Source organism: Stomoxys calcitrans, chromosome 5 (assembly GCF_963082655.1).
Source record: "Stomoxys calcitrans chromosome 5, idStoCalc2.1, whole genome shotgun sequence".
Taxonomy (NCBI): Eukaryota; Metazoa; Arthropoda; class Insecta; order Diptera; family Muscidae; genus Stomoxys; species Stomoxys calcitrans.
Window position 1 is genome coordinate 147096580 of NC_081556.1, and position 248201 is coordinate 147344780.

Genomic DNA, 248201 nt, shown 5'->3' on the forward strand with positions numbered 1-248201 from the left:
TTTCAGTTGGAAAACTTAAAATGGCCATATCTCCTAAACTAAGCGTCCTACAGCAAAACTAAGGTTAATTCGTGATCACTTCCAAAAATTCGAAATTTTCAGTTGGAGAACTTAAAATGGCCATATCTCCTAAACTAAGCGTCCTACAGCAAAACTAAGATTAATTTGTGATCACTTCCAAAAATTCGAAATTTCAGTTGGAAAACTTAAAATGGCCATATCTCCTAAACTAAGCGTCCTACAGCAAAACTAAGGTTAATTCGTGATCACTTCCAAAAATTCGAAATTTCAGTTGGAAAACTCAAAATGGCCATATCCATCCATGGCCATAAAATGGCCATATCTCCTAAACTAAGCGTCCTACAGCAAAACTAAGATTAATTTGTGATCACTTCCAAAAGTTCGAAATTTCAGTTGGAAAACTTAAAATGGCCATATCTCCTAAACTAAGCGTCCTACAGCAAAACTAAGGTAAATTCGTGATCACTTCCAAAAATTTGAAATTTTCAGTTGGAAAACTTAAAATGGCCATATCTCCTAAACTAAGCGTCCTACAGCAAAACTAAGGTTAATTCGTGATCACTTCCAAAAATTCGAAATTTTCAGTTGGAGAACTTAAAATGGCCATATCTCCTAAACTAAGCGTCCTACAGCAAAACTAAGGTTAATTTGTGATCACTTCCAAAAATTCGAAATTTCAGTTGGAAAACTTAAAATGGCCATATCTCCTAAACTAAGCGTCCTACAGCAAAACTAAGGTTAATTAGTGATCACTTCCAAAAATTCGAAATTTTCAGTTGGAAAACTTAAAATGGCCATATCTCCTAAACTAAGCGTCCTACAGCAAAACTAAGGTAAATTCGTGATCACTTCCAAAAATTTGAAATTTTCAGTTGGAAAACTTAAAATGGCCATATCTCCTAAACTAAGCGTCCTACAGCAAAACTAAGGTTAATTCGTGATCATAAAATGGCCATATCTCCTAAACTAAGCGTCCTACAGCAAAACTAAGGTTAATTAGTGATCACTTCCAAAAATTCGAAATTTTCAGTTGGAAAACTTAAAATGGCCATATCTCCTAAACTAAGCGTCCTACAGCAAAACTAAGGTTAATTCGTGATCACTTCCAAAAATTTGAAATTTTCAGTTGGAAAACTTAAAATGGCCATTCCTCCTAAACTAAGCGTCCTACAGCAAAACTAAGGTTAATTTGTGATCACTTCCAAAAATTCGAAATTTCAGTTGGAAAACTTAAAATGGCCATATCTCCTAAACCAAGCGTCCTACAGCAAAACTAAGGTTAATTCGTGATCACTTCCAAAAATTTGAAATTTTCAGTTGGAAAACTTAAAATGGCCATATCTCCTAAACTAAGCGTCCTACAGCAAAACTAAGGTTAATTTGTGATCACTTCCAAAAATTCGAAATTTCAGTTGGAAAACTTAAAATGGCCATATCTCCTAAACTAAGCGTCCTACAGCAAAACTAAGGTTAATTCGTGATCACTTCCAAAAATTTGAAATTTTCAGTTGGAAAACTTAAAATGGCCATATCTCCTAAACTAAGCGTCCTACAGCAAAACTAAGGTTAATTCGTGATCACTTCCAAAAATTTGAAATTTTCAGTTGGAAAACTTAAAATGGCCATATCTCCTAAACTAAGCGTCCTACAGCAAAACTAAGGTTAATTCGTGATCACTTCCAAAAATTTGAAATTTTCAGTTGGAAAACTTAAAATGGCCATATCTCCTAAACTAAGCGTTCTACAGCAAAACTAAGGTTAATTCGTGATCACTTCCAAAAATTTGAAATTTTCAGTTGGAAAACTTAAAATGGCCATATCTCCTAAACTAAGCGTCCTACAGCAAAACTAAGGATAATTCGTGATCACTTCCAAAAATTCGAAATTTCAGTTGGAAAACTTAAAATGGCCATATTTCCTAAACTAAGCGTCCTACAGCAAAACTAAGGTTAATTCGTGATCACTTCCAAAAATTTGAAATTTTCAGTTGGAAAACTTAAAATGGCCATATCTCCTAAACTAAGCGTCCTACAGCAAAACTAAGGTTAATTCGTGATCACTTCCAAAAATTTGAAATTTTCAGTTGGAAAACTTAAAATGGCCATATCTCCTAAACTAAGCGTCCTACATCAAAACTAAGGTTAATTATTGATCACTTCCAAAAATTGGAAATTTCAGTTGGAAAACTTAAAATGGTCATATCTCCTAAACTAAGCGTCCTACAGCAAAACTAAGATTAATTCGTGATCACTTCCCAAAATTCGAAATTTTATTTGGAAAACTTAAAATGGCCATATCTCCTAAACTAAGCGTCCTACATCAAAACTAAGGTTAATTATTGATCACTTCCAAAAATTCGAAATTTCAGTTGGAAAACTTAAAATGGCCATATCTCCTAAACTAAGCGTCCTACAGCAAAACTAAGGTTAATTCGTGATCACTTCCAAAAATTCGAAATTTTCAGTTGGAAAACTTAAAATGGCCATATCTCTTAAACTAAGCGACCTTCAGCAAAACCAAGGTAAATTCGTGATCACTTCCGAAAATTCGAAATTTTATTTGGAAAACTTAAAATGGCCATATCTCCTAAGCTAAGCGTCCTACAGCAAAACTAAGGTTAATTTGTGATCACTTCCAAAAATTCGAAATTTCAGTTGGAAAACTTAAAATGGCCATATCTCCTAAACTAAGCGTCCTACAGCAAAACTAAGGTTAATTAGTAATCACTTCCAAAAATTCGAAATTTTCAGTTGGAAAACTTAAAATGGCCATATCTCCTAAACTAAGCGTCCTACAGCAAAACTAAGGTAAATTCGTGATCACTTCCAAAAATTCGAAATTTCAGTTGGAAAACTTAAAATGGCCATATCTCCTAAACTAAGCGTCCTACAGCAAAACTAAGGTTAATTCGTGATCACTTCCAAAAATTCGAAATTTCAGTTGGAAAATTTAAAATGGCCATATCTCCTAAGCTAAGCGTCCTACAGCAAAACTAAGGTTAATTTGTGATCACTTCCAAAAATTTGAAATTTTCAGTTGGAAAACTTAAAATGGCCATATCTCCTAAACTAAGCGTCCTACAGCAAAACTAAGGTTAATTAGTAATCACTTCCAAAAATTCGAAATTTTCAGTTGGAAAACTTAAAATGGCCATATCTCCTAAACTAAGCGTCCTACAGCAAAACTAAGGTAAATTCGTGATCACTTCCAAAAATTCGAAATTTCAGTTGGAAAACTTAAAATGGCCATATCTCCTAAACTAAGCGTCCTACAGCAAAACTAAGGTTAATTCGTGATCACTTCCAAAAATTCGAAATTTCAGTTGGAAAATTTAAAATGGCCATATCTCCTAAACTAAGCGTCCTACAGCAAAACTAAGGTTAATTTGTGATCACTTCCAAAAATTCGAAATTTTCATTTGGAAAACTTAAAATGGCCATATCTCCTAAACTAAGCGTCCTACAGCAAAACTAAGGTTAATTCGTGATCACTTCCAAAAATTTGAAATTTCAGTTGGAAAACTTAAAATGGCCATATCTCCTAAACTAAGCGTCCTACAGCAAAACTAAGGTAAATTCGTGATCACTTCCAAAAATTCGAAATTTCAGTTGGAAAACTTAAAATGGCCATATCTCCTAAACTAAGCGTCCTACAGCAAAACTAAGGTTAATTCGTGATCATAAAATGGCCATATCTCCTAAACTAAGCGTCCTACAGCAAAACTAAGGTTAATTTGTGATCACTTCCAAAAGTTCGAAATTTCAGTTGGAAAACTTAAAATGGCCATATCTCCTAAACTAAGCGTCCTACAGCAAAACTAAGGTTAATTCGAAATTTCAGTTGGAAAACTTAAAATGGCCATATCTCCTAAACTAAGCGTCCTACAGCAAAACTAAGGTTAATTCGTGATCACTTCCAAAAATTCGAAATTTCAGTTGGAAAATTTAAAATGGCCATATCTCCTAAACTAAGCGTCCTACAGCAAAACTAAGGTTAATTTGTGATCACTTCCAAAATTCGAAATTTTCATTTGGAAAACTTAAAATGGCCATATCTCCTAAACTAAGCGTCCTACAGCAAAACTAAGGTTAATTCGTGATCACTTCCAAAAATTTGAAATTTCAGTTGGAAAACTTAAAATGGCCATATCTCCTAAACTAAGCGTCCTACAGCAAAACTAAGGTTAATTAGTAATCACTTCCAAAAATTCGAAATTTTCAGTTGGAAAACTTAAAATGGCCATATCTCCTAAACTAAGCGTCCTACAGCAAAACTAAGGTTAATTAGTAATCACTTCCAAAAATTCGAAATTTTCAGTTGGAAAACTTAAAATGGCCATATCTCCTAAACTAAGCGTCCTACAGCAAAACTAAGGTAAATTCGTGATCACTTCCAAAAATTCGAAATTTTCATTTGGAAAACTTAAAATGGCCATATCTCCTAAACTAAGCGTCCTACAGCAAAACTAAGGTTAATTTGTGATCACTTCCAAAAATTCGAAATTTTCAGTTGGAAAACTTAAAATGGCCATATCTCCTAAACTAAGCGTCCTACAGCAAAACTAAGGTAAATTCGTGATCACTTCCAAAAATTCGAAATTTCAGTTGGAAAACTTAAAATGGCCATATCTCCTAAACTAAGCGTCCTACAGCAAAACTAAGGTTAATTCGTGATCACTTCCAAAAATTTGAAATTTTCAGTTGGAAAACTTAAAATGGCCATATCTCCTAAACTAAGCGTCCTACAGCAAAACTAAGGTTAATTCGTGATCACTTCCAAAAATTCGAAATTTTCAGTTGGAAAACTTAAAATGGCCATATCTCCTAAACTAAGCGTCCTACAGCAAAACTAAGGTTAATTCGTGATCACTTCCAAAAATATGAAATTTTCAGTTGGAAAACTTAAAATGGCCATATCTCTTAAACTAAGCGTCCTACAGCAAAACTAAGGTTAATTCGTGATCACTTCCAAAAATTCGAAATTTCAGTTGGAAAACTTAAAATGGCCATATCTCCTAAACTAAGCGTCTAGAGTAAAACTAAGGTTAATTCGTGATCACTTCTGAAAATTCGAAATTTCAGTTGGAAAACTTAAAATGGCCATATCTCCTAAACTAAGCGTCCTACAGCAAAACTAAGGTTAATTCGTGATCACTTCCAAAAATTCGAAATTTCATTTGGAAAACTTAAAATGGCTATATCTCCTAAACTAAGCGTCCTACAGCAAAACTAAGGTAAATTCGTGATCACTTCCAAAAATTTGAAATTTTCAGTTGGAAAACTTAAAATGGCCATATCTCCTAAACTAAGCGTCCTACATCAAAACTAAGGTTAATTCGTGATCACTTCCAAAAATTCGAAATTTCAGTTGGAAAACTTAAAATGGCCATATCTCCTAAACTAAGCGTCCTACAGCAAAACTAAGGTTAATTCGTGATCACTTCTGAAAATTCGAAATTTCAGTTGGAAAACTTAAAATGACCATATCTCCTAAACTAAGCGTCCTACAGCAAAACTAAGGTTAATTCGTGATCACTTCCAAAAATTCGAAATTTTCAGTTGGAAAACTTAAAATGGCCATATCTCCTAAACTAAGCGTCCTACAGCAAAACTGAGGTTAATTCGTGATCACTTCCGAAAATTCGAAATTTTATTTGGAAAACTTAAAATGGCCATATCTCCTAAACTAAGCGTCCTACAGCAAAACTAAGGTTAATTCGTGATCACTTCCAAAAATTCGAAATTTTCATTTGGAAAACTTAAAATGGCCATATCTCTTAAACTAAGCGTCCTACAGCAAAACTAAGGTTAATTCAAAACTAAGGTTAATCACTTCCGAAAATTCGAAATTTTATTTGGAAAACTTAAAATGGCCATATCTCCTAAACTAAGCGTCCTACAGCAAAACTAAGGTTAATTCGTGATCACTTCCAAAAATTCGAAATTTTCAGTTGGAAAACTTAAAATGGCCATATCTCCTAAACTAAGCGTCCTACAGCAAAACTGAGGTTAATTCGTGATCACCAAAAATTCGAAATTTTCAGTTGGAAAACTTAAAATGGCCATATCTCCTAAACTAAGCGTCCTAGAGTAAAACCAAGGTAAATTCGTGATCACTTCCAAAAATTTTAAATTTCAGTTGGACAATTTAAAGTGGTCATATCTCCTAAACTAAGCGTCCTACAGCAAAACTAAGGTTAATTCGTGATCACTTCCAAAAATTCGAAATTTCAGTTGGAAAACTTAAAATGACCATATCTCCTAAACTAAGCGTCCTACAGCAAAACTAAGGTTAATTCGTGATCACTTCCAAAAATTCGAAATTTTCATTTGGAAAACTTAAAATGGCCATATCTCTTAAACTAAGCGTCCTACAGCAAAACTAAGGTTAATTCGTGATCACTTCCAAAAATTCGAAATTTCAGTTGGAAAACTTAAAATGGCCATATCTCCTAAACTAAGCGTCCTACAGCAAAACTAAGGTTAATTCGTGATCACTTCCAAAAATTCGAAATTTCATTTGGAAAACTTAAAATGGCCATATCTCCTAAACTAAGCGACCTTCAGCAAAACCAAGGTAAATTCGTGATCACTTCCGAAAATTCGAAATTTCAGTTGGAAAATTTAAAATGGTCATATCTCCTAAACTAAGCGTCCTACAGCAAAACTAAGGTTAATTCGTGATCACTTCCAAAAATTCGAAATTTCAGTTGGAAAATTTAAAATGGTCATATCTCCTAAACTAAGCGTCCTAGAGTAAAACTAAGTTTAATTGGTGATCACTTCCAAAAATTCGAAATTTCAGTTGGAAAACTTAAAATGGCCATATCTCCTACACTAAGCGTCCTACAGCAAAACTAAGGTTAATTCGTGATCACTTTCAAAAATTCAAAATGTCATTTGGAAAACTTAAAATGGCCATATCTCCTAAACTAAGCGTCCTACAGCAAAACTAAGGTTAATTCGTGATCACTTCCAAAAATTCGAAATTTTCAGTTGGAAAACTTAAAATGGCCATATCTCCTAAACTAAGCGTCCTACAGCAAAACTAAGGTTAATTCGTGATCACTTCCAAAAATTCGAAATTTCAGTTGGAAAACTTAAAATGGCCATATCTCCTAAACTAAGCGTCCTACAGCAAAACTAAGGTTAATTCGTGATCACTTCCAAAAATTCGAAATTTTCAGTTGGAAAACTTAAAATGGCCATATCTCCTAAACTAAGCGTCCTACAGCAAAACTAAGGTTAATTCGTGATTAACTTCCAAAAATTCGAAATTTCAGTTGGAAAACTTAAAATGGCCATATCTCCTAAACTAAGCGTCCTACAGCAAAACTAAGGTTAATTCGTGATCACTTCCAAAAATTCGAAATTTCAGTTGGAAAACTTAAAATGGCCATATCTCCTAAACTAAGCGTCCTACAGCAAAACTAAGGTTAATTCGTGATCACTTCCAAAAATTCGAAATTTCAGTTGGAAAACTTAAAATGGCCATATCTCCTAAACTAAGCGTCCTACAGCAAAACTAAGGTTAATTCGTGATCACTTCCAAAAATTCGAAATTTTCAGTTGGAAAACTTAAAATGGCCATATCTCCTAAACTAAGCGTCCTACATCAAAACTAAGGTTAATTCGTGATTAACTTCCAAAAATTCGAAATTTCAGTTGGAAAACTTAAAATGGCCATATCTCCTAAACTAAGCGTCCTACAGCAAAACTAAGGTTAATTCGTGATCACTTCCAAAAATTCGAAATTTTCAGTTGGAAAACTTAAAATGGCCATATCTCCTAAACTAAGCGTCCTACAGCAAAACTAAGGTTAATTCGTGATCACTTCCGAAAATTCGAAATTTCATTTGGAAAACTTAAAATGGCCATATCTCCTAAACTAAGCGACCTTCAGCAAAACCAAGGTAAATTCGTGATCACTTCCAAAAATTCGAAATTTCAGTTGGAAAATTTAAAATGGCCATATCTCCTAAACTAAGCGTCCTACAGCAAAACTAAGGTTAATTCGTGATCACTTCCAAAAATTCGAAATTTCAGTTGGAAAATTTAAAATGGTCATATCTTCTAAACTAAGCGTCCTACAGCAAAACTAAGGTTAATTCGTGATCACTTCCAAAAATTCGAAATTTTCAGTTGGAAAACTTAAAATGGCCATATCTCCTAAACTAAGCGTCCTACAGCAAAACTAAGGTTAATTCGTGATCACTTCCGAAAATTCGAAATTTCATTTGGAAAACTTAAAATGGCCATATCTCCTAAACTAAGCGACCTTCAGCAAAACCAAGGTAAATTCGTGATCACTTCCAAAAATTCGAAATTTTCAGTTGGAAAACTTAAAATGGCCATATCTCCTAAACTAAGCGTCCTACAGCAAAACTAAGGTTAATTCGTGATCACTTCCAAAAATTCGAAATTTCAGTTGGAAAACTTAAAATGGCCATATCTCCTAAACTAAGCGTCCTACAGCAAAACTAAGGTTAATTCGTGATCACTTCCAAAAATTCGAAATTTTCAGTTGGAAAACTTAAAATGGCCATATCTCCTAAACTAAGCGTCCTACATCAAAACTAAGGTTAATTCGTGATTAACTTCCAAAAATTCGAAATTTCAGTTGGAAAACTTAAAATGGCCATATCTCCTAAACTAAGCGTCCTACAGCAAAACTAAGGTTAATTCGTGATCACTTCCAAAAATTCGAAATTTTCAGTTGGAAAACTTAAAATGGCCATATCTCCTAAACTAAGCGTCCTACAGCAAAACTAAGGTTAATTCGTGATCACTTCCGAAAATTCGAAATTTCATTTGGAAAACTTAAAATGGCCATATCTCCTAAACTAAGCGACCTTCAGCAAAACTAAGGTAAATTCGTGATCACTTCCAAAAATTCGAAATTTCAGTTGGAAAATTTAAAATGGTCATATCTCCTAAACTAAGCGTCCTACAGCAAAACTAAGGTTAATTCGTGATCACTTCCAAAAATTCGAAATTTCAGTTGGAAAATTTAAAATGGTCATATCTTCTAAACTAAGCGTCCTACAGCAAAACTAAGGTTAATTCGTGATCACTTCCAAAAATTCGAAATTTTCAGTTGGAAAACTTAAAATGGCCATATCTCCTAAACTAAGCGTCCTACATCAAAACTAAGGTTGTATTGGATTTACTTTAACAATAACACTTTGTTACTTTCATTTATTATTTTTTATGTTTTACCAAGGTAGTCTTTGAAGTAATTTCTCACATAGTATACATATTTTTCATTTGTGAAAAATCTTCTTGTTACTTCTAATAAAACCTTTGAATTGAAAACAATTCGAAACATTCTTCGTCTTCTTGCATTAGCTGACCTCTTAATAGGTTATGGGCCTACGCTAAAATCTTTCGGGAACAGAACAATAATCATCAAAGGAAAAATATAAAACGAAGCTGAAAATGGATTTAAAGCTAACATTTCCCAAGTAAAGTACCAATAATTACCATTCCTGGAAATTTAATGTTGAAATGGTTCTCTTGGAAAGGGAATTGTGGAATCATATTACGGACGCCATACCTGAATCCCCGAATGCAGCATGGACTCTAAAAGATGATAAAGCTCGTGCTGTGATTGGATTGTCCATAGAAGATTTACAAAAAATTCATATAAGAAAGCTAACAACGGCAAAAGCATATTGGAATGCCCTCAAGACACAACATGAAAAGTCAAATTTGAGCAACCGTGTCAGTCTCCTCCGACAGCTATCATCGAAGCGTATGAACGAAAGCCAGTCGATGGAGAGTCACATCTCAGAATTCTTGGAAATTGTGGGTAAATTGGAGGATCTCGGAGAAGAATTTCCTGAGCATAAGGTCGTGTCTTTCCTTCTTGGAAGCTTGCCGGAAGATTATAATATCTTGGTGTCAGCCTTGGAAGTTCGCCCGGAAGAGGATTTAACATTGGAGATGGTAAAAGAAAAATTAACGCAAGAGGCAAAACGGAGAAATGGTGCATTTATCGGACAAGAAGCTGTGCTGAAAACCAGAAGCAAGAAACCAAGTTATAACCCGAAATGCTATCAGTGTGGTAAGAACGGACACATTAAAAGAAATTGCAATCAACGTCAAAATAAGCAGAGAGAAAATGCTAAATATACGTCAAAAGTGGACTCAAATGCGTGTTTTGTTGCCGCTTCATCTAGAAATGAGAACATGTGGTTCATAGATTCGGCTGCAACTTGCCATATGACGTGTAACGAGAGTTTTTTCACGGAGCTTGATAAAAATTGTGCCAATGATGTTTATCTAGCTGATGGTACAATTTTGAAGTCCAATGGTGTTGGCGAAGGAATATTTTATGGTTTACATAAGGAAATTAAAATGAAAAACGTTCTTTTTATGCCGAAATTAGAGGGAAGCTTGTTATCAGTCCCAAAGTTGACAATGCAAGGCTTCAAAATAAAATTCGAAGGACAGAAGTGTTTGATAACTCTGAAAGGTGAGTTGTATGCTAGTGCTACATTAAGCGGAAATCTATTTGTAATGGATGAAAAACATACGGCTATGATGACGTCGTGTATTCACACTTGGCACCGTCGATTTGGTCACCGTGATATGAATGCAATAAAATCTGGTGTGAATAAGTCACTAATGGCTGGGATACAATTGGAGAGATGCAATTGTGAAAGTAAGTGTGAAGTGTGTTTACAAGGGAAGATGACCCGGAAACCCTTTCCGAAGATTGCAGAAAATCGCGCAAAAAGCACACTCGACTTAATACACAGTGACTTGTGTGGTCCCATGCGAAATTGCACACCAACTGGTAATCGCTATGTTCTGACCCTAATTGATGACAAGAGCAGATATTGTACTGTTTATTTTTTGAAAAATAAAGGAGAAGCAATTCATAAAATCAAAGATTTTGTGGCATACACTGAAACAAAATTTGGTAAGCGTATGAAAACCTTGCGGACAGACAGAGGCGGAGAATTTTGCAGCAAGGAGATGAAATCATTTCTAAATAGCAAAGGGATTCATCACGAGTTAACTGCTCCATATACACCCGAACAGAATGGTGTAGCTGAAAGGAAAAACAGAAGCCTAATGGAAATGGCAAGATGCATGCTCTTTGATGCGGATATGGATGTGAAATATTGGGCAGAGGCAGTTAACACTGCAAATTATCTACAAAATCGTCTACCAACGTTTGCAACCGAAGTAACACCCTATGAGGAATGGCATTCGAAAAAGCCAAGCATGAAACATATTAAGATTTTTGGTTCTGTTGCATATGCTCACGTCACAAAGAAGAAGCGCCAAAAGCTGGATGCTGTTGCAAGAAAATACATCTTCGTGGGATATTCTGATGAAACAAAAGGTTATCGTCTGCTGGATCCCAATGATAACACCATTATCATAAGTAGAGACGTTAGTTTTTTGGAAGAAGACAAGTCGAAAGTTGAATTTGCTGAAACTACATTCGAAGAAAATTGCGAAATCGGGCAAACATCAAATGACAACAAAGAAGTTATAAATGAGATACCAGGTGCCATCGAAATTGCATCAGGAGATGAACCATTTGAAACCGCAAGTGATTCATTTACTTCCGAAGAAGATGAAGAAGAAGATGCAGTTATCCCAAAAAGGGTTTCACAAAGGTCAACAAAAGGTAAGAAGCCCAAGCGATATGAAGCGAATATGACAGCAATGAAATCAGAACCTCAAACGTACGAGGAAGTTATGAACCATCCAGAGAAAGAAAAGTGGATTCTTGCGATGAAAGATGAAATCCAGTCCATGTACAACAATAACACCTGGGATTTGGTAGAATTGCCCAAAGGCAGAAAAGCTATAAGTTGCAAATGGATTTTTAAAATAAAAACTTTGGTTGACGGAGGAAGTCGATATAAGGCACGACTTGTTGCAAGAGGTTTTTCACAGAAATATGGTGAAGACTACGACCATATTTTTGCTCCAGTTGTGAAACACACAACCTTTCGAACATTACTTGCTGTTGCTTCACATAACAATTTGAAAGTTCATCACATTGATATAAAAACGGCGTTTTTGAACGGGAATATTGACAGAGAAATTTTTATAAAACAGCCAAAAGGTTTCATCGAGGAAGGAAAAGAGAATCTGGTTTGTAAATTAAACCAAAGTATTTACGGGCTCAAACAATCCGCTAGATGTTGGAATCAAAGAATTAATGATGTGCTCACAAATTTCGGATTCAGAAGGGGAAAAGCGGATAATTGTTTGTACGTGAAGGAAGTGTCTGGTAATTACGTATACGTCCTAGTGTACGTAGATGATATACTTGTAGCAGCCAACTGCGATGATATTGTTCAAGAAGTAATATCTTATATATCGTCAAAATTCAAAGTAACAGACATGGGAGAACTTAAATTGTATCTAGGGATGGAGGTATCAAGAGATGATAATGGATTATTTTATATATCACAAACTAGATATATAGACAAAATTATTAACCAGTATGCCCTTGATAAAGCAAAACCATCACTTATCCCGCTAGATACAGGCTACTTCAAAGAAATAAAAGATGAAGATTTATTGGAAACCGACAACAAATATCGCATGGCTATTGGTTCACTACTTTACTTGGCTGGTAATTCCAGGCCAGATATTTCTGCTGCCGTTTCTATTTTATCGCGCAAAGTAAGCAAGCCGTCCAAAAGGGATTGAAATGAAGTGAAACGTGTGTTCAAATATCTGAAAGGGACTCGATGTGAAAAGCTTTGTGTAGGCACAAAAGACGTAAAGTTGACGGGTTATGCAGATGCCGATTGGGCAGGTGACAACAAAGATCGCAAGTCAACTAGTGGATATTTATTCAAACTTGGTCAAGCCACTATCAGCTATGCAAGCCGAAAACAAAACATCGTATCACTTTCATCAACTGAAGCAGAGTTGGTGTCACTTGCGGAAGCAACACAAGAGTGTATATGGTTGCAGCAATTGCTGAAGGATTTCAAAATTGATCTTATCGAAAAGCCACTTTTATTTGAAGATAATCAAAGCTGTCTAAAAATACTAGACTCGGAAAGAATTAACCCACGCTGCAAACATATTGATATTAAATACTTTTATATTAAAGATGTTAAGAATTCCAATGAAATAGAATATAAGTACTGTCCTACGGCTACTATGATTGCCGATATGTTAACTAAGCCATTAGGCAACATAAAATTGAGAACACTCAAAGAACTTGGCGGATTAATTAAATAATATTTATATAGTGTTATTGAGAAGGGGTATTGGATTTACTTTAACAATAACACTTTGTTACTTTCATTTATTATTTTTTATGTTTTACCAAGGCAGTCTTTGAAGTAATTTCTCACATAGTATACATATTTTTCATTTGTGAAAAATCTTCTTGTTACTTCTAATAAAACCTTTGAATTGAAAACAATTCGAAACATTCTTCGTCTTCTTGCATTAGCTGACCTCTTAATAGGTTGATTCGTGATCACTTCAAAAAATTCGAAATTTTCAGTTGGAAAACTTAAAATGGCCATATCTCCTAAACTAAGCGTCCTACAGCAAAACCAAATTTTCAGTTGGAAAACTTAAAATGGCCATATCTCCTAAACTAAGCGTCCTACATCAAAACTAAGGTTAATTCGTGATCACTTCCAAAAATTCGAAATTTTCACTTGGAAAACTTAAAATGGCCATATCTCCTAAACTAAGCGTCCTACAGCAAAACTAAGGTTAATTCGTGATCACTTCCAAATATTCGAAATTTTCAGTTGGAAAACTTAAAATGGCCATATCTCCTAAACTAAGCGTCCTACATCAAAACTAAGGTTAATTCGTGATCACTTCCAAAAATTCGAAATTTCAGTTGGAAAACTTAAAATGGCCATATCTCCTAAACTAAGCGTCCTACAGCAAAACTAAGGTTAATTCGTGATCACTTCCAAAAATTCGAAATTTCATTTGGAAAACTTAAATGGCCATATCTCCTAAACTAAGCGTCCTACAGCAAAACTAAGGTTAATTCGTGATCACTTCCAAAAATTCGAAATTTCAGTTGGAAAACTTAAAATGGCCATGTCTCCTAAACTAAGCGTCCTACATCAAAACTAAGATTAATTCGTGATCACTTCCAAAAATTCGAAATTTCAGTTGGAAAATTTAAAATGGTCATATCTCCTAAACTAAGCGTCCTACAGCAAAACTAAGGTTAATTCGTGATCACTTCCAAAAATTCGAAATTTCAGTTGGAAAATTTAAAATGGTCATATCTCCTAAACTAAGCGTCCTACAGCAAAACTAAGGTTAATTCGTGATAACTTCCAAAAATTCGAAATTTTCAGTTGGAAAACTTAAAATGGCCATATCTCCTAAACTAAGCGTCCTTCATCAAAACTAAGGTTGATTCGTGATCACTTCAAAAAATTCGAAATTTTCAGTTGGAAAACTTAAAATGGCCATATCTCCTAAACTAAGCGTCCTACAGCAAAACCAAATTTTCAGTTGGAAAACTTAAAATGGCCATATCTCCTAAACTAAGCGTCCTAGAGTAAAACTAAGGTTACTTCGTGATTAACTTCCAAAAATTCGATATTTCAGTTGAAAAACTTAAAATGGCCATATCTCCCAAACTAAGCGTCCTACAGCAAAACTAAGGTTAATTCGTGATCACTTCCAAAAACTCGAAATTTTCAGTTGGAAAATTTTAAATGGCCATATCTCCTAAACTAAGCGTCCTACATCAAAACTAAGATTAATTCGTGATCACTTCCAAAAATTCGAAATTTTCAGTTGGAAAACTTAAAATGGCCATATCTCCTAAACTAAGCGTCCTACAGCAAAACTAAGGTTAATTCGTGATCACTTCCAAAAATTCGAAATTTCATTTGGAAAACTTAAATGGCCATATCTCCTAAACTAAGCGTCCTACAGCAAAACTAAGGTTAATTCGTGATCACTTCCAAAAATTCGAAATTTCAGTTGGAAAACTTAAAATGGCCATGTCTCCTAAACTAAGCGTCCTACATCAAAACTAAGATTAATTCGTGATCACTTCCAAAAATTCGAAATTTCAGTTGGAAAATTTAAAATGGTCATATCTCCTAAACTAAGCGTCCTACAGCAAAACTAAGGTTAATTCGTGATCACTTCCAAAAATTCGAAATTTCAGTTGGAAAATTTAAAATGGTCATATCTCCTAAACTAAGCGTCCTACAGCAAAACTAAGGTTAATTCGTGATAATTTCCAAAAATTCGAAATTTTCAGTTGGAAAACTTAAAATGGCCATATCTCCTAAACTAAGCGTCCTTCATCAAAACTAAGGTTGATTCGTGATCACTTCAAAAAATTCGAAATTTTCAGTTGGAAAACTTAAAATGGCCATATCTCCTAAACTAAGCGTCCTACAGCAAAACCAAATTTTCAGTTGGAAAACTTAAAATGGCCATATCTCCTAAACTAAGCGTCCTAGAGTAAAACTAAGGTTACTTCGTGATTAACTTCCAAAAATTCGATATTTCAGTTGGAAAACTTAAAATGGCCATATCTCCCAAACTAAGCTTCCTACAGCAAAACTAAGGTTAATTCGTGATCACTTCCAAAAACTCGAAATTTTCAGTTGGAAAATTTTAAATGGCCATATCTCCTAAACTAAGCGTCCTACAGCAAAACTAAGGTTAATTCGTGATCACTTCCAAAAATTCGAAATTTCAGTTGGAAAACTTAAAATGGCCATATCTCCTAAACTAAGCGTCCTACAGCAAAACTAAGGTTAATTCGTGATCACTTCCAAAAATTCGAAATTTCAGTTGGAAAACTTAAAATGGCCATGTCTCCTAAACTAAGCGTCCTACAGCAAAACTAAGGTTAATTCGTGATCACTTCCAAAAATTCGAAATTTCATTTGGAAAACTTAAAATGGTCATATCTCCTTAACTAAGCGTCCTACAGCAAACTAAGGTTAATTCGTGATCACTTCCAAAAATTCGAAATTTCAGTTGGAAAACTTAAAATGGCCATATCTCCTAAACTAAGCGTCCTAAACTAAGCGTCCTACAGCAAAACTAAGGTTAATTCGTGATCACTTCCAAAAACTCGAAATTTTCAGTTGGAAAATTTTAAATGGCCATATCTCCTAAACTAAGCGTCCTACAGCAAAACTAAGGTTAATTCGTGATCACTTCCAAAAATTCGAAATTTCAGTTGGAAAACTTAAAATGGTCATATCTCCTAAACTAAGCGTCCTACAGCAAAACTAAGGTTAATTCGTGATCACTTCCAAAAATTCGAAATTTCATTTGGAAAACTTAAAATGGTCATATCTCCTAAACTAAGCGTCCTACAGCAAAACTAAGGTTTATTCGTGATCATTTCCAAAAATTCAAAATTTTCATTTGGAAAACTTAAAATGGCCATATCTCCTTAACTAAGCGTCCTACAGCAAAACTAAGGTTAATTCGTGATCACTTCCAAAAACTCGAAATTTCAGTTGGAAAACTTAAAATGGCCATATCTCCTAAACTAAGCGTCCTACAGCAAAACTAGGTTTAATTCGTGATCACTTCCAAAAATTCGACATTTTCATTTGGAAAACTTAAAATGGCCATATCTCCTAAACTAAGCGTCCTACAGCAAAACTAAGGTTAATTCGTGATCACTTCCAAAAATTCGAAATTTCATTTGGAAAACTTAAAATGGCCATATCTCCTAAACTAAGCGTCCTACAGCAAAACTACAGCAAAACTAAGGTTAATTCGTGATCACTTCCAAAAACTCGAAATTTTCAGTTGGAAAATTTTAAATGGCCATATCTCCTAAACTAAGCGTCCTACAGCAAAACTAAGGTTAATTCGTGATCACTTCCAAAAATTCGAAATTTCAGTTGGAAAACTTAAAATGGCCATATCTCCTTAACTAAGCGTCCTACAGCAAAACTAAGGTTAATTCGTGATCACTTCCAAAAATTCGAAATTTCAGTTGGAAAACTTAAAATGGTCATATCTCCTAAACTAAGCGTCCTATAGCAAAACTAAGGTTAATTCGTGATCACTTCCAAAAATTCGAAATTTCAGTTGGAAAACTTAAAATGGCCATATCTCCTAAACTAAGCGTCCTACAGAAAAACTAAGGTTAATTCGTGATCACTTCCAAAAATTCGAAATTTCATTTGGAAAACTTAAAATGGTCATATCTCCTTAACTAAGCGTCCTACAGCAAACTAAGGTTAATTCGTGATCACTTCCAAAAATTCGAAATTTCAGTTGGAAAACTTAAAATGGCCATATCTCCTAAACTAAGCGTCCTACAGCAAAACTAAGGCTAATTCGTGATCACTTGCAAAAATCCGAAATTTCAGTTGGAAAACTTAAAATGGCCATATCTCCTAAACTAAGCGTCCTACAGCAAAACTAAGGTTAATTCGTGATCACTTCCAAAAATTCGAAATTTTCATTTGGAAAACTTAAAATGGCCATATCTCTTAAACTAAGCGTCCTAGAGTAAAACTAAGGTTAATTCGTGATCACTTCCAAAAATTCGAAATTTCATTTGGAAAACTTAAAATGGCCATATCTCCTAAACTAAGCGTCATACAGCAAAACTAAGGTTAATTCGTGATCACTTCCAAAAATTTGAAATTTTCAGTTGGAAAACTTAAAATGGTCATATCTCCTAAACTAAGCGTCCTATAGCAAAACTAAGGTTAATTCGTGATCACTTCCAAAAATCCGAAATTTCATTTGGAAAACTTAAAATGGCCATATCTCCTAAACTAAGCGTCCTACAGCAAAACTAAGGTTAATTCGTGATCACTTCCAAAAATCCGAAATTTCAGTTGGAAAACTTAAAATGGCCATATCTCCTAAACTAAGCGTCCTACAGCAAAACTAAGGTTAATTCGTGATCACTTCCAAAAATTCGAAATTTTCATTTGGAAAACTTAAAATGGCCATATCTCTTAAACTAAGCGTCCTAGAGTAAAACTAAGGTTAATTCGTGATCACTTCCAAAAATTCGAAATTTCATTTGGAAAACTTAAAATGGCCATATCTCCTAAACTAAGCGTCATACAGCAAAACTAAGGTTAATTCGTGATCACTTCCAAAAATTCGAAATTTCATTTGGAAAACTTAAAATGGCCATATCTCCTAAACTAAGCGTCCTACAGCAAAACTAAGGTTAATTCGTGATCACTTCCAAAAATTCGAAATTTTCAGTTGGAAAACTTAAAATGGCCATATCTCCTAAACTAAGCGTCCTACAGCAAAACTAGGTTTAATTCGTGATCACTTCCAAAAATTCGAAATTTTCAGTTGGAAAACTTAAAATGGCCATATCTCCTAAACTAAGCGTCCTACATCAAACTAAGGATAATTCGTGATCACTTCCAAAAATTCGAAATTTCAGTTGGAAAACTTAAAATGGCCATATCTCCTAAACTAAGCGACCTACAGCAAAACTAAGGTTAATTCGTGATCACTTCCAAAAATTCGAAATTTCATTTGGAAAACTTAAAATGGCCATATCTCTTAAACTAAGCGTCCTACAGCAAAACTAAGGTTAATTCGTGATCACTTCCAAAAATCCGAAATTTCATTTGGAAAACTTAAAATGGCCATATCTCCTAAACTAAGCGTCCTAGAGTAAAACTAAGGTTAATCCGTGATCACTTCCAAAAATTCGAAATTTCATTTGGAAAACTTAAAATGGCCATATCTCCTAAACTAAGCGTCCTACAGCAAAACTAAGGTTAATTCGTGATCACTTCCAAAAATTCGAAATTTTCATTTGGAAAACTTAAAATGGCCATATCTCTTAAACTAAGCGTCCTAGAGTAAAACTAAGGTTAATTCGTGATCACTTCCAAAAATTCGAAATTTCATTTGGAAAACTTAAAATGGCCATATCTCCTAAACTAAGCGTCATACAGCAAAACTAAGGTTAATTCGTGATCACTTCCAAAAATCCGAAATTTCAGTTGGAAAACTTAAAATGGCCATATCTCCTAAACTAAGCGTCCTACAGCAAAACTAGGTTTAATTCGTGATCACTTCCAAAAATTCGAAATTTTCAGTTGGAAAACTTAAAATGGCCATATCTCCTAAACTAAGCGTCCTAAAGCAAAACTAAGGTTAATTCGTGATCACTTCCAAAAATTCGAAATTTCATTTGGAAAACTTAAAATGGCCATATCTCCTAAACTAAGCGTCCTACAGCAAAACTAAGGTTAATTCGTGATCACTTCCAAAAATTCAAAATTTCATTTGGAAAACTTAAAATGGCCATATCTCCTAAACTAAGCGTCCTACAGTGAAACTAAGGTTAATTCGTGATCACTTCCAAAAATTCGAAATTTCATTTGGAAAATTTAAAATGGCCATATCTCCTAAACTAAGCGTCCTACAGCAAAACTAAGGTTAATTCGTGACCACTTCCAAAAATTCAAAATTTCATTTGGAAAACTTAAAATGGCCATATCTCCTAAACTAAGCGTCCTACAGCAAAACTAAGGTTAATTCGTGATCACTTCCAAAAATTCGAAATTTCAGTTGGAAAACTTAAAATGGCCATATCTCTTAAACTAAGCGTCCTACAGCAAAACTAAGGTTAATTCGTGATCACTTCCAAAAATTCGAAATTTTCATTTGGAAAACTTAAAATGGCCATATGTCCTAAACTAAGCGTCCTACAGCAAAACTAAGGTTAATTCGTGATCACTTCCAAAAATTCAAAATTTCATTTGGAAAACTTAAAATGGCAATATCTCCTAAACTAAGCGTCCTACAGCGAAACTAAGGTTAATTCGTGATCACTTCCAAAAATTCGAAATTTCATTTGGAAAATTTAAAATGGCCATATCTCCTAAACTAAGCGTCCTACAGCAAAACTAAGGTTAATTCGTGATCACTTCCAAAAATTCGAAATTTCATTTGGAAAACTTAAAATGGCCATATCTCCTAAACTAAGCGTCCTACAGCAAAACTAAGGTTAATTCGTGATCACTCCTAAACTAAGCGTCCTACAGCAAAACTAAGGTTAATTCGTGATCACTTCCAAAAATTCGAAATTTCATTTGGAAAACTTAAAATGGCCATATCTCTTAAACTAAGCGTCCTACAGCAAAACTAAGGTTAATTCGTGATCACTTCCAAAAATTCGAAATTTTCATTTGGAAAACTTAAAATGGCCATATCTCCTAAACTAAGCGTCCTACAGCAAAACTAAGGTTAATTCGTGATCACTTCCAAAAATTCAAAATTTCATTTGGAAAACTTAAAATGGCCATATCTCCTAAACTAAGCGTCCTACAGCAAAACTAAGGTTAATTCGTGATCACTTCCAAAAATTCGAAATTTCATTTGGAAAACTTAAAATGGCCATATCTCCTAAACTAAGCGTCCTACAGCAAAACTAGGTTTAATTCGTGATCACTTCCAAAAATTCGAAATTTTCATTTGGAAAACTTAAAATGGCCATATCTCCTAAACTAAGCGTCCTACAGCAAAACTAAGGTTAATTCGTGATCACTTCCAAAAATTCGAAATTTCATTTGGAAAACTTAAAATGGCCATATCTCCTCAACTAAGCGTCCTACAGCAAAACTAAGGTTAATTCGTGATCACTTCCAAAAATTCGAAATTTCAGTTGGAAAACTTAAAATGGCCATATCTCTTAAACTAAGCGTCCTACAGCAAAACTAAGGTTAATTCGTGATCACTTCCAAAAATTCGAAATTTCATTTGGAAAACTTATAATGGCCATATCTCCTAAACTAAGCGTCCTACCGCAAAACTAAGGTTAATTCGAGATCACTTCCAAAAATTCGAAATTTCAGTTGGAAAACTTAAAATGGCCATATCTCCTAAACTAAGCGTCCTACAGCAAAACTAAGGTTAATTCGTGATCACTTCCAAAAATTCGAAATTTCATTTGGAAAACTTAAAATGGCCATATCTCTTAAACTAAGCGTCCTACAGCAAAACTAGGTTTAATTCGTGATCACTTCCAAAAATTCGAAATTTCATTTGGAAAACTTAAAATGGCCATATCTCCTAAACTAAGCGTCCTACAGCAAAACTAGGTTTAATTCGTGATCACTTCCAAAAATTCGAAATTTTCATTTGGAAAACTTAAAATGGCCATATCTCCTAAACTAAGCGTCCTACAGCAAAACTAAGGTTAATTCGTGATCACTTCCAAAAATTCGAAATTTCATTTGGAAAACTTAAAATGGCCATATCTCCTAAACTAAGCGTCCTACAGCAAAACTAAGGTTAATTCGTGATCACCTCCAAAAATTCGAAATTTCATTGGGAAAACTTAAAATGGCCATATCTCCTAAACTAAGCGTCCTACAGCAAAACTAGGTTTAATTCGTGATCACTTCCAAAAATTCGAAATTTTCATTTGGAAAACTTTCATTTGGAAAACTTAATTCGTGATCACTTCCAAAAATTCGAAATTTTCATTTGGAAAACTTAAAATGGCCATATCTCCTAAACTAAGCGTCCTACAGCAAAACTAAGGTTAATTCGTGATCACTTCCAAAAATTCGAAATTTCATTTGGAAAACTTAAAATGGCCACATCTCCTAAACTAAGCGTCCTACAGCAAAACTAAGGTTAATTCGTGATCACTTCCAAAAATTCGAAATTTCAGTTGGAAAACTTAAAATGGCCATATCTCTTAAACTAAGCGTCTTACAGCAAAACTAAGGTTAATTCGTGATCACTTCCAAAAATTCGAAATTTCATTTGGAAAACAAAAATTCAAAATTTCATTTGGAAAACTTAAAATGGCCATATCTCTTAAACTAAGCGTCCTACAGCAAAACTAAGGTTATTTCGTGATCACTTCTAAAAATTCGAAATTTCATTTGGAAAACTTAAAATGGCCATATCTCCTAAACTAAGCGTCCTACAGCAAAACTAAGGTTAATTCGTGATCACTTCCAAAAATTCGAAATTTCAGTTGGAAAACTTAAAATGGCCATATCTCTTAAACTAAGCGTCCTACAGCAAAACTAAGGTTAATTCGTGATCACTTCCAAAAATTCGAAATTTCATTTGGAAAACTTAAAATGGCCATATCTCCTAAACTAAGCGTCCTACAGCAAAACTAGTTAATTCGTGATCACTTCCAAAAATTCGAAATTTCAGTTGAAAAACTTAAAATGGTCATATCTCCTAAACTAAGCGTCCTATAGCAAAACTAAGGTTAATTCGTGATCACTTCCAAAAATTCGAAATTTCATTTGGAAAACTTAAAATGGCCATATCTCCTTAACTAAGCGTCCTACAGCAAAACTAAGGTTAATTCGTGATCACTTCCAAAAATTCGAAATTTCATTTGGAAAACTTAAAATGGACATATCTCCTAAACTAAGCGTCCTACAGCAAAACTAAGGTTAATTCGTGATCACTTCCAAAAATTCGAAATTTCAGTTGGAAAACTTAAAATGGTAAACTAAGCGTCCTATAGCAAAACTAAGGTTAATTCGTGATCACTTCCAAAAATTTGAAATTTCAGTTGGAAAACTTAAAATGGCCATATCTCTTAAACTAAGCGTCCTACAGCAAAACTAAGGTTAATTCGTGATCACTTCCAAAAATTCGAAATTTCAGTTGGAAAACTTAAAATGGTAAACTAAGCGTCCTATAGCAAAACTAAGGTTAATTCGTGATCACTTCCAAAAATTTGAAATTTCAGTTGGAAAACTTAAAATGGCCATATCTCCTAAACTAAGCGTCCTACAGCAAAACTAAGGTTAATTCGTGATCACTTCCAAAAATTCGAAATTTCATTTGGAAAACTTAAAATGGCCATATCTCCTAAACTAAGCGTCCTACAGCAAAACTAGTTAATTCGTGATCACTTCCAAAAATTCGAAATTTCAGTTGAAAAACTTAAAATGGTCATATCTCCTAAACTAAGCGTCCTATAGCAAAACTAAGGTTAGTTCGTGATCACTTTCAAAAATTCAAAACTAAGGTTAATTCGTGATCACTTCCAAAAATCCGAAATTTCATTTGGAAAATTTAAAATGGCCATATCTCTTAAACTAAGCGTCCTACAGCAAAACTAAGGTTAATTCGTGATCACTTCCAAAAATTCGAAATTTTCAGTTGGAAAACTTAAAATGGCCATATCTCCTAAACTAAGCGTCCTACAGCGAAACTAAGGTTAATTCGTGATCACTTCCAAAAATTCAAAATTTTCAGTTGGAAAACTTAAAATGGCCATATTTCCTAAACTAAGCGTCCTACAGCAAAACTAAGGTTAATTCGTGATCACTTCCAAAAATTCAAAATTTTCTATTGGAAAACTTAAAATGGCCATATCTCCTAAACTAAGCGTCCTACAGCAAAACTAAGGTTAATTCGTAATCACTTCCAAAAATTCGAAATTTCAGTTGGAAAACTTAAAATGGCCATATCTCCTAAACTAAGCGTCCTACAGCAAAACTAAGGTTAATTCGTAATCACTTCCAAAAATTCGAAATTTCAGTTGGAAAACTTAAAATGGCCATATCTCCTAAACTAAGCGTCCTACAGCAAAACTAAGGTTAATTCGTGATCACTTCCAAAAATTCGAAATTTCAGTTGGAAAACTTAAAATGGCCATATCTCCTAAACTAAGCGTCCTACAGCAAAACTAAGGTTAATTCGTGATCACTTCCAAAAATTCGATATTTTCAGTTGGAAAACTTAAAATGGCCATATATCCTAAACTAAGCGTCCTACAGCAAAACTAAGGTTAATTCGTGATCACTTCCAAAAATTCAAAATTTTATTTGGCAAACTTAAAATGGCCATATCTCCTAAACTAAGCGTCCTACAGCAGAACTAAGGTTAATTCGTGATCACTTCCGAAAATTCGAAATTTCATTTGGAAAACTTAAAATGGCCATATCTCCTACAGCAAAACTAAGGTTAATTCGTGATCACTTCCAAAAATTCGAAATTTCAGTTGGAAAATTTAAAATGGCCATATCTCCTAAACTAAGCGTCCTACAGCAAAACTAAGGTTAATTCGTGATCACTTCCGAAAATTCGAAATTTCAGTTGGAAAACTTAAAATGGCCATATCTCCTAAACTAAGCGTCCTACAGCAAAACTAAGGTTAATTTGTGATCACTTCCAAAAAATTGAAATTTTCAGTTGGAAAACTTAAAATGGCCATATCTCCTAAACTAAGCGTCCTACAGCAAAACTAAGGTTAATTCGTGATCACTTCCAAAAATTCGAAATTTTCAGTTGGAAAACTTAAAATGGCCATATCTCCTAAACTAAGCGTCCTACAGCAAAACTAAGGTTAATTCGTGATCACTTCCAAAAATTCGAAATTTTCATTTGGAAAACTTAAAATGGCCATATCTCCTAAACTAAGCGTCCTACAGCAAAACTAAGGTCGATTCGTGATAACTTCCCAAAATTCGAAATTTTCAGATGGAAAACTTAAAATAGCCATATCTCCTAAACTAAGAGTCCTACAGCAAAACTAAGGTTAATTCGTGATCACTTCCAAAAATTCGAAATTTTCAGTTGGAAAACTTAAAATGGCCATATCTCCTAAACTAAGCGTCCTACAGCAAAACTAAGGTTAATTTGTGATCACTTCCAAAAAATTGAAATTTTCAGTTGGAAAACTTAAAATGGCCATATCTCCTAAACTAAGCGTCCTACAGCAAAACTAAGGTTAATTCGTGATCACTTCCAAAAATTCGAAATTTTCAGTTGGAAAACTTAAAATGGCCATATCTCCTAAACTAAGGGTCCTACAGCAAAACTAAGGTTAATTCGTGATCACTTCCAAAAATTCGAAATTTCAGTTGGAAAACTTAAAATGGCCATATCTCCTAAACTAAGCGCCCTACAGCAAAACTAAGGTTAATTCGTGATCACTTCCAAAAATTCGAAATTTCAGTTGGAAAACTTAAAATGGCCATATCTCCTAAACTAAGCGCCCTACAGCAAAACTAAGATTAATTCGTGATCACTTCCAAAAATTCGAAATTTCAGTTGGAAAACTTAAAATGGCCATATCTCCTAAACTAAGCGTCCTACAGCAAAACTAAGGTCGATTCGTGATAACTTCCCAAAATTCGAAATTTTCAGATGGAAAACTTAAAATAGCCATATCTCCTAAACTAAGAGTCCTACAGCAAAACTAAGGTTAATTCGTGATCACTTCCAAAAATTCGAAATTTTCAGTTGGAAAACTTAAAATGGCCATATCTCCTAAACTAAGGGTCCTACAGCAAAACTAAGGTTAATTCGTGATCACTTCCAAAAATTCGAAATTTCAGTTGGAAAACTTAAAATGGCCATATCTCCTAAACTAAGCGTCCTACAGCAAAACTAAGGTTAATTCGTGATCACTTCCGAAAATTCGAAATTTCATTTGGAAAACTTAAAATGGCCATATCTCCTAAACTAAGCGTCCTACAGCAAAACTAAGGTTAATTCGTGATCACTTCCGAAAATTCGAAATTTTCAGTTGGAAAACTTAAAATGGCCATATCTCCTAAACTAAAAACAGCAAAACTAAGGTTAATTCGTGATCACTTCCAAAAATTCGAAATTTTCATTTGGAAAACTTAAAATGGCCATATCTCCTAAACTAAGCGTCACTTCCGAAATTTCGAATTTCATTTGGAAAACTTAAAATGGCCATATCTCCTAAACTAAGCGTCCTACATCAAAACTAAGGTTAATTCGTGATCACTTCCAAAAATTCGAAATTTTATTTGGAAAACATAAAATGGCCATATCTCCTAAACTAAGCGTCCTACATCAAAACTAAGGTTAATTCGTGATCACTTCCAAAAATTCGAAATTTTCACTTGGAAAACTTAAAATGGCCATATCTCCTAAACTAAGCGTCCTACAGCAAAACTAAGGTTAATTCGTGATCACTTCCAAAAATTCGAAATTTCAGTTGGAAAACTTAAAATGGCCATATCTCCTAAACTAAGCGTCCTACATCAAAACTAAGGTTAATTCGTGATCACTTCCAAAAATTCGAAATTTTCAGTTGGAAAACTTGAAATGGCCATATCTCCTAAACTAAGCGTCCTACAGCAAAACTAAGGTTAATTCGTGATCACTTCCCAAAATTCGAAATTTTCAGTTGGAAAACTTGAAATGGCCATATCTCCTAAACTAAGCGTCCTACAGCAAAACTAAGGTTAATTCGTGATCACTTCCCAAAATTCGAAATTTTCAGTTGGAAAACTAAAATGGCCATATCTCCTAAACTAAGCGTCCTACAGCAAAACTAAGGTTAATTCGTGATCACTTCCGAAAATTCGAAATTTTCAGTTGGAAAACTTAAAATGGCCATATCTCCTAAACTAAGCGTCCTACAGCAAAACTAAGGTTAGTTCGTGATCACTTCCAAAAATTCGGAATTTTCAGTTGGAAAATTTAAAATGGCCATATCTCCTAAACTAAGCATTCTACAGCAAAACAAAGGTTAGTTCGTGATCACTTCCAAAAATTCGGAATTTTCAGTTGGAAAATGTAAAATAGCCATATCTCCTAAACTAAGCGTCCTACAGCAAAACTAAGGTTAATTCGTCATCACTTCCGAAAATTCGAAATTTTCAGTTGGAAAACTAAGCGTCCTACAGCAAAACTAAGGTTAATTCGTGATCACTTCCGGAAATTCGAAATTTTCAGAAATTTCAGTTGGAAAACTTAAATTGGCCATATCTCCTAAACTAAGCGTCCTACAGCAAAACTAAGGTTAATTCGTGATCACTTCCGAAAATTCGAAATTTCAGTTGGAAAACCTAAATTGGCCATATCTCCTAAACTAAGCGTCCTACAGCAAAACTAAGGTTAATTCGTGATCACTTCCGAAAATTCGAAATTTTCAGAAATTTCAGTTGGAAAACTTAAAATGGCCATATCTCCTAAACTAAGCGTCCTACAGCAAAACTAAGGTTAATTCGTGATCACTTCCGAAAATTCGAAATTTCAGTTGGAAAACTTAAAATGGCCATATCTCCTAAACTAAGCGTCGTGACCGAAAATTCGAAATTTTCAGAAATTTCAGTTGGAAAACTTAGAATGGCCATATCTCCTAAACTAAGCGTCCTACAGCAAAATTAAGGTTAATTCGAGATCACTTTCAAAAATTCGAAATTTTCAGTTGGAAAACTTAAAATGGCCATATCTCCTAAACTAAGCGTCCTACAGCAAAACTAAGGTTTATTCGTGATCATTTCCAAAAATGGCCATATCTCCTAAACTAAGCGTCCTACAGCAAAACTAAGGTTAATTCGTGATCACTTCCGAAAATTCGAAATTTTCAGAAATTTCAGTTGGAAAACTTAAAATGGCCATATCTCCTAAACTAAGCGTCCTACAGCAAAACTAAGGTTTATTCGTGCTCATTTCCAAAAATTCGAAATTTTCAGTTGGAAAACTTAAAATGACCATATCTCCTAAACTAAGCGTCCTACAGCAAAACTTAAAATGGCCATATCTCCTAAACTAAACGTCCTACAGCAAAACTAAGGTTAATTCGTGATCACTTCCGAAAATTCGAAATTTGCAGAAATTTCAGTTGGAAAACTTAAAATGGCCATATCTCCTAAACTAAGCGTCCTACAGCAAAACTATGGTTTATTCGTGATAATTTCCAAAAATTCGAAATTTTCAGTTGGAAAACTTAAAATGGCCATATCTCCTAAACTATGCGTCCTACAGCAAAATTAAGGTTAATTCAAGATCACTTTCAAAAATTCGAAATTTTCAGTTGGAAAACTTAAAATGGCCATATCTCCTAAACTAAGCGTCCTACCGCAAAACTAAGGTTAATTCGTGATCACTTCCAAAAATTCGAAGTTTTCAGTTGGAAAACTTAAAATGGCCATATCTCCTAAACTAAGCGTCCTACAGCAAAACTAAGGTTAATTCGTGATCACTTCCGAAAATTCGAAATTTTCAGAAATTTCAGTTGGAAAACTTAGAATGGCCATTTCTCCTAACCTAAGCGTCCTACAGCAAAACTAAAGTTTATTCGCGATCACTTCCCAAAATTCGAAATTTTCAGTTGGAAAACTTAAAATGGCCATATCTCCTAAACTAAGCGTCCTACCGCAAAACTAAGGTAAATTCGTGATCACTTCCAAAAATTCGAAGTTTTCAGTTGGAAAACTTAAAATGGCCATATCTCCTAAACTAAGCGTCCTACAGCAAAACTAAGGTTAATTCGTGATCACTTCCGAAAATTCGAAATTTTCAGAAATTTCAGTTGGAAAACTTAGAATGGCCATTTCTCCTAACCTAAGCGTCCTACAGCAAAACTAAGGTTTATTCGTGATCACTTCCCAAAATTCGAAATTTTCAGTTGGAAAACTTAAAATGGCCATATCTCCTAAACTAAGCGTCCTACAGCAAAACTGAGGTTAATTCGTGATCACTTCCAAAAATTCGAAATTTCAGTTGGAAAACTTAAAATGACCATATCTCCTAAGCGTCCTAGAGTAAAACTAAGGTTAATTCGTGATCACTTCCGAAAATTTGAAATTTTCAGTTGGAAAACTTAAAATGGCCTTATCTCCTAAACTAAGCGTCCTACAGCAAAACTAAGGTTAATTCGTGATCACTTCCAAAAATTCGAAATTTCAGTTGGAAAAGTTAAAATGGTCATATCTCCTAAACTAAGCGTCCTACAGCAAAACTAAGGTTAGTTCGTGATCACTTCCAAAAATTTTAAATTTTCAGTTGCAAAACTTCAAATGGTCATATCTCCTAAACTAAGCGTCTTACACCAAATTTATGGTAAATTCATGATCACTTCCAAAAATTCGAAATTTTCAGATGGAAAACTTAAAATGGCCATATTTCCTAAACTAAGCGTCCTACAGCAAAACTAAGGTTAATTCGTGATCACTTCCAAAAATTCGAAATTTCGGTTGGGAAACTTAAATTGGCCATATCTCCTAAACTAAGCGTCCTACAGCAAAACTAAGGTTAATTCGTGATCACTTCCAAAAATTTGAAATTTTCAGTTGGAAAACTTAAAATGGCCATATCTCCTAAACTAAGCGTCCTACAGCAAAACTAAGGTTAATTTGTGATCACTTCCAAAAGTTCGAAATTTCAGTTGGAAAACTTAAAATGGCCATATCTCCTAAACTAAGCGTCCTACATCAAAACTAAGGTTAATTCGTGATCACTTCCAAAAATTCGAAATTTCAGTTGGAAAGCTTAAAATAGCCATATCTCCTAAACTAAGCGTCCTAAGGTTAACTAAGCAAAACTAAGGTTAATTCGTAATCACTTCCAAAAATTTGAAATTTTCAGTGCGAAAATTTAAAATGGCCATATCTCCTAAACTAAGCGTCCTACAGCAAAACTAAGGTTAATTCGTGATCACTTCCGAAAATTCGGAATTTTCAGTTGGAAAACTTAAAATGACCATATCTCCTAAACTAATCGTCCTACAACAAAACTAAGGTTAATTCGTGATCACTTCCAAAAATTCGAAATTTTCAGTTGGAAAACTTAAAATGGCCATATCTCCTAAACTAAGCGTCCTACAGAAAAACTAAGGTTAATTCGTGATCACTTCCGAAAATTCGGAGTTTTCAGTTGGAAAACTTAAAATGGATATATCTCCTAAACTAAACGTCCTATAGCAAAACTAAGTTTAATTCGTGATCACTTCCAAAAATTCGAAATTTTCAGTTGGAAAACTTAAAATGGCCATATCTCCTAAACTAAGCGTCCTATAGCAAAACTAAGTTTAATTCGTGATCACTTCCAAAAATTCGAAATTTTCAGTTGGAAAACTTAAAATGGTCATATCTCCTAAACTAAGCGTCCTATAGCAAAACTAAGTTTAATTCGTGATCACTTCCAAAAATTCGAAATTTTCAGTTGGAAAACTTAAAATGGCCATATCTCCTAAACTAAGCGTCCTACAGCAAAACTAAGGTTAATTCGTGATCACTTCCGAAAATTCGGAGTTTTCAGTTGGAAAACTTAAAATGGATATATCTCCTAAACTAAACGTCCTACAGAAAAACTAAGGTTAATTCGTGATAACTTCCAAAAATTCGAAATTTCAGTTGGAAAACTTAAAATGGTCATATCTCCTAAACTAAGCGTCCTATAGCAAAACTAAGGTTAATTCGTTATCACTTCCAAAAATTCGAAATTTTCAGTTGGAAAACTTAAAATGGCCATATCTCCTAAACTAAGCGTCCTACTGCAAAACTAAGGTTAATTCGTGATCACTTCCAAAAATTCGAAATTTTCAGTTGGAAAACTTAAAATGGTCATATCCGCTAAACTAAACGTCCTACAGCAAAACTAAGGTTAATTCGTGATCACTTCCAAAATTTCGAAAATTTCAGTTGGAAAACTTAAAATGGCCATATCTCCTAAACTAAGCGTCCTACAGCAAAACTAAGGTTAATTGGTGATCACTTCCAAAAATTCGAAATGTCAGTTGGAAAACTTAAAATGGCCATATCTCCTAAACTAAGCGTCCTACAGCAAATTTATGGTAAATTCATGATCACTTCCAAAAATTCGAAATTTCATTTGGAAAACTTAAAATGGCCATATCTCCTAAACTAAGCGTCCTACAGCAAAACTAAGGTTAATTCGTGATCACTTCCGAAAATTCGAAATTTTCAGTTGGAAAACTTAAAATGGCCATATCTCCTAAACTAAGCGTCCTACAGCAAAACTAAGGTTAATTGGTGATCACTTCCAAAAATTCGAAATGTCATTTGGAAAACTTCAAATGGTCATATCTCCTAAACTAAGCGTCCTACACCAAATTTATGGTAAATTCATGATCACTTCCAAAAATTCGAAATTTCAGTGGAAAACTTAAAATGGCCATATCTCCTAAACTAAGCGTCCTACAGCAAAACTAAGGTTAATTCGTGATCACTTCCGAAAATTCGAAATTTCAGTGGAAAACTTAAAATGGCCATATCTCCTAAACTAAGCGTCCTACAGCAAAACTAAGGTTAATTCGTGATCACTTCCGAAAATTCGAAATTTTCAGTTGGAAAACTTAAAATGGCCATATCTCCTAAACTAAGCGTCCTACAGCAAAACTAAGGTTAATTGGTGATCACTTCCAAAAATTCGAAATGTCAGTTGGAAAACTTCAAATGGTCATATCTCCTAAACTAAGCGTCCTACACCAAATTTATGGTAAATTCATGATCACTTCCAAAAATTCGAAATGTCAGTTGGAAAACTTCAAAAGGTCATATCTCCTAAACTAAGCGTCCTACACCAAATTTATGGTAAATTCATGATCACTTCCAAAAATTCGAAATGTCAGTTGGAAAACTTCAAATGGTCATATCTCCTAAACTAAGCGTCCTACACCAAATTTATGGTAAATTCATGATCACTTCCAAAAATTCGAAATTTCAGTGGAAAACTTAAAATGGCCATATCTCCTAAACTAAGCGTCCTACAGCAAAACTAAGGTTAATTCGTGATCACTTCCGAAAATTCGAAATTTTTAGTTGAAAAACTTAAAATGGTCATATCTCCTAAACTAAGCGTCCTACAGCAAAACTAAGGTTAGTTCGTGATCACTTCCAAAAATTTTAAATTTTCAGTTGGAAAACTTAAAATGGCCATATCTCCTAAACTAAGCGTCCTACAGCAAAACTAAGGTTAATTCGTGATCACTTCCAAAATTCGAAATTTTCAGTTGAAAAATTTAAAATGGTCATATCTCCTAAACTAAGCGTCCTACAGCAAAACTAAAGTTAATTCGTGATCACTTCCAAAATTTCGAAAACTTCAGTTGGAAACTTAAAATGGCCATATCTCCTAAACTAAGCGTCCTACAGCAAAACTAAGGTTAATTGGTGATCACTTCCAAAAATTCGAAATGTCATTGGAAAACTTAAAATGGCCATATCTCCTAAACTAAGCGTCCTACAGCAAAACTAAGGTTAATTCGTGATAACTTCCGAAAATTCGAAATTTTCAGTTGGGAAACTTAAAATGGCCATATCTCCTAAACTAAGCGTCCTACAGCAAAACTAAGGTTAATTCGTGATCACTTCCAAAAATTCCAAATTTTCAGTTGGAAAACTTCAAATGGTCATATCTCCTAAACTAAGCGTCTTACACCAAATTTATGGTAAATTCATGATCACTTCCAAAAATTCGAAATTTCAGTGGAAAACTTAAAATGGCCATATCTCCTGAACTAAGCGTACAACAGCAAAACTAAGGTTAATTCGTGATCACTTCCAAAAATTCGAAATTTCAGTTGGAAAGCTTAAAATGGCCATATCTCCTAAACTAAGCGTCCTAAGGTTAACTAAGCAAAACTAAGGTTAATTCGTGATCACTTCGAAATTTTCAGTTGGAAAATTTAAAATGGCCATATCTCCTAAACTAAGCGTCCTACAGCAAAACTAAGGTTAATTCGTGACCACTTCCGAAAATTCGAAATTTTCAGTTGGAAAATTTAAAATGGCCATATCTCCTAAACTAAGCGTGCTACAGCAAAACTAAGGTTAATTCGTGATCACTTTCAAAAATTTGAAATTTTCAGTTGGAAAACTTAAAATGGCCATATCTCCTAAACTAAGCGTCCTACAGAAAAACTAAGGTTAATTCGTGATCACTTCCGAAAATTCGAAATTTCAGTTGGAAAACTTAAAATGGCCATATCTCCTAAACTAAGCGTCCTACAGCAAAACTAAGGTTAATTCGTGATAACTTCCGAAAATTCGAAATTTTCAGTTGGGAAACTTAAAATGGCCATATCTCCTAAACTAAGCGTCCTACAGCAAAACTAAGGTTAATTCGTGATCACTTCCAAAAATTCCAAATTTTCAGTTGGAAAACTTAAAATGGCCATATCTCCTAAACTAAGCGTCTTACACCAAATTTATGGTAAATTCATGATCACTTCCAAAAATTCGAAATTTCAGTTGGAAAACTTAAAATGGCCATATCTCCTGAACTAAGCGTCCAACAGCAAAACTAAGGTTAATTCGTGATCACTTCCAAAAATTCGAAATTTCAGTTGGAAAGCTTAAAATGGCCATATCTCCTAAACTAAGCGTCCTAAGGTTAACTAAGCAAAACTAAGGTTAATTCGTGATCACTTCGAAATTTTCAGTTGGAAAATTTAAAATGGCCATATCTCCTAAACTAAGCGTCCTACAGCAAAACTAAGGTTAATTCGTGATCACTTCCGAAAATTCGAAATTTTCAGTTGGAAAACTTAAAATGACCATATCTCCTAAACTAAAAACAACAAAACTAAGGTTAATTCGTGATCACTTCCAAAAATTCGAAATTTTCAGTTGGAAAACTTAAAACGGCCATATCTCCTAAACTAAGCGTCCTACAGAAAAACTAAGGTTAATTCGTGATCACTTCCGAAAATTCGGAGTTTTCAGTTGGAAAACTTAAAATGGATATATCTCCTAAACTAAGCGTCCTAGAGCAAAACTAAAGTTAATTCGTGATCACTTCCGAAAATCCGAAACTTTCAGTTGGAAAACTTAAAATGGCCATATCTCCTAAACTAATCGTCCTACAACAAAACTAAGGTTAATTCGTGATCACTTCCAAAAATTCGAAATTTTCAGTTGGAAAACTTAAAATGGCCATATCTCCTAAACTAAGCGTCCTACAGCAAAACTAAGGTTAATTCGTGATCATTTCCAAAAATTCGAAATTTTCAGTTGGAAAACTTAAAATGGCCATATTTCCTAAACTAAGCGTCCTACAGCAAAACTAAGGTTAATTCGTGATCACTTCCTCAAATAAGAAATTTCAGTTGGAAAAATTAAAATGGCCATATCTCCTAAACTAAGCGTCCTACATCAGTAACAAATTTAATTCGTGATCACTTCCAAAAATTCGAAATTTTCAGTTGGAAAACTTAAAATGGCCATATCTCCTAAAATAAGCGTCCTACAGCAAAACTAATTTTACTTCGTGATCACTTCCGAAAATTCGAAATTTTCAGTTGGAAAACTTAAAATGGCCATATCTCCTAAACTAAGCGTCCTACAGCAAAACTAAGGTTTATTCGTGATCACTTCCCAAAATTCGAAATTTTCAGTTGGAAAACTTAAAATGGCCATATCTCCTAAACTAAGCGTATTACAGCAAAATTAAGGTTAATTCGTGATCACTTCCGAAAATTCGAAATTTTTAGTTGGAAAACTTAAAATGGCCATATCTCCTAAACTAAGCGTCCTACAGCAAAACTAAGGTTAATTCGTGATCACTTCCAAAAATTCGAAATTTGCAGTTGGAAAACTTAAAATGGCCATATCTCCTAAACTAAGCGTCCTACAGCAAAACTAAGGTTAATTCGTGATCACTTCCGAAAATTCGAAATTTTAAGAAATGGCCATATCTCCTAAAATAAGCGTCCTACAGCAGAACTAAGGTTAATTCGTGATCACTTCCGAAAATTCGAAATTTTCAGAAATTTCAGTTGGAAAAATTAAAATGGCCATATCTCCTAAACTAAGCGTCCTACAGCAAAACTAAGGTTAATTCGTGATCACTTCCAAAAATTCGAAATTTTCAGTTGGAAAACTTAAAATAGCCATATCTCCTAAACTAAGCGTCCTACAGCAAAACTAAGGTTACTTCGTGATCACTTCCAAAAATACGAAATTTTCAGTTGGAAAACGTAAAATGGTCATATCTCCTAAACTAAGCGTCCTACAGCAAAACTAAGGTTACTTCGTGATCACTTCCAAAAATTCGAAATTTTCTGTTGGAAAGCTTAAAATGGCCATATCTCCTAAACTAAGCGTCCTACAGCAAATCTGAGGTCAATTCGTGATCACTTCCAAAAATTCGAATTTTCAGTTGGAAAACTTAAAATGGCCATATCTCCTAAACTAAGCGTCCTACAGCAAATTAAATTAATTGGAAAACTTAAAATGGCCATATCTCCTAAAAATTCGAAATTTTCAGTTGGAAAACTTAAAATGGCCATATCTCCTAAACTAAGCGTCCTACAGCAAAACTAAGGTTAATTCGAGATCACTTCCGAAAATTCGAAATTTTCAGAAATTTCAGTTGGAAAACTTAAAATGGTTTCTAATGCGGTTTCGATATCTCGAATTTTTTGATGGAGTCACGAATTAAGACAAATTTCCCTTTAGAACGCATAGTGAAATTTCTATTTCTAATGGCGTTTTGATAAATCTCCAAATTTGTTGGTATAGTCATGAATTGAGACCCATTTTCCTCTACGACGCATAGTTTAGGAGATACAGCCTCTTTAAGTTTTGCATGTGAAATTTCAATTTGTAAAGGATTTTGTTCTTTCAATCCACCCCAATGATCATTGATTGAAGAGAGTACAAAACTTAAGAAGTCATAAACAGCGATGAGTGGCCACCATTAAATAGAAAAAATAACAACACAAATCTCCCACAGCTAGTAAAAATAACCCCACCTTTGTAATACGTGAGCATACAGCAAAATACTGATACACACAGGCATATAGAAGGTATATATATGTGTGTGTGTGTATCTGAAGTCTGTTGCTATTTATGGCAGAATCTAAACCGTTTTATTGTAACCATTATGGTGAACACATGCAAAGATATAATAAACATAATTTCTGTAAGCCATAATGCTGACTGCTTTCTTCCTCAACGGGCACCCAACCAGCCTGCCCCTCTGCTCTCTCTCGCATTCCCTGCCCTCCAGAGATCTGTTGTGGACCACCTTCTATGGCGAAACATTAACACAAAATACAAATGTCGGAACAATGTCGACACGTTAGATAAAAAGCCAGCAAGAAAAACATAACAAAAACAATAATAAAACAATAGGAGGACCACAGGAACAAGGGTAATAAAACGATGGTTAAAATAAAAGCGGGCAACGCCCCCTCCTCTAACATTTTTATCTAAAAGAAAATTAAGCGCCGCCATAACACACAATTCCGATGCCAAGGTACAGTGAACTTTTCGAAGTGATAGTAAAAACGTCTGATGCTGAGCCGTTATAGTTGGAGTATGGGAAGGAGAGAGCAGCACGACTGTCGATGGGCTGAGAAATGTGTAAAAACAGACTATGAAAATGGTAATAATGATCATAAAAATTGTTATAATAACAATAAAAACGATTAAATATTTTACTTTTAGCATACAACAACATTGGGGGATGAATCTTTATGACACACACACAGATAGCCTATAAAATGTGAGAGAGCATTTGCTGTGTTTTCCATTCAACACTTTAGTCTGGCAATGAGCTTGGCCATTTTACCGGAAGTATTAAAGTACGCACACTGTCATCAAACCAAATAAGTCGTAAAACAGTGGATTGTGTTTGAAAACAAATTTAAAATAGACCAATTTGGGTGGGTAAGTATCTGGTACTACATAAGAATCTGGTAATGTATAAGTGACTAATAGTATATAAGTACCTGGTACTAAATAAGAACCTGGTACTATATAAGTACCTGGTACTATATAAGTACCTGGTACTGTACAAGTACCCGGTACTACATAAGTACCTGCTACTACATAAGTACCTGGTACTATATTAGTACCTGATACTATATAAGTATCTGGTACTATATAAGTACCTGGTACCATATAAGTACCTGGTACCATATAAGTACCTGGTACCATATACGTACCTGGTACCATATACGTACCTGGTACCATATAAGTACCTGGTACCATATAAGTACCTGGTATTATATTAGTACCAGGTACTAAAAGTACCTGGTATTGTATAAGTACCTGGTATTGTATAAGTACTTGGTACCATATAAGTACCTGGTTTCATGTAAGTACCTGGTACTATAAGTACCTGGTACTATAAGTACCTGGTACTATAAGTACCTGGCACTTTATAAGTAACTGGTACAATTTAAATATCTTATATTATATACGTACCTGGTACTGTATAGGTATCTGGTACTATAAAAGTACCTGGTACTAAATAAGTACCTGGTACTATATAAGTACCTGGTACTATATAAGAACCTGTTACTATGTAAGAACCTCGTACTATATAAGTATCTGGTATTATATAAGTACCTGGTACTATAAAAGTACCTGGTACTATAAAAGTACCTGGTACTATATAGTTACCTGTTACTATGTAAGTACCAGGTACTATATAAGTACCTGGTACTATATAAGTACCTTGTATTATATAAGTATCCGGTACTATATAAGTACCTGGTAATATATAGGTACCTGGTACTATATAAATACCTGATATTATATAAGTACTTGGTACTATATAAGAACCTGGTACCATATAAGTACCTGATACTATATAAGTACCTGGTTCTATATAAGTACCTGGTACTATAAAAGTATCTGGTACTTTATATAAATAACTTTTACAGTACCTAAACACTGTGTCTAAATCAAACAAAAAATCCTTACAAGTTTCAGCTTTGATTGTCACTCTTCGCATGGCCTTAACAAATGAGTTGCAAAACCCCCTGCGTTAGTATGTGTGTGTGTTTGTGTATGAGTTTCGTAGAGGTTTTGCGGGTATTTGTAATAACGCCATACACTAATACCACCGTCAAAGCCGACATTAATAACAGGCGCACCATTAACACAATCCCCACTAATAATGATGTGGTAAACGGCTGGATAGAATGCTGAGGAATTTCAATCGCAACTACAAAACCGATTATACATGAATTCCTGGTGATAGTATGGGTGTATGGGTTCATATGCTGGCTGTGTAAAAGACTGGTAGAGCGAACTAGAAAAAATTATGATTATTATCAGGCATCTGGCAAATGATTTAAGCTTCCCGATGTGATGATGGTGATGTTAGTGGCTGCAGCATAGTGGTGTACACGCAGTAGGAAACAGTCACACAATCCACTGAGTAATGATGCATTCGAAACGGTTAAGGCGTGGGTTGCCATGGAAAATTTTGCAAATTCAAATTTGCCATGAATACTTTATCAAGTAACAGGGGCAAACTTTTCACATATCAATGAGTGATATTTCACGATAATGGGTGTCAATGATAATGGGCGTCCTTTTTATAGCCAAGTTCGAACGGCATGCCACAGTGCGACGCCTCTTTGGGGAGAAGTTTTTACATTTTTTTTCACAAATATTGCCAGCATTAGGAGGAGATAACCACAGCTGACAAAGTTTGCCGATGTTCTCTTCACGAATTCCTATACTATTGGAGCTATATCAGGTTATGATCCGATTCGAACCATAATTGAATCGAATGTTTGAATATTGGAGAATGCAGTAGAAGTCATTGCTTAAAATTTCAGCCAATTCGAATAAGAATTGCGCCCTTCAGAGGCTCAAGAAGTATAATAGGCAGATCGGTTTATATGGGAGCTGTCACAGGCTAAAGACTGATTCTGACCATATTTGACATGAATGCTAAAGGTCATGGGAGGAGCCGTTGTACAAAATTTCAGCCAAATCGGATAATAATTGCGCCCTCTAGAGTCTCAAGAAGTCAAGATCCCAAATCGGTTTATATGGGATCTATATCAGGTTATGGACCGATTTGGATAGGATAGGAATTGTGCTTTCTACATGGTCAAGAAAATCCAAAATAGGTTTGATAAAGCAAAAAATTTTCCCAAATTTTCTTCACTTACATGGCAACTCTTTGCTCTTTGACGGTGGCATTGCTTTAAGAGCTATTATTCCCTCTGATGTTCGCACTGAAACCATCATTATCCCCAAAGTAAAGTGTGTAAAGTACCCCTGACATGGTACAGTCATCATAAATGTTGAATATTATCCGCTTCCCCAGAGCGATCTCACAATCGACCATTATCTGTGTGACGATAGGTTTGAATTAATATCGCGGCAGCCTTGAACTATGATGGAACAATGCGGTTGACCACCATCTCCAACATGGTTATGCCGGCGCATAGCCATAGTGCATTAACAATGCCATTCTGGGGATACTGGGCATGGGTATGACTGCGTGTGGTTGTGTATAACCCATGCGATTGTATCGAAAATCTATTTAATTTGTAACCGAAATATCCGCCTTGGGGGCCATTGTGTTGGCAAACATCAAAATGGCAGTCAAATTATATGAGCAACAAGGGGGAGGAAGGGAAACGAGTAGCATTGATACTGAAATTATAGAAAGCTGAATAATTAAAGGGGGGAAGTTATTACGAATTCTTTAATCTAAGGGCAGTGTAAAATCTGAAAGAAATTTAAATGAAATGCAAATGGAGCCTAAAAAAGCTCTAAGTCAGGATGACTCACAAACTTTCCAATAGTAAAGGGTGATTAAGAGCTATAGGAAAGTTAAAAAAAAACACATAAATCAGAAAAATTCCTAAAATCTTTATTTGAATCGAAAGTACGGTCCATATAATTTAATGCTTCAAGATTATTTCATGCAAATGTTGACCGTGACTGTGCCCCAAATGGTCCATCTGCTTACTCCAATTTTGGCATACACTTTCCAATATTTCAGCCGGTATCTCACTTTAATCTTGTCTTCCAATGCCTCAATTGAACCAGGTTTGTCTGTATGGACATGAGCTTTAACATAGCCCAACAAAAAATAGCCAAAGGTGTTAGGCTATTGACCGGTACCGAACGTGAAATAAAATGTTCAACGAACTCGTCTCTCAATAAGTCCATTGTTACGTGTGCTGTGTGGCATGTGGCACTGTCTTGTTGAAACCGCATATCATGCAAGACAAGCTCTTGCATTTTGGGCAAAAAAAGCTGGATACGATCTCACGGTAGAGCTCACCATTCACATTTACATTACGATTCGCATCATCGTTGAAGAAGTACGGTCCAATGATGCCACCAGCCCATAAACCGCATTAAACTGTGACTTTTTCTGGATGCATTGGTAGCTCTTGCAATGGCTCTGGCTGATCTGCACTTCAAAATCGACAATCAAAAATGGGTACGTATTTACGTACCCATTGAGCCAAGGCTGAGCTTCGTCCATAAAATGGAAGAAGCGCGCGATGAACTTCCTTCGTTTGTAAGACGATTCATGGTTAATTTATAGACCAAACTGAAGATGTTTGACAGTGAAACAAAACCCGAAACGTGCGTAAGCTGTTTAAACCATAGTGCCCAAAAAGATAAAAGCTAAAAAATCACCCTTTATATCATTCAATCAATGTGGCTTATTACGGCTGTAGAAATTTTGATCTGATCTTGACAAAATTTTGCATGAGGTGTTGACTTTGACGTCCCAATATGTGTGCATAATTTCATCAAAATCGGATCAGGTTTAGATATTGCTCCCATACGTATCTTTCATCCGATATGGACTTTTAAGGCTGTAGAAGCCAGTGTTTATGTCCGATCTCTACAAACCTTGGCATGACGTTCAGATTTGGATATAGCTCCCATATATATATACCTTCAAAAAAACGGACTTTGTCAATATAAACCGGAAGCTCGATTTTGATGCCTTGAGTCTACATGGTTTCATTGCCATGGCCTACATGGTTTTCTGGACGATTTTGATAATCGCTTTGTCGTTTACAAAATTGGCCCACCTTAGTATTCATACTAAGTTATCACTTGCTTATTCCTCTTATTATCGAAGTTTAAATATTTAAATAGAATGTGTACTTTTGGTTTTTCTTGGGAAAATTTCGCGGAAATTCAATTCTCATTTTAGCTCAATATTTATAGACAGCCGTCAGCAAATGGTCCTCCATTACATGCTACGGCCTATTTAACAACACTTTAAACGCAATTCAATTCGACGTTTGTGATTCATTTGCTATAGAAATATCCACCATATGCCCCCTCTGCTTACTTCCTTTTGTTCTCTTTACAGAAAGATACTCAAAGCGAACAGACTTTTAATTCTGTTTATGGTTAAATAAATTGCAATACTCAACTGATGAAGGAACACTTAAACAAATATTTAACCATCGGAAACATTCAACCATTGATGTTTAATGATGAAATATGACCGGCAAGTCATTGCCCCTTTGCCCGACGCTTTCGCCCTTACTCTCTATCTTTAAATGTTTTACGATGCCAACAGAAGTTTCCCGGTGAGAGCTTCTAACTCAAAAGCTGTTTGTGTAGTAATGCTATCACCATCAACTTGGTCATCACCATCATCATCATCTTCAGGAATTGTTCACAATTCAGCATGGACAAATTTACGCACTTCAAAGAATTACGACTATTTGATTATGGCTGCCATTGCCATGTTTGGCTAGTAATGCCACATTTCATAATGCTCCCCTCTCGCTCTCTGCCCTAGTAATGCGTTTCACAACTACACTCCTTGAACTGATGCTACTTCCTGCGCTTGTTTTTGATATCCTTTCTAAGTTATGGGCGATTTATGAAGGGCATGGCTTGTATTGCTCCCAAACAACAGCCACTCAAGCGTAGTGTAGTAAGCAAAAAAAACTGCATCAAATCATCAACCACACCAACCAGCAGGTTGGTATTCCAACTTTTGGTAAGGCAAGGAGGTCAACTGCGACTAAATGTCTTTTAGAGGGAAGTAAAACATTTTTACGATCGCCACCATGATAAGCAGCACCATTCAGCCAAGAAAAATCATTTTTTCATGACTAACTGTGAACTCAGGATAAATAAGGTCCCTGTGCAGGGTTGCCATGAATTTGAAAAATGTTGTTTGTTCATATTTCCTCCAAGTTCAGCTTAATGATGGCAGACATTGGATAAGCAGTAAGGCAAAAGTCGGGAGGAGCCGACTATATTATACCTTGAACTAACCTACAATTTTAAATTCTAAATTTGAACCTATTTTGATGATATCTTGCAGATATGTTAGGATCAGTAACAAATCAATTCATGCCAAATTTTGTGCAGATTGATTGAAAACTATAGCTACTACGGCCATTTAAGTGCAAATCGGACGATACATATATATGGGAGCTATATCCAAAACTGAACCGATTTTGATGAAATCTTGTAGATACATTAAGATCAGCAACAAAACGATCCGTACCAAATTTTGTGCAGATCGTTTGAAAATTGTAGCTACTACGGTCTTTTAAGTGCAAATCGGGTGATACATATATATGGGAGCTATACATAAATCTGAACCGATTTTGATAAAATTTTGCAGATATGTTAAAATCAACAAGAAAACAATCCGTGCCAAATTTTGTGCACATCGGTTGAAAATTGTAGATACTACGGTAATTTAAGTGCAAATCAGGCGATACATATATATGGGAGCTATACATAAATCTGAACCGATTTTGATAAAATTTTGCAGATATATTAAGATCGGTAACAAAACAATCCGTGCCATATTTTGTGCTGATCGGTTGAAAACTGTAGCTACTACGGCCAATTAAGTGCAAATCGGGCGATACATATATATGGGAGCTATATCTCAATCTGAACCGATTTTGATGAAATCCTGCAGATACGTTTATATTAGCAAGAAAACAATCCGAGCCAAATTGTGTGCAGATTGATTGAAAATTGTAGCTACTATGGCCATTTAAGTGCAAATCGGGCGATGCATATATATGGGAGCTATATCAAAATCTGAACCGATTTTGAGGAAATTTTGCAGATATGTTAGGATTGCCAAATTTTGTCCAGATTGATTGAAAACTGTAGTAACTACGGCCATTTAAATGCAAATCGGGCGATACATATATATGGGAGCTATATCTCAATCTGAACCGATTTTGATGAAATCTTGCAGATATGTTAAGATCAGTAGTAAAACAATCCGCGCCAAATTTTGAGCAGATCGTTTGAAAATTGTAGTTACTACTGTCATTTAAGTGCAAATCGGACAATACATGTATATGGAAGCTATATCTAAATCTGAACCGATTTTTACCAAAATCAAAAGCGTTTGTCCTTGGGCCAAAAAAGAGATATGTGCAAAATTTCGTGATGATTGGATAACAAGTACGACATGCACTTTGATTACAGAATACATGGACTCACAGACGGACGGACAGACGGACATGGCTAAATCGAATCAGAAAGTGATTCTGAGTCAATCGGTATACTTATCAATGGGTCTATCTCTCTTCCTTTTGGGTATTACAAACTAATTTACTAAGTTATAGTATCCTGTACTACAGTAGTGGTGTAGGGTATGAATATGTAGACCTTTATTATTCAATTTTGTTATTATTTAGTTAAGACCTCGAACTTGATCTAAATAACAACTAAATTTGATAAATAAATATTTTGACCTATCTGGCAACCCTATTTCTCACTTGCAATAACCTATTCTTGCCCCTTTCCTTCATCACATTGCGGTAGCATACATCACCAGGACACTCACTCAAACCATCAAAACGAACTCACCGTAAGTGCCTGTCACCATTGGTAAAGAGAGGGCATACCTCGTGAAAGTGGCCATAAGCCGATTACAAAGGAATAAAAATATCGCCATTGTTAAAGATAATGTCAGAGAGCCGCAACAGCACAGCGGAAACCGGAAGAAGGCAGTTTGCACAGTGGGATCTCGGTGTTATAGTCATATACATGCGAATGGCTGGCTATTCTCAACCATACAGGATTTTGTCATTGTTTTCCCTTTGTGTGGGAGCCAAGTGACAACTCAATGTCTGGCAATTCCAAGAAGACTGAACTTAAGTTGTCACTTCCGTTTATCTTTGTTGTAGCGTTGATGCGTTGTTGCCCCGAAACAAGTGTGGGGTGGTGGGGAGATTATTGCATTGCAGTGATTGTCGTATACAGCACATCATCAAATGTAACAACAGTGGGAACTGGGAAATAAGGACAATGGGGCCATGACAACTTTGAATTTAATTTTACACTTATCATGGAACTGTAACTGTAAATTTAATCAGTAAACTCAAGATTTTCGTCATGGTGAAGTAAAGACTAGCCGAACCGTGCCCGCTCCGCTGCGACTTCTTTAAATCTCTAATTTCTTTTTAGAGTGGAGACACTTCACCTTAAATGCAGATATCGAATTCGTATAATTGCAGCCTATGACGCTGATCGCGTTCGAATCCTGGCGGGAACATCGGACAAAGCGATGTTTATCCCCTCTTAATCATTGAGTTTCAACTTGAATCGGAAAGCACTCATTGATGTGTGAGAATTTGCCCCTTCTCGGTTCCTGGAGGTAATGATCTTCCTTAGGGTAATGTTCTCATTAGGGGAGGGATGACACCTCAAACGTTTCGACTCAAATATGGATATCAAATTCGTGCTGCACTTCAAAATCCCTTTAATTTGAGCCCCATATTGCCATGGCCGGTAAATATGAACCATTTGGAGGGTGTTTTGGGGCTGGGGGTGCACCGGCACTTTGCACTGAAAATAGATATCAAATTCGTTTTTTATTCCCAACGGAAATGCTGAACATCATTAATTAAGGGGGTGCTAAAGTCAAACACAAAATTCGTTGTCTACCCTCAAATACCTCTCATTTGAGTCCCATATTGTTAAAATGGGTCAAATAACTCATTTGACGTATCTTTAGGAGGAACAGTGCCACCAAGACTTGAACGCAAATTTTAATGTCATATTCGTAATCTACTTTTTAATATCTTTCATTTGAGCCCTATATTGAAATGAACGTCCAATATGTATGTTTGTGGGTGTTTTGGTGTTGGGACGGCCCGATGGGTACTTGGACTCAAATGCTAATACCATATTCGTATTCAACTCTCCAATACCTTTCATTTGATTCCTATATTGTCCGATCGGTCCACTTTTGATTAAGGGGGAACATCCTTTCCGATACGGAAAAAGGATATTCTCCCTTTTTCCTTCCGATACGGAAAAATTATATAGCCAATGTTTCCTTCCAGACCAACCGACCCAATATGCGATATTTTCCCTCCGATACGGAAAATTATATTGCCATTGTTTCCTTCAAGACCAACCATATGCGAAAATTTCGAGAAAATCGGTTTTGCCGTTCTTCATTCTATACCCAACAAACAAACCGAGTCCCATATATCCGTGATTGGCTTATGTGCCCATTTTGGGCGTTTTTGTGGGGGTGGGGTGACCCCCTATACTTTGATATGAATTTGTAGGCCAGATTCGTTATCTACTCTTGCATACTTTTCATTTGATACCCATATTGTCCTTATCGGTCCACTTTTGTTTTTGGGTGGTGTTTTTGAGGTAACGGTGGAAGGTCCGCCTCCTTCCGTTATCAACAAATTATAACCCTATTTGTACTTGCTGACTATTTTCGTAATCTACTCCCGAATACCTTTCATTTAAGTCCCATATTGTCATGATCGTCAAATAAACCTATTTTAAGGGATTTTGGGACTGGGTCGGCCCCCAGCTACTTGGACCCACCTTTTATTATGAAATTCGTACTCTACTCTTAAATACCTTTCATTTGAATCCCATATTGTGCAGCAGAACGGACCCAGTTCGGATAGTGAGTCTATGCAAAGTAAATTTCCTTTTTCAGTGTGGCTACTGTATCATCCCTCCTTTTTCTGGTGACACACTGACTTTAACACAAATCGATGACTGCAGGCCAGTAGATGCTACAAATGGACATGATATCCCATCCAAAAGGATTTAACATTCACTCACAAGTCCCGCAGCATGTGTCACTCACTCACTCGCTACCGCTACTCACTAACAACAAACACAATTGACCGACCCCCCATCAACAACGAACAGTTAGCAGGGCAAGTGAAAAATTGCATTTTTTCATGTTCAAGCAATAACTAAGGCGGTTTTATGTTGTTTTCCTGTTTCCGCTTTCCGTGTTTGTTTTTTGCCAACATTGCATTTTAGATTGACTTGCATAAGCACGCAAGCATGCACACACAAACCCAAGGAATAAAAGATATGCAATGGACATTCGTTGTGTAACTACATCCATATATACAACAACAGGCACTCACACACACACACACACACACACACATGCTAAAGAAATGCATTTATTGGGCAAAGAGTAAAAAGCATACCTACAGCATATACCAAATGCTATGCCATTGGTTTAAGTTGCAGATGTGATGGCGGGGGTAATAAGAGGTTTAAAATAATGTTCCTTAGACATAAAGGGATAAGATTTGACTGATATATGAAAGTGGATTTTAAGATATTGAAAAGGTTTATAAGCTTTATTGTAATGGATATATTGAAGGGTTATCTAAACAAAGTATCTTTATATCCGTTAAAGACCTATAAAAGAATTAGAAAGCAATAAAAAAATTAACCATACTACCACGTATCTTCTTATACATAAAAATTAATTTGTTTGTTTCTTCCGTATAGACTCAAAAACGGCTGAATTTTTCGATGTCGGAGGTGGAGCGGACCCTCCCCTTACCTCAAAAGTACTACCCAAAAATAAAAGTGTACCGGTCAGAACAATATGGGACTCAAATGAAAGGTATTCAGGAGTGGAGTACGAAGTTCATATTAAAATTGGGTCAAACTAACTGGAGGGCCGCCCCAACCCCAAAACCCTCTAAAATAGACTTATTGAACGAGCATGCCAATATGGGGCTCAAATGAAAGGTATTCGAGAGTAGATTACGAATATAGTCAGGAAGGAGGTATAGGCTATATAATTAGTTGATATACGAAGGGGGCGAACCCTTCCCCGTTACCCAAAAAACACCACCCAAAATCAAAATTGGACCGATAAGGACAATATGGGTATCAAATGAAAGGTATTGAAGAGTAGAATACAAATATGGTGTTAAAAATTGGGTCCAAGTATTAAGGAAGTCATTTAATTTCCAAAGCTTCTAAATTGAACGTCCATATCAATATGAGACTCAAATGAAGGATCTTCGGGAGTAAATTACGAATCTGGCATACAAAATCAGACCAAAGTGTAGGGTCACCCTACTCTCAAAAAACGCCATATTTGGTCATATGACCCATCATGAGTATATGAGACTCTGTTTGTTTGTTCCATAAAATCAAAAACGGCTGAACCGATTTTCTTAAAATTTTCACAGATTGTGTAGGTTTTTGTGAAAGGAAACATAGGTTATATCATTTTTAGATATCGTATGGTGGCGGGCCCTCCCCCTTTTGCCAAAAATGCAGCCAAAACCAAAAGTGGACTGCTAGGAACAATATGGGTATCAAATGAAAGGTATTGGAGACTAGAAAACGAATATCGAATTAAATTTTGGGTCCAAGTACCCTGGAATAATATGGGCAATCAAATGAAAGGTATTGGAGACTTGAAAACGAATATCGTATTAAATTTTGGGTCCAAGTACCCACCTCAAAACTCCTCTAAATAGATATATTTGACGTTACTATCAATATAGAACCCAAAATAAAAGTATTCGGCAGTAGATTACAAATATGGCATAAAAATTAGATCCTGAGGTCCCCCCAGCCCCAAATACTCCCAAATGGGTATATAATGGCTATATGGGACTCAAATGAAACATATTTGGGAGTAGATTACGAATATGACATTAAAATTTGCATTCAAGTCTAGGTGACGCTTTTCCTCCAATTTCGGAGCCAAGTGTTTGGGGCTTCGCCCTAAATCACCCCCTAAACTGAGCTTCATTTCCGACTATAGCACTATGGAGCTCAAATCAACGTATTTGGGAGTAAAGAACGAATTTGATATCCATTTTCAGAGCAAAGTGCCGGTGGCCGTCTAGCCTCTAAACACCCTTCAAACAGTTCATACTTACCGACCATGGCAATATGGGGCTCAAATTAAAGGCATTTCGAAGTGAAGCAGGAATTTTGTATCGATATTTGAATCGAAATGTCTCCCCTAAAAAGCTCTTCTCATTACCCTAATTTGCAAAAATACCAGATCTGGGAGATGGGTAACGTGATTCGTTCAAAATTTTATGCACTCGCACAGTCACTAGAAACAAAATATGGTTTCTATTGTCGTAGTCGGGTGCCGCGAGGACTGCCCAAAACTCCAAATGGATATAATCCAATGGGTAAAGCCATGTGTTTGGGAAGCCGCCCCACCCCAACATACCTCCCTACTATATAAAAGCTATTTGGGGTGGAAATTGATTGATTTTCGGGAAATTGATATTCATTTTAGGGACAAAGACCCTGGGGTCCACCCCAACCCTCAAGCACAACTTTTTTACCGACCATGCCATTATTGGGCTCATATGAAATGTTTTTGAAAGTAGATCACGAATCTTATATTTACTTTAATGGCCAAGTAACCACCTCCCGAAATACCCCCTTAACCGAAAATATTTACCAATACGGTAATATAGCACTCACAAGAAATGCATTTGGGAGTAGAGTTAAAATTTGCCCAGGAACCGAGCAGAAGCAAACGTCTCACACATCAATGATAGGGGACCTTTTTAGAGCCGTGTCCGAACGGCGTGCCGCAGTGCAACATGAGATTATGGCATGGCATGGTACATCGCAAACGTCGCCAGCACCGCATTAAATTTTGTCCGATGTTCTCGCTAGGATTCGAAAGCAGAAGTTCAGCGTCATAGGCGGACAAAGACTACAGTAGCGCGAATTCGATATCCAGGTTCAGGGCGAAGTGTTCCCACCCTTAAAAGATATTTGAGAGTTTAAGAAAGCGCAGCGGAGCGGGCCCGGTTCGGCTAGTCTTATATATAAAAATAAATTTGTGTTTGTTTGTTTGTTGGGTTTTTGTTTGATTGTTTGTTTGTTTGTTTGTTTATTTGTATGTTTGTGTGTTCCTTATAGACTCAGAAACGGCTGAACCAATTTTCTTGAAATTTTCACAGATGGTGCATAATGACCCCGTGGTGAAAATAGGGTACTACATTTTTTGATATCTGAATGGGGGGGGGCGGACTCTCCCCCTTACCCTACTTTTCAGAAACGCCAGATCTCGGAGATGGGTGGTGCGATTTAAGCGAAATTTTGTGTGCTCTCATATAGTACCCTGAAAATAAAAATTTGGTATCCGAATTTCGAATGGGGTACCTAGGGGAACCGCCCCACCCTAAAACCTAACAAACATATATTTAGACCAATCCGGACAATATGGGACTCAAATGAAAGGTATTTAGGATAAGAAAACGTATCTGATTTCCAATTGTCGGACCAAGTGCTAGGGGGACCACCCCAAGCTCCAAAGCACTCCTAAATCTGACATATTTACCGACGATGGCAATATGGGACTCAAATGAAAGGTATTTGCGAGTAGAATACGAATCTGATATCCAAATGTGGGACCACGTTTCTGGGGGTCCACCCTTTTCCCAAAACACCCCCCAAACAGGACATATTTACTGACCATGGGAATATGGGGATTAAATAAAAGGTATTTGAGTGTAGAATACGAATCTGATATTCAAGACCAAGTGTTTGGGGGCCGCCTCTCCCCAAAAACCTCCCCCAAAGTGCACACATTTACGATCATAGCCATATGAGGCTCAAATGAAAGGTTTTTGGGAGTACAGCACAAATCTGATATCAATATTCGGGAAAAGTGCCTTTCCAAGGCCAACTCACTGAGTGGCCGCCCATCCCCCAAAACACCCCCCCAAAACCGGTCACGTTTGCCGACTATGGAAATATGGGGCTCAAATTAAAGGTATTTGGGAGTAGACCACGTATCTGATATGAACATTAGGGACCAACTGTCTAGGGGACATCACACCACCATAACAACCCCTAAATAGGATGTATTTGCTCACCAAGACAATTTGGGTCTTAAGGAGAGTGGAACTAAATATTTATAGTTTTTAGCGCCAATACCCCATACCGGGCATATTTGCTGACTATTGCAAAAAGGAGTTTAAATGAGATTAGAAAACGAATTCGATATCCAATTTTGAAACCAATGGCAAAATGGAGGCCAAATAAATGATATATAGATATATGAGAAAAGAACACGTTGCTGATATGTTTTCAGGGCCAAATGTCTGGGGGACAACCTCACCCCCGAAAACACCCCTCAAACGGATATCATGAGAATATCGGGCTGAAATGAAGTATTTTCAGAATGGAGTACACCCTATATCCAAACTTAAATTCATAGACCAATAAAGATCATATGGGATTCAGATAAAGGTACTTACATTGTTAAACTGTTAATCAAGCGATATACTACTTTCGTAGCATGGTATTTCACTAAAAGCTCTTTAATTGTCCAAAATAAATTTTCCAAGGAAAATTTTGTTCCATATAAAGTAAAAGAAGGCGCTGCGGAGCGGGCCCGGGTCAGCTAGTATTAAATAAAAAGCACTCAATAAACTATAACGGACAACCTTGAATTGACCCGACAGTTAAGTTTATTTTGGGTTTAAGTGGCAATCTGTCATCAGACTCTCTTAGACGTTTTCGTCCATTGTGATACCACAGGAACAAGAGAAGGAAGATGCCTTCTAGTTTTTACCGTTAAACCATACAGATTGCTTTAAAAAACCCAACAATTTGCGGATGTTCACAGGCACTAAATCACACAAGTTCTCAAAGAAATGGGAACACTTCAGTGGAACTCCCACCAACTCAGCACTGACTCTGATCACATTCAATCCTCAGCTACATATGATTGTATTGGGTTGCCCAAAAAGTAATTGCGGATTTTTTAAAAGAAATTAAATGCATTTTTAATAAAACTTAGAATGAACTTTAATCAAATATACTTCTTTACACTTTTTTCTAAAGCGAGCTAAAAGTAACAGCTGATAACTGACAGAAGAAAGAATGCAACTACAGAGTCACAAGCTGTGAAAAAATTTGTCAAAGCCGACTATATGAAAAATCCGCAATTACTTTTTGGGCAACCCAATATAACCAGCCAACCAGCCTTCGGTATAAGACATCAATTGTTTTTCTATTACTGAAAATTTCCCTCTCCGCCATTCTCTATCTGGTTTTCGCTCTCTCCCTCTCGGTCTCGTTTTCACTCTCTCTCTCTCTCTCTCTCTTTCTCATGACTTGTTAAATTATTTTGAAAATCTTTCACTTAATTCGTTCATTACACACTCATTGTCTTTTGCGTCTCAGAGAACGGGCCTCCAACACACACGCCTACGCGTTTTAATTAGTTTGCTACACCATAAAGTGACCACTGTAGTAATGTCGTTATTCTGGCTGCACTTAAGGCGTTTCACTTCAAAGCCAATGTCAAAGCCCAACGCTAATTGACAATTATTTGAAATGGAATATTTTCTGTACCCGACAACAGAGAAATGTTATCATCGCAAAGTTCTGAAGAATGTGTATCAAAATGATTGGCAACAAAATACGTTGACCAGCCCAGTGGTTGGCAAACAAAAGGCAACAGTTTATTTTTAATTTTTGATTAATATATCACAATTTTTTATCTAGATGTTGTGTTTGTAACACTTTCAAATAATGACATTTCTTGCGCATGTACGGTGTTGGAATTTCCAATCCAATCATATCGGTTCAGATTTACATATAAAGCTGCCATATGAACCCTACACGCTTAAATTTTCTCCCATTTGGTTGACATTTTTAAGTACAGTCTGTTTATGCCTTCTTACACACATCTAATACTGCCTAAATAGGTAAGACCTATGAATAGAGAAATTTGAAATTGTTAAAGCTGAGGTGTTATCGAGATCATGTGCATTTGGAAAAATTGTAAGAAAAAAACGAACAATAACAAGTAAAAGCGTGCTAAGTTCGGCCGGGCCGAATCTTATATACCCTCCACCATGGATCGCATTTGTCGAGTTCTTTTCCGGGCATCACTTCTTTGGGAAAAAAGGATATAAGAAAAGATTTCCTCTGCTATTAGAGCGATATCAAGATATGGTCCGGTTTGGACCACAATTAAATTATATGTTGGAGGCCTGTGTAAAATGTCAGCCAATTCGAATAAGAATTGCGCCCTTTGGGGGCTCAAGAAGTAAAATAGAGAGATCGATTTATATGGGAGCTGTATCGGGCTATAGACCGATTCAGACCATAATAAACACGTATGTTAATGGTCATGAGAGAATCCGTCGTACGAAATTTCAGGCAAATCGGATAATAATTGCGACCTCTAGAGGCTCAAGAAGTCAAGATCCCAGATCGGTTTATATGACAGCTATATCAGGTTATGAACCGATTTGAACCATACTTGGCACATCTGTTGGATATCATAACAAAACACGTGGTGCAAAATTTCATTCTAATCGGATAAGATTTGCGCACTCTAGAGCCTCAAGAAGTCAAGACCCAAGATCGGTTTATATGACAGCTATACCAAGAAATGGCCCGAATTGAACCATACTTAGCACTGTTGTTAGAAGTGATACTAAAACACTATGTGCAAAATTTCAGTCTAGTCGGATGAGAATTGCGCCCTCTAGAGGCTCAAGAAGTCAAGACCCAATCTCGGTTTATATGGCAGCTATATCAGGTTATAGACCGATTTGAACCACACTTGGCACAGTTATTGGATATCATAACAAAACACTTCGTGCAAAATTTCATTCCAATCGGATAAGAATTGCGCACTCTAGAGGCTCAGGAAATCAAGACCCAAGATCGGTTTATATGGCAGCTATATCAGGTTATGAACCGATTTGAACCAAACTTGGCACAGTTGTTGGATATCATAACAAAATAAGTGGTGCAAAATTTCATTCCAATCGGATAGGAATTGCGCACTCTAGAGGCTCAAGAAATCAAGACCCAAGATCGGTTTATATGGCAGCTATATCAGGTTATGGACCGATTTCAACCATACTTGGCAGAGTTGTTGGATATCATAACAAAACACGTAGTGCCAAAATTCATTCAAATCGGATGAGAATTGCGCCCTCTAGAGCCTCAAGAAGTCAAGACCCAAGATCGGTTTAAATGACAGCTATATCAAAACATGGACCGATATGGCCCATTTACAATACCAACCGACCTACACTAATAAGAAGTATTTGTGCAAAATTTCATGCGGCTAGATTTACTCCTTCGGAAGTTAGCGTGCTTTCGACAGACAGACAGACGGACGGACGGACGGACGGACAGACGGACGGACATGGCTAGATCGACATAAAATTTCACGACGATCAAGAATATATATACTTTATGGGGTTTCAGACGAATATTTCGAGTAGTTACAAACAGAATGATGAAATTAGTATACCCCCCATCTTATGGTGGAGGGTATAAAAATTGCCTTTTTTGAAGTGCATATGTCAACTTAAACGGGTACAAACCCGTTTAAGTTGACATATCATGTTCAAACTTCACTTAAAACGCATCTACAATATGTCTTCTATACAAAACCAGTAAGGAAAGGCAAAAGTCGGGCGGTGCCGACTTTATAATACCCTTTACCTACCCAATAAAAACATAAGGGGGCTACATCTAATTCTGAACCAATTTTGATGAACCTCGGCGGATGTATTCAGATAGATTATTAAAACCAAACCAAATATGTTCAAAATGTAATAACTACGGTTGACCAATGAGCACAAATTACCCAAAATCTGAGGAACATATACACGGGAGCTATATCTTTATGGATATTGTGGAAGTCGTCGAGGAAGCCTTTGTACAAAATTTTGGAAAGATTGGTCAATAAATGCGCTTGCAATGGGTCTAGGAGTGAAAATGGGGCGATATATATATATGAGACCTATATGTAAATCTGAACCCAGATTTGACTTCTTGAGCCCTTAGAAGCTTCAATTTTCATCCGAAGTTTGGAACAAAGACTTTTGTTATGACTTTCAACATTCATGCCAAGTATGATCCGAATCGATCTATTAACAGATATAGCCCCCACATAAACCGGATTTGACTTCTTGACCCCTTAGAAGCCTCAATTTTCATCTGATTTGGCTGAAATTTAGCCCCTATTTTATGACTTACGACATCAGTGGCAAGTTTTATCCGAATCGGTCAATATGGTGATATACGCACCACCAATCCGTTAAAAGAATACCCTTATTAACTGAGATTTTATTTGAATTATTTTGGTCTCAAGAAATCATATCGGGATATCGGTACCCCACTGAGTACTTGAGACCAAAATAATTCCAATACAAACTCAGTTAATAAGGATATGTTTTTAACGGATTCCATGGTGGTGCGTACCCAAGATTAGGCCCGGCCGAAGTATGCATGCTTTTACTTGTTTTACCCACCACCATAGGATAGGGGGTATATTCATTTAGTCATTCCGTTTACAACACATCGAAATATCAACCTATGACCCTACAAAGTATATATGTTTCGGATCGACTCAAAATTCTAAGACGATTTAACGAAGTCCTTGCGTATGTCCGTCCCTCTGTTGTAATCACTCTACAGCCTTCAAAAATTGAGATATTGAACTGAAATTTGTCACAGATACGTCTTTTTGATGCACGCTGGTTAAGTTCTTGAACGAGCCTAATCGGACCATAATTGTATATAGCTGCTATATAGGCCGATCTACCGATAAAGGGTCTGAAGAGCAAAAATGCTTTATTTTTTAACCGATTTCGCTGAAATTTTAAATAGTGAGCAGATTTAGGCCTCCCGAATATGGTTCAGATCGGATTATAATTGGATATAGCTGCCATATATACCGATCTGCCGATTAAGAGTCTGAAGCGCTTAAATGCTTTATTTTTTAACCGATTTCGCTGAAATTTGAAACAGTGAGTTATTTTAAGCCTCCCGACATTCAACCCAACTATGATTCAGATCGGACTATATTTGGATATAGCTGCCATATAGACCGATGTGCCGTTAAAGAGTCTGAAGCCTGTAAAAGTTTTATTTTTTATACGATTTAGCTGAAATTTGAAACAGTGAGTAGCTTAATTCCTCCCAACATTCGACACAAATATGGTTCAGATCGGACTACATTTGGATATAGCTGCCATATAGACCGATCTCCCGATAAGGGGTCTAAAGCCCATAAAAGCTTTTTTTTTATCCGATTTCTCTGAAATTTGAAACAGTGATTTATTTTGAGCCCCCCGATATCCGACCTTAATATGGTTCAGATCGGACCATATTAGGATATAGCTGTCATATAGACCGATCTGTCGATAAAGGGTCTGAAGCCCATAAAAGCTTTATTTTTTATCCTATTTCGCTGAAATTTGAAACAATGAGTAGTTTTAGGCCACTCAACATCGGACCCATCATATAGACCGATCTTCCAATTTAGGGTCTAAATCAATAAAAAGCAGATTTATTGTCTGAAAATGTTACTTGTATATGAGTTCTCGGGACCTGAATAAAATATGATCGAGACCAGCCCCTATTAAGATATAACTATTGGGTTGCCCAAAAAGTAATTGCGGATTTTTTAAAAGAAAGTAAATGCATTTTTAATAAAACTTAGAATGAACTTTAATCAAATATACTTTTTTTACACTTTTTTTCTAAAGCAAGCTAAAAGTAACAGCTGATAACTGACAGAAGAAAGAATGCAATTACAAAGTCACAAGCTGTGAAAAAATTTGTCAACGCCGACTATATGAAAAATCCGCAATTACTTTTTGGGCAACCCAATACTTATATAGTAAATGCAAATTTTGCCCATGAACATTCCACTAAGGCACGGGGGCCAACTTCTCACATTTCGATAAGTACCGTCCGATTCATGTTTAAGCTGAATGATAAGGGGCCTATTTTTTATAGCCGAGTCCGAACGGCGTGCCGCAGTGCGACACCTCTTTGGAGAGAAGTTTTTCATGGCATAGTACCTCACAGATGTAGCCAGCAGTAGTGGATTTATAATAAAATACGATGATTATTATATATTTTTTTAATTTGGTCCACATCGGTCCCGATTTGGTTAAGGGTGCTATATAGAAAGAACTCTCGATTTAAAGTCTTGGCCCTATAAAAAGCGCATTTATAAGCCGATTTCGTTGAAAATTGACTCAGCGACTTATGTTAGGCTTTTCGACATCCGTGTCCTATATGGTTCAGATCGGTTTACATTTGGATATAGCTGCCAAAAAGACCAATATTTTGTTCTACAAAAATAAATAATGACTTATATTTATTATACCTCTCAATGTTCGTGCCGAATTAGGGTGCATAAGTTATGCAGTTTTCAGCGGATTGTGAGGAAAGGGGGTTACATATATTCCCTAGGTGGTGGGTATCCAAAGTTCTGCTCGGCCGAACTTAATGCCTTTTTACTTGTTATACCCTCCACCATAAGATGGGGGGTATACTAATTTCGTCATTCTGTTTGTAACTACTCGAAATATTCGTCTGAGACCCCATAAAGTATATATATTCTTGATCGTCGTGAAATTTTATGTCGATCTAGCCATGTCCGTCCGTCTGTCCGTCCGTCCGTCCGTCTGTCTGTCGAAAGCACGCTAACTTCCGAAGGAGTAAAGCTAGCCGCTTGAAATTTTGCACAAATACTTCTTATTAGTGTAGGTCGGTTGGTATTGTAAATGGGCCATATCGGTCCATGTTTTGATATAGCTGTCATATAAATCGATCTTGGGTCTTGACTTCTTGAGGCTCTAGAGGGCGCAATTCTTATCCGATTTGAATGAATTTTGGCACTACGTGTTTTGTTGTGATATCCAACAACTGTGCTTAGTATGGTTTTAATCGGTCCATAACCTGATATAGCTGCCATATAAATCGATCTTGGGTCTTGATTTCTTGAGCCTCTAGAGTGTGCAATTCTTGTCCGATTGGAATGAAATTTTGCACGACGTGTTATGTTATGATATCCAACAACTGTGCTAAGTATGGTTTTAATCGGTTCATAACCTGATATAGCTGCCATATAAACCGATCTTGGGTCTTGACTTCTAGAGCCTCTAGAGTGCGCAATTCTTATCCGATTGGGATGAAATTTTGCACGACGTGTTTTGTCATGATATCCAACAACTATGTCAAATAAGGTTCAAATCGGTCGATAACCTGATATAGCTGTCATATAAACCGATCTTAGGTCTTGACTTCTTGGGCCTATAGAGGGCGCAATTCTTATCCGATTTGAATGAATTTTGGCACGACGTGTTTTGTTATGATATCCAACAACTGTGCCAAGTATGGTTGAAATCGGTCCATAACCTGATATAGCTGTTATATAAACCGATCTGGGATCTTGACTTCTTGAGCCTCCAGAGGTCGCAATTATTATCCGATTTGCCTGAAATTTCGTACGACGGATTCTCTCATGACCATTAACATACGTTTTTATTATGGTCTGAATCGGTCTATAGCCCGATACAGCTCCCATATAAATCGATCTCTCTATTTTACTTCTTGAGCCCCCAAAGGGCGCAATTCTTATTCGAATTGGCTGACATTTTACACAGGCCTCCAACATATAATTTAATTGTGGTCCAAACCGGACCATATCTTGATATCGCTCTAATAGCAGAGGAAATCTTTTCTTATATCCTTTTTTCCCAAAGAAGAGATGCCCGGAAAAGAATCCGACAAATGCGATCCATAGTGGAGGGTATATAAGATTCGGCCCGGCCGAACTTAGCACGCTTTTGCTTGTTTTATTTTATTTTATTTTATTTTATTTTATTTTATTTTATTTTATTTTATTTTATTTTATTTTATTTTATTTTATTTTATTTTATTTTATTTTATTTTATTTTATTTTATTTTATTTTTTTTTATTTTATTTTATTTTATTTTATTTTATTTTATTTTATTTTATTTTATTTTATTTTATTTTATTTTATTTTATTTTATTTTATTTTATTTTATTTTATTTTATTTTATTACTTTACATTACATTCACCTTTGTTTTATAACCACAGTGCAATATTGATCGATTGACATCATACACGTACGACGGAATTCCGGAAACGCTTTAGGCTGGACTTGGGTTGGAAAAATTATTCAAAATGTCGACTTAATTGTTTTTTTAGTGGTCACGCTTCTTAGCCAAGCCCTAAAGATTTTTCTCAGAGCCTATAGCATACATCAGTTACTTAGCAAGCACGCTTTAAGTGTGTCAAGTATGTGCACTGAAATAAACAGAAACTCAGGTTTTTCCAAGCAAACGAAAGCTGACGAATAAGTAAATGGTAAAGTAGAATGTGATAAACTAAAGGCCAAAAGTGCCTAACTTACCCACCATTTTGGATTTTTTGGTAAAAATGTAGCACTGGGGGCAATAGGTGTAAATCACGTTTATCAGGTATCAGTCCAGTGGTTAAGTTGTCATGTTGTTATTAAATTCTAACTCTTTAAATCTTAAATTTGTCTAAAATAAAACGAAATTTATTTGAATTGCGCATGAAGATGAGCCAGCTACAAGTATTTGTGCATACACCTATCCTGAAACTGGTAAAGTACATTTAAATTATTAGTCTTGGGATTTTTTTTGTTCGATACTATCATTTATACTTCTTTGGGAGATCCCCCCTAACCACAAATGCCATGGGTGAAAAACATTAAATGTGTCATTTTTTGTAGCTACTAAATCGTCTACAAATCATCATAGTAAAACCCGAAACTTTGAAGCCATGGGGGGGGGATACATTCCAATTCCAATCCACTTCAGATGCTGTGGGGAATTTTTAATTTGTTTCCACCCATTTTCCCATAGATCATGATGTAACCTTCACGAATATATTTGAATTAATTTTTCGTTTTCATATTAGACCTATGAACAAAAATTAGAGTTTAGTTACAATTTGATGTGTAACGTGTAATGAATTACAAAGAATTGGGTTGAATGACTTCCATGATTTATGAGTAATACGGACAGCAAACAATGTGGCGATAGGTAAACTTCCAATTCAACACCACACTTGTTCATAGCTCAAACGTGGGCTACTCCCATTCACTGTACTCGCACGTATCATGTTAAGGTAATGGTTGCTCGCTATCGTTACAACCCTAGAGCCATAATTTGATAATTCGCTTGACGCTTTTTCTAAACCATTTGAATGGCAATGCCTTTTGATAATATCATTATGGCAGGTCATAAAAGCTTAAATACTGGGAAGTTTATTGTGTTGGCCTTATCTTTACAAACATAGTGGAATTGTTAAAATTTGAATTTAAAAAAAAAAAATTATATTCAGTCTCCGCTCTCTCCGGAGGCGTGATTATTGACTTAAAACTGTACTGGAGAAGGAATGTTCAGAAATGATAAAACGCTCCTGTCGCAACTCGATCAAAACGAGTTGGAGGCCTAGGCCTTGGCCTGAAAGGATGAATACGGTGGTGATTCGGCCTAACCTCACCTATGGATGTCTATTATGGAAATAGGCTCTGGGCAGCTGTGCCCTAGGCACCATGATAGAAATGTATAGGGTACACAGCAGTAACCCGATGAAGGCACTAAGTGTCATACTCGAACTTAAGCTTTCGCATATTTTGGTTGGGTGTATTGCCCTTTAACTGAGCGAGTCTAACTATCTTTTGTTCTGATTTAGACTGTCGAAGCGACCAGGCGCTCTTCTACTATACTACTAAACACTAAATTTCCCAGCGCTAAAAATGTTTCTGATGTTCGTGCCGGGATTTGAGCTCATGCGCTCAGCTTCATAGGCGGGCATGAGGTAAGCATGCACCACGATGGCCTCTAATAACAACTTGATAAGAAGAAGGTAGGGCTTAGACTGGACAGCTGTGCCCCTCCGCGCCATGATGGAGAATACCCAGAAAAAAACTTGCTGAATTTTCAGCAGTTTTGTAAGCGGAGTTCAGCCTCTTAGCGCTACTGGTGCACTAAATTCACTTAATGAAATTATAAGGCAATGTCCCAGTAGAATGCGCTTCCACTATGTATGCAATGCAGCGCTTATGCAAATTAGAAGTTCTTTCATTCGTTGAAGTTCGTACCAAATAGCAACAAGTAAAAGCGTGTAAGTCCGGCCGAATCTTAGGTACGCACCACCATGGATACCCCTAAAAATTTACCCTTATTAACTGAGTTCGTATTTGAATTATTTTGGTCTCAAGAAGTCATATCGGGATATCAGTACTCAGGGGGACGTATGTCACCATATTTACCGATCCGGATAAAACTTGGCACTGATGTTATAAGTCACAACATAGGGTTTTGGGCTAAATTTCAGTCAAACCAGATGAAAATATAGGCTTCTAACAGACGAAGAAGTCAAATTCGGAGATCGTTTTATATGGGGGGTACATTTGTTTATAGACCGATTCGGATCGTAATTGGTTTGGATGTTAGAAGTCATAACTCTAGTCGTTGTACCAAATTTCAGCCGAATCGGATTAAAAATTGAGCTTTCTATGAGTTCAAGAAGTCAAATCCGGGAATCGGTTTATATGGGGGCTATATCTGTTTATAGACCGACTTGGATCATACTTGACATAGATGTTGCAAATTATAACTCAAGTCTTTGTTCCAAATTTTCGCCAGATCGGATGAAAATAGAGGCTCTTAGAGGCTCAAGAAGTCAAATCGCGGGATCGGTTTATATGGGGGCTATATCTTAATCTGGACCGATATGGCCCATTTGCAATCCCCAACGACCTACATTAATATTAAGTATCTGTGCAAAATTTCAAACGGCTAGCTTTACGAGTTCGACCGCATGATTTCGACAGACGGACGGACGGACATGGCTAGTTCGACTCAGAATGTGGAGACGATACAGAATACATATACTTTATAGGGTCGCAGATCAGTATTTCGAGGTATTACAAATGAAATGACTAGATTAGTATACCCCCATCCTATGGTGGTGGGTATAAAAACAATGCTTCAATACAGGAGTGCTACTCTTTATGTGGGGGAGGAAGAACCCGCTTACGATAGTGCATCAGAAAATGCGCTACTTGCAGCACTACAATTGCATCGGAATAATCCAATTACGCTTAAAGGTAGTGATTAGAGTACTTACACAGAAGTGTTATTGCTTTCAATTTTATGAAATTTATTCGCTGGGTATATAGGGCACAGGGGAATTCCTCATAAGTAGCGCTGAATGCTCGATCTTAGGCTTTTTGCCGCTTAATGTTGGGTTTGCTTGGAGGCCACCGCAGTGCTGAGGTTAGCATGACGACATATGACGTCCCCTTACTAAAGCTGTTAAAACCTTTTTAAAACCTTTGAAACAAGTGGAGTTGCTTTGCGGCACTCTGCTCAGACTACGCACAGCTTAAAACTTTAGTCGGACTGCTTTGCCCGACTGTATCCCCTGTTCCCCAACGGAATGTTCATGGGAAATTTAGTAGTTTAATATGTTGGGTTTGCAGCAACCAACATGCAAGGTGTTGTGAACCTGGTTTCCGCGAACTATGGGCATTCTTCTTTTCTGATGGGGACTGGTATTGTGGTGTGGCTAGTGCCTATATGCAGCTCTATTGATTTTGTATCACTCGCCACTAGCCTCCTTTATTGGCGTCTAGAACATCGTTTTCCGGGAAAGGGTCTCTCGGTCTTTCCCAGAACCTTTACAAATGAAGCGTACCAAGGCCCAAGGCCGAATGTTTTGAGGAAGAGTACTTCATCCATCCTGGGGCTGAAAAAACCTAATATAACCTTATGATGGAAGTACTGACTGATCATTGCAATACAAGATCGTTATCGACGCGCTGGAAAAAGTAAGAAGCGGACATCTTTGGGGTTTGTGATGGCGAAGAGTAGTTGATGATGTTCACTAGCCACAGTGTCGAGGGGAAGACACAGAACTATGGGTGAACTATTCTTTCCGTACCTGAATTCCCTTAGGTACCTAGCCTGAAGTTGGGCGAAACTGACTGTATCAAGCTCTAACATATCAGAGCTCCTCTCTGGTCCGTTTTCAGTTTTGGCTTATGCATTGGATTCCCCTTCCTTTTTTTTTACAGCTCTACAAGCGTGTACACTCGATTAATCGTAATTCGATTCGATTAATCGAATAAACCCATAATACAAATATATGTACACCCCAGTTCGTACGAATAAAGATATCCATTTGAAGTTCAGCACCCATACTTCTATTGATGTACAATAGTTCGTTGGGGATTACAAATGGGTCCTATCGGCTCAGATTTGGATATAGCCCCCATAAAAAGTGGTCCTTCGATTAGGCTGAAATTTTGCACATAGTGTTCCATTACGACTTCCAACAATTGCGCCAACCATGGTCTTTAACCTGATATAGCTCCCATGTGAACCGATATCCCGATTTGAGATCTCGAGCCCCTAACAGCCGCAGTTGTTAACCGATTGAGCTGACATTTTACACCTAAGGTTCTGTTATGAGTTCCAACAATCGTGACAAGTATGGTCCAAAACGATATATAAACCGATATAGCTCCCATATAAACCGATCTCCGGATTTGACTTTTTGAGCCCTTATTTGGCTGAAATTTTGCACACAGTGTTCCGTTATCACATCAACAACTCAAATTCGGTCCAAATCGGTCTATAACCTGATATAGCTCCCATATAAACCGATCTCCCGATTTGACTTCTTGAGCCCTTATAAGCCGCAATTTTTGTCGGATTTGGCTAAAATTTTGCGCATAGTTTTTTGTTATGATTTTTTGTTATGACTTCCAGCAACTGTGCTTAGTACGGTCTTAATAGGTCCATAACCTGATTAGCTCCCATATCATCACAAAGTCACAATTAACGTTCGATTTGGCTGTTATTATTTCCAACAACTGTGCCAAGTACGGTCTAAATCGGTTTATAACCTGAGATAGCTCCCATATAAACCGATCTCCGGATTTGACTTCTTGAGCACTTACAAGCCACAATTAACGTCCGATTTGGCTAAAATTTTGCACATAGTGTTCTGTTGTAACTTCCAACAACTGTGCTAAGCACAGTTCAAATCGGTTTATTACCTGATATAGCTCTCATAGAAACCGATCTCCCGACTTGACTTCTTGAGCATCAGAAAGCCACAATTAACGTCCGATTTGGCTGTTATTATTTCCAACAACTGTGCCAAGTACGGTCTAAATCGGTTTATAACCCGAGATAGCTCCCATATAAACCGATCTCCTGATTTGACTTCTGCGGCCCTTACAAGCCGCAATTTTTTTCCGATTTGGCTGAAATTTTGCACATAGTGTTCTGTTGTAACTTCCAACAACTGTGCTAAGCACAGTTCAAATCGGTTTATTACCTGATATAGCTCTCATAGAAACCGATCTCCCGACTTGACTTCTTGAGCATCAGAAAGCCACAATTAACGTCCGATTTGGCTGTTATTATTTCCAACAACTGCGCCAAGTACGGTCTAAATCGGTTTATAACCTGATATAGCTCCCATATAAACCGATCTCCCGATTTAACTTCTTGAACCCTTACAAGCCGAGATTTTTCTCCGATTTGGCTGAAATTGAGCATGTAGTGTTTTGTAATTACTTTCCACAGCTGTGCTAAGTACGATCTAAATCGGTCTATGACCTGATATAGCTCCCATATAAACCGATATCCCGATTTGACTTTATAAGTGCTTATAAACCGCAGTTTCTGTCCGATTCAGTTGAAATTTTGGATGCGGTGTTCTGTTACGACATCCAACAGCTGTTCCAAATAGTGTTCGAAGCAGTTTATAACCTGATATAGCTCCCATATAAACCGGTCTCTCGATCATCCTTGTTCGGTTCCTAGAAGCTTTACTTTTTGCTATTTTGACAGAAGTTTGGTATGTACAATAAAATAATGCCCTTCAACGAAAATTATTTTGCATAAATTTTTAGCGGAATCAATGGTGGTGGGTTCCCAAGATTTGGCCCGGCCGCACTTAGCACGCTTTTACTTCTTATGACTTTTAATAGCCAAGCAAAGTATGATCGGACTTACAACATCCGTGATATAGCCCCCATGTAAACCGTTCTCCCGATTTGACATCTTTAGCCCCTGGAAGACGCATTTGTTATCCGATTTGGCTGGAAAAACTTATGTAGGTAGCTCCCTTGTAAATCGATCTCTCGAGTTACTTTCTTCGTCCCTTAGGAGCATACTTTTTATTGGATTTCGATGAAATTTAGCACAGTGAGTTGCGTTGCATGCATGATCCATGTCAGTGTATGTTTGCATATAGCAAACATTATACCAATCTTCCGATTTAAAGTCTTAGCCCATACAATTACCATTTATTACCCGATTTCGTATATAGGTACCATACAGGCCGACCTACCGTTTTAAGTTCTAAGGCCAGAAAATTGTTCATTTACACAATTCCAGGAACCATTCTGGGAATTCTCATAAATTTTTTGTTCAAAAGCCACCTGAGACCCTACTTCGAATGTTATTGAAGACATATATTTTTTCCGGCTCATAGTGCACTTCAGTGTAAGTGTTTTTATCCCCCCGTCATAAAGATAAAGATGCGTTGCCGAGTAATGACTTGGACAGATAACATTTTGTTTTACAAAATTGTAATTCATGGAAAGGCAATTAGAACGTCAATTATTGTCTCATCATTGTCTTTGTTTGAGTGCTATTTCCCGCACTCAATATGGAAAATTTAATCAAAGAAATGTTATATGCCATAAAAGTGGCACGACTGGACAAAAACACTTTCAATTTGCCGGTGAAAGTCCGAAATCGTATATGAAACCTCTTCAGCTGAACCTAAAGATTGGTGTTCATTGGCAAAGCGAAACATGTTTTCATGATGCATGCATCTCCAAGACAAAAGCCCCACCTTAATTCATTGCCATCATTTTGGCCACAAGACTTACAGCTTGTGTTTTTGCTTTTATCCCAACCAGCTGAAATTTAAGGCCCTATTTTTTGTGCATATCACTTTTTCCAAAGGGGAATTTACATACACTTAGAGCATAGCTGTGGCTAAGGCAACCTACAAGAAATTCGATCATTACAATGCCAGTGTCTAGAAGCGCATACTAATACTGCAATGAGAAAAAAAACAAACTAAAAATACCAACATATGAGTGTTTGTGGTTAAATGCAAACCACAAAGTCGACAAAGTGTGAGTAATAAAGAGAAACAGTATGAATAAATAGCCCACAAGAGAGTACACTGAAAAAATGAAATACTCGTAACAAAAGAATTATCTAGAGGAGTCTGGAAACACGTACACAAGAAAGGAGACAAGACAACATGTGCCAACTCCATAAGAAAAAGTCTCCTTCCCAATGCACCAATGAGACTTTCAAGCGTACTGTGTTAAACACTCAACTCCAAAGTCAATGAGATAAATGAGCACAATGCGGCTATAGTCCTGTTAAATCCACCATAGATCAGATATTCCACAAAGAGATCCAAGAGAAACAGATTAGTACTTACCATCATTATGTAAACTGCAAACATCATTGGTCAGGTGAAAATCCACATGTGCTTCACGAAGCAACACTACATCCACAAACAAGTAAAATGGCATTAAGTTCGCCGGCGTCAAACTTTAGATACCCACCACCTCGGGTAATATGTTAACCACCTTTCGCCATTATCCAGAGAAAACATTTATGTTGAAATATGGTCCGATTTGGATCAAACTCAACAGGGACGTCGAGTGGTATAATAAATTTAATTCACAGTTCAAGTTGTTAAAATGGAATAATGGTCCATATGGCAGCTATATCCAAATAAAGACCGATCTGGACCATATAGGGCACGAATGTCGAAAAACCTAATATAGGTCACTATGTCAAATCTCAGGCAAACCGGACAATAAATACGCCCTTTATGGGCCCAAGAGCTTAAATTGGGAGATCACTATATATAGGGTTGCCCAAAAAGTAATTGCGGATTTTTTAAAAGAAAGTAAATGCATTTAATAAAACATAGAAAGAACTTTAATCAAATATCCTTTTTTTACATTTTTTTCTAAAGCAAGCTAAAAGTAACAGCTGATAACTGACAGAAGAATGAATGCAATTACAAAGTCACAAGCTGTGAAAAAATTTGTCAACGTCGACTATATGAAAAATCCGCAATTACTTTTTGGGCAACCCAATATACGGCAGCCATATCCAAGTATGGCCCGATGGGAGCCATATTGAACACGAATGCTGTAGGGCCTAGCACAGCTTAATGTGTCACATTTCAGCGAAATCGGATAATAAACGCCTTATATTCCAAGGACTAAAATCGGGAAATCGGTATATATGGCAGGCATATCCATCTATAGACCAATCTGAACCATATAGGGTACAGATGTCGAAAAGTCGTACATAAATAACTGTACAAAGTTTGAGCGAAATCATATAAAAAATACTCCTTTTATGGACTCAAGATCTTTAATCGGCAGATCGGTATATATGGCAGCTATATCCAAATACAGACCGATTTGAACCATAAAGATCACGGAACCTAACACAGGTCCTTGTGTCAAATTTCAGCGAAATCGGTTAATAAATGCACATTTTATGGGTCCAAGACCATAAATCGTGAGAGCAGACTATATGGCAGCTATATCCAAATATAGCCCGATCTTGATCCAAAATCTCGTACGAATGTCGACGATCCTAACGCATGCCAAATTTCAACGAAATCGAATAATAAATTTTGCTTTAATGGACCTAAAAGCTTAAATCGGCAGATCAGTCTATATGGGGCTATATCAAGATATAGTCCGATATAGCCCATCTTCGAACTTGACCTGCCTATGGACAAAAAAGAATCTGTCCAAAGTTTCAACTAATTATTTCCAACAGACAGTCGGACAGACGGACGGACATGGCAAAATCGTCTTAGATTTTTCGATCAGAGCCCGGCCGGGATTCGAACCTAAACACACGAAGCAACATCGAGAGCCGTTGCCATCATCCAGCGTTCGAAGGCATCAATACAACTTTCAACAGATGCACAGAATCCTGTACATACCATGGAAGTAGTGTAATTTGTGCAGAAAGAAAATTTGCCATAACACAAAAGCACATGCATTGGGAAAAGTACAGCTAATAGACAGGGTTGTCGAGCGTGGTTAAAATGGGGTAATTTGTATCATAGAGGCATTTTCGCTATAAATTAGATACAAGTACAACATACCAACGTACGGTCCTTGAAGCCTTCACACCTAATATGGCTGATGAGTAATTGTAACCAAATTCCGAAACGCGTCCCATAGTGGTTGGTGTGTGTTGCAATCTCTGCCTTTCCCTTTTCCACTTGCAGAAGAAAATCTCCGATCATTGAGCTTGTCTCAAAAGTGAAACAAACAAGAATATATAAACTTTATAGGCTCGGAAATGGATATTTCGATGTGTGTACCGCCATCCTTCGGCGGTGCGTATATAAATAGCTGTTTGGTGCGGTTTGCATGCCGGCGGCGTCATTGGGTCATACTACTTCGTCGATGATGCCAATCCTCCCTTTAACGTGAATGAAGAATGCTGCCGTACCATGGCCTGAATTGGAAGATATGGACCAGGACCTGGACGTATATAAATAGCTAATTGGTGCGGTTTGCATGCCGGCGTCGTCATTGGGTCATACTACTTCGACGATGATGCCAATCCTCTCTTTACCGTGAATGGACAATGCTGCCGTACCATGGCCTGAATTGGAGGATATGGACCTGGCTCACATGTGGTGTCAACAGAACGGTGCCACAGGCTACACAGAACACGTTACAATCGATATATTGAAGAGTAGGTTTGATGAGCGCGTTATCTCAAGAATGGCCCAGTCGATTGACCGCCTCATTCGTGCAATACTATCTTTGGGGCTATGACAAGTCATTGGTCTATGTCAACAAGCCAATGAGTTAAGAAGTGCTCACTGCCAATATTGAACGGGAAGTAGCGACCGTTTCGGCCGAAATGTGTGACCGAGTCATCGAAAATTGGGTCCAACGTATTGATAGATTCAAATGTGCCCGCGGTGGCCATATGAACGAACTCGAGTTCCATTCGTTAATGTTTTGGATTGTTCTTCAAGTCGATAATGCTAAGTTTGGCCGAGCTGAATCTTGCAAACCCACCACCATGGATTCTGCTAAAATATGGGAGCTATATCTGTTTATAGACCGATTTGTACCGTTCTTATCACAGTCAGTTGAGAGTCATAACAGAACACAAAATTTCAACAAAATCTGTAGAAAATTGTGGTTCCCAGGGGCTCAAAAATTCAAATCGGGAGATAGCTATATCAGGTTCTTGACCGATTCGAACCGTACTTGGCAAAGTTGTTGGAAGTCGTAATAAAACACTGTGTGCAAACTTTCAGCCAAATCGGACGAAAATTGCAGCTTGTAAGGGCTCAAGAAGTCAAATCGGGAGATCGGAGCTATATGAGGTTACAAACCGATTTGGACCGTACTCGTCACAGTTGTTGGAAGTCACTATATACAAAATTTCAGCTAAATCGGATGAAAATTAAGGCTTTCAGGGGCTCTAGAAGCCAAATCGGGAGATTGGTTTATATGGGAGCTACATCCAAATCTGAACCAATATGGCCCATTTACAATTTTCATCGACCTACATCAATATTTAGTATCTATACAAAGTATCTAAGGTAAACAATCAGATATGGTCCGACCACTTTCCATTATGTTTAGCACTGGAAATAAAAGACAAGGGCAGTAATGAATCGGAAAAACGGAATTTACTTCCCAAGCTAGTATGGAAGAACAGCCAAAAAGAAACTTATCGAGAAAAACTAAATTATAACTTAGATCTCATGGACCCTAACGCTTCTTTATATGACTATATAAAGCTGATCAGGCAATCGGATCAAAGCAAAACTGGACCAAAGAAACTCAAATTTAAAAATAAATGGTTTGATAAAGATTGCAGGAAACTTCGGACCAAAACAATGAGAAGCCTCAGAGCATTTAGAAAAACTCATCAAATAGCCGACAGAGAGAAATATGCAAATCAAAAGAAGATCTTTCAGAAATTATGTAAACAAAAGCGAAAAGAGTACTATCTTAATATAGAGCGCAAATTAAACTACATATCCGACAGCAAGTCATGGTGGGCTTTAGCGAAAGAAATAAGGCAAAAGGAGAACCAAATCAATTGCAATATAAATGCGGAGCAACTGAAAGATTACTTCGACTCGCTCTTAAATCAAGATGTTTGCTTACCAGTCATTTATTATGCAGCAAATGAAATAAAAGATGAAAAAATGGACAGTGACTTCACACTGATGGAATTAAAGCAACAGCTTAACAAAGTCAAGGAAAATAAAGCGCCAGGTGAAGATCGGGTACCGTATGAATATTTTAAACACGCTACAGACGAATTTTTAATGGCATTGGTTAACGTGTTCACCAAAATTTTAAATGGAATGAACGATTTCAATATGTTTCGCTCTGGAGTTATTTATCCAATTCACAAAAAAGGAGACGTCAGTCTACCAAGCAATTATAGAGGCATTACGTTTATGAATTGCGTCGGTAAACTCATGATTGGCATGCTGAACTCCAGGGTAACAGAATGGGTAAACCAGCGGCATATTTTAAATGAATACCAAGCCGGATTTAGGAAAGGTTACTCCACAGTCGACAACGTATTTAACTTGGTGTCTATTGTAAATATAAAACTAGCTGAATACAAGAAAGTCTACGCATTCTTTGTCGATTTCAAGGCGGCGTTTGATAGAGTACCAAGAAAACATTTGATATATAAATTATATACCTTAGGTCTCCCGTCCAAAATTATACGTTTTATAGAGAAAGTGTATGAAAACACGAAATCAGCTGTATGGACAGGAGAAGCACTTTCAGACCATTTTGAAACCAGGACTGGTGTCAAACAAGGATGTTTGCTGTCACCCATCTTGTTCGCCTTGTATCTAAATGATATGCACGAGTGCTTAGGGGGTGGCCTCAACATCGATGAAATAAATATCCGTCTGCTAATGTACGCAGATGATATTGTAATCATTGCAGATGACCCTCAGGTTCTACAGGGTATGATAAATAACCTAGCTTCATATTGCAATATGTGGGGTATGGAAGTAAACCAGTCGAAGTCAGAAGTGATGGTATTCCGCAACGGAGGAAGGTTAGCTGCAAGTGAGAGATGGTTTTACAACGCAGAAGAGCTGAGAATTACAAACGAGTATAAATATTTGGGCATCACCCTCACGCCAAAAGTATCTTTTACAAAACATCTTAAGAATAAAAACGAAGCCGCTAAGACATGTATAAACGCAACGTGGAAGAATTTCATTGGAAAACCTAATATAACTCTAAGTGGAAAATGGAAAATGTTTCTCTCCGTGTGTCGATCTATACAAAGCTATGGTTCACAGATTTGGGGAAACGCATATTTTGATGACGTCGATCAACTGTACAGATATTTTATTAAACGTGTTTTAAAACTTCCAGAAAACACACCAAATTATATAATAGCTTTGGAAACTGGATATGAACCTGGATACATATACACATACACACAACACTTAAAGTATGTAGCTAAAGTTTATTTTGAACCTGATCGGGAAAGACTAACCCATAAGTTAGCAGTTAAAATTATGGAGAAGAATATTAGCTGGTATAAACACCTAATCGATCATCTAGAGTTACACAATATAGAACACAACAACATGAAGTTGAGCAAGTATTTGTGGTGCAAGGCAAGCAAACAATTGATTAATGTTTTACAAATTAAAAGCCACCAAGAATACATAAACAAATCGCAGGAAAGTCAGAGACGAATATATAAATTTCTTAATTATACGTTGGGTTTCACATACTGCAATGAGCAATTTAATCAAATGCAAATTGGATATATTATGAGAGCGAGAGCCGACGTGATGGGTTTAAACGGCAGCCGATACGGAACCAATGAACAATTGTGTGCCATATGTAATTTAGGAGAAGTAGAAACAGCAGCACATTTCATAGGACGTTGTCCAATTTTCAGCGCCATCAGAATGAAATTTTTTTATAAGCACAGATTATCAGATGGAGAAGTAATCCACTTTTTAAATGGTGGTGAAGATATTTGTTGGTTTCCATTATATAATTACTTGCGAGAGGCACTATCCTATAGAAAAGAATTAATAAACGAATACAACTATTAAACAATGTAAAAACTCATTAATCCGGTAGACGATTTTACTAAAATCATGCCGTATTGTACTTTATAACTTCAAAAAAAAAAAAAAAAAAAAAAAAAATTACAAATGTGATTACTGTAACATTAAGTTATAAATTGTAACGATTTTGAAAAAATAAAGTAAATTGAATTGAATATACAAAATTTCAAGTGGCTAGCTTTACGCGTTCGACCGCTATCGTTTTTTCGACAGACGGACGGACGGACATGGCTAGATCGACTCAGGATGTCGAGAAGATCAAGAATACTTGATGGGGTCCTAGATCAATATTTCGGGGTGTTACAAACGGAATGACTAGATTAGTATACCCCCATCCTATGGTGGTGGGTATAAAAATGCGTCAAGTTCGGCCGGGCCGAATTTTGCAGACCCACCACCTCCGGTATATATGTAAACCACCTTTCATCATGATCCGGCGAAAAACGCCTAATATTTGCTCCCATAGCAGCTATATTGAAATATGGTCCGATTTGGACCAAATTCGGCACGGACATTGAGTGGTCTAATAAGTACAGGTCATTGTTCAATTTCGTAGCACAAAATATTGGTCTTTTTGGTAGTTATATCCATATATTGTGGGGCAAAGACTTTAAATCGAGAGACCGGTCTATATGTCAGCTATATCAAAATCCGAAACGATCTGAACCAAACTGAATAAGGATATCGACGGCCCTTATACAACTCATCGTCCCAAATGGCAGCTATATCCAATCTAGCCCGTTCTGGGCCAAATTTTAGAAGGATTTCGAAGGGCCTAACACAACTCACCATTCCAAATTTCGGCGAAATTGGACAATAAACACGCCTTTTATGGGTCCAAGACCTTAAATCGAGAGATCGGTCTATATTGTAGCTATATCCAAATGACAAAATGAATATACCTCATCCTTCGGTGGTGGGTATACAAACAACTAAAAGCGTACTAAGTTCGGCCGGGCCGAATCTTGGATTCTGCTAAAATATGGGAGCTATATCTAGTTATAGACCGATTAAGACCGTACTTGTCACAGTTGTTGTCATAACAGAACACTATGCGCAAATTTCAGCCAAATCGAACAAAAATTGAGGCTTGTAAGGACTTAAGAAGTCAAATCGAGAGATCGGTTTATAGGGTCGAGAGATCGGTTTATACGGTCGAGAGATCGGTTTATATGGGAGCTTTATCAGGTTATAGACCGATTTGGACCCTACCTGGCACAGTTTTTGGAAGTCATAACAGAACATCGCATGCAAAATTTCAGCCAAATCGGACAAAAATTGCTGCTTGTAAGGGCTCAAGAAGTCAAATCGGGAGATCGGTTTATATGGGAGCTATATCAGGTTATAGACCGATTTGGACCTTACTTGGCACAATTTTTGGATATTATATCAAAACAGTATGTGCAAAATTTTAGTCAAATCGGACAAAAACTGAGGCTTCGAAGGGCTTAAGAAGTCAAATCAGGAGATCGTTTATGTGGGAGCTATATCCATATCTAAACCCATATGGCCCATTTACAATCTCCAACAACCTACATTGATAGTGAGCATCTATGCAAAATTTCAAGTGGCTAGCTTTACGCCGCTATCGTGATTTCGACAGATGTAAGGACAAGGCTAGACCGACTCAGAATGTCGAGACGATCAAGAATATATAAACTTTAATATTGATCTAAGACCCCAGACCAATATTTCGAGGTGTTACAAACGGAGGTCATCGTAGCGCAGAGGTTAGTATGTCCACCTATGACGCTGAACGCCTGGGTTCGAATCCTGGCGAGACCATCAGAAAAAATTTTCAGCGGTGGCTTTCCCCTCCTAATGCTGGCAACATTTGTGAGGTACTATGCCATGTAAAATTTTTCCCCAAAGAGGTGTCGCACTGTGGCAGGCTGTTCGGACCCGCCTATAAAAAGGAGGCCCCTTATCATTGAGCTTAAATTTGAATCGAACTGCACTCATTGAAATGTGAGCAGTTTGCCCCTGTTCCTTAGTGGAATTTGCATTTTTTACAAACGGAATGACTAGATTAGTATACCCCCATCCTATGGTGGTGGGTATAAAAATTTAGAGCTTAGAGTTGACTCCTGAGTCAGAGTCGAGTAAAAATTGCTCGTCTCCTTAGCCCGGGTAAATACTTTGAATGAATGAATCTTATGATAGAAATTAATATTTTACAACACTGTCATATATTTCTTCAAAGGAAAAAAATAAGGTCAAACCCTTCTACGATAATTATGAAATCCAAATATTATAAGAAAATACAAATGCATACTAAAGAGAATAGCCTATCATAAATCTATGTTTCCACCCTGAGGGCGTGGTTGCATGAATTCCTCCAAAAATTTTATCAATCGATAAGTGGAAATACTCGTATTCAATTTACTAAAGTAGATAACAATTAATTTGTCGATAAGGCCATCGACTTTCCTGTAATTAGTTTCCGTATGTAGTAGAGATGTAGATTACTTCCAATGTTGTTCATGAATAATTTTTGAGCATTTATTTTGAGTAAGATTTAGTGTTTTACCACTTTATAGCACACAGGGCTAGCATGATACCTTTATATAGTAGGTACATAGGTATGTTGGAGTATTGAAGTAGTATAACTGCTAAATTGGCATTTTGTTTTTTTATATTATTTTGTGCTATTATATATGTTTGCCTATTATGGCCGGTCATGTGTTTGAATATTTTAGAAATTTTTGCTTAGAGGCGTGGAGTTGTCGAATTGTGGAATATTACTTAATACCATATCAACATCACTTGTTTGCAATACACTGACGGCAACAACAACTTTTTTTCCTTGTTTCTATCCACTGCTGAAGTTGATGCTTGTTATTTGATTGCTTTGTTTTTCACTGAAACACAAAACAATGGCATTAGTGCTTGTGTATTGTTTTTGTTTTTTTAACACTCGTGCTCTTTGGAATGTTATGCAATTATTTATGTTTGCCTGCTAAGGCCGGTCATGTGCTTACCATTAATCGTATGTTATCGCTATCAAAAATATCTTTCGTTCTCTTCTGCTCACTCAATATGTACAACCGCACATTCACAATCTTTTTCTAACAGATCGCACACACACACAACTAAATATAACCAGTCGAACCATTGGTTTGGTAATGAACGTTGTTTGAGACAAGCGAAACACACATCGTTAATGATCATTCAAGACGCCCATAACAAAAATTAAATAAACACAATACAAAAGGCATCAGTGCCTGAATGTTGTTGTTTTTTCAGACTGCGCGTGTTCTTTGCTATGTTATAAAATTATAATGTTTGCCTGCTACGGCCGGCCATGTTATCGTTATCAAAAATGTCATTCGTTGTCTTTTGCTCACTCCATGCATACAACCGCACAAACACAATCTTTCTTGTACAACAGGTTCACGCACACACGACTACCTACAACCAGCCCAACCACTTGTAAAGAACGTTGACTGAGCCAAGCTAAACACACGACGTTAATGATCATACAAGAGTGTTGTTTATGACCGTTTTACACATACATGCAAAGTAGACCAAAGAATTTCACAATTCTATGTCTTCTTTCATTATACAAAATGTCTGCCATTAGCAACAAGACACCAGTTTTTGTTTTGTGCAAAAATGTATTTCACAATTTTCGTTCAACCTTCGTTTGATACACACACACGTTCATTATGAAAGAACGTACAAATAATTCACGGGACGTTGGGGTTTTATTAAATGAACGCACAAATACGCTTATATACACAAATACGGACAAAAATTACGGAAGCTTAATCAATTTTTAGACCGATTTGAACCATACTTTGCGCTAGTGTTGAAGGTCGTAAAAGAGCACTATCGGTTAACAAATGCGGCTTTTAGGGGCTCAAGAAGTCAAGCCGAAGGACCAATTTATGAGGGAGCTCTATCCAAATCTACAACGATATGGCCCATTTGCAATCCCCAACGATTTCGACATACGGATGAAACGGCGGTCATGGACTGATCGATTCAGAACATCGAGATGATCAAGAAAATAATTGGTTGCCCAATAAGTAATTGCGGATTTTTCATATAGTCGGCGTTGACAAATTTTTTCACAGCTTGTGACTCTGTAATTGCATTCTTTCTTCTGTCAGTTATCAGCTGTTACTTTTAGCTTGCTTTAGAAAAAAAGTGTAAAAAAAGTATATTTGATTAAAGTTCATTCTAAGTTTTATTAAAAATGCATTTACTTTCTTTTAAAAAATCCGCAATTACTTTTTGGGCAACCATAAATATACTTTATCGCAGATCAATATTTAAAAGTGTTACAAACGGAATGACTAGATAAGTATATGGTTTGATTTCCTGTTTGTATTAAAAAGACCGAGAGCCGCTCTATTGTACTATTTAACTAATATTTATTAAATTCAGGATGTTGTATAATAAAAACAAGTAAAAGCGTGCTAAGTTCGGCCGGGCTGAATCTTATATACCCTCCACCATGGATCGCATTTGTCGAGTTCTTTTCCCGGCATCTCTTCTTAGGCAAAAAAAGGATATAAGAAACGATTTGCTCTGCTATTAGAGCGATATTAAGATATGGTCCGATTTGGACCACAATTAAATTATATTTATGTTGGAGACCTGTGTAAAATGTCAGCCAATTCGAATAAGAATTGCGCTCTTTGTGGGCTCAATAAGTAAAATAGAGAGATCGATTTATATGGGAGCTGTATCGGGCTATAAACCGATTCAGACCATAATAAACACGAATGTTAATGGTCATGAGAGAATCCATCGTACAAAATTTCAGGCAAATCGGATAATAATTGCGACCTCTAGAGGCTCAAGAAGTCAAGATCCCACATCGGTTTATATGGCAGCTAAATCAGGTTATAAACCGACTTGTACTTTATTTGACATAGTTGTTGAAAGTAACAAGAAAAAACGTCTTGCGAAATTTCAGCCAAATCGGATAGGAATTGCGCCCTCTAGAAGCTCAAGAAGTCAAGTCCCCAGATCTGTTTATATGACAGCTATATCAGGTTATAAACCGATTTGTACCATATTTGGCACAGTTGTAGGATATCATAACAAAACACTACGTGCCGAAATTCATTCAAATTGGAGAAGAATTGCGCCCTCTAGAGGCTCAAGGAGTCAAGACCCAACATCGGTTTATATGGCAGCTATATCAAATTATGGACCGATTTGAACCATACTTGGCACAGTTGTTGGATGTCATAACAAAATACTTCGTGCAAAAATTCATTCAAATCGGATAAAGATTGCGCCCTCTAGAGGCTCAAGAAATCAAAACCCTAGATCGGTTTATATGGCAGCTATATCAAAACATGGACCGATATGGCCCATTTGCAATCCCCAACCGACCTACACTAATAAGAAGTATTTGTGCAAAATTTCAAGCGGCTAGCTTAACTCCTTCGAAAGTTAGTGTGCTTTCGACAGACCGACGGACGGACGGACGGACATGGCTAGATCGACATAAAATGTCACTACGATCAAGAAGATATGTACTTTATGGGGTCTCAGACGAATATTTCGAGTAGTTACAAACAGAATGACGAAATTAGTATACCCCCATCCTATGGTCAAGGGTATACAAATCTTAAAATCATTGTCATTAAGATCATAAATGCTTAATCTAAAACCCCGTTTACCCTGCTCATTAAATCCGGATTTAAGGCTCTCGTCAGGGAAAATAGATGATCGAGCCATTAAATCCGGATTTAAAGAGCAGTGTGAACGGGGTTTAATTAAGGCAGCGACTATAAAAAACAACGACGTTGCTCTGGATGAGTTTGTTGTTTGCTTCGAACAAAACATACCGAAATAAAACAATAACTTTAACCGTTACTACAAGTTGATGGATTGCTTTGGCTGCAGTTTGATAAATTATTTCAGTACGTGTTCTAATTTCAAACGAAAGTGATAAACAAGCTGGCAAATATTTGCTATATGTAAATAATTTGCTAAATGCAAATAATATGCGCTAAATGATGCAAAACTTTATTTATCGGTTTACTCTTCTTTTAGTAAACAGCTTAGAAAAACGTTATCTTTAATGAAAAAACGATATTTAACAAGTAAAAGTGTGCTAAATTAGTTAAGGACGGGCCAAACTTTGGATATCCACCACCTTGGGTATGTAAGTAAACCACCTTTCATCATAATCCGGTAAAGAATGCATAATTTATGCCCCTATAGCTGCTTTATAGAAATATGGTCCGATGTGGACCAAATTCGATACGGATACTGAGTGGTCTATTAAGTACAAGTCATTGTTTTTTTTTTATATAGACCGTTCTGAACCATATACGACACTGATGTCGAAAAGCCTAACATAAGTCACTGTGTAAAATTTCAGCGAAATCGGATTATAAATGTGGTTTTTATGGGGATAAGATTTTAACCGAAAGATCAGTCTTTATGGCAGCTATATCCAAATCTGAAGCGATCTCGGCCAAATTGAAGAGGGCTATCGAAGGGCCCAACACAACTCTAAAATTTTGCCCATGAACATTCCACTGAGGAACAGGGCCCAACTTCTCACATATTAATGAGTGCAGTCTGATTCAAGTTTAGGCTTAATGATAAGGGGCCTCCTTTTTGTAGCCGAGTCCGAATGGCGTGCCACAATGCGACACCTCTTTGGAAAAAAAGTTTTACATGGCACAGTGCCTCACAAATGTTGCCAGCATTAGGAGGGGGGAAAACCACCGCCGAAAATTTTGACTGAAGTTCTCGCCAGGATTCGAACCCAGGCATTCAGCGCCGTAGGCGGACATGCTTACCTCTGCGCTACGGTGGCCTCCGCCCAACACAACTCTCTGTCCCAAATTTCGGCGAAATAAGAAAATAAATGCGTCTTTTATGGGTCCAAAACCTTAAATCGAGAGATCGGTCTATATGGCAGCTATATCCAAATCTGGAACGATCTGGGTCAAATTGCGGAAAGTGGTTGAAGAGCCTAACGCAACTCACTGTCCCAAATTTCGGCGAAATCGGACAATGAATGCGCCTTTTATCAGCCCATGACCTTAAATCGAGAGATCGGTCTATATGGCAGCTATATCCAAACCTGGATCGATCTGAGCCAAATTCAAAAAAAAAATGTTTAGGGGCATAACACAACTCACTGTACCAAATTTCGGCGAAGTCGGAAAATGAGTGCTCCTTTTATCAGCCCATGACCTTAAATCGAGAGATCGGTCTAAATGGCAGCTATATGCAAAACTGAACCGATCTGTGCCATATTGCAGAAAGATGCCGAGGGGCCTAACATAACTTACCGTCCCAAATTTTGGTGACATCGGACAATAAATGCGCCTTTTATGAACCCAAAACCTAAAATAGAGAGATCGGTCTATATGGCAGCTATATACAAATCTGGACCGATCTGGGCCAAATTGAAGTGGGATGTCGAAGGGCCTAACACAACTCACTGTCCCAAATTTCAGCAAAATCGAATAATAAATGTAACTTTTATGGACCTAAGACACTAAATCGGCGGATCGGTCTAAATGGGGGCTATATCAAGATATAGTCCGATATGCCAATATACTGTAGATATGGATTTCAGGTTCTATTATATGTCAATCAATGTCATAAAAACATTGGCCACCACACACTTGTGTTTATACGAAACCAATCAAGTTCCAATAATCAGCAGTAAAAAGTTGTATTGTGCCGTACTTAGACGACTAAACAACAACAATTGAGTATGCTGGTTGTCACGCATTCAATGCCTTACCACCAATGTTTAATGAATACAATAGTATCCAAGACTTTAAACTCAAGTTGAATGAATTTTTATTATCCCACATGTTGATGAACTTTTTTTATGACAGTACACGTAGCTATGCTTCTTACCGATTGTACTAATTGACAATTTAAAAACAGTTTTACAAATACAAAATTAAGCTAGATTTTTACCAACTAGCTTCTTTAATGCCTTTTTGGCGCTAAGGAACCAATATAGTTTTGAATTATTGTATATAAAAGATATATAACGAATTAATAATAAAACAAGAGAACTTGAAAGGCTGGAGCAAATCTTGGGAACCCACCACCATGGATTCTGCTAAAAATTTATAAAAAACTAGCTGACCGGGGTCCGCTCCGCTGCGCCTTCTTTTACTTTATATGGAACAAAATTTCCCTTGGAATATTTATTTTCGAAGAACTTTTAGTTAAATACCATGCTAACTTGACTATCAGTTTAACAATATAAGTGCCTTTATCTGAATCCCATATGATCTTTATTTGTCTACGAATTTAAGTTTGGATGTAAGGTGTACTCCATTCTTAAAATACTTAATTTCAGCCCGATATTCTCATGATGTCTGATTTAGTGGTGTTTTCGGGGGAGGGGTGGTCCACCAGATACTTGGCCCTGAAAAAATATCAGCATCGTGCTCTTCTCTCAAATACCATTTATTTAAACCCCATATTGCCATTGCCTTAAGAAGAGTTTACAGCATGAGGCGTCCCCCAAACACATGGCCCCAAAATAGGTTATCAAATTCGTTTTCTAATCTCAAATACTTTTCATTTAAGCCACATATTGGCATGGTCGAAAAATTTTTTCCCTTTGGGGGTGTTTTAGGAAAGGGGTGATACCCTAAATACATGGTCCTACATTTGGATATCAAATTCGTATTCTACTCCCAAATACCTTTATTTGAGCCCCATATTGCGATGGTCAGTAAAAAATTGCTGTTTGTGGAGTATTTTTAAAAAGGGGTAGACCCCCAGAAAATTGGTCCCGAAAATGGGTATCAATTCTTGCTCTACCCCCCAATACCTTTCATTGAAGCTCCAAATTAACATGGTCGGTAAAAATGCCCAATTAAGGGGTGTTTTGGGGATAGGGGTGGTCCCCCAAACACTATGCCCGGAAAATATATCACCAACGTGCTCTATTCTCATATATCCATATACCATTTATTTGAACCCCATATTGCCATTGTCCACAAAATTGGATATCAAACTCGTTTTCTAATCTCATTTAAACGCCTTATTGCAAAAGTCAGCAAATATGTCCGGTTTGGGGTATTGGCCCTAAAAACTATGAATATTTAGTTCCACTCTCATTAAGACCCAAATTGTCTTGGTGAGCAAATATGTCCTATTTGGGGGTTGTTATGGTGGTGGGACGGCCGCTAGACATTTGGCCCCTAATGTTGATATCAGATACGAGGTCTACTCCCACATACTTTTAATTTGAGCCCCATATTTCCATTGTCGGCAAACATGACCGGTTTGGGGGTGTTTTGTGGGATGGGCGGCCACTCAGTGAGTTGGCCTTGAAACTATATATCGGATTTGTGTTCCACTTTAAAAACTCTCTTATTTGAGCCTCATATTGCGATAATCAGAAAATACGTCCTGTTTGAGTGGTGTTATGGGAGTGGGATGGCCCCATAGATACTCTTCTCGAATATTGATATCAGATTTATGCTTTACTCCCAAAGACCTTTCATTTGAGCCCCATATTGCTTTGGTCTTGAATTTGTTGCCTTTGGGTGATGTTTTTGGGGAGAGGCGGCCCCCCAAACACTTGGTGCCCTATTTGGAAATCAGATTCGAATTCTACACTCAAATACCTTTTATTTAAGCCCCATATTCCCATGGTCAGTAAATAAGTCCTATTTGGGGGGTGTTTTGGGGAAGGAGTGGACCCCCAGAAACGTGACGTGGTCGCACATTTGGATATTAGATTCGTATTCTACTCGCAAATATCTTTCATTCGAGTCCCATATTACCATGGTCGGTAAATATGTCCCATTTAGGGGTGTTTGGGGCTTGGGGTGGTCCCCCTAGCACTTAGTCCGACAATTGGATATCATATACGTTTTCTTATCCTAAATACGTTTCATTTGAGTCCCATATTGTCGTGATTGGTCAAAATATGTGTTTGGTAGGTTTTAGGGTTGGGCTGTCCCCGTAGGTGCCCCATCCGAAATTTAGATACCAAACTTTTATTTTTAGGGTACTATATGAGAGTACACAAAATTTCGATTAATGCCGCACCACCCATCTCCGAGATCTGGTGTTTCTGAAAATTAGGATAAGGGGGAGGGTCCGCCCCCCTTCAGATATCAAAAAATGTAGTACCCTATTTTCACCACGGGTTCATTATGCACCATCTGTGAAAATTTCAAGAAAAACGGTTCAGCCGTTTCTGAGTCTATAAGGAACACACAAACATACAAACAAACACAAATTGATTATTATATATAAGATATATCAGTTTCTTGACCAATTTGAACCGTACCTAGCACAGTTGTTCGTTGTTGACTTCTTGAGCCAATAGAGGGCGCAATTCTTATCCTATTTGACTGAAATCTGCAATCTATATAAAATCAATTTGTGTTTGTTTCTTTGTTCCGTATAGACTCAAAAACGGCTGAACCGATTACCTTGGAATTTTCACAGTCTATGAAAGGTAACATAGGCTATATAATTATTTGATATTGGGAGGGGGACGGACCCTCCCCCTTACCCCGAAAGTACTACCGAAAAATAAAAGTGGACCCATATGGGATTCAAATGAAAGGTATTCAAGAGTAGAGTACGAATTTCTTTAAAAAAATGGGTCCAAGTACCTGGGGGGCCGTCCCAGCCCCAAAACCCCCTTTAATAGGGTTATTTGACAATCATGACAATATGGGACTCAAATGGAAGGTATTCGGGAGTAGATTACGAATATGGTCAGGAAGTAGGAATAGGCTTAATAATTTGTTGATAACAGAAGGGGCGAGGGGGGGGGGGGGGGGGGGGGAAGGGGCTAAAAACACCATCCAAAATCAAAAGTGGACCGATAAGGACAATATTGGTATCAAATGAAAAATATGCGGGAGTAGATAACGAATCTGGCATACAAATTCATTTCGAAGTACAAGGGGTCACCCCACACCCAAAAAAAAATGCCCAAAATGTTTGTTCCGTATAGACTGAAAAACGGCAGAGCTGATTTTCTCGACATTTTTGCATATTTTGTAGGGTGGTATGTATTGAAACATAGGATATATAATTTTTCGATATCGGACGGGGGACGGACCCTCCCCCAAAAAACTCAACCGAAAATCAAAAGTGAACCGATCGAGACAATATAGGTATCAAAAGAAAGGTATTGAAGAGTAGAATACGAATATGGTATTAAAATTTGAGTCTAAGCCCCAACGCCAAAACTCCCCCTAACAGACATATTGGACGTTCGTTTCAATAAGGGGGTCAACTGAAAGGAATTCGGGAGTAGTTTCGAATCTGCTATACAAAATCAGATCGAAGTATTGGGAGTCACGCCATCCCTCAAAAACGCCATTAGACCCATTATGACTATATGATACTTGGCTGAACCGATTTTCCTAAAATTTTCATAGATTGTGTACGTTTGTCTGGAAGGAAACATAGCCTATATAATTTTTAGATATCAGGTGCAGGCGGACCCCCCTCCCCGCTTACCCCAAAAACGGCACCCATATCCGAAAGTGGTCCGATGGGCACAACAAGGGTATCAAATGAAAGGTATTGGAGACCAGAAAACGAACGTAGTATTGAAATTTGTGTCCAAGAACTTAGCGGGCCCCCCCCAACCCCAAAAACTCCTCTAAACAGATATATTCAAAGTTCACGTCAATATGGGACTCAAATGAAAAGTAATAGGCAGTAGTTTACTAATATGGCATAAAACATTAGGTCTAAGTAATTGGAGGTCGCCCACCCCCAAATACCCTCAAATGCGCATATTAACCGACCACGGCTATATGGGACTCAAATGAAAGGTATTTGGGAGTAGATTACGAATATGACATCAAAATTTGCGTTCAAGTCTAGGTGGCGCTTTTCCTCCATAGGATACGTCAAATGGGTTATTTGACCCATTATGATAATATGGGACTCAAATGAATTGTATTTGAAAGTAGAAAACGAATTTGATATCCAATTTTAGAGCCAAGTGTTTTGGGGTACGCCCTAAAACACCCCCCAAACTGAACTCCATTTCCGTTGGGAATAAAGAATGAATTTGATATATATTTCCAGTGCAAAGTGTCGGTGGCCACCCTAGCCCCAAAACACCCTCCAAACGCTTCATATTTACCGGCCATGGCAATATGGGGCTTAAATTAAAGGGATTTGGGAGCGCAGCACGAATTTGATATCCATATTTGAGTCGAAATATCATCCCTCCCCTAAAAAACACTAATTTTTAAAAACACCACGAACCCCATTCATCGTCATAGGCTACAATGACACGAATTCGATATCCACATTCAGGGCGAAGTGTCTCCACCCTAAAAAAATATTAAAGAGAAAATATTAGAGAAGGCGCTGCGGAGCGGGCCCGGTTCGGCTAGATTTACATAAAGTTGTTGTTGTATTATCTTGTTTTATTTTTTTTTTTTATTTTAATTTATTTTATTTTATTTTATTTTGTTTTATTTTATTATTTTATTTTATTTTATTTTATTTTATTTTATTTTATTTTATTTTATTTAATTTCATTTCGTATAATTTTATGGATTTTTGTTCAGTGTATTACCAAGAGAATGAGTACTTTACAATGAGAGCACATTGGATATCGAAGCATTGCCCGCTCTGGCTGTTGCTGTGGTAAGGTAACTCTCCGTTTAAATAACCGTTAACAGTAGTTAAAACATTTAGTTAACTTTGAAAGGTCTGCGAGAGTGGAACAGACGGTATTCGGATCTTAGTTCACGATAGAAAATCGTCTGAACACGAACTAGCAAAACGGGACAGTAAAGGCAAAGAAAAACAAGAATCTCAGTCAACCACGCACGGTTGGTTGTGGAAGACGGTGTTTGTCGGGGAGAAGTGTTGCTGTCGGCCTTTAAACGTGATTGTTTGTTTGTTTTGATTGATTTTTTTTTTTGCATTGTGTCGCGTTGAGCTTGTAAAAATGTCTGAAGAAGCTACCTCATCGGAGCATGATTTGATCGTTGCCAAGTCTGCGGCCATGGCGTGCCTCTTCTTGTCTACCGTTCTCTTTGGCTGCATACCCTTCATGTTGAACTATTGGCTGAAATGGACCGAGAAGAGTCCGGATTCTCGCTCAGCTCGTGTGGTGCAATATTTGTTGTACTTTGGTGGCGGAGTTCTCTTGGCCACCACTTTTATTCACCTCCTGCCTGAAGTACAAGAGGTTGTGGAACATCTCCAAGAGTGTGGTACCATTGGAGAAACACGTTTTGCTGTGGCTGAAACTCTCATGTGTTTGGGCTTCTTCATTATGTATCTGATAGAGGAATGTGTTCACACATATTTGCATCGCCACCAAGCAGCCAAGAAGCAACTCGAAAATGATGCAACTGCCGCCTTTGAGCGTGGCCACAGTGTGCGCAACAGTATTTTGGTGCGAGGGCCCAAGAAATCCAACAAAGATAGCAACTCAGAAAATGACTCCACTGGCAGCGTGGAGACTGTGACAGTGGCGGGTAACACCAACTATGGAAATGGCCAATATCTTAAATCTACGCTGACCCTGGACACTTTAATTGATCCCAACTGTGAGGGCAAGCACAGCGATTTGCAGCTGCAGTCCAATGGCGCAGCATGCAACACACCCCAGCTCCACCATGAGCACCATCACGAAAACGGTCACGGCCATTCACACATGCCTGTGAATTTGAATGACAACGATAGCACTGTGACTTCATCTCTGCGTGGCTTGGGTATTGTCTTGGCCTTATCTTTGCATGAGGTCTTTGAAGGTTTGGCCATAGGTCTGGAGAGTTCAACCTCGTCCGTTTGGTTCCTCTTTGGCGCAGTCTCGGCCCACAAATTGGTCTTGGCTTTTTGCGTGGGTGTGGAATTGATTGTGGCCCGTACTCGGCCCATATTGGCGGCCATATACACCATAACCTTTGCCATTGTCAGTCCCATTGGTGTAGGTATTGGCATGGGTATAAGTCATAATTCGGGCGCATCAGAGGATAGTTTGCTTTCTGCCATCCTGCAAGGCATAGCATGTGGCACTCTACTGTATGTGGTGTTCTTTGAGATTCTCTCCAAACATCATGCTGGGCTGGGGGCCTTTTTAGCCATGTTGGTGGGATTTGCGCTGATGTTTGGTTTGCAAAATATCGGTAAGTAAAGTCTGAAGATAATACTCAAGAGTTTATTGGGGTGGATGGAAAAAATTGTGGGATTATTAACAAAGTTATGTTACTCAACACACAACTACACAGTTGACAAAATTTTATAAATTTCAAAAATCTTATAACAAATTAAAAAATGTGTCCTATTTGTGTTTCTTTTATTTATATTAAAAAGCTTTTTTTTTGATAAATTCATTCACACCAATCCACCCTATTGTCTTAGGCAATAGTTTTATTGTCCACGAAAACACAATTCAACTTGTGGTAGGTAGTATCACAACTCACATTTGCGATGCATACAAGAAATTAGTCGAGATAAAATCTCGACAAAAACTCACTACAACCGATAACGAAGAACGAAGAACCAAGAATCATAAATCAAAATACCCTTACCATGGTTCTATAATAAAAAGCTACTCTGCTAATCTTAGGTATTATTAGCTTCAAACTATAGTATCAATATGCGATAACTTTTGAATCAAACATATGGTAGTCAATTTATAGTTTTTTTTTTTCTTAAAATTGACACGTTCCTAGCCAAATAAGTAGAGCTGATTAAGGTATTCTTTTCGGGTAGAATATTTAAATTTTATTTTGGCTTCCGCTTGTCAGAATACCAAACAAACAAACAAACAAAAATAATTTGAATGAAAATATAAAATAAAATAAAATAAAATAAAATAAAATAAAATAAAATAAAATAAAATAAAATAAAATAAAATAAAATAAAATAAAATAAAACAAAATAAAATGAATTAAAATAAAATAAAATAAAATAAAATAAAATAAAATAAAATAAAATAACATAACATAAAATAAAATAAAATAAAATAAAATAAAATAAAATAAAATAAAATAAAATAAAATAAAATAAAATAAAATAAAATAAAATAAAATAAAATAAAATAAAATAAAATAAAATAAAATAAAATAAAATAAAATAAAATAAAATAAAATAAAATAAAATAAAATAAAATAAAATAAAATAAAATAAAATAAAATAAAATAAAATAAAATAAAATAAAATAAAATAAAATAAAATAAAATAAAATAAAATAAAATAAAATAAAATAAAATAAAATAAAATAAAATAAAATAAAATAAAACAAAATAAAATGAATTAAAATAAAATAAAATAAAATGAATTAAAATAAAATAAAATAAAATAAAATAAAATAAAATAAAATAACATAACATAAAATAAAATAAAATAAAATAAAATAAAATAAAATAAAATAAAATAAAATAAAATAAAATAAAATAAAATAAAATAAAATAAAATAAAATAAAATAAAATAAAATAAAATAAAATAAAATAAAATAAAATAAAATAAAATAAAATAAAATAAAATAAAATAAAATAAAATAAAATAAAATAAAATAAAATAAAATAAAATAAAATAAAATAAAATAAAATAAAATAAAATAAAATAAAATAAAATAAAATAAAATAAAATAAAATAAAATAAAATAAAATAAAATAAAATAAAATAAAATAAAATAAAATAAAATAAAATAAAATAAAATAAAATAAAATAAATTAAAATAAAATAAAATAAAATAAAATAAAATAAAATAAAATAAAATAAAATAAAATAAAATAAAATAAAATAAAATAAAATAAAATAAAATAAAATAAAATAAAATAAAATAAAATAACATAAAATAAAATAAAATAAAATAAATTAAAATAAAATAAAATAAAATAAAATAAAATAAAATAAAATAAAATAAAATAAAATAAAATGAAATAAAATAAAATAAAATAAAATAAAATAAAATAAAATAAAATAAAATAAAATAAAATAAAATAAAATAAAATAAAAAAAAATAAAATGAAATAAAATAAATTAAAATAAAATAAAATAAAACAAAAAAAATAAAATAAAACAAGTAAAAGCTTGCTAAGTTCGGCCGGGCCGAATCTTATATACCCTCCACCATGGATCGCTATTGTCGAGTTCTTCGCCGTTATCTCTTTTTAGGCAAACAAAGGATAATGGATAAGAATTGTTATGCTATTAAAGATACATCGATTTATAGTCCGACTCGGTCCATAAGTGAATTGAATGTTGAAGAACATAGTAGAAGTCGTTGGGTAATATTTCAGTCCATTCGGATAAGAATTGCGCCTTGTAGGGGCTCAAATAATATCAAACAAGTTAGTGCAAAATTTCAGTAAAATTAGGCGAGGAGAAGTCAAGATCCCGGATCAGTTTATAAGGCAGCTATATCAGGCTATGGACCGATTTGAACCATCGTTAGCACAGTTGTTGAAAGCCATAACAAAGCACTTCATGCAAAATTTCAGCCAAATCGGATGAGAACTGCGCCCTCTAATGGCTCAAGAAGTCAAGATCTCAGATCGGTTTATATGGCAGCTATATCAGGTTTTAGGCTGATTTGAATCATACTTAGCACAGTAGTTGTTAGTTATAATAAAATGCTTCGTGCCAAATTTCAGCCAAATAGGACGAGATTTGCGCCCTATAGTGGCTCAAGAAGTCAAGATCTCAGATCGGTTTATATGGCAGCTATATAAACAAATCGGATAAGAATTGCGCCTTCTAGTGGCTCAAGAAGTCAAGATCCAAGATCGGTTTATATGGCAGCTATATCAAACATGGACCGATATAGTCCATTTACATTTACCCAACGGACCTACACTAATAAGAAGAATTTGTGCAAAATGTCAAGCGGCTAGCTTTACTCCTTCGAAAGTTAGCGTGCTTTCGACAGACACACAGACGGACGGACGGATAAGGCTAGATCGACTTTATGGGGTCTAAGACGCATAATACGAGGTGTTATGAATGAATGTTTACTCTTTGGGTGGTGTTTTGGGGAAGGGGTGATGCCCTAAATGCATGCTCCTACATTTGGATATCAAATTCGTATGCTACTCCAAAATACCTTTATTTTAGCCCCATATTGCGATGGTCAGTAAAAATTGCTGTTTGTGGGGTATTTTGGGAAAGGGGTAGACCCCCAGAAACTTGGTCCCACATTTGGATATAAGATTCGTATTTTACTCACAAATACCTTTCATTTGAGTCCCATATTGCCATGGTCGGTAAATACAATATGTCCAATTTAGGAATGTTTTGGGGGTTGGGGTGGTCCCCCTAACACTTGTTCCGACAATTGGATATCAGATACGTTTTCTTATCCTAAATACCTTTCATTTGAGTCCCATATTGTCCGGATTGGTCTAAATATGTGTTTGGTAGGTTTTAGGATGGGGCGGCCCCCCTAGGTACCCCATCCGAAATTTGGATACCAAATTTTTATTTTCAGAGATCATCTCTGAGAGATCAGGCGTTTCTGAAAATTAGGGTAAGGGGTAGAGTCCGCCCCCCTTCAGATATCAAAAAAAGTAGTACCCTATTTTCACCACGGGATCATTATGCACCATCAGTGAAAATTTCAAGAAAATTTGTTCAGCCGTTTCTGAGTCTATTGAGAACACACAAACAAACAAACACAAATTGATTTTTATATATAAGATGGGGTCTTAGACGAAGATTTACAAACAGAATGACGATATTATTATACCCCCATCCTATGGTGGAGAGTATAAAAAGTGGGATGATGATCAGTACGATAGTGAAGATGACGTTGTCAGAATGGATTAAATCAAATAGTGCTTATGACGATGCACTTCGAGAAGTTCAATTGTTGTTGTCGGCGGTGGGTGATAATGTCAACATCAGCATTGATGAGATTTAAAAGTGGAACGGGGATCAAATTACAGAAGAAAACGATGATTTCGAAGTGTCTGATAATGATAGCGATGGCCTTATTGTAGAGCAAGACATTCAACAAGCAAAGACCCGTTCAAAGGACGCGTCAAATGCAGTCCACGGTGGTGGGTATATAAGATTTGCCAAACTGCCAAACTTAATTCATTTTTACTTGTTTTAATTCAACATAAAAGTTTCGAACATCTCATCGTATTACCATACGGTAAAGACTTTCTAAATGCAATAATTTATTTTACTCTAATATCTAGGCAGTTGATACGATTGATGTAAGATAAGATTAATAACAAAGAAATTTATTTCCAAAAAAAAAATAAGAACAATAGTAAATGCCATAAAATTTGTCTAAATTTTTTATGGCGACACTAGGTTTATGATAAAATGTTTATGACATTTTTTTACGATTGCTAGATACCTTGTCACATCATAGACTATAAGTACTTTGTAAAATGTAGCAAACCTTGCATTTGATATCTTGCAACAATGTTGCTACAAAGTAACAGCCAACCGACTAATCATTAATGTCAAGTTTTTTAAGTGATAACAACAAGACTTGAAAAACTCTGATACAAAGAAGAAAAATAAGTCAAAAGTCCCAATAGGGAAAATTCGATTTAGTAGCTAAGGGTGTTATGGTAGTCCCAAAATGTTTGCTTATCTTTACTTGCACTTGCTTGCTCATAAAGGGCTTATCTTTTTTTTTTGGTGGAATGGCCATTTCGGCTAATGTTTAAGAACTACTAACAAATTTAAGATTCTATGCACCTGTTGTTCGATTCTAATCATATTTTACATCTTGATAAGTTCTTACCAGATTATTGATTATTTAGCTAGCTCATTCACTCATTCATTCATTCATTCGACCAACCCAATTACACACACACACTACATACCTATTAGAAATAGTCATTTTAGCAAAATATGGAGCAACTTTTAAATGTGGCTGTTGTTAGCCAAGGTCTATTATCTACTTTGAGAAATTGAATCTACCTCAGCTGTAGGAGCTGTAATGTTAAACTCGTGCAAATTTGTAAACTCCAATGATATGCTGTTGCAGTTGAAATGAGCAATCGTTGTTGTTCAAATATTTTTATAACCCACCACCATAGTGTAGGGTGTATATTCATTAAGCCATTCAGTTTGCAACACATCGAAATATCCATTTCCGAACCTACAAAATATATATAAATTCTTAACTAGCTGGGCAGAGCCCGCTCTAATACCTATTTAGGGTGGGGACACTTCGCCCTGAATGTGGATATCGTGCTACTGTAGCCTATGTCCGCGCTGGTTATCCCCTCTCAATGCTGGCAACATTAGCGAGGTACCATACCATACATGGTCATGTACAAAATTCTCCCCAAAGAGTTGTCGCACTGCGGCACACTGTACGGACTCGGCTATAAAAACCGTCCCTTATCGTTGAGTAACTCAACTTGAATGGGAAAGCACTCATTGATGTATGAAAAGTTTGCCCCTGCTCGATTCCTGGGCAAATTGATACTCTATTCTCAAATGCCATTCTTTTGAGCCCCATATTACTGTATTGGTAAATATTTCGGGTTTAGGGGTTATTTCGAGGGTGGTCACTTGGCCACCGAAGTAAATATAAGATTCGTGTTCTACTTTTAGATACATTTCGTATGAGTCCATAATGGCCTGATCGGTAAATAAGTTGTGTTTGAAGGTGAGGTGGACCTCAAGGTCTTTGTCCTGAAAATTAATGTACATTTCCCGAAAATCAATAAATTTCCACCCCAAATAGCTTTTATGTAATAGGGAGGTATTTTGGGGTGGGGCGGCCTCCCAAACACATGGCTCTATATATGCGTGATTGGTCTATATATCCATTTGGCGGATTTTGGGCTGTTCCCGCGGCAACCGTCCCTAACAATAGACACCATGTTTTTTTTGGTGATTGTTAGAGTGCAAAAAATTTCGAACTAATTTCATTACCAATCTCCGAGATCTATTTTTGAAATTAGGGTAATGAGAAGTGTTTTTTAGGGGAGATATTTCGACTTAAATATGGATATTCGTGTCCACTCCCAAATCCCTTTACTTTGAACCCCATTTTGCCATGGTCGGTAAGTATGAAATGTTGGGAGGGTGTTTTGGGCTGTGCCCTGAAAATAGATCTCAAATTCGTTTTTTACCCCCTCATGTCATATTTTTCTTCTACTCCCAAATATCTTTTATTTGAATCCTATATAGCCATGGTCGGCTGATATGCCCATTTGGGGGTATTTGGGAGTGTGGCCACCTCCCATTACTTGGACCTAACTTTTTATGCCATATTTTTAATCTACTGCCAGATACTTTTCATTTGAGTCCCATATTGATAGGAACGCCGAATATCTCCTTAGAGGACTTTTGGGTTTGGGGCCCGCTAGGTACTTGGACCAAATTTTAATACGATATTCGTATTCTAGTCTCCAATACCTTTGATTTGATAACCATATTGTGCCCATCGGTCCACTTTTGGTTTTGGGTGGCGTTTTTGGGGTAAGTGGGAGGAGGAACCGCCCCCATCCGATATCTAAAAATTATATAGCCAATGTTTCCTTCCAGACAAACTTACACAATCTGTGAAAAATTTAAGAAAATCTATTCAGCCGTGTTTGATCCTACGGAACAAACAAAAAAACCGAGTCCCAATACAGTCATGATGGGTCATATGCCCACCCTACCCATTTTTGGGAGGTAGGGTGACCCCTATACTTCGAACTGATTTTGTATGCCAGATTCGTAATCTACTCCCGAATACCTTTCATTTGAGGCCCATATTGTGCTTAACGGTCCACTTTTGATTTTGGGTGGTATTTTTGGAGTAACGGGAAGGGTCCGCCCCCTTCCGATATTCACAAATTATAAAGCATATTTCTTCTTCCTGAGCATATTCGCAATCTACTCCCGAATACCTTTCATTTGAGTCCCATATTGTCATGATCGTCAAATAAACCAATTTTAAGGGGTTTGGGGCTGGGGCGGCCCCCCATGTACTTGGATCCAACTTTTATCATGCAATTCGTACTCTACTCTTGCATACCCTTCATTTGAATCCCATATTGTCCCGATCGCTCCATTTTTTTTGGGTAGTACTTTTGGGGTAACGGGGAGGGTCCGCCTCCCTCCCGATATCAAAAATTATATAGCCTATGTTTCCTTCTAGAACAACCTTCATAATCTGTGAAAATTTCAAGGTAATCGGTTCAGCCGTTTTTGAGTCTATACGGAACAAACAAACAAACTCAAATTGAATTTTATATATAAGATTTAACGATATCAGTCCGCCTGTCCGTCCGTCTGGCAGTCTGTTGTAATCAAGCTACAGCCTTAAAAAATAAGATATTGAGCTTAAATTTTACATAGGTCCATATTTCTTTAATACGCGCGTTAAGTTCCTGAAAGGACCATATCGGACTATATTTGGATATGGCTGTCATATAGACCGATCGGCCGATTTAGGGCCTTAAGCCCATAAAGGCGCTTTTATTACTCAGTTTCGCTGAAAATTTCGACAGTGAGTTGTTTTAAGCCTCCCCTATAGTCCAGATCGAATCATATTTAGATATAGCTGCCATATTCACCGATCTGCCAAATTAGGCTCTTAAGCCCTAAACCGCTGTATTTACTAACCGATTTCGCAGAAATTGGGAACAGTGAGTTCTATTAATCCTCCTAACATCCAAACTGAAAATGGTACAGATCAGACCTTATTTTGATACAGCTATTGGAGGCCACAGTAGCGCAGAGGTTAACATATCCGCCCATGACGCTGAACGCCCGGGTTCGAATACTGGCGAGACTATCAGAAAACAAAATTTTTCAGGGGTGGTTTTCCCCACCTAATGCTGGCAACATTTGTGAGGTACTATGCTCCAAAGAGGTGTCGCACTGCGGCACGCCGTTCGGATTTGGCTATAAAAAGGAGGCCCCTTATCATTGAGCTTAAAGCTTGAATCGGACTGCACTGTGAGAAGTTAGCCCCTGTTCCTCAGTGGAATGTTCATGGGCAAAATTTGCAATTATATAGACCGATCCGCTGATTAACTATCTTAAGTCTATAAAAACCTTATTATTCTCTCCACCATAGGATGGGGGGGGGGGTATTCTAATTTCGTCAATCCGTTTGTAACACCTCGAAATAAGCGTTTAAGACTCCATATTCTTGATCGTTAAGTTCCGTTGTTGAAGCGTTTCTTGAATGATGGTTGAGTTTGAGGTTGTTAATGTGGGCTCGGCTGGTATAGTCTCGACAGCGGACCCTTGCAAGTTCAAGACCGCTTTGTTGGTGCTTTTGGTCGGAGCGGTTGCCGGCGGCTGTCGATTTATATTGTAGTTGATGGGGAACTCTTGTCGGGCATTGGTGGAAAACGTTAGATGCCGGTGCGGGCAATGAATAATATTTAGGATAGATAGCGGGCGCCTTGTTGTCTCTATGTGGAGGTGACGATCCTCATCTAGCTCCTATGGATGAGCAAGCTCGTTCCGGTCTAAAGGACCGACCGCCACGGGAACAGTATTTATGCAAGAGTCAGCGAAACCCGGCCTCTCACTGAGATTGTCCGCGACTGCGATTGCAGCTACTCCGTATGGAGCATTCCACTATTTGCAACCTGCGGACCCGCCCGGAAGCTCGCAGCTAAGCTTCTCGTGATAACAATGAACACCACACAGATCGGTGCTCAAAGTTCCAACCTGTGTGGTGCTCATAGTTATCCCGCGCCTTGTTGTCTAACTAGGCGCTGGCTTGGCTGACCTCCGGATCATCGTCTTCGATTCTGGGTTCGGGGCTGGCGGATGCGGTGACGGCGTATTCTGGTTCGGTAGTAGGGAAAGGCAGGTGCGTGCCGCAACTATAAAGACACAACTTTATATTTAAAATACCAAGTGTCACTACTACAAGGTCTATGGGATGAAAAGATCTCCAGCAGGGGAAGGGTGCATGGGATAACAAGCTATCTAGACGTGGGTGCGAGCTAGGCGCGTATGCGAACAAAAAATATAAGCAATAAAATAAACAAAAATTGGGGATTCCAAATGGGCCATATCGGTTCAGATTTGGATATAGCTCCCACAAAAAAACCGATCCCCGAATTTAACTTCTTGAGCCTTGAGAAGCCTTAATTTTCATCCAATTTGGCTAAAAAAAATGCTAGAATTGTGACTTCCAACATCCATACCAATTATGATCTGAATCGGTCTATAAACAGATATAGCCCCCCCCCCCCTTAAACCGATCCCCAGATTTGACTTCTTGAGCCCTTAGATGGCTCAATTTTTATCCGATTTGGCTGAAATTTTAAATTTAAGACTTGAGTTATGACTTTCATCATCCATGCCAAGTATGGTTTGAATCGGCTTATAAACAGATATAACTCCCATATAAACCGATCCTCAGATCACTTCTTGAGCCCTTAGGAGCAACAATTTTCATCCGATATGACTAAATTCGGAACATAGACTAAGGTTGTGACTTCCAACATCCATGCCAAGTATGATCCGAATCGGTCTATAGACAGATATAACCCCCACATAAACCGATCCCTTGATTTGAATTCCGGTGCCCTTAGAAGCCTCAATTTTCATCCGATATGACTAAAATTTGGAACAAAGATTTGAGTTGCCACTTTCAACATTCATGCCAATTATGGTCCGAATCGGTCTATAAACAGATATGGCCCCCATATTAACCGATCCCCCGATTTCACTTCTTGAGCCCTTAGAAGCCGTAATTTTCACCCGATTTGGCTGAAATTTGAAAAAAAAACTTGAGTTATGACTTCCGACATTTATGGCAAGTATGGTCCGAATCGGCCTATAAACAGATATAACCCCGTATAAACCGATCCCCAGATTTGACTTCTTGAGCCCTTCTGAGGAAAACCAAAATAATTCAAATACTAACTCAGTTGATAAGGGTACATTTTTACAATGGAATCCATGATGGTGGGTATCCAAAGTTTGGCATGGCCGAACTTATTACGTTTTTACCTTTTTGCTTTTATTTTTAGCTTTTAAGCAAAACAAAGCAAACTCGTCCATTTTGTTATCTGATAAAGATTTTGAAACATTTATTACTTAATGCGATTTAAAAGCCTCATTCATTCACTTTTGCATTCAATGTTTGTATTGTGTTTTTTGCTTATTTTTTGCTATTTACTATCGTTGGTAATCAAGGCAAATAATCAGTTTCTTAATATTTGCATCTGCAGATAGGCAAAACAGCGGCCATTTTGATTTTTTAAGGAAATAAAGTTTTGCACAGAAAAAAAAAATAAACAAACCAAAACAAGAAATATTTCTTGTTAAGTATCACTGATTAAATACAAGGAGAGTAAATGACAAGGATTTGAAGCAAAGATTAAAGCGATCAACTTGAAAAGGCTTAGTACGTCATTGGATGACGACATAAACATGTTCTTTGTTTAAAAATAACTAATTTTAATGAAACAAAAATAAATTCAAGCAAACACAAATTATGTTCTATAGATAAGGAGAATTTTTGATAAATTTCAGGCTACGCGCATTGGAGTTACGTTTTTTACCCTTCACCATAGGTTTGAGGGGTATATTAATGTCATCATTCCGTTTGTAATACATTGAATTATTGATCGGAGACTCTTGATCATCTTGACTTTCTAAGTCTATTTAGCCATGTCCGTCCGTCCGTTTGTCTGTAAGTCGAAAGCATGCTAACTTTCTAAGGGATAAAGCTAGGCGCTTGAAATTTTGCACAAAAACTCTTTATTAGTGTAGGTCGTTTGGGATTGTAAATGGGCCATATCAGTCCATGTTTTGATATAGCTGCCATATAAACCGATCTCAGATCTTGACTTCTTGAGCCTTTAGGCAACGCAATTCTTATCCGTTTTTTCTTAAATTTTTCATGAAGTGTTTTGATTTGACTTCCAACAACTACGCCAGGTATGGTCAAAATCGATTCATAATCTGATATAGTTCCAATATAAACCATTCTACCGGTTATACTTCTTAAGCCTCTAGAGGGCGCAGTTCTTATCCGATTTGGATAAAATTTCGCATGATCTGTTTTGATTTGACTATAACCCGAAATTGTGTGTTTTCTCTTATAGTAACCTAAAATCAAGTAAAAGCATGCTAAGTTCGGCCGGGCCGAATCTTATATACCCTCCACCATGGATCGCATTTGTCGAGTTGTTTTCCCGGCATCTCTTCTTAGGCTAAAAAGGATATAAGAAAAGAGTTGCTCTGCTATTAAAAACATATCAAGATATGGTCCGGTTCGGACCACAATTAAATTATATGTTGAAGACCTGTGTAAAATTTCAGCCAATTCGTATAAGAATTGCGCCCATTGGGGCTCACGAAGTAAAATAGAGAGAACGATTTATATGGGATCTGTATCGGGCTATAGACCGATTCAGAACATAATAAACACGTATGTTGATGGTCATAAGAGGATCCGTCGTACAAAATTTCAGGCAAATCGGATAATAATTGCGACCTCTAAAGGCTCAAGAAATCAAGATCCCAGATCGGTTTATATGGCAGCTATATCAGGTTATGAACCGACTTGTACTTTATTTGACATAGTTGTTGAAGGTAAAAATAAAATACGTCATGCAAAATTTCAGCCAAATCGGATAGGAATTGCGGCCTCTAGAAGCTCAAGAACTCAAATCCCCAGATCTGTTTATATGACAGCTATATCAGGTTATGGACCGATTTGAACCATACTTGGCACAGTTGTTGGATATCATGACGAAATACTTTGTGCAAAAACTCATTCAAATCGGATAATGATTGTGCCAAGAAGTCAAGACCCAAGATCGGTTTATATGGCAGCTATATCAGGTTATGAACCGATTTAAACCATACTTGGCACAGTTGTTGGGTATCATAACGAAACACGTCGTGCGAAATTCCATTCCAATCGGATAAGAATTGCGCCCTCTAGAGGCTCAAGAAGTCAAGACCCAAGATCGGTTTATATGGCAGCTATATCAGGTTATGGACCGATTTGAACCATACTTGGCACAGTTATTGGATATAATAAAAAAACACGTCGTGCAAAATTTCATTTCAATCGCATAAGAATTGCGCACTCTAGAGGCTCAAGAAGTCAAGACCCAAGATCGGTTTATATGGCAGCTATATCAGGTTATGGACCGATTCGAACCATACTTGGCACAGTTTTTGGATATCATAACACAACTCGTCGTGCAAAATTTAATCCCAATCGGATAAGAATTGTGCACTCTAGAGGCTCAAGAAGTCAAGACCCAAGATCGGTTTATATGGCAGCTATATCAAAACATGGACCGATATGGCCCATTTACAATACCAATCGACCTACACTAATAAGAAGTATTTGTGCAAAATTTCAAGCGGATAGCTTTACTTCTTCGGAAGTTATCGTGCTTTCGACAGACAGACGGACGGACGGGCGGACAGACGGACGGACATGGCTAGATCGATATAAATTTTCGCGACGACCAAGAATATATATACTTTATGGGGTCTCAGACGAATATTTCGAGTAGTTACAAACAGAATGACGAAATTAGTATACCCCCCATCCTATGGTGGAGGGTATAAAAATGGACCCTTCCCCTTACCCTAATTTTCAGAAATGTCAGAACTTGGTGATAGTTGGTGCGATTTAAGCGAAATTGTGTGTTTTCTCTTATAGTAACCTAAAAATAAATATTCGGTATCCAAATTTCGGATGGGGCACCTAGGTGGGTCGCCCCACCCCCAAAACCTACCAAATATATTTTTAGACAATATGGGACTCAAATGAATGGTATTGGGGATAAGAAAACGTATCAGATATCCAATTGTCGGACCAAGTGTTAGGGGGACCAACCCAACCCCCAAAATACCCCTAAAACGGATATATTTACCGACCATAGCAATATGGGAGTCAAATGAAAGGTATTTGCGAATAGAATACGAATCTGACATCCAAATGTGGGACAAAGTTTCTGGATATCCACCCCTTTCCCAAAACACCCTCCAAACAGGATTTATTTGCAGACCATGGCAGTATGGGGCATAAATAAAATGTATTTGAGTGTAGAATACGAATCTGATATCAAAATGTGGAGCCAAGTGTTTGGAGGGCCGCCCCTGCCAAAACCACCCCCAAGAGAAGACAAATTTATGACCATAGCAATATGGGGCTCAAATGAAAGGTCTAAGGTAAGAGGTATTATAGAGAGGAACACGAATCTGATATAAATTTTTAGGATCAAGTCACTGAACGGCCGCCCATCCCCCAAAGGAAGAGGTCAATGGCAATATGGGGTTCAAATAAATGATATTTGAGAGCAGAGCACGATTCTGATATATTTTCTGGGCTAAGTGTTTGGGGGAGCACCCCACGCGCCAAAACACTTCACATTTACAGACCAATGTCATTCATTGTGATCAAAGGGTCTTACGATTCTGATATATTTTCAGGGCCAAGTGTTTGGGGGAGCACCCCACTCTGCAAAACACTTCAAATCGGGCATATTTACCAACCATGTCAATGTGGGGCTCAAATGAAAGGTATTGGGGAGAAGAGTATGAAATTGATACCAGCTTTCTGGGGGTCTACCCTCTTGTTCATGTAGGTCTTTAGAGATAGGGAAAGGTACAGATCGCTAGGAAGATACTTTGCTTTGGACATCATTGCGATCAAAGGGTCTTAAACCAATATTTTGATATTTTTATATATACTACCCTCAAAGAAATACGTTAGTAAAAACAGCAGAAGTGTTCGCTGTAAAATCGGGAGGTCTGCTGAAAATGAAGTAGCAGTAATTTTTTATTAAAACAACAAACTTTTTCTGTTATTTTTAAATGGCAAAAGTTAAAATGTCATAAATATTTCCATATGCATATAACGAACAATTTTTTCTACTTTCCTATAATTTGCAAAATAACTGCTACTACCAAATTAATGGTTAAAAAAAACTAACCCCTCAATTTGATTTTATTTTTACTTTCTACAAATAAAAACCAAATGGAGCAATTGCTGTTTAAAAGTTCTTGGATTCATTCAAGAGTTTAAAATATTTAATTTGACATTAGCATGCTGTGGGTGCAAAGCGAATTAAATAAGAAGAAGAGAAGTACACGAGTAATACAAAAGAACAACTTTATTCGTAGACGTTAAAATAAGGAGTGAAATTACAAAGTAGAATGATTATGAAAAAGCAAAAATTGGAAATAGTAATTGGACTGGAATAAGAGAATAGGGTGACCAGATTCTTACATACGCCGCCACAATCCAAATACTATTTGACGACAAAAATTTATCAAAAGTTTTCAAACAACATTTTACAAAAATATTCATGTTTGACTTTACTTAAAGACTTGGTAAACAAATCTGCCACATTTTCAGCTGTGGTAACATATTCGATTTGGATCTCTTTTGCATCGAATTTTTCCCTTATATAGTGGTACCGAATATCGATGTGTTTACTTCTCTTATGTGCCACTGGGTTTTGGACAAGGAACTGGGCGCTTTGATTGTCACACTTCAGGGCAGTCGGTTCTTGAACGTAAGCATCTAAGCCAATTTCTCGCAGCAAACTTCTTAGGTACACGACTTCCTTCGTCCCCTGGCACATAGCCACGTATTCAGCTTCCATAGAACTGAGAGACACTTGGTTTTGCTTTTTGGACTCCCATGCTATGGGTCCACCAGACATGAAAAGCACAAACCCACTGTAGGATCGACGATCGTTAACATCTGAGCCCCAGTCGGCATCTGTGTATGAAACTAAATCATTAGCATTTTTAGAATAAGTTAACATACCCTTTGGTTTCAGCTTAAGGTATCGGAGAACATGTTTTGCTGCAGTAAAATGTTCTTTCTCGGGATGGCTGCTAAACTGTGCTAGCTTTGATACAACGTGAGATAAATCAGGGCGAGAGTAGACAGACAAATAATTCAGTGCACCAATCAACGACTGGTATTTGGTGACGTCATAACCACTACAATTCTCCTTCGTGCACTTCTCAAGCACCAAACCATTAGCAAAAGGTGTACTTGCAGGCTTACAATCTGTCATGTTCCACTTGGCCAGTAACTCTCTTACATATCTCTCTTGATGAACAGCTATCTTGCCTCTTAATCCCTCTCTTTCGACTTCTAGCCCCAAGTAGTACTTTGCTGGTCCTCGATCAATCGCGTCAATATGCTGATTCAAATCTTGAACAACGCATTTCATAATGTTCTCCGATGAGCATGACAACAAAATGTCATCCACGTACACAGCAAGTAAGACAAGCTCATCTTTTATCTTTTTCACGTACAAACAGTTGTCAGATTTGCACCGCTCGAACCCAATTGTCAACAGAACTTCATTCAATTTTCGGTTCCAGTCTCTGCCGGCCTGCTTTAATCCATAAAGCGATCTTTTCAGTTTACACACTCGATCTGGATACTTGGCATCTTGAAACATTTCGGGTTGTCGCATGAAGACTTCTTCTTCTAATTCGCCGTTGAGATATGCTGACACAATATCGATGTGATTCACCAAATATCCCCTTTGAGCAGCTATGGCAAACAGCATTCGGATAGCAGACACTCTTATTACCGGAGAGTAAGTTTCTGTGTAATCGACTTGGGGTTGTTGTGAGAAACCCTGGGCTACTAACCTCGCTTTAAATTTTTCTACTTCACCACTTTGGTTACGTTTCGTCACAAACACCCACTTACACCCAACGATATTTTTGTCAGCTGGCTTTTCTACGAGTTCCCACGTACCTTTTTGCTGCAAATTTCCGAACTCTTTCTGCATCGCCTCTTTCCACATTTTCGCGTTTTTGCTCTTTAAGGCCTCTGCCACTGTTTTGGGGTCTTCTTCGTCTTGCACAAAAGTATTTACAAGAGCATTTGCTGATTCTACTGCACGAACTTTTCTCGGACGTCCCTTTCGACCTGTCCTAAGAGTTGTTGGTCTTCCTCTTCTTCTTTTCACACCGGGCACTACTTCTTCTCTTTCTTCAATTGAGGTGTCAGATTCAGAATCCACATCGCCGCTGTTGTGTGCTTCTGTTCTGGCGATATCCCCTCTTTCTTTGTCCACAGAAACATCAACAACAAACCAATCGTCATTCTGCTCCATTTCCCCATTCATAACAGTTGGGGTTTCTTTTGCTTGTTTGGAGAAACTGTCTTCGAAAAACATGACGTCACGGGCGATCGTAATTGTTTTTTGTTGTTTACTATACAAACGGTAGCCTTTTGTTTGATGAGCATACCCAACGAATGTAAGTCTTTCTCCCTTAGGTAGTAGCTTTGACTTGCCTGGTCGTTTGTCTAAGGTGACTACGTCACAACCAAATATACGTAGGTGGGCTACTGAAGGCTTTCGTCCAAACCAACATTCGTATGGTGTCTTATTTTCAAGCACCTTCGTGGGACAACGATTCCGTATATAAGTGGACGTATTTAAGGCTTCTGTCCAAAGCGATTGGGACAATCCAGATTCCAGCAACAAGCATCTAGTCATTTCTACGAGCGTTCTATTAGCCCTCTCGGCAATCCCATTTTGTTGGGGGGTATAACAGACTGTTTTTTGGTGGTTGATGCCTTCATTCCTCAAAAACATTTGAAACTCATTACTAAGGTACTCTGTACCATTATCGCTTCGTAGGGTTTTTAAAACATTGCCCGTCTGTTTTTCGGCATTCACTTTAAAATCTTTGAAAACTTTTAGGGCATCGCTCTTCTTCTTCAAGAAATAAACAGTTGAAAACCTCGAGAAATCATCGATAAACGATATAAAATATCGTGATCCACCTTCGCTACATACCCGCATCGGCCCGCAGATATCGGTGTGTACAAGCTCCAAAGGTTTAGTGGTAAAGGTTTTACCATAGCTTGGAAAAGGCTGAACCGTGATTTTACACATTGAACATGTAACACATGGAAAACATTCAGGGTCTGACGACTCAACAGACATACCACGTACCATCTCTTTACTAGACAGCTTTAACACATCTCTTATGTTAAGGTGGCCATACCTCTTATGCCAAAGAACTCTTTCATTGTTTTGTTTTGCCATCATCAATCGTTCCCTTTTATTAAGCTCCACAACAAATATGCCAGCATGGGCCTTCGCCTCAAATATCATCTCCCCTTTGCTTGTTGTTGCAATTGCCTTCTCTTTGGAAAAAATCACTTCGTTGTTGTGCTCAATAATTTTATGCACAGATAAAAAATTAGCACTCAACTCTGGCACAAAGAGGACATTAGATAGAGTGATGTCGGTAAAATCCGATTTAATATTTACATCACCTATCCCCTCTGCATACACACAATCACCTGTTGCGAGAGATACCTCTTGCTTATGGGCTTTGAACGAAGAGAACAACAGCTTATTTCCACTCATGTGTGATGAGGCTCCACTGTCTACGATCCACATCTTGTCATTGGAGCATATTGCCTCTTCACTCGCACGCATTACCATTGCCTTGCTGTTGTTGTTGTTGTTGATGGATCTGCATTGGGACTTTATGTGTCCACGTTTACCGCAAGCATAACACTTTATATTCTTCTTTCGATTCTCGTCGTTGTCTTTTTCACCTTGTCTTCTTCTGAAGTTTGCCTTTTGCTTGGAATTTGCTGCGAAAACATGTTCCTCTGTCACGTGATGTCTTTCCCCTCGTCTTTGAAATTCTTCCATTATTTTAACCTTGAGACGATCAAGTGGGGGCAGAACATCTCTGCTTTCCACAGCAATGACGAAACTTTCGTAGTCTTCAGGTAGGCTACACAGCAGAACAATACTTACGAAATCTTCTGGAATAGTGATGTCGATTTCCTTTAGAGATTCGACGAGGCTGGTAAACTCGTTCATTTGTTGCGTAAACGATGATCCCTCCTGGATTTTAAACCGTACCAAACGTTTGAATAATGTCACCTTACGAGCTGGATCTTTTGTAATATAAATGCTGCCCAACCTTAGCCATGCCTCTCTGGCCGTCTTACACTTCTTAACGTGAATCAGCTCCGATGGTTTTATACTTAGCGTGATGGTGGCCAACGCTTTCATGTCCAACGCAATCCTTGACTCCTTTTCCTCCTTGGTTGCAGTTGTAGGACAAACACTATCAACTACCGACCAGTAATCCATCGTGATGAGGAGGCTCTTCATATGAATGGCCCAACTTGGGTAGTTTTCCCCATTCAACTTCTCAATTTGGAGCGAACCGGACATTTTTACTTTAAACTTTTAACAATTTACAAAAAACGACTTTAAACATATACTCGACTGACTTGTACTTTCTTATTTAATTTATTGGCACGCTGGGCCCATAACCTTTGTGGGTGCAAAGCGAATTAAATAAGAAGAAGAGAAGTACACGAGTAATACAAAAGAACAACTTTATTCGTAGACGTTAAAATAAGGAGTGAAATTACAAAGTAGAATGATTATGAAAAAGCAAAAATTGGAAATAGTAATTGGACTGGAATAAGAGAATAGGGTGACCAGATTCTTACACATGCAATGTTTGCTAATATCAGCAGACTAATTTTTCAGAGTGTAAGTGTGATTCCCAAATCGGCTTTTTCCCAAAAACCTTTGTCGAACTATTCGAAGAAGTAGCTTTATAAAAAAAAAACTGTTGCATAAAGTCATGGCTCCCACCCATCGACAATCATTCCCTGAAAATGTTTTAAAAATCACTCCATATTTATTGCCCCTCTCTTTCCCACTATCTAGACACATGCCATCATCTCGCGATAATACAAGCCATCATAAATTTTTACTAGAATTTTGTTGCGACAAGATAATAAAAAAACACGATTTTCTAAGGTACACATATCAATCAAAAGCTGCATTGAATGCTCTCAACGCCTGTGGTCGATGTAGATAAAAATATCATTAGGCTCTCATGTTGGGGTTTTTTTACTTAGACCTAGTACTTTTGCTGATGTAATTGTCAAGAGACAAAGAAATTATTTAATATTCCATACTTAGTCTGTAAAGATAAAAGCCAAGACAATATATTTTGAAAATAATAAATTACACATTGTTGCATTATCAGTCAACAAGAGGCACAATTAGGTGGAGGTAATGCAAGAATGATGCAACGGAATGAGTTCAAATTGTGTTTTAATTATATAGCAAATATTAACAAAGATTATTTAAAAAAATATATATAACAATAAGTAAAACAAGTAAAAGCGTGCTAAGTTCGGCCGGGCCGAATCTCATATACCCTCCACCATGGATCGCATTTGTCGAGTTGTTTTCCCGGCATCTCTTCTTAGGCTAAAAAGGATATAAGAAAAGAGTTGCTCTGCTATTAAAAACATATCAAGATATGGTCCGGTTCGGACCCACGCAAATGGATATTTCGATGTGTTGCAAACGGAATGACAAAATGAATATACCCCCATCCTTCGGTGGTGGGTATAAAAATTTAATAGAATAAATAGTAATAAAATAAATTAAAAATAAGGTATAATGAAATAACATTGGAAGCCATCGTGGCGCAGAGGTTAGCATGTCCGTCTCAAATCCCAGCGTGAACATCAGACAAATTTTTCAGCGGTGGTTATCCCTATGTTAAAACTTCTCTGTCAAGTGGTGTCGCTATGCGACACCCTGCACAGTGGGAGAAAATCGAAAAATCTTGTAAATAATGTGCCATGTGAAAACGGTTAGAGATGAAATTTGAAATGGTTGGAGCTGAGGTGTTAGCGATATCGTGTGCAAAAAATGCTGAGGAAAAACGAATAGACTTATCTTAGTAATTCTTTTTGAATTTTGCAGATAAAGGTGACCTTAAACAAGTAAAAGCGTGCTTAGTTCGGCCGGGCCGAATCTTGGGAACCCAATATGGATTCCAAAAAATAAAAAATAAATTCAGTTAAAGGGCATAGACTTATTCTACATAACAAACTTCTGTCAAACCAGCAAAAATTAAAGCTTCTATGGGTTGCCCAAAAAGTAATTGCGGATTTTTCATATAGTCGGCGTTGACAAATTTTTTCACAGCTTGTGACTCTGTAATTGCATTCTTTCTTCTGTCAGTTATCCGCTGTTACTTTAAGCTTGCTTTAGAAAAAAAGTATAAAAAAAGTATATTTGATTTAAGTTCATTCTAAGATTTATTAAAAATGCATTTACTTTCTTTAAAAAAATCCGCAATTACTTTTTGGGCAACCCATAGTAACTAAACATGGATGATTGAGACTGTTTAACATGGGAGCAATATCAGGTTATAGACCGATTTGGATTCTCGCCAGAATTCGAACCCAAGCGTTCAGTGTCATAAGCGGACGTGCTAACCTCTGCGCTACGTTGGCCTCTATCGGGATATCGGTACTTGGGATAAATCTTGACACTGATATTGTAATAGGCACTGATTGGTTTTTCGGTCAAATTACAACCAAAGCAGGTGAAAATTGAGGCTTCTAAGAGCTCAAGAAGTCAAATCCGGGGATCGGTTTATATGGGGGCTATATCAGTTTATAGACCGACTAGGATCGTACTTGAGATGCATGTTGGAAGTCATAACGCAACTCTTTGATCCCAATTCAAGCCAAATCGGTAGAAAATTTGAGGCTTCTAGGAGCTCAAAAAGTCAAATCCGGATATCGGTTTATATGGGGGCTATATCGGTTTATAGACCGATCCAAATCACCCTTGCCATGGAAGTTGGAAGTCATAACACAAGTCTTTATTCCAAAATAGAGGCTCCCAGACTCTCAAGATGTAAAATCGGGGGATCGGTTAATATGGGAGCTATATCTAAATCTGAATAGATATGACCCATTCGCATACCTCAATGAGCGGCTAGCTTTACGCGTTCAATCGCTATCGTAATTTTGACAGACGGGCGGACGGACATGCCTAGATCGACTATCGATCAGAGATCAATATTTCGTGGTGTTACATACGGAGTGGTGGTGGATATAAAAACTTTGCCAATATTGCCAGCTCTACTTTATTTAGATGAACAGTGAAATGTATTAGAAATCTGTATTTTATTTTTATACCCGTCATTTGGTGTGTATCTCCTCGAAATATTTCTCTGAGACCTCATAAAATAAAGTTTCTTGAATTACTGGAGGGCGCAAATCTTATCCGATTTGGCTGAAATTTTGCATGAGATGTTTTGTTATGATTTCCAACTACTGTGTTAAGTGCGGTTCAAATCGGTCCAGTTTTCAACAGATTCTTTTTTGTCCATAGGCATGTTAAGTTCGAAGTGTTTACCTCCTAATCAGAATGAGGTCCAAGTAGCAGTGACCCGACTAAAGAACAACAAGGCAGCAGGAGCCGACGGGTTTCCCTCTGAACTATTTTAGACCAGGGGCGACACTCTGATAAGGCATATGCATCAGCTTGTCTACGCAATCTGGCTAGAAGAACGCCTACCCGATGATTGGAACCTCAGCATACTATGTCCCGTACACAAGAAAGTAGACAAGACGGAATGTGCCGACTACAGAGGCATAAGTCTCCTCCCCATCGCATACAAGATACTCTCGAGCTTACTGTGTAAAAGATTAAAACCAAAAGTCAATGAGATAATTTGGCCCTATCTGGAAAGACAAATCAACACCTACCATCTCTTGGTTGACTTCAAAGCCGCTTTCGATACTCCTTTACGTTCAAAGGTATTTCAAGCCATGTCCGAGTTTGGTATCCCTGCAAAATTAATAAGACTCTGCAGGATGACACTTGCTGATACGCGTTCCTCAGTAAGATTGGGAAAGAATCTCTCCAAACCATTTAATACCACACGAGGTTTCAGATAAGGAGACAGCCTATCGTGTGATCTCTTTAATATCCAGCTGGAGAAGATTATACGAGATGCAGATGTGAATAGATAGGGCACACTACTGACAAGAGAACGCATGCTACTCGCCTAGGCCGACGACATCGACGTCATAGGTCGGTCACCGGATGTAGTAACTGCTGCCTTCGAAAGAATCGAAAAAGAGTCAGTGAAAATGGGTATGGCAGTTAATGGCGATAAGACGAAATGGATAGTTTCAGCTCCTGTACAACCGAGCAGATAAAGAAAATGGAGAAAGTTGGGAATCACAACATTGAGACAGTTAGTAACTTTATCTACCTCGGCACCGCCGTAACCGAAACGAATGACACCAGCTTTGAGATAAAGCGAAGAATAATACTGGCAATCAGATGCTACTTTGGATTAAGTAAGCAGATTGGAAGCAAGGCCACCTCTCGACAGACCAAGGTTACGCTATGCAAGATAATGATACCAACCGTGTTGTTATGTGGTTCTGAGGCATGGGTACTTCTGAGAGCAGATGAGGTAGTACTTGGAGTATTTGAGAGAAAGATTCTTCGTAAAATAAATGGAGTTTGCGTTATTGGTGAATATAGGTGACGTATGAACCACGAACTGTATGAGCTGTACGACGACGATAACATAGTTACACGTTTCAAAATACAACGGCTGCGTTGGCTAGGTCGTGTTATCAGAATGGATGAAGATGCTCCAGCAAAGAAGTTTTTTGAAAGCAAACACGGTGGTAGACGCAAACCGGGAAGACCAAAAGCCCGATGAAAAGATCAAGTGGTGGGAGACACCTCAAAACTTGACTTTAAGATGAGCGCAAAAGATCAAGGCGCTTGGAACGCTATTCTACGTTCGGCTAGTGGAACAAATGCTCTGTCATAGTCAATTAAAGTAAAAGTAGTAGCCCCCAAATAGACCGATTAAAAATCTTAGGCCAATAAAAACCACATTTATTGTCCGATTTTGTCAAAATTTGGGACAGTGAGTTATGTTAGATATCTTAGATATACTTCTATAATTTGGCCCAGATCGGTCCAGATTTGGTTATAGCTGCCATATAGACCGATCTCTCGATTTAAGGTTTTGGGTCCATTTATTGTTTGATTTGGCCGAAATTTGGGGCAGTGAGTTGCGTTAGACTCTTCGACATCTGTTTGCAATTTGGCCCAGATTGGTCTAGATTTGGATATAGCTGTCATATAGACCGATAATATCTCGATTCAAGGTCTTGGGCCCCTAAAAGACGCATTTATTGTCCGATTTCGCTGAAATTTGGAACAGTGAGTTATGTTAGACTCCTCGACACCTGTCTGCATTTTGGTTCATTTTGGTCCAGATTTGGATATAGCTGCCATATAGACCGATCTCTCGATTTAAAGTTTTGAGTCCATAAAAGGAGCATTTATTGGCAGATTTTGTCAAAATTTGGGACAGTGAGTTGTGTTAGGCCCTTCGACATCCTTCTTCAATTTGTCCCCGATCGGTTCAGATTTGGATATAGCTCCCATATAGACCGATATCTAGGTTTTAGGTTTTGGGGCAATAAAAGACACATTTGTTGACCGCTGTCGCCGAAATTTGGGACAGAGAGTGAGGCTCTTCGACATCCTTCGTCAATTTAGCCCAGATCGAACCCGATTTGGATATAGCTGCCATATATATCGATCTCTCGATTTAAGGTTTTGGGCCCATAAATGGCGCATTTATTATTCGATGTCGTCGAAATTTGGGACAGTGAGTTGTGTTGGACTCCTCGACATCTGTCTGCAATTTGTCTCAGATCGGTCCAGATTTGGATATAGCTGCCACATAGACCGATAATATCTCGATTCAAGGTCTTGGGCCCCTAAAAGACGCATTTATTGTCCGATTTCGCTGAAATTTGGAACAGTGAGTTATGTTAGACTCCTCGACATCTGTCTGCATTTTGGGTCATTTTGGTCCAGATTTGGATATAGCTGCCATATTGACCGATCTCTCGATTTAAGGTCTTGGGCACATAAAAGGCGCATTTATTGTTCGATGTCGCCGAAATTTGGGACAGTGAGTTGTGTTAGGCTCTTCGACATCCTTCTTCAATTTGGCCCCGATCGGTTCGGATTTGGATATAGCTGCCATATAGACCGATCTTTCGATTTAAGGTCTTGGGCCCATGAAAAACGCATTTATTGTTCGATGTCGCCGAAATTTGGGACAGTGAGTTTTGTTAGGCTCTTCGACATCCTTCTTCAATTTGGCCCCGATCGGTCCAGATTTTGATATAGCTGCCATATAGACCGATCTCTCGATTTAAGGTTTTGGGTCCATAAAAGGAGCATTTATTGGCAGATTTTTTCAAAATTTAGGACAGTGAGTTGTGTTAGACTCCTCGACATCTGTCTGCAATTTGGCTCAGATCGGTCCGGATTTGGATATAGCTGCCATATAGACCGATCTCTCGATTTTAGGCCTTGGGCCCATAAAAAGCGCATTTATTGTCCGATTTTGCTGAAATTTGGGACAGTGAGTTGTGTTAGGCCCCTCGACATATTTCTTCAATTTGGCTCATATCGGTCCAGATTTGGATATAGCTGCCATATAGACCGATCTTTCGATTTAAGGTCTTAGACCCCTAAAAGGCGCATTTTTTGTCCGTTGTCACCGAAATTTGAAACAGTGACTTATGTTGGTCTTTTCGTACCGAATTTGTTCCAAATCGGAACATATTTGGATATAGCTGCTATGGCGGCATGAATTATGCATTTTTCACCGCATTATGACGAAATGTGGTTTACATAAAAACCCGAGGTGGTGGGTATTCAAAGTTCGACCCGGCCGATGTTTATTTTGTTTTATTTTACTTTATTTCATTTTCTATTTAATTGTGTTTTCTGGGAATTGTTTTGTTGTTAACAGCAACAGTTTTATAAGTACCAGTCTTAGAGCATCTCCATAGATTATCCATCTGAAAAAATCCCAATGACGTCTTACTAAACGTACTCGTGATGTGATCTCATTTTTTAAATAACAAAATTTCAAATTCTTGATTTGATGTGTGTTTTGATTAGTCAATGATCCAAGATTCGAAGAAACTGTTATTAACTACTCTCCAATATTTTGTTCTAATTCCAGGTGAAGGTCACAGTCACAGTCATGACGGCCACGATCATGAACACGATGCCTGTGGAGCTCACGAGGATGTAGTGACAACCACCATCAGAACACTTGCGAATTCGGCCAACGACCCAGTGAGGGGATAGAGATTGAGTGAAGAAGCCAGAGTTTGACGATGCCACCTGACCCACTTAGTACTTAACATTTGGCATGAATAACATGTGATATTTTTAGTCTTAAGTTCAAATCGCAATGGAATCAAGAATTTCATCCCAACACAAAAGATACAGCACCGCTATGGGGAGAGTATTATTTAAAGTTGTTAAAATAAAACGAGCAAAATTGCCGCTAAAGAAATTTATTTAAAGAAATCACATTTTGAAAACTCAAAACAGAACATGAACGGGAAGTACCATTAAAGAACAAAGGCACAGGTGAGAAAATATTAAAAAAAAAAAATGAAGAAAATCCCCAAGTACTGGATACTTGAGCGGCATTTTGGCAATGGGGAAGAACCTTCAACTATATGGGAAATGGGCAGGCAGAGAGGGGAACTAACATCGCCAAGCTTAAATAGGGCTTGAGGACAATATTTTCAGTTGTTAAGTTAGTTGAGGAGGCCACAGCCAATGACGCCAAACGCCTGGGTTCAAATCCCAGCATGCACATCCACAAAATATTCAGCGGTGGTTATACCCTTACTAATGCTGGCTACATTTGTACAGGTATTCTGCCCCATTAAAACTTCTCTAACAAGTGGACTCGGCATAAAAAGGGAGGTCCCTTATCATTAAGCTTAAACTTTAATCTTTCGGAGCTCATTGATATGAGAGAAGTATTCCCAGTTCCTTAATGGAATGTTCATGGGAAATTTAGGTATGTTAGTTGATATAAAAAATTCAAATTGAATTACTTAAAATGTTTGCTTTAGCCACTGTGCAAAAATGTTTTCAACATAATTCACAGTTAATGACAATCTTGAATTGTTGTTTGATGTTTGTTGTTGTTGTTGTTGTTTTTTTATTAATGTTAGTGACGATTGATTTGACAGCATCGCACGCCATGCCATATCTAAACCCACCGAGGAGTGGAGATATTGGATGATGACTCACAACATCGCATCGATTATTATTTTTTTTAATTAATTAATTCGATTTTGAGTCTGGGAACTATTTTGTTGTTGCTATTGCTGTTTTTGTTGCAAATGCAACAAACCACCACCCTTTAGCATGGTGTATTGCATATCAAAGATGATGACTGAACCATTTCAAATTTATTCATACATTTGCAAGTCTCAAGCAGCTCAGAGCTCTTAAAGTGGGTTTGGACAATTTTGCCTGCCCAGAGTAAATTCCGGCTTGAAAACAAGTTTTTTAAATGTCTCAACACGAGAAGGGATTCTGTGGACGGAGAATTCTTGTTATTTTGTTGTGTGTTAGAGCTCTGTTGTTTTTTTTTTTTTTTTGTTTTGTTTTAATGTTCTACACAATATGCGATGCAGCCATCAAGTCACTCTAGACCGAATGGTTGGCGAGTTGCTTGGCTGATGCTTTTTAAGTGTGTCATCGATTTGGGTTTGAGTCGTAACTACAGCAATTAAAGTTTTGCCTTAGGTTTGGACAAGCCAATAATGCGATACATTAGGGTGGGTTAGTAACAACAACAAAAAACAAAACAAGTAAAAGAGTGCAAAGTTGTTTTTTTTTTTTTTTGCTGAAATTTGGGACAGTGAGTTGTGTTAGGCCCTTCCACATTCTTTGTCAATTTGGTTCAGATTGGTTCAGATTTGGATATAGCTGTCATATAGACCGATCCTCCGATTTAGGGTCTTAGGCCCATAAAAGCCACATTTATTATTCAATTTTGGTAAAATTTGGGACAATGAGTTGTGTTATGCCCTTCGACATTCTTCGTCAATTTGGCCCAGATCGGTCCAGATTTGAATATAGCTGCCATATAGACCCATCCGCCGATTTAGGGTCTTAGGCCCATAAAAGTCACATATGTTATAAAATTTTGCTGAAATTTGGGACAGTGAGTTGTCTTAAGCCCTTCGACATCCTTCGTTAATTTGGCCAAGATCGGTCCAGATTTGGATATAGCTGCCATATAGACCGATCCTCCGATTTAGGGTCTTAGGCCCATAAAAGCCACATTTATTATCCGATTTTGATGAAATTTGGGATAGTGAGTTGTCTTAAGCCCTTCGACGTCCTTCCTCAATTTGGCCCGGATCGGTCCAGATTTGGATATAGCTGCCAAATAGACGGATCCTTCGATTTAGGGTCTGAGGCCCATAAAAGCCCCATTTATTATCCGATTTTGCTGAAATTGGGAACAGTGTTTTGTGTTAGGCTCTTCGACATTTTTCTGCAACTTGGCCCAAATCGGGAGATTGATTTATATGGAAGCTATATCAGGTTATAGACCGATTTGAACCTTACTTGGCACAGTTCTTGAAAGTAATAACGGAACACCACCTGCCAAATTTCAACCAAATTGGACAAAAATTGTGGCTTGTAAGGGCTCAAGAAGTCGAATCGGGAGATCGGTTTATATGGGAGCTATATCAGGTTGTAGAACGATTGGTCCGTACTTGGCACAGTTGTTGAAAGTCGTAACAGAACACTGCATGCAAAATGTCAGCCAAATCGGACAAAAATTGGGGATTGTAAGGACTAAAGAAGTCAAATCAGGAGATCGCTTAAATGGAAGCTATATCGAAATCTGAAGCAACATGGCCCATTAGCAATCCCCAATGACCTAAATCAATATTAAGTATCTGTGCAAAATTTCGAGGAGCTAGGTTAACGCGTTCGACCGCTATCGTGATTTCAACAGACGGACGGACGGACATGGCTAGATCGACTCAGGACGTCAAAGCGATCAAGAATATATATTCTTGGGGCCTTAGACGAATATTTCGAGGTATTACAGATGAAATGACTATTGTTAATTTTTATATGAGTCCCATATTGATGGATGGCTGATTTTTTAATACAGTTTTTTACCAAGAATTTCTCATTTTGAATTTCGGATAACACTTTTGGCATTTGATTGCTGCACAAAATTTCACACAAAATAACTCGTTTTTGTAGATTTATCAATATTTTGTTGATTTTGTTATTTGTTTTTATGGACATTAAATTTTCTTTAGCCTTAGTTCCATTCGAGTTGCTTCCAAAATTTTTAAAATTAACGTAACATTATGTGATGCTGTTTTTGAAAAACACAGGGAGTTAACGATATTTTAAGCACTGGGTGACTCAAGTCGTATTGAAATAATCAAGTAATCACATCTAGATGGCGCTACACTAAAAGCGTCCATTTTATTTGCAGCCATTAATAACCCACCAAGAGATTGCTGTGAAAATCCTTAACAAAATAACATAATTTCATGAAATTTTTGATACAAACTTAATCTTACCTTCACACTACATTTGGACTTATTTGTCCATATTAACTGAAAGAAAAACTGTCACATAAACCTACAGCTGAACCTCGTTTATCCGGTTTGATCAGGATTGAGCATAGCACGGTGAATCGCATGAGTTAATTGTGTGACAGTTAAGCGAACATATTTCAGATAAGTGGGAATTTTGCTTTGCTGCAACAAAATGAGTGCAAAACTTTTTTGGTCAAATGGATTTTGGAATATATTTGCAACTTTCCCTGCTCATTAAATCTGGATTTAAGGCTCTCGTCAGCTGATTTTATTAAGGGAAAACAGATGGTCGAGCCATAAAATCCGTGTAAACAAGGTTTTAAATACTGGATTCAGTTAAGCCGAGTATTTTGTTCAGCTTTTTAAGCGGAATGCTGTCAAACTCCATATAAAAACAAGTTGGCGAAACGTCTACTAAAAATAGGCGGAAAAGTAAGTACACTGCTTATAGTGAGGAAAATGGCAAAAAAAATCGATGTGATAACGCTTGAAATCATTGCCGCCACCATTTTTGTTTGTTTTATTGGTTTCAATGGTTCGTTTGCGAAAAAAAAGATTAAATGGAGAAAACAATAAGTGCAGATAAAAAACTGATTCATTTGCGAAAAAATAAATTAAGTGGAAGAAACAATAAGTGCAGATAAAATACTTGCTTTGGTATGGAAACAACATAATTTGATTGCTGTCAAATTCCGCTTGTGAATGAAGGCAGAATAGAAAACCAAAAAAACTTAATTAAAAAGCCGTTAAGTTCTGCCGGGTCGAACTTTGGATACCCACCACCCCGGGCATATATGTAAACCACCTTTCGTTATAATCCGGTAAAGAATGCATAATTTTTGCCCCCATAGCAGCTTGGACCAAAATCGACACGGATATTAAGTGGTCTATTAAGTACAAATCATTGTTCAATTTTGTAGAACCAAATATTGGTCTTTTTGGTCCCCATATCCAAATATAGACTGATCTTAACCATATACGGAATGGATGTCGAAAAGCTTAACATAAGTCACTGTGTCAAATTTCAGTGAAATCGGATTATAAATGTGTATTTTATGGGCCAAAACTTTAAATCGAGAGATCGGTCTATATGGCAGCTATATCCAAATTTGGAGCAATCTGGGCCAAATTGAAGTAGGATGTCGACCGGCCTAACACAACTCACTGTCCCAAATTTCAGCTAATTCGGATAATAAATGTGGCTTTTATGGGCCTACGACCCTAAATCGGCGGATCGGTCTATATGGGGGCTATATCAAGACATACTCCAATATAGCCCATCTTCGAACTTAACCCGCTTATGGACAAAAAGGATCTGTGCAAAGTTTCAGTTCAATATCTCTATTTTTAAAGAATGTAGCGTGATTTCAATAGACAGACGGACAGACATGACTAGGTCGTCTTAGATTTTTACGCTGATCAAGATTATATATACTTTATGGGATTGGAAATGGATATTTTGATGTGTCGCAAACGGAATGACAAAAATCATTCGGTGGTGGGTATAAAAAGCGTCGGTGAAACGCTGAAGGAAAATAGGTGAAAAGTAGTACTCTGTTTATAGTGAGAAAAATGGCAGAAAAAAATTGTAATGGCAACGCTTGACATCATTGTCGGCATCACTTTTGTTTTATTGGTTTCAATCAAGATATATTCAATTACAGGTAGTGGTAGTTGCCAAACAACAAAATATTGAGTGCACTATCTGTCAAAATCAGTGATTAGTGCAACTTTGATTTTGAGTATGTTATGTATGTTTGACGATCGCGTTTATTTTGCATAAGAAAATGACTTGTTGCACAGCGACTACGGTTGTGTTCTCAATAGGCGTCCCGAAATATACATTTTCCCCAGATAAAAAAACAAAATCGGCAAATTTTTGCGTTTGTTTTTTTTTATTTTTATATGGAGTTTCAACGCGAAACCCGAATATAGTACCTGCCTTTATTTGGTAATAAAACAAGCAAGTTTTTTTGCTTCAAAATCCATTATCCAATAAATGTAATCACGAAAAATTTCGCGAGAAGCGAACATAGTACCAGCCCTAAGAAATCAACATACAACTTTCACAAACGCTACACGTTGGCATTTAGTTAAAACGTCCAACAACCCAACAACAGCTGTTGTTGACATTTCATACTCATCGTCAAATGGCAGCTTTGTGCAATAAGCATTCACTCTCTTCTAGAAATTAAGCAACAATTACACAAATTCCGAGATTACCAATAAGTTTTGTAAGTGTTTTAAAGACAGTTCAACTAATAACATAGACAAAGTGACTAAGTAAGTTTATACCATTGACTGTTGTGCTAAATATCAATGAAAAAAAGGTTGATTTCCATCAACATTTATTTTGTGAAAGTTACCATTTGCATTGCATTGTTGTTGGGTTCTTTAACTACTACTGGATTACATCGTCTCCAATTTCTCCAGTGGTCTGATTGGTTTTTTTTTTTTGGTTTTTGTCGATAAGGGCAGAAAGGGGCAATGATGTAACCATGCCACATGCCTCTAAGAAAAGCTAAAGAATTACATTTTTGTTGTTTTGTTATAATTGTGAATGCGGCAACATGCATAATTATTGTATTACTTACTCTCTATTGGAAATGACCCAGCGTAGCTGATTACAAAAGGCAAGAGTTTAATCAGTTTGGCGCTTATGGAGCGTTTGTGCCTTGTATGCCCGTAGGCAGTGTACAATGTACATTCCTTTGTTATGAATTCTTCATATGATTTCTCACAAGTTTTTTTGTTTTCATTCATCTTTTAATGCAATTCTTCATCGGTTACCAGGAGTTGATATTGAATTGTGCAAGTGACATACATACTAACAAAGGCGCTCTCTTTTTTAAATACACGTATATGCTAGCGATGTTTTCACTGGTGTGTGTGTGTGTTTGTCCATTGGGTTGACCAACATGTGAAAGTGTTTTTTGTTTTTTTTTTGTGGGGTGTGGGGTCTCTTGTGCTCTCTTGAGGGAACCAATTACACTTGCATGCACGGTAAGTGATGATGACATAGGCACATGTGTTCCTATCGCAGCCATTAGTCAGGAGATTCTTTTTTCCGGCCGGTCACATCGTAGAGAATAAGAGAAATTAAATTTCTTTTGTAGAGGGTCAAGTTCTTATGTTAATTCTTGTAATCTTTAATAAGTGCGATATTTGGGGACACTGTTGTTTCTTAGAACATTTACACCGGTATTCACAAAACTTATTGCTGCCTTAAAGTAGGTTTATTGGACAATTCTATGAAGGAAATAAAACTAATTGAGCGCTGCTTCAAGTTTTTAATATTCATATAATGTTGTATTTGGAGAGCGTGCTTAAGCACACCAATATATAGTCTCAACGACAGACTATCTATATTGGTTTGCTTAGACTCATTGCGTTAACAATCGTCAAAAGGTCTTAAAATGCACTGCGGGTTTTTTTCACGGAATATAGTTAATGTGGTGTTTAAATTGTATAGAATTTTGTATTTTAACCATATTTGTGACATTATGAAAAATTTAATACAGTTGTAATTTAAATCAGACCATATTCGGATATAGCAACAACTTCACGATTTGAGGTCTTGAGCCCATAAAGTCGGATTTATTGCCCGCACTCATTGAAATTTGGGACAGTTATTTGTGCAAAACTAGGCGCTGGTTAATAAAAAAATTGTACACTAATGTTGAAATTTTTTGCTGTGGCCACTCTTATTACCTATATCTGGAAAATAAACAGAGCTATCACCCTATTTTGCCAGGAAAATATTCCAATAAGAGAGACAATCACATAGACCAGTTTCAATTCTTTGGTCAATATCTCAGACAGTTGATGCACGACTTCTCCTGAGCCTTGTTGGAGACGATGACACCTTTGCAAGACATCACTGCGCATATTCGTCGACGTTTCAACAAGATCAAGCGTTGCTATAGCATGCTACTCGTGGCTGGTGATATATTGAAGGCTTTTGATACGCCCAGCCACAGAACGCTTTCGGGTATATCGCGTCCCTTCAGTTAAATGTAAAACTTAGAATACCCGAATAGAATAGCGATTTATTTGTATATGGAATTATGTGTAAAAATCGGTGTCTCATAGGGTGAATTCCCAATGTTTTGAATAGCTCTGATATGGTTTCGTATGCCGACGATTGCACGATCATGGCTTAAGACACCCACGTTGTTGTTATTTTAACAGTTTATTGTACACTGAGACGGCAGCCCTTGCCGATGAAGGATTTCATCGGGTCAATCCGGTACGTACAACCAGCTGACATGAGATTGGACCCCACCAAGGCACCCACGTCGATGACATATGCGATTGGTTGAACATTGATCTCACAAAAGAGTTAAATAGGCAAGAAATTTGAAGATTACCGCCGCAAATTTTCAAATACATCGTTTACAAGATGATGATAATGGTGTAGACACGATTGCTATAAGCAGGGTTGCCAGTATTTTTCTGTCCTTTTCGAATCCTTTTCCCCAAAAATCCATAACTTGAAGTGAATATCAACAATAAATATTCTCAAAATATTTTGAAAGGTTTTTTATAAAAAGACAAATAGATTTAATTTCTTGGACAAAAATATTTCTCACCTGAAGGCATGGATATACAATTTTTGAAGTTGCAAAAAATGGAAAGCGATAAGGGGTCTGTTTTTTTCTTGGCATTATACATTCAATGCAAGTCAGGTTACCCAAAAGATAACCGTTGCCAAGTTGGATTTGATAGATTTTAAACGTTATCGTGCAAACGTTGGAGGAAAAATCGAAAAAGTTTTACTCTGTTTATAATGAGGAAAATGGCAAAAAGAAATTTTAGTGGCAACGCTTAAAATCATTGTTGACATCATTTTTATACCCACCACCGAAAGAGGGGGGGTATATTCATTTTGTCATTTCGTTTGCAACACATCGAAATATCCATTTCCGACCCTATAAAGTATATATATTCTTGATCAGCGTAAAAATCGAAGACGATCTAGCCATGTCCCTCCGTCTGTCAGTTCAAATCACGCTACAGTCTTTAAAAATAGAGATATTGAGTTGAAACTTTGCACACATTCTTTTTTTGTCCATAAGCACGTCAAGTTCGAAGATTGGCTATATCGGACTATATCTTGATATAGCCCCATTATAGACCGATCCGCTGATTTTGGGTCTTAGGCCCATAAAAGCAACATTTATTATCCGATTTTGCTGAAATTTGGGACAGTGAGTTATGTTAGGCTCGTTGACATATTTCTGCAATTTGGCTTGGATCGGTCCAGATTTCGATATAGCTGCCATTTAAAAGGCGGATTTATTGTCCAATGTCGCCGAAATTTGGGTTAGGCCCTTCGACATTTTTCTTCAATTTGACCCAGATCGGTCCAAATTTGGATATAGCTGCCATATAGACCTATCTTTTGATTTAAGGTTTTGGGCCCATAAAAAGCGCATTTATTGTCTGATGTACAGTGAGTTACGTTGGGCCGCTTGAAATGTTTCTGTAATTTGGCCCCGATTGGTCCAAATTTGTATATAGCTGCCATATAGACCGATCTCTCGATTTGAGGTTTATGGCCCATAAAAGGCGCATTTATTGTCTGATGTCGCCGAAATTTGGTACAGTGAATTGTGTTAGGCCTTTCGACATTCTTCTTCAATTTTCCTCAGATCGGTACAGATTTGGATATAGCTGCCATATAGACCAATCTCTCGATTTAAGTCTTTGAGCCCATTAAAGGAGCATTTATTGTCCGGTTTCGCTGAAATTTGGAACAGTTAGTTATGTTAGGCTTTTCGACATTTTTCTTCAAGTTGGCCCAGATCGGTTCAGATTTGGGTATAGCTGCCATATAGACCGATCTCTCGTTTTAAAGCCTTGGCAACATAAAAGACACATTTATTATCCGATTTCGCTAAACTTTGACAAAATGACTTATGTTAGGCTTTTCGACGTCCGTATCGTGTGTGGTTCATATCGGTCTATATTTGGATATGGCTACCAAAAATACCAATAATTGCTCTACAAAATTGAAAAATGGTGTCGCAGTGCGGCGCTCTTTCATTAAGCTTAAAACTCGAATCAGAAAACACTCATGTGCATGGCGAAACAATTAAAGGTGGTCTCATTTGTACAACAACCACAAAACATATGGTGCAATCCGCCATCTTGCCATCAAGCTGATCGAAGTTTTGCCAACACACACACAAAAAAAATTAGTGTGCGTGTGTGTATATGTGTGCGTACATAAGCAGATAATAGGTCTGTTCGCGTACTGTTCCACTAAAAATTTGCAGGAGAGTAAGAGCCTCTTTTTAAAAAATAGCTTGGAAAACAAATTTTTTTAAATAAAAAAATGCTGGCGATACTTGTGAGGTATTTTCTTTAAATAGACGTCAATTTATTGACTCGAGATTGAAAAGGCTAGAAGAGCAGCTATTTGTATATCCGTGATCTCCATGCCGCTGGACAGCCATCACAAATTACCGTGCAATCCCATGACAGCCTGTTGTACGTACTGCATTGGCCAGATAGAGTCTTTCAGTGTACAACACACTGCTACAACAACAAGCGTGCATCATCCGTTGCGCCAAGTTGCACAAAATCTCTACACTGATGCTGAAGAATCTGGTTCTGCCTCGAGTCGATTACCTTACAACTGTCCACAGCCTATCTGAAAACTATTATAGTACCCGATGTTTGGAAGATGGTCAGTCTGATACCGCTACTGAAACCTGAAAAGGATACGAGCAAGGGGGACTCGTGCAGACCGATCTCCCTTCTCTCATCAGTAGCCAAGACGCATGAAGGACTATTTCTTCTTTTGTATTTTTCATGTAGCGGCTGCTTTCATAAAAAAAAGCTGACCTTTACAAAACATCTGTTCAAAGTTGCAAATTTCTGCTGGAAAAAAGTCCCAGCATGGCGAAACAATTGAAGGTGTCTCATTTGTACCACAACCGCAAATCATATGGTGCAATTCGCCATTTTGCCATCAAGCTGATCGACGTTTTGCCAACACATACAAAGAAATTTGAGTGCGTGTGGTATACGTACGAGTACATGAGAAGAGAATTATGCATCAAAGAGAATGCAAATAAAAGTCTAACATCTTAATACTGTCAAAACTGACCGTCTGTTTACAGCTGTTTGCGTGAGGCCAACTTTTTAAATCCACCTTGAAGTCCCAGTAGAAATTTGCAGGTTCTCTATTTTTGAAGGTTCTCTAGAGCGCGAGTGCGCTCTCTTCTGCTGGCAAATAAAGTACGCGAACGACTTTCAGTAAAAATTTGTCCAAATTTGCACAAATTTTCGAGTTCCCGAACACAGCTAGTTTGCGAAAAAGAAAATGACAACAAAGAGAATGCGAACAAAAATCTGACATCTTAATACCGTCAAACCTGGCCGGCGTGGGACCACCTTTTAAATTCGCATTGACTCATGTGATAAAAACAAAATTACAAAGATAAAAACAAAATTTTGAATAAAAAGTCCCCAAATCAAAAATTTGGTACCCATTTTCGAAAATAAATCCATAATTTTGGGGAAAATCTCAAATACTGGCAACATTGCCCGTAAGAACAGCAGATTGAGTTATACTGAGCTTATCCTGAACCAGCTAGAATGTTGTTGTTCTAGTTCCCAAATATCTGCATGCGGAGGTAGCGATACTCGTCAAGCTTCTATATCCATTTCCATTGCGCCGATTGTCGTGGGAACGTGATGGCTATTTATTATTTAAAGGCGCCAATAACTCGCCTTGTCCCGGTAGGACAAATCATAGGCACTCAGTGTTAAAGCAAGAGCCAGTGCTACCTCTCACTAAGACTCTCCATTCGATACCGCTGATTGTTCGCGACTACAATTGCAGAAGTCCGGTAGCTCTCAGCTGAGCTTCTCATGATAACGTTAGTCATAGTTATCCCGTGCCGTGTTCAAAGTAGTGGTACTCGGTTCATCATCTATCGACATTTACATGTGATGTAATATGTGTATGGGTTAATAATTTTAATCGTTGTGAATTCACATAATTTGATTTATAAAAAAAAAGTTGAAAATGTGCCTTTGTAGTTGAGTTGAATGCTTGAAACACAGAATAGCTTCCTCATCGATTTGAGTTCAATAGCATTTATTTGCATTTCAATTGCTTTCAATTTGTGCATTGCAATTCAAACATTCCAATCGAATGCAATAAAAACCCACTCAAATTAATTACAAATAAATATAGATCCATTTACAGAAATATATTCAACGAAAAATCGTAAGACATTCCAAAGTAGTATTCCGTTGTACAATGCAAAAGTCAAACAATGGAAGAGCTAAAATATTCTCTTTCTCTCTTTTCATTCTTAAATGTGTATTCCTAAAAAGCAGAGTATTGTGTAAACAATACCCCCAGATATACTTAACCTCTGTTAGATTTTGAACTGAACTTTTTGTTTTAATTCAAATTGGTGTTGAATTCTCCACAATATTTGACAAAAATGTCATTATATTTTATGCAACTTTTGCTGGTCATTGAGTGGCTGTCTTAGTAGTGGCGCTTATCAAATGTCGCTATCGTTTGACTTTCCATCAAATTCAAAAGAAATCGCAATGCTTTTGTTGCCACTTCCCTATAGTCATGCAAAAAAAAAAAAAAAAAACAATGGTGAACTACCGAATCTCTTTCTTCGGCCCAGAAATGATTCAATGGGACTGAATAATTAAAGCTTAAGTTCAATAAGTGTACATTGAATGGACAGCCCCATCGTCAAGGTGAGTTCACTCGGAGGCCAGTTTGGCCCCAGTTAGAAGGAGTGTAGGAGAAAAGGGAAGAGAAGAATAAGATAGGGACCATATATTTACCTATTTCGCCTGCATTAATGTGTATACCATGAAAGAAGATAACTGATCTAAAGCTGCCTAAATGAGATTGTGAATTTTCTTCGTTTTCTCAAATGACCATGTGTGTGTCAATTCCCCATAGATAATTGATGCTAGACGTGAAAGGGATAGAGCTTATGGGGAATATGTCCGGAGTCGAACGAATGATCAATGGAACATTTATTGTCGTTTAAGGAACAAGACCAAGTCTATAATCCAACAAGTAAGAGCGTGCTAAGTTCGGCCGGGCTGAATCTTATGTACCCTCCACTATGGTCGCATCTGTCGAGTTCTTTGCGCAGTATCTGTTTTAGGCAAACTAAGTATTGGGTTGCCCAAAAAGTAATTGCGGATTTTTCATATAGCCAGCGTTGACAAATTTTTTCACAGCTTGTGCTTCTGTAATTGCAATCTTTCTTCTGTCTGTTATCAGCTGTTACTTTTAGCTTGCTTTAGAAAAAAAGTTTAAAAAAAGCATATTTGATTAAAGTTCATTCTAAGTTTTATTAAAAATGCATTTACTTTCTTTTAAAAAATCCGCAATTACTTTTTGGGCAACCCAATATAATGAATAAGGAGGGAGGAGCAGCTATATAAAGTTATAGTCCGATTCGGGGCTCAAGAAGTGAAATCGGGAGATCGGTTTATATGGGAGCTGCATCAAGCTATAGATCGATTCTGACCATATTGCACACGTATATTGAATGCCGTGGGAGGAGCCGTTGTACAAAATTTGTGCCAAATCGGATGAGAATTGCGCTCTCTAGAGGCTCAAGAAGTCAAGACCCAAGATGGGTTTATATGGCAGCTATATCAGGTTATGAACCGATTTGAACCATACTTGGCACACTTGTTGGAAGTGAAATCAAAACACTATGTGCGAAATTTCAGTCAAATCGGACGAGAATTGCGCCCTCTAGAGGCTGAAGAAGTCAAGACCCAAGATCGGTTTATATGGCAGCTATATCAAAACTTGGACCGATTTGGCCCATTTACAATCCCAACCGACCTACACTAATAAGAAGTATTTGTGCAAAATTTCAAGCGGCTAGCTCTACTCCTTCAAAAGTTAGCGTGCTTTCGACAGACAGACGGACGGACGGACATGGCTAGTTCGACTTAAAATGTCACGACGATCAAGAATATATATACTTTTTGGGGTCTTAGACGCATATTTCGAGATGTTACAAACAGAATGACGAAATTAGTATACTCCCATCCTATGGTGGAGGGTTTAAAAATCCCGTTTTCAGTATTGTACGTAGAAGGTTTTTTTTTCTAAAGCTGCCATTAGACGATCTCTTTCCACTAAATTCACTATGACGCCTTCTTTCCAGTTCTTCACGGCAAATGCTCAGCATCGGACGGAGATGCAAAAGGGAATGGTGGTCTTCGTAGCATACTCTGCACGCATTCTCAGATGTCCACTGATCATTTCGATGCGATCGCGCAAGACAATTGAAGCAGTGCCCCAACCGGCGAACCTCCCTGCGGCGAGCACCTACGTCCATATCTAGAAAGCACCGACAGAACCGCAGGGAGTAGAATCGCTTGCGCACCAAGTATTTATGGAAATCGGGGTTCATAGGGGCATTGTGAATAGACGAAAGAGTTTTTGATTTTCATCAATAATAGTCTGTGTTCAACTAAGTGACTAGGAGTACCTATCGCGTAGATACCTTCACGCTAGTTTTCTTAAAATGGAATAAATAGCACTTAGAGAAAGGAAATTGAGTAGAAGTTTTGAGACTAGGAGACGAGTAAATTTTAAGATTAGGAAGTCGTCGTTTCGGTTTGAGTTTAAAACAAGTAAAATGGGCCAGATTGGCAAGACCAAATTTTGGGAACACACCACCATGGATTCTGCAAAAAATTTATACAAAACAAATTTAATTGAAGGGGATAATTTTATTCTACATACCAAACTTCTGTCAAACCAGCAAAAATTAAAACTTCTAGGAAACGAACAAGGATGATCGAGAAACCGGTTTACATGGGAGCTATATCAGTTTATAGACCGATTTGGACCCTATTTGGCACAGTTGTTGGAAGTCATTGCATGAAAAATTTCAGTCAAATCGGACAAAAATTAGGGCTTGTAAGGGCTCAATAAGTTAAATCGGGAGATCGGTTTATAAGGGAGCTATATATAAATCTGAACCGATAAGGCCCATTTGCAGTCCCCGGCGACCTACATCAATATTAAGTATCTGTGCAAAATTTCTACCTCTACGCGTTCGACCGCTATCACGATTTCGACAGACGGACGGACCTGGCTAGATCGACTCAGTAGGTCGAGACGATCAAGAATATATATACATTCTCCCGCTTGGGCGAGAAGGTCAATTAATGACTCAATGTCTTTATTGAGGCGTTATAAGGTCGTGATGGCGATGCGCAGTTAGAAATTTTTGTCAGTTTCATCTGATATCAGTGTTTTGAAAGTTCAGCTATTAAGTACATTGTAAAAAAGTATGCAACTCAACACAGAAAAAAAAATTTCTATAACAAAATTGCCCGTTGGCAACTCAACTGAGGTTGGATTGCCATCGATATTCAACCCATAACTTTCACAATAAAAGCTTTATGGAAAAACGAGGTAGAGATTTATTGGAGTTAAGGGAGGAACTCCTATCAACAGTGGGGTAAGTCATATATTCCGAAAATCTTCAGTCACATATTGTCCCATGTGATTTTGTGGGAAATTTTAGGGTGTTTCGCCACCAAATTTGGATTACAAAAAGGAACAAATGCAATTAAGGTAGAAGTTATAGACGTTTAACCAGTGGATTTCGATCCAAGAGCACTATGTGTATCCTTGTGCCAAATTATATATTCCCTTCCAGACAGAGCGCCTGTAACTCTGACATCTCTTTTTTTATTATATATGTTCATCTTATATATTTTTATACCCTACACCATAGGATGGGGGTATACTAATTTCGTCATTCTATTTGTAACACCTCGAAATATGCGTCAAAGACCCCATAAAGTATATATATTCTTGATCGTCATGACATTTTAAGTCGATCTAGCCGTGTCCGTCCGTCCGCCCGTCTGTCTGTCGAAAGCACGCTAACTTTCGAAGGAGTGAAGCTAGGCGCTTGAAATTTTGCACAAATACTTTCTATTAGAGTAGGTCGGTTGGGATTGCAAATAGGCCAAATAGATCCATGTTTTGACATAGCTGCCATATAAACCGATCTTGGGTTTTGACTTCTTGAGCCTCTAGGGGGCGCAATTCTCATCCAATTTGACTGAAATTGTGCACGTGGTATTTTGGTACCACTTCCAACAACTGTGCTAAGTATGGTTGAAATCGGTTTATAATCTGATATAGCTGCCATATAAACCGATCTTGGGTCTTGATTTCATGAGCCTCTAGGCGGCGCAATTCTCATCCGATTTGACTAAAATTTTGCACGTGGAAATTTGGTATCACTTTCAACAACTGTGCTAAGTATGGTTGAAATCGGTTCATAACCTGCTATAGCTGCCATATAAACCGATCTTTGATCTTGGATTCTTGAGCCGCTAGAGGGCGCTATTCTAATCCGATCTCGCTGAAACTTTGCATGAGATGTTTCTTTATGACTTTTAGGAGCTGTACCATGTAAGGCTCAAATCGGTCCATAACCTTATAAAGCTGCCATATAACCCGATCTGGGATCTTAACTTCTTAAGCCTTTAGAGGGCGCACTTCTTATCCGATTCGGCAGAAATTTTGTACAACGGCTTCTCCCATGACCTTCAACATACGTGTCCAATATGGTCTGAATCGATCTATAGCTCGATACAGCTCCCATGTAAAACGATCTCCCGATTTTGCTTTTTGTGCCCCTACAAGGCACAATTCTTACCAAATGACTTCTACAATGGACTTCAACATTCAATTCATTTATGATCCCAATCGAACTATAACTTGATATCTTATTCATTGTTCTTTGTTTGCCTAAAAAGGGATACAGCGCAAAGAACTCGACAAATGCGATCTATGGTGGAGGAGATATAAGATTCGGCCCGGCCGAACTTAGCACGCTCTTACTGGTTCATATTCAGATCATTAGAGCCAACCGAATATTGAGTATTCGGTCAATGCTAAATTCAGTTTCGGTCAACATATTTTCAGTTGGCTACTTGACACCAGCAATAATATAATTCTTATATATTCTAATATCAATAAAGTAAAACGAATAGTGATATAGCTTATCGAATTTCTCCCCATGTTAGATAAGGCCGCCGGTAAGAAAATCCCAGAAATTCTACTAACAACAAATAACAAATGGAACAAAATAAAATTCATATGGGAAAGACCTAAAAACTTAAATAATTTCTTGATAGTCGCTCATTTATAACACCAGGGGCAAGGTAATAGCTGCACGTTATTTTTTTTCCTCCAAATTATCTGGAAAAAGGTCTCATTTAGATAGCCACTTAAAGGCCAGAGCCAAAGTACAAAGTAATGTATGATCGAAAATTAACAAAGCGACGGCAGTAGCAGCCGCGGCAGTTGCAGCAACAATTGGCGTGACGCAATTGCGTTGACAATTGGCGTGACGCAATTGCTGTTTGCCCACAAAAATCATCATCATGCACATTGTTTGTGGTGAGATCTTTAGCCAAACGGGTTCGTTCCATAGATGAACCAAAAGCAAGGTGGCAGCGCAAGAGCATTAGGCAGAAATGAATACGCAAAACAGCATCGTGTAACTGAAACACGTTAGCAGCAACATCAGCGCATGGCTCTACAACATTCGTACTGCGGAGAAAATAAACAAAATCGTCAAAGCCATGGGGCCAACTATTATATTTTGAACTTTTATTCTTGTGTGTGTTTTTTTTGGGCTGTATGGTTGCCAAAGAATTATTTTTCGCAGCCGATCGTTAGTCTGATATTTTAGATTTTTTTACTGCTTTTTAGCATTGCTTTTGATTCGCAAGTGTAGTTTTTCGATATTTCAATCAGGATTGACATGTGTTTTATTAACATTTGGATTGGCATTTAAATCAAGAAGCAAACAAACTTGATTGTGTAACGCTTCGTGTTCTTGTTTACATATGATCTTTGTTGTTGTTGCTCTTATTCAGCTTTTCGCCGTTGTTGCTGTTTATAACTGTGATGCTTCTGCTGTTTTTGTTTTGTTTTGTTTTTCAATTAACCAACACGCAGGGGATGTCCCCTATATATGCAGTGCATTGCGTTGGAGAGGATAGTTAAAGATAGGAGGGGGGAAAGAGGTAGTAGTGTGTATTGACACTTGCTTTGAATTTCTAGATGTCGTAAGTAGCGGAAAAAACATCCGCTGACTCCACATACGAACCGTTCTTGCGAAAAAGAATTCTCTCGGTAGTGCATGGTCCGATCAGTTGGTCAATCGATTACAAACCGGTGCGCATTTCTAGAAAATCTTGTATTTCTGACTGAAGACTAACCAGTCAACGCCCGCCTCTGGACATGGTCAAGCAGCTCCAAGGATGATTTTGGAGCTTCGGCCCATATATGCTAGTTATATTCCATCTTCGGCCTAATGTACGTAGATCAGCGGGAATGAAATATTTCTTACACCGCTTAAGAAAGCCCAAGCACTTCAATGCTGCTTTGGACACTTTGAATACATGTTTTGACCAACGAACATCACATTGAATCATCATGTCCACAACATCAAGAGCCTCTGACTGCTTGATATCTACACCATCGATAGATATTTACGATTGTAAAGTGTCAGTGAATCGTCAGTGAGGGACAACAAACTGCACTCCGTTTTGCGTGCATTAAAACCTACTCTGTTCATTCGGTCCCACTCAAATATGGCCAGCAAATCCTGGCACAGTGTTACGTCCGTAATCCGCCTCCTGTCTTCCATCTCTTCAAGACTCGGCCTATGGTCGAATGTAAATTAATGACAGAGGTTGCTGTCATCCGCGAACGAGTCGATCGGATTCAAAGTCAGATCGTCAATGAAAATAAGAAAAAGAGAGGGAGAAAGAACAGAGTCTTGTGGTACTCCTGCGGTCAACTTATATTCGCCGTCATCTTGTGCTAAATTGTCTGAGAAGGATCTTTTAGCACTATAAGCAATCAAGTCTAGTGTCTTCATATATACTGATCGTGAACATAATTTAGCACACGTGCTAGGACGTTAAATAGAACATCTCACGCTAAATTTTATAAAGATCGAAACGAAATTGTGGTGAATGCAGCCAAAAGAGCCATATCGGATGAAAGATATATATGGAAGCTATATCTAAATCTGTTCCTATTTTAATGAAGTTTTGCATAAGTATTGGGACGACAAATAAAACATCTCTTGCTAAATTTTGTAAGGATCGGATCAAAATTGTGACTACAACAGCCTTAAAAGACCATATCAAATGAAAGATATATATGGGAGCCATATCTAAATCTGATCCGATTCTGATGAAATTTTGCACACATATCAAGAAAAGCACTTAATGCCAAATTTGGAGAAGATCGGATCAAAATTGTGGCTTCTACGGCTTTAAAAAGCCATATCGGATGAAAGATATATATGGGAGCTATATCTAAATCTGAACCGATTTTTTTCAAAACCAATATTGTTCGTCCTTGGACCAAAAAAATGACTTGTGCAAAATTTTATGAAAGTCATTAACCGGCACCGTTAACATGGCACATCTGATGCATGGTCATTGTAATAGTATAGGTGAAAACAAAGATGTATGCGTCACATGTATACATAACCATCAGTCATGGCTGAAAAATCAAAATCATTTGATTTTTTTCGATCAAAGGCGTCAATCGATTACCCTTTCAAAGAAATGTGTAATCGTTAATTGACAGATATTGAAAAACACGTTCTGTGTGAAATAAAGTTATAACAAGGGAAGAAAAGTATGAATAATTAAATAAAACCAAAGAAAAGAAAACAACTATGTACAGTTTTTGGCAAAAGCTTTAATCAACAAGTACACACGATGAGCATGATCGTGATGTACCGTCTAAAAGGGCCATTAAGTTTTATCGTAAGGATAATAGACGTCGGCCAAACGTTAGCTTAAAGTATGCGGAAAAGTAGTACTCTGCTTTTTGTAAGGAAAATGGCGAAACAAATTCTAGTGGCAACCCTTGAGACCATTGCCGGCATCATTTTTGTTTGTTTCATTGGTTTCAAAGTTCGATTTTCTTTTATTATTTGCGAAAATAATAAATGAAATAGAGAAAGCAATTAGTGCAGATAAAAAACGTGTTTTTCTATAGAAACAAATTTCGCTCGCCCAACAAATAAAAATTTTCGTTGCTATTCCGAAAGCAGAATAGTACTGCAAATTTTGCCCATGAACATTCCACTGAGGAACAGGTGCAAACTTCTCACATATCAATGAGTGCAGTCCGATTCAAGTTTAGGCACAATGATAAGGGGCCTCCTTTTTACAGCCTAATCCGAACTGCGTGCCGCAGTGCAACACCACTTTGGAGAGAAGTTTTAGATGGTATAGTACCTCACCAGCATTAGGAGGAAAAAAAACCGCTGAAAATTTTTTCTGATGGTCTCGCCAGGATTCGAACCCGGACGATCAGTGTCATAGGCGGCCATGCTAACCTCTGCGTTACGGTGGCCTCCAGCAAAATAGTATACAAATTCTTAAACAATAAACAAGTATTCAGAAAACCAAATTCCTTTAACTAGAGGAATATCGATACGATAAATTGTAACCGGAGAATGAGAAACCCACCCTAAATATAGAAAATAAACCTGCGACAACTTTTGATTTTCTACCAATCTATCAAATTTGACTGGAATATCGAAAAACGGCAACACTGTTTATATCGCGATTGTCACTGCTCTCTCATCAGACTCCACTGAGTATTACGTTTTTGAGAAAATACTTTTGGCTTTGTAGTTGTTGTTGTTACTGGTATGGCTGTTTCGCATTTTGATGTGTTCAGTGAGTGTTTAACGAAATTCGTTGGCAGACCAGACAGTCTGTCAGTTATCCAAGTGATTTTCACTTAAACGGTTCAGTTTAACGGTTGTAAATACGAACTCGAAAAACCATCGGAAGTTGAAGAAAATAAGACGTTAAAAAGTGATCGGTAAACGAAGCTAATAAATAAAATAGGCTTTCACACGCACACACCCAAAAAGGATCTTCAGCGATTTAAAGTAATTTTGTTTGATATCCTTAAAATGAAAAAAACAGAGTTATTTAATAAAAAAAAAATAATAAGAAAAGAAATATTGTGATCCTACCCAGAAACTCTAGTAATGTTGTCAAGAGGGAGTGTACTTTTTTTTTTTGGTCTTCATAATGAATCTTCATGTTGTTTGATGGCTATCACGCTTTCCCAAACTTGACACTACATTGCTATGACTATGGTGTTGGTGATGATGGTAATGACGAGCCGATGAAGATGAAGTGCTTTGTTAATGACCCAAATTCTTGTGGTGATTTGCTTATTTGTCTTATTAACACCTTTTAGACACAATTTTGTATAATAAATCCCCACAATTACATGCTGTGGTGATGTGTTGGGAATATGTGTTGGAATGTCTTTTAACTTAAGAGGGATGGTATAAAAAATAAGGTTTAAACCGCCTATTGTGATTGTGAAGTTTAATCGCCAATTGATTCGTATTGGGACTTAGTCTGCAAATGGAGCTATATAACGGTTGTTACTGTAGCCATATTATGTACATATATGGGGTTAACGATCCTTGGAAAGCTCCCTTTCGTGAGCAAGTTTGTTCCGGTGCATAGACTTCATCGCTGGGGGAAGGATCTAAGCGGTATTTAATCTGAGTGTTGTTGTTCATTAGTGTCCTTTGCATAAAAAAATTATTTAGATCCATCAAAAATTTAAGCTTCTGAAGGGTCAGGAATGCTAACAGTGTTGCTGAAGTTAACATTCCTTAAACCATTAATGGCTGACCATCGATTGCATTGTCGGATTTGGATGAAATTTAATTTATTCATTATTTAGAGCATTTATATTGAAGTAGTAATTTTTGCCACTATACTTTTACAACCTAAAAAATCATTTTCTCAATATTTTATCACCATTTACCGAAAAAATTTAATTTTAATGAGTGACATAAAATCGCACCTGCTGTCAAATCGTATCGCCAAAAATTTATTAATTTTTAATAAAGAACCCATCAAAAGGAACAAGGCACTTAAAAGGTATTCCGAAATTTAACTCCTAAGAATTTTGAGAAATTTTTATTTTTTTGATATAGAAAATTACCGACTTTCGACAAGCCAGTTGTCCTCCAAAAAATTATCTTATATGACGGGAATTTTTTTAACAAATTTCATTCGTCTAATTTACGCCAATCCAAATATAAGGATACCTCTTTCCTAACTCGAGCCAGAGTTTTTCTAAGACAGTTCTATTCTTGGGTATTTTTCTACCCATTCGTCGCTAATGGGTTAATATGACGCTGAACATCGAGGTTTTCATCCCGGCAGGATCATCAGAAAATTAGTTCAATGCTGGCGAAATTTGTGAGCTATTCAGTCATGTAAAACTTCTTTAAGAAGCGGTGATGCTAAGTGACACCTGGATTAGACTCGGCAAAAAAGGAGAGAAAGAACTCTACGCTGTTCCTTAATGGAATGTTCGTGGCAAATTTGCAAATATCTAGTTTTAGATTCTTCTGGTTCGGTTATTGGAAGTCACAAGTGAGCATCACATTCCAAATTTTAGCTTTTGGAATAATAAAGGCGTCACGACAACACTGAAAGATGAGCTACTGTCTTAAATCTGTCAAGAAACAAGACACATTTGTAGTCATCCTAAGGTGTAAACACCCTGTTATTCTGCAAGTGGACAGGACGAAAAGTCCAACGACAGAATTAGGTTGTAGTTTTTGCCGCTGCAAAACAAAACAAGTAAAAGCAAGCAAAGTTTGGTTCATCCATACGAACCAACACGTTCTTTTATACATTATTTTTGGGTCGCGAACAACATTTTGAGGTTTTACAAATGGGATGACTAGATTAGTATACCCCTTATCCTATGGTGGTGGTTATAAGGATGGTAATGACCGATCAAGTCGGAGCAATCTTACTCAATCCCCGAATCAAACTCCTGTTTAATATTCCGTGTCCGACACTATCTTCACAATCTCGACTCCACAGTTATTGATAACAAGAATTTTTAAGTCAGTATGTTGAACATACGATCGATCCATGGTGCCAACATTAATACCAACCCTGTCTGTAAGATAGTGAATACATTTCTAGTGTTTAATAATTTTCAATATTTAACCCCCCTGTAAAAACTGACCTCGTTCAATCTTACAATTTCATCGGCTAGTTTAAGTAGTCTGTTGGGCTTGTACCTTTTTGTTGTTGTTATAGTTTGTATACAACAAATAGCGCGCGCTTCTTGTTGATATTCAAGGCGAGTCTGACAAAAAGGTATTTCAATTGCAACAACAACTTATACAATTCACAAAGAGAAAATAATTTTGTTTATTTCTCTGTGGTGGATATCATTTCATACATATGTATTGTGCATATGTATGTATTTCCGAATGCCTCCTCAGTCCATTCATTGATTCTGATACGCTTGTTGGTTTGGTATTGGTGATGATAATGATGTTGATCTTCAAAAAGTTTGGGAGAAAGTTGTTGGTGTGCGCGCATGTGTGTGTGTGTGAGCAGCAGGCAGTCAGCATTTAATAAAAACAATCAACAATCGAATCTCTTTGATAAACGAGTGAAACAAGTGTAATGTTTATTGTAACGGTTTCTCGTGGTCTGTCAGAAAAAGCTAGGGGTGGGGTAAAAGAAGATTGAAGGAGAAGAGAGCTATTGTTTGGCAATAAATATGCATTCAAGCCAAACGTTTACACACATTGCGATTATATACCTATGCCTATAATATTCAATAAAACGCTATATCAACAACCTACCACTTTGTAAAATTCCGTCCAATTGTTGATTTCTTTTTTACCAACAAAAATACATGTCCAATGACAAATCATCAAACACATACATCTAGCCTCTTCCGTTTGGACCTTTGGTTTATAATTAGTTAAAAAAAAATCAACTGTTGCCAACGTGCAACAACGGCTAATACAATAAATTACGGATTGGCAAAATCATGCTGGCGTATGTACGAGTGGGTAGTAGACGTTTATAATAATTGTGCATGACCCCGGTACTCTTGTATAAAATAAGTGATTAAAAGCTATAGCCGTCATTATTTCTGTTCGCGTGCTCAAAAATTTGTGCACATATGCACAAATTGTTCCTGGAAGTCGTTTTCGTACTATCCCAGTGGGAAAAGATAATCAATGGTATATGAGAAGGTAATCGATAGCCTATATAGCTTGTTGATGCCAAATATAAATTTGCCAGCAGAAGAGAGCAGGAGAGTGCGTGAGAGCGAGCACGATTTTGAGTGTTTGATAATTGAGAGATTGAGAGCAAATTTCTACTAGAGGTTTTTTTTCCAGCAGAAATTTGCAGCATCGAACATCTGTTTTATGAAATTCAGCTGTTTAGTTCAAAAAAAAAAGCAAAAGAGAGTGAAGGCTGTTCTTACTCTCCTGCAAATTTTTACTGGAAAAGTACTCGAACAGGCCTATGTATTTAAATGACATTAACATCAACAGTTTCTGTATGTTATTTCATCGTTATTTGCAGTATGCACATCTGACGAAATTTTGGTTACCGAAAATTTCGCTTCCATGTACGCAGCTCAAATAATTTTCTTTGCGTAAGAGGGTGACATAATTTATGTTTTAGTAGCTCCAAGCAACATGAAATAAATTTATTTGTAAATAAAAAACCATAAGCTACAGCATATATGTACTTTATTAACCAAAAACGATAAAAACTCGGCCAAACTTATAAAGCTATGTTTGTCGCCATCTTGTATTACATACAACTATTTTTCAGTGGCGACAAAAATGTCTTGGCTGCAACCGAAAATTTCGCCAGAGGTGCATACTCAGCTTAAGTTCTAAATTGTTTTTAATTACGAAAATTAACATTGCAGTTATTTGCAGGGTTGCCAATTTTATTGCTATTTATTTTTTAGAATTAAACTATTTAATTCTAATAATAATAAATAATAATTATTTACAATGGCCTTAAATTTGTATTCTATTCCCAAATACCTTTGTTTTCAGTTCCATTCCGTTTGTAGCGGCCTTCTTCGCCGTTTGGGGACAGAAGTGGTGCTCTTGAGTTTAACACCCAAATACCTTTGATTTGAGTCCCATATTGTCCCGATCGGTATCCATGCCCGTTTAAGCGGTGTTTGAAGTGCTTCATTGGGTAGGGCGGGCGCCTTGAGACGAAGCAGCAAATTTTATTTTCGAAATTGTGTTCTTCTCCCACTACCTTTCATCGAGTCTCGTTTGCTTCAATTCGGTTGAAATGGGGCAGGGTTGGTTTTTGGGGCGGGAGGGACATTGAAAGATAGGGGATTGGAATCAAAACAGTGTTACAATGATGAAAATACAAATATAAAACACATTTGAAGAAGTTAAGTTGTAAAACAAAGTTTGTTTCTAAACCCACTTTGACGTTTTAATTTACGGCATTTGCCACCCAAGGTAGTTTCGTTAAGGGTAGATTTTTGTTGTTGTGCTAATGACGCTACCTCTTAATTGTACCATGGATTATTATTTGGTTAAAGAAGGTCGGAGCCTGCAATAACATACTCTCACTGAATAAAGCTTTTTAAACCCTTAATAGGCTATTAAAGATGCAAATGCTTATAAGTAGTTTATAAAGCCTCCATAACTTTTTACGAATTCGGCTGTAATTATGTACTAGGAACTTACCCGATGTACCTGTAATGATGCAATGAAATGAAAATTAAATCTTCTCTAACAAGTATGTTTGTTTAAATTGTCGTAAGTCCTCCGATGTCACTTTTAACGAATCGCTGTTAGTATTTTGGTCTTCATGCCATTTAGTTTGGGGAATTCTTTGATGTTTACATTGAACTGCCTTTGTTTTGTTTACCTCTATGTTGCTATTTACTCACAATGAATATACATATAAACAAGAAAGGCAATTGCGCTATACTGCCATCTAGGCAGTGTTTATAAATGTGCATAGTGTATACATGCATAGAAACTTTCTGCCATTGTTATAAAGCGAGCGACAAGTGTAAAACGGTAGCTAATAAAGGGATCGAGTTTAAAACGCTACTACGCAACGCAACGCGCCTACCAAATATTTGTGTGGCCTTCATTTTTAGTTTAACAGAAAATGGTGAAAGCGGTTTTTATGATTTTGATATGATGGAGTATGTTTTGTGCATATTGTAAATTCACATATTGTTATGATGTTTGTTTGTATGTATGTATATACATATGTCTTGTATGCTTTGCCATTAAATAATCTTAACATGTTAATTGTTTGATCACAAAAAAGAAGAGTTAATAATACAATAAAACATTTATATTAAAACTTGTTTTGTAATACTTGTACAAGAAAAAGTCTTCACAAAATTCAACTTCATACAAATCTGTTGGAAACGAGTCAGCGGCACAAGAAGATCCCTTAGTCCCAACCAGAGATGGCCTGTCAGAAACAGTGACGTATATGACATACATTTCCGACGTATATTACATACGTAGAAAACGTCGTAAACCTAGCCAAAAAACTAGGTTTCTGACAGAAAAAAAAATTCGAACGAAAATATGTCGAATTTTTGATCTGATTAACTAAAAATTTTGGCATAAGTAATTTTTTCCTCCTGGAGACGAACAATATTGAAATTGGAAAAAATCGGTTCAGAATTACAAAAAGCTACCGTAGGTTTACACGATTTTTACCAATATTGTTATAAAATGAATGACATCTGAGGTAGTGTCAAGTGAAATGGTAGATGGCGTGTTAAGTATGCTAATGTGAGGTAATGTCAAGTGAAATGGAAGATGGCGTGTTAAGTATTTTATTGAATAAGTAATGTTATTTTTAAGTATTGTTATTGAATAACATAATTAACACTCCATGTACCATTTCACTTGACACTTCCTCAGATGTCATGCATTTTTAACATATGTCGTTTACAACAGCTTTCAAAAAGCAAATTAAAACGGGAGAAGCAACTAATTTTGCAAAAGGATACAAAATAATTGCAATTTCTAAATATAATTGATGAAAACTAATAATTTATTGATTTTTTGCTTCACAAAAAAATCCTTAAACGTTACTTTATAAATTGACTTGAAATTTGCGTATATTTCCAATTTATTGTGTGAAAAATGTAAATGCAAAAATTAAAAAAAAAACTTAATATTTCTTTTATTGCGAATTTTTTTTACATATAAACTCTTCTATATATAACAAATAAGTGACAATAATATTTGTTAAAAATCAAACTTTTACACTGAGTTATTAAGGTTTATGACGTTTGCGACTTTTTCTACGTTTTATACAAGTATACGACGTTTTCGACTTTTACAACTTTTTGACAGTCGGAAACCTAAAAAATCGTCTTACGGACCATCTCTGGTCCCAACCATAATTCTGTCGTCAGGACGGTACGCAAGCCTAGCGAAATTTTCGTTGCCATAAGAAATGCATTGACATATCCTAAGCGAAATTTTTGCTTTGGTTGTGTTACAGGGTGGCATTGAAAGAACTGCGATTTTTTTCTGCCTTAATTCAATGAAAATAAAGGATTAAATCCATCACAAAATGGACTTATTGGAGAAAAACAACGTATACTTTCAATAAACGTTTACTAGATCAGTAAGAAAGTGTGAAAGTTTGGTCAAATGAATGTATGGTTATTAGGGCGATGACTCATCATATTTTGATGAGTTTTTATTCAAGATTAGATAAAATCTGACATATAAGGTGATTTGTAAAAAACCTCGCACATAAAATGATTTTTAAAAAAATTTCACAAAAATTAGATTTCAAAGTAGCTTGTGCATGACCTTTTTTAATATTTTAAGGGAATTCGTGCAACATGTAGCAAATTTTCCGAAAAAAAATCAAAAAGTCATCACCCTAATGAACAAGGTCCTAAATTGACAAGATCCGGGCAGACATATAGTGTAGGCAAAGAATCTTCGCGGAATACTTATTTGGGTGACGGCTTTTGTACAACTTAGTTTCCCTGTACGAGGGTTGCCTTTATATTTCGGGATTAAAGAAGACAAAACCAATTACTAATCATCGAAAATCGGTTTATTGTTTTTCAAAATGTTCCCCACTAAGAACTATAAATTTTTGCATGCGTTTGAACCAATTGTTAAGCACTTTTACCACTCTGATTGAGGTATCTCCAAAACATTCATTCTGAACGCATCAACCGCTTATTCGGTGTCGAAAACCATTGACCTCTCATTTATTTTTTACGTATGGGAATAAAAAGAAGTCATTCGGTGCCAATTCAGGACTATACGGCGGACGACTCATCAAATCGATGTTTTGAGTGCTCAAAAATCTAGTAGTTTTAGCCGATGTGTGAGAGCTCGCATTGGTGAAGAGTGATCCGTCTTCGGCGGTTGGTTTTTCTGATTTCTTGGAAGACAACAGGCGATCATTTGCTTGGAAGTGCTTCGTGCGCGAGCAACTTTTGTTGTTTTCGGCTCATCTTGAAACTCCCTTTCTGCGATCGTATTTTTAGAGCATTTCTTTCGACCAATCGACACGAGCCTTTTTTTTGGGCGATTGACAAATTGTGTGGGATTCAACGCGAACAAATTTTTTGACGGTCAAATGTTAATGCAATATTGAATGCATGCTGGTCCCTCTAATGCCTATGGTCTCAATCTCACGATAGGTCACATGATGATCTTGCAATATCAATTGGCGCACAGCATCAATGGTTTTTGGAACAACAATTTATTTTGGTAGACTTTCACAAAGTTTGACATGGAGTGAACTACGACCTCGGTTGAATTTACAATACCATCGATAAACACTGGTCCTTGATGGAGCTTCATCGCCAAAAATTGAATGAAGTTCATCGGTGCACTGTTGTTGAGTTAATTCACGACGAAAGTTGTAAAAAATAATCGCACGAAAATGTTAACGATTTAATTCTATTTTTTGGGCGAGATGAATCTTTTAAGTTATTGTAAACAACACAAATAGCGCTCTAATCATACGAGTGTTCTGAGTACGTATAACCTCATAAATGTCAAGCTTTACGATAGAGCTGTTAGATGGCAGATTGCTACACAAGGGTTGTTCAATCCCGAAATATAAAAGGCAACTCTGGTATCATCTTTGATGAGTTTTTATTTAAAATTAGAGAAAATCTCAAAATATATGGCGGTTCTATAAAAAAAAAAACATCATGCACAGAACGATTTAAAAACTTTCATTTCAACGCGGTTTGTGAGCGATGATGAGTTTCATGATTTGATTACAAATACGATCTCCATCATAAATAAAAAAAACGACAGACGGACATGGTCTACAGCTGAAGATAGCTGGTTTGGAAAAACATCAGTTGAGAAAATAGTCTCTTGAGGAATCAGCTAGAAATGGGATATAAACCTGTCATGTAGATAGAGGCCATTTGGTCATCAAACTGACTTCGGATCAAAATCTCGGTGTTAAGCAATCACCGTACAGGAAAGTCGAGCACGCTACGAAAACGACACTTTTTGAAATATCTAAATACTTTAGGATTATGCATCAACTTAATAGCCAAATAATTTTTATTCAAAAAGTTTTGTAACATTTTTGCTATTTTCTGCGTTTAACACATCATGCCCATATAGAAAATATGTATAACTAAATTAACTAAATGATCCAAATAACACAAATATTTGTTATGTAAATACAAATGTTTTTATTTTGTTTAACGAAATAATGAAATGAAAACAAAACCGAAAACCTTTCCATATGTACATAAATAGCAAAGAGAGCATGAGACATTTCTTAAAATTTCGGATCTTGAGTCTTACTTGATATGTTTAGCATTGCGCCCTGTGGCTCACTATAAATTATATGAACATTATTTCCATTAAAGGATAATCTGAGCGTTTTTTTAAATTAGACAATAGTTTTTATTTCTTTAACAAATTTTAATAACGTTAGTATTTGTAATGGAATGGCTTTAATGTGTATATGTTTCATGAATACTGTAACTGTAATTCATTTAAGGTTCTATCACACTACATGTTCTTGTCTTATGACATGTCACTTTTATGTATCATTGGCATTTCATTATGTGTATCAAAATTGCCATTTTACATACGATTCATCATTTTTTACTATCACACTAGTATGTTATTTTTGTATGACATAACCTAAAAATGTGAGTTAAAGCTGATTTTTTATGGCTGCAAATTGTTAAAGTTGTGAAAACAATTTAATTTGGAGTTCTTTCCATTCAACTTACAACAAAACAGCAGATTTCTTTATGTTTTTTGTCAAAAGGAATAGAGCGCCGATCTAATCGATAAAAATAACAGTAGTATTTTCAAATATGATTTTCATGTGTTATATTAATTCGTATCACACTGTGTAAGCAACTTTAACAATAGCAAAATTTGAAATGTCATAAGACAATAACATGTAGTGTGATGGCACCTTTAATAAATGAAAGCCATGTTCAGTTGTATTAACATAGTTATCGATTAAAATTCAATACGTCAAGGACTCTTTACACCTGGCGAACGACTTCCTTCGAATTAATTCTTAAGTGGAGTGTCCGATTTTCAATAATTTGGCTAATAAAGTACATATGTTCTGAAATTAAACGTTCCTATTTGCAAATAACTTTATTTTGTGCTGCATGGACCTATCAAAACATACATTTTCATTCTTAATTGCGAAAAATAAAGAAAATTTAATTAAGCAACGTATTTGTAAGCGAAATTTTTTGGTAACGGTGTAGGTAACGAAAATTTCGCTTAGCATATGTATGCATTTCTTATGGTAATGAAATTTTCGCCAGAGGCGCATACTGTATGTTGCATGTCCATAGTAGGGCGGATTAATATCTGCACCTTCTTTTCAACCTAACCTAACCTAAACTATTTCCAAAACAGATGGTAGCCAGTATTCACTTAATAAGATTACAGAAAGCAATCATTAAGCTTGTCGAAGTTGTTATTTTTAGGGTTTTTTCTTGTTGTTGAAGCTCTTGTCGTCTAGAGACGTTGTGGATTGGTTAACTTTTTTACTACAAATGTTTATATTTTGTCCAAATGTTTGCACTTTTTATACTTTATCCTTGCAAATATAATGATAGTGACGTATACTTATATTAGTTAATTTTGGATGGAAGCATTGTCATTGGAATTATTAAATTAACTCTCTCCAGACATTTATTAACAATAAATTGCACTTGTTATATTATTTTAATTAAAAATGTGTCAATAATCCAGCTAACAAATGTTTTTTATGTCAACACATACATTTTTTTTTCTTCATTTTAATAAAATATTGATTTCGCTGCTTCATTTTGCAAGTATTCTAAAAATATATATATATTTTTAAATACTTGAATGTTTACTTGCCAGTCATAGTTATATCATAATCGAATATAATATGGAAACCGACTAAACTTATTTTAGTTAAGTTAAATACACGGCATGTAGTTGTCTTATGACATGCCACTTTTTGTATTCGCATGTAATTTAAAATGTTTGTACAAAATGTCAATTAACATAGGATTCATCATTTTTGCTATCATACATGCATTTTATTTTTGTATGACTTAACCTAAAAATTTAAGCAAGTCTGATTTTTTTTTATGCGTAAACATTTTTAAACTTGAGAGAAAGGTGGTTAAATCATAAATTCGTGAAACAATTATATTTGGGGTTAATTTCATTCGACTGATAACAAAAACACCTGATTTCTATAAGTTTTTGTCAAAAGGAATAGAGTACGCTTTAAACCAAAAAATTTCATGTGCTATTTTGGAATGTGATATTCATATGTTAGTTTTATTTGTATCACACGACATGTACAACTCTATATCTGCTAATTTTGGCATGTCATAAGATACTCACATACCGTATAATAGATCCATTAGGAATTTATTTAAAAACGTGAAACGAAATAACGTATAACGATTCGACGGAAATCGAACTATTACTGAACTTCACATGCATAGTTGGATAAAAATTGTATACGTACAACCATGACATAATTACCAGGTAGTGTACCGTAAACAGCTGAGTACAATTTTTTTCGTGAGTGCTCTTCGCGTCTTCTGTCAATGAGTTTTGGTTGTGTGTGTATTATAGTTTAGAACCAAAGCACACACAAACAACGAAAAATGTCGCGACATACACAAAATCAGAGTTGCACTTATCACTGATTTTGACAGATAGTGCACTTAATATTTTATTATTGGGCAACTGCCACTGCCTGTAAATGAATATATCTTGGCACAAAGCACTGATTTTGACAGATAGTGTGCTTTGTTTTTTGTTACCTTAGTAACCAGTAAATTAATTTATCTAGATGGCTTATACACAAGTTGACAAATGTTTATGGCAAAATGTTTATTTACCCTGAGGGCAATTTACATGATACATCAAATATGCCAGCGCTATGCGTATTTGTTGAAAAAAAAGAGTTAAATAGATCCATAGTTTTTTACAGGGTTTAAGGTGAGCATTATGTTTAGTCTTCAATACGAAACTCCATATATACTAAACTACTAAAAAAAAATCTGTAAAAACATTTTCATTTCTTCACTGAGTGAAAATTTGACATTCATTGAAAGTGTACTCGAAACGTTTTCAACTTGGGCCAATATGATAAATATGTTCGTTCATTGTCTTTTAAATAGATTGCAGTTGTTGGCAAAAAAATTTTTTTTGACTTTCTTATCTTTATGATAAAGCGCAGTATGCACATCTGGCGAAATTTTCGTTACCATAAAAAAATGGATTAACATATCCTAAAAGAAAATGTTCGAAATTTCCTTGCGTAACAGCCGACATAATAGGCATTGGTGAATTTTATCTTGCAACTACGAATGAAAATGTATGTTTTAATAATAACATGAAATAAAGTTATTTGCAAATAAAAACGATTAATTACAGCAAATATTTACGTTATTACCCAAAAAAAAAAATAAAATTTTGCCAAAATTATAAATCGATGTTTGTCGCTATGTTGTTTTCTAAACAACTATTTTTCAGTGGCGACACGAAGGTCTTGGCTGCAACCGAAAATTTCGCTAGAGGTGCATACTCACCTTAACACCATGCAAACAACACAATTTACGAAAATTAAATGCTGGTGGTAAAACATATCATAGGCTTGTCTATATGTCTCTTTATTGTAAAAAACGTTTTTGTGAGAGTTTCTACATCAAGGGAAACAATGTTTTGCGAAAACCTTACACAGTTAACTATCTTAATATCTACCTTTACTTAAAAAATTTGGAATTTCACGTTCGCCAAGAACATGTAATGAAGTAAAATATCTATATAACACAAATATTTGTTAAGTCAATACATATGATTTTGTTTTATTTTGCAAAATGTTGATTTCGCTTCCACATTTTGCAAATACATCAAAAATATATACCCGTGTTATAATACCAATGTTTTTTTTGGTATTACTATATTATGCTTTCAGGAACAGGGGCAAACTTCTCACATATCAATAAGCGCTATCCGGTTCAAGTTTTACCTCATGAAAAGGGGCCTCCTTTTTAAAACCTAGTCCGAACGGCGTGTCGTAGTGGAAAAGTTTTTACATGGCTGTCGTTCCAAATGGGACAGTACTTCACAAATGTCGCCAGTATTAGAAGGGGATAACCACCGCTGAATTTTTTTTCTGATGTTCTCGCCAGGATTCGAACCCAGGCGTTCAGCGTCATAGGCGGATATGCTAACCTCTGCGCTACGATGGACCCTGTTCCTTAATGGAATGTTGATGGGCAAATTCGAATTCGCATATTATGCTTTCATAGTTCAAGCTCCTTATACAAAAAATGTGGACGAAAATTTTGGCAAAATGTTGATTTCGCCTCCACATTTTGCAAATATACCAAAATATATACACGTGTTATAAAACCATTGTTGTTTATTTGTATGACTATTTTAAGCTTTCATAGTTCAAGCTCCCTATCCAAAAGATGTGGAAAAAATATTGCCAAACTGTTGATTTGGCTTTCACATTTCGCAAATATACCGAAAATATATACACATGTTATAAAAACAATGTTGTTTATTTGTATGACTTTATTATTCTTTCATAGTTCAAAGTCCTTATCAAAAGAAATTTGAACAGTAAATTGAAATAAGACAAAAGAAAATTTTCCATTATTTAGTTTAGAAACTATTGACCCTTATGAGTCTTGAATTGAATAAATGGCGAAAAAATCTTGGCTAATTTTACTTTGGAAAATGAGTTTCTTACTTGTTTATAAAAGCGTTTTTAGTTCGGCTGGGACGAATCTTATATACCCTCCACCATGGATCGCATTTGTCGAGTTCTTTTCCCGGTATCTCTTTTTAGACAAACAAAGGAGAAAAGATAAGAATTGCTATGCTATTGAAACTATGTCAAGTTATGATCCGATTCGGACCATAATTGAATTGAATGTTGGACACCATAGTAGAAGTCATTGTGTAAAATTTCAGCCAATTCGAATAAGAATTGCGCCCTCTGGAGGCTCAAGAAATAAAATAGGGAGATCGGTTTATATGGGAGCTGTATCAGGCTATACACCGATTCAGACCATATCTGATACGTATGTTGGAGGTTATGGGAGAATCCGTTGTGCAAAATTTCAGCCAAATCGCCATCTTACGCCCTCTAGAGGGTCAAGAAGTCAAGATCCCAGATAGGTTTATATGGCAGCTATATCAGGTTATGAACCGATTTGAACCATACATAGCACAGTTGTTGGAAGTCATAACTAAACACGTGGTGCCAAATTTCAGTCAAATTGGATAGGAATTGCGCCCTCTAGAGGGCCAAGAAGTCAAGACTCCAGATCGGTTTATATGACAGCTAATCAGATTATGAAACGATTTCCATCATACTTAGCACTGTTGTTGGAAATTATAAAGAAACACGTTATGCCAAAATTCAGCCAAATCGGTTAAGATTTGCGCCCTCTAGAGGCGCAGAAATGCAGATATATCAAAACATGGACCGATATAGCCCATTTACACTCCCAACCGATGTGGCTAGCTTTACTCCTTCAATTGTTTGCGTGCTTTCAACAGACAGACGGACGGACATTGCTAGATCGGCTTAAAATGTCATGTCGATCAAGAATATACATACTTTATGGGGACTTAAACGAATATTTCGAGGAGTTTCAAACTGAATGACGAAATTAGTATACACCCATACACCCATACTATGGTGGAGGATATAAAAAGTTGGCAAAAACAATTGCTTTATGTGTCTACGACATCTACGATCGAAAGAATTTGGAGTGGGCGCGTATACATATTTTGAAACATGGCCATGAAAGTCCCAAATAGTCAAAAGTAAAAATAAACATTTTTAATTTGGTGTCTACCGATTTTTTTGTGCGGTGTGGATCAGCTGATTGCAAAGCTATGGCAATACATTTAAATTAATTAAAAGTTCATTTAATTAGTTAAAGGCGTTATATAAGTCAATAGGAGTTGTTCTTAAGTCACGCTGGTTGTAAGTCATTGCAATTTGAGATGTTTCGATGGATATTTGTGCAAATTTTGTGATTTTGCAATAAAATAGCCGGACTCAATTTTAGTGATGCAAACTAAATAAAACAAACACAACATCCGACCATGCACCGGTTTATAAAAATAAAAAAATATTTTTATGTTTGAAATTGCATGCTTATTATATCCCAGGAACAAATGCATTCTTAGTTTATGCAGTTTTTAATAATTATTACACAAATATGTTAGATAATATCTATCCAACAGATTGTGAAAAAACCGACGCAATAACTATTTTTTTCGGCACAAGCACTAAAACGGCATAGGGTTGCCAAAGCAAAATAAGGAATAACACTAAGTTATTTAGGTGCTATTGTATGTTTTTGAAAACGAAATGCTATAATGGGTTTATTTTACAATAATCTTTTAAAAACTATGGTGAACTTTAATGATTCATTAGTAAATTTTTGTGAATACGGCTGACGAACTTTAAATATTAAAGACCCCTTTGCAACATGGTGATACTTTTAGGGTTTTTTGTGATCTAAAAATATTAAAATATAGTTGCGAAAAGCACTAAGTTGGCATCCCTGATTGAATGTTATCGATAACTTTCTTAATACAACTTAACATGACTTTAATTTATAACCGTTGGAGTCGTTACAGTTATTCAGCAAAGTCCATATTAAAGCCAATCAAAAGAATACATAAAAATAGCCGTTTACCGTTTAAAAATAAACCATTAAATGGAGACACCTTCATATTTAAGCTCTTGCGCCTACTTTTCCAGTACAATTGTTCAAGTGTGTAAAAACAATGTTACTCTCTCTTTGATTGACTGATTTGAATAAAAAGGCTGATTTTCACATGACATGTGATCAAGGTTGCAGGTTTCCAAGGAAAAAAACCCATCTGCAGTGGAAATTGTTAAAATTTAATAAAATTTTGAATCTCTTAACTATCGAAGAGAGACTTGTTCTTTCTCTCTCTCTCTCTTGTTAGGTTAGTTAAGATAAAAGTGATCGTGTTAGAAATTTTTTAGTTTATATCTACTGTGAATTACAGTACAACTGTTTCTTGGTGTTTGCACATATTTTAGCCATCACATCGCCTCGGCGATCGGAACGACCTTGTTAAAAAATACACTACCTCCACATGCAAATATGTGGCTACTACTATAACAACAAAAAAGTTTACAATCCCATGGCAGCCGGTTGTATGTACCGAATGGACCCGATGAATTCCTTCATTGGCAAGGGCTGGCGCCTCAGTGTACCACACACTGCTACTACAACAACAACAACAAAAGTTTATTTTTCCCAATTCCCTTCATATAATAAATCTAATAAAATGATTTCCTTTTCATTTCAGATACATTTTTTTGCTACAACTCAAAGTGAAGTTCATCATCGTCCATCGTCTCCCATTGAAATGTGGCCTGAAAACGTTGGCATTCTAGCTATAGAGGTTTTATTTCCCTCGCAATATGTGGATCAAACCGAATTGGAGCAATTCGATGGAGCCTCAGCGGGCAAATATACCATTGGTCTGGGTCAATCGAAAATGGGTTTCTGTTCTGATCGTGAAGATGTCAACTCGCTGTGCTTAACCGTCGTCACCCGCCTCATGGAAAGACACCAAATCAAAGCCACTGATATTGGTCGCCTGGAAGTTGGCACCGAAACCATTGTGGACAAATCGAAATCTGTCAAATCGGTGTTAATGCAATTGTTTGCTGATAGTGGTAATACCGATATGGAAGGTATTGATACCACAAATGCCTGCTACGGTGGCACTGCTGCCTTATTTAATTCCATAAATTGGGTGGAGTCATCCAGTTGGGATGGCCGCCTTGCATTGGCTGTGTGTGCTGATATAGCCGTTTATGCAAAGGGTGCTGCTCGGCCCACGGGTGGGGCGGGAGCCATTGCCATGTTGGTGGGACCAAATGCTCCTCTGGTATTTGAGAGAGGTTTAAGAGCAACACACATGGAGCATGCCTATGATTTCTATAAACCCGATTTAAGCTCAGAATACCCAACAGTCGATGGTAAATTATCCATACAATGTTACCTATCCGCTCTGGACACCTGCTATCAATTGTATCGTAAGAAATTCGAAAAACATAATCCCCAGGCTGAAAAGCAAGGTTTAGAGAACTTTGATGCAGTGCTATTTCATACACCTTTTTGCAAACTGGTGCAGAAATCGGTGGCTCGCTTGGTGTTTAATGACTTCTTGCTGACCACGGACGAAACAAAAAGAGCTGAGAAATACCCTGCCTTGGAACGTTTCAATAAGGCTACCTTGGCCAGCACATACTTTGATCGTGATGTCGAAAAAGCCTTTATGACACAATTTGCCAATGTATTTGAGGAGAAAACCAAAAAGTCCCTGCTATTGGCCAGTCAAGTGGGCAACATGTACACACCCTCAGTATATTCGGGCCTAGTTTCGTTGCTGGTCAACGAGACTCCGGAAAATCTGCTGGGCAAACGCATTGCCGTCTTTTCCTATGGATCCGGTTTGGCCGCCTCCATGTACTCCATTAAAGTGACCTCAAATTCCGATGTCTTCCAGAAATTCGTAGGAAAATTAGATTATGTTCTGCCCTTGCTGAATTCACGCGAGAAGGTGGCACCCCAAGTGTTTTCGGAGCTTATGGAAATACGCGAGAAGAACAATCATGCTGCGCCCTACACACCCACGGGCAGCATAAGCGCCTTGTTCCCGGGTACCTACTACCTCAAGAGTGTCGACGAAATGCATCGGCGCACTTACGAACGCACCCCAACCATTTCAAATGGCGTACACTGAAAGTGGCTGGGCGGCAGCAGCAGAAGTGGATAAAGCAGAACTTTAGCTTTACTTAAAACTACAATTAAAAAACTTATGGTACTTTAGTCGATAATTATAAAATGAAAACTGAACTTTTTTCACACTTAAGAGAAAGAACGAGAGAGAGAGAACTTTAAAAAAGTTTTATACAAAGAAATTAAACTACCTACGTTAGCTTAGATATTTTGTTGGTTTCTATAACCCTATCCCAATTTTAGTTTACTTTTCTTCAAGTTTTAAACTACTACTACTACTACCATCAGCTTCATACACACTAGAACTTAAATACATACAAGCATATGTACATACATACTCTATACATTGTATTTATTTACAAAAACTATTTTATTTATCTATTTCTTTTTTTTTCTCTTCAAATAAAACAAAATACACAATTGCTTAATTAAGATAAAGAATTAAACGGAATGCAACAGCAGCAACAACTTGACAATAAGAACCCATGATGATGATGATGATGATAATGATAATTATGATTTATTGAATGCGAGCCCCCATTTTATTTTTGATTATTATCAAAGTGCTTACTGCTTATTATTATATTTATTTGTAAATGCCTATAATTTATTGAATCATACAATATATTTATAGCACTTTTATGGTGTATGCATGTTTTGATTTAACCTAAGTCAGTTTATTTCTATCCCCCGCTATGCTTTGATTTATTTCCTTAGTTTCACTTCCAACAGCGTTGGGATCAATTTGAAAATTATCATCGAATTAGTTTATTAATGAATACATGTTTGTATTATTGATTTGATTTTCGGTTAATTTATAGAAAATATATATATAATTTTAACAAGAAATACAGTTAATGAGTTTTTTTTTGGTATAAAATGATGAAATTTAATTATTTTATTTGATAGATACATATTTTCATCGGAGCATAGGTCCTCAGTAAATCGATTAAAACATTTTCTATTCTGCGGTTGATTTGTCACATCACTTCAACCAATATAACGGGGGTTAAGTTTCGATAATTGTCTCCAAACGTCATCTGTGAAAGTGTTCAGTACACTCTGCACTCTGTATACACAAACAAGTAAGACTACAAATCTTTGAAATTTTCAAAATTCGTGCTCTGTGATAACAGCTCGATGGAAACATACTGTTATCGAAAAATTGTGTTCTGAGATGAGGGTTATTTCCGACTAAATGGATGCGTAAACAAGCTAACCATCGAATCTGGGATGAAGAACAACCACATGCCGTAAAGGAGTTACCAATAAATCCCAAAAAAACTATAGTTTGGTGTGTGGTTATTATTGTTGTAGAAATGTGTTGTACTCGGAGGCGGCGGCCTTGCCGATGAAGCACTTCAGCGGGTCAATCCGGTACGTACAGCCGGCTGCCATGGGATTGATTGTCGATTATTATTGTTGTAGCAATGTGTTGTACTCGGAGGCGGCGGCCTTGCCGATGAAGCACTTCAGCGGGTCAATCCGGTACGTACAACCGGCAACCATGGTATTGTGCGGTTTATGGGCTGGTGGTATCAACGATCTATTTTTCTTCAAATACGATCGTGGAATAAACCTTGCCGTCAACGGTGAACTATATCAGCCATGATACGTTACTTTTTTATACCCAACACCGAAGGATGGGGGTATATTCATTTTGTCATTCCGTTTGCAACACATCGAAATATACATTTCCGACCCTATAAAGTATATATGATCAAGAATCAGCGTAAAAATCTAAGACGATCTAGCCATGTCCGTCCGCCTGCCTGTTGAAATCACGCTACAGTCTTTTTGTCCATAAGCTGGTTAAGTTCGAAGATGGGCTATATCGGACTATACCCATATAGACCGATCTGCCGATTTGGGGTCTTAGGCTCATAAAAGCCACATTTATTATCCGATTTTGCTGAAATTTGGCAGTGAATTGTCTTAGGCCCATCGACATCTTCCTTCAATTTGGCCCTGTTCGGTTCAGATTTGGATATAGCTGCCATATAGACCGATCTCTCGATTAAAGGTCTTGGGCCCATAAAAGGCGCATTTATTGTCCAATTTCGCCGAAATTTGGGACAGTGAGTTGTGTTAGGCCACTCGACATATTTCTGCAATTTGGCCCAGAACGGTTCAGATTTGGATATAGATGCTATATGGACCGATAACGAGATTTAAGGTTTTGGGCCCATAAAAGGCGCATTTATTGTCCAATTTCGCCGAAATTTGGGACAGTGGGTTGTGTTAGGCCCTTCAACATTCTTCTTTAATTTGTGTCAGATCGGTCCAGATTTGGATATAGCTGCCATATGGACCGATCTCTCAATTTAAGGTTTTGCGCCCATTTGGATTTCTCCGACATTTGGAACAGTGAGTTGTGTTAGGCCCTTCGTCAGCCCTCTACAATTTTGCCCAGATCGGTTCAGACATATAGACCGATCTCTCGATATAAGGTTTTGACCCTATAACAGGCACATTTATAATTCGATTTCGCTGAAATTTTACACAGTGACTTATGTTAGGCTTTTCGACATCCGTGTCGTATATAGTTCAGATCGGTATATATTTGGATATGGCTATCATAAAGACCAATATTTGGTTCTACAAAATTGTACAATGACTTGTACTTAATAGACCACTCAATATTTGTGTCGAGTTTGGTCCAAATCGGTCCATATTTTGATATAGTTGCTGTGGGGGCATAAATTATTATACAAAGTGGCGTAGGACTTGGTTGATATATAATTTCAACTAAACGGCCATGTGAGTTGGCCGCTTAGATCATCTAATAGCTATGTTTTAGTACTATATAATGCAGTGCAATGAAATTATGTATGGAAATGACATCTACGCACAATTCTTGCTGTGTTTCATTTTAGTACTGGATAGATAAGCCGTGAAAGCAAAAATAAAGCAAGTCTGAGTGTTTGTCAACATGTGGTAACACCATTTGCCAACCTGTTAAAACAATACGAGAAAAAAAGTGCAAATATTTGTAAAATTTACAACTAAAATTTGCAACAAAAATTTGGGCATGGCATTCATATAAAATTTATTTAGATTTGTGTACACAAATTTATAAATAAATTGTTTTAATTTTATTTTACCATTCACAATAGAGGTATTTCAGCAAGTGGCCACACTTATTTGTAAAAAAACACGTCATGGCAATCCTGACAACAGATGTTCTTCATAAAGCCCAAGATATATTCATTTACAGGTAGCGGCAGTTGGCCAACAACAAACTGCTGAGTGCACAATCAGTCAAAACCAGTGATTAGTGTGTCACTAGTTCGATTTTGAGTATGTCACTAGTTCGCGCCATTTTTCGTTGTTTGTGTTATGGTTCTTAATTATAGTGCACACACATAATCAAAAAATTTATTTTTTTTTAACTTTACTGCGTTGCTTTTGTGGGATTTTGTGCAGAGTTGCATTTTTGCAAAGCGACACTTAAAAACAAAACTCAACGCGATCATTCTGATTTGGCCTGAAGGGTTGGTATTCTATTTTCGGAATAGTCGCTGAAATGTTTAATTGTTTCACGAGTGAAATTTGATAGTAATCATTTGTTTTTATTTTCATACCAAAAAACGTTTTTTATCTGCACTTTTGGCTTAATGTTTTTTTCCCAAATAGAAGAAATAACGAACCATTGACTAAAGTGATGCCGAGAATGTTTTCAGGCGTTGCCACTCAAATTTTTTTTACCATTTTCCTCACTATGAACAGAGTACTACTTTTTCGACTATTTTTTCTCCAATCGTCTTTCTTGTTGTTGTAGGTTCATTTCTTTGTGTCGAGGTAGCGGCCCTCATTAAGCTCCATAGGTGAGCAAGATTATTTTGGTCCATAGAATTAATCGCCGTCGAAACGTAATTTAAGGCGCCAATAACTCGCCTTGTCATAACGAGTCTCACGGGCACTCAAAATTTGAGCAAGAGGCGATGTCGCTCGGCCTTTCACTGAGACTGAAACAGTTGCAGCTACTCCGTATTTCACTTTCTGCAACCCGATAGCTGTCAGCTGAGCTTCTCGTGATGACGATATACACCACTCAAATTGGATCTGAGACTTCCAACCCGTGTGGTTCTCATAGTCACACCCTGTACCACAGTAGTGGTGAAGGGCATAAGTAGGAAATAAGTTAATTGTTCATTGTTTACTTTGGAGATTTCCATTGAAATTAATTTCCTGATGAAATTTTAGGTAAACAAATCATTTCCTACCGAGACGCATTGTCTGCACTCACATTCCTAAATTATTTAGATAGAGATGAACGGTGAGTCATTCGTTTTGCACGTACTATAAACATGTATGAAGAAATTGTTTATAATTGCAAATCTTCTAACGAAATAATATATCTACAAAAAACATTTGAACAACGCAGTTCATATTTTTTTTATTGTACGTACTCTCAACCTCTGCCATGATTGTGATCTCTATTTCTATGTTCTTTTTTTATATCCTCCACCATAGGATTGGGGGTATACTAATTTCGTCATTCTGTTTGTAACTACTCGAAGTATTCGTCTGAGACCCCATAAAGTATATATATACTTGATCGTCGCGACATTTTATGACGATCTAGCCATGTCCGTCCGTCCGTCTGTCTGTCTGTCTGTCGAAAGCACGCTAACATCCGAAGGAGTAAAGCTAGCCGCTTAAAATTTTGCACAAATATTTCCTATTAGAGTAGGTCGGTTGGTATTGTAAATGGGCCATATCGGTCCATGTTTTGATATAGCTGCCATATAAACCGATCTTGGGTCTTGATTTCTTGAGCCTCTAGAGTGCGCAATTCTTATCCTATTGAAATGAGTATGGCTCAAATCGGTCCATAACCTAATATAGCTGCCATATAAACCGATCTTGGGTCTTGACTTCTTAAGCCTCTAAAATGCGCAATTCTTATCCGATTGGAATGAAATTTTGCAAGACATGTTTTGTTATGATATCCAACAACTGTGCCAAGTATGGTTCAAATCGGTCTATAACCTGATACAGCTGTCATATAAACCGATCTTGGGTCTTGACTTCTTGAGCCTCTTGAGGGCGCAATTCTTATCCGATTTGAATGAATTTTTGTACGAAGTATTTTGTTCCAACAATATCTAATTTAATTGTGGTACAAACCACATCGCTCTAATAGCAGAGCAAATCTTTTCTTATATCCTTTTTTGCCTAAGAAGAGATGCCGGGAAAAGAACTCGACAAATGCAATCCATGGTGGAGGGTATATAAGATTCCGCACGCTTTTACTTGTTTTTTTTTTTAATGAAACAAACGAAAATATTTCCATGAAGGAAGAAAATATAGAAAAATATGTTTACAAAACAATGGTCAATACTACACCATAGCAATAATAGCCAAGAAAAACATCATTGAAATTACAGGTAAACAAAATACACCGAATATTATTTTTCGCTGTTATTTTATATATTTTCATTGTTTCTCAATCTTACAAAACATTTTTTAATATGTAGTAGCTGAAAATGGAAAAATGTTTCTGCAATTACATTGAAAAGACCATCCACATAAGCCTAATACAGTGTCTAAGATCTCAAGGCTTGGGACTTTTGAGCCTCTTTACGCATTTTCTTTACTTTCTACCATTAAGTTTCGTTAAGCTTTCCTGTGGAAAGATAAAGTTGCCATCGACGATTGGGAAGATGTGATTTTGCCACGCTCTATTCATGCCAAAGCCTCGTGTTTATCAGATGGCATTTACGACCTGGGCTGATGCACTGACTGTAGTTGGTGGTAGTGTGATCAGTCCGATCGTATGGAAACCATGTGACGTAGCACATGTGAATAGGGTGGCTTTATAATTTTTAAGCGGGCAGAAACTTTTCTGTGTTGTACTAAGTCCACCCTCCAGATGCCTTTCTACGCTTATGGCGATGCTATTGATACTGTCAAGCAGAGGTTAGCATATCCGTCTATGAAGCTAGACTTTAGGCTCAAATCCTGGCGAAAACGTTAGAAATAATATGCAGTGATGGTTACATAAGCTAGCATCATTTGTAAAGTGTTCTCTACTAAACTGTATTGCATTAAAACTAAGTTTCAGCTACATCTTGATCGGACAGTTATATCACTGTTCAACAATACTTTTGTTTCCGTTGGTGAAACAAGCTTTTGTTGTTTCTCAAATCGGTGCGTTCTTTCCATATTTTTTTTTGTTAAGCTTTGGCTCATAATTTACAATTTTTACCTAGATTTTCGATTACGAGTTGAAAAGAGATGCCAAAAAGTTCGTAACACCATGATTGATTTACAATTATTTTTTTGTCAAGTATTTTAATACACAAGATAAATGACCCAGGTGGCGTATGAATCAAAGCATATGTGGGAATTATTATCAAAAGTTATCATACGCACCCATGTTCAATAAATTGTAAAAAGCCGTCGTATTCACAAAACTTAATGAAGCCTAAAAATATGATTCTTTTACAGCTACATTAAATCGTATGAATACCGGTGTTTACTTTTAAAACTTGGTGCTGTGTAATGCTCAGTTTACATGGCACATCATGATGTGTGGTCATTGTAATAGTATTGGTGAAAATAAAGGTGGCGTTATATCCCTGCAGGATTTTTGGGATAAATTCACCCCTATTATTATAAATTACCGGTCATATCACCAGTCATTGTAGTCCATTGTGTAGCTGCTTTGGCGTATTTTTGTTTTTGCAGAACAAACCGGTGAAAACACCGGTATAAATGCCTCTATGTTGGGGACAGTTCGTTTTTTCATAACTACGCATTCGTAATTTTTTGCTTCAAACAAAACATTCCAAAATAAAAAAAAACAACTCAAACCGTTACTAGTGCGCAGAGAAATTGTTTTTTTTTTTTGCTTTCGCTGAAGTTTGACAAATTTGTTCAATCTGTGTTCTTATTTCAAACAAAAGTGACACACAAGCAGGTAAGTGCGCACAAATTTGCTGAATATAAAGGAGGTTGCAAATAATATGCGCCAAATGATGCAAAATTGTAATTCATTTTTTACTCTTTTTTAGAAGCAATTTCACCGTCCATAAAGGCCAACGCAACAGCTTAGAAAAGCGATACATTTAATGAGGTTAGGTAAGGTTAGTTGAGGTTAAAAAGAGGGTGCGGATATTAATCCGTCCTATGCCATTATGGACATACACCTAAGCCAGTAATCGGCTTGTTGTGTGCTTTAAATACTAAAAAATGTAACCTCGAAAAAGAAAATCTAACTTTGGAATTCCGTGGTACTTACAAAATCCTTAATTGTTTTCTATGCCACGCTCCTAAGTTGGTTCATGTCTAAGTACCGGTATCTCTTAGACGCGAAAGCTGGGCAATGACATAGAAAATGATCCAACGTCTTATCATCTTACCTGCATGCCCTACACATGCTATAAAAATTATTAGTCCCTAGGTATGACAAGCCCGTATAATATCATCGGTAATATTGACAGTCTGGGGACCAGTCACTGGTCACTGAAAACGCGAAAGCCGGGCAATGACATAGAAAATGATCTAACGTCTCATCATCTTCCCCGCATACCCTACACATGCTATACAAATTATTAGTCCCTAGGTATGACATGCCCATATAAAAATCACCGGTGATATGGACAGTCTGGGGACCAATCACTGGTCACTGGAAACCGTTGAAATCACCAGTTTGGAACCGGTTCAAAGTTCTGCAGGATGCGTTCGCTCTCAACTCTGCAAACAAATCCCAATAAAGCGACGCGCGAAAGTTAAGGATTTTTCAACTCTGATGGCTAAAAACACTACTTCACGTATGGCAACACAGACTGATGCTCCACCTTAAGGGTGTATGCGTCACATGTACATATAACCATCAGTCATGGCTGAAAAATCAAAACCATTTGATTTTTTCGAAGGAGGATGTCGACTGGCCGAACACAACTCACTGTCCCTCTCCTCTCCTCTCCTCTCCTCTCCTCTCCTCTCCTCTCCTCTCCTCTCCTCTCCTCTCCTCTCCTCTCCTCTCCTCTCCTCTCCTCTCCTCTCCTCTCCTCTCCTCTCCTCTCCTCTCCTCTCCTCTCCTCTCCTCTCCTCTCCTCTCCTCTCCTCTCCTCTCCTCTCCTCTCCTCTCCTCTCCTCTCCTCTCCTCTCCTCTCCTCTCCTCTCCTCTCCTCTCCTCTCCTCTCCTCTCCTCTCCTCTCCTCTCCTCTCCTCTCCTCTCCTCTCCTCTCCTCTCCTCTCCTCTCCTCTCCTCTCCTCTCCTCTCCTCTCCTCTCCTCTCCTCTCCTCTCCTCTCCTCTCCTCTCCTCTCCTCTCCTCTCCTCTCCTCTCCTCTCCTCTCCTCTCCTCTCCTCTCCTCTCCTCTCCTCTCCTCTCCTCTCCTCACCCCATATGCCAAAATTTTATTTAAACTCAAGCCGCATACATTTTAACACATTTAACTTTATTTAATATTTGGTATATAGAAGCTATGGCCTGGGAAATACTTTACACTCACAATTATTTCCGTCCATTTTGTAGGGCTGTGAATTTATAGAACGTTACACCTGTAATTTATAGACAATATAATTTGATAAGTATCTCTGTGTTATATATCTGGTATTGATTTCTGCACATCAATTCCCCTCCTATAAAATAATGCTTACCATTTGGAATAATACGAGTTTCGAAAACACTTGGAGGCTTGAACTGACCCACAAATTTGTTGTTATCATAAAGATCCTGAAATGTCGTAGAAAAGATAGAAAGTTAAGAAATTACTAACAAGTGGAAAAAGTTTAAAGAAATCTTACTGTAACTGCATAACCACGAGGATTTGTTAAATTTAAATCACTAAGTTTGAATTTGATGAGATAGGGTGCACCATCAGCTCGACGACTAACAAATGCTACTGCATAGGAGTATTGACCATCCGTTGTCACTGGGGTAATGGGTCGTGACCAAACCTATAAGAGTTTTAGAAATGCATTAAAACTCCAACCTTTTTTTGCAATAAGAAATACTACCTCAATTTTATTTTTTAATGTAATTCGACGACCTTGTATGCCCAAAGGATCCTGATCAACAGCAATAATATATCTATAGAAATTATAAAATAATATTATAATAAAGTATATACTTATTTTTCAAGAGTCAATATTTTGTTAAGCCCTGTTTTATTCTCCTCTATAAAGAGCAAAACATGGCTGATCGGTTGTTATCGATAGACTTGCTTTAAATAGGGGGATGTTTTTTGTGCTATACTCAAATCAAATGTGTTACAAAGCTTTCGATATCATCCGATTGTAATTAAACAGCCGCATAGCTAACGGTTATTTTGTCACCCTGCTATCGATTTTTGTTCAGTGCAACAAAGAGCTATTATCGCTCTGTTTTATTTTAGTATTATATAATGCAAATCTCGATTAATTGGTTCTTATTATCTATTATTGCATGTTATCGATAAATTATCATTACAACTTTGCACTGATATTTTGTCCAGAGCATCTGACTTGCACTGGAAAGGATTTTGCAATCTATTTGACTTGCTTTACAGTTCTATGATTTACCTATTTTGTAAGATCTCTTTGATTTCTGGTCGTACAAATGCCAAATCGTTGGACATTATTAAAGGTGCTGCCAATATCGACCATACAGCCATTTGTAGTTTACTTTGATCGTAAGATAGACCATAATTTCCAAGGATTAACTACAAAATATCAAAATAATTATATACAATTAAATTAATTAAAATTTATATAAATTTAATCTATAAATAAAGTTGACTATATTATCTAGAAATAAAAAAAGAGTAGCGTGACTAATTGATTGTTAACTGACTGACTATTCATCGCCCAGCCCAAATGGCTAAAGCTAAAATCATGAAAATTTTCCATAAGTTGGTATTGGGTCTTAGGCACGGCACAAGGCTAGGTTTGGTGATATTTGTACATTTAGGTACAAAAAACTACCAAAAAGTACGAAATGCTAAGCGCGAGGGGAAAGGGCTAGAATTATTATTAAAGAGCGTCTCGAAAAATAAGGTTTGGTAAAACAATGTTGGAAAATCGTACCGGAAGTGGGGGAACGTTTAGTACCGCAATTGGAACTATTTGGTACTTTTTGTGTTAACTGAACTAGGTAAGCTATGTCGACCTTGATTGCGTGACTATAAAAGTTTTTGGAAATTATTATTAAAGAGCGTCTCGAAAAATAAGGTTTGGTAAAAAAAAATGTTGGAAAATCGTACCGGAAGTGAGGGAACGTTAAGTACCGCAATTGGAACTATTTGGTACTTTCTTTGTTAACTAAACTAAAGCTTTAAACTTTGGAAATTAGGAAAGCTATGGCGACCTCGATTGCGTGACTATAAGAGTTTTTGGAAACTTGTACATTTAGGTTCTAAAAAAACACCAAAAAGGTACGAAATGCTTTAACTTTGTACAGGGCTGATGGAGGTAGAATTTTGAAATTTGACTCAAAAGACATCTGGTGCAAAAGGATTAGGGCGAACAAAAATTAAAAAGTGGTAATGGGAGGAAACATACGTTTAGTACCGAAATTGGTACCATTTGGTACTTTAACAGGAGCTTGAGGTCTGAACTTTGACAGTCAGGTACAACAAGGAAAAATACGATAGGTAACTAAATGATATATTCAAAATTCCTACATTTTGGTACCAAAATTGGTACCATTTGATACTTCTTTACTGATGGAGCTAGAGGTCTGAAATTTGGCAGACAGGTACAACTACGAAAAATACGATGGGCGACTAAATGATCTGTTCAAAATACAAACATTTTGGTTCAAAAATTGGTAAAATTTGGTACTCTTTATACAGATTGATCTAGACATTGCAACAAATAAGGCAAAGAAATTCTTTCGTTTTGAGTTTTAGAAAACTGGAACAGGCCTATATAGCTCCGTTATTTTTCAAATGCCAACTTGATGCTTCTAATTACTTGATTGACATTCTTTTTTATCATCAAAATGTACATCCAAAAATCGGATGGGTTATGGATACCACATTTCAACACTACCAAACTTCAGCAATGTACAATAGTTTCTAGCCTAAGGAAATTTACTCCTTTTTACACAGTTTTACTTATTCATACGTACCATATCTGGATCGTTCCAATGTCCTGGACCGGCATGAGGTTGTATTCTGTCTTGATTTTTAGAAAAATAATCCATTATTTGAGCTACAGATTCAAATGAATCGTCAATATCATTCCAGTTACGCCATAAATTACAATGCTGCTTTAGGGCCTCATAATTTGGCTAAAAAAAAAGAATTCCGTGTGAAAAGAACATTTTGTCTAAATTTCTTTTAAATACTTTAGGAACATTGATTTTTAATTGAATTGGATTTGGGTTTACATATAACAATTTTGAGAAAATTTTATATTCATAAGAAATTTAATTTATTATTCAATAAAGGGTTATCCAATGGTTAGAAAAATACCCACAAATAGAACTGTCTGAAAAAGTTTGCAGAGTGAGTTAGACGACGTTTTGGCAACACTGGTATAAACAGCCCACGCACGTTTTGTGTTTTGTTTCACTGCCAAACATCTTCAGTTTGGTCTATAATATAACCATGAATCGTTATACAAACGAGCATCGCTTGCAAATTATTGAATTTTATTATCAAAATGCGTGCTCTGTTAAGAAATTTCATCGCGCGTTTCTTCCATTTTACAACGAATCTCATTTTTGGCTCAATTGGTATGTCAATAAGCAGATAAGTTGATTTTGGAGTGAAGATCAGCCACAAGCATTTCAAGAAAAAGTCACAGTTTGGTGCGGTTTATGGTATGGTGGCATCAATGGACCGTACTTCTTCAAAGATGATGCGAATCGTAACGTAACTGTGAATGTTGAGCGCTATCGTGAGATGACATCCGACTTTTATTTTTGGCCGAAACGCAAGAACTTGACATTCATGACATGTGGTTTCAACAAGACGGTGACACATGTCAAACAGCACGCGGAACAATGTACTAATTGAGTGGCGATTTCGGGAACGGTCAATTGGCCGACTAGATCATGCGATTAAAAGCTTTTAGACTATTTTTTGTGGGGCTCTGTTAAAGATCGTGTCTATACAGTTAGGCCGCTTGCATTGACGCATTGGAAGACAGCATTGAAGCATTTATTCGCCGAAATTGGAGTAAGTGGATGGACCATTTAATGCGCAGTCACGGCCAACATTTGCATGAATAAATTATATGGACCGTACTATTGATTCAAATAAAGATGTCATGCATTTTTCTGAATTTTATGTGTGTTTTTTTTTTTGAAAAACTTTCCTAAAGCTCTTAAAAAACCCTTTATAAGTACAAAAAAGTTTAAAATATTTTGTTATTTATAATTAATTTGCCAATTTACCAATTTGCCCTCATATTCCTGATATACAGGCCAACTGCACGAATAAATCATGGGACGCCCAGTCTCATTCAAAAGACGACCAAATTCCGGATATCCTTCATCCATTTGATTTATGTCTGCATAACAGCCATCAAGTTTAACATAGTCGACATCCCAATCGGCAAAGGATTGTGCATCCAAGGCCATATGTTTAATGACACCTGGATAGCCGGCACAAGTGTTGGTTCCATAATCCTGGTAAAGACCGAATTTAACGCCTCTGTCGTGGATCTAAAAATTTTAGTAAAATTTTTTGTAAGAATTTTTTAAATTAATTAAATGGTCTTTTATTTGTAATTACATAGTCTGCCAATGCGTTAAGGCCATTGGGGAATCTTTCACGATCCTCCACCAATTTGCCGGTCACATTATCACGTGACTTCTCCAACCAGCAATCGTCAATAATTACATATTCATAGCCGGCTGCCAAGTAACCTTCATCAACCAGAAGATCGGTGGTGCGTTTAAAAAGATTTTCGCTAAATGTTAGGAAAGAAATTAAATTTTAATAATTTTATAAATTTAACACAAACTGAGGGCAATTTAAAAAAATGCTATGAAATATTCAAAGTACAATTTTTACACCCTACATCACTACTGTGGTACAGGGTATTATAACATAGTGAATTTTTTTTTTTTTGTAACACCAAGAAGGCAGAGAGCTAGATCCATTGATAAGTATACCGATCGACTCAGAATCATTTTCTGATTTGACTAAGCTAGGTCCGTCAGCGTGGCCATGTAAATAAGGAATCCAAGTACGGGTAGCAATTTTCCTCCGATTGTTTTCAAATTTGGCACATACATCTTTTTTGGCCTAAAGACGAATTCTATTGAAATTGGAAGAAATCGGTTCAGATGTGGATATAGCTCCCTTATATATATGTTTGTCCGATTTTCCTCCGATTGTATTGAAATTTGGCACATATATTTTTTTTGGCCTAAAGACGAATTTTATTGAAATTGGAAGAAATCGGTTCAGATGTAGATATAGCTTCCTTATATATATGTTTGTCCGATTTGGAGTAATACTGCAATAGTAACGTGAACCTATGCATATGTCGTTTAGGTATGACTTACAACAACTGTGCCAATTATAAATCGGTAAATAACCCGATATAGCTGCCATATAAACCGAACTCCCAATTTGACTTTCTGAGCCTATTGAGGGTGCAATTATTACTCAATTTGCCTGAAATTTTGGAGATGATATTTTTCTATGACTTGTAGGGCATAACAAGTACGGTCCATATCTTGATATAGCTCATATATATATATTCGGCTCGGCCGAACTTAGCACCCTTTTACTTGTTATAGCCTCCACCATAGGATGGGGGCATACTAATTTCGTCATTATGTTTGTAACTCCTCGAAATATTCATCTGAGACCCCATAAAGTGTATATATTCTGGATCGTCATTTTAAATCGATCTAGCCATGTTCATCCGTCTGTCTGTCGAAAGCACGCTAACTTTCGAAGGAGTAAAGCTAACCGCCTGAAATTTTGCAAATTTTTTATTAGTGTAGGTCGGTTGGGATCGTAAATGGGCCATATCGGTCCATGTTTTGATATAGCTGCCATATAAACCGATATTGGATATTGAGCCAATAGAGGCCGCAATTCTTATCCGATTTGGCTGCAATTTTGCATGACGTATTTTGTTATGATTTCCAACAACTTTGCTAAGTATGTTTGAAATCGGTCCATAACCTGGTATAGCTGCCATTTAAACCAATCTTGAATCTTGACTTCTTGAGCCACTGGGGAGCGCAATTCTTATCCGGTTTGGCTGAAATTTTGCAAGAAATGTTTTCTTATGACTTCCAACAATTGTAGCTAATATGCTTCCAATCGGTCCATAACCTGATATAGCTTCCATATAAACCGATCTGGGATCTTGATTTCTTAAGCCTCTAGTGGTCGCAATTATTATCCGATTTGGCTGAAACTTTGTACAACAACTTCTCTCATGACCTTTAACATACGTGTCAATTATGGTCTGAATTGGTCTATAGCCAGATACAGCTCCCATACTTCTGGAACCCCTTAAGGAAGCAATTTTTATTCGAATTGGCTGAAATTTTACACAACGACTTCAATTATGGTCCGAATCGGACGATAACTTGATGTTATAGCTCTAATATCATAGCAATTCTTTCCTTTTATCATATGTTTGCCTAAAAAGAGGTAGCGGGAAAAGAACTCGACAAATGAGATCCATGGTGGAGTGTATATAAGATTCGACCCGGCCGAACTTTACACGCTTTTACTTGTTTTTTTTTTTTTATTTTTTGGTTTTTCATATAACTACATAGTTAATTTTTTTCATTTTTAACAGACATTTTTTTCCGGTTGTATTATTACACTACACTACATCTAACACATACACATGCACTCTTACTTACCTAATACACTCGTAAGGATATTTCTTGCAATCGGTAATGCAACGAAAACGTTCCCAATGCATCCATCCCATGGGTGGAGTACGCGCCAAACCGTTTTCCAAAGCCAACGATGATTGGCAGAGAATTACACTAAGCACCAAAAACTTGACCAAAGAGGGTAACATTTTGTGGCAGATGGATGGATGATGAATTGAAGGATGACAAGCTACAAGTTGAGAGCAGTGATTAGTTAGTAAATCAAGTGCCAATTTAGAAAAACACAAGAAAAAATGTCGCAACTGCTCAAACTCTGAGCAGTTAATGAATGGTGGTTCATGAAAATACCCGTATTTTATAAGATCTTAGTTAGGGAAAACTTGTAGGGGGCTGATAAAAAAAAAATACGCCAGTGGAAAACACCAACACCTTCTGCAAAGGGGTGTGCGTTGATAACAGCGGCTGGGAAAATGCTTCAATGGCTTGAATGCCATTCTTTGGGAGGAAACATAAATGCCTAATAAGTATGTTGAAGATAATATTGCCCCTGTGAGGTTGCTGGTTGTTGCTGCTGCGTTTTTAGTTCTCGACGGTTATCAGTCAAACATAGAAAGACGGGCCATGTCTGCTCAACCTTACATTCGTAATCACCAGCAAACAGCAGGGTATTGTGATTTGTTTACGAGTGTTTTTTTGTTCTTCTTTCTTTTGTTTGGTTTAATTGATTTGCAAATATATTAAATTCTACACATTTTTGTATCAACCACACACTGGCGCACATACACACAGTCGGAACTTGGGCACCTCCTTGGGGGTACCGCTTATCGCTTGTTCTGCACTTAAGTTTCCACTTCATTTATAAGTTGGGGATACTTTCGATTTCTTTTGTGCTTAAAGATTTTTTTCCTCTTTTTTTTCTTCTTCGTTGTCTTTATTGTTTGTTGTAAAGTGCATTGCACATTTTGTTGTTATTATTGTTGCAGGTATTTCTTGTTTTGACCAAAAACAAAGTAAATGAGCGTTTAATTCATTGAATGACTATCGTACTTGAGAGAGGGAGAATAAAACCGTTTTTGCAATCAGCGCACGCTTTGGGGCTCTGTCTCAATTCCGAATCGCACACATTGCCTGGAGAGGTCCAACTCTGCTCTGACTTGGACTATGACTGACTGGCATCGACTTGAGCCTATAACAAGTGTGGTGGGCCCTCAAAGCCTGACTTAGCGCAGAGCGACTTGATAAACAGCAAGAAGAAGAAATACAAGATGATTGATAAGAAATAAATGAGTCGCCGTCGTCTTTCTTTTGTCAATTTAATTTAGATTCGCGCTTTTTTTTCTTCTTAGTTTTGTTGAATGGACAAGAACGCATTGAATATGCTACTTCTTGCCTACAGCAATGCCGCCATCCATAGTCGGTAAAATGAGTGTAAATATCAAATTTGCTGATTGCTGACAGTCGAAAACGGTCAATGAGCGCTATGCTCCAATTTATTAAATCTCTTTGCCAAAACTGTTTAATCGTCAAAATTCCCATAGAACAAAGCATGCACATTAAGACAGCCAAGCAACTTCCGAGATTGTAGAGAGATTATTTTTTATTCAAGCTTTTGTGTAAATATATATAATTATATATAACATCGATGTCGAATATTGACGTTTGGCCTATCGATATCAGAAGCTGATAAAGAAATATATCATTAAATCGGAATAATTTTATAGGTCAATTATGGATTGCAACCCAGCCTCAGTTGTGTTGCCAACGGGTAAATTTGTTATACAAATGACCTTTTCTGCATTGAATTGAATACTTTTTTTTTAACCCTTCACCATAGGATGGGTGTATACTAATTTCATCATTCTGTTTGTAACACCTCCAAATATGCGTCTGAGACCCCATAAAGTATATATATTCTTGATCGTCATGTCATTTTAAGTCTATCTAGCCATGACCGGTCGTCCGTCTGTCTATGGAAAGCTCGCTAACTTTCGAAGGAGTAAAGCTAGCCGCTTGAAATTTTTCACAAATTATTTTTGTTAGTGTAGGTCAGTTGGGATTGTAAATGGGCCAAATCGGTCCATGTTTTGATATAGCTGCCATATAAACCGATCTTGGGTCTTGACTTCTTGAGCCTCTAGGGGGCGAAATTTTCGTCCGACTTTACTGAAATTGTGCACGTGATGTTTTGGTGTCACTTCCAACAATTGCGCTAAGTATGGTTCGAATCGGCCCATGTTTTGATATAGCTGCCATATAAACCGATCTTGGATCTTGACTTCTTTATTCAATAGAGCGCGCAATTCTCATCTGATTTGGCTGAAATTTTGCACTTGGTGTTTTGGTATCACTTCCAACAACTGTGTTAAGAATGATTCAAATCGGTTCATAATCTGGTATAGCTGTCATATAAACCGATCTTGGATCTTGACTTCTTGAGCCAATAGAGCGCGCAGTTCTCATCCGATTTGGCTGAAATTTTGCATGAGGTGTTTTGTTATGACTTCCAATAACTGTGCTAAATATGGCGCAAATTGGTACATAACCTAATATAGCTGCCAAATAAACCGATCTGGGATCTTGACTTCTTGAGCCTCTTGAGGGCGACATTGTCATCCGATTTGGCAGAAATTTTGTACAACGGCTTCCCTTATGACCTTCAACATATGTGTCTATTATGGTCTGAATCGATCAATAGCTAGATACAGCTCCCGTATAAACCTATCTCCCGATTTTGCTTCTTGAGCCCCTACAAGGCGTAATTCTTATCCGAATGAACTCAAATATTTCACAATGACTTCTACAATGTTCAGATTCATTTATGGTCCGAATCGGACTATAACTTGATATAGCTCCAATAGCATAACAGTTCTTATTCAATACTCTTTATTTGCCTAAAAAGAGATACCGCGCATAGAACTCGACAAATGCAATCCATGGTGGAGGATATACAAGATTCGGCCCGGCCGAACTTAGCTCGCTCTTACTTGTTAAAATGTATTTAGTAGTTGAGCGTTCAAAGCACTGTCATCGAATGAAACTGACAAAAATTTTTAACCTTATACTTAGTTTTATTTCATGATTTTATTTGCTGGCAACGCAACTATAGTAGAGTTCTCATCCTATGGGGTCATAATCGACCTTAGATTAAATGCACTACAATGGATCAAAAAACAAAATTGCTAATTTCATTAATTCTCATTGGAAATGCAAATTTGCCTATGAACATTCCATTCAGGAACACGGACAAACTTCTCACACATCAATCAGTGCTGTCCGATTTAAGTTTATAGCCGAGTCCGAACGGCGTGCACCACCCTCTTTGGGCAAAAGTTGTTTCCTCAAAACATCAGCGTCAGTTCTCACATTAAGAGCGGCTGGAGCCGAGCGTCGGATCTTGGAGCAAGTGGCTTGCGACATCGAGGGATACATGTGCGGTCCCAAAACCCATGCAGTTGGGACGCTGGGCCCGTAATCCGCCCCCGGAAAACTATGACAAACAAAGGATCCCCCTAACGTTGTCAAACCCCAACAAACGAAACAAGGACCATGATTTGCGGATCTGCACCTGGAATGTCCGCACTCTCTATAGAGAAGGTGCAGTATACGCGCTGGAGGATGTATTAGAAATGTACAAGGCAGATATTACCGCCTTACAGGAAGTGCGATAGACTGGGAATGGCGTCACAACTACACCAAACGGGGACGAACTATACTATTGCTGCCATAACACGAAACAATTAAATGTCTCGTTTGTACAACAATAATATGGTGCAATCCGCCATCAAGCAAACAAATTTGTGTGCGTGTGTGTATACGTGTGCGTACATGAGCAGAGAATATGCGAGAGAGAAGATAACAACAAAGAGAATACAAAAAAAAATTTGACATCTTAATACTGTCAAACCTGGCCGGCTGTTAACAACTGCTCGCGTCACTCCAACTTATTAAATCCGCCTTGAACACGAGCCATGAATTTGGCTGTGGATTTGTGGTTAGTCGGAGTCTGAAACGCCTTGTGTCATGCTTTACTCCATTTTACTTTACTCCACAACCCACATAAAAGCCAAATTCTTCAACATCAGCCTCATTTATGCCCACGCCCCGACGCAAGACAAAGACGAGCAGACCAAGGATATTGTCTACGAGTGCCTAGAGAGAGAGAATATGACCGCTGCCCCGTCCATGATATTAAAACCGTTCTGGGAGATTTTAATGCGAAGATAGGGAAGGAAGATATCTTTGATCCAACAATCGGAAAGTTTAACCTCCAAAAGATCACGTCCGGTAATGGGTTGGGGGTTGATTGAGGCACCAGATTTCAACATAAAAGTATTCACAAAGCCACATGGCTACCACCCCCCGATCAAAACACGAGGAACCAAATTGATCACGTTGTGATAGATGGAAGGCATTCATCCAGCGTGTTAGATCTACGATCGATACGTGGAGCGAATATCGATTCGGATCATTACCTTGTTGTAGCAAAGATTCGCAACCGTTTGAACATGGGGAGGAAAGTACAATCTGACACTGGACGGAAGCTGGAAATTGAAAAGCTGCAAACACAAAAGCTACTCCACTCGAATGACCCAACTGCTTGATGAAAGCACTCCTTGTTCCGATGATACAATGGCGCAGTGGCAAACCATTGCCCACTCCATGGAAAATACCGCGAAATCCGTACTTTGGTACCGAAAGCCTCCCCCAAGAAACCCATGGTACGACGAAGAGTGTCGAGGTGCTGCTGAAGTCAAGAAAGCGTCATACAGAGCAACCCTGCAATCGGTAGCAACGCCAGATTAAGGAGAGATAATGGGAGAAAAGAAGAGAGTAGAAACGTCTATTACGCAAAAAGAAAAATTAAATGGAAACACGTGAGTGTGAGTGAATTGATATAGGCTCGTCTTCTCATGATACGGACCTCCACATAGGATTTTCTTCGTCATTCCGACAATTTCGCTGTTCCATAGTGTAACATGCGCTTTCGTCGCTTACATCTTTAACTCGGAGCGGGTCGACCCTAATAAAAATTTAAAGGCGCTCCTAGTTTTAAGGAAATTCTTTGCCTTTAACTAAGGTACAACGTTGGCCTTGCCCTAAGGTCTCTTAAAATAATACGATCATTATAGGATCTATTAAAAATTTATAAGGATAGACTTTCTAGTAAAAAATCTTCCACCAAGGTTAATTTTTCCTTCTTTGGCATGGCGAAACAATAAAAGCTGGTCTCATTTCTACAAAAACCACAAATCATATGTTGGAATCCGCCATCTTGTCATGAAGCTGATCGATGTTTTGCCCAGATATTTGTGCGCGTGTGTGTATACGTGTGTATACATGTGCGTACATTAGTAGAGAATTTGCGAGAAAGAAAACAGCAAAGAGAATGCAAACAAAAATCTGACATCTTAATACCTCCAAGCCTGGCCGGCTGTTAATAGCTGTTCGCGTGAGACCACCTTTTTAAAACCGCCTTGCTTCTTTGGCTCAAGCTAGGTTAAATATAAGGCAGAGTACTTTGTATAAAGGGAAGGTACACACATATGCATATACTTATACCGCAAATAGGAACACATACGTATATTATTTTTTCTTTCATCATTCCTAAAAACCCATCACTACCATTTGAATACACCCTTTGCATTGCAACACCCACATGTCGCATGCATTTATTGAATTCTTCTGTTCTCATTTAAAAGTCATAATTTGTGTTTAAAAAATTTTTACAAATTACAAATATTGATAAATTATGATGTTCTTCTTTCTGTATGATGGTGGTGGTGCATAACAGGTATGAGTTTCTACGATATATTGGGGTCGGTATTGCCGCCAATTTAATGAAAGCTAAGTGGAGCAACAAATTGCACTTTGAATTTTAGTTATTATGGATAATAATTATCACCGTACCTTCATATTTATATAAATTGCATGAAATTGAGAAGACAACGGCAACAATATTTAGTAGTTTTGGGTTTTCCGATCAATGTTATGTGTGTCAATGAAGAAATTTTGATTGTATCAATTTGGTTTAGCTAAAATTGTGCAGTTTAAATGATGTTATAATTTCCAACATTCACGTCAAGTTTGTCCAGAAAAGGTCCATAATCTGACATAGTGCCCATCAGCGTTACCGTTGTGTGACTAAAGGAGAAGTTAAATGCTATGCGCGGGCAATAAAAATGCATCTGTGCAAAAAAAAACTCACAAAAGCAAATCGTAAAAGTTAAAGAATTTTTACCTTTGACGCTTAAAAACGCTTCTGAACGTATGGCAACACAGAGTGACGCTCGAGTTCAATCGTCAAAGTTGAAAATTCTTAAACGTTTACACTGCTCTTTAAATCCAGATTTAATGGATCGATCATCTATTTTCCTTTCATAAAATCAGCTGACGAGAGCCTTGAATCCGGATTTAATGAGCAGTTTCAACGAGGTTTTATCTTTTGCGTATCGCTTTTGTGGATTTGTTTGCAGAGTTGAATTTTTAATGCTTCCGATTAGTTTGTAACCCACCTTGAGGCTTGGTACTCGAGGCTAAAGTGGAGTTTATAGGGACAATCGCAAAACAGTTTGTTTGCATACTCTCCTCGCCTTAAACGATTCCAGGAACTCGAATATGAAGTCAGTTTTCCACCACCACCTTGGTCCACCAAACCAGATATAGGGAATATTATACTCGTAGTGCATGCCCATCTATAACGCTGAACATCTGGGTTCAAATCCTGGCGAGAAAGCCAGAAAAACATTTCAGCGGTGATTATCCCTTCCTAGTGCTGGCGACATTTGTGAAGTAATATGCCATGTAGAAACTTCTTCCCAAAGAGGTGTCAGACTGCGGCACGCCACATAGTGTTGCCTCTTAGTGTATTCCTTGGTCAAAAATAGTTACATAGAGCTCTAAAATTTTGCAGAGAGGTACATATATTTCAGATTAGTATAGAAAAAAATTGGATTATGGTCCAAATCGCTCAATAACCTGAAATAGCTCCCATATAAACCAATCTCCCGATTTAACATCTTGAGCCTTCAGAGGACGCAACCCGATTTGTCTGAAATTTTGCATTATGACATCTGTTGAGGGCCTCAAAAAAGTCAAACAAACAAATCCCACAAAAGCGACGCGCAATAGTTAAAGAATTTTCAACTTTGTCGTGTACCCAAGGGTCCACGTTGCCGTTGGAGTGAGGAGTCGGACTGGCGGGCGCTGGTCGCTGGCATTCGAGCACCGGCTTTTGGCTCAGTCTTTGGGGCGCGGTTCTTTGCCAATCCAACCCTCTGGCAAGGTGACAAAAAAAACAAAATAAACAACCAGCTGTCGGTGGTACGAAACGGACGACAATAGAACATTAACAAAACACCCACTGGAACGACCTGGAGGACATTACGGCTGTGGAATTGCCTGGCGCCTAAAATCCTTCATGGCGCCTCAGGACTTTGCCCACCCCAACCATGGCACCCCTCGTCCTGTAATATTAAGGGTACCCCGTAATCCATCACCTGTCTATCTTTGCCGCTGCTCAGTCACTTACCCCATATTCCGATGCTTTAGCCTTCCATCATCCTTTAGAAATCACCAAGGCAAGTGTTTTTGATAATCATTCTTGTACAGATTTCAGTATTTTATTGAGTAAGTAAAAGAATATTCACATGGTAAATAATGTAAAAAAAAAACAAATAATCAAAAAGGCAAAATTCAATTACAAAAAAAAAAAACAAGATTTAGAATATAAAGAATCGTTTTCAAGCAAACATGAAATATATTAGATTTTGAAGGCAAACGTTAACACTGCTTCTGCACATTGCCATTCACAAAGACAATATTAACAATCTTGAAATTTTTCTCTATTTTCAGAAGAATGGGTCGGTCGCCTCGTCAGCTCTAGATGGATGACCAAGAATCGCCAAAACGGTACTGCGGCCTTGATGCTGGCCTCTGCGGCCAATAAGGTCTCTTCAAGTTCTCGTCGGTCCGTCCGTCTGGTTTTCGGTGAGTATTGTCAAGTTTTAAGTGTATTTGTCGCAGTCTGTTTTTCTTGTCTAAAAAAGTATTCTATGTTTCTTTTAGGGTCTTTTTTTTTGTTGTGCTACCTTTTTAGCACCGTAGGACCAACATCGGCTGATTGGAGGACGAAAATGTCCTTTAACTGCGTTGCTACCTAACCTAACCATGAGCTCATGTTTGGTTATAGCCTGTAACCCAAACAACGGGTGAGTAAAAAAAAGCACTAATGTTGCCCCTACCTAATCTATTTCGATTGTATACTTTAATACAAAAAAACCCTTTTTTAAACAAAAATAAAGCAGTCCAAGGGTCGAACGTCAGTAAAGCAGTTTGGTTTGCTAGTCTGGAGAAACTAAAAAGAGTACCTTAGGAACGCTGGGGAATGCAACAGCGTCTGGATCCCTCGCTGGTGGATGGTGTGCGTTGCGGATGTGGCGGTGACCAGTGTGGCGGTGACCAGGGTGTCGGTAGCCGATGTGGCGGTTGTTGATGCAGTGGTTGGTGATGGAAGCCTTCTTCTTTGTGCGGCAGTGGAGGTGGAGGAGGCGTGGATTTTGATTTTTATGTTTTTGACTTTTAGTTTTGAAATGTCCACTTGTTTATTTTAATTTTAATTTCTATTTCTTTTCAGGTTTTTAATATATTCCTTTTTTTCAGGTATTTAACGTTCATTTCATTTCAGATTTTTGACAAAGTTTTTCTTCTCTTTTTTTTTTACGTTACCATTTCAATTGGCTCTTTATGTATCGTCTCTTCACTTTTCAGGCATTTCAAATTTTCTATTTCTTTTTTTTTTTTTTTTAAAAAACTGTCCTTTTTATTTTGTTTAAATCCGTTTTTTTCACATTCATATGAATTTAAATAAAACACATTTACCAAATTTATTTCTGGTCTTTTCTTTTACGTATTTTTCTTGTTGATCACTCCACCTCCGTACGCTGCCAAGTCCCAATCGAAAAAGAAAGAAGCTTCCTTGGGTCACCGGCCGGCTTGGCTTGGATTCGCCTCCATCATCAAATTTGACTTCCAGCGGGCACCAACAAAACATATGGTGGTAGCCATAATTGTCAATTGGTGTCAGCTGGCTGTCTCTTTCGTTGACAGAGGCGAATTAAAACCATCAGATGGCGCTGGCGGTCTTCTATCCGCTAACAGATGTCGCTAGGGTCGCACATTAGGCCGCACACTACAAACCAAACCATCCTTTGAACATCACTGTTAAAGGATGGGAGGGAGAAAAATAACAATTTCTCTCAGTGTATTCCATGCCATAAAGTGTATATGCTCCTTACGCCAAACCTATCTCACTGTGTGTAGGTCCCATTAATAATGTGTAAGTCTTCCTCAACTAGTATACCTTGAGTTAACCATTTTTATACCTTACGGATATACCTTCATCAAATTAATTGGAAGCAATTGCAGCAGACGGACGACGCGGGAAATAATTTTCACCAACAAAGCAAAAAAAAAAGGTAAGTATTGTAAAAAAAAATGTGTTAAATCCAAAGCTAGTAATAAAAAAAAAATGATTGTTCAGTGTCCCGAAGTGCGTGCCCAACATTATAGAAATAAATAACAAGAAAATTGTGACCGGCGGGCCAAAGTGTTTGTGTGTGTGTGCCAATGAACGGCAAAGTAAAAAAACAAAAACTACGCCTTTTACAACGTACTGGCCCACAAAATAAATAAAATGAAAAGAAATCATCAATGCCACATGCCCCTTGTCGCCAGTGGTAGTGAAAATATAAAAAAAAACAATGCAAAAATAATTAAATGTGCTCTGAGCCCTGTGTGTGTGATTGAAAGAAACAAACCGGCAAACACAATCACCGGCGTCGGCGTATATCTGATTTCATGAATGAAATGGTGAAAAAACAATATTCCAAATGAAACGCCTTGCAAATCGGAAAAAAAATTTAAAAAAAAGGTAAAGTGAAAATAATTGCGGTTCGAATGGTGAAATAAAAAAGAATCCTAACCACAATTTAAAAAAACTCCAACCAACGTGGTAAAAGAAACGGTTCATTATGTGACAGTGTGCGTGATTCCATGAATATGAGTGCGTGTGTTATAATGAAATCACATGATCGTACGGTACCCCTGCCATTGTGTGTAAGCCACTCAATTCATGAATGGTGGTGGGGGTACTAAGAAGTGACTCAATGACTTTCAAACCAAATGTCCTCAAAAATTTTCGGTGGCCATAACGAAAAAGGTGAAGTGACGTTATTGTGATTGAATTTAAAGTGTCATGGTTCTACACAAAAGAAAATGGTCTTGATATAAAAACTCAAAAGTGAACTTAGTTCGGCAAAGTTACCAAAAGAAAATTAATAAGAAGGGAAATTATGGAAAATAACTCAATGAGGAAAATTACAAAAATGCACGAAAAATGTGAAAAAACCAAATTCTGCCAAGAAAATGAAAAAAACAAAAAAAAATTAAGAATCTTGTGTGAAAATTTGAAAAAAAAAAGAAAAGAAATAATAATAAAAATAAGGAAAACGGAACAAAGAAAAATAAATTTCTCTGAAAACGGAGCGATATTAATATAGCCGAAAACAAAATTTTAAATAGAAATGCAGAACAAAAAAGTTTTTGTCTTTTCCTTAAGCTGGCAAAAAAAAACAAGCAAAAAAACTTATGAAAAACTAAAATAAAATTGCGTGTTCTATTCGAAAAACAAAAAAATCAGGGCCAATAGGAGGGAATTTTAAAATATCAGAAAATCTTAAAAAACACTAAAGTGAAAAAGAAATTTATCCAAAAAAAATCCTTCAAACAAAACAAACCACTTTCATAACTAATTTGATCTTCTCTTCTTGTCTATCTTTCCAGGAAACCCACGTCATGGACCTGCGAACTCGCCCGGCTACCTCAGTCGGTAGAGCATGAGACTCTTAATCTCAGGGTCGTGGGTTCGGGCCCCACGTTGGGCGCCATTTTTTTGTCGTGTACCCAAGGGTCCACGTTGCCGTTGGAGTGAGGAGTCGGACTGGCGGGCGCTGGTCGCTGGCATTCGAGCACCGGCTTTTGGCTCAGTCTTTGGGGCGCGGTTCTTTGCCAATCCAACCCTCTGGCAAGGTGACAAAAAAAACAAAATAAACAACCAGCTGTCGGTGGTACGAAACGGACGACAATAGAACATTAACAAAACACCCACTGGAACGACCTGGAGGACATTACGGCTGTGGAATTGCCTGGCGCCTAAAATCCTTCATGGCGCCTCAGGACTTTGCCCACCCCAACCATGGCACCCCTCGTCCTGTAATATTAAGGGTACCCCGTAATCCATCACCTGTCTATCTTTGCCGCTGCTCAGTCACTTACCCCATATTCCGATGCTTTAGCCTTCCATCATCCTTTAGAAATCACCAAGGCAAGTGTTTTTGATAATCATTCTTGTACAGATTTCAGTATTTTATTGAGTAAGTAAAAGAATATTCACATGGTAAATAATGTAAAAAAAAAACAAATAATCAAAAAGGCAAAATTCAATTACAAAAAAAAAAAACAAGATTTAGAATATAAAGAATCGTTTTCAAGCAAACATGAAATATATTAGATTTTGAAGGCAAACGTTAACACTGCTTCTGCACATTGCCATTCACAAAGACAATATTAACAATCTTGAAATTTTTCTCTATTTTCAGAAGAATGGGTCGGTCGCCTCGTCAGCTCTAGATGGATGACCAAGAATCGCCAAAACGGTACTGCGGCCTTGATGCTGGCCTCTGCGGCCAATAAGGTCTCTTCAAGTTCTCGTCGGTCCGTCCGTCTGGTTTTCGGTGAGTATTGTCAAGTTTTAAGTGTATTTGTCGCAGTCTGTTTTTCTTGTCTAAAAAAGTATTCTATGTTTCTTTTAGGGTCTTTTTTTTTGTTGTGCTACCTTTTTAGCACCGTAGGACCAACATCGGCTGATTGGAGGACGAAAATGTCCTTTAACTGCGTTGCTACCTAACCTAACCATGAGCTCATGTTTGGTTATAGCCTGTAACCCAAACAACGGGTGAGTAAAAAAAAGCACTAATGTTGCCCCTACCTAATCTATTTCGATTGTATACTTTAATACAAAAAAACCCTTTTTTAAACAAAAATAAAGCAGTCCAAGGGTCGAACGTCAGTAAAGCAGTTTGGTTTGCTAGTCTGGAGAAACTAAAAAGAGTACCTTAGGAACGCTGGGGAATGCAACAGCGTCTGGATCCCTCGCTGGTGGATGGTGTGCGTTGCGGATGTGGCGGTGACCAGTGTGGCGGTGACCAGGGTGTCGGTAGCCGATGTGGCGGTTGTTGATGCAGCGGTTGGTGATGGAAGCCTTCTTCTTTGTGCGGCAGTGGAGGTGGAGGAGGCGTGGATTTTGATTTTTATGTTTTTGACTTTTAGTTTTGAAATGTCCACTTGTTTATTTTAATTTTAATTTCTATTTCTTTTCAGGTTTTTAATATATTCCTTTTTTTCAGGTATTAAACGTTCATTTCATTTCAGATTTTTGACAAAGTTTTTCTTCTCTTTTTTTTTTACGTTACCATTTCAATTGGCTCTTTATGTATCGTCTCTTCACTTTTCAGGCATTTCAAATTTTCTATTTCTTTTTTTTTTTTTTTAAAAAACTGTCCTTTTTATTTTGTTTAAATCCGTTTTTTTCACATTCATATGAATTTAAATAAAACACATTTACCAAATTTATTTCTGGTCTTTTCTTTTACGTATTTTTCTTGTTGATCACTCCACCTCCGTACGCTGCCAAGTCCCAATCGAAAAAGAAAGAAGCTTCCTTGGGTCACCGGCCGGCTTGGCTTGGATTCGCCTCCATCATCAAATTTGACTTCCAGCGGGCACCAACAAAACATATGGTGGTAGCCATAATTGTCAATTGGTGTCAGCTGGCTGTCTCTTTCGTTGACAGAGGCGAATTAAAACCATCAGATGGCGCTGGCGGTCTTCTATCCGCTAACAGATGTCGCTAGGGTCGCACATTAGGCCGCACACTACAACTTTGAGGATTGCACTTGAGCGTCATTCTTTGCTTTACGTGAAGTAGGTATTGGTGTATTCAAGGGACTAAGGGTTCGTATTCTATTCTGCTTTTGGAATAGCCGCTAAAATTTTTATTTGTTTCGCGAACGCAATTTGGCAGCAATTAAATGTTTTTATTTCCATACCAAAACACGTTTCTTTATCTGCACTTATTGTTTTTTCTATTTTATTTATATATTTTTTTTTAAAATAAGTAAAGAAAAACGAACCACTGAAACCATGGCGAAACAATTCAAGGTGGTCTCATTTGTACAACAAATCATATGGTGCAATCTGCCATCTTGTCATCAAGCTGATCGACGTTTTGATAACACACGCAAAGAAATGTGTATGCCTGAGTGTATACGTGTGCGTACGTGGGCAGAGAATATGCGAGAAAGCAGATAACAACAAAGAGAAGGCTAACACAAAGCTGACATCTTAATACCGTCAAACCTGTCCGGCTGTTAACAGCTGTACGCGTGAGACCCCCTTGTTAAATCCACCTTGGCAAAAAATTTTCAACAGCAGTTCTGGGGAATGGGGCTTTTATAATTTGGACCATGGTGAAACAATAAAAGCTCGACGTTTTGCCAACACACACAAAGATATTTGTGTGTGCGTATATGAGCAGAGAATATGCGAGAAAGAAGATAACAGCAAAGAGAATCTGACATATTAATAAAGTCAAAACTGGCCTTTTTAAATCCGCCTTGATTTGGAGCCTTATTTTGGGATGAATTTTTATAAAAAATCAAGAAAGGCCTTTTCACAAAAAAAAATTTTCATTTTTGGAGAAAAAAATATTAACAAAAACATTTCCCACAATTTATTTCTCCAAAGCAATAAGAAGTGGTAACTCAACAAAAATTCCCAGTTCTGTGAGGTGAATCGGTTTTCACGATAATAACTCTTCTGAAGGGGTTTAAGATTTGACTACCGCCTCCACGTAGTAAACCCAGGGTAACAAGCCGTGCTCCAAACATATAAATTGATTTTGGGGTCACATATTGGGTGTAAACTGCACTTTTACCGATATATTTTGTAGGGGCTATATTGAAATCTGCACCGACTTTGATGAAATTAGGTAGAGATTTACAGAATTATTTATACCAAATTTCTTGAGGATCGGTTGACAAGTGACCACATTATTGCAATATTAGTGCAAATCGGACGAGCATATAGTATATGGGAGCTATCAGGAATGTTCCGGGTTTTTAAAACGTAAGACTAAAGAATTTCTTTATCTTAATTCTTGCAAAACTTGCCAGATAAAAGTTTAAATGAATACTTTATTTAAATTTCTAACCTGAAGTGATTTCAAATTTTAAAATTGTAAGGTTTGGAAAATATACGCAATGTTATCTTTTGCGTTTTGCGAATTCGAAACCCGGAACAGGTCTGTATCATGACACATTTACCAGGTAGTGTAACGTAAACAGCTGGGTAAAATTTTTTCTCGCGAAGTGCACTATCTGTCAACGAGTTTTGGTTGTGTGTGTGTGTATTATAGTTGAGAACCAAAACATACACAAACAACGAAAAATGGCGCGAACTAGTAGTATACACAGTCAGAGTTGCACTAATCACTGATTTTGATAGATAGTGCACTCAATATGTTGATGTTGGGCAACTGCCACTATCTGTAAATTAATATATCTTGGGTCTGTATATTTGAATCTAAACCAATTTCGACCAAATATCAAACTCGTAGTGGAAGTCATATTAGATACGCTTTCAAGGTCCAACACTGCAACAATTCTTCTCGTTTGCTTTGCAGAAGCAGAAAACTTGTCTAATTTTGGCTATTATATGTTGCCCAAAATAATTTTCGGTTGATAAATGCGCTTTCTGGGTCCAACTTGGCAACAATTCTTCTATCTTGCTTTGCAGAAGCAGAAACGTTGACTAACTTTCTTTTTAACCATTGAAATTCAACTTCAAATAAACGAAGAAGCCGACTTGTTGGTTTCCAAATATTATGACCTGTTTCAACAAATAAATACATTTTTCTATGTAATGAGCTTAACACTTAAAACTGTCTCTATTGACGAGTCTGTATCAGAGGATTGTCTTCAATTCAGGGGTGTACAAAACTAAAATTTTTCTTTACGCTAGCGTTGATGCGCACCTCATAACTTTGTGCGCCTCTGCTTCAATTCTTTTTGACTTCTTTTTCGACATCGACAAACGGGCTATTAGATTTGTTTTTGTCTACTAAAAGTCGACTTAGAGTTTTTGATTTTTTACACAAAAAGTCGACAATCCGATTTATGAGTTTATCGATTAGTCGAATAATCGATTATTGTCGTTAAAAATCGAAAAAAAATCACGTGAATCGGCTAGCTTGTCATTTATACAGAAAAAAATTTGTATGTTGAGTTTTTTTGGTCTTGGGTCGTCGTCGATTGATTTTTGTGGCGAAAAAATTAAATTCAACGCAATTTTTCCGCACAATCTCGGTCACAAATACGGTTTGACAAACAAAAAATATAAACAATACGTTTAATCTGCGATTGCCGTTGAAAAGCTTCATAAAATGTAAGTGAAGTGTTTCCAAGCAAAAGAATGGGCGAAAGAAAACCCCCCATACATAAAAACTAAACCTCTACCAAGGAAAGTTTCCTTAGTGACGACTACGACGACAAACGACATTGCAATATAAAAACAAAAACCCATGTTAAGTGCAGGGTCATTTGTAAAAAAGTGAAAAAACATACAAAAGACAAAGAAATACGCGATCAGTTTTTGTTCGGTAAAACAAAAAAACATACAAAAGGAAGAAAGGGAACACCTGTTACAAGAAAAGAAAACAGTGCCTTGCATAGCAGATAATTTTATTTTGTGGTTCATTTTGAGTTTTTTGCTGGCAAAGCTGCATTTGAAAATTGCCCTTTAATGGATACCAGCTGGGATGCCATGTGTTTGCATAATTCTAACAAAAAATTCACAAACATGCGCATCCTTTATAAAAATCTGTTTTTATTTCTTTTGTGAAATTTTGTTTCGAAAAAACCCCGTGAGTGAAAAAATTATCGATCCAAGCTCGTCATGTGACTGTCATCTGTCATTAAACAGCTGACTGGAAGCGCAGTATTCACCACCCACCCAGAAAAAATACAAAAACAAATTCAATCAATACACAGGGTTGCACTTTCAAAATGTGATGTGGTGAATATGGCGACAATAACGGCAATTTTTTTGTTTCATGAGAAGTTTTAATAAACTTCGTCCTTGTTGTTATGGCCTTCAACATGTAAAATGATTCGTAATTGTGTTCCACTAACACATGTTATTGACCTGCCTTTTGTTAATTAACTGTTATGTGACTTGGTTTTAAAATGTGCGTGTTAAAGGTCGTAAGACTCCACCTTGTTTTGTATAGATGTAAGATTCTTTTTTTTTTGTAATAAAGCCGCTCCTCCAATTAACGTTGAATTTCCTTTAATTATGTGCTAAGTTTTATAAACGGTGTTTCGAATAACAAATACATGGTCATTAAAAATATTAATGAATTTGTATGTTTTCAACCGAGCTGGAACAATTGAATTATGAAATAATGTCAGTTATGTTTACTCAACTCACTTATTTTCTTGGTTTTCCAACCACACATGAGGTCATTTCCTTGCGTACATTTTATGGGAGTTCATGAAAACTTAATGGAAGTTTTATAACACAACAATACCGTCTTTGTCGTCATTTTACTATATTCCCTTACCTCAAGCAATTCGTCAATGCTTTTTTTTAGTCCATTTTGTTTTATTAATTGTTGATAATTTATTTAAGAGACACTACATTTGAAATCGAATAGTTAATTACTTTTGCTGGTCACATTGCATGTTACCACCATAGTATTTTGACCCTGAAAACGGTTGTAAAATGTTTGTTCTTCTGCCGTACTCCTTGTAATTTCGAATGACCAATGACTAGTCAAATATAAATCCATATTTATTTTAGGAGTAACTTTTCACATTTCATCTTTTGTTTTTTAATGATTTTTATTTTAACTTAACGTTGTCCTCAAGTATTGATGAGGACAAAATGGATTTGTTTAATGATATACATAGGATAAATATGCATATTTCATCATCAACACTACGGCAGGTCACCGTAGCGCACCGTAGCCCAGCAAGTGGATAGCTGTGAGCACCACAGACAGGAACTTTGGGGTCCGATCTGTGTGGTTTTCATCGCTGTCACGAGAAGCTTAGCTTCGAGCGACCGGGTTGCGGATGGTGAAATGCTCTATACGGAGTAGCTGCAACGGCAGTCGCGGACAATCAGTGGTATCGAGCCGAGAGCGGATTTCTCTGATATTCACCAATAATGTCAAGAGTCAAGAGAAAATCCTTGCTAACAAATTTTGAGAGAATTGGTTACCAAATGACCATTTTATTGCATTATTACTGCGAATCGGACGAATATCCAAATCTGAACCGATTTTTCCAATATTTAAAGGCTTTGTCTCTAGGCCGAAAAACATGCCTGTACCAGATTTGAAGGCGATCGGACTAAAATAGCGACCAGTAGTTTGTACAAAAATTATGATGGACAGACGGACATAGCTAAATCGAATCAGAAAGTGATTCTGAGTTGATCGGTATACTTATAAATGGGTCTATCTCTTTTACTTTTGGGTGCTACAAATAAATGCACTAAGTTATAATACCCTGTACCACATTAGTGGTGTATGGTATTAAAAATGACCTTATAGATTAAACAGCCTATCAAGTAGTTTGGAAAAGTTTACACTGGAAGAGGCTGGATCTGCCAGATTGTATTGGGTTGCCCAAAAAGTAATTGCGGATTTTTCATATAGTCGGCGTTGACAAATTTTTCACAGCTTGTGACTCTGTAATTGCATTCTTTCTTCTGTCAGTTATCAGCTGTCACTTTTAGCTTGCTTTAGAAAAAAGTTTAAAAAAAGTATATTTGATTAAAGTTCATTCTAAGTTTTATTAAAAATGCATTTACTTTCTTTTAAAAAATCCGCAATCTGGCAGATCCAGCCTCTTTGCAACCTTTTGGAGAGGGATTCATGCTAATGTTAGGTTAGACTCATGGTACAATTAAGAGTGGTAGTGTCATTACACAACAACAAAATCTGGCAAATGGCACAAATTAAAATGTCAAAATAGTTTTAGAAATAAACTTTGTTTCACATCTTATGTTCTTCAAATGTTTTTTTATATTTGTATTTTCATTCTTATAATACTGTTTTTTTCTTTGTTTATGTGGGTAATATCGGATCAAATAAAACATAGTTTTAAGATTTTGGAATAAATCACATCTGTGTTAACAATTGAGATGTGGAATTATTGCATAACCAAAATAAAAAAGAACTCAGCTTTTCGCATGAAGGCAAGCAACTATAAATCTCGATTGCTAGCTGTTTTATTAGATTTCTTCTTTCCAGGCACACTTTCTACAAATGGCATTGAGTGGGCATTCCTTGCTGGCCATATTTGTGAAATCGAAACTTCCTTGGGCAAGATTTTTAATTTGAGCCGGTGGATATGTCCACTCAATGGCATGCGTAGACCATACATACCACAATAACCACATGCATACATACCACAATAACCGCATGGCGGGAAGGTAACAATAATACGGCAATTCGGAACCAAAACCTCCCGCCATGAGCGAATAAAAACATGAAATCATGCCCAAAAGAGACACTAAAAAAAGGCATGTCAAAGTGGATCCAAGTATCCTTGTCGTTTCATCACGGTTGTGAGGAGAAAACATCTCACGGGAATGGATATTTTACCCTCACAATAGCTCCGAACGGCAAGTTCACTTGGCTCCATAGACATATATGTAATTGTTTTTCACCACATCAAGATTTCTCCTAGAAAATAAACACAGTAAAGTGAAGTAGATTAGTATACCCTCATACTACGGAGGGGAAGTAAGACTGTAGAGTGAAAAAAAAAAGAGAATTGGGAACTATTAGGCTTCCTGTTAGCCATTTCAAACTGCTACAGTAGTCCAAAAATAAGAAAGGACTATATATATATGCCTCTCCGCTATTGCCGGACACTGGCTTGACCAATCGGCGGTTTCGAATGGAGAGTATTAGTGAGAAGCCGGCCGGCACCTGCTCTACTCGATATGACAAGGCGAGTTTTTGGCACACGCTGCGATCGGCCTCATAAGCCGAAACAGGCTTATTGACCTGTGGAACTTAAAGTAGATATCGAAGCCCTTCATCGACAAGACTTTATAACAGTCAGGAACTTATATGATCTTATATGATGCAATTTAGCCATTCCGTTTTCTAAAAAGCAGATATCGTAGAGCAGAATACATTTAAAAATATACTTAGCAGATGAAGCAACTAGAAGCTATACCAATGATAGGAGTCACTGGTCAAAACTCAGTTGAGATTTAAGACAGCAGAGGAGAGTCGTACTTTTATCGATATCATGTGACAACATATAATAAAGAACAAAACAGCAATTGTTGACAGTCAGCACTATCGCAACCTCTAATTCTCAAAAGGATGGTCATGCAAAATTAGGCCCTGTAAGTTTCGGCCTGATGACAAACGCTTCTGTTATATTTGGTTTTTCTATCAATTTTCCAACATCATTAGCAATATACCCATATTTGTTTCTAACATCATTTTTGTTCTCAACAAATATGATGTCGTTCACCCCATAGCTGTCCTTCATAGCATGCAATCTATGTAATTTAATAAGAAATGAATCGGCGAGTTATGCCAGAATTGTTGTTGGTTATCCTGTAGTTATCCATCTTGTGACACATAATGTGAGCTATATAATTCGTTTATACTATCTGTAATTAAGGATATCGTTTGTAACAATAGGAAAAAATACAAAAAAACGGTGTTTTTTTGCGTATGAGAAAAGTTTATAAGTTAAAGTAGTTAAGTCGGGAGATCGGTTCATATGGCCTGTGTTTGATAAAGCTTGTATTTAAAATAAATCTGTCTATGGAGAAACTTCTCTTCAAAGAGGTATCGGTATGTACTTGGTATCCACAATACATAAGGCTTATAGTAGTCCGTAGGCCTTTGGTGTGAAAAACTTGCCCTGCCGGGCTTGGATACAAATAACCTGTCTCCTGTCAGTCTTTCGGAGCATATGTCCTAGGGACTCTCTGGGCATATTTGCATTTGCATGGAAAAATATCAGTACAAAGTATCAGCTCTATATCTTAGTTTTTAAGACTACCATGACTATAAAAGACTGTCGAATGAACGGACATTATATAATCGTCTTTGAATTTTACTGAAGTGTATATTTTGAGGAGTTGCAAACGGAATGATAAAATGAATTTACCTCCACTCTTCAGAAGTGGGTATAAAAACAACCTTTAGATGTTTAGCATTTTCCTTCAATTTAGTGGCCATTCTTTTATGTGAAGAAATTTGCTTTTATCATTGTATAGGTGTCCCTATGTGTCGACCACAATGACCATGATGAGTTTCGTTTTTATTTGTTTAGAGCTCTTACTTGAGTTTTTATTAATCGAGTATAGATTTTCTTGTCTTTCCAGCACTACAATAGGAAAATCTAAAAATAGTGTTGTATCATGTTTTGAAACAATCCACAATCTCGACAATGACAAACCCCACTCACACACTCCCTGGCGGTGGTTGTTTTTTTTTTTTTATTTTTCTAACAATCTATGCGAGTTGAAAAGGAATAGAAAAGGTTGAAGGACTTTGTGCAAGTTGACTGGACTTTCTAGTGACATTTGACTTTTGTTGTATGTGTGTGAGTACATTAGAGGTGTTTTACATTCACTATGAAATTAATTTAAAACAAGTTAAAGCGTGCTAAGTTCGGCCGGGCCGAATCTTATATACCCTCCACCATGGATCGCATTTGTCGAGTTCTTTTCCCGGCATCTCTTCTTAGGCAAAACAGGATATAAGAAAAGATTTGCTCTGCTATTAGAGCGTTATCAAGATATGGTCCGGTTTGGACCACAATTAAATTATATGTTGGAGACCTGTGTAAAATGTCAGCCAATTCGAATAAGAATTGCGCTCTTTGTGAGCTCAAAAAGTAAAATAGAGAGATCGATTTATATGGGAGCTGCATCGGGCTATGGACCGATTCAGACCATAATAAACACGTATGTTGATGGTCATGAAAGAATCCGTCGTACAAAATTTCAGGCAAATCGGATAATAATTGCGACCTCCAGAGGTTCAAGAAGTCAAGATCCCAGATCGGTTTATATGACAGCTATATCAGGTTATGAACCGGCTTGTACTTTATTTGACATAGTTGTTGAAAGTAACAATAAAAAACGTCTTGCGAAATTTCAGCCAAATCGGATAGTAACTGCGCCCTCAAGAAGCTCAAGAAGTCAAGTCCCCAGATCTGTTTATATGACAGCTTTATAAGGTTATGAACCGATTTGAACCATATTTGGCACAGTTGTTGGATATCATAACAAAATACTACGTGCAAAAATTCATTCAAATCGGATAGGAATTGCGCCCTCTAGAGACTCAAGAAGTCAAGACCCAAGATCGGTTTATATGACAGCTATATAAGGTTATGGACCGATTTGAACCATACTTGGCACTGTTGTTAGATATCGCAACAAAACACGTCGTGCAAAATTTCATTCCAATCGGATAAGAAATGCGCACTCTAGAGGCTCAAGAAGTCAAGGCCCAAGATCGGATTATATGGCAGCTATATCAAAACATAGACCGATATGGCCCATTTACAATACCAACCGACCTACACTAATAAGAAGTATTTGTGCAAAATTTCAAGCGGCTAGCTTTACTCCTTCGGAAGTTAGCGTGCTTTCGACAGACAGACGGACGGACGGACATGGCTAGATCGACATAAAATTTCACGACGATCAAGAATATATATACTTTATGGGGTCTCGAGTAGTTACAATCAGAATGACGAAATTAGTATACCCCCCATCTTATGGTGGAGGGTATAAAAATGTCAAATGATGAGATTTGAAAACAAAAATTGTATTACTCTACACCCAAGAAACGAATGTTTGGGTGGAAGGTGGAAATAGAAACTAAATTTTACAGTTTTGTTATCGGCGGGGGGCGAACCTCCCCTTTACCGCAAAAACGCCACCCAAAACCCAAAGGGGACCGATAGGCACAATATGGGTATCAAATGAAAGGAGAAAAACGAATATCGTATTAAAATTTGGTTCCAAGTACCCAGCGGGCCGGCCGCCCCAAACCCAAAACTCCTCTAAAACGATATATTCGACATTCATGTGAATATGAGACTCAAATGAAAAGTATTCGGCAGTAGATTACAAATATGGCATGAAAAAATTAGGTCCAAGTAATGGGAGGTCGCCCCTCCCCCAAATACCCCCAAACTGGCATATAGCCGACTGTGGCTATATGGGGCTCAAATGAAAGGTATTTAGGAGTAGATTACGAATATACAATTAACGTTCAAACTTAGGTGGCGCTTTTCCCTCTGAAAATACGTCAAATAAGTTAATATTGTCCATATTGTCATAATGGGTCATATGACAATATGTCATAATGGGCCATATGACAATATGGGACTCAAATGAAAGGTATTTGAGAGTAGAAAATGAATTTGATATCCAGTTTTGGCCCTAAAGCAGCCCCTAAATTGAACATCATTTCCGACTATGGCAATAAGGGGCTCAAATCAACGGTATTTGGGAGTAAAGAACGAATTTGATATCTATTTTCAGGGCAAAGTGCCGATGGCCGCCTGGAAATAGTTCATATTTTCCGACCATGACAATATGGGGCTCGCATTAAATGGATTTGAGAGTGCAGCCCAAATTTGATAACTATATTTGAGTCGAAATGTCTTGAGTGCCATCCCTCTCCTAAAAAGCACTTCTCATTACCCTAATTTTTAAAAACATCAGATCTCGTAGATTGGTATTGCGATTCGTTCGAAATATTTTTTTGAACTCTCACAGTCAACACAAAACATGGTTTCTATTGTTGGGGTGCCTCGGGGGCCGTCCAAAACCCGCCAAATGGGTATATAGACCAATCACGACAATATAGAGCTCAAACGAAAGGGAAACTGCCTGACCCGAAAATACCTTCCTTTTATAACAAAGCTACTTGATGATTAAATCGATAGATTTTCGGGAAATTGATACTCATTTTCGAGACAAAGTCCGATCATGCCATTATGGGGCTCATATAAAATGTATTTGAAAGTAGAGCACGAAGCATTTATTTACATTTAGGGCCAATTGTCTCTCTAAAACTCAAAAGAAAGGTATTTGGGAGTGGAGTAAAAATTTACCCAGGAACCGAGAAGGAGCACACTTTTTACACATTATGAAAGCTTTTTGATTCAAGTTTACACCTTAATGATAAGAGACTTTTTTTTAGTCCGAGTCCAAATGGTGTGCCGCAGTGTGACACCTCTTTGGGGAGAATTTTTCACATGATTATGCATGGCAAATGTCGTCAGCATTAAGAGGGGATCACCACCGCTTTCAATTTTGTCCAATGTCATCAACAGGATTTAAACGGAGCCGTTTAAATCCTGTTGCCTTATAGACGGACATAGGCTACAATGGCAAGAATTCAATACACACATTCAGGGCGAAGTATCCCCACCCTAAAAAAATATTGGAGAGTTAAAGAAGGCGCAGCGGGCCCGGTTCGGCTAGTTAAAAATAAAGATATTGGCCAAAAACTCCCTAAAGATAAGTGTATAAGTAGTCCTTGGGAAGTTCGAATATCAGAAAGGGGATTTATCGGCATTGCCAAACGCCATATAATTCTTCTTCCCAATTTGACTTCTGAACGCATAGAAAACCTTAATTTTCTTAAATTTTTTAATTACATTTCTGCAATTGAACTAAAAATGTCGACTGTGCGCTAAAAAACACAAAGCCAGGAAGTAAATCAGTGTCCATGTGTATATGATTATTCCACACATAACTCTAAACATTGACCACCTACACGCGATCTCATACAAAAGTAAAGTAAAAAGGTGGTGCTATGGGTGGAAGAGACCCCATCAACCAATCACTTTATATACTCATACGAGTAAAAACGATTTGGCCACCTCGAAAACACACAAAAAAGCGATTCCTTTCGCTTGGTGTTGAGTAGTTTTAGTGGCGTGCAAACAGTTTATTTTCATTTGTCCTACGGTTAACATCAAAAGTGGCTAAACCACAAATGATGTCATGAACACCGGATCAGCGAGTCACAGCAAAAGTATCACCGTAGCATATGAAACAAAAAAAAAAGAATTTATTAAATTGATATTATGGTCTCATAATAGTAAATCGATATACTATAGCCTTGTATGACTTTGCGGATATCTGGCGTGGAAAATGTTTACATTGTTTTGGATTTGTGAAAACGTTTTCCAAAACGCTCAAATCGCAAGGATAATAATATATCGTGTCATTTACAAGAGAGTAAGTTTTACAACGACAACAATGGAATGAGTGTTTGTTTTGTGGAAATATTTAATTAACATCTCTGCAAGTGGCAATTTAAAAATATTGATTGTCATGTATGAGAAACAAAACAAAAATTACACAAATACAGCGATTACGTTAAAAATTAAACTCTTCAAGAAACTAAAACAATAATTTTAAAAGATAATAGATAAAATAATTTAAAGAAGCAATCTTATATGAATAAAAGAAGTTTTCGATGACTCAAAAAGCCTTAAAATTCATAATGAATAAGAGTTTAACTCACATCCTCCGTATAAGTTTAAGAATTTAGATTAGTCATCTGCATATATTGTGTAGAAAAATGTGAAATTAAAACTTATGACAATTAAAAAATTAGAAAACGAGCCAAAATGTGTGGATACCCACCATCTTGGATACATCATATTTTATAATAACTTCTATTTATACCCTACACCACCACTGTGGTACAGGGTATTATAAGTTTGTGGATTTGTTTGCAACGCTAAGAAGGAGAAGAGCCAGACCCATTGTTAAGTATACCGATCGGCTTAGAATCACTTCCTGTTTCGATTTAGCTATGTCCGTCTGTCTGTCTGTCCATAAATTCTTGTGATCAAGGTACAGGTCGCATTTATTGGCCGATTGCCATGAAATTTTGCACATGTCACTTCTTTGGCACTTTGATTTTGGAAAAAATCGGTTCAGATTTATATAGCTCCCATATATACCTTTCATCCCATATGGACTTTTAAGACTGTTGAAGCCACATTTTTGTTGCGATCTTTACAAAATTTAGCATGAGGTGTTTTATTTGACGTTCTTAGGTTAGATTAAGTAAGAGTGGCAGTCCTTTACAGATTCACTTAGACAATTTTAAGTCCATTGTGATGTGTAGCGACAGACCAAGGCTTCTGGCGGGAATCGAACCCACGACCCCTGTACTGGTAATCCCAGCACGCTACCAACTCGGCTAACGGGGCGCCTATGACGTTCTTATACGTGTGCAAAATTTCATTAAATCAGATTTAGATATAGCTTCCATATCCATCTTTCATCTGATAAGGCATTGTAGGACTGTAGAAGCCACAGATTTTGTCCGATCTTTACAAAAGTTAGCATGAGATGTTTTATGCAACGTCCTAATTTCAAAAATTCAACTAAAAATTTCATTAAAAGTGGTTTAGATATAGCTCCCATAAATATCTTTCATCCGACATGGCCTTTTAAGGCTGTAGTTCCATTCAATATTTCAATAGGTATGTAAAATAAAAGTCTGACTAGACTTTTGCCTTTCGTTACTGGTTTATTATAACTCCACTTCCATATCCATAGTTATATCTAAATAGAGGCTCGTCTGAATCATATTTGATTCAGTTACTGAGAATTCCTGTACAAGTCACAATTTCAGCGAAATCAGGCAATAAATCCGCTTTTTATGGAATTAAGACCCTAAATTCGAAGATGGGTCTATATGATATGAAGATGGGCAGCTACATCTAAATAAAGTCTGATTTGGAACATATTCAGGTCAGGTGACAGGAGGCTTAATACATGTCACAAATTCGGCCCAAATCGAATTATAACTGCGTCTTTTATGGTATTTAGGTCGGTCTATATTATGGGTTTCTGATTCTAAATCGCGGGAGATCGGTCTACATGACAGCCATCCATAAATATAGTGAGATCTGAACCATTTTTAAGTCACATATCGCGAGCCTTTAAAAAACTCACTATTTTAAATTTCACCGAAATCGGATAATAAATGCAGCCACTATGGGTTTTACACCCTTAATCGGCAGATTGGTCTATATGGCGGAAATGGATATTTCGATGTGTTGCAAATGAAATGGCTAAATGAATATACCAGCTAGGGAATAATAATGCGTGCAGTGTTGCCACAACAGAAATTAATTTCCGACCACAATGTTCAAAAAACCTAAAAAATTTTCAACTAGCCGACTACAAGTTAAAATTTCTTCAAAATTTACTCTAAAGACAAAATTTTGATATTTTCTTAAAAACGACAAATTTTTTTTTAACAATTTCCCAAAGACAAAAAATTTTATAAAAATTTTTTTCTAAATAAAAATTTGATTACATTGAAAATCTACCAAAATCGATTTGGGGCGTCCATCCGACCAAATTCTTAAGTTTACAAATCCAAAGCCCAAAACGGCAACACTGAATGCGTGTGACTTGGCATCAACGCTATCGTGAAGGGCTGAATATTGCTGATCTATGTGTCTTTGCAGTACACAGCAGGTTTCTGCTGTGTACGAGCCCGGTAGCTCACAGCTAACGTGATAACAATAAACACCACACAGAGCGGAGCTCAAAGTTCCAGCCTGTGTGGAGCACATAGTTATCCCGTGCAGGGCCATGTTTTGATATAGCACCCACATTAACCGATCTCCCGATTCTACTTTTTCAGTCTCTATATAGAGCGCAGCTAGTGGCTAAAGATAAAAAGTTGATAAAAATTTGTAAAATAACTTCTTCTATAATCTCAACCATACGTTCCTGAATCGGTCTAAAACCTGATATAGCTCCCATATAAACCGAGCTCCCGATTATACTTCTTGCGCCAAATCCAATTCTTAATGAATTTGGCTAACATTTTGTATAATGGATTCTCCTATGATATCCAAAATATGTGACAAGTGCAGCCTGAATCGGTCTAAAACCGGATAAAGCTCCCATATAAACCGATTTCTCCCGATTTTACTTCTTGAGGTCCTATAGGGCGCAATTGTTGTATGATTTATTTGAAATTGTGAATAATGGCTTTTAGTGCTTATGCAAATTTGCCCATGCCCAGTAGGGGCAAACTTCTCACACATCAATGATTACTAAGCGATTCAAACTCAAGCTCAATGATAAGTGGCCTTTTTTATAGCCGAGTCCTAGCGGCGTGACGCAGTGCGACATCTATTTGCGGAGAAGTTGTTACATGGCTGCCACACCATTTTTATACCCACCACCGTAGATGGGGGGTATATTCATCTAGTCTTTCTATTTGCAACACATCGAAATATAAATTTCCGACCCTACAAAGTATATATATTTCGGATCGTCGTAAAATTCTAAGACGATTGGACGATGTCCGTGAGTCTGTCCGTCCATCTGCTGTAATCACTCTACAGCCTTCAAAAATTGAGATATTGAGCAGAAATTTGTCACTGATACGTATTTTTGATGCACGCTGGTTAAGTTCTTAAACGGGCCAAATCGGACCATATTTGGATATAGCTGCCATACAGATCGATATTCCGATAAAGGTTCTAAGGCTGTAAAGTAAAGGGTCTACGGCCCATAAAAGTTTAATTTTTAATCGATTTCGCTGAAATTTGAAACATTGAGTAGTTTTACGCCTCCTAACATAGGTCCTATATATGGTTCGGATCGGATTAAATTTAGATATATCTGCCATATAGACCCATCTCCCGATTAAGCGTCTGAAGCCCATAAAAGCTTAATTTTTACCCAATTTCGCTGAAAGTAGTAACAGTAAGTATTGGATTGCCCAAAAAGTAATTGCGGATTTTTAAAAGAAAGTAAATGCATTTTTAATAAAACTTGGAATGAACTTTAATCAAATATACTTTTTTTACACTTTTTTTCTAAAGCAAGCTAAAAGTAACAGCTGATAACTGACAGAAGAAAGAATGCAATTACAGAGTCACAAGCTGCGAAAAATTTGTCTTCGCCGACTATATGAAAAATCCGCAATTTCTTTTTGGGCAACCCAATAGTTTTACGCGTCCTAACATTGGACCCAAATATGCTTCAGATCGGACTATATTTAGATATAGCTGTCATATAGACCGATATTCCGATAAAGGGTCTGAAGCGAATAAAAGCTTTATTTTTTATCCGATTTCGCTGAAATTTGAAACTGTAATTAGTTTTAGGCCACCCGCAATCCGACCCAAATACGGTAAAGATTGGACTGTATTTAGATATAGCTGTCATATAAACCGATGTGCTGAGTAAGGGTCTGAAGCTCATAAAAGCTTTATTCATTACCCGATTTTATTGAAATTTGAAATACAAAATTCAACAGTGACTTATATTTGTTAGCCCACTCAATATCCGTGTTGAATTTGGGTGCATAAGTTATACAATTTTCACCGGATTGTGACGAAAGGGGGTTTTCATATATACCCGAGTTGGTGGGTATCCAAAGTTAACTTAATGCCTTTTTACTTGTTTCATATGGCATTGTTCCTCACGAATGTCGCCAGCTTTAGAAGGAATAACCACCACTGAAAATGCTTTCTGATGTTCCCGCCAGCATTCGAACTTAGGCGTTCAGCGTCATAGGTAAACTTGCCAACCTCTGCGCTACGTTGGCCTCCAATGACAATGACTTTTACTGTGGATTCCAAAATCCAAACCAAGTGGATAGTGGATAAGAATTATGGACCGTGATGGAGTCCATAATTCTTATCCACTATCCTTGGTTTGCCTGTAAAGAGGTGTCGGGCAAAGAACTTGACAAATGCGATTCATGGTGGAAAGTATATAAGATTCGGTCCGGCCGAACTCAGCACGCTTTTACTTGTTAGCATTTTTTACGTTTTCTCTTATTTGTAACATTTGGCTATTTGTGAATTTGAAAGTTATCCTTGTTCCTTAAAGTGCCATTAACTGCAAATATGTAATTCTGTATGTTTATGAAGCTTAGAAAATGTTAATATAATTGATAACTAAACAAATAACCAAGTCAATTGCTCAATTCGACCGAAAGTGGTCTGTATTACATGTAGAAATGGTTTTCTATATCTTCTGGCAAATGTTTTGTTGACATTTTAAATGACAGAATGCCGTTAGGACGTTGCTTTCACCATAACTGCACACGAATCTATATCCCTTAGAACAAATGCCAAATTCAATCACATATTCATTTGTGGACTTGAACCCTTGAATAAAAGTGTTGGGCTCTGTATGCAAATTGACCTTGTACAATGTGAAGGATTAATAGTCCTTGAATGGGCGAGGAAGGGAGGAGGTGAAAAAATTCAATTATAAACTTGACTTTTACTTTTTCAATAAATTATTCATTGGTCGACGATATGTCTTTCTGTCTTTCTTCTTCACCTGTCTGTGCTACATGAAAGTCACCCACCATTTCTCTGTCCATTGTGGTAATTTTGTTGGAATTACAAATGTTTTCTTTTTTTCCTAAGGTAAATTACTTTTTGAAAAGGAAAACAAATGATACCGATTAGGCCCTTGTTTCAATCGCTTCCGCTGCCACTATGTGACAAAAGGACATTGATTGTTTGCCTCATATAAACATTTGCATATGAGTTTGTAAAATACAACAAGAGCAATAAACAAAAATAAGTCATTAATAAAATATACTTAAGTTACACAAGGTTAATAACATGACCTAGGATATGGACAACGTCCCTTTGATTATATATAGATGTTATGTCATATTCCAACAGTTGTAATAATGACTAATGTGTTATTAACCAAAAAAACATGTCCGTAGATAAGGTTAAATATGTCATTGATTATCTAAACTATCATTAACATTTTTTAAATACTATATATGTGTTTTAATTTAGATTTTTTTTAAAATGTTGTCAAAATATTTTTTCATAAAAATTGTAAATGAAATTTGATTTTTATAGATTACTAGCCCGACCGGGCCCGCTCCGTTGCGCCTTCTTTAACTCTCTAATATCTTTTTAGGGTGGGGACACTTCGCCCAGAATGCGGATATCGAATTCGTGTCATTGTAGCCTATGACGCTGAACGCGTTCGAATCCTGGCGAGAACATCGGACAAAGCGGTGTTTACTCCCTCTTAATGTTGGCGACATTTGCGAGGTACAATGCCATGCATGGTCATTAAAAGGATTTTCCCCAAAGAGGTGTCGCACTGCGGCAAGTCCATTCGGACTTGGCTATAAAAAAGGTCCCTTATCATTGAGTTTAAACTTGATTCGGAAAGCACTCATTGATGTGTGAGAATTTGCCCCTTCTCGGTTCCTGGTGGTAATGTTCTTCCTTAGATTAATGTTCTCATTAGGGGAGGGATGGCACCTCAGACATTTCTACTCAAATATGGATATCAAATTCGTGATGCACTTCCAAATCCCTTTAATTTGAGCCCCATATTACCATAGCCTATAAATATGAACCGTTTGGAGGGTGTTTTGGGGCTGGGGCGGCCAACCGCACTTTGCACTGAAAATAGATATCAAATTCGTTCTTTATTCCCAACAAAAATGAAGTTTAGTTTGGAGGGTGCTTTAGGGCGTACCCCAAAATACTTGGCTCCAAAACTGGATATCAAATTCGTTTTCTACTCTCAAATACCTTTCATTTGAGCCCCATATTGTCATAATGGGTCAAATAACCCAATTGACGTATCCGTATCTTCAGGAGGAAAAGCGTCATGTAGAGTTGAATGCCCTCTGGGTAGGTTAGGTTAGGTAAGAGTGGCAGTCCTTTACAGACTCACTTAGACAATTTTAAGTCCATTGTGATACCTCAGTAGCGAGAGACCAATGCTTCTAGTGGGAATCGAACCCACGACCTCGGCACTGGGAATCCAAGCACGCTACCAGGGCGCCCGAACTCGGCTACCAGGGCGCCCGAATTCGGCTACCGGGCCCGCTGGGTACTTGGACCCAAATTTTAATACCATATTCGTTTTCTGGTCTCCAATACCTTTCATTTGATACTCTTATTGTGCCCATCGGACCACTTTCGGATATGGGTGACGTTTTTGGGGTGAGGGGGAGGGTCCGCCTCCACCCGATATCTAAAAATTATATAGCCTATATTTCCTTCCAGACAAACATGCACAATCTATAAAAATTTTAAGAAAATCCGGTTTTCGGTCTATACACGGAACAAACAAACCGGGTAGTTTTTGTGGGGTCCGGGTGACCCCCTATACTTCGACATGAATTTATATGCCAGATTCGTTATCTACTCCCGCATACTATTCATTTGATACCCATAACGGTCCACTTTTGATTTTGGGTGGTGTTTTTGGAGGTAACGTTGGAGGGTTCGCCCCCTTCCTACTTTCTGACCATATTCGTTATCATTTCATTTGAGTTCCATATTGTCTAGATCGTCAAATAAACCTATTTTTAGGGGTTTTGGGGCTATTGACGGCAGTCCTCTGGCCTTCACCGCCAAATCGTCTCCCCTTTCATTTGCCCTTACTCCGTTATGGCCCGGCACCCAAACGATGCGGATTTTGCCATCCTCAGAGAAGGCGTTAATCTCCTTCTTACACTGCAAGACTGTTCGTGACCTTACCGTCCTGGTTGTTATTGCCCTTATGACAATTTTACTGTCGGTAAAGATGTTCACACTCGACGTCCTCGCGTTAGCACTACACCACTTCACGCATTTCGTGATCGCCCGGATCTCCGCCTACAGGACTGTATTATGGTCAGGCAGTCTAAAACAGATCTCAGTCCCTGGGTTCTCAATGTAAACCCCCCGGGCCCACTCTGTCCTCTAGCTTTGATCTATCCGTGTAACATGATCTTCCAGATGACAATACTAGAGTTCCGTCAATCCAAGAATGTGTCGATGGCAGCAGTATCTCGCACTCGACATCAAGGTTCATCTCAGGTATCCGATCGGAGACCTCTTCCCATCCTTCCAGGTTTTCTATCGTCGCCTCGATTATACCGCGATGGTATGAGCTGCTCCCATTCTCCCATCGCCTTAAGTCTTATAGCCGCAGTGGCTGCCGGTCAGTGGTAAGTTATGCAGCGCCAGTGTGGTCTGGTCAGCTATGTAACACGCAATGGAATAATATTCATATCAGTAGAATGTCGCTCTTCGAACTGCAACGGGCTGTCTCTTCAGTTCTCAAGTGGATCACCTTCCGCAGAAGACAAAGAACCTACCCGTGCGAAGACATAACTACATGCTGCCTAAGCAATAACTTCTGCGCTGTTATCGCAGGGACCATCCAAATCATTATCTTTTGAATAGGTATACACCTCCCAGAAACCTCAAGGTGGATCTTCATGATCTAGAGCCACAGGCTCAGCGCTACAAGATAGAACCTCTAGATCAAGTGGCTTATCAAGCAGGTCTTGAAAACATTCATGCGGACACGGAAGCAGATGCGTTGAATAGCTACCGGGTGAATTGTGTCCTTGGAGAACGATCGTTACCCATGGCATTTGAGGGAATTGACCTCCCCCGGCAAACCCGAGTAGTTCTGGCTGAATTACGATCCGTCAGATGCAATCTCCTCAACTCCTACAGAGCAAGGATTGATGCCAACATGCAGAATGTGTGTCCCGATTGTGACCTGAGACCACAAGACAAACGTCACCTGTTTAACTGCCCAGTCAGACCCACTCAACTCAAACCTGACAGGTTGCGGATAGTAGAATGGAGTGCCTATGATGCTCGATACGACAGGGCGAGTTATTGGCACCTTAAAATAACCAATGGGCATCACGTTCGCGCGGCGATGGGTCTTTTGGGCCGCAACGAGCTTGCTCACCTATAGAAGCTAGACAAAGATCGCCACCTCAACACATTTAGATATGTGGCTACAACAACTCAGAATCAGATATCTCTGGACACATCTCACCTTAGTCGCAGAGTTCTTGAATATGTATATGCAACAGAATCAAGCAGACGAAAGATAGAACACAACACACTGTTACGACAACAAAAACCATCCCGGAACGGGGTATCTGTGGGAACCACATAGGCTGGAACATTGAGCTCCAATTTGTGTAGTGTCATTACTGTCACGAGAAACTTAGCTGCGAGCTACCAGGCGCGTCCACAGATTACGGATAGTGGAATGCTCCATACGAAGTGGCTGCAACGGCAGTCGCGGACAATAAGCGGTATCGAGCGGAGAGTCTCAGTGAGAAACCAGCACTTGCACAAATACTGAGCGCCTATGATGCTCGATATGTCAAGGCGAGTTATTGGCGCCTTTGGTCGGCGATCGGTCCTTTGGACCGGAACGATCTTACTCACTTATAGGAGCTTGAGGAGGATCGCCACCTCCACATGAAAATGTGGCTACATCAACAAAAAACCATATCCGATTCATGGAAAGTTTCGGGAACATTTTTTATTTCTTGCTATTCATAAAAAGTCTAAAATTTATAGAAAAAATTTTTTTCGAATATTTCTATTTGTATGTCGTCAACGAGAAGAAAAGTTTCGTGGTTTTTCTTAATGCCTCTCCCCCTTTACTGATGTATTTTTTTTCTCTTCTCGTACAGAAATCAGCAAGATGTCCGAGTATTGGCTTATCTCAGCCCCTGGCGATAAAACCTGCCAGCAAACTTTTGATACCATGAATAATCTCACAAGCAAGCAAAATAACTTGTGTAACAACTTTAAGTTCCATATTCCCGATTTGAAGGTAAGTAGTGAACAAACATATTCGCTTATTGAAATTCATATGTAAATGGAGTTTATTTTGTTTATTGGTAATGCCGTCTCAAAATTAATTAAGGCTTTGCATTAATGTTTTTAAATCTCCCTATTTTCTCAGGTTGGTACTCTCGATCAATTGGTGGGTCTTTCCGATGACTTGGGTAAATTGGATACTTATGTTGAACAAATTACCCGTAAGGTTGCCGCCTACTTGGGCGAAGTTTTGGAAGATCAAAGAGATAAATTGCATGAAAACTTGCTCGCCAACAATAGTAAGTACTCAGTCCTAAATAATTAAATTATTTTTAAAATTTACTATTCAGTAGTTTAGACTTACTAACTTTTAACAAACAATAACAATTAGTTTTGGGAATGATTATAAAAAAAAAATGTAAATCACTAACATCCTTTTTAAAGTTCATAGAATATAATTTTAAAGTATCTATTTTAGTAATTTCCTACATATCTAGTATACCTTCTTGGCTATTTGGTAGTTCCATGAACTATCTAAAAGAAAAATTAAAAACGCTACGTATTTACATAAAAGATTTAAAAACTAAACGTTTTTCAATTGAAAACATCAGGTTGGAATGTTAAAGATTTGTTTTATTTTTTCTTTTTATTTCTCGTTTTCTTTAATTTATTTGATTTTGTTTTGGTTGAAAATTATGATCTTTAATTTAGTTTTGTTTTTTTTTTTTTTTTGATATTTTGTTTCTTAACATCATTAGCACCCACATTCATTTCCATCCATTTATCTCTTTCAATTGACGCTTTCCCAATCGTGTGTTGGCTCAGTTGTTAGAGGTGGCTTTTTATTGAGTAAAAATCTAAAATTAACTGTTTGTTTGATTTTTGTGAAATTGTTATTTTATGTTTATTTTAAACGATAATAATGTGATTTGTATATTTATGACTTTATGATGAAGAAACACCACAAACAACATCACACAATTCTAAATATCATTATTTAAAATATTAAATTTAACTGATACTAAAGAAATATTCTTAAATGAGCCTTAGGTAAAAAAAACATACACTTTCATAGGTGCACATGAAATAATTTGTTTGGCCAAAGTGTTAGCGCAACCAGGCCATTTGCCAAAACGCCCCTCATGCTTGTATTATATTATATGCAGCAAGCTGGTGTGATGTTGCATACAGCGCAGCGCAGCATTACGGCTAGCAGTTGTATTGCAAATCCGAACGTTGCAATACGGAGATATTTTAGGTCTTGCTTTGGAAAAGAGGAAAACACGGCGAGTAATGTTATTTTAAAGACATCTGTCTTAATTATTTCCCAATTTGAGGAATTTTTGTACATGGAACCTTCTTCACGCACAAATAATGCAAATTTGCTTCTATTTTTTTCTATTGTTTACATGAAAATGATGAACGAAACTCATGCCAGGTAAACAAACTATTGACGCCGTTAAAGAAAAATCACTAAACGGCGGCGCCATCATTTCAATAAACTACAAACACAAAACTGTACATTTGTCGATTATTGGTAAACAACAACATTTTAGAATCCCGTTGCCAATGATAATAAACAATAATTTAATTTTTTTTATTTTATGGCAAATAAGTCTTTTAAATTCAGTGACGTCTGCCCACAATATAGGCGGCTGAGTTATTCTACACGCAAGTTGGTTACCAAAACGCAAATGAATTTACAATTACTGAAATGGGACTTTGCTCAATGAAACGTCAAAATTTGCTGTGCTGTCAAAAATCTTACTAGCCCTTGGTCTACTCAAAAATTATTCACCACACTTAACATCATATTTTAGCATCACCAATTAAAAACGCTGTCAAACACCTCCTTGTTGACAAATACAAATCAATTGAATCGTAGTGTAAACGGGCTTTGGAGATTACCTCAAATCAAGTGGATTTGGGCTCTAATGTAAATGTGGTTTAAGGATAGGTAAAATCATTTTCAAGTAGTAGTTTTCAGTTTCATGAAGAATCAAGTACGATTTTAGTTATTTTAATCTTCCATCAAAAGCTGATGATTTATTATCAGCACATTTATTCTCAGCCATACAAGTTGAAGAGAGTGTAATAACTAACGGTAATTCCCCTAGTTGTAATCGTACTGATATATGGTACACTTAAAGAGAACAAAGTAATAGAGACTGTTAATTCACTTAGCATCAAACCTCGAAAAAAGCGGAAGCTTTGGGGCTCGGTATTAAGTTATCGCGTTTAATTCAGTACAGTTATAACTGTACAGGGTCTTTTTTTATATGTATAAATTAGTAAAAACCTAATTAAAAGTTGGTGTGTACACCATCTTAAAAGAATACACTGACATATGGAGTAATGTACTCTGACATTGTGCTTCAAAGTAAAAGAAAATAATACTGGAATTCTATCTAGTACATCAGAACTGCACTAAATAGAGCTAAAATAAAACATTTGTATTAAATCATTTTTAAAAATGTTGCTTTATTTGTTCTGAATAAACTGCTGCAAAAAACTACAGTAGCTTGCATTATAGGAAATAGACTTGTATAAGTATAGTCAACAAAATTTCTATGTTCAACCCTACTCACTATGAGTTAAATACAGTTGCTTGTATAAATGAAAGGCTAGGTTGAAGGGAGCTAAAAAAATATGCTAAATTATTGAAAATAAATATTAAAAAAAGGTTTTAAATAGTTAGAACAGATATTTAAAACTATTTGATAAAAATTACAACATTTTAAAAAGCAATTCACTGCAAAATATGTTAATGTATAAGAAAAAGTGTGATAAGATTCAGTTTTGTTTTTATTTTAAATGTTATAATATTTCGAATTAATGTTCAGTCATTTTACTAACCCTAAGAATAAAAACAAAAACACTTTACTATATTAATTTTTGGGCATTTATCTTTTTAAAAAATGACTTCCTAACTATGTAATCCCGTCGTAACTTTCCCATGTTGTTGCCTTTTTTTATTTTAAATTATTAATTTTTTTTTATTGAATTCATCGAAATGATCATGATGTTTTATTTTGTTATCTTGTTCAAAACGAATGTTTTCTGTCTATTGGAAAACAATTAGTTTTTAAATCATACAACAATGTCTCAAATATTGCGATAACATTTCAGAAAAACGTATACCAAAATCTTTCTCTTAACCAAACTTAAAATCTATTTCATTAATCGATATCTCTCTATTCCTCTCGCTATCTTTATTACAATTCATTTTACTTTGTGTTTTTGAATTTTGAAAAACGTTTCCTCGTTCGTTCTCTCGTTGTTGGTTCTCAATTGTTTTGCTCGATCAATTATAGTGATGTTTGTGTGTGTGTTTAGATACTGCATTAAGTGTACATATGCTTGGGTGCTCAACTTTTATTTGTTTTTGTGTGTAATATTGAAAATCTATGTTTTATATTTGTTTGCCAACATCTTAGTGGAACTTATTTTTCTTTTTAATAATTTTGTTGCTGCACTTTCCTTTTTCTTATTTTGGTTTTTCAAATTTACTGATTTAGCAAATATTTGCGTCAGTTAGTAAAAATTATTTATCTATTCTAATGACCGCTCCTATATTAAGATTACTCGTTCGAATAATCGATATTGGAATAATCGAAATAGTATGGGATTCTCACATGTAAAGATAATTTGTGTTATCGACAAACAAATGATTTGCTTATAATTTACGATTAAAAACACAACGGATATGACCGTTATTTTTCACTATGCAAATAGGGCCTTTTAACGCTAAGAAACATCAATGATATTGATCATTTTTCTTTGGTTCATTTTTTAATGTATATAACACCATTTCTTACCGCTAAAAAGATGAATCTAAAGTTTACTCTGACACAATTGAATTCATTTATTATAAAAATAGCAATAAGAAATTTTGGTAATAAGGTAGTTTATGGTGACGTTCCTTTTTGTAGAAAATTTTCCGAAATCTCACTCGATGAAAAATCACAAACACACAGGGTAGCTAACGCGAAGTGTGTCTTTATGAGAAAATATTTTTAATTGATTCAAATGACAAATACATTTCAGAATCCACTCTCTCTATTGCTCTAATTTGGCCAAAAAACGAATTGCAAGCTGCCATAACGTGGTGAATTTACGAACATTATTGCAAGATATATTCATTTACATGTAGTGGCAGTTGCCCAACAACAAAATATTGAGTACACTATCTGTCAAAATCAGTGATTAGTGCAACTGTGAATTTGTGTATGTTACTAGTTCGCGCCATTTTTCGTTGTTTGTGTGTTATTGTTCTTAACTATAATGCACACAAACACAACCAAAACTGGTTGACAGATAGTGCACTTCGCGAGAAAAAATTGTACCCAGCTGTTAACGGTACACTGCCTGGTAGTTATGTATTCATTATTGGTTCTGACTCAATTACGTTCCGGCAGATGCAGCCGCCTCAACTCCTACAGAGCAAGGATTGACACAGACGTGCAAGAGGTATGTCTCGATTGTGACTGTTTAACTGCCCAGCCAAACCCACTCGACTCAGACCAAGTTCCCATTGTACGGGAATGGGCCAAAATATCGGCAACTCGGAACTTGTTTTTTCACTAACTCGGAGCAATAGGCAAGGCAAAAGTTGGTAATATTGGGAATATTCCCGAACCACGGGAATATTCGACTTAGATTTTTTTGAAATTTTGGCAGAGAGCGGCTTCGTTTTCCAAAGAACAAATCTTTTATTATATTTTTCGATCCCACCATACTTTACAACGGCGAACAGGAATACAAGAACATATACATATATATACTCTTGGGGTCACAGACCAATACTTAAATTTGTTACAAACTGTATGTAAAACTAAATATAACCCTATCCCTAGTAAAAACGTATAATAATGCTGTTCGGCCAACATATCATCCACTTCAATTGCTGGCAGCATTCTCTAAGTAAAGTTGAGGAAAGCATTAAAAGGCAATAAGACATTAAAATTATTTGAAAGCCCGGGCATTGATCGGCAACTTAATTTATATCATACGAGGGTGTTTATTTTAGTAAATTTTTCTTAATTAAAGCCAATATATTTACTTAAAAAGCATGACAATTTTAAATATTTTTAGCACGATTTTTTGTTCAATTTTTTTAAATAAATATTGCACTTGCCCCACATATCCCTAAGACAAATGTAGGTGAAATAATGTGGGAAGAGTTCCTATATAAAAAGGTAACATACCATCACCACCTCATTCTTAAATTGGAAGTTTTGTTGCTATTTTTATGATTAGAGAACTAAAAGTATGTTAAACTACTATACATGGAATCCTGGATACCAATTCGTATTTAATTCTTTACTCTAGGGTCAGTTAAATCTGAACGATTAATCTTTGAACGGAAGCTCCATATATTTTTGTTTGTTTTTTTTTTCATTCTTTTTTCTCTTTGATTTTATTTGTAAGTTAATAATTTGATTTTGATATTTTTTGAGTTTTTGTTTGATTTGGAAAAATATCCGTTACAAAAATATGTAACTGACGAAAAAAATAAACCGAACAAAATGTAGGTAAATGTGTATTTAACGCAAACTACAATTTTAAATGTAAAACCATAATTCCCAAATGAATTGTTTATCCAATAATGAATTGTGTTAAAGTATGTCCCAAGCCAATGTCTATGCAATACCTCGTACCCCGCTAATTGTTCCTTTAATTAAATTGAAATGTTTAAATCTGTTTGAATGATTGAAAAAACACCACACTACCAACCAACGAACACCTAAAAATTAACCACGAAAAGGTCCTGGGCCACCTGATGATGATTGCACAACCGCAGTTACAACCATGACTACGCATGCTAATGCCAATAGCTCTACCACCCATTCGGATCTAACGGGTAAATCATCTAACCTATCGAACAGTCATGAGACTGCCACAACCATCACAACTTCATGCTCTGTCTGTCCCTCCGGAAGTTGTCTAAATTTCTCCTCAACCGAAGAAAGTGATAGAGACTTTGATACCGCTTCGGTGTCTCCCATGTGTCATTGTGATTTTGATTGTGGTGATAATTTGGCCACCGCCAGTTTGACTGCAACCAGCCCCACTACGGTGGCCAACGATAATTGTACTTTATCCTCCTCCAATTCGGTTATGAATCTGAGGACGATATCTCCGTTTCCGCATGCCAACACAACCAACAGCCGTCATCAGCGTCACCACCATATGTTGCCCTCTCCATTTATGAGGGGTGCTACAACATCGGCATCGAGCTGTAACATAGCCTCAGCCATCACATCGGCCAATACCTGCGCAACAGGCCCGGCTACGGCGAATAGCACTTATTTATGTTCGACTTCGGCTCCAACGGGGGCGAGTTTGACTACACGTTCTCTTCTGCATAGGATAACCTCTAGTCACAATAACAATACCTGTAGCATCAACAATAATTCCACCTCCACAACAACCACAACGCTTTGCAGTTTGGCAAATAAAACTCCACCAGCATCGGCGTCGGCCCATAATAATTCCATAACATCTCGCGGAGGCTTTGCGGGATTCTTCTCTAGCAACCACAGTCGTTGTACTTCAAAAACGGATGTCAATGAATGCCATCAACAGCAACAACAGACAAGACAGAAACCTCAGCAACTACAATTGCAACAACAGCACAACCATTTATCACAGCAACACCATCATCATCAACACAATCAAAACCAGCGCCATCATCACCACCACAACCACCACCAACAACATCACCACAACCACCCCAACGATCACAATCATCAGCCAGAACATTTCGATAATAATGAGTGTAAACAATTGAAGAGTAGTGATAGTTTATCAGATGTTAGTGATACATTTGAATGGTGGTTTCAAAGACACAAAAGAAATTCTACTAAGAAGAGCAGGTATATAATTGAAACCCAAACAAAACACCTTCAACGTACATTCCTCATACCAATCATTGTCGCATAATATTATCAATGAAATAAGCTTCTCATATATGTACCTACCGCATATCACATTCTTCTTGCACTACCATCATAGTTAGGTTTCCTTACATTTCATAAATGCTTAACACAGTTATGACTTTTGAGGGAATCCTTAAATTTGCTTAAGCTTCTTCTTTAAACTTAATTTATTAGGTGTTAGTTTCTTTTCATTTGGTTAGTAATTACTTGCAAGGATACGCTTAGAAAATTTATCACTACGCTCGTTTTCCATGAAAAGAATCACTAATTATATGTTTGTAAAGAATATATTAACAATATCGAACCACAAAGGACACAAATTTACAAACATTTTCCTCTCAAGAGCTTTCGATTGCAATGATCACTATGCACTCCTCTTTATGGAAAAGTATCACTTGCAAAATTTTTCAAACACCGAAAGAAATTTCTTATCTTTTCCATATTTCCAAATTAAATTTCCCACGATCATTCCACTAAGGAACAGGGGATACTTCTCTCTTATCAATGAGTGAAGTTCGTTTAAAGTGTAAGCTCAATGATGAGGGACCTCCTTTTTACGCCGACACCACTGGGTAGAGAAGTTTTACCATGGCTGGATACATCATAAATGTAGTCAGCATTTGCAAGGGCATAACCACCGCTGAAAATTTTTCTGATATTCACCTCGCATATTTTCTTCTAAATACAAAATATCAGATGAAAAAAATGTCTAATTCATTTGTGCAAATTTGCACAAATTTTTACTTTAGTCGTTCGCGAAGTTTTATTCCATTCATAGGACGTCATAATCCTCCAAAGCTCGAATTGATTTTTCCCTTCTCTGTAATACTTTACCAGGATTGTATTGACATTTTCTTGATAGGGGAAAAGTTTTTCTTATTTGGGGAGCGGGAGGAGGATTTCCACAGATCGGGCAATCCTCGCCATTTTAAAAGCAAGAAGAACAAAATTATGTTTAAAACCAGTAAGGAAGACAAAAAGTCGGGCGGTGCCGTCTGTATAATACCCTACACCTACCCTATAAGTACAATGTAGGAGCTATATCCAATTCTGAACCAATTTTGATGGACCTCGGCGAGCAAATATGTCCAAACTGTAATAACTTCGGTTGACGAACATATCTGACGAACATATGTATGGGAGCTTTATCTAATTTTGAACCGATTTCGAGCAAAAGTTCTCAGATAATGTGGTAGTCGTCGAGGAAAGCGTTATGCTAAATTTTGACAAGATTGCGCTTGCAGTAGCTCTTGCTTTATCTAAATCTGGGCCGATTTCTATGAAATTCAACAGGAATAACGAGAATCATAAGAAAATCCTTCCTGCAAAATTTCGGTTAAAAAATGAGCACTTTCTTACCATATTTCTCAAAATCGGACGAACATATATATGGGAGCTATACCTAAATCTGAACCGATTTCGAGCAAACTTCCAAGATACTGTGGCAGTCGTCGATGAAAGCGTTTTGCAAAATTTTGGCAAGATGGGTCAATAAATGCGGTTGCTGTGACTCTAGAAGTTAAAATCGGGCGATAAATATTTGAGAGCTATATCTACATCTGAACCGATTTGAAATTCACCAAAATTTTGAGAGAATCAGTTTACAAATGACCATTTTATTGCATTATTATTGAAAATCGGACGAACCTATATATGGGAGCTATATCCAAATCTGAACCGATTTTCTCCAATTTCAGTAGGCTTCGTCTCTAGGCCGAAAAACATGCATGTACCAAATTTGAAGACGATCGGATGAAAACTGCGACCTGTACTTTGTACACAAATTAACATGTATAGACGGATAGACAGACAGACAGGCGGATGTAGCTAAATCGAATCAGAAAGTGTTTCTGAGTCGATTGGTATACTTACCAATGGGTCTTTCTCTGTTACTTCCGGGTGTTACAAACAAATGCACTAAGTTATAATACCCTGTACCACAGTTAACATGTCCCCCTATGACGCTGAACGCCTGGGTGCGAGAACATCAGAAAAATTTTTCAGCGGTGGTTATCCCCTCCTAATGCTGGCGACATTTGTGAGTAACGGTACCATATGATATGGCAGTCATGTAAAAACTTCTCCACAAAGGAGTGTCGCGCTGCGACACGCCGTTCAGATTCGGCTATAAAAAGGAGGCCCCTCGTCCTTGATCTTAAACTTGAATCGGACAGCACTCATTGATATGTGAGAAGTTAGCCCCTGTTCCTTAATGGAACATTTGGATTTGCATTTTGGACAAATTTGGAGTTGCATCGTCATGCCACGATGGTCTTCTTTGACATTGTGTACTGTTTTCAACCAGTCGGTGGATCAGTCAAGTAAAGAATTCCCTTTTATGTCGGTATTACGCTTCTCTCAGACGAATTAACTGCTACAAGAAAGGGGCGGTATTCTTTTCGATAAATGGCTATCGACATGTTACTTTGTTGTGTCATTTTCCTAAAACGGAGATGAGATGTATGGAACACTTAAGCATGCAACCAACAATATCTCCTTTCTCTTCACAGGGTGCACTATTTGCATTTGTTAATGTCCACATTAACTTCTTTTTATCACTCACTCAGCACAATCATTTTTTTATCATTTAATCATTGTATTCACATGCACAAATTACAAAACAGTACATACACTGAAAGATATTTGATAAATAACAAATATTATCTGCTGTTTCAATAATTGTAAAATTTTTTGCATTTAACAACAAACATTTAACAAATTGAAAATTTGGAATAAAATCAGGGTAACACTTGAATCATTACCAAAAATAGAGAAAATGTTAAAAAAATATATACTTTTACATAATTTTTAATAGTTGAAATTACATACATATTTGCAAAATCAGCAGTTATTGTTTTTTTTCCAAAATGACGATCAAAATTGTTTCAGTGTACCTTCTGTTTAGGTCGCCACACCCGTATGCTCTGCTCTTCACTATTTGAAATTTGTCTTTTTTCGGTTTCGTTTGTGCTTTTTTTTTTGTTTTAATTTTTCTATTCCCTCGAAAAAAATCATTTCTTTATTGCAAACCCAAACAAAACCAAATTCAATAAATTTAGCAGTCACTCATCAACGAGTCAATTAAATTTAAATATTGGATTTAATTTAACGTCAACTCATAGATCTTCGCCAGTGAGTAGTTGTTGTGGCAGTAGTAGCCATGGTCGCTCCAGTCCGGATACCGATACGGGCGAACCACCAGCGTTGCCCCTAAGTCCAGGTTAGCGGGATGTTTTGTGTGTGTATTCTTTTACTTCTACTCTCCTACCAACTGCAGCATATATTCACCAAACTATTTCTTCAATTCTATTTTATGACCAAGAAGAATATTCATATACAATATATAACACATGTACCATACACACAGCCACATGTGATTTACCACGTATTCGTACTATACTTGGTTATTTTTCTATTAAGTTTTTTTTTATATTTTTCACATTTTCAACACCCGAAAGGAAATATGCGAGTATATGGGAGATTCCATGAAAATTGATTTCTTTGATTTCTAAGTTTTTTTTTCAGATGTCTCTGATCATTCTTCCTTTAAGGCTGGTACTATGTTCGTTTTTCATCGTTGAAATTCCATATGTTTCGCGAATACGTTTTTGAAACACTACAAAAATCTTAATGATAAAATAAAAATTTTATTAAAATTTCATCATAAGTAATAAGGGAATATCCTAACCAGGGTTGCGGAGTCGAAGTGGAGTTTTTGAGGCCAGGGTCGGACTATTGAGCCGGAGTCGGAGTTTGGTACGGACTTGAGTACACTTGCCGCGACTCCGAACCACTCTAGGACTCCGGCTTAAAACTCCGACTACGACTTAGATTTTTTGTGCCGTGTCCGAACGACTTGGCGTTTAGCGACTACACTTCGTAGAAAAGTTTTAATATGGCAGAATACCTCACAAATGTAGCCAGCATTAGAAAGGGAATAACCACCGCTAAATTTTTTTTGATATTCCCGCCGGGATTTGAACCCAGGCGTTCGGCGTCATAGGCTGACATGCTATCCTCGGTGGCCACCTTTAAACTTCTGAATGAAATCAGCAAGTATTTTTGCTTTAAAATCTATCATCTAAAAAAATAGTCGCGAAAAGGGAACATTGTACCAGCCTTAACGAAATTTTCGATTTGCCTTGATGCTTGTTACAAGGTTACATGGTATGCATTGGAAACTTTTTCGGACATCATTGAATGAAAAGTAATGATTTGCTGAAAGAAATACATTTGTTTGAATATAGAAACATGTCATTTCAATAATTAGCACTCTAGCAGCAAAAGAAAGTATTAAGAATTGACCAAACGAAAGTTATTGTTGTTTGCCTACCATGTTTTGCCTGGAAAACATTTCGATTAAACTACGATACAGTGGGCATATGCTCAAGGGGGCCTAAGAGTTAGAGCTGGCAAAATATCGATGGCACTATTGGTGTTTAATTTTTTGACAGAATATTGATTGATATTTTTCCCAAGGATGCTATCGCAAAAGTTAAGATTTTTAAAAAACTAAACAAAAATAAGCAGTCCGGCACTGAATGTGTCCTTTAAAATACATTGTCCTTGTTGAGGGCGCAATTTTCATCCGATTAGGCTAACATTTTGTACAATGATTTCTCTTATGACTTCCAACTGACTCTATTAACCTTGGTCTGATTTGTTCTGTGCGTTGATATTGCTTCTATATAAATCGACATCCTGATTTACTTCTCATTTTCGTTTGAAATAGAGGGTATTGGGAAATTAACGATAGTATCGCTACTATCGATATTTATTATTAAAAATATCGAAAGTATGGAATGTTGCGATTTTCGATAGTTTGCCAGCTCTACTAAGAGTGGGGGTATATAGCAAATGGGAAGAATCCGACTAACGGGAACTAGTTCAGTGTTATTTCAATTGAACGTTCGTTCAATTGAACTAGCATGAACAATACTAAAACTATGCGAAACAAGATCCATAAATTATAATTCTTTCGCTTTAGCATGGAATGCCCCATATACGAAATTTCCTTGGTATTATTTAACATTGGAAAATAACAAGAAAATGACAATTTCTTCTATTGTTCGATGTTGTCGACGTCATGTTTGAAAATTCGTTAATGTTTACATTATCCCCTATCTGTCTAACTCTATATGCTTTACACAACTTTCTTTCTATTTTGTCAAGTCCAACAGAAATTGTTGTTGGGATTACAACAACGCCGAGTTTCTTTCTTGATTTTTTCACTTTATGATTTTATTTACAATTTATTGTGAACTTTAGTCTTTTTTCAGTGCAATATGTAAATGTTTATATATTTATATAGAAATTAATAATTGTTATATTTCCATTTCGCTGTTTTGTCCAAAGATAAGCTACAACCATAAAAAAAATATTTGTGTTTTTTCTAACCGTATACTGCTTAACACAATTAGGTGATTTTTTGCCTAGTCAACATTTTTTTTATTTGGAATACTGCTGCTGAGGGTTATTAATTCCTCTAAGAATTTGTAGAAATTAGTTAAGTTTATTTAGTTTGTATTGAAGAAACTAAATCGGGGAGTGAATATGGCTTCTAGCATTCAAAAATTCAAATTGGAAGATAAGTTTATATCAATGTTATCTATCGGTTACTACTTTCGAATGAATGTTTTAAAACATTTGTTTAAATTTGTTATTTATATTTAGAAAGGTAACTAATTATTTATTTCATAAAAGTTTTTATATATTAGTGTGAAGGTTCTTTAAACTTTCAAAATAAATGCTGAGTACCATTGAGAGAGTTACAGTTAGAATACAGTCGGTAATCGATTAACGATTTTTTTAACAAAGTTTCGCTTATGGTCCATATGGCACAACTTGCCGCATTGCTTGCACAAATTATCAATATCAAGACTCTATCTATGTTATCTATCGGTAACTACTTTCGAGTGAACTTTTGCTGTAGGTTCAAAGAATATTTTTTATAAATATTAGTAATTTTTTAAAACATTTGTTTTAATTTGTTATTTATATTTTAGGAAAGTAACCAATTATTTATTTAATAAAGGTTTTTATATTTTAGTTTGAAGGCTCTTTAAACCTTCTAATTAAATGTTGAGTATCATTGAGAGAGTTACAGTTAGAATACAGCCGTTAATCGATTAACGATTTTTTTACAAAGTTTCACTTATGATCCATATGGCAAAACTTGCAAGCTATGCTGCCACACTTGTTATCTGTAAAATGGGCACTTTTAAGAAAAAGTCAGAATTTTCGACAATTCAATTTAAAAAAATCTCAACATTTGCTTGCTTACTTTTTCACCGAATTGGGGTCAGGGCACATAGGAAAAGTGTATGCAATGCGGGATTATCCAACAAAATTGTTTATGTCAAAAATTTGAAACTTGGCATTGAAAAGTGCTTTGGCCATAGGCAATCTGTCTATGCTCTTAAACGGGCTAAGTGTATGCAATGCGGGATTGTCCAACAAAATTGTTTATGTCAAAAATTTGAAACTTGGCATTGAAAAGTGCTTTGGCCATAGGCAACCTGTCTATGCTCTTAAACGGGCTATATTGGTCTATAATTTGCTATAGTCTCCATATAAACAATTTCCATATGGTTAGGTTAGGTTTGAGTGACAGTCTGCCATCAGACTCACTTAGACGTTTTCGTTCATTGTGATACCACAGGAACAGAAGAAGGAAGATGCCTTCTAGTTCTTACCGTTGAACCATCCAGATCGCTTTAAAAAGTCCATTAACTTGCGAATGTTCACATCCGCTAAATCACACAGGTACTCAAAGAAATGAGAACCTAAAGTGGAACTCCTTCTAACTACTAGTGCGGGAAGGTGTTATATAGTCTCTTCTTCTTCGATGTCCTCACGGCTTCTGCAAAAGTCGTTGCTGGCAACCTTCAGTCTGTCAGTATGTTTTCCGATTAGACAGGCACTATCCTGACGGACACAATGACTGAGGCATCTGTTCTAACCAATGACAGCAAAGCAGTAGACCTCTTCAAGTCTAGATTAAGCCACATAGCTTTGGAATGCTAACAGCCCCCACTTTGTGACCATCTATCATTTATTGTCCTTCGGGCCTGGTCCTGAAAACTTAGCTTACATGTTGCTAGAGGCATACCCACAGATTCCAGTATCCCTGGAATGTGTAGGGTAGTTCCTAGTCTCGCAAGCTCATCCGCTTTACAAATACCTGGGATATCTCAGTGGCCCGCCACCCAGAATAGATGAATTTTGAACTGTTCAGCCATCTCGTTGAGAGATCTGCGACAGTCGAGGGCGGTTTTTGTGTTCGGAAATACGTTCTCCAGGGATTTAATGGCTGGTCTGAGAAGATATTTATGCCAATCGTCGTATTGACATTAAATCTTAGCCATTCCATCACTTCCTTAATTGCAAGGATCTCTGCTTGATACACACTGCAGTGGTCGGGTAACCTTTTCGATATGACCAGTTCCAGATCTTTAGAGTACACCCCAAAGCCCACCTGGTCGTTTAGTTTGGAACCATCCGTATAGAAGTCTATGTAACTTCTGTTACCAGGTCGTCTGTCTTTCCAAAAAAAAAGTGCACAGTTAAATATGTTAAATACGGAGTAGGATCTATATAGCAACGATATGTAATACAAACAAATGTACCAAGTTTTTACGAAATCGAATCAAAATACATCTCAAATGAGCTCAAAAGGAATATATCTGCTCTACTCCTACATATATTATTACTTTCAATTTGAAGCGTTTTTGTCACCTTTTTTGACGGTTGAGAGGTCTTACACAACTCACAGTTCCAATATTCTGCGATATGGGGTAACAATAAACCTTAATTGAGCTCAAGAAGCCGAATCGTGATACTGGATTATATGGTTGCTACATAGTAAGTGTAATATATGATCTTAATGAGGTCAAGAAGTCTCATCTGAAGGTGGTTCTTTTGGCAACTATACTTCCGTTTTTGGCCGCGAAGGCTTTGGTATTACTTTTGTTAATAAATAAATAAATAAATAAATAAATAAATATGGGCCGATTTTATTGAGAGTGGCCTAGGTAAATAGGAAGGTGATTCCAACCCTTTTAGATTTGCTACAGCTGTAGTATTCTAATCTTCTGAATACTTCTTTGTTATGCGTATTCTCCGACGACAGGTTTCGATTTCTCTGTTATCGAATCGACGGTGTTGCCACATCCTTTCAGGTCGCTATTGGGGTGTTAATGGGGGAAAATTTAATCTCTTTTTGCGCTTTTTTCTATTTTAGTTGTTTCATTTTGTTGTTGGATTTCTTTGTCCAACTGAAACCAATACATTTAGTTTTTGCTTCTTATTAAAATAGAAGTTTAAAAAATATCCAGAAACTAAAATGCAAAAGACCCATGTGCAAACATTATAATTAAAGTAATAATGCATTTATCTGTTTGTTATGTTTGTTTTGTTTTAGTCCATGGTTTATAAGTATGTATTTAAAAAATAATATGCTATCTGTTGATTAGATTTAATTTACTACTATAAGCCTTGTTATCGTTTATAAAATCTTACTAATTTTTAATACAAAAATTGCTTTGGAATTTTTTTCACATTTTTTTAGCGCAATTTGCTTATTTTAAACTCTGTCTGTTTGTGAATTTGTTATAGTATATTTCTAATATAGTATGCTTTGTATTCTCTTTATTACCTACTCTGCTTCTATTCAGTGTCGTAGAAAAACGTTTTCAAAATTCAAAACCAACAAAAAAATATCTAAACCCATAGTGATAGTATCAAAAAAAAAAAGAATTTGCAAAACATTTACAAAAACACAAGTTATTGTGTAATTGCAATGTTTGTAGACCTTTAATAGTACTCCTTTCTTAAAGAACTCTTATGCTTCTTATCGATATATTTTATTTGGACTTTACTAATCCCTGTTTTTCTTCTTTATTAAACTCCCATTAGGCGATTTACCCAATTACATTACACGCTTCCAATGGGATATGGCCAAATATCCAATCAAGCAATCGTTGCGTAATATTGCCGATATTATTTCCAAACAAGTTGGCCAAATCGATGCTGATTTAAAGACCAAATCCAATGCATACAATAATCTAAAGGGTAGTCTACAGAATTTGGAAAAGAAGCAAACGTAAGTATCATTGAATTAAACACCATTAAACTAAACCCTTAAAGCGAGAAAAAAAAAATAATTTTTAGGAATTCGCTTTTAAATTTACTCCCTTTTCTTTCTTATACAACTTTAACAATTTACACTTTTTTTTAACTATTGTTTTACTTTATTTTAGTGGCAGTTTGTTAACTCGCAATTTGGCCGATTTGGTCAAGAAGGAACATTTCATTTTGGATTCCGAGTACTTAACTACGCTCTTGGTTATTGTACCAAAGTAAGCAGATGACAAAATTCATACGCAATAAATTAAAAAAAATAATAATGTTTTTATTATTTGCATCTTTTGTTTAGAATGTTGGCCAATGATTGGATGGCAAATTATGAAAAAATCACGGACATGATTGTGCCACGTTCATCGACGTTGATTACCCAAGACAATGATTACTGCCTGTACAATGTTACCCTGTTCAAGAAGGTTGTTGAGGAGTTCAAGTTACATGCCCGCGAAAAGAAATTCATTGTACGCGACTTCGTTTATAATGAAGAAGAATTGGCTGCTGGCAAAAACGAAAGGACCAAATTGATAACTGATAAAAAGAAGCAATTTGTAAGTACGCTTAATTCTTTTATGATTTTTTTGGGGGTTTTCAAGGGAGCTAGTGTGTTTCTGTGGCTTAACAATGTAGTTGTTGTTGTAGCAGAGTGTTGTGCTTTATCCCTTCGATCTAGGAACTCTGCGACTATGTTGAGATGCGACTAAGTTGGGTTGCGTCCAGAGGTATCTGCCCTGCAATTCTGTAACTTAGAACGAAAATCGTTTAGTTGAATTTGTCGATAAGAAAATAATTGCGCTATCGATTATACTAAAATCCCACATTTCGGGTATATGTGCACAATTAATTAATAAGCAAGAATAATATGAAACAAGAAATTCGCAAAAGCGTGCTTAGTTCGGCCGGGCCGAATCTTATATACCCTCCACCATGAATCGCATTTGTCGAGTTCTTTTCCCGGTGTCTCTTTTTAGGCAAACAAAGGAAAGGATAAAAAATAAGAATTGCTATGCTATTGGAGCTACATCAAGTTATGGTCCGAATCGGATGGAATGAATGTTGGAGACCTTAGTAGAAGTCATTGTTAAAAATTTTAGCCAAATCACATAAGGATTCCGCTCTTTAGGGGCTCAAAAAGTAAAATAGGGAGATCGGTTTTATAAGGGAGCTGTATTAGGTTGTAGACCGATTCAGACCATATTAGACGCGTACGTTGAAGGTCATGGGAGAAGCCAATTCAGAAAGTAATTGCGCGCTATAGAATAAAAGTCACGATCCCAGATCGGTTTATATGGCGGCTATATCAGGTTATGGACCGATTTGAACCATAATTCGTACAGTTGTTAAAACACGTCGTTCAAAATGTTAGCGAAATCGGATAGGATTTGCGCCCTCTAAAGGCTCAAGAAGTCAAGACCCCAGATCGGTTTATATGACATCTATATGAGGTTATGCATCAATTTCATCCGTACTTTGCACAGTTGTTGGAAATCATAACAAAGCACCTCATGCAAAATTTCAGCCTTATCGGATAAGAATTGCGTCCTCTAGTGGCTCAAGAAGTCAAGGTTCAAGATCGATTTATATGGCAGCTATATCAGGACAGACTACTGTCATCGGCAAATGAGTAGACTGGATTCGAAGTCTGACACAATAGATCGTCAATGAAAATAAGAAAAAGGGAAGAGGAAAGAACAGAGCCTTGCGGCACACCAGCGGTCAATGTGTACTCATCGGATGAGAACCCATCTATAACAACTCGTTTAGTGCGATCTCTGAGAAAGCTCGATATAAATTGAACGAAGTTATTACCTACTCCAAAAGCGACAAGCTTTGATAAAAGTGCACCGTGCCAGACCCTATCAAATGTCTTGGAGATATCCAGAGCCACGACCTCACTAAACTGGTGGATAGAGCGACTCCATTGTTCCGAAAAAAATGCCATTAGGTCTCCCGTAGAGCAATTTCTCCGGAACCCATATTGTCTGTCGCTAAGAAGGCCATTGGACTCTAAGTATCTGACAAGATAATGGTTAACCATACTCTCCATAATCTTGGAGAGCGCGGAGCATATAGCAATTGGCCGGTATTTCGCAGGATTGTTTGCCCTACTTTTTTGGGGATGGGCTGAACGTTCGCAAACTTCCAACTCGCCGGGAAAACTCCCGCACGGTTGAAAAGGTTGCGTAGTGGACGAGCAAGCGTCAAAGAATACTTACAAAGAACAAGTGTTGATATACCGTCCGGGCCCGGAGACCCATTTAACTCCACGTGTTCGAGAGAATATCTGAGTCATCGAACTAGGTACACTATCAATCACGGGGAATGGTTGATTGCTAAACCGCAAGGAAGAATTTCCTGCAAACATTTCAGCCAGTAGATTAGCCTTATCAACCGGGTCATTGAATACCTGGTCATCCTTAACAAGAGTTGGGATTGCCGATGGGTTGCTCTTTCTGAGGCATCGAACTAGGTACACTATCAATCACAGGGAGTGGTTGATTGCTAAACCGCAAGGAAGAATTTTCTGCAAACATTTCAGCCAGTAGATTAGCCTTATAAACCGGGTCAGTGAATACCTGGTCATCCTTAACAAGAGTTGGGATTGCCGATGGGTTGCCCTTTACTCTTTTTACAAATGACCAAAAACTTCTCCTCGGAGAATCAATAACTTTGGCACGAAAAGCTGTTCGTAAAGAAACTTTTCGTGTCTGTGTACTCTGGCACACGAAGTTCTTGGCTGTTTGCGCAGCATTTCGGTATTCGTAACTCACTGAAGCGTCGACAGATGTATTCTCTGAAGCCGTACCAATCGGTTTTCCTCTGGTTGATGTACGTTAGACGTTCAGAGTTTATGAAATCGGATGGTCGGTCAATGGTAAGAATTATAGGAAAGTGGTCCAATCCCAATGAAATGACAAATTTAAACGAGACGTCGGACTAGGTGATGCAACAGAGCTATTTGGCAGATATCTGGCTAGCTGATTCAATTACCCATAACTCTTGGATCCTCTTATCTCTCCTACTTGAGTTCATGAGGGGGACCATTTACCCGCAGACTACGGATGTAATGAGTCATTCTCCTCACGCTATATCACACTTGAAATGCTCAATTCTTCGAATCAGTATCATTCCACATCTGTTTTCGTAGACTGTTTAGGAGTTTGCAGCTTTTTATACCCACCACCGAAGGATGGGGGTATATTCATTTTGTCATTCCGTTTGCAACACATCGAAATATCCATTTCCGACACTCTAAAGTATATATATTCTTGATCAGCGTAAAAATCTTAGACGATCTAGCCAGTCTGTTGAAATCACGCTAGAGTCTTTAAAAATAGAGATATTGAGCTGAAACTTGGCACAGATTTTTTTTTGTCCATAAGCAGGTTAAATTCGAAGATGGACCATATCGGACTATATTTTGATATAGGCCCATAAAAGCCACATTTATTATCCGATTTTGCTGAAATTCGGGACAGTGAGTTGTGTTAGGCCACTCGACATATTTCTGCAATTTGGCCCAGAACGGTTCAGATGTGTATAAAGCTGCCATATAGACCGATCTCTCGTCTTAAGGTTTTGGACCCATAAAAGGCGCATTTATTGTCTGATGTTGCCGAAATTTGGGACAGTGAGTTGTGTTAGGACCTTCGACATCCTTCTTCAATTTGGCTCAGATTGGTCCAGATTTGGATATAGCTGCCATATAGACCGATCTCTCGTTTTAAGGTTTTGGGCCTATACAAGGTGCATTTATTGTCCTAGTTCGCCGAAATTTGGGACCGTGAGTTGAGTTGAGCCCTTGAACATTTTTTTCCAATTTGGCTGAGATCGGTTCAGATTTGGATTTAGTTGCCATATAGATCGATTTCTCGATTTAAGGTTTTGGGTCCAAAAAAGGCGCATTTATTGTCTTAGTTGGCCGAAATTTGGGACAGTGAGTTATGTTAAGCCACTCGTCTTACTTCTGCAATATGGCACAGATCGGTCCAGATTTGGATATAGCTGTCATATAGACCGATCTCTCTATTAAAATTCTTGGCCCCATAAAAGGCGCATTTATAATCCGATTTCGATGAAATTTGACACAGTGACTTATGTTAGGCTCTTCCACATCCGTGTCGAATATGGTTCAGATCGGTTTATTTTGTAGATATAGCTACTAAAAAGATCAACATTTTGTAAAACACAATTGAACAATGACTTGTAAATGCAAATTTTGCCCACGAACATTCCACTAAGAAACAGGGGCACACTTCTCACATATCAATGAGTGCAGTCCGATTCAAGTTTAAGCTCAAGATAAGGGGCCTCCTTTTTTATAGCCGAGTCCGAACGGCGAGCCGCAGTGCGACACCTCTTTGAAGAGAAGTTTTACATGGCATTGTACCTCGCAAATGTCGCCAGCATTAGGAGGGGAAAACCACCGGTGAAAATTTTTTCTGATGGTCTCGCCAGGATTCGAACCCAGGCGTACTTGTACTTAGTAGTATTTGCTCTAAATCGGAACATATTTCGATATAGCTGCTATGGGGCATAAGGTATGCATTTTTCAACGGTTTTTTTAACGAAAGGTGATTTACTTATATACCCGAGGTGGTGGGTATCCAACGCCTTTTTACTTGTTCCATTGTGCATTGTGCAAGTATGCCGAAGCTGTATATTATGTCTCCAGCTTAGCTTCATCCAGCTTTCATGTTTTTTTCAGATTTCGCAATTTCTTAATACTCAGACGAGATAGCCATCTATATATATTTGTTCATAATTTATGGTTTAATAAAAGTATGTTTCCGTTTTTTTTAATTAGGGTCCCTTGGTAAGATGGTTAAAGGTGAACTTCAGTGAAGCCTTCTGCGCTTTAATCCACGTTAAAGCCCTGCGTGTCTTTGTTGAATCCGTATTGAGGTAAATTACAAGGGTGTCATCAGTTTTTGTTCATGTCTTGATAACTTCCCTTTGTGTTTTTCTTCTTTAGATACGGCTTGCCTGTGAATTTCCAAGCTATTCTTATTGAACCCAACAAGAAGAGCATAAAGCGCCTGCGCGACAGCTTGAATCAGTTGTATGGACATCTGGATGGTGCTTCAGCCGGTGGCCAATTATCTGGAAGTGGTGCTGATGTAGGTTTATCATGCACATATGTTAAAGATGAACAAATTATTTGAGTTATGGTTTTTTTTTTTGAATTTTTAGAATGTGGATATCCCCGGCTTGGGCTTTGGTCAAGCCGAATACTATCCCTATGTATTCTATAAGATCAACATCGATATGATAGAAGTGGCCAAGATGTAAGACCAGTAAAATGTTGTTTTCCAGGAGCAAAGAAACCTACATACATGCATACATACATACATACTACTTGTTGCAAGTTATTAAAGATAAAACAAATCTAAAAACAAAATTCTTTAATAATTATTTAGCTTAATTTTTAAAAAACAAAACTTGTGTATACATAAATGTAATCAAAGAGGAAACCTGCAAATCGTATCTTAATTAAACCACTATTATTAATAATATATAATTATGATGATGTATGTATTGTACAAAAACCCACAACACAACCAACAACTACAACAACAATGAACCTAACAAAGAAACAACAGCAGTGATATAACAACAACCCTCAACAACCTAAACCTAAACCCTAACAACTGGCAGGTGAATGTGAATACATAGCTGGCGGCGGCTTGTAATTTCTCCCATTTTAATGCTATTGTTTCATTGTTTTTTATTCTTGTTTTAAAAGATAAGTTAGCTATTCTATTACTTTTGTCCACATATATAATTGTTATTTCATATTTTAAATAAGAATTTTCCCCTTTAAACTTAAAAATGATAGAGAAGTCAAAGGAAAGAATCAAAGTGCTAGTAACTAGAACTTTTTAAATGTAATTTGTTTTGTTTTGTTAACAGTATTCTGTGTATAATTACGTAAAGAAAATAAACATATTACCTATATTAAAAAAAAACATTTTAAAAAAATTTACCACATAAAAGGATTTTAATGTTTTCATTTGAAAAACTATTCAGCAGAGTAAAAATCACAAAAATTTCAGTTTTTTACCATAGATCCATAAACAAGACAAGGCTTGATTTGGTTTTTATAATTTTGTTTTTGTTTCCCATTGTTTGTTTTTACACAGAGATGCAGACAGATATACCATTTTAAGCACAAAATCCTATTGTTCTTTTTTCCAAAATTTTATTTTGTTTATTTTAAAATCAAAATTTTCATACATATATCTTCTATCAATAGAAAGTATACTACTAACCGCATAATTGTTGTTGTTGTTTATTATTATTATGACTATAACTACAAGAAAGAACAATAAAAAACTAAACTTACATAAATAAATTAAAAAAAAAAACAAACAAACGAATTGAAGACAAATTCAAAATTTCAAAAAATGTTGAACCTACAAATATGCTAAATTATTTATACACAACAAAAAAACAACAACTGAGGCAGAGCATTAATTATATTCATATATCCATATATTAGAACTATTTTGAATTTTGTGTAAAAATATAAAATGAGAGTAACAACCTACCTTTTCAACAACACACACAAAATACATATTTAGATATTTGCAAGTCAAATGTTTTATAGCTAACATCATAAAATGAAACATTTCAAATAATTCAACCAAAATGCCATCCTTGTAAATAATTATATAAAAAAAGAAACCAGAAAGAAATGAATCAAAAACATTCCAAATAAAGTTGTTTTCAATAAAGTCAAACTCATGCGAGTTGATGTGAATGATTGATGGTGAGTGTTGTCATTTTGTAGCTTAAATTATGTTATCGTATGGGTTGCCGCTTCCCTGGGAAACCTTAGATATATTGTATCCGCGCCCTAGAAAATAGGAGATAGAAGAAGGTGGAAAAAACGAATAAATCCACGCCATAGCAAGGTGCACATCAGCTTCGCATGTATCGGTGTAATACTGACTACTGTGTTCACCGCAAGTCCGGCCCGGGAAACCTTAGATATATATTGTGTTCGCGCCCTAGAAAATAGGAGATGGAAGAAGGTGGAAAAAACGGATAAATCCACGCCATAACAAGGTGCACATCAGCTTCGAATGTATCGGTGTAATACTGACTACTGTGTTTACCGCAAGTCCGGCCTTGTTTGGTTTAGCTGCTGCTGTTACCCAAAAATTGTATGCAAATTATTGTTATTGCATTTGTGCAACATCAAATCTATTGCCTAAAAAGTAATTGCGGATTTTTCATATAGTCGGCGTTGCCAAATTTTTTCAACGGCTTGTGACTCTGTAATTGCATTCTTTCTTCTGTCAGTTATCAGCTGTTACTTTTAGCTTGCTTTAGAAAAAAAGTGCGATAAATTTTGTTTACATTTGTTTGTTTGGCGTCAATTTTAATATGGAGCCCACAAAGGAGCATTTTCGTCATATTTTACTTTGTTATTTCCGTAAAGGAAAAAACGCGGAGCAGGTGCTAAAAAGTTACGAGATATGTATGGTGATAAAGCCTTAAAAGGAAGACAGTGTCAAAATTGGTTTCGCAAATTCCGTTTTGGAGATTTTTCACTTAAAGATGAGCCCCGTTCAGGTCGGCCAAATGAAGTTGATGATGACCAAATCAAAGCATTAATCGAATTGGATCGTCATGTAACTGAGCGTGAGATAGGAGAGAAGTTAAATATACCAAAATCAACCGTTCATTATCACATAAAAAGTCTTGGACTGGTGAAAAAGCTTGATATTTGGGTACCACATGTATTGAAAGAAATTCATTTAACAAACCGAATCAACGCTTGTGATATGCACCTTAAACGCAATGAATTCGATCCGTTTTTAAAACGAATCATAAATGGAGATGAAAAATGCATTGTTTACAACAACGTTAGTCGAAAACGATCATGGTCCAAGCATGGTGAACCAGCTCAAACCACTTCAAAGGCTGATATCCACCAAAAGAAAGTTATGCTGTCTATTTGGTGGGATTGGAAGGGTGTGGTATATTTTGAGCTGCTTCCAAGGAATCAAACGATTAATTCGGATGTTTACTGTCAACAATTGGACAAATTGAATACAGCCATCAAGGAGAAGCGACCAGAATTGGTCAATCGCTAGACCGCACACATCTTTGGTCACTCGCCAAAAACTGAGTGATCTTGGCTGAGAACTTTTGATGCATCCATCATATAGACCTGACTTTGCACCATCACACTACCATTTATTTCGATCTTTGCAGAACTCCTTAAATGGTAAAACTTTCGGCAATGATGAGGCTATAAAATCGCACTTGGTTCAGTTTTTTGCAGATAAAGGCCAGAAGTTCTATGAGCGTGGAATACTAAATTTGCCAGGAAGATGGCAAAAGGTTATCGAACAAAATGGCAGTTATATATTTGATTAAAGTTCATTCTAAGTTTTATTAAAAATGCATTTACTTTCTTTTAAAAAATCCGCAATTACTTTTTAGGCAACCCAATATTACCTGCCTACCATCGAAATGCATGCATGCACTTTCACACATATGCCTGCGCAATTTCTGTGTGGTCGCTGTCTGTGCTTATAGATTGGGGATGCACTTTTATATATGGGTGAGTGTATGCACATAAACCTTTTTTGTGCATGAAGCCTTTTTTATACCCTTCACCACCACTGTGGTACAGGATATTATAGATTTGTGCATTTGTTTGCAACGCAAAGAAGGAGAAGAGCTAGATAAGAATGATAAGTATACCGATCGACTCAGAATCACTTTCTGATTCGATTTAGCCATGTCCGTCTGTGTGTCCATGTATTCTTGTAATCAAAGTGCAGGTCGTATTTGTTGTCCGATTGTCACGAAATTTTGCACATGTCACTTTTTTCGTCCAAGGACAAAAGCTATTGATTTTGATCGGTTCATCGGTTCAGATTTAGATATAGCTCCCATATATATCCTTCATCCGATATGGCTTTTTAAAGCTGTAGAGGCCACAATTTTCGTCCGATCTTAACAAAATTTGGCATTGGGTATTTTACATATGTTTACATATGTGTGCAAAATTTCATAAAAATCGGTTCAGATTTAAATATAGCTCCCATATATATCTTTCATCCGATATGGACTTTTAGGGCTGTAGAAGCCACAATTTTGGCATAGAGTGTTTTATTTGACGTCTGCATATGTGTGCAAAGTTTCATAAAAATCGGCCCAGATTTAGATATAGCTCTCATATATATGTATCGCCCGATTTGCACTTAAATGGCCGTAGTAGCTACAATTTTCAATCGATCTGCACAAAATTTGGCACGGACTGTTTTGTTACTGATCTTAACATATCTGAGAAATTTCATCAAAATCGGTTCAGACATAGATCCCATATATACCTTTCATCCGATTTGAACTATTAAGGCTGTAGAAGCCAAAATTTTGGTCCGACCTTCAACAAATTTGGCGTGTAGTCGTTTTTGTGAAGTCTCAATGTCATCAAAATCGGTTCAGATTTAGATATAGCTCTTTCAACCGATCTGGTCTTTTAAGGCTGTAAAAGCCACAATTTTGGTCCAATATTTACAAAATTTTGCATGAGGTGATTTATGTGACGTCTTCATATGTGTGCAAAATTTCATAAAAATCGGTTTAGATTTAGCTCCCATATATATCGTTCATCCGATATGGCCTTTTAAGGCTGTAGAATCCACGATTTTGCATGAGAAGTTTAAATTGACGCTCCAATACGTGCGCAAAATTTCATTAAAATCAGTCCTAATTTAGATATAGCTCCAATGTGTATATTTCATCCGATATGGATTTTTAAGGCAGTAAAATCCACAATTTTCTATTCAATATAGGGCGTGAGATGTTCTATTTCATGTCCCAGTATGTGTCATTAAAATTGGCACTGGTTTAAATATAACTCCCATATAGTCTTTTATTTTAAATAAGTCCTGTTTGGGGGGTGTTTTGGGGAAGGGTTGGACCCCCAGAAACGTGGACCCACAGTTCGATATCAGATTCGTATTCTACTCGCAAATACCTTTTATTTGAATCCCATATTGTCGTGGTCGGTAAATATGTCCGATTTAGTGGTGTTTTGGGGCTTGGGGTGGTCCCCCTAACACTTGGTCTGACAATTGGATATCAGATACGTTTTCTTATCCTCAATACCTTACATATGAGTCCCATATTGTCGTGATTGGTCTAAATATATGTTTGGTAGGTTTTAGTGTGGGGCAGTACCCCATCCGAAATTTTGATACCAAATTTTTATTTTTAGGGTACTATATGAGAGTACACAAAATTTCGCTTAAATCGCACCACCCATCTCCGAGAACTGGCGTTTCTGAAAATTAGGGTAAGGGGGAGGGTCCGCCCCCCCTTCAGATATTAAAAAAAATGTAGTACACTATTTTCACCACGGGGTCAGTATGCACCATTTGTGAAAATTTCAAGAAAATCGGTTCAGCCGTTTCTGAGTCTATAAGGAATACACAAACATACAAACAAACAAACACAAATTGATTTTTATATATAAGATAAGGTCTCAAAGGTACAAACAAACAAGGTATTGTACAATATGGTTAAAATTAATGGACTTAATTTCTTTCACATTTAATTACTCCTCATCTTCATCATCTTCAGCATCTTGCTCCAGAATCTTTTTCTTGATTACATTACGCTTGTGCAAATTATTGCACAATCGTACCGAAAAGAAATAAATAAATTCAATTACACTTAGGCTGGAAATGCCCATAAATAAGCCAAAGATGCCACCACAATTAGCAATAAGAGTGGTTATGCCATACATGACGGTACGTTTGATGGCAGTAAATTGGGTTTCCTTGAAGTAGACCGACAAGCGAGATCCCCGACCACTAGAAAAAAATAAAATTAAATTATTTAACACCCACATTCTTTGTATGTGTAGTTGATCAACTAACTCATCATGTTCATAAGAATCACGTAAAGCCAAGACCGTTTTCTCAAAATCATAGAAGGCTCGCGATATTTCAAAATTATAATCCAATGAATTGCATGAAGGTATACAATCACACATTATCTCTACACTAGGATCCACTGACTTTCGCTTTGTTTGATTTGAAATAAGAAAATTCATTTCTTCCTCAGCGCTTATATAGCAATTAACATCGGCCAGACCACATGTGGGTATGTCCAAAGGTTCTGAAAATAATAACGCAATGGTTTAAATTTTAAAACAATTGCAAAATTCCATACTTGGCATCCAAAACTTGGCACATCCACATTTGTTTATGGTATAGTTTGCCAGACACTCAGTTTGACAATTGCTTTGGGAATAGGTTTTGAAAAATCGTAAATAACGTTCATCATTGAAATAACATTGGCGTCTGAAAAGAAAAGAAAAATGATATAAAGTTTAAGAATTATGAAAAGTAACAAAGCTCTGTTAGCAAGAGGAATAAAACGAAAGACTTAAGAGACGAACTCGAGCTTATTGTATTGAGATGAAAGACTTAGCAAACAAACTCTTAACTTGCAAAATGTGACTTGACCCATTAACAAATCGAGTTGAAAGAAGAATACGTTGAGAAATAAAGAAATTTTTCCCAAATTTTTTGTATTTTCTTTGTTAGATCGGCTACTTTTGGGACCGCTCTCATATAATATATACCTTCAATGGTGAGGGGTGTAAAAATTTAACACCTTTTCTTCCTTTACTTACTTGTCTGGACCAAACTGATGTAAATTCTCCGTTGAGGTCACATACTGGGGTAAAACAGAAACTAGCACCTCATCATCGTGGGGTACTAAAATATAATTGCCAGTAGTTAGGGGTACACTCTCAGGGGAATTTAGAAAAACCTATTAAAATCATAGAGACAATAATGACTCCTCAAATAACGTTTACATAGCAATTTTACTCACCTTATATCCTTGCTTAAAACTTCGACAAGTTCTATCGAAATTATGTTCAAAACCCATCATAAATGCAAATAAACCATTTCGTGCCGAAGACAATACTGTTCTCTGGGGATATGCATTAAAGCCTTGACCCACATAACCCTCATCCAAAGACCAATTTCCGGTGACCTCCTGGTATTTAGCCAATGAGTCATCGAAAAAGTTATTATAATCGATAATTGTTTTATCCGTATAGCTTAGAAAACTGCAAGAAACCCCAATTATTCAAAATTATTAGCCTTAAGGGTTTTTCTTGTCTCCTCACTTTGGATCTCGATAGATATCCTTGGCATTTAGACCATTAAATTGATAACAAATACCTTCATCAGTTACCACATATTTAAAAAGATAATGACAAAAATAGAAGCGACCATTCCATTTGCAAAAGGGCAAAGTAGTATTAGGCACCAAAGCCAAATCAACCAGTGTTTGGGGAACATCAACTTGTAAGTTTTTGGGCATGTATGGCGAAAAACGATCCAGCACTTCACTTTCACAAATTTGTAAGGTTGCTACAAACTTTTGTAATCTGAAAAATTTAATTTAATAAAAATTTAAGAGTTCAATTTGACCACAAAAAGATTATAACTACTAAAAAAAATCACTCATAGAATTTTTTACTTCTGTGAAGGAATTTGGTAGTAATTGCCAGCAAAAGAAACAAGAATTTAAATTTTTTATACGATGACACACACAAAAAGATTTCTTAAAATTAAAGATTTGTTCATTTTTTAAATGATTTTGGTAAGCATTTCAAGCCAAAGAATCTAATCTTCAAGTTTATATACGTAAAGAAATGTTGCTTATGAATGTATATAGATATATAAGCAACATTTCATTACGTATTTCGATCGCTGACTAAAACTTTTCTTCTCTTAACTACCATCATAACAATTCGAAATAATGATCCGCAACCCCATATACTTGCTGTGTTTTATTTTAGTCCTATCCAGTGCAAGTCAGATGTTCTGGATAGAATATCAGTCTCTAAAACTCTTCTTCTCCTAACGATCACCAAATTAATTCGAAATAATGATCCACAACCCTATAGTTGCGGTGCAGTGCAAGTCAGATGTTCTTCATAGAATATAAGTGCATCAAGTTATCGATATCATGCGATAATAGATAATAAGAACCGATAATATGTGATTTACTTTTACACAGAATAAGGATCCTAGGATTTAAGCAATGAAAAAGAACCAAACGAGCCAAAGAACCAAAACTTTGAAATAAAGATACTATCTTTAAATTTAATTTCCATTTTACTAACGGACATAACCATCCGTTTCAAATTTATATCGGTGAATGATGCTTATTTTACTTCATAGATGACTGTCCAATTATCATTTTTTAAAAAAAATCTTTTTTTAAAGGCAGCATTTTAAACTAAAAATCCCACCACCACTTTTGTGTCGGATGGCGGGTGACCTAAAACTACTTATTGTTCCAAATTTCAGCGAAATCGGATAAAAAAGAAGGCTTTTATTCGCTTCAGACCCTTTATTGGGATATCGGTGTGTATGGCAGCTATATCTAAATATAGTCCGATCCGAACCATAATTAGGACTGATGTCGGGAGAACTAAGACCACCCACTGTTTACCGAAATCGGATAATAAATAGAGCTTTTATGAGCTTCAGACCTTTTATCGGCAGATCGGTCTATATGGCAGCTATATCTAAAAATAGTCCGATCTTTCAAATTTTAGCGAAATCGGATAATAAATAAAGCTTTTATGGGCTTCAAACCCTTCATCGGCAGATCGGTATATATGGCAGCTATATATAAATATAGCCCGATCGAAGCCATATTTGGGTCATATGCCGGGAGCTTTAAAACTATTCACTGTTTCATATTTCAGCGTTTATGGACATTATCAGACCCTCCCGACAACTAACCCAAATTCGGATCGGGCCATATTTATATATAGCTGCCATATAGACTGATCGGCCGATGCAGGGTCTGAAGCCCATAAAGCCTTTATTGACACACAGTGGGTTATTTTATGATTCCTAACATAGGACCCAAATATGGCACAGATCGGACTATTTTCAGATATAGCTGTTACATAGACCGATCTGCCGATAAAGGATCTGAAGACCATAAAAGCTTTATTTATTACTCGATTTGAAATACAGGGTTATTTTAAGCCTCTTGACATCTGACCTAAATATGGATCAAATCGGGATATATTTAGGTATAGCTGCATTGTAGGCCGATCTCCTAATAAAGGGTCTGAAGCCCATAAAAGCTTTATTTTTTAACCAATTTCCCTGAAAACTCAAACAGTAGGTAGTTTTACGCCTCCTAATATAGGACCCAATTATGATTCAGATCGTACTATATTTAAATATAGCTGCCATATAGACCGATCCGCCGATAAAGGGTCAGATGCCCATAAAAGCTTTATTTAATATCTGATTTCGCTAAAATTTGAAAAAGTGTGTAGTTTTAGGCCTCTCAACATTCGACCCAAATATGGTTCAGATCTGACTTCATTTAGATATAGCTTCCATATAGACCGATCTCCAGATAATGGGTCTGAAGCCCATAAAAGCTTTATTTTTTAATCGATTTCGCTGAAATTTAAAGCAATGGGTAGTTTTAGGCCACCCAACGTCGGACCCAAATAGGGTTCAGATCAGACTATATAAAGATATAAAAGCTTTATTTATAACCCGATTTCGCTGAAATTTGAAATAGTCAGTTGTTTCTAGCCTGCCGACATCCGCCTCAAATATGGGTCAAATCAGACTATATAGATATAGCTGTCATATAAACCGATCTTCCAATTTAGGGTCTTAATCCTATAAAAAGCAGATATATTGTCTGATAATGTTATTTGTATTAAGTTCTCGGGACCTGAATAAAATATGGTCGATACCAGCCCCTATTAAGATATAACTACGTATATAATAGTGGAGATATAATAAAATAGGATGATTATTATATCCTTGTTTAATTTGGTCCATATCGGTCCAGATTTGGTTAAGGGTGCCATGTAGAAAGAACTCTCGATTTAAAGTCTTGGCCCTATAAAAAGCGCATTTATTATCCGATTTCTTTGAAATTTGACTCATGTTATGGCTTATGTTAGGTTTTTCGACATCCGAGTCCTTTATGGTTCAGATCGGTTTATATTTGGATATAGCTGCTAATAGGACCAATATTTTGTTTTACAAAAATGAACAATGACTTATAGTGACTTATCAATGTTCTTGCCAAATTTGGGTGCAAAAGTTATGTAATATTCACCGGATTGTGGCGAAAGGGGGTTTACATACATATATACCCAAGATGGTGGGTATCCAAAGTTCGGCCCGGCCGAACTTAATGCCTTTTTTTATCTAAAAAAAACTAAACATTTAACCATATAAACCGATCTCCCAATAAACCTTTTACGGCCCCAAAACTTTTGTCTATTTTGGTATGTAAAGTAGAATTATGCCCGTTAACGAAGTTCATTTTGTGTAAATTTTTTGCAAAATCCATGTTGATGGGTTTCCATGATTTGGCCCGGCCAAACATAGCACGCTTTTACTTTTTCTTTTGTATTTATTCATATTTTTAGGAATGTGTTTAACTGTTTGCTTAACTATTCAAATGTCTGTTTCAACACCTGCAGCGAATTTGGTACATTTTAAAATTGAAAATCAAACTTAGACAATAAGTTAACTTTCATTGAAGAGAGAGACCACTTTTTATATCTTATGCGTCGAAATGATACGTTTAAAACTCTTTACTTTTGTTGAACACAAAATGTTATAACCAAACGACATTTCATACTCATCTTCAGTTAAATTTCCAGAATTTTGAAAACTATTCGTTTCCTCAATTTCGGACCAAATTTGATTTGCCACACTGGTAAAATCGAATTTTTCCCTCTCCATCTTGATTTCCGGACATATAGTGATTGTGGGAAAGGGTATGGAAGAAACTGGTACCAGGGTCTCATCAAAGCCCAAAATCACTGGCGAATCCTGCCACTTCACATAGGTATCCCACATGAGCGAAATAGCAAAGTAAAACGAAATCATCATCAGGATAATCCAATAGAATCTAAAAATTTAAACTTTTCAATCTTTCAACAATTCGAAGAGAAATATTTTTTCTTATTAATGTTTTTCACTTTTCATAGATGGGTCGATGAACTTCGAATATGTAACGCAATCCATGCACCGAAGTACTTTTGGAATATTCAGCCATAAGGCCTTGGCAGGCGGACCAGCGGCTGCCATATTTAATGCGAGATTTTATAATGACTTCACTGGGTACATCACTCAGGGCCTGCGAAGTTATGCTCAACTGCCGTTCGGGCGCTGTTAGCATGGATAGAAAATCCGCATTCGGCTGAGGAAAGCTCACGGGTTTACCACCGAAAAACATCATTATGCGCTAATTACCACTGTTACCGAAACACGATTTACTAAACACTCTGTCGGTCATGTGTCACCTTTTATAGCTTCAGCTGGCCATACAAAACTACTCCATCATCACTTGTGACATTCCCCAAGAAATTTTATATGCAGATTTTAACCCAAGGGAATTTACTGGCCAAAACACCGAACGAGCCTCCTCCTTTACATTAAAATGTGTTTTGGTCAAAGGTCGTTAATTAACAGCAAAAAGTCAGCTACTAGTTTACAAGTAATTAAGGATTTCATAGTCGTTTTGTTGGGTTTAAAGTAAATAATGAAATGTTTTGCAACACTTTTAGTGAAATGTGCACAAAAGAAGAACTTTAAATTTTGAAAATTAAATGTTGAGAACAATAAATGGAAAATGAAACAAGTAAAAGGCTTTGTTTGTCCAGCTCACAGAATGGATCAAATGTGTTAAGTTCCCCCCAAAAAACTTTAAGGCTGAATCTTTTTATACTCTCCACCATAGAATGGGGCTATACCTTTTCTGTCATTCTGTTGAGAAGACATCGAAATATTGACTTGCGACCCCATAAAATATACATCGATAGTTTAATATAAAAAGAGTCTAACTTGTTTCTTAGAGGCCACCGTAGCGCAAAGGTTAGCATGTTCGCCTTTGACGCTGACCGCCTGGGTTCGAATCCTGGCGAGATCTTCATAAAATGTTCAGCTGTGGTTATCCCCTCCTAATGCCGGCGACATTTGTGAGGTACTATGTCATGTAAAAACATCTCCTCAAAAGAGGAGTTGCACTGCTGCACCCCGTCCGGACTTCTGCTATAAAAAGAAGGCCTTGAATAGGACTGCACTCAATATGTGAGAAGTTTGACCCAATTACTTAATGGAATGTTCATGGGCAAATTTGCATCTGCAACTTTTTTCTTTGTTATTTTACAGGAGAAGGAAAAAACATGACTCATGCCTTTTTTAACTCATTATAAATCCTTTATTTGCAATTGTATCCAGCTGAGTTTTTAAGGCAAGGTGCCCCTGACATTTGTCTTCCAGAATAACAAAAAAAGCCATTTTGAAAAATTATGAGTTAGGACCTTTATGTATTAAGCCATTAAGCTCTGTCATTTTGAGTCAATCTAGCCATGTCCGTCCGTCCATCTTTCCAATCACGACAGTGGTCGAACGAATGAAGCTAGCCCCTTGAAATTTTGCACAGATACTTTGGATATAGGTCTCATATACACCGAACCATCAAAATGATTATTGAGCTCCTGACGTTTTGAATGATAACCAACACATTTGCCAAGAATGGTCTGAATTGGAATTTTATTCAAAATTTCCGCCAAATCAGATGACAACTGGGTTCTCTAGGTACTGAAGAAGTACAATCGGGAGATTGGTTTTTATGTGAGCTATATCACAACAATGACCGATTCAGACCATACTCGGCACGGAGGTCATAGGAGAAGTCATTAAGTTGCTTCCTTGAATTTGACTTGGATTCTATATTTAAGATCGTATGCAATGTGAAGAATAAACTCCATATCCGTGTTCGTGCATGAGGAGGAGATATACCATGAATTTTTCATTAGCGACATCAAAAATTCTTCACTAGCGACATCTTTCGCAGAGGCTTCAAGAAATTCTGATTTTTTAAGCAACATAAATTGCAACTTCAAGAAGAGTCGGTGTCCGTTATAGCGTTAGCGGCTTTTCCATCAATCATTAAAAGTTGTAGTTGGAAACGTATATTAAGTCGATTTCCATGAATTTCAATCAATATAGGCTCCAACAAAGCAATTGCATTTTTTTTTGTGTAAAACCCATTGCTGTCAGTCCAATCTAGGTCTACAATATACCTATGATCGATGAGTTGAATTAATCCATACCAAAGAATATGGAGCCCACCGTAACGCAGAGGTAAGCCTGTCCGCCCATGACGCTGAACGCCTGGGTTCGAATCCTGGCAGCGACATTAGAAAAATTTTCAGCGGTGGTTATCCCCTCCTAATACTGGCGACATATGTGAGGTACTTTGCCATGTAAAACTTCTCCTCAAAAGAGGTGTCGCACTGCGGCACGCCGTTCGGACTCAGCTGCAAAAAGGAGGTTCCTTATCATTGAGCTTAAAATTGAATCGGACTGCACTCATTGATATGTGAGAAGTTTATCCCAGTTCCTTAATTGAATTTACATAAGAAGAATTGCCTAAAGGTGTTGATGGAAGATGATCGATTATTGGATGTAATAGAACAAACGACGCCATAAAAACACTTTTATAGTCTGTTGGACCTTTTGGTTTGTACTACGGCAAAGCAGTCAATCCATCGCATACCCATTTACATATTAATGTTAAGGAAGATTTGTGGATATTTTTTGCTTCGTCTTTGGAAAATGTTCACAGAATTCTTGATGCAGTGTTTTGAAGTAAATTCATATATATATATATATATATATATATATATATATATATATATATATATATATATATATATATATATATATATATATATATATATATATATATATATATATATATATATATATATATATATATATATATATATATATATATATATATATATATATATATATAGTTTAATCTGAACCACATTTGGGTCAGATAGCGTGGCTTAAAACAACTCACTGTTTCAAATTTCAGCCAAATCGGATAATAAATTAAGCTTTTATGGACTGCAGACCCTTTATCGGCAGATCCGTCTATATGGCAGCTCTATCTAAATATAGTCCGATCTGATCCATATTTAGGTCGAATGTCTGGAAGATTAAATTAACTCACTGTTTTAAATTTCAGCGAAATCGGGTAATAAATGCAGCTTTTATGGGCCTTAGACCCTTTATCGGTAGATTGGTCTATATGACAGCTATATCTGAATATAGTCCGATCTGAACCATATTTGGGCCATATGTCGGGAGACCTAAAAAAACTTACTGTTTCAAATTTCAGCGAAATCGGATAAAAAGTAAAGCATTTATGGGCATTAGACCCTTCACCGGCAGATCGGTCTATATAGCAGCTATATTCAAATATGGTCCGATTTGACTCGTTCAAGAATTGAACCAGCGTGCTTCAAAAAGACGTATCTGTGCCAAATTTCAGCTCGATATCTCTATTTTTGAAGGCTGTTGAGTGATTACAACAGACGGACGGACAGACACACGACTCTAGAGGGCTCATTTATTATCTGATTTTGGAGTTTTGTAATTTGTATCATCACAAAGATTTTATTTTGGCACGGTTTGACGAAATTTTTCTCGAAAACTTCCCATACGACCTTCAACACATCTATGTGAAGTATGTCCAAATCGAACCATAACCTCATAATGCTACCATATAAACCGATCTCTCGGTTAAACTTCTTGAGCCCTCTAGAGATCGCAATTCTTATCCGATTTGGTGTGAAATGGATGTAAACAGTTTTGGGGCATCCGTGGGTATAATGAATTTACTTCAAAACACTGCATCAAGAATTCTGTGAACATTTTCCAAAGACGAAGCAAAAAATATCCACAAATCTTCCTTAACATTAATATGTAAATGGGTATGCGATGGATTGACTGCTTTGCCGTAGTACAAACCAAAAGGTCCAACAGACTATAAAAGTGTTTTTATGGCGTCGTTTGTTCTATTACATCCAATAATCGATCATCTTCCATCAACACCTTTAGGCAATTCTTCTTATGTAAATTCAATTAAGGAACTGGGATAAACTTCTCACATATCAATGAGTGCAGTCCGATTCAATTTTAAGCTCAATGATAAGGAACCTCCTTTTTGCAGCTGAGTCCGAACGGCGTGCCGCAGTGCGACACCTCTTTTGAGGAGAAGTTTTACATGGCAAAGTACCTCACATATGTCGCCAGTATTAGGAGGGGATAACCACCGCTGAAAATTTTTCTGATGTCGCTGCCAGGATTCGAACCCAGGCGTTCAGCGTCATGGGCGGACAGGCTTACCTCTGCGTTACGGTGGGCTCCATATTCTTTGGTATGGATTAATTCAACTCATCGATCATAGGTATATTGTAGACCTATATGATTTCAATATGTGAAGGACAACAGATTGGACTGACAGCAATGGGTTTTACACAAAAAAAAAATGCAATTGCTTTGTTGGAGCCTATATTGATTGAAATTCATGGAAATCGACTTAATATACGTTTCCAACTACAACTTTTAATGATTGATGGAAAAGCCGCTAACGCTATAACGGACACCGACTCTTCTTGAAGTTGCAATTTATGTTGCTTAAAAAATCAGAATTTCTTGAAGCCTCTGCGAAAGATGTCGCTAGTGAAGAATTTTTGATGTCGCTAATGAAAAATTCATGGTATATCTCCTCCTCATGCACGAACACGGATATGGAGTTTATTCTTCACATTGCATACGATCTTAAATATAGAATCCAAGTCAAATTCAAGGAAGCAACTTAATGACTTCTCCTATGACCTCCGTGCCGAGTATGGTCTGAATCGGTCATTGTTGTGATATAGCTCACATAAAAACCAATCTCCCGATTGTACTTCTTCAGTACCTAGAGAACCCAGTTGTCATCTGATTTGGCGGAAATTTTGAATAAAATTCCAATTCAGACCATTCTTGGCAAATGTGTTGGTTATCATTCAAAACGTCAGGAGCTCAATAATCATTTTGATGGTTCGGTGTATATGAGACCTATATCCAAAGTATCTGTGCAAAATTTCAAGGGGCTAGCTTCATTCGTTCGACCACTGTCGTGATTGGAAAGATGGACGGACGGACATGGCTAGATTGACTCAAAATGACAGAGCTTAATGGCTTAATACACAAATTACAAAACTCCAAAATCAGATAATAAATGAGCCCTCTAGAGTCGTGTGTCTGTCCGTCCGTCTGTTGTAATCACTCAACAGCCTTCAAAAATAGAGATATCGAGCTGAAATTTGGCACAGATACGTCTTTTTGAAGCACGCTGGTTCAATTCTTGAACGAGTCAAATCGGACCATATTTGAATATAGCTGCTATATAGACCGATCTGCCGGTGAAGGGTCTAATGCCCATAAATGCTTTACTTTTTATCCGATTTCGCTGAAATTTGAAACAGTAAGTTTTTTTAGGTCTCCCGACATATGGCCCAAATATGGTTCAGATCGGACTATATTCAGATATAGCTGTCATATAGACCAATCTACCGATAAAGGGTCTAAGGCCCATAAAAGCTGCATTTATTACCCGATTTCGCAGAAATTTAAAACAGTGAGTTAATTTAATCTTCCAGACATTCGACCTAAATATGGATCAGATCGGACTATATTTAGATAGAGCTGCCATATAGACGGATCTGCCGATAAAGGGTCTGCAGTCCATAAAAGCTTAATTTATTATCCGATTTGGCTGAAATTTGAAACAGTGAGTTGTTTTAAGCCACGCTATCTGACCCAAATGTGGTTCAGATTAAACTATATATATATATATATATATATATATATATATATATATATATATATATATATATATATATATATATATATAAATATATATATATATATATATATATATATATATATATATATATATATATATATATATATATATATATATATAGATATATATATATATATATATATATATATATATATATATATATATATATATATATATATATATATATATATATATATATATATATATATATATATATATATATATGTATATATATATATATATATATATATATATATATATATATATAAATATATATATATATATATATATATATATATATATATATAAATATATATATATATATATATATATATATATATATATATATATATATATATATATATATATATATATATATATATATATATATATATATATATATATATATATATAGAGGGACTGAAGCCCAAAAAAGCTTTATTTTTCATCCGATTTTGCTGAAATTTGAAACAGTGAGTTGTTTAAGCCTTCCAACATCCGCCCCAAATATGGTTCAGATCGAACTATATTTAGATATAGCTGCCATATAGAACGATCTTCCGTTGAAGGGTCTGAAACCCGAATTTACCGAATTTCTCTGAAATTTGAATCAGTGAGTTGTTTTAAGCCACCCGCTATCTGACCCAAATATGGTAAAGATCGGACTGTTTAGATATAGCTTTTATATAGACTGATATGCCGATTAAGGGTCTGAAGCTCATAAAAGCTTTATTTATTACCCGATTTCATTGAAATTTTAATATGTGAGTCAGATCAGACAGATCAGAGCTGTCACATAGACCGATCTTCCAATTTAGGGTTTTAATCCCATAAAAAACAGATTTATTGTCGGAAAATGTGACTTGTATATAAGTTCTCGGGACCTGCATAAAATATGGTCGAGACCAGTCCCTAATAAGATATAACTACGGATATAGTAATGGAGTTATAATAAAATAGGATGATGACTATATCCTTGTTTAATATGGTCCAGATCGCTTCAGATTAATTAGACCACTCAATGTCCGTGCCGAATTTGAGTGCACAAGTTATCCAGTTTTCACTGGATTGTGACGAAAGGGGGTTTACATATATATCCAAGTTGGTGGGTATCCAAAGTTCGACCCGGCCGAACTTAATGCCTTTTTACTTGTTAATTTTTAAGTTTTCATGTTTTTAAACGGCGACTTTGACATTTAAAGTTCCATAAGTTTTTCAATAAATCTAAATTAGATTAAAAAGCTCCCCATTCACGCTAGACTTTATTTATTATAATCAATTTTGAGTTATAAAAATATATATATTTATTTTCACTACATTGAAGGTTCCTCTATAAAAATTTCTTACATCTATTTAACATATAAAATTATTCATCGTAAGCAAATACAATTTCTTGTTCCAATAATCTCTTCTTAATAAGTCGACGCTTGTGCAAATTATTGCACAATCGCACCGTGAAGAAGTAGATGAGCTCAATTATACTTAAGCTGGAAATACCCATAAATAGACCTAAAATGCCTCCACAATTTGCAATCAGAGTGGTGATGCCATACATCACAGTGCGTTTGATGGCAGTAAATTGGGGTTCTTTGAAGTAAACTGATAAACGAGATCCACGAGCACTGTAAGACAAAAAAAAATAAAATTAATGAAGCAACATTTTCCATAATGAAGTTTACAAAAATAAAAACAGTATTGCGAAAGCGAAATAGAGTACCATGCTATAGTGTCAATAACAGTAATAAGTTATGTAAAAAAACTTCCATTAAATTGAATATTGTACATATCTAAGAACTGTGTATGATATACTTACTCATCAAGTTCGTAGGTATCTCGCCGTGCCACTAACGTTTTCTCATAATCATAGAACGCACGCGATATTTCAAAATTATAATCCAACGAATTGCATGAAGGTATACAATCACACATTATCTGAACGTTAGGGTCAACCGATTTCAGTTTCGTCTGATTTGAAATAACAAAATTCATTTCCTCCTCAGCGCTTACATAGCAACTTACTTTGGCCAGACCACATGTGGGAACATCCAAGGGCTCTAAAAATGGTAAGTCAAAGGTGTAAAGTCGAAACTTTAATACAATTACAAAATTTAATACTTGGCATCCAAAATTTGGCACATCCACATTTATTTATGGTAAAATTTGCCAAACACTCAATTTGGCAATTACTTTGGGAATAAGATTTGAAGAAGCGTAGATAACGCTCATTGTTAAAGTAGCATTGGCGCCTGAAAATTTATAATAGAGATATATAGTTTAAGCTCAAAAGTTCAATAAAAAAAACTATAGATATATAGATAAAACAATTTTTGGCATATAGCAACAAAGAAATAAAAAAGACAAATTTTAAATCTGCTAAAAAAAATAAAAAAAAAAAAAATTCAAAGAAATTTCGCAGAACTGTACCGAACATCTATTGTCGTAACTTTAAAGAATAGACAAACTTGTTCTCAACTTTTTAAGGGACATTTTTCTGCGGTAAAAGATTTTTTACTTGATATTAAGGCATTATTAACTTAAATGGTAGTCTAATAGATCGTTAACTTGGAGAAAACCTTTAACTCTATACTATCTCCTCCTGTACACACATTTACCCGGAAACTCTTCAACGGACAATGTAGCACCACAAAAGGTTGTCTCTTACAGGAAGTCCTGGGGTATTGAGTCAAGAATTCTATGAATGTTAAAAATAATAAACAAGTAAAAAGGCATTAAAGCCGAGCCGAACTTTGGATACCCACCACCTCGGGTATATATGTAAACCCCCTTTCGTCAATCCGGTGAATGTTGGATTATTAATGCACCCAAATTGGACACGGACATTGAGTGGTCTAATATATATAAGTCACTTAACCAAATCTCGACCGGTGTGGACAAAATTCAAACATCATGACACACTAGCCAGTCACACTTGCTCAACTTTTATAAGTTCTTTACTATGCTATTCTTTGAATAGAAAGCATTGAATATGATCTTGAGCTGGAAGATGCTCTTGAAATTAGATCTATATAGACCGATTTCCCGATTTATTTATAGTCCGATTACGCTACAATTTGGCACAATGATTTATCCCCAACATCTATGCCATATATGATGCAGATCGGTCTGTATCTTAAAATAGACTTCATATAGACCGATCTCCCGATTTTAAGTCCTAGGCCAATTTATTGCCCGATTTTACTGAAATTTGGCACAATAACTTGTGTTAGTATCCACAACATCCGTGCTGAGGATACTAACACAAGTTATATCTTAATATAGCCCCCAAATATAGACCAATCTCCCGATTAGGACCTTATGCTCATAAAAGCTAGATTTATTACCCGATTGGGCTAAAATTTGGCAAAATGATTTGTGCTAAGATCCTCGACATTTGTCGCGAATATTCAAATCAGTAATGTAGCTTCCATATAGACCGATCGCCCGATTTAGTGTCTCCGGAAAACAATAGACCCGTTTATTGCTCGACTTCGCAGTGAGCTGAGCCGATTGAATATCTTTCACACATAAATAGCTCATTTATTCCTCGATATTGCTGAAATTAAGTAGAGTGAGCTATGTTTTACCCCTACACATCATCCCCGAATATGGTGCAGAGCGGAGGATTTTTGGATATAGCCGCTATATATGTATAACGATCTCCCGATTTATGGTCTTAAACCCATATAAGACGCTTTTATTACCAGATTTTGCTGACATTTTGAACAGTGGGCTATGGAGAGTTTGGTCCAGATCGGACCATACCTCTATATAGCTACTATAGGTTCAGAATCGTGCATTTTTTACTGGATGTTTGAAATGAAATGTTTTTTACATATACTAGATGTGCTGGGTATCCAAAGCTCGGCCCGGACGAACTTAATGCCTTTTTACTTGTTATGCCCTAGACCATAGGATGGGGTATACTAATTTCGCCATTTCCTTTGTAACACCTCGAAATATTCGTCTAAGACCCAATAAAGTATATATATTCTTGATTGTCATGACATTTTAAGTCGATCTAGGCATGTCCGTCCGTCAAAAGCGTGCTAACTTTCGAAGGAGTAAAGCGTGTAGAGTGTAGGCCGGTTGGGACTGTAAATTGGCCATACGGACCATGTTTTGATATAGCTGCCATATAAACCGATCTGGGATCTTGATTTCTTAAGCCTCTAGGAGGCGCAATTATTATCCGATTTATCTGAAATTATGCATGAATTGTTTCGTTACTGTGCTAAGTATGGTTCAAATTGGTACATAACCTGATATAGCTGCCATATAAACCAATCTAGGATATTGACAACTTGAGCCACTAGAGGGCGCAATTCTTATCCGATTGGCGATAAGAAAACTTTGTGTTAAAACCCGGGCACTCGATTTTGTCCGTTGTCAACTTTAGGACCACGTTCGCCGAATATTACAATTTTAATAACGGCTTTGTCAACAAAATAATTTATCCACCCTAATGTATATCACTTATCAAATACTTACTTATCTGGACCAAATTGAAGTAAATTTTCCGTTGAGGTAATGTATTGGGGTAGAACGGAAACAAGTACCTCATCATCGTGTGGCACTAAAATATAATTGCCAGTAGTGAGGGGAACACTCTCAGGAGAATTAAGAAAAACCTGTTGAATAATGTAATGCATTATAATGTAATGCCATATTTTCTATATGTACATATATAGTACAAGCCAGATATATTACATATCTATCCAGTACTTTGCTATTATTAACTCTCAGACTGATAACATACAGTTTACAGTGTTGGATACTGGATAGCTATCTAAAACAATCTGATTTACAATTGTAAATTTGACCCACCTTATATCCTTGCTTTAGGCTGCGGCAGGTGTTATCGAAATTTCTTTCCTGTCCCATCATAACTGCAAATAATCCATTTCGCGCCGATGACAAAACCGAACGCTGCGGATATGCATTAAAACCTTGACCAATGTAACCATTGTCCAAAGACCAATTTCCGGTAACATCTTTTAATTTTGGTAACTCTACATCAAAATAGTTGTTGTAATCGATAACTGAATTATCCGAATAGCTGAGATAACTGTAAAAAATTTAAATTTTATTTACTACGGTGTCTAGGGGCCATTTTCTAATGCTCTGTTAAAATTAACCAAACCAAGAAAAAATATCGTATCAAAGCCATTTCATGATTGGTGTAGATCAGGGGTCTAATTACCGCATACGTGATCGAGTGGGCTTTCGTTTCGAATGAAATTTCATCTCGTGCTTAATGTTGTATATAAATTTTGATGTCAAGTTTTTTTTAAATAATGATCGATTTAACTTTATATTTTTGAAATTTAAAAATGCGAATCTTAAATTTCAAAAATTTCCCTTCAATAAAGAGATACACAATTCACAATAGAGAGGTTTTGAAAGATTTTACTTCTTCACGTATGCGATAATTCGGCCCCAGCACATGAATGATAAAGATTTACGGCCGTATTCACAAAACTCAATAAAGATTTAAAATAGTTTTAATTGACAGTTCTATAACGGGAATCTGTCAAATTAACCTATTTCAAGCCTACATTAAGTTTTGTGAATGTTAATATATCATTCCACTAGGAGCGCAAATTAAAACAAAAGGCAAAAAGCCTTTAAATTAATAATACTTGGGATCTCGGTAGATATCCTCGGTGTTTAAACCATTAAACTGATAACAAATGCCCTCGTCGGTCAGCACATATTTGAACAGATAGTTGCAGAAATAAAATCGACCATTCCATTTGCAGAAAGGCAATGTGATATTTGGAGCTAAAGCCAACTCAACCATAGTTTGGGCAACATTAACATCTAAATGTTTGGGCATATAGGGAGAGAAGCGATCAAGTACTTCGCTTTCACAAATTTGTAGAGATGCCACAAAATTTTGTATTCTGAAAATAAGATATTCTAAGAAATTTTCCTTTCAATGCAATACAACTTACTTTTCTTCCATACAACTTACTCTTCATCCGTTAAATTTCCTGAATTTTGGAAATTCTCAGTTTCCTCAATTTCTGCCCAGATCTGATTGGCCACACTTGTAAAATCGAATTTTTCCTTTTCTCTCTTGATTTCGGGACATATCGTAATAGTAGGAAAGGGTATGGAAGAAACAGGCACTAGAGTCTCATCAAAGCCCAAAATCACTGGAGAATCTTGCCATTTCCAATAGGTATCCCACATCAAGGCAACAGCATAGTATAAAGATGCCACCATAAGGATCATCCAAAAGAATCTACAAATTTAAATTAAAAAAATTTGTAACAGCTCTCAATTTGTAATATGTTCTCCCTCACTTTTCATAAAGTGGTCGATGAACTTCAAAAATATAACGTAGTCCATGTATCGAGGTGCTTTTTGAATAATCCGCCATAAGGCCCTGACAGGCCGACCATTTGCTGCCATATTTTATACGCGATTTGATGATTAAGTCACTAGGTACATCACTTAAGGCTTGAGAGCTTATACTCATATGACGCCCAAAAGGAAGCGAAGGGAAATCAGGATTCAGCTCAGGAAAATCCACAGGTTTGTCCTCCACATACATCACTCCGCTTGTTATAACAGTTGACACAAAGAAAAACTATGAACTAAACGGCATTCCTCTTGCGTTTCCCCTTTTATAGCAACTGTTAAAGGAAAATATTCAATTTTCATTATCATTTGCCACATTCCCAAGTGCATTTCCTATGTAGACTCCTTGCTGTGGGAATAGTTTGGCACTTCAAACTTGCGTAGCCTCAATGTGTGTCATTTATCTGCACTTCACACTATCACATTGGCTCTGTTCGCTCGAAAGCGACATTTGAATGGGAATATATTGCAATACTTGCCCATAACAAACTGGCTGTAGGCCTACGTTTGAAACTATTTTATCTATTGGCAATTGTAGTTCATACCTATTCCTTTTGCACACAAAAAGCACATTCACCCTTATTCCCGTTTTCGAAGGAGAAAATCGACAGCAGTCGTAGTCAAAGGCGAATTTCATATTTCGTTGTATTCTGCAACTTATTCGCCTTCGACAGTTTGATAATAGAAAAATATTGTGTTAAATAAAAAAATAATATAGAAATATATTCTTTCGACAAACACGCGCGATGTTGTGTAGATTGCAATTACCTTATATATCGACCATTTTCGTCAAATTTGACATTCAAATTCGACTACCAAAAATGTAAACAAATTTTCGTCTTCGACAACCATAGTACCATTTTGTAAAATTTTCGACATTCGACTACGCCATCGCCAACCGGAATAAGGGGTTTATAACTAACCTTTTTCCTTATTCGAAGAATTTTCGGCAATGATTTCGAACCAAATAAGCAAGACTTCAAAACAAGGACACAACCCCTCGAATATGATTTACGATTCCTTCTTTTCCGAAACTTAATATTCATTCGATTTCGATTTCAATCAACTCAACAAAAATTCTCATTACCAAATAACCAGAAAGGTAAGCTCATTCAAGAACTAATAACTACTTATTTTTAGGCATCGTTTCTAATGACTTTTACATGGCGATGTCCTAGGAGGAAAGTCCTTCCGCACAAGCATACCATAGCATAGTTCAAAAAAATAATGACATATTATCTTAGTTGAACGTTGCTAAAAAATAACTACTAAGACTCAAACACGTTCGCGCCTTTCCCCACCACCACCTTTTCAATGCTTAGTTTCTTTGAAGACAAATTTTATATAAATAATACGAATTATAAATTAAATTAAAACTTTACCTTCATCGCAGCCAAGAGTTGAACCAAGAACCTTCAGTTTTCAAAGCAGACTCTTTACGCATTCATCCACATTACTATTGTTTCACTTCTTCTTTTAATATTAGTTAACAACACAAAAGCAAACATTAAGTCTATTTCATCAAAAATGGCCATGCCTTTGTATGGGAGTGATTTTAGTAGTATTGTGGCACAGAGCGTACATAAGAAGATTAACAATATAAAGGTCCCGAATTCGAATCTTGGGCCAGCAAAAGGATTTTTAATTAAAATTACGCACACAGCATGCGGAACAATCAACACTCATGTAACAGACAGCATTCATGGGTATGAGATAATTTTGCCCGCAGTTTCTTAATGGCAAGGTTATAATAATGATTTTTTTCTTTCATTACTAATAAGTGCTTATTCCAGAGCTTCATCGTATGTTGTATGTAATGACATTTGTACTACCGGTAACACATATGATATTCCTCTTGGATAATGAGTTATCCATTATTTTGCATTCCAAAAATAATGACAAGTACTTACCAGGTTTTTGCTGGGAATGAGTTATATTACCCAATCTCTGTGCCAAGTATGCTACAAATAGGTTCAAAACAATTCTTTACGAATTGAGTGAAATGTTGTACTTAAGTTTTGATTACATTATCACAATTTTTACTTAAAATCGTACAAACATATACATATATGGAAGCTGTATCTAAAACTGAACGGATTTTTTGCAATTTCAATAGGCTTGGTCTGCAGGCAGTATCAAATTTTAACTTAATCCGATCAAATATGCGATATGATCGGACAGACGGACGGGCATGGATAATTCCAGATGGGAAGTGGGAATTGGGAGTCGATAGTATGCTTACCAATATGTCCATCTCTCCTTCCATTAGGTGTTACTGTGGTGGAATAGCATAAATATGTATACCTTTATTGAAAATTGTTCATTTTATTTAGCCATTGTTCATTGTCTCATACGCGAACAGACCATATATTGTTATCAAAATCTAATGTTAACATGCGCTGCAAGCATTAAGTATTTGTAATGTAAACGTTCAGCTAAAAGGAATTAGCAAAGAAGTAGGGTAGTAGTGGTGCGTGTATAAAAACATATTTCTCAAAAAAAATATGCCCAAAGGATTTTGTTTGAATTAACCAAACGGTGCATTGCGTTCTTTATTGAAATATATTTTTATACCCACCAATATAGGATAGCGGGTATATTTATTTAGTCATTCCGTTCGTAACACATCGAAATATCCAATTCCCTACAAAGTATATATATATTTCGGATCGTTGTAAAATTCTAAGATGATTTAACGATGTCCGCGTGTCTGTCCGTCAGTTGTAATCACACTACAGTCTTTAAAAATATTACAGGCGCATTTATACCCGATTTCGCGTAGTGACTTTTAGGACTGCCGATATCCAAACCTCCAAAAGAATAGGGTCCACATCGGAATATATTTGGATATAGCTGCCAAAAAGTAATTGCGGATTTTTTAAAAGAAAGTAAATGCATTTTTAATAAACCTTAGAATGAACTTTAATCAAATATACTTTTTTACACTTTTTTTCTAAAGCAAGCTAAAAGTAACAGCTGATAACTGACAGAAGAAAGAATGCAATTACAGAGTCACAAGCTGTGAAAAAATTTTTCAACGCCGACTATATGAAAAATCCGCAATTACTTTTTGGGCAACCCAATACATAAATGTAGTCAGAATTAGACCATATTTGACATGGATGTCAAGAGCTCTAACTGAACTCACTTTTCCGAATTTCAATGAAATCGGGTAAAAAAAATGCTTTTATTGACTTGAAACCCAAAATCGCCACTTCGGTCTATTTGGCAGCTATATCCAAATATATTCCTATGTGGACCCTATTCTTTTGATTTGGGCCAAGTTTCAAAAAAATGACGAAGAGCCTAACTCAACTCACGGTCCCAAATTTCGGCGAAATCAGACAATAAATGCGCCTTTTATGGCCCCAAAACCTTAAATCGAGAAATCGGTCAATATGGCAGCTATATTCAAATCTTAACCGATCTGGGCCGAATTGAAAAAGGATGTCGTAGGGCCTAACACAACTCACTGTCCCAAATTTCAGCAAAATCGGGTAATAAATGTGGCTTTTATGCGCCTAAGGCCCTAAATCGGCCAATCGATCTATACTGGGGCTATTTCAAGATATAGTCCGATATAGCCCATCTTCGAACTTAACCTGCTTATGCACTAAAACAGAATCTGTGCAAAGTTTCAGCTCAATATCTCTATTTTTAAAGATTGTAACGTGATTTCAACGGACAGACATGACTAGATCGTCTTAGATATTTACGCTAACGGAAAGACAAAATGAATATACCCCATCCTTCAGTGGTGGGTAAAAAAATATGAATTTTTATACGGTTATTGCCAGGGATCCGGAGCGGATAATTTTGTTCCGCTTCGGCAAAAATTTTTCCGCTCCAATGCACGCTGCGCTCCGCTCCGCTCTTGCTCCTTCGATTCGGCTGAAATTTTGCAAACCGGTTTCTTTTACGACCTCCAAACTTCTTGTCAATTATAGCCCCAATTGGTAGATACCGGATATAGCTCCGATAAGAACCGATCTCCTGAATGTACTTTTTGATCCCCTAGAGGGCACAATTCTTATTCTTATTCCGATTTTACTTCTTAAGCATGTACCGGAAGCAATTCCTAACCTGATCTTTTTTAGTTTCGCCAAAATAACAAGTTCGTAAACCAAAATAATCAAAAAAGTATTCAATTCTATTTTATTAAAGGGTGATTTTTTTGAGGTTAGGATTTTCATGTATTTAGTATTTGACAGATCACGTGGGATTTCAGACATGGTGTCAAAGAGAAAGATGCTCAGTATGCTTTGACATTTCATCATGAATAGACTTACTAACGAGCAACGCTTGCAAATCATTGAATTTTATTACCAAAATCAGTGTTCGGTTCGAAATGTGTTCATTCACCGTAACGTTGCGTCCAACAGCATCTTTGAAAAAATACGGTCCAATGATTCCACCAGCGTACAAACCACACCAAACAGTGCATTTTTCGGGATGCATGGGCAGTTCTTTAACGGCTTCTGGTTGCTCTTCACTCCAAATGCGGCAATTTTGCTTATTTACGTAGCCATTCAACCAGAAATGAGCCTCATCGCTGAACAAAATTTGTCGATAAAAAAGCGGATTTTCTGCCAACTTTTCTAGGGCCCATTCACTGAAAATGATTTGCAAGCGTTGCTCGTTAGTAAGTCTATTCATGATGAAATGTCAAAGCATACTGAGCATCTTTCTCTTTGACACCATGTCTGAAATCCCACGTGATCTGTCAAATACTAATGCATGAAAATCCTAACCTCAAAAAAATCACCCTTTATAACTCCATTATGTCCATAGCTATACTCAAATATGGACCGATTAGGACCATATTCGGGTTGGGAGCCGATTTCCCAGTTTCATATTTCAGCGAAAACTGGTATCAAATGCGCCTGTTATATCTAAATAGGGTCATATCTAGATTATATTCGGTTTAGATATCGGAAGGCTCAATACATCTCACTGTTTAAAATGTCAGCGAAATCGGGTAATAAATGCGATATTTATGCCTTAAAGCTCTATATCAGAAGATCGGTGTATATGACAGCTATATCTAAATATAGTCCAATTGGGGCCATATTTGGCATGGATATCAAGGAGTCCAATAAAACTCATTGTGCCACTAAAATCAATTAATAAATGCGCCTTTTATGGGCTTAAGACCCTAAATCGGTAGATTGGTCTACGTGACAGCTATGTTTAACTAAAGTCGCATGTGGATCATACTCAGCCCCTATTACAAATTTCATCGAATTGGGATAATAAATGCGTCTGTTATGGTCTTAAGTGGAAATCGATCTATGTAGCAGTTATATATATACCACAATATCTATAAAGTTTGTTCAAAATCGGTTCAGATTTAGATATATCTCCCATATATATGTTCGTCCGATTTTCAGTAATAATGCAATAAAATAGTCATTTGCCAACTTGATTTGATTTTCTCGAAATTTGGCAGGAAGGATTTTCTAATGACTCTCGACATTACCGGTTAATTTCATAGAAATCGGTCGAGATTAAGATATACCCGTCTTATATATATCGCCCGATTTTCACTTCTATGGTCACTGCAAGCCACTGGAGGCCACCGTAGCGCAGAGGTGTGCATGTCCGCCAATGACGCTGAATGCCTGGGTTCGAATCCTGGCAAGACCATCAGAAAAAAAAGTTTTTCAGCGGTGGTTTTGCCCTCCTAATGCTGGCAACATTTGTGAGGTACTATGCCATGTAAAACTTCTCTCAAAAGAGATGTCGCACTGCGGCACGCCGTTCGGACTTGGCTATAAAAAGGAGGCCCCTTATCATTGAGCTTAAACTTGAATCGGACTGCACTCATTGATATGTGAGAAGTTCGCCCCTGTTCCTTAGTGGAATGTTCATGGGCAAAATTTGCATTTGGTCACTGCAAGCACATTTATTGACCAATCTTGCCAACATTTTGTACAGCGCTTTCCCCGATGACCACCACAATATCTAAGAAGTTTGCAGAAATCGGTTCAGATTTAGACATAAATAGCTCCCATTATATGTTCGTCCTATATTGAGATATATTGCAATAAAGTGCTCATTTGTTAACCGATTCTCTCAAAATTTGGCGCGAAGGATTTTCTTATGTCTTCTAATATTACTGATGAATTTCACAGAACTTCTAGGTTCATTGCAAGTACATTATTGACCAATTTTGCCAAAATTGTGCACAACTCTTTCCTCGATGCCTACCACAATATTAAGAAGTTCAAATCGGTTCACACTTAGATGTAGCTCCCATATATATGTTCGTCAGTTTTTGGCTAATTTGCAATAATGTTGTAATTTGTCAACCGTATTTATTACAGTTTGAATATATTGGGTTGCCCAAAAAGTAATTGCGGATTTTTCATATAGTCGGCGTTGACAAATTTTTTCACAGCTTGTGACTCTGTAATTGCATTCTTTCTTCTGTCAGTTATCAGCTGTTACTTTTAGCTTGCTTTAGAAAAAAAGTGTAAAAAAAGTATATTTGATTAAAGTTCATTCTAAGTTTTTTAAAAATGCATTTACTTTCTTTTAAAAAATCCGCAATTACTTTTTGGGCAACCCAATATTTGCTCAAAATTTGATACGGATTGTTTAATAACCTCTCTGAAAACATCCGCCGAGGTCCATCAAAATTGGGTCAGAATTATATATAACTCCCACTTTGTACATATAGCATAGGTGTAGGGTATTATAAAGTCGACACCGCCCGACTATTGCCTTTCCTAACTGGTTTTTACATGGGCTCTCGCTGATCGCTTTAAAGAACATTTTTATACCCTCCACCATAAGATGGGGGTATACTAATTTCGTCATTCTGATTGTAACTACTCGAAATATTCGTCTGCGACCCTATAAAGTATATATATTCTTGATCGTCGTGAAATTTTATGTCGATCTAGCCATGTCCGTCCGTCTGTCCGTCCGTCCGTCCGTCTGTCTGTCGAAAGCACGCTAACTTCCGAAGGAGTAAAGCTAGCCGCTTGAAATTTTGCACAAATACTTCTAATTAGTGTAGGTCGGTTGGTATTGTAAATGGGCTATATCGGTCCATGTTTTTATATAGCTTATCCGATTGGGATGAAATTTTGCACGACGTGTTTTGTTATGATATCCAACAACTGTGCCAAGTATGGTTCAAATCGGTCCATAACCTGATATAGCTGCCATATAAACCGATCTGGGGTCTTGACTTCTTGAGCCTCTAGAGTGCGCAATTCTTATCCGATTGGAATGAAATTTTGCACGACGTGTTTTGTTATGATATCCAACAACTGTGCTAAATATGGTTCAAATCGGTTCATAACCTGATATAGCTGTCATATAAACAGATCTGGGGACTTGACTTCTTGAGCTTCTAAAGGGCGCAATTCCTATCCGATTTGGCTGAAATTTCGCAAGACGTTTTTTATTGTTACTTTCAATAACAATGTCAAATAAAGTACAAGTCGGTTCATAACCTGATTTAGCTGCCATATAAACCGATCTGGGATCTTGACTTCTTGAGCCTCTAGAGGTCGCAATTATTATCCGATTTGCCTGAAATTGTGTACGACGGATTCTCTCATGACCATTAACATACGTGTTTATTATGGTCTGAATCGGTCTATAGCCCGATACAGCTCCCATATAAATCGATCTCTCTATTTCACTTCTTGAGCCCCCAAATGGCGCAATTCTTATTCGAATTGGCTGACATTTTACACAGGTCTCCAACATATATATGATTTAATTGTGGTCCAAACCGGACCATATCTTAATATCACTCTAATAGCAGAGCAAATCTTTTCTTATATCCTTTTTTTTTGCCTAAGAAGAGATGCCGGGAAAAGAACTCGACAAATGCGATCCATGGTGGAGTGTATATAAGATTCGGCCCGGCCGAACTTAGCACGATTTTACTTGTTTTATATCCTTTTTTGCCTAAGAAGAGATGCCGGGAAAAGAACTCGACAAATGCGATCGATGGTGGAGGGTATATAAGATTCGGCCCGGCCGAACTTAGCACGCTTTTACTTGTTTTGTTTTAGTTTTGATTTTAGAGAAATTTTATTGAAATTGAAATTTGTCTGGAAATAAAAAGAAAATTTAAATAAAACTTTGTCTTGTTATCCGACTTCATCCAAATTTTTACTTTAAAGAAAATTATTGAAGTTTTTTGTTTAGAGCAAAAGAAAATTTTATTAATAATTTGTCTTTAAAGAACGTTTTAGTGAAATTTTGTATTTAGAGAAAGTTCCATTGCAATTTTGTCTTCGGAGAATAA

The 248201-nt window shown here is 36.8% G+C and overlaps 7 protein-coding genes, 2 long non-coding RNA genes and 1 other non-coding gene across 14 annotated transcripts; 7 read left to right on the forward strand and 3 right to left on the reverse strand.

Annotated features, from left to right (window-relative positions):
- Positions 1-83389: 83389 nt before the first annotated feature.
- LOC106085198 (protein zntC) lies at positions 83390-109835 on the forward strand. Its single transcript, XM_013249311.2, has 2 exons — positions 83390-84830; positions 109493-109835. The coding sequence occupies exons 1-2, from the start codon at positions 83645-83647 to the stop codon at positions 109618-109620; spliced, it is 1314 nt and encodes a 437-aa protein (XP_013104765.2). The 5' UTR covers positions 83390-83644; the 3' UTR covers positions 109621-109835.
- A 5231-nt stretch (positions 109836-115066) lies between these two features.
- Positions 115067-147992, forward strand: LOC106085199 (hydroxymethylglutaryl-CoA synthase 1). 3 transcript variants are annotated; one of them, XM_059370064.1, is made up of 2 exons: positions 115067-115153; positions 145700-147992. In XM_059370064.1, exon 2 carries the CDS (start codon positions 145760-145762, stop codon positions 147143-147145), a length of 1386 nt encoding a protein of 461 aa, XP_059226047.1. In that variant the 5' UTR covers positions 115067-115153; positions 145700-145759; the 3' UTR covers positions 147146-147992. The 3 variants fall into 3 exon arrangements, with proteins under 3 accessions (XP_059226047.1, XP_013104768.1, XP_013104766.1); XM_013249314.2 differs by having other exon boundaries at positions 115146-115202; XM_013249312.2 differs by lacking the exon at positions 115067-115153 and adding an exon at positions 129730-129913.
- Positions 147993-155533: 7541 nt separating this feature from the next.
- Positions 155534-163093, reverse strand: LOC106085202 (alpha-N-acetylgalactosaminidase). The gene is made up of 10 exons (XM_013249322.2): positions 162949-163093; positions 161926-162130; positions 159821-159998; positions 159481-159750; positions 158209-158370; positions 156660-156799; positions 156117-156189; positions 155904-156056; positions 155757-155832; positions 155534-155657 (listed from the first exon to the last, which is right to left on the reverse strand). Exons 2-10 carry the CDS (start codon positions 162087-162089, stop codon positions 155611-155613), a joined length of 1263 nt encoding a protein of 420 aa, XP_013104776.1. The 5' UTR covers positions 162090-162130; positions 162949-163093; the 3' UTR covers positions 155534-155610.
- Positions 163094-169752: 6659 nt separating this feature from the next.
- LOC131998107 (uncharacterized) lies at positions 169753-170786 on the forward strand. Its single transcript, XR_009398559.1, has 3 exons — positions 169753-169887; positions 169966-170108; positions 170202-170786. It is a non-coding gene; the product is annotated as an uncharacterized LOC131998107 (long non-coding RNA).
- Positions 170787-172768: 1982 nt separating this feature from the next.
- Positions 172769-172841, forward strand: Trnak-cuu (transfer RNA lysine (anticodon CUU)). The gene has a single exon. It is a non-coding gene; the product is annotated as a tRNA-Lys (tRNA).
- A 714-nt stretch (positions 172842-173555) lies between these two features.
- On the forward strand, positions 173556-174588 carry LOC131998146 (uncharacterized). The gene is made up of 3 exons (XR_009398608.1): positions 173556-173690; positions 173769-173911; positions 174005-174588. It is a non-coding gene; the product is annotated as an uncharacterized LOC131998146 (long non-coding RNA).
- Positions 174589-177280: 2692 nt separating this feature from the next.
- Positions 177281-218560, forward strand: LOC106085191 (V-type proton ATPase subunit C). The gene is made up of 9 exons (XM_013249297.2): positions 177281-177459; positions 195581-195723; positions 195856-196009; positions 211568-211754; positions 211912-212010; positions 212088-212343; positions 216600-216697; positions 216768-216912; positions 216986-218560. Exons 2-9 carry the CDS (start codon positions 195592-195594, stop codon positions 217082-217084), a joined length of 1170 nt encoding a protein of 389 aa, XP_013104751.1. The 5' UTR covers positions 177281-177459; positions 195581-195591; the 3' UTR covers positions 217085-218560.
- LOC106085190 (V-type proton ATPase subunit C) lies at positions 201201-206225 on the forward strand. 2 transcript variants are annotated; one of them, XM_013249295.2, is made up of 2 exons: positions 201201-202588; positions 205711-206225. In XM_013249295.2, the coding sequence occupies exons 1-2, from the start codon at positions 201522-201524 to the stop codon at positions 205874-205876; spliced, it is 1233 nt and encodes a 410-aa protein (XP_013104749.2). In that variant the 5' UTR covers positions 201201-201521; the 3' UTR covers positions 205877-206225. The 2 variants fall into 2 exon arrangements, with proteins under 2 accessions (XP_013104749.2, XP_013104750.2); XM_013249296.2 differs by having other exon boundaries at positions 201202-202588; positions 205774-206224.
- Positions 218561-222322: 3762 nt separating the features above from the next.
- LOC106085176 (pickpocket protein 28) lies at positions 222323-228159 on the reverse strand. 2 transcript variants are annotated; one of them, XM_059369579.1, is made up of 8 exons: positions 227829-228159; positions 227486-227758; positions 223965-224228; positions 223664-223904; positions 223461-223600; positions 222995-223065; positions 222700-222940; positions 222323-222633 (listed from the first exon to the last, which is right to left on the reverse strand). In XM_059369579.1, exons 1-8 carry the CDS (start codon positions 228086-228088, stop codon positions 222375-222377), a joined length of 1749 nt encoding a protein of 582 aa, XP_059225562.1. In that variant the 5' UTR covers positions 228089-228159; the 3' UTR covers positions 222323-222374. The 2 variants fall into 2 exon arrangements, with proteins under 2 accessions (XP_059225562.1, XP_013104728.1); XM_013249274.2 differs by having other exon boundaries at positions 222995-223125.
- Positions 228160-234886: 6727 nt separating this feature from the next.
- LOC106085177 (pickpocket protein 28-like) lies at positions 234887-240153 on the reverse strand. Its single transcript, XM_013249275.2, has 8 exons — positions 239872-240153; positions 239538-239810; positions 239203-239466; positions 238388-238628; positions 238052-238191; positions 235679-235809; positions 235377-235617; positions 234887-235185 (listed from the first exon to the last, which is right to left on the reverse strand). Exons 1-8 carry the CDS (start codon positions 240120-240122, stop codon positions 234930-234932), a joined length of 1797 nt encoding a protein of 598 aa, XP_013104729.2. The 5' UTR covers positions 240123-240153; the 3' UTR covers positions 234887-234929.
- Between the last annotated feature and the right edge of the window lie 8048 nt (positions 240154-248201).

What these genes read in the sequence shown, in the direction of transcription:
- LOC106085198 (XM_013249311.2), top strand. Translation starts at nt 83,645, where the DNA reads ATGTCTGAAGAAGCTACCTCATCGGAGCATGATTTGATCGTTGCCAAG. An exon ending in GTTTGGTTTGCAAAATATCG is followed by an intron (nt 84,831 to 109,492) that starts GTAAGTAAAGTC and finishes TTCTAATTCCAG; the next exon opens with GTGAAGGTCACAGTCACAGT.
- LOC106085199 (XM_059370064.1), top strand. Translation starts at nt 145,760, where the DNA reads ATGTGGCCTGAAAACGTTGGCATTCTAGCTATAGAGGTTTTATTTCCC.
- LOC106085202 (XM_013249322.2), bottom strand. Translation starts at nt 162,089, where the DNA reads ATGTTACCCTCTTTGGTCAAGTTTTTGGTGCTTAGTGTAATTCTCTGC. An exon ending in AGGAATATGAGGGCAAATTG is followed by an intron (nt 158,371 to 159,480) that starts GTAAATTGGCAA and finishes CTTTTTTTTTAG; the next exon opens with CCAAATTATGAGGCCCTAAA. An exon ending in AACTCGTATTATTCCAAATG is followed by an intron (nt 155,658 to 155,756) that starts GTAAGCATTATT and finishes TATAAATTACAG; the next exon opens with GTGTAACGTTCTATAAATTC.
- LOC106085191 (XM_013249297.2), top strand. Translation starts at nt 195,592, where the DNA reads ATGTCCGAGTATTGGCTTATCTCAGCCCCTGGCGATAAAACCTGCCAG. An exon ending in AAACTTGCTCGCCAACAATA is followed by an intron (nt 196,010 to 211,567) that starts GTAAGTACTCAG and finishes AACTCCCATTAG; the next exon opens with GCGATTTACCCAATTACATT. An exon ending in TATCTGGAAGTGGTGCTGAT is followed by an intron (nt 216,913 to 216,985) that starts GTAGGTTTATCA and finishes TTGAATTTTTAG; the next exon opens with AATGTGGATATCCCCGGCTT.
- LOC106085190 (XM_013249295.2), top strand. Translation starts at nt 201,522, where the DNA reads ATGACTACGCATGCTAATGCCAATAGCTCTACCACCCATTCGGATCTA. An exon ending in AATTCTACTAAGAAGAGCAG is followed by an intron (nt 202,589 to 205,710) that starts GTATATAATTGA and finishes CAATAAATTTAG; the next exon opens with CAGTCACTCATCAACGAGTC.
- LOC106085176 (XM_013249274.2), bottom strand. Translation starts at nt 228,088, where the DNA reads ATGATGTTTTTCGGTGGTAAACCCGTGAGCTTTCCTCAGCCGAATGCG. An exon ending in GTTTTAAGCAAGGATATAAG is followed by an intron (nt 223,601 to 223,663) that starts GTGAGTAAAATT and finishes TGATTTTAATAG; the next exon opens with GTTTTTCTAAATTCCCCTGA. An exon ending in GATTCTTATGAACATGATGA is followed by an intron (nt 222,634 to 222,699) that starts GTTAGTTGATCA and finishes ATTTTTTTCTAG; the next exon opens with TGGTCGGGGATCTCGCTTGT.
- LOC106085177 (XM_013249275.2), bottom strand. Translation starts at nt 240,122, where the DNA reads ATGTATGTGGAGGACAAACCTGTGGATTTTCCTGAGCTGAATCCTGAT. An exon ending in GGAAATTTAACGGATGAAGA is followed by an intron (nt 239,467 to 239,537) that starts GTAAGTTGTATG and finishes TCTTATTTTCAG; the next exon opens with AATACAAAATTTTGTGGCAT. An exon ending in CTTCAATTTGGTCCAGATAA is followed by an intron (nt 235,810 to 238,051) that starts GTAAGTATTTGA and finishes ATAAATTTTCAG; the next exon opens with GCGCCAATGCTACTTTAACA.